The sequence below is a fragment of the Chiloscyllium punctatum genome, chromosome 1 (assembly GCF_047496795.1).
Source record: "Chiloscyllium punctatum isolate Juve2018m chromosome 1, sChiPun1.3, whole genome shotgun sequence".
Taxonomy (NCBI): domain Eukaryota; kingdom Metazoa; phylum Chordata; class Chondrichthyes; order Orectolobiformes; family Hemiscylliidae; genus Chiloscyllium; species Chiloscyllium punctatum.
In genome coordinates, this window is record NC_092739.1 from 33,376,277 (window position 1) to 33,628,029 (window position 251,753).

At 41.0% G+C, this 251,753-nt stretch overlaps 1 protein-coding gene across 3 annotated transcripts; it reads right to left on the minus strand.

Annotated features, from left to right (window-relative positions):
• Nucleotides 1–27,238: 27,238 nt before the first annotated feature.
• sec24d (SEC24 homolog D, COPII coat complex component) lies at nt 27,239–237,600 on the minus strand. 3 transcript variants are annotated; one of them, XM_072589119.1, is made up of 24 exons: nt 237,446–237,598; nt 224,233–224,293; nt 222,496–222,693; nt 215,936–216,062; nt 215,237–215,385; nt 203,570–203,854; nt 200,715–200,848; nt 185,296–185,407; nt 181,394–181,521; nt 127,419–127,557; nt 110,517–110,632; nt 101,549–101,673; nt 98,546–98,737; nt 95,289–95,382; nt 89,251–89,367; nt 88,905–89,075; nt 85,404–85,500; nt 70,326–70,471; nt 67,488–67,626; nt 57,253–57,371; nt 38,559–38,738; nt 36,925–37,116; nt 34,880–34,969; nt 27,239–30,719 (listed from the first exon to the last, which is right to left on the minus strand). In XM_072589119.1, exons 3-24 carry the CDS (start codon nt 222,644–222,646, stop codon nt 30,579–30,581), a joined length of 3,144 nt encoding a protein of 1,047 aa, XP_072445220.1. In that variant the 5' UTR covers nt 222,647–222,693; nt 224,233–224,293; nt 237,446–237,598; the 3' UTR covers nt 27,239–30,578. The 3 variants fall into 3 exon arrangements, with proteins under 3 accessions (XP_072445220.1, XP_072445230.1, XP_072445238.1); XM_072589129.1 differs by lacking the exon at nt 224,233–224,293 and having other exon boundaries at nt 237,446–237,600; XM_072589137.1 differs by lacking the exon at nt 224,233–224,293 and having other exon boundaries at nt 237,466–237,591.
• Nucleotides 237,601–251,753: the final 14,153 nt, after the last annotated feature.

The following is a 251,753-nucleotide window of genomic DNA, read 5'->3' on the forward strand; positions in this document are numbered from 1 at the left end:
TTTATCATAGATTTGACTTCAGTTAAATAAAATCAATCGAATCTTTACAATTTTCCTAAATTTTCTGTTCACATTTTATGTGTTTTTATGCAGTTGATTTGTGATTTTGTAAACTGAAATTTGCATGAATTTTCAAGAGTCACACTTTAAAGGAAGAAGAGGAAGAAATCATTTGTTGAAAGCAAAACAGTTAATTTGGATTTATGGAACAACACCACCTCCTGGTGGTACAAAGAAGGAATACAACATCAAATTTCAATTTTATATGAGAAAACCTAGACTTCATTTTTACAACATGAAACTATTGATGAAAGCAATTAAAAGTAAAATTATTCTATTAAATTTATTCAAGTTTTGATAATTTAGTCTCTTTTGTATATACAAATGTAATGACTGAACATTATTTGTTATTGAAGATTATAATTAAAAGGTTAGTATGAGGAGAGCTGAAACGTTCTGACAGAATTAATCCATTGGCCCTCCTGCAGCTTTCCTATGTTGTTAATTTACATCAGTTGTTCTATCAGTAACAGGGAAATAGGGTCAATGTAATAAGATCTCCTCTTGGTAATGTATTTTTAAATTCAAATTTCAAGAATGTATTGCCAGTGCATTCTCTTCTTGGCGTGCCTTGTGCACAATATAAATAGGCAGATGTTGGATATATTCAGGTTTTCTTTATTCACTCAAGGGATGTGGGTGACTCTGGCTAGGCCAGCATTTATTTCCCATCCCTAAGGGTAGTTAAGAGTCAACCACATTACTGTTGATCTGGAACCACATGCAGGTAAGACCAGGTCAGGATGACAGACTTTCTTCTCTACAGGGCTTTAGTGAATGTGATGGGTTTTTCTGACAATCAACAATGGCTTCAAGGTCATCATGAGACCCTTAATTCCAGATTCTTTGTGAGATGTAAGAGCAATATTTAATGGAAGTGAGGGTGGTGAGGAGAATTACTTTTCTATGTATCCAACAGGATAGGAGCCTGTGCCTAATACAGCTCACCTTATCTCATAAAGTCACAGGTAGGACAGGTCAAGAGGGCAGTGCCGAGTTGGAGGGTTGGATCTGGGATGAGGTGGGGGATTTGGAAACTGGTGAAGTCGATGTTGGTGCCATGTGGTTGAAATATTCTAAGGCGGAAGATGAGGCATTCTTCCTCCAGTTGGCGGGTGGCTTGGATTTGGCAGTGGAGGAGGCCCTGGACTAGCATGTCCTTGGTAGAGTGGGAGGGGCAAGTTGAAGCAGTTGGCCACAGGATGGTGGGGTTGTTTGGTGCATGTGTCCCAGAGATGTTCTCTCAAAAGCTCCACAAGTTGGCATCCGGTCTTGCTGATGTAGAGAAGATCACATCAAGAGCAACAGCCACAGTAGGTGAGGTAGGTGGATGTGCAAGACGCTACAAATAGGTATCAAATTCTCATTGAAGAATTGGTCAATAGGCACTCTTAAAAAATTAGAACAAAGTATGGGTGGCCCTACATTATGCAGTACGCAAGAAGAAGATCACTTATCCCAATAGATCTGTGAGCACAAATACATAAAACATTAAAAACACAGAGATACAGCTGAATGAAGCCATAACAGTTGCAAACAGAATAGTGGGGTTAACTTCAAAAAGTATAGCAATCAGAAATAGGCAGGTTATGCTAAACTTAGAGAAGCTTAATTATCCAGTTCTTCAGGTACTGTGTATGTTTCTGGTTTCCACAAGTAAATGTAGACAGGTACATTGGAGAAAATGTTAAGGAGCTTTACAAGGATGACATTCAAATAGCTAAAGTATAATATGAGGAAACGATGAACAGGCTGGGTCATTTTCTTCTAGAAAAGAAAGAACTGCAAAGTGACCTGACAGCAATCTCTAACATTATGTAGATATTTGTTCGGGTGGATATAAGGAAGATTTTCCCACTTACAGAGGAGTCCAAATCTAGAGGCCAACAGGTTTGTAGGTCAGAATTTTCCCTGCCCCAAATGATGTGTGTCCCTGATGAGAAATATGGAAATTGTACAAGATGGTCAGCAAGAAGCTTCTTGCTGTCAAGAGCAGAACTTTTCATTTTCCAATCACATGTTCAATGGTGAGCCGAGATTGTCACTAATAAGTGGCAAGAGGTCTATTTACATGCAGTAGCTTGCAGTAATACCTCACTAGTACCTCATTAATTGGGCGCTTTCACAGTACTGTGTAGGTTAAACTCCTCCATAATCATATTGTCATGTATGTGACAAGCATGCAGTGTCCAACAGTGTAGGATACAAATCCTGGCTACATGCATCTTGACCTTGTCACTGGTCATTTCAAATTGAAGCAGAAGTAATTAAAGTTTACCTTAAAAGAGGCATCTGAGGGCCACACACACAAAGCTTTACAAGACCTCATAGTCTGTACAGGAGCTCAGAACTGAATCCTCTCACCTTGTAAGTATTTGTCAGCATGTTCTTACATGCAATGTTGCCTTTCTTTGCCACAGTACTGATGCTGCATTTAACGTTTTATGTGGAGTTATTCCATAGCCCTACTAGTCAGAGTGCACCATATCCCACGGTATGGACGAGTGTACAAAGCCTTCTTCACTTATGATGTGAATGTTGACTGCCTCCATTACTTTTCTTATGCGCCTTATATAGATTCATCGCAAGTGTAACTGATGGATCACAACAGGAATGATCAGGAAGATAAACTGTATCACTTTTTCTTTAAACAGCAATAAATATGAATGTGCAGTTGTATATGCAATGACGTGTCAGCTGTGCAATCTATGTGGCCTGAGAAGCCTAAGTTTGTGGTTGCTCTCCCACTACATGCACAGTAAAAAGCAACTCCAGGCTTCAATAGTGAAACATCGATCAGCTGACAGTGCTGAGGGCATAATAGAGTCATCTTATCAAACATGAAAGCACTATATCATAGGCAAAACATTCCTGCCCAATGTCATTGCCATTAACTTCAATGGTTTTGAGAACATCAATATTGGCACTGAAGCTAACATTAAATATCACCTTCATTTATGGGTGTATTATGGGCAGCAATTGTGAAGACTTGCTGAATCAGAGTCTAAAGTTCCTCGAAGACCTCATAGTCGCCAAACATTGACAATTACGGAGGAGTCTGGGACATTTCCTTTATTGTGGAAGAAACAATATTGTGTTTTTTTGTTCACACTTTATTGAATGTCCATGTTAGTGAGCAGTGTTATACTTGTTATTCTGTGGGACACGGCTGAACTTGCAGCCTCAGCTGTTCCTCTTGACAAGCCACTGACAAGATGCAATCTCACTGAGGGTCATTCAAATATCGGAGATAGCCTTCAGAATTCTTATAACGTGGAAGGAAGCCCTTTGGTCCATTAGGTCCATGCTAGTCATCAAATCTATACTTTTAAACCCCATTTTTCAGCATTTGGCCCATAACTGTTACATTTCAAGTATTCACCTAAATTGTTTGAACTGTCCTGGAGGGGCCTTGCCTCTACCACCTTTCAAGTAATGAGTTCAAAAACCCACAACCCTCTGGGTGAAAACATTTTTCCTCAAAGCTCTTCTAAACCTCCTGATCCTTACCTTAAAACTGTGTCCCCTAGTTATTTATCCTCTACTAAGGGGAAATCTTTCTCCCTATTTACCCCGTCCATGCCTCTCAGAATGTTTTACACCTCAATCAGATTTACTCTCAGCCTTCTCTGCTCTAAGGAAAACAACTCAAAGTATCTAGTCTCACTTCATAGTTGAAACACTGCAGCCCAGGAAACGTCCTGGTGCCTCTCTCATGCTCCCTCTGTCGTGCAATTGCTTCCTTCCTATTGTGTGTTAAAGAGAACTGCCCACATTACTCTCTGTGTACTCCAACACAGCCTAACACACACTATGAATAGCTCGCTCTGTTACACCTCTGTGAGGACTCTGCTGCGATGCAGCCACACATGAAAAATATTGACACTTATGCTACTCCAGCACTTACCTTGACTCCAGCACCATAACTGTGTTGCCAATGACCAAATCACAACCCAGGGCATGATTCATTGGCATCAGCCTCATGCACCCTTTTTCTCCATGCACATTGGCATGTGGCAACCCCTCATAACTGTCAGTGCATCTGGAAGCCGAGACGTGTATTGTAGGGTGCATTAGCAAATAACATTGGAAGTTTGCAGAGGGGAGATTGTGGTCCACAATGATGTAGGTAGAAAGAAGAAAGAGGTTCTGCTGAGGGAGTATGAGGATCTTGGGGCTAAATTAACAAGCAGAACCAAACAAGTAACTGGGCAGCTGATAGCCTAGTGGCATTATCACTGGATTGTTGAGACCCAGATAATGTTCTGGGTACCTGCTTTTGAATCCTGCCATGGTAAATAGTGGAATTTGAATTCAACAAATATCTTGAATTAAGCGTCTAATGATCATGAAACCATTGCAGATTGTTGGAAAAACTCATCTGGGTCACTAATGTCCTTTAAGGAAGGAAACTGCCATCGTTACCCAGTCTGGCCTAAATGTGACTCCAAACCCACGGCAATGTAGTTGATACCTAATTGCCCTCTGGGTAATTAGGGATGGGTAATAAATACTAGCATGTTTAGTGACCCCTAGATTCCTTGAAATAATTTTAAAAACAGAATCTCAGAATTACTACTTGAGCCACGATCAGATTGGCACAGGGTCAACAAGATTAAAGAGATAAATACGTAGCTAAAAGATTGACGTGAGAGAAACAGGTTTGAAATCATGGGAAATTGGCCCTAGTACTGGGGAAGGAGGGAGCTGTTCCAATGGGATGGATTCCATCTGAATCAAATTGGGACCAGAGTCTTGGCGAATCGCATAACTAGGGCTGTGGATGGGGCTTTAAACTAAATAGACAGAGGGAGTGAGTTCAATTGCATGGACAATTATGGAACAAAATTGAAGAAGGCTGAGAGCTCAGCAGAGGTTATTAAAGTTTCCCGAACACGTAATAGGATAGAGAATATGGGAAGTGTCAGGCACAGCATACAAGGAGACAATTATGAGAAGGGGATGGGAGGGTCAGTCAGTGCAGGATTGACCCTTTCATACCACATTTAATTGACTTGAAAATCTCAAACTCATTTACTTAACAAATAAAGTGATAATTCACAGTTAGAAAGCAATTTAATGCTACTTGGAATCCTCATGGTTGCAGGTCATGTGCTGTCACCCTGGTCCTTGGCTTATTAGATATATTCAGCCTGAAAGCTTTGTAACATAACAGTTGCAGTTGGCTCAAAAGCAGAATTTGCTGGGGAACTCAGTAGGCCTAACAGTGTCTGTGGAGAGACAAAGCAGAGTTAACATTGTGACTCTTCTTCAAAACTCAATGTTTAATTTGAGTGTTTGATTGTTTTGTTGTAGTTATGGTTGGCTGTCTGTTCTGACTGAGGCTGTCCAAAAGCCTTGCTCCACATCTGGCAGTTTAAGGGTGTAGCTGATCTCTTCCCCTTCTGGAAATACAACTATGGAGAATGAGATTTTGTTTCAAAGATTCTCTGTATGGAGGAATGTAAATGTGTGTGTGTGTCTGTTTGTGTCTGTGTCTGTGTGTGTGTGTGTGTGTGTGTCTGTTTGTGTCTGTGTCTGTGTGTGTGTGTGTTAGATAGAGAGAGACAGTGAGAGAGTAAACAGTAGCTTTCTCTACAAGCCTCTTGTGGTTGATGCAGGAACATGCCCTACAGCCAGCAGAAGTTCAAACTTCCATTCTCCCTTTTATATATGAAGAAATACTTCATGATTAGCTCATGTCTGTGCGTTTATCTTAGGAAAATCAAGGTCTTACATCCAAGTAATTAGCTTCCAAATGGATATTCTCTGTAGTTGAACACCCGCAAATAGCTCCTTTTTGATAAGACAGGAAGAAAACCATTCACACATTTCCAGGGGTTTATTGGTTCTGGGACGGTCTTGATCCAAATGGTGACTATATTGTAATGCAAATTGTGTTTGTTTCCTGTTTCGGTCAATTTAAAAATTGTCGTTTTTAAGATGATGAGTACTGATGAGTTACAAAAAAATAATTTTTGACAAGAGTATGTTACAATAGGTGATCCACTCACTGTGAGTGAGCCACTATGATGTTGATGGTGATAATTCAGCGATGAATGGTGTTTAGTAAGGTCATATCTTAAGAAGAATGTTAGCACACTGATGGTGGTTCTTACCAATGACACTGAAGATCTCATGCTTTTGGCCACCTCTGACTGATACTATCAGGAGCAAGGAGCTGTTTCCTTCTCAAGCTCTTTAGAGAAATAGCAATACGCAAGGCTGGTGTGTTGAACTGCTCCTTGAAGCATATCTTATGTTTCACGGATGATCAATAATCAGACTCAAAGATCAAACCCAGTTCATCAAATGCATCCCAGGCTGCAGTACTGTTCATATATTTCATTATTTTTGAAGGCCATGGGTATGAAATCCTGGCTTCCTATTGGCATTCATGACATGGTGGACATGGTTCTGACAAGCACTTTCTCTTTGACAGCTTCTGATAAATCTGTGCAAGGTCTGACATCTCAAGGTATGTTTATGTACTGACTCCACAGATTACATTGTCGTAGTTTCAGTCAAGTTGATGGCACGGACTTTCAGTATGGGCTGTTTATTTGTTGAGGATAGGCATTTCCACAAAGAAATGTGGTTTTCTGTTAAATGTTTTCCATGAGGAAGCTCCTCACTAGGGACTGGTTGATATAATTTATGACATTTCAAGAGTTTGGGAGAAGCTAATCTGAATTAGGAGGTTCCTAGTGATGACCCCCTTCCTAAAAAGATTAACAATGGTGTGACCTTCTGTTGGTTCTCCCATTGCTACCCACTTACTCCTCCTCTGTGTAGGGGCCTCCTCCTCCTCCTGCACCCCATCTTCTGCATCATCTTCCTCCTCAGCTGTTAGTTTAGGCCCTGCTTCTGAACAGTTTCATGCCCTTCCTCTGCGCCACATTGTGCAGCATGCAACACACAGTGACTGTGCTGGAGAACCTTGCAGGATAATACTGGGGAGTTCCTAAAGAATATTCTAGGCACCTAAAATGCATCTTCGAGGTGCCAATAGCTTGCTCTGTGGTAATGTGAGCCAGCATATGGTTGAGACTTCCAGGCTCTGCTTGCAGGAGATTATTAGTCCCCTCTTCCAGAAGCCAAAAATTGACTTGTGTCAATGTCTGAAAAAGCTGAGCAAGTTGCAAATTTCTTGGGATAAAGGAATCTTGGTGGGGGGCTTGGTGTGGTCATATTCAGGGAGTAGATGGATTTCTAGTTCATGAAGATGTCAGTGTGATAACTTAATGCCCTTTCTTTAGACTGGGGCAGCACACCAAGTGAAAGCATCAGCACAAATCCTGCATTTGTGAATTGTAGGCACATGATATTACATAGGAAAGGCAGGAAGCTTAAATATTTAACTGAGGAAGGCACTTATAGACAGATCTGGTGACACATAGATATTCCAGTGTGTAGTTTGGAGACTTATCACTCAGAAGGAAGTCTTGTCAGTTGACTTTTGCTGAGCAGTTGTCTGTAAGAGAAACTCCTGAACTCTTGTGAAAAGTAGTTCCCAAGTGGTTTCCATGGCTGAAATGCCTGGTGTTCAAACCAGATTAGAAAACACTTTCAATGTCCATCTCAACCAAATCACTGTGGGTTAGGTTTTACTGTTTGCGATAGGTTGAAGTAGATAGAATGGAAACTGAATGATCACCTCAGCTCAGGGAATCAAGGGTCTGATGGTCAGATAGCAACTCCCAGGCAGGAAGACGATCAATTAGCAGTGCAAAGGGGTCTCTGTGCCTCACTGGGATCGCAGGGTAAATCATCAAGTGGGACAGAGTTTATCACAAACAGGAAGGTGCCATGGCTACAAATATAATGGTCTTTTTCCTATCTCACCTTTTCTTTTGGCCAGACTCAAACATTCAGGTGCAGCCACCTTCAGAATCTGCCACTACATGCAGCCAGTGTCCAAGCATTTAAAGCTGGTGCTTTATCTCATGCTTCAGGCCAGGATTGCTGATTATACATTGCAATGCCTGTCTGGGAGATCTCAGACTATGGGAGTCTGCACATTCACTGTCCCTGAGGCTGTTTGCTCTTTCTCTCTAAGTAAAACTCTTCAACTCTTTATAAACTGTTACACCCCTTCAGTTAAATCTGTACATAGCAGGCTGTGAAATACAACTCTATAGTGTAATGTCTTAGACCTCTCCCTTTGCATGCTCATTCTCTCTGATCAATAACCGAATCATGGTGTCATATCTATCATCATGATTTATATGATTCAAATTATAGATATTTTATATTTTCTAATTAGCCTGCTTCAGCAATGTCATTAGCACTTCTGGAGCAAGTGGGACTTGAAACCAGGCCTCCCTAGTTCAGAGATAGGGTGGACACAGTGCTACTATCACCCCATCACCCAAGCCCACCAAGTTTATCTCTATTTGCCCTGCATTATTCAAGTGGCTTACTTCTACCAATTTAAACTGCTTTGTAAGCATTAGTATCATTATGAAGATCAATGCCATTATTGCCATTATCTCTGTTATCACTAGTAGCTCATCTTCTCTTCCTCTGCCCAAAATCCAGACTTTACAGGGTGACTCTGACCAGACATCCTGATCTGGTGTGCTTGAGTTCAACACTAGGTGATGATGTTGTACTGTGCCTGGAATTGTTGTACTGCTCTGGCTATTGTCTGATGCTGTCTAAGTATGACTATCCATACTCTATGATAATTTTATTTGATCTTACTTCTTGGTTTGATTAAGATTAATGTATTCTGAGTTCATAACTACTGAGTTTCTCCAGCAATTTCTGCTTTTGTCAACGTATTCTTGTTCCTTCTCAATGCCTTTTCAAGTCATATGACAATATAGGATCTGTTTATCTGATGACTTCTATTAGCCCATCTTTTAATCCTGGCTTTAAGGGTCAGCAGAGTTTTCAGGGTCTGTTTTGAACTGTAGCAATTTTGCTACTTTTTGCTGCCACTCAGTCCTATCTTAAAGTCAGCTTGGACAAAACACATCTTTCTTTTAAAACCAAATAAATTAATTATGAGTCTTCTGCACTTTCTTTCCAGAAATCTTTGATGAAATAATCTGTTCTGTCAGCATGAGGCCATAAATTGGTGCAGCTTTGGCATGCCAACATGTAATTCTATCAGTCTTTCAAATGTCTGACCACTACACTGATTGCTCGACTCTTGCTCTGTACATTGTCATACCCAAATGTTCCTGTGGAGTTTCTGTAGGATGGCTCTTTGTATCAACTGGGATATAAACCATACTACGTTCCGACATCAATAAAACCTTCTACTATTCCTAACTGTTGTTTCTGCTCATAGTATGTTTTCAGAGTTCTACTGGATTATATTTTGACCATCCTGAACTTTGTGCACTCCTTGACAGATTTTTAAATGGCACGAATTTATTTGAGTTTGCCCTCTGTTATTGGTAAAGTATTGGTTAGAGCTAAAGAATAAGGCAACTTTATTCTGCTCAATCCATTAATGCCCTCAAGAGTATATCCACCATTATATGTGCCTTTCTTGGAACATGCTACGGCTGGCCTTTCTTCAAAAGCTCTCATAAGAATTTGGTAAGACTGGTTAAGTGGGGATAAACTTTCTCATTTGATTCACCGTGCCTCAGAAGGGCTGTACATCATTTATGCTCTCAGAGAATAGAATCATAGAGTCCCTACAGTGTGGCAAGAGGCCATTCAATCCATTAAGTCCACAGCTGACCCTTTGAAGAGCATACTGCCCAGGGCCACAGCCCTACCCTATTCTTTTAACCCTGCATATCTCGTGGCTAATCCATCTAGCCTGAACATCTCTGGTCACTATGGGCAATATAATGCAGCCAATCCACTTGGACATCTTTGGACCGTGGGAGGAAACTGGAGCACATGGAGGAAACCACTCAGAAATGGGGAGAATGTTTCTCGAGGAGGAATTGAACCTGGGTCCCTGGTACTGCAATGCAACTATGCTAGCCACTGCGCCACCCCTCTAAAAGAAAACAAATCTAACTCAGTGTTGGAAATTTTACTTAATTCACCATGATGACTTGTAGTTCGATAATGTAGCTGAGGAATGTAATCATCCATGTGGAGAATTTCTCATTTAGTGTAAGGGCTGCATGCTACACTGCCTTTAACAGGCTTCTGATCCTCTGGTCATGTTCCTTCTTTGATTTACAATGCTTTCAAATATCATCAATATGGCAAATGGTTCTTGTTTCCATTCCAGGATTCCAGACCTCTTTTGGAAAATCTCTGGTGCAGAGGAGATTTCATATGGTAAACTGTTGAAGCAACAGTACCTGAAGAGTTTAATAACAGTAGTCAGCAAGTTTGACTCTTGGTCTAAGACCATCGGCAGAACAGTTTCATCTGTCTGTTGCCAGTTTTCCTATGCAACTGTCAACAGATAAAATTGGATGGATTCCTCTTCTTACTCTTTTGTTTCGCTGAGTGAAATCCACACACAACCATTTTGTCCCAGTAACAATTGCTAGTCCTGGGTGCAATGTATTAGTTCTGTCACTGATGATATGACCTTGCTTTCAATTATGCTAGCAATATGAGATTTTACTTTTTTTGCATCAGAAGGTGATGAATATGGGAGGATACTGGATTAGTGGTGCTGGAAGAGCACAGCAGTTCAGGCAGCATCCTGAATATGGGATGAGATGAATATGGGAGGTCTACATGCAGATGAGTTCAGCACCTTCTTGCAGAGTAATGTGATACTCCTGCTTCAATATTCTAAATCTTTGAAGATTCTTGACGCCATTCTCTCCTGTATTCATTCTAATATGTCACCCTCTCTCAGACATCCAGTGAAATAGATGCATTTCTGCTCAACAATGAAGTATCCTGGTTCCTCAGTATAAGCAATGTTTCACCAACATTTCATTTTCGATGATTGAGCTTTGTCAATGCTCCTGAAGAGTTATGCCTCTTGGTCCATGACGTTTTATATGAGCTGGTCTGAACTACACAGAGTTCGACCACAGCAATTATTGAAACATCCCCTCCCAAATCAAGTTTAAATTTTGTTCAAATCCTTGTAACCTTTTTTCAAGGTAATCATCCAGAATTGAGTTTGATTGTGTTTGGCAGGCACCACTCATGACGGATAAATGATTGATCCCTTTGGGTTTGATATGCTTGCACCTCTGAGCTGTGAATGCAATACCAGAAAGTTTCAACAGCAGTGTTCAAGATCTTTATTACCAAGCAAGGACTCCTGACGATGACCCTCTGAGAGGATAAAGCTTTCTCATTATTACTGTCTTAAAATGTGAACCTTTTACTCTTAAATGGCATCCCCTAGTATTATTTTCACCCACAAAATAAACCATGCTCCAAGAACACATTCTATCTGGTCCCCTCAATGAGATCACCTTTCATGCTTCTAAATTTTGTCATAAGGTGAGGCCTGTATCAGGGGAAGGCGTCAAATGAACCTTCTGTGAACTGCTTCTAATGTAGTTACATCCTTTCTTAAGTAAGATAACCAATGTGACCTGAGCAATAAATAAAACTGTGGCAAAACATCCTTACTCTGACATTCCATTCCCTTCCAATCAATACAACATTCCACTTGATTTTATTTTAAGACTTGCTGAGTCTGAATAATAACTTTATATGATTCACGTAGGACACCCAGATCCCTCTTTGCCACCATGTTCTGTAATTTCTCTCCACTTAGCTGGTTTACTGCTTCTCTATTCTTCCAAAATGAGCAAATTCACACTGTACCACATTTAGACTCCAGTTGCCAGGTTTTTGCCTACTCCCTTAAGCTGCTTATATCCCTGCATCTTCTCTTGACAAATCACATAAGATTTCTGCAGAAACTCTAGATGTCTGGATCAAAATCCATTCATTTGTTCTCTTACTTTTTCACCATTTTTTACTTCTGCATAAAGTCTCTACATTGCCAAACCCGCAACTTTATATCCCAGATCCTAAGTTGATACTTCAAGTACGGCCTTGAAAACATAAATAGACATCTGAACACTTTCAGCCTCCAGAGTATAACATTAATAGCAAATAAATTTAAAGACTCTATTCAAAGGGGTAAGCTAGAGAAGTACTTGTGCATTGATAAATTGATAAGAAAACAGCCCAAACAAATTATAAAGGAAAGACAACCATGACTACTCTTTGAGGATGCTGCAGATTTGTAGTTAATTAAGTTTTAAATAGAGTTCTACATTAAAGCCTTTTCAATTGAATTAAAGGTCACAGGAATTAAAATGAGAACTTGGTATGAGATAAGAATCTAGTTCATACATTAAAAATGGGTCAGTTCACTGGAGACATTGAGGGACTTGGGGCAAATAGGTGGGGCTTTTCCAATGGATAATAGACATTTAGACATTTCTGCTGCTGTCAGATAATTACAGAAGGAATTACTTCAGGCTGAAATACATTTTCTAAAAATGAGAGATGGAGCCAAAAGATTATATACTGTGATAAAAGGAAGAAAAATAAAACATCATGTGGAAGATATTAACTAAGTGAGGATCATTGACATAATTCAGGACTGCTCAAAAGCGATGGTGAGGGACTGTTATGTCTATAAGCCAAAATTAAATATTGGGATGAAGTAACAATGTTTAGTCAAATAGATAGAGAGCAATTGTTCGGGGAGAGAGACGGTGGTGAGGGGAGGGGGGAGGGGGGAGGGGGGTGGGGAACCGGTGTGGGGGGGTGGTGTGGAGGTGGAGGGAAAATTTAATGCTAAGTATTCAGAAGTCCCTGTTATGCTCAGATGTGGTTAAACCTTTCTTTGGTTTGCTCGCTTATATTGGGAATGAGATTATTATCTAGATATTGGAATAGTGGACTATAAAAGTTCATTTTTTAGTAAAACGATCTATTAGAAATGATAGTAACTCAGACAACACCCAATTTATATATATCAAATCTCCAGAAGGGTTCAAATCAGTGCTAAACAGCATGAATTTTCAACAGTTGAGAGCTTTTACTTCCCATGGATCCCTGTGATATTTTCCTAATATCGTGAGGAATCAAATTAATTGTAGATTAGCGAGTTTTGAGAAGATTTGTAGTAATTTTAGATTATTCCAAATTGTGTAAGTGTGACTGTGCTGGAATCAGCAAGGGTTCTGCTCATTGAGACTGCAATATGGAAGGTAGTGACATGGATGAAGCATTATAAATGTCAAAGCGAATATTATAAAAGCAAGATAAAAGCATTGTATGTTGCAGTTAGAATGATGAATATAATGCTTTGTAATACTTTCCAAACTTCCAAACCTGCAACTGCTTCTATCTAGAAGGACAAGGGCAGCAGATACACAAACATACCAGCACCTTTAAGTTCCCTTCAAAGTAACTCACCATCCTGACCTGGAAATGTATCACCCTTCCTGTCATGGGATCAAAATTCTGAAACTCCTGCAAAAATGCCAGCCCAGCCAGCAATGCCATGGTTGGAGAATTTTTTTTTAAGAATTAAGAGGGAAATTTAGTACAATGATGAAAATTACATGAAATATTATTGATCATCTTAAGGAGGAAGATGATAATTGAGCCAATTTTTCTTTATCGCCTCTGCCTGGGCATTAGAATGTCAAGGCCCATCTACTGCACGTTCTGCCTGTAACCACCTGAACCATATGTATTTCCAAGTTCAGGCCATTTTAATGGGTTGCCCTGCATCCATGGCCTGTCTTCATTCTGGCCTAGCTCCTAGAAAGCAGTGGTTAGGGAAAATCTAGTAGAAATTTCCACCAAGGATATCGGGTCTTCTGCCTGTCATCTAAAAGGAACAGCTAAAAGCCCTCAATTGCAGAATCTGATACATGAAAAGCCTCAGGTTCGTTGTCTTTGCTGCCTGGCTATTTCTGAATACAGAAGCCTAAGGCCTACTGTGCTTAAAATAGGCATTCTTTGGGGAAGAACTGAAAATCTCAAGGTGACAACTTTGGCTAAGTTTTCTCTGATACAAGATGCAAGAAAACTGACTCTGTGATTATGAAGAACATGAACACATGAAGGTTAAATATTTGGATGAAAATAACATTGTGTAAAAGGGGGATTGTAAATAAAAGATGAAGAAGAAGATCAAAAGTGCTCAAGGCTGTTATTTAAAGATTGGGGGCAGAAAAGTAGAACTCAGAGTTTATTGAGAAAAACTGTTTTCACTAATGGAATGGTTGTGGGACGGGAAACAACAGGCATCAGGATGACAATGTAAAATTGGTGCTGTGTCATGTTATGAGCTGCCTACTAAATTATCATCTTCTTAATCAAAGGCAGAAAGCCCCTGTTTACTGTTAAGATAATTTGCCATGGAAAGAATGACACAAGTCAGTGATAATCCCATAAAGGTATTTCAGATTTAATTTGTAGTGCCATTTTACACATGCACTTAAACTCCTTGTTCAGTGGATCTTTATTCACAGGAGGATTTTAGAGCTGATCTGAAAGGCTTGAATTTGAGAGATTTTTATATTAATATGAGGAGTTGAATACTTAATTTTTGACGCTGCAATGTTAGGAATATTATAGTGTCCTAATGTTTGAATAAAAAGTTCCATTTTCAATGAAAACACTACTTGTGTGAGGGGTGAAAGATTTGCCTGTCACGAACAAGATAATGTTTGTTGGAGACCTGAGTTACAGCTAGTGAGGTACACACTGAGGTTTGCACAAATTATCCTTATGTATTTCCAAAGTGCCTTTTTAAGTACTAATATCATGGCAGATGGAAATGTATTTAGAATCCCACTGGAAAAAGCAAAAGACCACTGTAACAGGCAACAACTACTTCCAACATTTGAACACCTTCTTAAACAGAGTTTCTTTTTTAGGATACTGTGATGTATCTCTAGTCCACTGACACTTGGCTGAACTTTGTTGAACCATGGTTTGGGCATTTGGAAACAATTTGATCAGAGAAGTGACATATAGAAATGGGCTGACTTCAAATATTTCCCGCATTACAAGGAACCTTTTACAGAGCTGCAGACATTGGCAAAGTGCCATACAGTATGTAATGTAAAAACTGCAGATGTAGCAGAAGTATGAGCTTCACTATATGTCGAAAATTTGGCTGAATACGATTTCTGCCTCAGAGACCTGACTGCCCAAGGAAGATCCTGATAAACACATTTTTCTTGCTATAAATCTTTATGGACCAATCTTTTCATAGGAATGGGTCAGACTGCATGTGATGTACTACACAATTTCTGAATGATAGTTTTGTTTGTGTGATTCTCACTTCAGATGGTTTGTACTGGTCCCTGAGGCAACCTCTTCGCCTTTTCAGGGAGAGCAAAATATAGTATTCTCCTGCCAACTCTGCCACATCAGCCCAGACCACTTCAGCCAGTTTATTCAGACATTCCAGTTAATGAGAAACTTTAGTCTCTGCAGGTTCTGACTATCAGTAATCCAATACTTACAACCTTTGACCCATGGATATCAGTGAAGACTACAGGCAGGTATGAGTTGATATATAACCAGGATATGACCATCCCTACTCACTGCTCATTTCCATCTGTAGATTTTCCATGGTCATCACAATTGTGAGTTCAGAATGTTTCATGAGTGATTTAGTCACTTCTTTATAAATGCAACTATGTTAAAGAGCAATCTGTTGGGGAAATTGTTACTAAAACATCAAATCCTTTGCTTTGAGCAGCAATTTATGGTGCTTTCATGACATGGATGTTGTCAAGTTGTTTGAAGAAAGCATTAATTCCATCTTTGCTTATTAAAAGTCTAATAATAGCAGTCATCAGGATCACAGCAACATCTAAGCATCTACATGTAATCTTCTTCAAGTTACCATGTCCAAGTTTCTGGATGAACAATTATGTTAAAATTGTATGGAAGGTGACAGGCACATCATTGCAGAAAAGAGAAGTTGCATTCAATTCTCCAAGTTGTTTGGTAGCACAGAATGTGAGTTTTGCTGAAAAAATACATAGGCTGTCAAAGTTTTCCATCTTGCATTTGTCAGGACTAAATTTCAAAGGGATGAACAATTTATACTGCAAAAGATAAGCGTCCTGTTTGGTTGATACATTAGCTGTAATCAGTCAAGATATTACCATGAAATGACAAGTGAAAGTAGCCATTTCACAAAGATTATGTAGTTGCTGCTCAAGTGGCATTATCCATTTGCATGGTACTGCTACAAAGCCAAAAAAAAATGTTTTGCCTACCATGATATATGAATTGCAATGCCATTACAATACCAGATACATTAGCCATGGATCCCAAGGACTGGTGGATGATATTAAATAGCAAGTGGCTTTGGCTGTTTACAATAGACAGAGGACTGAACCATACTCAAACATCTCAGGCTTGAAATACTCACAACAGACTGTCTCATGTTAGATATAATTCCATAATTAGACACCATCTGATGAACAATCCTGATAATGCTAAGACTTACACTAACAACCAGTTGAAGATTATCAGTCTGGCTTGTAAGGTGGCTCAATCATGTTGGCTAGAAATTACATGTACAAGGCATGTCTTCTCTATGCAAAGAAACATGAACAGTAATTGAGCTTTTTTAAAAATTAAGCTAAAGCCTGGGGAACAGTATTCTTTATGGCAGTGCCTTGACCATCCACAGAACTTTGGTCCATCATATCTGCACCAGCTCTCCAAATGAGCATCAATACTTGGTGCTATTCTCCTGCCCTTTCCCTATAATACCTCATATTATTGCCACTTAAATATATATCTAATATCCTGTTGAAGGTTTCAATTGATCCTGTCAGTGGATTGGACTTGCAGGGAGGAGAAACCGTGTAAGAAGGTTTCCATCACAGGGTAATGAGCCTCTGCATTGTTTTAGAGCTGGAAGGAACAGCTTTCTTGTCCTGATCCTAGAAAATTTCTTCTATGAATATTTCTGGAATTTATTTTAGTGTGGTGAAAATTCACTGGTGTTTTCAAATGAGGACTTAAACTTTAACAACTTCAACCACATGTCCCTATGCTGACATGGAAAAATTCACTGGTGAATTTTCCATGTCAGCATAGGGACATGTGGTTGAAGTTGTTAAAGTTGAAGTCCTCATTTGAAAACACTCCCAGCTATTGAGAATTTAATTGCTCTGCTCATCCAGGATATGAACAATGAGCTAACAGTGAATGTCTTTATTTCAGAAAGCTGGCTATACTGGCTGGATCAAACTGACCGATGATGAGTAAAATGGTGCAAGTTAAGAAATGGAAGGTAGATTGGAAAGATTTCCTTTAATCTGTTGAGGTAAGTCTGTGCAAGATTAGATAGGGGTTAGGCTGAGGATCTGAAAACATCATGCCTAAAAAGATAATTTAACCTGATCTTTCACAGATGAAAAGCTAAACAATTGCTGAAGGTAGTCAGGTTATCTCCAGATCATTTAGAATAATGCAAACATTTTACAAAGATCCCACTCTCATTAACACTATAAGATGTCAGAACAGAAGTAGACTGTTCAGCCTTTGACTAGATGCTTTCTTTTAATCCACCTTTTATCAAAAAAAAGTAACACAATATTATTACCTTGTACGTTTACATCTCTCTGAACTCTCTAACTTAATGTCCAATCCCCTTTCCAATGTAGTGAGAACTATACAATTTTGCTTTTTATTTCTTAATCCATAAGCACTCTACTTTAATGCCACCCTCAAGAACATCCATAAGTTGTAATGTTGTCAGAATACCCTTCACTAATTTTGCAATCCACCCTCCTTACCACTTAGAATCATATCATCTCTGCAATGTGGAAGCAAGCCATTCGGCCCATCAAGTCCACATCAACCTTCCAAAGAGCATACCACCCAGGTGCACACCTCTTCCATCCCTACAACCCTGCATCCCTCATGGCCAATCCACTGTGGGAGGAAACCGGAGTACCCGAAAGGGACCCACACAGATATGGAGAATGTGCAAGCTCCACACAGGCAGTCACCAGGGGCAGAAATTGAACTCGGGTCCCTGGTGCTGTGAGGCAACAGTGCTGATCACCGAGCCACCATGTCACACTTCATTCTTTTCCTGCAGATGTCGTAACCAGGAAGATTGTCTTTCTAAATGAAAACCGAAAGAATTGTGGATGCTGTAAATCAAAAACGAAAACAGAAATTGCTGGAAAAGCTCAGCATCTCTGGCAGCATCTGTAGACAGAAATCAGAGTTAACTGAGTTCTGAGGGTCACTCGACCTGAAAAGTTAATTCCGATTTTTTCTCCATAGACCTGCTGAGCTATTCCAGCAAATTCTGTTTTTGACATTGTATTTCTAGCCCTGTCCAGTTTTTAGTTATATTTCAGTATAGTCAGTCTATCCAAACCCTCCATAATTGTGAATGCAGTCATGTAGCCTTTCCATGCCACCATAGCCAATGGATATTCTGCAAAAGCTGAAAATGTGTTGCTGGAAAAGCGCAGCAGGTCAGGCAGCATCCAAGGGGCAGGAGAATCGACGTTTCGGGCATCAGCCTGAAGAAGAGCCTATGCCCGAAATGTCGATTCTCCTGTTCCTTGGATGCTGCCTGACCTGCTGCGCTTTTCCAGCAACACATCTTCAGCTATGATCTCCAGCAACTACAGTCCTCGCTTTCTCCTCGACGTTATTCTGCAAAAGGCATAGTACCTGATAGAATCGCTTTAGGATCCAGTATCATTGATTCTTTTGAGACTCCGTTGGATATAGTGATTGTTTCAAACAAGTTTTCTGTTTTCTCTTGCTAACTTGGCTTTCCCTTGAAGTAACACTGTCCTTTTAACCTTGACTTCTATGATATCATCAGCGACTGCTTTGTGATTTTTGGATAAAGTTCCTGTGATAAATCACTGCTGAAGCCAACTTTCATTCAACTTGGGTCAAGGTGGCCGAAACAGAATAAAGCCCCCGTGGAGTTTACACTGAGGGGTATCCTGATAATATGCGTTGCAGATGATATTAAATTATGCAAAAGATGATTTTTGATTTGCAACTGAAAGTTTGCAGAAGAAACCATGTGCTACTTCAATTGGTTCGATATAAATCTTCTGGCTTACAGTGATAGGTTGCTGTGAAGGGAGCTTTTACTCTTGAATCTAATCAGAATAATTCATTGTCTGCCATTTCTTTCTGAGCTTGCAGCATGAAAACAAATGTTGGGGTTGTAACAATGAAAGGCTGAATTTTTGGAAGTGCTGTGCAAAACATATTTACTAGAAGTGTTTGAAATGTTTAAAATAATGGGTTTTGAAATAATCTTTTATTTTAGTTATACATATTTATCTCTTGAAATATTCATGCTTTTTGCTGTATGATATTAAAACCTTAGAATTATCTTTATTTTATTTCTGAGTACTGAGATTGAGCAATTGGTGCCTTGCATTTGGTTTACTGCTGAGGTCGTTGTTGTAGAAAAAGGCAATAAACGCAGTCAAATATTAAAGTGTACCATTGACTTCTCTGAGATATTCAATACCAAAATAAAACTTTATAATTGTTACAGATGATGTTTTATAACTTGCTTTTGCAACTGGAGCAAGGTGAGAAGCTTGGAAGAGGACAGTGGGGCTTTTTCTTGAATATTTTGATTATTTTCTGAAATCAATGCTGCCTGGTAACCAAATGATTGACAAATTAATATGGTTTCCTTTATTTATTGTATTGAGAACATTTGTCTTTCAGTGATGCATAACAACATCACTGGAAAAGCTCTGCAAAGGCCAATATCTCATCACCAGGTCACTATTTACTTACACATGCATAGTACTTGACACTGGTCAAGTGTCAAGTGTCAAGCTAGCTCTCAGAGTGAGCAGAACCTCTGACACGTCAGGGAACTCACACTCTATGAGGTCTATCTGGCTGAGCTTGTCGCAATCACTAGAACTGCTGCTCTGACAAGTCACACACCACCCTGACATGAACCTATAACACTGTTTCGTCATGGTCACTGAGACTACATCCTGTATTACCTTCCCCAATGACACACCACAGCAGTGCAAGAATGCAGCCCATCACTACCATGGGCACTTAAGGACTTTGACTTTGCCAGCAACACCCAAATTCCATGAGTAAATAAAATAGTGAGCAGCACTAACAAATTTTCTCAATATACTTTGTTCTGACTCTTGCTTCTCCAGCCTAGGGTCTCCGTTAAGGACCATTTCTGAGTGAATGCCTCTTTTAATGCCTCCATAAATTTGATGTCCTTCCAAAAACAGTTACAAAAGAAATAAAATAATAAACTAGCTCTGAAAATAGTATAATTAGATCTGGCACAAGCTGAAGTCCTTTTAGAGATCAATCTACATTTGATATTCAGACGAAGTCAGTGTAAGATTTTTTAGTTAACAGAACCGAATTCCACACGGAGTTATGAATGACTAGGAGCCAGTTAAATACAAGGGCTGAATTTCATGCCAGTAAAACAATGTTCAGAGTTTGTGGCTAAGTGCCTTGTATTTTCTCTCCTTGCAAGCATGCAAAATTGAGTGTAGCATATACAGACATTTCAATGGGCATATCTCATACCTAAGGATCCTGGCTGGCAGTGCTAACTCTCAAAAACCATCATTTTAAATCACAAGTATGTGATATAATGATGTAAGGAGTTCAAGCAATGCATTGCTGTGACTTCTTACATTATTTACAGCATGGGAGGGAGGGATGTTCCGCTGAGAATAGAGCTTTGTCTCACGGTAGAACAGAATGGAATAGAAAATTTGGAAGTGTGTAAAACTGACTGCCTGTGGAAGATTTCACTCCCCTCCAGTTTAATTTCATATCCAAGTGAGTTTGAAAGGACCTTAAACTATCCTACTCATACAGCAACTATGCTGAGTTTTATTCCACAGAATGCAACATGGGAATTTCTAATGGAGAAAAGGGGCTAGATGCTGTGATAAACAGAATAAATTTCAAATGATTCACACTCTCACTTAATCCATGAGAATGCATTGCAGCCTTGAGCAGACTCCAGTGGTTTAGTGTAAATGGAAGAAGGTCATAGAGTCATAGAGGTGTACAGCTCGGAAACAGACCCTTCGGTCCAGCCTGTCCATGCTGACCAGATATCCCAACCCAATCTAGTCCCACCTGCCAGCACCCGACCCATATCCCTCCAAACCCTTCCTATTATTATACCCATCCAAATGCCTCTTAAATGTTGCAATTGTACCAGCTTCCACCACTTTCTCTGGCAGCTTGTTCCATACACATACCACCCTCTGCATGAAAAAGTTACCCCTTAGGTCTCTTTTATATCTTTCTCCTCTCACCCTAAACCTATGCCCTCTAGTTCTGGACTTCCCCACCCCAGGGAAAAGACTTTGTCTATTTACCCTATCCATGTCCCTCATGATTTTGTAAACCTCAACAAGGTCATCTCTCAGCCTCCAATGCTCCAGGCAAAACAGCCCCAGCCTGTTCAGCCTCTCCCTGTAGCTCAAATCCTCCAACCCTGGCAACAAAGAACAAAGAACACAAAGAAAATTTACAGCCCAGGAACAGGCCCTTCAGCCCTCCAAGCCTGAGCAGATCCAAATGTACTGTCTAAACCTGTCGGTCAATTCCTAAACATTTGTATCCCTCTGTTCCCCACCTACTCATGCATTTATCCGGATGCATCTTAAATGAATCTACAATGCCTGCCTCTACCACTTCCGCTGGCAATGCGTTCCAAAAACCCAACATCCTTGTAAATCTCCTCTGAACCCTTTCAAGTTTCACGACATCTTTCCGATAGGAAGGAGACCAGAATTGCATCCAATATTGCAACAGTGGCCTCATCAATGTCCTGTACAGCCGCAACATGACCTCCCAACTCCTGTACTCAATACTCTGACCAATAAAGGAAAGCAATCAAACGCCGCCTTCACTATCCTATCTACCTGTGACTCCACTTTCAAGGAGCTATGAACCTGCACTCCAAAGTCTCTTTGTTCAGCAACACTCCCCAGGACCTTACCATTAAGTGTATAAGTCTTGCTTAGATTTACTTTCCCAAAATGCAGCACCTCGCATTTATTTGAATTAAACTCCATCTGTCACTTCTCAGCCCATTGGCCCATCTGATCAAGATCCTGTTGTAATCTGAGGTAACCCTCTTCGCTGACCACTACACCTCCAATTTTAGTGTCATCTGCAAACTTACTAACTGTACCTCTTATGCTCGCATCCAAATCATGTCTGTAAATGACAAAAAGTAGAGGACCCAGCACCGATCCTTGTGACACTCCACTGGTCACAGGCCTTCAGTCTGAAAAACAACCCTCCACCACCACTCTTCTATCTTCGACCCAGTTCTGTATCCAAATGGCTAGTTCTCCCTGTATTCCATGAGATCTAACCTTGCCATCCAGTCTCCCATGCGGAACCTTGTCGAACACCTTACTGAAGTCCATATAGATCACATCTACTGCTCTGCCCTCATCAATCCTATTTGTTACTTCTTCAAAAAACTCAATCAAGTTTGTGAGACATGATTTCCCACGCACAAAGCCATGTTGACTGTCCCTAATCAGTCCTTGCCTTTCCAAATACATGCACATCCTGTCCCTCAGGATTCCCTCAAACAACTTGCCCACCACTGACGTCAGGCTCACTGGTGTATAGTTCCCTGGCTTGTCCTTACCACCCTTCTTAAACAGTGGACCACTGCAGATGAAAACCAAACATCGGGAGTTGCCACCTCCCCCTTCCAAAAAAAAGATGCATTTTTGTGTGGCCCCAAGTCTGTGTACCTTGAGCTCCATCCAGTTTCCATTACCCTCAGCCCCAACCAGCGCTCATCGCTTTTATGGATGACCCTGAACAGAAGCTGGATTCTGTGGATGCACCCCTGCCTCTTTGGAACAAGAACACACAGAGTGCCGCTTGGGGGAAAAAGGAAGTCTCCTTTGCATCAAAGCCCTCTTTCTGTGAAGCAGAAAGTGTGAAGGGCTAGAGGTCAAGGGCAAGGTCTACCCCATCCCCAGTGGAGATAATATTGCTCTTCATCAAGCCTCCCACTGGTGACCATAGGGAAGAGAAGGCCATGCTCCTGCTGCCTGATACTGGGGCAGGCAGCCTGGGAGCTCGGGTAGTTGTGGACCCTAAGGCTGCCATAGGCATTGGCTTACTGGGCACAGTCAGGCCCTACTGGGTCACAGGGTAGTGGTGTGGACGTTGAAGGCTCCCTCACACCAGTCATCTTGGCAACGTCTTCCGGTTTGTTTCCAGACACACCAGACGCCACAGTGCTTGGAGTGGAACAGGTCACTGAGTTACTGATGCCTGATCACCCAGCCCTGTGTGAGAAGCCCATAGTGAAGCGCTCAATTCATGTATCCCTGTGGGGAGCAGGGGGTAGGGTTTGGGATAAAATTAGCGGCAGCTGTCTGATCCGGACAGTGTTGGGGGAGGAGTCAGAAGACACCAGGGATGACCTGGAACTGATGGCAGCTCGATGGTGGGTGCTGAAAATGATTTAGAATCTTGTGCCCCCTACCTAGTCTCCCTCAACCCTTCTGAGGAGCTCAAGCACTTCCTCATTATTAAGCTAAGAGGAGCAGGGCCTGAGCCAATGCTCTGAGCTGGCGCTCCTCAATCGATCCAGCACATTGCCCTTCAAGCCTTGCACAGAGCTACAGTCAGAACGAGCAGCAGTAGCTCTCTTCCCCCCTGGGCTCCTAAGGGAATGGGAGATTGTGTACACCCTTACTCTCTGTCTAAAATGGGGCACTGGTGAGAGGTTTGAAACAGTGTTGATGTGGAGGTAACTACTGACAGTGTCAATATCAGTGGCAGCAGCGACGTACAGAGTAGATTTCATGGAAATTATTGTTCCTTAAGGAAGTATCCAGTGCGGAACACACACTCTTATTCCACGAAAAAGCCAAATGGTTCTCGGAGTGACGTAGAGGAATCTCCATGAATCATTTTGCTCGAATGTTGGTGTGGTGAGTATTTTGTTGGGTGGGATTAAGGAGCTGGTGCTGGGTAATAGGCTCCACCTCACTGTTAGCTTGGTGACTTGGTCACTTTGTGAACATTTACACTCTCTGCTAGGCCACAGCAAAGGTACAAGGAAGTGTCCATTCTTGTCAGCTTGTCAATGGGGACACGTGCACCATAGTTAGAAGGTTTCAATTCTATCCTGAAGTGAGGGATTAGGATGGTACCCACCTCCACTGAGCATTGTGGGAATGGTTGAGAGACTTGATTAGGTCTTTGGTATCTGGTGACATTGCCACCCTGACTCCAATGCCTTCACCTTCATCGGGCCAGGGGTCTAGAATCGATCACTTCATTTCTCAGGCTTTGTGCTGGAACCGCAGTCTGCTGTGGACAGAAATTGTTGTGTTCTGTGCTCAGATAGGATCCATTACCTGGCACTTCCATAATCTGCAGTTGGAGGACAAGCAGGTCCAGCGTTCACTCTGTCACTTCTGGACTGGCTTTAGATACAAACGGGAAGGATTCTTCTCCTCAAGGTTATAATGAGATGCGAGCATTTTTGTCTGTTCAGCAGAATGCGAAGGGGTTGACAAAGGTGGAAAGCTAGGATCGCGAAAGAGGTAATTGTCCTGGAGCCATGTCTCTGTCAGGCTGCTGAGGATCTAGCCCTGTAGGAATGGTAGGGAGAAGAGGAGGAGGGCATGTTGAGGGATCTACAACTCATCAGGTCTGCAGCTCTGTTCTGGAGGTCACAGATTCAGTTCCCTGCAGGGGGCTAATCTTGACTTTCTTAAAGTATGTTGCCTGGCCTCCCTCATTTGCACAAAATCTTTTTCTACGGTCACATTTCCTGCCTTGGCACCATATGAGTTCTGCCTTACCAGTCCATCACTGTGCCAGTCTGGACTGTACATGGGTGACCCAGAGGCATTGATAAACATAGAGCCACACATGTCTGGCTGTGAGCCTTTGCTATATGTAGTTGCCAACCCCTTTTCAGCCATCTTGTGTTAGCTAAAAAGCACCAGGTGGCTATTTTATATCAACAGACCCTCTTTCAACCTTGCAGTAATCCCTTCATGTTAAACCCCCTACTATATAGGGTGTGCTGGTAAGGTATTTCATTTAGCAGTTGTCTGGCCTGAATGATGATATGCTGTTCCTGTTTATAGCATATTTTCACAGGAGTAGCAGCCCATTACCATTTCCTCAGAATGAATGATTTTGAGGCATGGATCCGAGCTCTGTCCCTGGGAGCTACTGCTAGGGATCCTACAACCTCCACCAAGATGGCTTTATGTGGCTGGCAGAGGAGAGGGTTCAAGCTGCTGAGGTCATCATGCCCAGGGATGTGCCAGCTGAGATTTCACATTGGTCTCAGGTCCCGAACCTTCCTTGGGGACCAGCAGCCCACAGTTTGTGGAAATTCACTCCATGTCCTTCCAGTCACTGTGGAGATATTTCCTGTTATGTACCGTGCTGCATACCTTTCACTTCCTCATCTTTGTTCACTGTTTGAGCATGCCCTGGCATTCCATCTAGTTGCTAGGCAATGGCAGAGGACTCCAGTGGACAGCTCTTTACATGGGGGTCATTTGCTTACCATTGGGATCTGAGGTTGGAGGCATTCCATGCAGTAGTCTTTAACAACCAATCTCGTAGACAACATAACTATCCCAGTCAGTACCTGCACCATTTCTACCTGCCAAGAAGGCTGGTAATTGGGTCACTGCTGGTTGAGGCTCTGAGATGGACATTAATTAAGCCTCTTCAGTTGATTAATAGTGGGTCGTAAAAATTGCCCTTGATCTTCCCACCAGATGTGATTGTTGAAATAGTAGGAAGGAGGCAAGTATCTCTTCCAGAGTCATGAACTATTTACCCTTCCTGTCACCATTCCCATCATCTCAAGGCAGGGGAAAAATTTGTTCCATGTTGTTAATAACACACTATAACATGGAGCCGAATCTCCCATCACATTGCTCATGGGAGAATTGAGGATGTATTCTCCTATTACAGAAGGAATATTATCAGGATAGTGTGACAAGGAAGTTTTGACTGGCAAAATGTTGTCAGAAGTATTTGTGGTATGGCCAAAGTGGTGCATCATTTTCAAAACATTTAATATTGTAAACTGGCAAATTTGGTACTTAATTTGGTACTTAATACTTCCAAAGGTAACATTACATTTGTGTTATGGCTGTAGATAGTTTCACTGTTGTAAAGAAACTATTTGGTTCTTGCACAAGATTGTAGGCTGAAAAGATCTTTAGGATGGATTCTGTCATGTTTGGCTGATTGTGTCAAATATATGCTTTTTGTAATCAACTTGTAAGAAATGCTAATTCTGGATTTGTTTGCACAGTGAGAGCATTATGTCCTCAGTATGAGCCATGGCCAGGTTATGTTTGAGTCAGAGGTTGTTGGTTCAAGTTCCATGTTATGGCTTAAGGCAATAATCTATGTTGACCCACTTTGGTGCTAAAGCATTTCCAGTGCTTCTTTTCAGATGGAACGTTAAGCTGAAGCTAAATGCTCCACTTTGTGTGTACAGCAAAGATCTCAAGTAGTGGAAATTAATATTGGAGAAATAACATATTAGTCAATGAAACCAACACAATTAAAACTGAAATAACGGTGCTGTCCAGTTGACCTTGTTGCTATTTAGCACTAACCTAACAGATGCAGAAATAATTCACTGCTGATTGTGGGGATTTACTGTGAAAATTGAATGCTACGTGAGCAGACTGCTCAGTGTATATGAGTGGCATCCCAGTAAGCTCCTTGTTCGGACTGGCATTTTGGGTTTGCCACGGCAGCAGTGTTGGCCCTGAGACTGGATCAACAATGCCTGAGATCAAGTTGCCTCAGCGGTGGTCACCTCACTGTTACAGGTGGGAACATGCTTCCCCAGGTCCTCTTGCTAAATCAGGTGAACTGGAATTGCCTTTCACTTTCAGCGCTGGCAACTACTGCCCTGGTAAAATTCAACCACTGTCTATTAACTGTTTGGCACTTGGAAGTCATGATTTGGAGGTGCTGGTGTGGGACTGGGGTGGACAAAGTTAAAAATCACACAACACCGGATTATAGTCCAACAGGTTAATTTGGAAGCACTAGCTCTTGAGACACCTGATGAAGAGGCAGCGCCTTGAAAGCTAGTGCTTCCAAATAAATCTGTTGGACTATAACCTGGTGGTTGTGTGACTTTTAACTTTGGCACTTGGAAGGTATTATATAAACACATTATCTCCTTATTTGTTGTTATGACAAAATCAGGTGAACACTGTTTCAATACAAGGCACTCGGTTTTATTTGCAATTTTTCTGTTAACAATTAATAACAGGGTAAAAATTTGCATAATAAAAATACATGACAGAAAAGTCACGCATGATCTGAATTACGAGCACTTTATCTGTCACACATCCCTCATTGTAAAAAGATGCAAAGATTTCTTTAATGATCGCCATTTGCAGGTAACTACAAGAAGAGGATCTACTATTAATTACATAGAATAACAAATCCAAAAATTGGTGACTTTATTTTGAATGTGTAATTTGTCTTATGCATAAATGGAAATACAATCTTTTTGATTCTAGATGACTGCAGCACGACCCCACTTTGGCAATAAAAAAGCTCACACAGGATATCGTAACTGAGTGTTTTACATCCATTATAATTTAAAATGACAGAAGTTGAATATACCACATGTATTAAAGGCTTCCCCTGTCATTTTATACAACCATACTTCAAATCATTGGGTGCCTAATGGTAGTCATGAACTGAATATGTGGTGCTCACGAAGAATGATATTTCATTTGAGTGCCTAACCTTTTCACAAATTACAGGAGAAATTATGTCCGAGTGCCCACACATTTTCAGCACTTTGCACTGTCACAGAACAAATTGCCTTCAACAGCATAAACATGATTGAAACGACGACTTGGGGATAAATAAAACCATCAGCTCATAACTGTTATCAACTATTTGCCTTGCTCTCTCTCCTCATCCACTATATACCACAAAAGATTGCTTAGTCTCATGACGGTTTTTCAAAGTTACAGGCATTTTTATATTTCCTTACTTTCCTCCAATTCTCCCTGACATAAAAAGGCATGTAATATGAAATGTGTCACCAAACCTGAAAAAACAATTGAAGAATATAGGTATTCAATATTTCATTGTGCTTTGCATGTATTTACATATATTTAACTCAGTAATGTTTGTTATGTATTTTGAAAGATTTACAGAACTAAGTGCGCAAAATTCCTCAAACAGAAATTAAGAGCCTCTCCAGTCATTAAAACCAAACACTGGAGGGAGGGAGGACTGCACGTGAATTTCAATTCTGCACTTGCATCTAGCAAGCTTTCTTTCTGTCCTGCTTGTTCATACACAACATTTGTAATAATTAATCGAAGTCCACATATCATATTCATGTATTATATTAGTTAGAGATAAAATTTAGGTTTTCACTGCTATAGCCCCAGTGAGAGACTGGTGAAGTTCCACAGAAGATGTTAGAGAAAGGTGGCACCACATCCTTGGTCTTTCTGGTAATCTTCTGTTTGTACACATTTTCCTCAGCACAGGGCAAAAGGTCAACGTGGAAGGGAGAGGGTGCAGAGCTGAGATAAAGGACCAGAAATTGGATGGAGTTTTGATTCAGGGCAAGAAATGAGCACTGAGTACAAATCACCACCATTCCTGCACTAGATCATGACTGAACTTTGAATGTACCCCAAACTAATATCCAATATGGTATGCAGTCAGATTTCAAGTGATCACTCTGATAACCAGGCCTTCAATTTTGACTGCACTGAACAAAAGATAGGCCTTTATTAACCACAGTTAACTGAAAGTCCTGATACATTAGGTGCCCTCTTTCTGACCCCACATATCCCACTGGATCAGTATCAGTGAACACCATCCTAGTAATAAGTGCAAGGATCATGATCTCTGAATTATCTGTCTCTTTATCCCTTCTTTGAACTGAGTTTTAATTGTGCGATTGTGTGACACACTTATTCTGAAGAAGGGTCACTGGATCTGAAATGTTAACTCTGCTTTCTCTCCACAGATGCTGCCAGACCCGATTAGCTCAAAGTTGGCTGTTCTTCACCACCAACCCTGACAGCAATCCTCTCTGCTGCACCTACTCCCACTCAATCAAAATTTAGAAAGTTGCAAGTGATTAGATTGTGAAAGTCATTTGTGCAGTACAATCAACCCTGCCAGGTTATGATGCTGGTGTGACAAATGATAAATTTTATGCTTTGATGAGAGGTTATCTATAATATTATTCCTTATCACTCAATATTGTGCTTAGGAAAGGTCAAACATAATGCTACATGACAAGATAGTATCCCTTTTGAAAAAAAAGCAGCAATGATACATCAGGAGTGGAAATCCAATGTACAAATGTATGTGACTATGAATCACACCAGTACACACTGATATGAAGTAAACTTAACACACTGCCCATTGGTGACACTTCAGAAATACTGTAAAGAGAAAAATGCATGAAGTAAAAGAACTATTTAAGACTGTTGGCCCTTTGCACAAGAAAGATTACTTTAGTTGATTTACCATTACTATGAAAGAAATAAATCATTTATAGTTTTTGCATTTTGATCTAGCTCTACTCGGAAATAGGTATTAGTTTAAAAAAATACAGAAAATAAATTTTGAGGAGGATACATAATTGAAAAAAATGTGCATACCCTGACATAACAAGTTTTTCAGTACTCTACCCTGTAAATGTTAAATTACAGTAATAAACTCGGTAGGGAGGTGGGATGGATTGATGTTAGGGGAGGATTCAAAATAAACCTGCTCTTCCATATTAATCACTTGTAGGAATGATTAGTGCGCTGAGTTTTGGAATGGACTCATTCAAAATTGTCAAAAATAATAAAATTAAAATTAAGGCGTAATTATTATGGTCAGTTTTTTCTCGTTGCCCGCAATTTCACCACCTTGTGATGACACTGTAAGAAGTTTCATATATTTTGAAGAACATGTGCAACAACTGCCAGCCTCAGTTCTAAAAAAATGGCATCAAATTCATAAATACTTTGGATAACACTGTACAACTTCATTGCAGTTTTGCTTTGGTGTAAGATCTGTTTAACTGCTCCTCTTTTATTATCTTCTGTACACTTTCAGTTGATTGGAATCATATACTTGGCTGTGGGAAAATTTATGTAAAATAGAAAAACAATCTCCTGGTTTATTTATCACCATGTAGTAACAGTGTTTTACTGCCACTACAGTGAAGGAGGTGCAGTTTTAAATCAGTTAAGGCATAACTGCATATACAGAATGAGAGTACTGATACTGTCAATTGTGCACATATGCATACATATATTAAATATATATGTATTAATAGCAACTATTTTATTTATCAGTGACATTTCAATACTAGCAATTGAGTTATTATAAAATAGCGAATACTAGATTTTCTGTTAAGTTCGAACAGGTTTCCTCTAAGAAAACTCAAGTCTTGACAATAACAGTTATGAAGAAAATACACTGTTGTACAATTTTAAATAGGTGTGGTTTACACTGTCCCTTTTTCTTGTTAGGCTGAATAAAAAGGCATACATCAGAATGGGTCAAGGAGGGCTTTAGGTGAGGAGCTGACGGATCTCCTTGTGAACATAGCAGAGGAAATCCATGTAAGAAGCTCCTCTGTGTAAGCCTTTATCTTCCACCAGGAACTGTCTGAAGATCCCCTCAGATTTGTCTTTTTGCTTTATTATTATTAGCTACAAATCAAAAGAAAAGATAGTCAGATTTAAGATCCAGGTTACACAATTTGTTACAAACACATCTTGCTTTATATAATTCCTTGTGACATGACAAATACTTTATTATAGCAGCTTTTGCCTCATCTCCATACCAGAGAGTTGACAGCCGAGTAAACCAGAGACCCAGATAATGTTCTGGGGACCTGGGTTCAAATCCTGGCAAGGTAGACGGTGGAATTTGAATCCGACAAAACTCTGGAATTAAGAATCTAATGATGACCAAGAAGCCATTACTGATTGTTGGGGAAAAACACATCTGGCTCCCCCTTTAGGGAAGGAACCTGCTGGCCTCCATGTGAGTCCATGTGGTTGACTCTCAACTGCCCACTAGACAATTAGCCTAGCCAGCAATGTCCACATTCAATGAATATAAATAAAAACAACATTTTTTTTTCTGAAAGTAAGGGAATTTTGTTCATAAACTGGGAGTTTAATTTAAAACCAGAAGAACTGCAGATGAAGTAAATCAGAAACAAAAACTGAAGCTGCTGGAAAAGATTACGAAGACTGGCAACATCTGTAAAGAGAAATCAGTATTAACGTTTCAAGTCTGGTGACCCTGCCTCAGAACGCGCTCTGAGGAAGGGTCACTAAACCTGACACGTTAACATCTGTGTTTGTTTTAATTTAAACCATTGCATTAAGAATTGATAGGGAACTAACAAGGACTTCACTTCAGCAAGTGTTAGTAATATGCAAGATGCAAGGTAGATATGGATGCTATTATATTTCCAATTCCAATTTTTAAAATTCTTTCATGGAATGTAAATGTTACTAGCTGTAAAAGGAGTTGATACCTATACTCTGGGAATAGTCAGTGAGCATGTGCAGAAGGAACTGTGTCATTCTGACATCAGATGACATGAAACTGTAGTTTAAATCTGTAGAACTCCAAGTAAGATGTCCTTCTCATTAACCTCTGTACCTGCTTAGGCCAGCAGTTACTGCCCATCCTTAATGACCCTTGTAGGTACACCCACAACACTGTTCGAAAAATCTCTCCAAAAAAGTTTATAAAATGAATATTATAAAGTGACTTTTCACTTTTTGGATATTAATATCACAGGGTAAACAAGTTTGCAATGAGCTATATTTTTAATTAAAAAGGAATATAACTATTTCTTCTCATTCTCCATAAATGCTGTTTTCTTCCAAAGACAGTTGATAACATCAATGAATCAGCACCAGTCGGTCTCCAACAACACTGCTCAAACTAAGAGCTGTAGATAAAATCCAGATGACACTATACAAGCAATTTTGTGCCAAATGTTCTCATTCCAGAGATGAAAGGCTTGTCTTAGGAGGACTGATTGAGCAGTTTATAAACTTGCTAGAATTTAGAAAAAAATGAGAGGAGATCCAATAGAGTAATGAGATGCTAAAAAGAAGGTTGACAACACAGATGTTTCCCCTTGTTGCAGCAATCTAGAATGAGCGGTCAAAGTTTCAGCTAAGAGGTAGCAGATTTATAACACATTGAGGAGGATTGAATTATCTCAAAAGGATAATGACTCAGCGGAATTCACTATCTCAGAGCATGGAGGATGCTGGGACATTGAATAAATTTAAAAAGGAGACAGACAGAGTATAGTGGCCAGTTAAAGGGTAATGGAGAGCTGGCAGGAAAGTGGAGTTGAGGCCGAGACGAGACGTGATCATATTAAATGGTGGGCAGGCTTTAAGGGGCTGAATTGCCCACTCCTGCTTCTTGTTCTTATGTTCTCAACATCTCTCTATAAGTGTGCAGTGAAATCACTAACCCAGCAGTGGTGAGGGAATCACAAGCAGAAATAATGTCCACAACTGAGCACTTAACTTTTCGATTACAACATTCATGTTTTATTTTGACATAACCTTCCTTTGCCTTATGGAAACTCCTTTCTCATGACATTTCACTTCTATTATTGCGCCTCAAATGATTCAGTGGAAAATGCATTGTCCTCTACTCATTTGTACACTGTAATGTTGTGTTCTACACTATACAACTGGGGACATTGTGAAATCTGTTTATAAACAGTGTGAATACAACCAAAGATTTCTTTCAGTATTTCCATGATGTCCATTATTCATCAAGTTTAGCACCAGGTTTAGAACTAATCAATGCAAACCAGTGATAATTGTAATTGAACACCTTGTGAGGTGGAAAATGAGCCTCTTCATCTATTGAAGCACACTTGGGCCAGTAGCTTTCATGCTTTGCTTGCAAAGAGGGGGTCTTAATACATTCAGAGATCCTCATGCTTACATACTGTGTATGTGATCCCAAAGTGATTTATGCCGCCCATAAGGAATAGATATGTAGAAACTGGTCCTCAGCTTCCATCTTGCAGCAATACACCAGACAGTAAAAAATGACTCAGAGAGTACCACAAAAGGCACATTAACAGCGTTAGAGAAGAAACAAAGATGAATAGGAAGCGACCAAGAAATACCTGGCAACAGTGTGTTACTGTGGAGGAACCCCATTGAGAATATGGAGGACTGAATCAGCAATTAAACAAAACTACTGGAGCTATCTGCCTGACAATGATTGCTTGCCTGGCTGGAGTGTGGAACACACATATGCAGTAGGAGAGTGTAGCTGGGGGCCCACGCAGTTAGTGGGAGCCAATACTATAAATAGGACAGAAGTGAGTCATAGAATCACAGGATCCTTAAGTGTGGAAAGAGGCAATTCAGTCCAGTGAGTCTGCACTGACCCTCTGAAGAGTATTCCACCCAGACTCACCCCCTCACCCTATCCCCATAATTCCACAATCACCATGGCAAATCCAACTAGCCTGCACATCTCTGGACACAATGGGCAATACAGCAAGGCAAATCCGTTTAACCTGCACATCTTTGGACTGAGGGAGGAACTTGGAGCACTTGGTGGAAACCCATTCAGACACGGGCAGAACTCCACACAGACAGTCAACCAAGGCTGAAATCAAATCCAAATCCCTGGTGCTAACCACTGAGCTATCGTGCCGTCCGAAGTGGGGGAGCAGGTTAAGAGATTGGTATACAATATCTGACTACATGGTGTTATCCTATGCAAGGGGAATATTACTCTCTTGTAAGGCCAGCAGGAGCATTCCTATCCCTATTGGTCTACAAGAACTTCTGAAAAATAAAATTAACACTTATTTCTTGGGCCTCCTTTAACCCAGGAATCAGCTGCCTGAAGGTTTTACCTGCTAAAGAAAGTAACAATGCTCCCTATTAAGTCCTTGGATCAAGAGGATCTGATCCACATTTTTAAAACAATATCTTGCCCTTTGAGTATTCTGCTCAATTGTTCAAATGAGTGTGTTAATATGGGGACAAGAAGAGTGAGATCAATGGAGACAAATGATCGCACATGTTTCTGCCAAGTGACGTCAATTAAAATTGACGACCACAGATCTGAAAGGTACTTCACTAACGAAAGCAGTACATTTGCTGGTGTTTACTTTGTGGCTCTGAGTTTCACTCTCACTAAGCTTCCAGTAAGAAACCCGGGAAGTAGAGAATTTCCCACCCACTGCAGCAGAATAAGACCACAGGAATGTAATCACCCAGGAGTGTTCTCTTGGTTGGACTGGGTTGGGGGATACATGCTGGCTGTTGAGAATCAGGCAGCTGGGTACATATGAGAGCTCTCAGGGTATCATATGGTTTGAAAAAGACAAGCACTAGTTCAGGGAGACCCAAATATCTTGCATATTCTAGCTCCTCAAGGTCCCAAAAATAAAAGGCGCAAAACCCACCATGAACAATTCATCTGTTTCTAACCTCAACCTGGTGGGAAAGCTGGCTTTCATGCTTAGTCACAATGTAAAATTGCAATTGGCACCCAATGATTGCACTGGATGCCATGTTCCTTCATTAAAGATACACCCTCTAGACCTGGAAGGGAAGTTTTACCACGTAACACTCGAGACTATAATTACAACCCTGAACATTAATATACGCTGTCCAGACATAGTGCAAGCCTACACCAGCAGAATATCAGATGGACTCTTGTTTAATATTATCCACTGATAAGCTGGCAAATCTGCTCTGCTTCACAATTAAATCAGCAATTAGCATAAATAATGAACTGTTGTAAGACCTCTCAAAAAGAAACCTGAGAGATAATGAATATCGCTGCTTACCTTCATGGAATAAGGATTCTGGTTTCTTATGCTGGCAATGATTGACCTAATCTTCTTTGAATATGGATTGTCCAGTTCAGGTAATGAGGTCTGTAACAAAATGCATGTTTTGACTTTGGTCAAAATGTTGAATAGTATTTTCAGATGATAATCATCCATTTTCAGATGATCATATTAGGCCTAACTTAAGTGTATCGTTTTGTGATATGCCATGTCATTTGCTACTTTTATATACAGTTTGCTTAGAAAATGAGAAAGTAGGCAATAATTTCCAACTGATTCCAATTTTCCAATTTGAAGTGTAAACCTATGTTAGGGCTCTTACAGTTCTGTGGTAGTGCCCCTATCTCTGAGCCAGAAGATCTGGGCTCAAGCCTCCAGAGGCGTGTCATAACATCTTTGCACTGGTTGATTTAAAAAAGTGTAAATCTATTCTCAAGGCAACTCAAAACATCTCCTCAAGAAGCTCAAATAGCTGGATTTCTATCTTCAGAGGATGGCAGCCTTTTGAACATTATATTTTTTACAGGAACAACCCTCATGTTTCATTGCTGGGATGAGTCTTTCACTGTATAATCAGTGTGTCAGAAAAGTGATATAAATTTGTCATGTTATCAAGTATCCCACTGCAATAGCACTACACGTTTTTAAAATGTGCTAATCAAGTCAGAATCTTTAGGCCTGAATGGGTATGGGTGTGGGTGTGTGTGTGTGTGTGTGTGTGTGTGTATGTGTGTGTGTGTGTGTGTGTGTGTGTGGGGGGGGGAGAAGAGAGGGGCAGGGGCGGGCAGGTAGGTATGGAAATTCACCCTGCTGGCCAGTGTATCAGATGGCACCATCCCACCTTAGCTCATTTCTCTAGAAATGGGAGCACAGGGCTACCAGTGAATCAATGAATAATTGAGTTAAAGCCCTATCAAGGCCAATTGTCAGAGGCCCAATGGAATTTTACAGTCAGCCTCTGGGCTCCCAGAGGTGTGGGGAGCGGGCGAATTTCCTGGAGGATGCCTCCTGGTGGAACACTGGGAGGCTAGTGCTCCAGACAGGCTTTGAGGATCTCCCTGTTTGCATGGCTCCAGTTACCGAGCACCTTGGGTGTCTCCCCCAACAGTGGTGGCCTGATTGCTGATGGCACTTTTATTTTTCAAATTTAAATATATTGCAGAGAAAATACCTCAGAATGGTCGCTTTCACTTATCTGAACGGCAGGTTGCTGCTTCTTCAGTGCTTATTACTGGCCCTTCAGCCTTGACAGCCAGCCAGACATTCTAATTTGAGAATGAGCGTGCCCTCTGACCGCTAATGAACCAATATGGGGAAAATCACTTTTGAGTGATAGATCACCATACAGTACAGGCCTGCAACCCACATCGTGCCACAGTCAATCCAAAGTGAAAAATATTGCCCTTGATGTCAATATATGCAATATTTACATAAAATATTTACAAGTGCCAACTCTTGACTTAACAGGTAGACCTCTTTCAGTGACTTGAGGACAAAGTTTGAGGCTGGTTCTGTAGTGCAGTTTGGATAGCACTGTCAGAGGTGCTATCTTAAGGATGAACAGTTAAACTGAGTTGTTGCCTACGTCTAGGTGGATATAACGATCCTGCAGCACCATTCTAAGAAAAGCAAGAAGTTTTCCTCAGCGCACTGCTCAATATTTATTCCTCAATCAATATCAGTAAACATGTGGTTATTAGGGCATTATTCGTAACTGCCAGCACTCTCCAAGTGGTTGCAGAGTGTATCAGTAAATCATGTTTCTGCAGATAACTACGGTTTCTACCACATTTGTTGTGGGAGTTTTGAAGTGGGGCATGAGCAATTCTGAGAAAATTCTGTTTGAATGATACTATATCTTAATCAGCAATTGCAAACATTTTGGTCAATTCCGACATAATCAATTCATTGGATTTCTCAAGCCAAACTCTTCTAATCCTCTCGCCTGCAAAATATAATTAGATTGATAAATGGGGGAGGGAAACAAGATTACTTTTAGCAATTTCAAGTCAAATGTAAAGTACTTTGCATGCATAACTTACAAGGTCTGTGTTGATATGTGCAAAGGATGGTACATTAAAGATGCCTTGGATCAGCTCAGGTTGAGAGTTCAGTCCCAGCCACAGGAACATATTTATCCCGTTTTCCAACAAAAAGATTCCTCCATCAGCTAAACGTTCCTCTGAGCAACGGACAGCAGCAGGAAACTCCTCACTATTTACATCCATCTTGTGCTGTTTAAAAACAAAGAAGTTTTCAGCTGAGTCAATAGTTAGCTGGTGAGCATTAATATACAGAACATAGGAACAGGAATACACCATTCAACCTCTCAAACTGTTCGATCACTCAATTAGGTTAATGCTAATCTGTATCTTATCTAACAAAAATTCCATTAATTTCATTTTCAAAATTTTCAAGAGACAGATGTCCAGATTTCCATTGCCCTAAGTGTTTCCTGATATCAGCACCCCGAGGAAGCTAACTTTAATTTAAAAGATTACATCCTCTGTTTTGGCCTTCCTTACCAGGTGAAGTGGTTTATATAATTATAGAAGATTATAGCACAGAAGGAAGCCATTTGGCCCATTGTATCCATGTGCTGGTTCTCTTCAAGAACAATTTACCTTCTGCCACTCACTCACCTTTTCCCTGTTGCTATCCTCTTCAGATAATGATCCACTTTTATTTTCAAAGCCATGATTCAAATTGCCTCCACCACAACTCAGCTATTGGATTCTGAACCCTAACCACACAATGCCTCAAAAAATTCATCCTCATATTGCCATGGTATCTTTTACCAATGACTTTAAATTTCTGTCTACTAATTCTGAATCTTTTCACTTGTTTCACTCTAACCATCTGATGACCTGTGAATAATCTTAATCATCTTTTAGTATTCTTAACTCAGGGGAATACAAACTCAGTCTATGTAACCTGCCTTCATAACATTTCTTTTAGCTCAGGCATCGTTCTTAATAAGCTGCATTCCTCCCCATCCAATGCCTATATATTATCCTGAGGCTTTTCATTGCTTGCAGCATATGAGATAGAACAGAAACTTCAATACAGATGTAATTCATACAGGAAAACTTTAACTGATAGTTAAAAACTCATCAGCATTTGTGATTCCTCTATGAATTGATTACTTCTTATAAAGCATTAATTTGACTTTGGAGTATGTTGGAAACAAAATAGAACTAATTATTTATGACCTAATATGAAAAGCTAGTGCATTTTGACGGTTCTTCTGGTTTTCTTCAAAACCTCCTAGAATGAACATTACTATTGTAGTTTAACTCATTTTGATCTTGATATTTACTGTGGAAACCTGGCAACAATTTAATAAGATCTGGCATTTCTTTATCATTTGATATCATAAAATAAACAGGCTTAGTTACTTATTGTAAATTTAACATCATAACAGCGGTGTCATATTTGTCTGGCCTCAATGTGCAGCTAAATCTAAATTGGTTTTTTAAAGCTTTCATAAGGGAAATTCCCACAGTTTTACATCTAAGGATCACTCAGTTCCCAGTGAAAGGCAGACAAGAGTAAAACTAGAAGTGTATTCTACTGTGTACTTTGTGCAGAGGGACTCCCTGGTGGAGGACAGAGAAGCACCACCCAAATCATATGTAAAACCCCCCATCTGTTAAAACAGCACTTCTTCACTTACGATAGGTAAAAGCCGTGGATAGAAAAAGGATTGCGTGCTGACCACATCCATAGATGTGACCAATAGCCGTTGGAAAGCTCGCTCATCTGTAGGAAGATCAGAACTCCCCAGTAAGACATAACTCTTTAAGAGACAGTTTATATAGACTGGCAGCAACTTCATGGCCTCTGGAAGGATGAGCTAGCAGACAAAACAAAAATGCATTTCAATAACAAGGACTTTTCACACAAAAGAAGAGACTTTTATTTCTGTTTAATCAAATGAAATCACATTGCAATGTGCAAGTAATATATCTGCTTATTCTACATTAGAAAATATTATGATTTCTGCTTACAAATTGCATTCTTAATGTTCTACATTAGTAATGATAGTATTTTGAAGTCTGTCCAACACAATCCGGTACACGACTGAGAGAGTCAACTGACATAGTGAGGAGTGAGGGCAGGAAATATGAGAAACTTCTTCTTGTCCAATCCACTTTAACTTTCAATCCATCTGTCCATTACTGGAGATGATACATTATTTTAATCAACTGGACAGAAAGCCATATTTGCTTCAGGCTGAAGTATGGATTTATTTTCTGAAATACTTAGGGTCAGCCAGAATAAACTGAGATGCTTATTTATACCAACTTGTTAAAACACTATCACTTTTCAATACAATTCTAAAAGTCAGTGCTTCTAACAGTAAAATTCACATAGACCAATACTCTGTGTGCTATATCCAATGAAATGTGAGTATTTGAAAAAAATATATTTGCATAACACTGGACCTAAGAAAATTGGCTCCAAAGTATTGTAGTTAGATGACTGAAGAGCATGCAGAGGCCTAGAAATGTGATCCAGAGACATGAGGACCAAGTTTAATTTTATCCAAGTTAGAGTTTTGAATGAATTAAAATCATGCCTATGGATGGAATCTTGCCATTCGTTTGCTCAGTGACAGTCACAGAGTTTGGTGTCATAATTCTCATTGTGATGGAGGATGGGTTTGTATCTTGCCAAACTTCCACTTTATTTGCCATTTGAGCTCCATTTTCACTCTATCTTACTTGAGGTCTTCTCAGAACAACTTGCCACTCACTGGAGTTCCTGGGAATTGACTCACGTCCCTGGTGCCAGCTCGAGACTTAAAAGCCCACTGTGCACCCAGAAAAACACTTTCACTTAGCAGCTGCCATGCATTGTTATGGACATTTGCCCTAGGCTTGGCAAACAGGGGGAAACCCTTGCCTTTGTAGCCATAGTCCTAAAGACCCTACTGGTCCTCTTCCCTCATAAGCAGCAATGAAGGCTATGACACACAGAAGATAGTATCAAGAGTAGAAACTGAATGAACTGCGGTTGCTGCAAATCCGAAACGAAAACAGAAATTGCTGGATAAGCTCAGCGGGACTAGCAACTTTTCTGGACAGTAAATAGAGTTAATGTTTCAGATCGACTGACACTTCCTCTGTTCTGACGAAGGGTCACCCAACCTGAAACGTTAACTCTGATTTCTCTCCACAGATACTGCCAGACCCGCTGAGCTTATCCAGTAGTTCCTGCTTTAGTATCAATAGCAGGCCATTTGAACCCTTGAGCCTACTCTGCCATTCAATATGATCATTGTTGATCATCAAACTTAATATTGTAATCCCTTCCTCCCTCCCACATTCTTTGGTCCTTTCAGCCAGAAGAGCTGCATCTACCTCCTTCTCTCCTTCTTGAAAACACAATGTTTTGGCCTCAACCACAGGCTCACTAATCTTTGGGGGAAGAAATTTCTCCTCATCTCAGTCCTAAAAGGTTTACTCTTTTTCCTTAAAAGTGACTCCTGGCTTTTCACTCCTCCATTTTCAGGAACATCCTTCCTGCATTCAAACCTGTCGAGCCCTGTTGGAATTTTATAGACCTCTGAGAGATATCCCTCATTCTTCAAATTCCAGGCAAGACAATCTTAACAAACTCAATTTCTCCTCATACCTCAGTCCTGCCATCTCAGGAACCCATCTGGTAAACCTTTGCTGCACTCCCTCTAAAGAAAAATTCATTCTTGCTCAGATAAGAACACGAAAACTGGCCAGAATATCCCAAGTCTGGCCTTACCCTGTATAATTTCAGCAAAGTATGCTTGTTGCTATATTCAAATCCTCTTGCTACAAAGGTCAACATACAGTCAGCCTTCTTTACCACTCGCTGCACATGCATTCTTACTTTCAGTGTACAAGGACACCTAGGTCTCATTGAATGTTCTGCTCTCTCATCCCCACCAACTTTGGACTGGTTTCAGAAGCTGCCTTGAGTTACTGTGTTCACATCCTCTGACAGCAGGCTATTCCCATTGGCTGGGGTGAGACTGCTGACAAGCATGGCAAGCTTCCTCACTTTGTGTCTATACCAAGTGGCATAGCGGCAGTATTAAAATGAGATACAATACGGGTGTTTAAGGTAAGCACATGAATAAGCAAGGAATGGAGGTTATGGACCATGGGCAGGCAGAAGGGATTGGTTTAACTTGGCATCACATTCAGCACAACATCATGACCTGAAGGGCCTCTTCTTGTGCGGTACTGCCCTAAGTTCTAAAGAAACTGCTGGACAAACTTAGGTGATCTGGCAGCATCTGTGGACAGAAACCTGAGATGGTGTTGAGTCTAGGGACCCTTCTTCAGGACTGTCTATGTACTAATATGAGCCAGGTTTGTCTGGATGAGGGGCAAATTGAGAAATTGTACTCCTGAGCCACTAAATAGTATCAAACTGCAATGAAAAGACTAGTCCTAAATTATGCGACTCATCAGTAGATGTGACAAATGCACACATAGTCAACCCTGCAAAGTGCTCGTCATTAACAAGTGGAGACTTATACCAAAATTAAGACAGCCTTTCCTACAAACTACTGAAGCAAAATCCTGATACAGTCACACACGCAAACATATGTTACTGACAATATCCCAGAATTTTTCATCATAAGACAGTCATATATCTACAGGAAGGACAGAACCACAAGATATGGCAGTACTGGCCACCGTCAGCACCTCCAATCAGAGAGAATCTAATCAGCTATTGTCTTGAAGTATTGCCGTATTCCACACCAATCAACATTCTTGAAAGTTAACTCTTGACTAAAAATGTTACTGGATTAGTCATTTCATTACTGTGACTATAAGAGCAGATCAAGACTGGGTGTTTGGTGCTAAGTGACTCATCTCCTGTTTCCCATAATGCTTTTGACTATTTATAAGGCTAAAGTAAGAATTTGATGGAATCTCTTATATTTGCCTGCCTGACTGTAGCTCCAAAATTATTCTGGACACCAAACACTACTTAGAACGAAACAATCTGTTTACTTGGCACTCCACTCAACACCTTAAACATTAATTCCTTCCATCACAACGCAATATGGTAGTAAATACCATACGCAAGATACATTGCAACAACTTGCCAAGGTTTCTTTGGTCAGTACTTCACAAAAACACAATCTCCACCATATAGAAGGTCAAGGAGGTCATGGATCAAAATCCTAACAATCCTGAGTTAACAATGCTAACATACACCACACAGACTGCACCAGTTCAGGAAGGCAGTTCACCACTCAATGGCAGCCAGATTTGGGCAATAAATGTGGTTTGCCAAAACATCCACATCCCAAGAATGACTGAAATAATTTGAAGGAACAGATAAAGCGTATTATAAAATAAGATCAATTTCAATTCTAATTCTAAAGAAAACGCAAATTCTTACTTTTTTTGGCTAAGTCTGAGTTGCATCAAATTTTCTTTTGAAGGGATTTTGCCGTGAGGCCTAGTGGATTTTCTCACTTACCAAACAGGCCTCATTAACAGCCTACCCTGTCCCTATGGAGTTCCTAGGTCTGATTCCAGCCCCAACTTACCATGCGTGTTCCAGGAACAACTCACCACTCAGCAGGTATCCTGGAATTTACCGGGACCTCCTGTACCGGCATGTATCCAGACAAGCACTCTAGTCTAGAGCTGACATTTGCCCTGGATGTGGCAGAGAGGGGGAAATCATTGCCCTGTTTTATAGGCAAGGACATGGAAATGTACTGTACCCAACTCTGGCCAGGGCTCATTCTCTATCACTCTCACTATTGCCTGCAACATTTTCTCTCACATGCTCTCACTGACTCCAGCTACTACACCTCCAACCCTGCATGCCCTCTGCACGATCCATTCACTTGCCGGGGTGACATTCTGCTCTCCGTTCCTTACAGTGGCTGTGCCGGGATCCTGAGTGAAGGCTATACACTTCACTGGGCTGAGGCCTGCTGACAACCAGAACAAGCTTCTTGGCTTTGTATCTGTGCTAACTGGCAAAGCACAACAGCACTAATATGAATCTGGTATCTCTGGCTGATGGGGCAAAGTACAAAAAGGCAAGGCAAGACAGGGATATTATGAGTATTCAGATAGGCTCAGAGTGAGTACGGGTTGTTACAGCAAGCAAAGAACCTCGAGTTGCAGTCTGGTCCAATCCACGGGTTGGGCATATGTCCCCGAGCACACCTTGATGCAGCATTACAATGACATGCACTGGCCCAGTCCAAGGTGCAACATTGAAGTGCAGAAGTATCCTGTAACCGAATCAGAAATGTGTCGCAGTGCTTCGTAAAGGCTGATAATATATTGGATGCTACTGTCTACGGACATGGGGTATGTGTGGCTGGTGCCTATGGAGCATTCTCTAAGATGTTGGAGGCCCTTTGGGTCATACAGCAAGCCTGAATTCACTAGCTATCCATGCTGAATTCAATGTCAAGGTTTCCAAAAACCTAGCCTCTTTGGTGAGATAGGGAGCTGAGTACTAAAAAGGTAAGCTGGGCTGTTAACAAGGTGTTTCACAAGCAATAATCCCCCTTGAATTGGCAATTCACCACTGCCTAGCAAGAAACTCACTACACTACTTGTGAAAAGCATTAAAATGTGGAACATGAAGAGTCTGACGTCAAGAGAAACTTTGCCTGACCTCTCATCCTATTCTACCACAAATCTCTCCACAGCCCACATTGAGCACCTCTATAAGCTTTCACCCATTGTTGTAGTTGCAGTTCTTTATATGGCAATACAGATTGTCCAGCAACAGTCTGTAATACTGTTCTGCCAGTCAAGCAGTAAAATCCTTTACTACTTCTGAAGACTAACTTATCATGTGATATCGGACTCAATGGAATGTAATTAACTGGCAGCAGTTCAGCTCTATTTGAAATAATAAACTTCAAATCTGTTCAGTGAACAGTGATAAACTGTATAAACTTTATTGCAAATAACATGTCAATGGGAATTTACTCCAAATTCGTTCTGAAAGTGCTTCCAAACTTTTAGGGTTTTTCAACTGCTTATGAAGCTAGAGGTTTGGAAATGCTTCGAAACCACTTGAACTTCTTTCATGCTTTAGGACATTATATGAACCACTTGACCAGATTCTACTCTTGCAACTCTTAAAAAATGGCACTGATTTAAGCAACTGACGATATGTTTATCATGCATTAAACTGTAAGACCACAGGAGAAGAAATTAGGCCATTCGGCCCAGCGGGTCTGCTCCGCCATTCAATCACGACTGATAGGTTTTCAACTCTATAGTCCCGCTTTCTCCTGTAACCTTTGATCCCTTTGGCAATCAAGAATTTATCTATCACTGTCTTCAATTTACTCAATGACCTGGCCTCCACAGGCTTCTGTGGCAATGAATTTCACAGATTCACCAATCTCTGGCTGAAGAAGCTTCTCTTTACTCTAAGGCTGGTCCTCGGGTCCTCATCTCTCCTGCCAATGAAAATATTTTACCAACATCCACTCTGTCCAGGCCGTTCTGTATTCGGTAAGTTTCAATCATATTGCCTCTCATTCTTCTAAACTCCATTGAGTATAGCCCCAGAGTTCTCAAATGTTCCTCATATCTTAAGCCTTTCATTCCTAGCATCATTCTCATGAATCTCTTCTGGACCTGCTCGAAGGGCCAATACATCCTTTGAGGTATTATTGCTCACAATACTCTAAATATGGTCTGAATAGAGACTTATAAAGCCTCAGAATTCATCTGTGCTTCTATATTCTAGTCCTCTGAAGTTGACTGACATTGTATTTGCCTTCCTAATTACTGATTCAACCTGCACGTTTACATTAAAGGAATCAGGACTAGGACTCCCAAATCCCTTTGTACTACAGATTTCTGAATTTTCTCCCCATTTAGAAAATAGTGCATGAATCTATTCTTTTTACCCAAGTGCAAGACCTCACACTTTCCCACATTGTATACTTCATCTGTCACTTCTTTGTCCACTCTTCTAACCTGTCTAAATCTTTCTGCAGCCTCCCTGTCTCCCCAAAACTGGCTGTCCCTCCCTCTATCTTTGTATTACCTTCAAACTTAGCCGGAATGCCGTCAGTTCCTTCATCCAGATCATTAATGTATAAAGTGAAAAGTTGTGGTCCCAACACTGACCCTTGTCGAACACCACTAGTTACAGGCTTTCATCCCGAGAAGGACCCTTTTATCCCCACTCTCTGCTTTCTGTCAGGCAGCCAATCTTCTATCCATGCTAGTACATTGCCTCTAACACCATGTGTCCTTATCTTACTCAGCAGCCTCCTGTGCGGCACCTTATCAAAGGCCTTCTGGAAGACCAGATAAAACAACATTCTTGGTCTATCCTGCTTGTTACCTCCTCAAAGAATTCTAACAGATTTGTCAGGCATAATCTCCCCTTGATGAAACCATGCTGACTTTGCCCTATTTTACCATGCACATCCAAGTATTCAGAAATCTGATCCTTCACCTATGAACTCCAAAATCTTACCAATGACTGAGGTCAGGCTAATTGGCCTATAATTTCCCGTCTTTTGCCTTACTCCCGTCTTAAACATGGGGGTCACATTAGCAATGCTACCAGAAAGATCACTACTATAGCCTACACCATCTCTTCAGCTATCTCCTTCAGAACTCTAGGGTGTAGCCCATCTGGTCCAGGTGATTTGTCCACTTCCAGACCTTCCAGTTTTTCGAGCAGCTTCTCCTTGGTGATGGTCACTGTACTCATTACTGCCCCATCCCCCTCAATTCTCTGGAATTTTTGGGATATTACTCATGTCTTCCACCATGAAGACTGAAGCAAAGGACTCCTTCAGTTCCTCTGTATCTTTGTTCCCCATTACAGATAGAAGATCTTTTATCCGAACATCCAAAAACCCAAAAGTTCTGAAATCCAAAGGTTTTTTTGTGAAGCTTTTTTTCAATAACAAGGTTGTTTGGCGTGCAAAGTTAACCCAGTCGACACCCACTCAATGCGTGTCACTCATATGCAACACGAGGGGGCCAAGTACCACCCGCCCTGTTCTTTCTTAGAAGTTTGCTCATCCGGTAAGATTTAAAAAAATTTCACCATTAAACCGTCATTTATTCTGAAAAACGAAAAATTCGGAATTCCTAAAAACAGCTGGTCCCGACCATTTCGGATAAAGGATCATCTATCTGTACCAGTTCTCCAGCATAATGTTCCAGCAGGCTAATGTCAACTTTCGCCTCTTTTTTTTTGCCCTTTATAAATCTAAAAAAAATCCTTGCAATCTTCCCTAATATTAGTACATGCCAGTGTCTCACACCATATGTAATGGGGCAGCATCACAATTAACAGGTTTGAGTTTCTTGGATTAAGTAGTTCAGTGCAAGAGATTTCTAGATTTCACTCGATCCTGAAATTTTAATAAGTTTTGATATATTATTTGCTTAGTGAAATTGATGGAAAATAAGTGCACAGAAATCATTCTTTCCTTGACATTTAATACTGTTTAATTTGTGCTTGAACCACATATTATTAATGATATTAGAACGAATGCTGGTAACAGAAATGTTGAGAGCTCAGAAAATCCCTACTCAGCCATAGAACATTATGCTGAATGCATTCTGTGTCATGACTTGTCATCAACAATGGCATAGTGAAGTGTTGGATAAAGGCTTATATATACTTACTAATGATTTTTGTCACTCATTTTCAAATAACTCAAGTGGTTAAATGACAGAACCGCTTCCAATAGAATAATTAATCCTATTTCCATTCCTTGCCTTTGACTATTCTACACTTCAGGCCAAGACAAAAAGCATAGTTGTCATTAATCTCAAGAGGGCTGGAATACAAAAGGAATGAAATTGTGCTTCAGTGTTTTCGAGCCTTGGTGGAAGTGCATGTGGAGTACTGCATTCACGTTTGGGCCCTGCACTTCAGTAAGGACAAATTAGCCTTGCGAGGAGTACAGTGCAGATTCGCTGGAATCAAACTTAAATTTAGAGAATTAAAGCTTGGGGACAGGTTTTATTATCTTGTATTTCTATTCAGAGAACCCATACAGTGTGGAAACAGACCATTTGGCCCAACAAGTCAACACTGACTCCCCCGAACAGTAATCTACCAGACCCAGTCCCCTGCATTTACCCTGACTAATGCAACTAACCTACACATCCCTGAACACCAAGGGCAATTTAGCATGGCCAATCGACCTAACCTGCACATATGTGGATTGCCGGAGGAAGCCGAGCACCCAGAGGAAACCCATGCAGACATGGGGAGAACGTGCAAACTCCACACAGTCACCAGAATCTGGAATCGAACCCAGGTCCCTGGTGCTGTGAGGCAGCAGTGCTCACCACTGAGCCACCATGACGCTGTTGTTATCAGTATAACGAGAACTATATAGGCACAATGCTGTCTTTAAGCAGAATCACGTAGGAATTGACTGACCAGTACATAGTTTTCTGGAAGGTACCAGATTTAATGCTGTTTTTTCCATTATCTTGTATATCATAGCAACTGAACATATAGAAATGATACTACGGATATTTTACACTTGATGAAAACTGGGATATCCATTCTCAGACTGTTCCTTGATTTCAATTCATTTTAAGGTTACTGACTCCATGGGAAACTAAAATCACAAAGCAATGATGTATGGAACTGTAGAGTTTGATAAGTTTAAGTAGCTTTCTCTTCTAGAGAATACGAAGCAAATGCCTCTTTCAGACTGGGTTCAGATTCAATTAAAGAATTAAGAGAATGAATGCAAGTCTTCAGAATAAAAGGAATTCAATGTGTGAAAGATCTTTTGACTCTTCAATTTTCGGTGTTTGTGGATTTCTGAGGGGGAAATCATATTTAATCACATTAAAGGTTTTTTTTGAGGAAGTAACAAATAGGTTGAGTGAAGGGGAATCTCTTGATGCGTTATACATGGATTTCCACAAGACATTTGTTAAGGTGCCAAATCAATCTTATTAAACAAGACACAAGCATATAAAATAATAGATAAATTTGCAGGGACATCAGAGTGAAACAGTTGAAAGGCAGATTGTAAACCATCACGTCTAGTGTAATAATTGTAACTTTTGTAATAATTAAAAACATAGAAATAGAGAACACACACCAGATCATCAACGCCACACTCACAGGAATCCGATTCACTAGAGAGGAAGAAAAGGATAACCAACTCCCTTTCCTAGACGTGATGGTACAGAGAACACCGAACGGAGAATTCACCACAAAGGTTTACAGGAAAGCCACACACACAGACCAAGTCCTAAACTATGAAAGCAACCACCCCAACACACACAAACGAAGTTGCATCAAGACACTATTCAAAAGGGCCACAACACACTGCAGCACACCAGAAGTGCAAAAAGAGGAAGAGGAACACCTATACAAGGTATTCGCCAAAAACGGATACCCTCGCAATTTCATCAACAGATGCCTAAGGGAGAGACAACGGAATGAGGACATGCCACAACCCAAAGGACTAGCCACACTACCATACGTCAGGAGCATTTCTGAACTGACAGCCAGACTACTGCGACCACTAGGACTCATAACAGCACACAAACCAACAGCCACTCTCAGACAACAACTCACCAGAACGAAGGACCCGATACCCAACATGAGCAAAACCAATGTAGTGTACAAAATCTCATGCAAGGACTGCACAAAACACTACATAGGACAAACAGGAAGACAGCTAACGATCCACATCCATGAACACCAACTAGCCACGAAACGACACGACCAGCTATCCTTAGTAGCCATACACACAGATGACAAGCAACATGAATTCGACTGGGACAACACTACCATTATAGGGCAAGCCAAACAGAGAACAGCCAGGGAATTCCTAGAGGCATGGCACTCATCCACAGACTCTATCAACAAACACATCGACCTGGACCCAATATACCGGCCACTACAGCAGACAGCTGGAACTGACAACTGGAAGCGGCAGAGGCAGGCCACTATAAATGCCGGAGGAAACAGCACAGAAGCGCCTCACAGGAGGGTCCCAAGCACTGAGGATGTCACCTAGACGGGGGACGAAACGTTTGCAAGACAAATTCCCAGCTCGGCAAATAGAAATTAGTATGTTCACAATACCAAATATTTGTACTTCCAACATACTTGCTGAGGTACATTTTTAATGTTTGCTAATCAGCCAATTGTTTAAGCTCCCCAGCCACCTATGGGTAGTTGCTAATTGCTAATCCATTATATTCTGCTTGATCTACCACAGGATTAGTAGAAACTCACTTTGGATTTGGGAACAGAGTTATGGATTCAATCACGATGAATATTATGTTCAAGTGAAAAACGAGCCTTGGATTTGGCTGTTAAACTGAATAATCAGGCAACAACTTGGGACACTGAGTTTACAATTATTTCCAGGACATTTAGTTGGCCCAAATCTCATTCAAGCCAAAGTCAATGGTTTAGTTGAATTTAGATTCATGGGGGTCACTTTATTTGTAACTTCAACTGTCACTCTTGCATACCTAAAATATGGCTACCATTTCTCTGAAACACTTTTCTTGCAGTAGCACTGGTATAACCCCCAACATAGCTTAGCATGTCTTTTTAAGAAGAAAAAGGCTAAGTAGAGGAATAAATGGTTTACTTGCCAGTTCTATGCAAGATCTTTAACGTAAAGTGAGCAGCATTCCAAATTGACAAAAAACGATATTTCAGACCAGTGCATACAAATTCCTACAGTGCTGATGGGCAACATGTTAGAATGTGTGTGTGTTCCCTGCATTTTTGAAGAACACTCTTAAGAACATTGTTGTGACTGGGTGTTACAAATCACTATCAATCACAAAACATTCTAATCTGTACCAAGATGCATATTACATGTCTGCTCTTACTTTACTCTGATTTTGGCTGATTAACTTGGCAATGCAAATTTTTGCCTGCTTTTTTTTTATTGACTTGTAGCTGATCATTCCTCCAAACTTTTCTACAACCACTTAAACACAACATATTAAAATGTCAAATGTATGTTCACAGGATGATTAACGTGTCTCAGCTCAAAACTAGCTAATTGAAACCATTGTAATTCCAATTCAATTCTGTTAGTTGCGTTTTTGCATTAAAACTCATGTTCAAAAGGAAATACTTTTAAATAGTATTTAATTATAACTTCAGTGAAAATTGTAAATAATTCAAATTATGTTACAGGGCTTGCAAGAATGGGATTTGGAACAGTGGAGATTGTGGGATGGGCTGTGACTGAAAAATTGGGAAGGTGGGCAGAGTTTGCATGTTGCTGCTTCCACACTGCATTGTATCGAACCAGCAGAAGGGAAAGTGGTTAATAGCTCTCCTGTTCTCAGATTATTTGAATGACAATAATGGTTAATAGAGGGTGCCTGTATCCCACTGCTGGAATTCTATAAAGAGTGGGTGTGAAGTTTGAGATGTGCAGTCTCCTTACTGGCTCAGAGATGGGAAGAAGATGCCAGCTGCCCTATAAAGAGTTTCCCTGTGCAACAACCCTGATCCCACCACCAAGATCACTCCAAACTTCCCCTCCTCAATGCAACTTACCTGACTCCTAGGTAAGTTGCTCCCACCATACATAATTTACTGCCAGGATAACATCCTGGCCACATGGTGGCTCAGTGGTTAGCACTGTTGCCTCACAGCACCAGAGACCCGCATTCAATTCCAGTGTCTGCACGGGTTTCCCCCGGGGGCTCCAGTTTCCTCCCACAGTGAAAGATGTGCAGCTTACTCAGGTTGGCCATGCTAAATTGCCAATACTGTCCATGGACGTGTAGGTTAGGTGGGTTAGTCATGGAAAGTGCAGAGTTACAGGGATAGGGGGTCGTCTCTAGATGATATGCTCTCTGGAGAGTCGGTATGGACTTGTTGAGCCGAATGGCCTGCTTCCACACTGTAGGGATACTCTGATCAATGCAGTTCAGTAACTACAGCTGTGATTAAAGTATTGCCAATCCTCTAATTGGTGGTAATTCTTTAAGGGATGTAGCTCTCCCTCCAAGAAATGGGAGCCCCAAAGCCAGCTCATTAGTTGCCGGATGAACTTGAAACCTGGTCACAGCTCCTCTAAATGGCTGAGGTGAAATTGCCCTTGATTTTCTGGCCAGTCATGGGGACTACTCTGACAAAATTTCAGTCATTTCTTCTGGTAGTATAAACAGAATCAATTGATGGTTCATTCCCAACCTTGAGGCTTTGCCTCAACTAATGAGAGTTCACTTGCACTGAATCTGCATTCACATAGCATTAATGCTGATTTTCTTGAATTCACATTCTTATGTATTGTCTTGATGAGTGTAGCACAAAAAGCTAATGCATTTTCTCAGCAATAACTAGTTGATTTGTTAAAAATCACACAACACCAGGTTATAGTCCAACAGGTTTAATTGGAAGCACACTAGCTTTCGGAGTGACGCTCCTTCATCAGGTGATAGTGGTGGGCTCGATCGTAATGAAGGAGCGTCGCTCCGAAAGCTAGTGTGCTTCCAATTAAACCTGTTGGACTATAACCTGGTGTTGTGTGATTTTTAACTTTGTACACCCCAGTTCAACACTGGCATCTCCAAATCATAGTTGATTTGTGTGGGGCTGGGATTTTCAAAGTGCCACAGGACTGGGTCCCAGTGCAGCTGGGCTTTGGAAGTTGTCTCAGAGGTCTTCTCATGGCTCCAGGACAGATCTGAACTTTCAACAGGTCAGCAGTGGGTAAGATGCATGGAAACCACTTGGCTCCAATTAATGGCCCCTTATATTGCAGAACGGACTAACTTTTCAAAATATTTCCTGGCAAGCCCAACTAATCATGTGAATGACAGCAAGGTAGTCAGGTACATCGCAGGGTTCAAGCAAGTTTCTCTGGAGGTGTTTTTGTGAGGAAACAGTGGGGCATACCAGCAACAGCACAAGTACTGGCCCTTACTTTGTCATGCTTGCCTCATCCTAACTCCTGGCCTTCGAACAGCTGACTGCTTAAATTGAAATGGCTGCTCCCACCTCCTGAACAATTAGACAAACTAAATATGAAATCACATTTTAAGTTTGGGGTCAAGCATCAGAATTCATCCAAATTTCACATTGCCAATGCCTGAATTGTAAGTCTGGTACTGATTTATTTATGAGACTATCTTAAGAAATGAATATAATCAGTAATACTACAGTATTTTGGAAAGTGAACATGTTGGAAGTAAGCCTAACCCATGATGACATTTATCCTGTCTTGCTCAATTAGATTTTTTTAACAAAATAATATTAAGTAAAGCTTTATTCTTGAAAATTCTTGAAGCAATTAGTAAAAATTAATCCAACATTATATAACATTTCTAAGCACTTAAATCTTTGGCTTTTCAATAGTCGAATGCTCACAACTGTCCTTTTGGTTATTCTAGTTGACGGAAACATGTTAGTTTTAAGTTTATGTTTCTTCAATTCCATATTCATCTACTTTCAAATGTGTACATGGAACAGGAGAACTCTGGTTCCAATACCCTGCAGAAGTTAACAATTCTGTGCCCTTATAAGGTTAGAACGTTGAGAGAGTACACCTGAAGTCATCAGAATACTTTTCCAGAGGCGCCAAAACAAAATTGAATCAACGTGTTAAGTTTGCTTTGGTTGGCTACAGGATTACTTTACAAACGAAAACAACTAAAGCAATTTGCAATAGCTTTGGTTTTTCAGTTATTTGTCATCTTTATATTTGTCTACACTGCGCTTCAGCATAAACCACATTTGTTCATATTCTAATATAACTGGAACCAAAGTAAATCTTATTTTAAGATCCAAGATAAAATATCTTGGTGCACATATAACATTAAAATTCTGCTACCCAGAACTGTTTAATTATGTATTGAGTTGCACAAGCAAAGGCCTCTTGCCACTAACAACTTTCTTGTATTGCTATAAAGAGACACTGATTCAAAACTTTTTGTTTCACACTCAGCAGGACCAGCAGATAATAAATAAAATTTTGAAAGGGAACACCAATTTGTACAACAAGAGAACATGACCTCTGTTTGTGAGTAATGTGAGACCCTTCAAGGAACAATCGCATTAAGCATACACGTAATGTACAGGTTTAAAGTCATATGTAATCGTAGCACTGTGTATGTGAAATGCATGAAGTGTCTGTGTAAAGTATAAATCTTGGTCATAAGCAAACATGGCCACATCATTGGTCTTTGCAGATTGAACAGTCATCTCTGTGAAGCAGAAGTAATCGGTGGCAGCCTTAGAATTGACACCTGTAGGTCACTATTCACAAAACAAATCCAAGGTGCCATAGGCTGCGTAAGGACATCCAGCTGATTTTCTCTGGTGTTGAACTCTAAGTATTCACTAACATGCTCCTATATGCCATTCTTGGTTGATATGAGGGGTGATGGGATAAGGTGATGCAACAATTAGTCTCCCACCGTGTGTTTGTGGCATGACTTCTGCTGTATTTATATGAAAACTGTCCTTATGTCAAAGGTCCATGTAAAGGAATTCTCCGGCCCTCCTTGTTACAGTCCTTCATGTCCCAATATATGGAGAAGTATTCTAAACCAGCAAGGGCTGGGTGCCTTATCCGGATGGTTACTGAGAGACAAGGGCTTCCGTCTGCTGACGACTCAATTACACAACTGATTCTTTGAGCATGGCCATCATGGTGCAGTTGATAGGCATGCTGAAGATAAGGTTCCAATGCTTGGATCAGTTTGGAGGGGGGGGGGGTCATGCAGCAGAATGTGGAAACATTGTGCTACATAATCCCAGCACGCTGTACTCTGCACAATTGAAACAGACAAAGATGGGATATGATGGAAGCTGAAGAGCTGTGAGAGCACGAGCAGTCGACTAAGGATGAGAACATTGAGGACGAACATCACTTTCAGCATGAAAGAGCACGGCAGCACTAAGTGCAACAAGAACAAGAACAATACAGCACAGGAACAGGCCCTTCAGCCCTCAAAGCCTGTGCCACTACATTTTGCCTTTCCATACTGAAGTTGTTTTCATTTACAGCATTCTACCCCTTTATTCCTTTCCTATTCATGTATTATCCAGGTGCCTCTTGAATGCTGCTGTTGTGTCTGCTTGCACCACCTCTTCTGGCAGTGCGTACCAGGCACTTACCACCCTTTGTGAAAAACTTGCCTTGTGCATCTCTTTTAAACTTTCCTCCTCGCACCTTGATACTGTGTCCACTAATAATTGACTCCTCCACCGTGTGAAAAAGCCTCCTACTTTCCACTCTATCCATGCCATTCATAATCTTATAAACTTCTATCAGGTCTCCCCTCAACCTCCTGTGTTCCAGTGAAAATAAACCCAGTCTATTCAACTCTTCTTCATAGCTAAAATCCCCCATACCAGACAACACCCTGGTAAACCTTTTCTGTACCCTCTCCAAAGCATCCACATCTTTCTGGTAGTGTGCTGATCAGAACTGCATCCAATATTCCCTGGTCTAACCAAAGTTCTATAAAGCTGCAGCATAACTTGCCTATCCTCATACTCAATACCCCTTCCAGTGAAGGCAAGCATGCCATAAGCCTTTTTTACTACCTTATTTACCTGTACTGCCACTTTCAGTGATCTGTGGACCTGCACACCCAGATTCTTCTGCATATCAATACTCCAAAGTGTTCTGACATTCACTGTATAATTACCACTTGCACTTGACCTTCCAAAATGCATCACCTCACATTTGTCAGGATTAAACAACATGTTATTTTTCTGCCCATGCCTCCAACTGATATATTAGATTAGATTAGATTATTTACAGTGTGGAAACAGGCCCTTTGGCCCAAGACGTCCACACCGACCCTCCGAAGAGCAACCTACCCAGACCCATTCCCCTACATTTATCCTTTCACCTAACACTACGGGCAATTTAGCCAGGCCAATTCACATAACCTGCACATCTTTTGACCCACACAGATATGGGGAGAATGTGCAAACTCCACACAGACAGTTGCCTGAGGCGGGAATTGAACCCAGGTCTCTGGCGCTGTGTGGCAGCAGTGCTAACCACTGTGCCATCGTGCCGCCCACCATATATCCTGCTGCATCCTGACAATCCTTCTCAGTATCTGCAACTCCAACAATCTTTGAATAGTCTGCAGACCAGCTACGTTTTCCTCCAAATCATTTATGTAGACCAAGAACAGCAGAGGTCCCAGCACTGATCCCTGTGGAACACCACTAGTCACAACCCTCCATTCTGAAAAGCATCCTTCCACCGCTACCCTCTGTCTCCTATGACCAAGCCAGTTCTGTATCCTTATTGCCAGCTCACTCGGATACCATGTGACTTCACCTTTGGTACCAGTCTGCCATGAAGTCCACATAAACAACATCAACCGCTTTTCCTTCATCGAACATCTTTGTCACCTCCTCAAACCTCGATCAAGTTAGTGAGGTATGACTTCCCCTGCTCAAAACTATACTGTCCATTGAGAGTAAGTCCAGTTGTTTCGAAATGCGTATAGATCTTGTCCTTGAGAATCTTTTCTGATAACTTCCCCACCACCGATGAGATACTCACAGGCCTGTAAATTCCAGGATTTTCCCTAGTTTCCTTCTTAAATAGTTGGACTACACTGGCTATTCTCCAGCCCTCTGGGACCTCACCTGTGGCCAAAGAGGATACAAAGATATCTGTCAATGCTCCAGCAATTTGTTCTTGTGTCCCTCAATACTCTGAGATAGATCCCATCAGGACCAGAAGATTTATCTACCTTAATATTTTTTAAAATGGACAACACCTCTTCCTTTTTAATAGCAACTTGGCTTAGAAACTCAACACTTCCTTCTCTCAGGTCATCCTCCACCAATTATTTCTCTTTGGTGAATACCAACACAATATATTTGTTTAGGGCCCAACCTACCTCTTCTGGCTCCACACATCAAATCCCTCCTTTGTCCTTAAGTAGGCCAACCCTTTCCCTGGCTACCCTCTTTCTTTTTATGTATGTATAAAAAGTCTTAGGATTCTCCTTAATCCTATTTGCTAATAACCCTTTCATGACTCCTTTTAGCCATTCTAATTCCTTGGTTAAGTTCTTTCCTAATTTTCTTATATACTTCAAGGGCTTCAGCAGTTCCCATCCTCCTAGATCTTATGTATGCTTCCTTTTTTTCTCCAACCAAAGACATAACACCCTGGTCATCCAGGGGTCACATAACTTGCCATAACTATCCTTCACTCTCAGAGGAACAGGCCGCCCTTGAACTCTTATCAACAAACCAGACACTCAGCTCAGGCAAATGTGACCTGGATCAGCAATCACTTATTAACTGTAAAATTGCTGCTACTCAAAAGGCAGGCAGTCTCTGTGCAGCGTTTTGTTTTGGTCTGATTCTGAATAAAATGAATGTTTTCAACTATTTGAAGGCTTTCTACTACATAAGGGTCTCAGACTGAATAATGTATAATTGAAATGTTAGTCTATACTGGACACTGAGGAAAAAGCAACGTTCCTTAAGACAGGGTTCTATGATAAGATAATGCTAAAGAGTGGGGGTGATCTGTGTCAGTGTATGTCTCTGTATATGTGCATGTGTGTATATGTACGTATCTGTTTGAGTATGTGCCTGTGTAAGTATGTGTGCGCATTTCTCTGTGCTAGTGTGCATATTGAGAAGAGTTGTGGAGAATAGCATGAGAAAACTCACTAGAGATTCATGGATACAAACACACCAAACGCCACCACCCACACCCACACCCACACAGAATGAAACACTTTAAAATTGATGCTGAGTCAATTCTGGTAAAATGAAGCCCACTGTCTCAGAATTCAGCATAAAGGGAAGCCACGTAGCACTGAAGTGAAGAAGATATTTTTCAATCCACTCAGAAGGGATGGAATCTTTGGCAGAGCACAGTGGCTATAGTTCTAACATCCATATATTTCTGTATCATTTATATGAGCTTACTTACCTTAAAATATATTACATTTCAGTAAAACCAAAAGCTTTAGCATTCATTAACTTCTGTAACCGAGTACGTTCTCACTATACCGGTATTACTCATCCTACATTTGTCCAGACAGTGCTTGAACAAGGGCATTTTGGTTTAAGGACTGTTTTGTATAATTGAAATTCAAGCTTTGCTAGCAGAGTGTATGATTTTCATACTAATTACAATCATTATGTTAATACTATTTTTTTGTGAGAATTTAATGGTTTTGTGAAATCGAAGACATGAAATTGCTAAAATATTATACAGCTATTAAAACAAACCAAAAAAAAGTAACAATTATATTGTTTTAATTCAGAAAAGGTGCAATTATAATTGGCAGCAAAACAAAGCCTCTTTCCATTATTACTTAGATAATAGATAAATATCATGCACTGAACATTGCATGTTTTGGTTTGAGGCTATTAAATGTACTCACCTGGCCAGCAGATGAGGGGCTGGCACAATTCTTTCTGTAACAAGCCAATATGTGGGCTGTTTGGTTAACTAGTATCTCTCGAACAGCCTTCAGAGGTTGGCTTAGAATGGCTCTGTATGCTGGTTGAAACAAACAAAACAAAATGTTTAAACCTTGCCAAACAAATCCTACTTTCATGTACCCAAGTAACACAAGCAAAATTATTACATTGAGAATAATTATTGTGTAAATTATATGTGATCAGTCCACAGAGGGTTCAGAAAACATGCATTTGTTTAGTCTTTCCTAAAAAAAATGCTGAAATTATTCAATTCATAGATCCTTCATCAAAAATCTGCTTTCCTGAACTATGCCTACATCCTTCAGATTCAGAGTGTACTTAATTTTGGACATGCAGACAAAGTTACTGCTGTAGGACTATTTGATGCCAAGCACAGAACTTCTAACAATCAAGAGATAAGTGTCAAAAAATAATTTCTTTCATTAAATGAATATTTTGCATCAGTATTTACTGTGGAAAAGGATATGGAAGATATAGACTGTAGGGAAATGGATGGTGACATCTTGCAAAATGTCCAGATTACAGAGGAGGAAGTGCTGGATATCTTGAGACGGTTAAAGGTGGATAAATCCCCAGGACCTGATCAGGTGTACCTGAGAACTCTGTGGAAGCTAGAGAAGTGATTGCTGGGCCTCCTGCTGAGATATTTATCATCGATAGTCACAGGTGAGGTGCTGGAAGACTGGAGGTTGGCAAATGTGGTGCCACTGTTTAAGAAGGGCAGTAAGGACAAGCCAGGGAGCTATAGACCAGAGAGCCTGACCTCGGTGGTGGGCAAGTTGTTGGAGGGAATCCTGAGGGACAGGATGTTCATGTATTTGGAAAGGCAAGGACTGATTAGGGATTGTCAACATGGCTTTGTGCGTGGGAAATCATATCTCACAAACTTGATTGAGTTTATTGAAGAAGTAACAAAGAAGATTGATGAGGGCAGAGCAGTAGACGTGATCTATATCGACTTCAGTAAGGCGTTCGACAAGGTTCCTCACGGGAGACTGATTAGCAAGGTTAGATCTCACGGAATACAGGGAGAACTAGCCATTTGGATGCAGAACTGGCTCAAAGGTAGAAGACAGAGGGTGGTGGTGAAGGGTTGTTTTTCAGACTGGAGGCCTGTGACCAGTGGAGTGCCACAAGGATCGGTGCTGGGCCCTCTACTTTTTGTCATTTACATAAATGATTTGGATGCAAGCATAAGAGGTACAATTAGTAAGTTTGTAGATGACACCAAAGTTGGAGGTGTAGTGGGTTACCTCAGATTGCAACATGATCTGGACCAGATGGGCCAATGGGCTGAGAAGTGGCAGATGGAGTTTAATTCTGATAAATGCGAGGTGCTGCATTTTGGGAAAGCAAATCTTAGCAGGACTTATACTCTAAATGGTCAGGTCCTAGGGAGTGTTGCTGAACAAAGAGACCTTGGAGTGCAGGTTCATAGCTCCTTGAAAGTGGAGTCGCAGGTAGATAGGATAGTAAAGAAGGCATTTGGTATACTTTCCTTCATTGGTCAGAGTATTGAGTACAGGAGTTGGGAGGTCATGTTGCGGCTGTACAGGACATTGGTTAGGCCAACGTTGGAATATTGCGTGCAATTCTAGTCTCCTTCCTATCGGAAAAATGTTGTGAAACTTGAAAGGGTTCAGAAACGATTTACAAGGATGTTGCCAGGGTTGGAGGATTTGAGCTATAGGGAGAGGCTGAACAGGCTGGGGCTGTTTTCCCTGGAGTGTCGGAGGCTAAGGGGTGATGTTATAGAGGTTTACAAAATTATGAGGGGCACGGATAGGATAAATAGATAAAGTCTTTACCCTGGGGTCGGGGAGTCCAGAACTAGAGGGCATAGGTTTAAGGTGAGAGGGGAAAGATATAAAAGAGACCCAAGGGGCAACTTTTTCACGCAGAGGGTTGTATGTGTATGGAATGAGCTGCCAGAGGATGTGGTGAGACTGGTACAATTGCAACATTTAAGAGACATTTGGATAGGTATATGAATAGGAAGGGTTTGGAGGGATATGGGCCGGGTGCTGGCAGGTGGGACTAGATTGGACTGGGATATCTGGTCGGCATGGACGGGTTGGACTGAAGGGTCTGTTTCCATGCTGTACATCTCTAGGACTCTAAGCAGTACTTTCATAAGTCTCATGGGGTGCAAACCCAGGACTGAAACTGCTTCCGGCCTCAGTACTCCTTTACCTTGTTAAGTACAAATTTGACCTACGCATGACAAAGTGGTTTAAAAAATGTTATTTCACAATTGAGCACATTTTGTAAACAAGGACAGCAATTGCTATAAAATTGATGCAAGCAAACACACCAGATGAGTAACAAATTAATCTTTTTTAGGTCATGAGAGAAACGTTTGTCATAATATTTGGGGAATTCCTGGATATTGCATATAAACATACAGATTCGGAGCAGGGAGAGGCCATTTGGCTTCTCAATCCTGTACTGGCATTCATTAAGATTGGATTGATAATCTGATTAACATACATTCCAACCAATCATGGACAACCTTTCACTCCCTTGCTTATGAATAAGTTATCAACTTGGAAAAATCAGCATAACCAGCACATTTATTTCCGAATACTACTTTTACTTTTTTTTTCTGCATTTTTTTCCCCTTCTGGGTTAAAAACATTCATGCCCTCATCTATCCACTCATCAATGAACTCAATCAAGTTTGACAGACACAATTTCCCACACACAAAACAATGTTGACTATCTCGAATCTTTGCCTTTCCAAATGTATTTAAATCCTGTCTCTCAGAATCTCCTCCAACAACTTACCCAACGCTGACGTCACGTTTACCAGTCTTACAGTTCCCTGGCTTTGCCTTGTAGGCCTTCTTAAATAATGGTGCAACATTAGCTACTCTCCAGTCTTCTGGCACCTCATCTGTGGCTATCAATGATACAAATATCTCTGTTAGGGGCCCTGGAATTTCTTCCCTAACTTCCTACGATGTCCTGATGTGGAGATGCCGGTGTTGGACTGAGGTGTACAAAGTTAAAAATCACAACACCAGGTTATAGTCCAACAGGTTTATTTGAAAGCACTCACAAAAGCTTTTGGAGCGCTGCTCTTTCATCAGGTCGTTGTCCCACCTGATGAAGGAGCAATGCTCCAAAAGCTAGTGAGTGCTTTCAAATAAACCTGTTTCACTATAAGCTGATGTTTTGTGATTTTTAACTTTGCGTAATATCCTGGTCTTAGATTCTCCCAAAAGAGAAAGTATCCCTTCTAAACACATACTGTCAAGGCTCTTTAAGATCATGTACGTCTCAATCTATTTTGCTTTTGGTCCAACTTGTCCATGCTGACCAGATATCCTAAATAAATCTCATCCCATTTGCCAGCATTTGATCCATATCCCTCTAAATACTTTCTATTCATATACAGATTCAGATGCCTTTTAAATGTTGTAATTGGATCAGCCTCCACACTTCCTCTGACAGCTCATTCCATATATACACTATCCTCTGCCTGAAAAAGTTTCCCCTTAAGTTCCTTTTAAATCTTTATCCTCTCACCTTAATCCTCTTGCTCCCTAGTTTTAGATTCCCCTATCCTGTGGAAAAGACCTTGTCTATTCACCCTACCCACAGGCCTCAACCCCCAGCCTCCATTGCTCTTGGGAAAATAGATACTGTTTGAAAATTCTTTCCAATGACTTGAAGTGAAACATGAACTCATTCAAAATTCACGCACATATGACAGAATTAAAATTGTGCCCCTGGAATAACCGCACAGAGGCCAGTATCCCGTCACTAAGTCACTCTTTATTTACATGCACGCAGCCCACTGGCTGTGACCAGCCAGATCGGAGACAGTCCATGAAGTCAGGAGGCTCTCTGAATCTCTGGTTTGTGTGTTTTGGTAGGCAGCATACAGTCTGAGAGTTGTATTCTCAAGTTTAAAAAAATTTAACCTATGTTTCTAAATAACTTGTTAAGAGGTACTATTATATCCTCTGGAGCAGGTGGGACATGAATTCAGGCTTTCCGGTCCAGGGATAGGGACACTACCACTGTTTGGCCCAGGTTAACAACCCCGATGATGGATCTCATAGTTAATAAGTTTAAAAGTCACACAACAACAGGTTATAGTCCACCAGGTTTATTTGGAAGCACTAGCATTTGGAACGGCCCTCTGAAAACTAGTGCTTCCAAATAAACCTGTTGGACTATAACCTGGTGTTGTGTAATTTTTAAGTTTGTACACCCCAGTCCAACACCGGCACCTCCAAATCAGAGTTTATAAGATACACCTGGTTCTGATAACTACAGCCCTATTGACTGGATTTACAATCTGGGGCCATGAATCAGAAAGGGCAGCTATTCCAGGTCCCGATGCCATGCATTGTGCTTTAAACATATCCAGTGCAATTTTCAATGAGCCAGGCAATTACAAACGCAGGAGTGGATTTGTGGTCCAATCAGGGACAATGGGTGGCCTCGCAACAAGCAGTGATCAGCTGCTCCACCAGTTGATGTTTATATTCTATTAGTATGCCACCGTGCTCTGAACAGGACCCTGGAAAATGTTTGCCCTGGAGATAGCTAATGGCTCCAGATGTCATGCAGAGGCTTTATGTGTCTGGAGAAGAAGAAGAAGATGACGACGAATCAGGAGGAGGAGGAGAAGAAGAATCTTAAGTTCATTCTACCCCCACCTCAGTTTTCAGCCTGCCAAATTGGTTCATGACAACTTAGGTTGTCACACTGCAGACTGAAACACTCCATTTTGTGTGGGAATGAGGCCACAATAGGCACATTAATTTAAAATAGTTGGCTGCCCACCAACAAGTATTGAAAATAAGTTTGGGTCAGGATCATGGTGGGGAATTGGCAGAGGCAGGATCTACAAATCAGGGATCAACAGATGGAGAAATGAGTCACACTCTGTTTTGCTTCTGAATCAATTTGGGTCCTACGCTCAATCTGGGCACTCTAACATCATCCAAACTGATTTCACATTTAAAGTCATTGAGTCGTAGAGATGTACAGCATGGAAACAGACTCTTTGGTCCAACCCGTCCATGCTGACCAGATATCCCAACCCAATCTAGTCCAACCTGCCAGCACCTGGCACATATCCCTCCAAATCTTTCCTATTCATATACCCACCCAAATGGCTTTCAAATGTTGCAATTGTACCAGCCTCCACCACTTCCTCTGGCAGCTCATTCTGTACACGTATTACCCTATGTGTGAAAAAGTTGCTTCTTAGGTCTCTTTTATATCTTTCCCCTCTCACCCTAAACCTATGCCCTCTAGTTCTGGATTCCCTGATCCCAAGGTAAAAACTTTGTCCATTTATCCTATCCATGCCCCTCATAATTTGGTAAACCTCTATAAGGTCACCCCTCAGCTTCCAATGCTCCAGGGAAAACAGCCCCAGCCAAACAGCTCAAATCCTCCAACTCTGGTAACTTCCTTATAAGTCTTTTCTGAATCTTTTCTAGTTTCACAACATCTTTCCGATAGGAAACAGACCAGAATTGCACACAATATTCCAACAGTGGCCTAACCAATGTCCTGGACAGCCGCAACACGACCCTCCCAACTCCTGTACTCAACACACTGATCAAAAAAGGAAAGCATACCAAATCCCTTCTTCACTATCTTATCTACCTGTGGCTCCACTTTCAAGGAGCTATGAACCTGCACTCCAAGGTCTCTTTGTTCAGCAACACTCCCTAGGACCTGACCATTAAGTGTATAAGTCCTGCTAAGATTTGCTTTCCCAAAATGCAGCACCTCGCATTTATCTGAATTAAACTCCATCTGCCACTTCTCAGCCCATTGGCCCATCTGATCAAGATCCCGTTGTAATCTGAGGTAATCTTCGCTGTCCATCACACCTCCAATTTTGGTGTCATCTGCAAACTTACTAACTATACCTCTTATGCTCACATCCAAATCATTTATATAAATGACAAAAAGTAGAGGACCCAGTACCGATCCTTGTGGCAGTCCACTGGTCACAGGCCTCCAGTCTGAAAAACAACCCTCCGCCAACACCACCCTCTGTCTTCTACCTTTGAGCCAGTTCTGCATCAAAATGGCTAGTTCTCCCTGTATTCCGTGAGATCCAATCTTGTTAACCATTCTCCCATGGGGAACCTTGTTGAACACCTTACTGAAGTCCATATAGATCACATTTACTACTCTGCCCTCATTAATCCTCTTTTTGACTTTTTCAAAAAACTCAATCAAGTTTGTGAGACATAATTTCCCACGCACAAAGCCATGTTGATTATCCCTAATCAGTCCTTGCCTTTCCAAATAGATGTACATTCTGTCCCTCAGGATTCCCTTCAACAACTTGCCCACCACTGACATCAGGCTCACTGGTCTATTGTTCGCTGGCTTGTCCTTACCACCCTTTGTAAACAGTGGCACCACATTAGCCAACATCCAGTCTTCCAGCACCTCACCTGTGACTATCAATGATACAAATATCTCAGCAAGTTAACTCCAGGAAATGTAAGAGAGGTAGGCAGCTAGTGCAGGTGTCTTCTGTGGATATACCAATTTCAAACAAGAATGCTGTTTTGGAAAATGTAGGGGGTGATCGATTCACAGGGGAATGTAGCACGAACAGCCAACTTTCTGATAATGAGACTGGCTCTAATGCAACAAAGGGTACGATGGGTTCCAAAAGATTAATTGTTTTAGGGGACTCTCTAGTCTGAGGTACAGACAGATGTTTCTGTGGCTAGCAGCGAAAAATCAGAATGGTGTGTTGCTTCCCTGGTGCCAGGATCAAGGATGTCTCAGAGAGGGTGCAGAATGTTCTCACGGGGGAGAGGGGCCAGCAAGAGGCCATTGTCCACATTGGAACCAATGACATAGGAAGAGAAAAGGTTGAGATTCTGAAGGGAGATTAAAGAGAGTTAGGCAGGAAGTTAAAAAGGAGGTCCTCGAGAGTAGTAATATCTGGATTACTCCTGGTGCTACGAGTTAGTGAAGGCAGGAATAGGAGGATGGAGCAGGTGAATGCATGGTTGAGGAGCTGGTGTATGGGAGAAGGATTTACATTTTTGGATCATCGGAATCTCTTTGGGGGTAGCACCTAAATTGGAAGGGGACTAATATACTGGCAAGCAGATTTGCTACAACAGCTCAGAAGTATTTGAACTAGTAAGGTTGGGGGTGGGGGGAACCCAGGGACATAGTGACTGGCACAGTTGAGAACAGGAGCGAGTCAAACAGTGAGGGCAGGCAGGGACAAGGTAGGACTAATAAATTAAACTGCATTTAATTCAATGCAAGGGGCCTAACAGGGAAGGCAGATGAACTCAGGGCATGGTTAGGAACATGGGACTGGAATATCATAGCAATTACGGAAACAGGGCTTAGGGCTTAATGTTCCAGGATACAAATGCTACAGGAAGGATAGAAAGGGAGGCAAGAGAGATGGGGGAGTGGCATTTTTGATAAGGGATAGCATTACAGCTGTGCTGAGGGAGGATATTCCTGGAAATACATCCAGGAAAGTTATTTGGGTGGAACTGAGAAATAAGAAAGGGATGATCACCTTATTGGGATTGTATTAGAGACCCCCTAATAGTCAGAGGGAAATTGAGAAACAAACTTGAAAGGAGATCTCAGCGATCTGCAAGAATAATAGGGTGGTTATAGTAGGGGATTTTAACTTTCCAAACATCGACTGGGACTACCATAGTGTTAAAGGTTTAGATGGAGAGGAATTTGTTAAGTGTGTACAAGAAAATTTTCTGATTCAGTATGTGGATGTACCTACGAGAGAAGGTGTAAAACTTGACCTACTCTTGGGAAATAAGGCAGGGCAGGTGACTGAAGGGTCAGTGGGGGAGCACTTTGGGGCCAGCGACCATAATTCTATTAGATTTAAAATAGTGATGGAAAAGGATAGACCAGATCTAAAATTTGAAGTTCTAAATTGGAGGAAGGCCAATTTTGACGGTATTAGGCAAGAACTTTCAAACATTGATTGGGGGCAGATGTTCGCAGGTAAAGGGACGGCTAGAAATGGGAAACCTTCAGAAATGAGATAACAAGAATCCAGAGAAAGTATATTCCTGTCAGGGTGAAAGGAAAGGCTGGTAGGTATAGGGAATGCTGGATGACTAAAGAAATTGCAGGTTTGGTTAAGAAAAAGGAGGAAGCATATATCAGGATAGATTGAGTGAATCCTTACAAGAGTATAAAGACAGTAGGTGTACACTTAAGAGGGAAATCAGGAGGGCAAAAAGGGGACATGAGATAGCTTTGACAAATAGAATTAAGGAGAATCCAAACGGTTTTTACAAATACATTAAGGACAAATGGGTAACTGGGGAGAGAATAGGGCCCCTCAAAGATCAGCAAGGCAGCCTTTGTGTGGAGCCACAGAAAATGGGGGAGACACTAAATGAGTATTTTGCATCAGTATTTACTTGGAAGAGGATATGGAAGATATAGAATGTAGGGAAATAGATGGTGATACTTTGAAAAATGTCCATATTACAGAGGAGGAAGTGCTGGATGTCTTGAAACACATAAAAGGTGGATAAATCCCCAGAACCTGATCAGATGTACCCTAGAACTCTGTGGGAAGCTAATTCTAACATCGTGAATTGCAAATTCACATTGCTAACTTTATACAACTAAGTTAGAAGCACAGTCTGAAATGAACAGATATAGTATTCACAGAAGTACATGCTGATGTAATGTACCAGTACCTTTCAGAGATCATGATGATAATGCCATAATTACAGCTGTTTGCATGAAAAACACTTAACTATCCAATGATATGTGAGATCCACTATGACTTGAATTATATCTGGATTAATGATTGCAAATGGAGTAATTTATATTTAATAGACATGAAATTTACCTCTGAATGAAACAAAGGATTCTTTTTTTCAGATTAACTGCTAGTTCAAGATTAATTAAAAGGGAGTTAGAATTTATTCGGAGTTCAAAGGCATCTCTTTGTATCCATAAACACAAACATTAGAACTGGAATTCTTCATAATCACAGCTGTATTACTTGAAATAGCGCTCAAGCTGATAATGTACTTTGCATATTTCTAGCAGCAGAACAAAACTCAGTCAAATAGGCACATTCCAATGCTAACTGAATGAGTGCAAATTTAGGACATCTTTAATATGGACTCTATCCACTCTAATTTAAGGTTTATTAATCTAAAATAAAATCAAAACACATTTAAATAAGAACTGTTAATTATTCAAGATTAAAGTTTACATTACTATATTGCCCTTATCAATATTCACTTCTTTGTAATAAGGCTTGCTTACATTTCTTTTTAAACTTTTAAGAAAAATATTAATTGTAGAAATTAATTTGACATACATAGCCAGTCAGGAATGGTGTTATTACCTGTAGACCCAAATGCTTACTCAGTAGGAGGTGCATGTGATGTGCACCAGATGAATGGGTGATATTGGATTAACAGGGGAATTTTAAGTTCTGCCTGGGAGACTGGCCAGTGGACTGGAGCCCATTGCGGTCAGCCTGTCACAGGTCAGCAGTGCTGGGACAGCAAGACCATGTGTGCAAAGCCCAGAGCATGTGGACACTACAGGTTATAGAAGGACTTCAGCGTTTATCTTTTAAACTTATTTCTTTATCTTCCTAATTTATACTATGAAGAACTGTAATGTAGAAAATGTTAGCTTTTCTCTTTATTTCTCTATTTCATACCTGATCTAGTACCTAAGATTTGTACCTAGGCTGGCCTTGTGTTTGGCAACACTATACATTTCACTGCACTTCTGTATTTTGTACTTGAGTACACGTGGCAATAAACCCAATTCTAATTCTATTTCTAAAAGTATTACTGCAGGCACCATGATATTGCAATTTGGAGCACATAACGGGTCATATCCCTCCAAAACAGATACCAGTTAGTGAGCATTTTCAGTACATATCAGTCCATATCAAGTGAAAGCCAAAGGCAAATTTTCTTTTTACAGACTGACCAATTATTTGGAAAGAAGAAAATTTGTCCAGATGCATCCTTTGCATATTCTTGCAGTGTATGTTTTATTGGTCAACTGAGACAACATCACACAAATTGGTTAGAGGAAGAGCAAAACTAAGGGAGCAAGAAAACATGTACAAAAACTAAGGGAACCACAACTATTTCAAATGACAACTTACAGCAGCCACACAAAACTTTACCTGATTTGGCAAAGAAATTGATAAGTGCATCTGTCTCGCAGCTTTTGTACAGATCGGCATGTTGAGAACTGCAGGTCAGAGCCAGGTTGTGGATACGGAGGCGTCTGTGACCAGCTACATTGGTATACAGCAAGGCACACTAGAAAATATAAAACAAAAGCACATGATATGTATCACTGAGATTTCCATTTTACAAACTATAATATTAAAATCATTCATCACATTTTAATTCCTTTTCTATATATGAAGAAGTATATTGTAGTAATGCAAGAAATGTTTAATACTTAAGAAAGGAAAAGAATAAAATTATGGAGTTTTGGCTCAGTAATATCTGAGAAAGAAGTGATCGAATAAATACTTGAGGGTAATATTTATGAGTGTGGAGTTTAATGTGCATGCCATGCATATTGGAAACTTAGAGAAATACAGACATTTCACCAATTAAAAATACTGAACAAGATTGATAGCATCTGGCTGCATCTTCAATTCCTCCAATGTGAAGTTATATATCACGAGTGCAAATGTATATTGTCTTCTCTTTGGTAGCAATGTCTGCATCCCAAATTGCCTTTTTTCTAACAGGGATAAAGTTTTCCACTGAAACTATATGGAACTTATTGTCTAATAGCACCAAGCAATCACATTCAGTAACATGACTGCCTAAATGAAGTCATTTACTGTCAAAATACTCCTACTTCAGTAAGAATTCCATGTTATTCATGTTGTCACGTTCCCTGCTAATGCTAGTGTACAGTAATGTATTTATTTATGTATTGTGCAAAGAATTATCAATCAATTCCATGTTGAGTTGGTCAAGAGGTCGTTAGGTAAACATATTTTCATTTATAAGTCTGAAAGAAAAGCATAATAGAAACATATTCTAAATCTTGCGTTTTTGTTTATTAAGTGTTAATTTAGCGGTTTGTCCTGAACTCTTCAAGTCTTCTACAGTTCTATTGGTTCAAAGCTAATTTAGCATCTGAACACATTAACAAGATTATGTCAAAATGGTGGGTTCAGTTTATGCAAAAATTGTAGTGTCATCAGATAAACCAATTGCATATTTTTGATAGTGTGTAATACCACCCCTACAGCAGTGACCATAAGATATTCTTCAAAACTGCTGCAGTCCATCTTGTGTAGGTTTACCCACTGTGCGGTTAAGGAGGTTCCAGAATTTTGACTCAGTGACCTTCTGGGAGCATCTAATTCCAAGCCAGGATGGTGTACAACCTGTGGGGAATTGCAGATGTGGTGTTGCTATATATCTGCACTCCTTAGTGGTAGACAAAATGCAAAGTGTTGTCACAGGAGCAAGATGTTGTAATGCATTTTTAGATGGCACTCAATGCTGCCACTATGCATTGGTAGCGTCGGGAGTCAATGTTTGTTTAAGGTGCTGGATGGGGTGCTGTTTAAGGAACTTGCTTTGCCCAGATAGTGTTATGCTTCTTGACTGTTGTTGGAGCTGCACTGCATCAGGCAGGTGGAATGTATCTGATTACAGTGCTGGCTTGTGTATTATTGATGGCGGACTGGCACTGGGGAGACAGGAAGTGATTTTATATGTTTGATTGTTAAAGGGGAACATTTCTGCAGTTTGCATTATCCTTCAATAAGCATCATTATGGTACTGGCCATGAGTACTGAGACATGTACTGAGCGAGGGGTGCTCGAGGTATTTGCTTTCACCAATTCTTCTCTGTCTATACTGTGTCTAGGGGCTATATATTTATCAGCGGTGAAAGAAAAACCACAGTAGACTCTTTATAGAAGAGACACTTGTTATTGTGAAAAAAAGGATTGTTGCATGATAGCTTTAATTATAATACTACTAATTAGACTTAAATACTCAGATTCTTAGGAATAGTAGAGAATACAGCTGTTCCTTTATCAAGGCCAGTGTAGAACTCTGGGGCGGCACAGTGGTTAGCAGGGCCAAGACCCAGGGCATCGGGTTTGATTCCAGCCTTGGGTGACTGTCTGCATGGAGTTTGCATGTTCTCCCTGTGTCTGTGTGGGTTTCCTCCGGGCGCTCCGGTTTCTTCCCACAGTCCAAAGATGTGCAGATTAGGTGAACTGGCCATGCTACATTGCCCATAGTGTTCGGTGCATTAGTCAGAAGGAAATGGGTCTGGGTGGGTTGCTCTTCAGAGGGTCAGTGTGGACTTGTTGGGCCAAATGGCCTGTTTCCATACTGTAGGGAATCTAATCTAATCTAATCTAATCTTCTTGTCACCATCCAAAGACTGTGTGACATCATCAGATTGGGTGGAGCTAATGCAACATGAACGGTTTCAGAACCATTGCCTCAAACAACGTGGGCGTGTTCACTGCCATGACAGAATAATCGATATCGAAATCCTACCATCCATAATTGAGGGGAAGAAAGTTTGAAGGAAGGATTGACAAATAGAAAGATAGAGAAAAGAACCTGCATTTTACATACTGTTTTTTTTTAACCTCAAGATGCCCCAAGGCTCATCATTGTAAAACAATTATATTTGAATGCCAGTAAATGTGACAACCAATTTATCTACAGTAAGGTACGGCATATGGCAGTGGGATAAGTGACCAATTAAAATGTTTTTGATAGAGTTGGTTGAGAATTAAGTTGGCCAGGGGACAGAGTGCTCTGCTGCTCATTGCGACCTGCCATTCAATGTCACTGCCTATCTTTTCCTGTACTATTCCTGTCCACAACTAACTTCTTATCTGAATATGACTTACCTGAATTGACTGCTAATTGCTAACACAATCCCACCAATTTTAAGTCTGAGAACTTCTGTTATATTGTGTAAAGAGTTCATGTAATGAAGCGGTGTTGGCACAGCGTACCTGGATTAAGGCTCCATTCTCTTCACTGAGCTTATCATCATGTTTAAATTCTACTGTGATCGCCTTATCACAGTCAACAGCTGCCACTTCCACATCTGTTGTGTTGTTCATAAACATGGAACCCAAGAAGTCAGTTGCCCTGAAGCCTGGATAAATATAACATGTTTAAAATATAATGCACAGAATTCAAGGAATACAATAAGTGTGCTAAGAAAGAGATGTACTTTCCTCATTTGTAGAGGACAGCGATTCAACACATTGTAAAACATTGTACAGACATTTACTGTGGGGGATTATAAATCATGGCCAGTTTGAAAATAAAGCCTTATAAAGACTTATTTCTGGCTAGCACCAACATTTCATAAAGTTTAAAAATGGGCAAATTTTCTGTTCTGGAAATGGTTTATTTTATAGATATCGGAGTACAGCAATCTTTTTTGTGGTGAAATCCATTAAACTTCAGAAAACTGTGTGAAGGTATTTTAAATCACTCTTGCTGTATAGTAAGCTATTTATTATTTAAATTGAGGCTAATTAACGTAGTCAATCTTCTCTCGAGTACAATGCAACAAAATCTGGTAATAGCAACATCATTAAAGCCCTCTGTTGCAACAAAAGGTCCACGTGGTGCACTTTGTTTTTTCAAATGGACTTTGTTTTTTTTAATTAGTCTGTTTTTTTAAATTGGAAGGGTTTTACATGCCACACTATGCTAAATACTTAGAATAATAGAAATGGCATCATAGAAAGAAAGCATGTACCCGGTAGAAGCTCTTCATTTGGAACCAAGCACTTCACAAGCACATTAATATATTTCTCCAATCTTTTCCCTGTACTTCCATTTTTATTTTGTGTAATAGTAATTCAATCCCCTTTAGTTAAGAAAAAATATGCACCAACAGTTTCTTTAAATGCTGCTTGCCACTGTCCAAGCCTTAGAAAATGTTCCTGTGTTCTTAATGATATTCTTCCTTTAAAAATGCTCAGCAGTGCAATGAAACCCATTTGAAAGCCATTCAAATATCATCAGGCAGATGTGCTAAAGCAAGGGATAAGCGAGCATGAAATGTCCTGTGCTTGCTGCAGAATGGAGAAACAAAAGGATATTTTCACAATAATGATTATTTAATCTTAACCAAGAAGTTTCTTTTGTGCACTATTTGGGGTTAATTGTGGATCACTAATGGCTTTTGGAACAAAAATACTGCCTTCTCGTTAATCCTTTTAATTCTTAATTTTAGTAGCATGTGGATGCTGTGTCCTACAGCAGTCTGCCAAATGGAGCCTGGGCTCAATTAGACACTTGAACAACATTTAAGCGAATTGAGCTAAAAATGGAAGAAAATATAATTTCTGCAGGAGACAGCAAACTAAGGGACATTGCTGCAACATTCCTGTAAAATAGAGACCAACTTGAGTGGGACCTCTCGTCATATGACAATGTAGAACAAGTTCTAATTGATAAATGTAAGGAAGAAGGGACATTCTGTGCAGAACATTATATGCACTGCCTCCTTTGATGCTACTGCTCTCTAAGTTTGGTTTTATCTACAAAATTGGCCACTTCATACAGCATTTTTGAATCAAGGAAATTTATCTTAAGTGGAAACAGTTGTTTTCCCATAAGCAAGCCCTACAACATCTGACACTACAACTTCTTCCCATGTTGACATAATTCAGCAGTACTTGGAACACAGTAGAACATTCTGTTGCTGGACATTGGTCAGACGAGCAGTCTGATAATTCAAACAGTGGAAACATTGAGAAATGTTGTGGTGAAGTAAAGTTTTTGTCAGCATATGTGAGAAAAATGGCAATTTCAGATAATGTTGCCAAGGGGAAGCATGTAAACCAGAGAAGGTAGGAGTCTAGGATAAATTCCTGGGGATAACCCAGGTAACTGAGTGGGAGTAAGTAGAGAAGCCATTGCAGGTGATTCTCTAGCTAAAACCTGATAAGTAAGAAGGGAATGGGGTGACTGCAGCATCACCCAACCATTACCACAGTTACAAAAAATGAGAAAGAATGAGAAAGGACAAATTCACATGGTGTAATATTTGTCAATTTGATAAGTGCCGCTTCAGGATTTGTGACCAGAGCAGAAACCTGATTAGAAGGACTGAGAAGTGGCATTCTGGGAAAGATGAGCATGTATTTCGTAAGTGAGTGTATACATAAAATAAAGTAGGACATTTATGACTATTTGGAAAAACATAGTTTGATTAAAGATAGTCAGCATGGTTTTGTGATGGGCAGGTCATGCCTCACAAGCATTACTAAGTTCTTTCAAGGATGTGACAAAATAAGTTGACAAAGGTCAAGCAGTGGATGTGGTGATGTACATGGATTTCAGTAAGGCATTTGTTAAGGTTTCCCACGGTACGCTCGTTCAGGATATTTGGAGATATGGGATACAGGGAAATTTGGCTGCCTGGATAGAGAATTGGCTGACCAAAAGAGTGCAAGTGCTAGTGCATGGAAGGTAGTCTGCCTGGAGGTCGGTGACCAGTGGTGTCCTGCAGGGATCTGTTCTTGAGCCTCTGCTATTTGTAGTTTTTATAAATGACTTGGATGAAGAAGTGGAAGGGTGCATTAGTAAGTTTGCTGTTGACACAGAGGGCAGTTGCAGGCTACAACAAAACACTGTCAAGAGTGGGGTACTGGAAAAGCGCAGCAGGTCAGGCAGCATCCGAGGAACAGGAGAATCGACGTTTCAGGCATAGGTCCATCATCAGGAATGAGGCTTGTGTGCTGAGGGGGTTGAGAGATAAATGGGAAGAGGGTGGGGCTGTGGGAAAGGTAGCTGAGAATGCAATAGGTAGATGAAAGTGGGGCAGAACGCAATAAGTCGGAGAGGACGTTGGAGCGAATAGATAGGAAAGAGGGTGGTGCTGAGTTGGAAGCTTGGGACTGGGACAAGGTGGGGGGAGGGGAAATGAGGAAACTGGCAAAATCCACATTAATCCCGCGCGGTGGCAGAGTCCCAAGCCAGAAGATGAGGCATTCTTTCTTCAGGCGTTGGTTGGTTAGGGTTTAGTGATGGAGAAGGCCTTGGACCTGCATGTCCTCGATGGAGTGGGAGGGCAAGTTGAAGTGTTCAGCCACGGGGCAGCGAGGTTGGTTGGTGCAGGTGTACCAGAGATGTTCTCTGAAACGATCTGCAAGTTGCTGTCCTGTCTCCCCAGTGTAGAGGAGACCACATCGGTTGCAACGGATACAGTAGATGACATTTGTGGAGGTACAGGTGAACTTCTGTCGGATGTGGTAGGATCCTTTGGGGCCTTGGTGATGAGGGAGGTGTTGGCGCAGGTTTTGCGCTTCCTGTGGTGGCAGGGAAAGTGCCGGGAGGAGGGGGAGGGCTGATGGGGGGCATGGATCTGACAAGGGAGTCATGGTCTGTCCGAAATGCTGATAGGGGTGAGGAGGGAAATATATCCCTAGTGGAGGGGTCTGTTTGCAGGTGACGCAAGTGATGGAGGATGATGCAATGTATACAGAGGTTGGTGGGGTGGCAAGTGAGGACCAGAGGGGTTCTGCCCTTGTTGCATTGGCAGGGGTGGACTTCAAGGGCAAAGGTCCAGGAAATGGAGGAGTTGCGCTGGAGTGCATCGTTGACCACATCGGAGAGGAAATTGTGGTCTTTGAAGGAGACCATCTAGGATTTTCTATGGTGGAATTGGTCACCAGGGAACAGATGGGGCAGGGGCGGAGGCAGAGGAATTGGGAAAAAAGGATGGCATTTTTATAGAAGGCAGAATGGGAGGAGGTATAGTGGGTTTGCAGTAGCTTTCTGTGGTTAGTCAGTTGCCAGAGGTAGGGAGGTCTCGGAGGGAGGTGTCCAAGATGGTTCAGGTGAATTTCATGTTGGGGTGAATGGTGTTAGTGACAGTGAGTTTTGAAAAGATGGTGTTAGTGAAGTTGATGAAATGTTCAATCTCTGTGGGAGTACAAGGCAGCGCTGATACAATAATCGATATAGCAGAGGAAAAGGTGAGCGATAGTGCCAGTGTAACTGCAGAAGATGGACTGTTCCACACCCCCGACAAAGAGACAGGCATAGCTGGGGCCCATGTGGGTGCCCATGGCAACCCCTTTGGCTTGGAGAAAGTGTGAGGATTGGAAGGAGAAGTTGTTAAGGGTGAGGACCAGTTAAGCCAGGCGGATGAGGATGTCAGTGGAACAGTACTGGTTGGGATGGCAGAAGAGGAAGAAACAGGGAGCTTGGAGACCTTTGTTGTGGTGGAAAAATGCATACAGGGACTGGATGTCCATGGTGAAGACAAGGCATAGGGGACCAGGGAAACAAAGGTCTTGGAGGAGGTGAAGGGCGTGGGTAGTGTCCCGAACATAGGTGGGGAGTTCCTGGACTAAGGGGACAGGACGGTGTCAAGGTGTGCAGAGATGAGTTCAGTGAGGCAGGAGCAGGCTGAGACAATGGGTCGACTGGGAAGCCAGGTTTCTGAATCTTTGGTGGGAGTTAGAATCGGGTGGTGTGGGGTTCATGGATGGTGAGGTTGGAGGCTGTGGATTGGAGATCTCTAGGGGTGATGAGATTGTGGATGGTCTGGGATGTTTTGGTGATCAGAGGTGAACTCGTGATCAAAGGTGCAGTAAGAGGTGGTGTCTGTGAGTTGGCACCTGATTTCAACGGTGTACAGCTCAGTGCACCAAACTACCACAGCAGCCCCCCTTGTCTGCTGGTTTGATGATGATGTTGGGCTTGGAGTGGAGGGAGTGAAGGGCTGCATGTTGCTAGGGCATGAAGGAGGAGTGGGTGAGGGGGTTTGACAGGTTGAGATGTTCTATGTCACGGCGGCAGTTAGAAATGAAGAGGTCAAGTGCGGGTAACAAGCCAGCACAGGGTGTCCAGGTGGATGGGGTGTGTTGGAGGCGGGAGAAGGGGTCCTTGGTGCATGGGCAGGAGTCTTGATTGAAAACGTGAGCCTGGAGGCAGTGGCGGAGGAAAAAATGTTCAATGTCGCAATGCAAGTTAAACTCATTAATCCTAGAGCGTAGTGGGATGAAGGTGAGGCCTTTGCTGAGGACTGATCATTCATCCTCAGTAAGGGGGAGGTCTGGGGGAATAGTAAAAACATGGCAGGGCTAGGAGCTGGGAGCTAGGACCTGGGGTGGGGCTAGAGTTGGGGGCAGATGTGGTGCCTAAGGTGGTGCTGACAGGGACAGAAGTGATGTAATACGTGACATCAGCGACATTTCTGGCTGAGTTCCGTAGTGCCGTCATTGGTGGCAGAAGTGAAGTTGGCAATGGAGTCATCAGTGTTTTGGTGAGTGACATCTCTTGGGGTGCAAGTGGCTGTGGCAGCAGCAACTGCAGGGGTAGAAGTGACATGCAGAGTAGGTATCACATCGGTGCTGGCGGCACTGGATCCTGCGGCGGTCATCTTCCTGGCAATCGCGGAGGCAGCATGGTCGGCAGTGGCTGCGGGGGCCAAAGTGGCATCATTCTCCGTGATAGTTATGCCTAGAGCGGCTGGATTGCTAATGGCATCTCAGAAGTTCCAGAAGCCAGGAGAAGGTTCTGGAATGGTTGAGGGAACCTGTGTGTTGAGGTAAGTACCCAATATGGTGGACAAAAAGCCTTTGTTGAGCGCATGGATTCTTCTGAGGATGTAAAACAGCAGACGTCCTTTGCAGGTGTGGGAGAGTGTGGTCCTGAGCTGAGGCAGAGCTGACTGCAGGGAGAGGAGGTGTCCGCACATGGCTGCGAGAGTGGAGCAGAGTGTCCACAAGGAGAACCATTTCTGAAGGATTCGGCTTTGTAGTCTGTACTGGTTGTCCTGTTTGGGTCCTAATTGTGTTGGTCTGAATGTAATCCGAAGTCCATATGGGATCAGTTGGTTCTGTAGGCAGGCACTGAGGAAGGAGATTTGGTTGTGGTAGCAAGTCTGCTTCAGGACATGACTGAAGAGCTTCAGGGCAGAGAAGATGACCTGGGGATGCAGTGAGAGAGCGATCTATCTACCCGCTCTGCCCTCCTCTCCGACCTATCACCTTCTCCCCCACCTTCATCGACCAATTGCATTCTCAGCTTCCTTCCCCCCCCCAGCCCCACCTCCCTCCCATTTACCCAGCCCACTAGCCTCATTCCTGATGAAGGGCGTATGCCCAAAACATTGACTCTCTTGCTCCTCGGATGCTGCCTGACCCACTGTACTTTTCCAGCACCACACTCTTGATTCTGATCTTGGCATCTGCAGTCCACACTTTCTCCTAGCTGATTTCGACCCGACTGCAAAGCCTCTTCCAAGGATTCCTACCTCGAAGTTCTCCTCCTCTTGCTACAAAAGGATCTCAGCGTGTCTCTCTCTCTCTCTCACTGCACGTTCAGAAATGGTTCTCCTTCCGGATGCTCCGCTCCACACTCGCAGCCATGCACTGCCACCACCACCTCCTCTCCCTGCAGTCAGCCCTGCCTCAGCTCAGGGCCTCACTCTCCCAGACCTGCAAAGGACGTCTGCTGTTTTTCATCCTCAGAAGAATTCACACACTCAACAAACTCTTGTTCTCCACCATATCGGACATAAAAGAATGTAAGTTAAACAAACTCTCATGTACTTACCTCAATACAGAGGTTTCCTCAGCCCTTCCAGAACCTTCTTCTGGCCTCTGGAACTGCTTAGACAAACATTAGCCTCGCGGTCGCTCCAGCCATGATAGCACTGGCGAATGATGACGTCCCTTCTGCTCCCATCGCCCCACAGAATGCAGCCATTGCCAACCATGCTGGCTCCGCGATCGCCTGGAAGACGGACTGCCCCAGTAACCACTGCAGGATCCATCAACACAGGCACTGACACGATACCTACTCTGCACGTCACTTCCGCCCCCTCTGTTACTGCCGCCGCAGTTACATCCACCCCCAGAGATGTCACACCGAAACACGGATGACTCCATTGCCAACATCACTCACTGGAACTCAGCGGGTGACGTTGCTGATGTCACATGTTACATCACTTCCACCTCATGGGCACCACTGTAGGGACCACTCCCGTCCCCATGGTGAGCATCACTTCCATTGGTGATGTCACTCCAGACCCCATAACCGCGCCCACTCAAGTAGCAGTGTCCACCCCCACGCCCAGCTTCAGCCCCGCCATGTTTTTAGCAATTCCCCAGACCTCTCCCTCACTGAAGATGAACATTCAGTGCTTAGCAAAGGCCTCACCTTCATCCCTTTATGCTCCTGGATTAATGAGTTTAACATGCGTTGTGACATTGAACATTTCTTCCACCGCCTTCACCTCCAGGCCCACTTTTATAATCAAGACACCCGCCCACGCACCAAGGACCCCTTCTCCCACCTCCAACACACCCCATCCACCTGGACACCTCATGCTGGCCTGTTACCTGCCTTTGCACTCTTCATTTCTATCCGCCACTGTGACATAGACCGCCTCAACCTGTCCAACCCCTCTCACCCACTCCAACTTCCTGCCCTTATAACATGCAGTCCTCCACTCCTTCCACCCCAACTCTAACATCATCAAACCAGCAGACAAGGTGGAGGAAGCTATGGTAGTTTGTCACACCAACCTCTACACCACTGAAACCAGGTGCCAACTCGCAGACACCTCTTCCTACTACCTCCTCGACTTTGAACTCACCTCCCATCATCTCCCAGACTATCCACAACCTCATCACCTCTGGGTATCTCCCATCCACAGCCTCCAACCTCCTTATCTGTGAACCCCGCACCACCTGATTCACAAACCTGACTTCCCAGTCCACCTCTTGTCTCAGCCTGCTCCTATCCCACTGAACCCATCTCTGCACACCTTGACACTGTCTTGTCCCCCTTAGTCCAGAAACTCCCCACTTACAGTTGGGACACCACCCACACCCTTCATCTCCTCCAAGACTTTCTTTTCCCCAGCCCCTATGTGTTATCTTCACCATGGACGTCCAGTCCCTGTATACATCTATCCGCCATGACGAAGGCCTTCAAGCCCTCCGTTTCTTCCTCTTATGCCGTCCCAACCAGTACCCTTCCACTGACACCCTCATCTGCCTGGCTGAACTGGTCCTCACCCTTATCAACTTCTCTTTCCAATCCTTCTATTTCCTCCAAACCAAAAGGGTAGGCATGGGCAGTTCATCTTCCACAGCTTTGTCTGGCAGTATCCCCACCTGTTCCTCCGCTATGTTGATGACTGTATCGGCACTACCTCGTGCTCACACGTGGATGTTGAACACTTCATCAACTTCACTAACACCTTTCACCCTGACATCAAATTCACCTGGACCATCTCAGACATCTCCCTCCCCTTCCTGGACCTCTGCATCTCCATCTTCGGCAAACGACTAACCACGGACATCTACTATAAACCCACGGGCTCCGACAGCTAGACCTGGACTAGACCTCCTCCTACCCTACTTCCTGTAAAAACGCCATTTCACATTCTTAATTCCTCTGCCTCTGCTACACCTATTCACAGGATGACCAATTTTACCACAGAAAATCCCAGACAGCCTCCTTCTTCAAAGACTGCAATTTCCCCTCCCATGTGGTTGATGATGCCCTCCAGCATATCTCCTCCACTTCCCTCACCTCCACCCTTGAAGCCAACCCCTCCCAATGCAACAAGAACCCCCCAGGTCCTCACCTTCTGCCCCACCAACCTCCGTACACATTGCATCATCCTCTGCCACTTGCGCCACCTGCAAACAAACCCCATCACAAGGGATTTATTTCCCTCCTCACCCCTATCAGTGTTACAGAGAGACCATTCCCTCTTCAACTCCCTTGTCAAATCCACACCCCACAACTAGCCCACACCCCACTCCTGGCGCCTTTCTCTGCCACCTCAGGAAGCGCAGATCTGCGCCACATCTCCCCCCTCACCTCCATCCAAGGCCCCAAAGGATCCTTCCACATCTGACAGAAATGTCCCTGGACTATAAATGTCACCTACTGTATCTTTTGCACCTGATGTGTTCTCCTCTACTTCGGGGAGACAGGATGCCAACTTGCTGATTGTTTCAGAGAACATCTCCAGGACACCTGCACCAGCCAATCCCGTGGGTGAACATTTCAACTCCCTCTCCCACTCCACCAAGGACATGCAAGTGGAGTGCCTCCATCACCAAACCCAACCATCAGAGACCTGAAGGAAGAATGCCTCATCTTCCACCTTGGGACCCTGCAGCCACACAGGATTAAAGTGGATTTCACCAGTTACCTCATTTCCCCTCCCCACACCTTATCAAAATCCCAAGCCTCCAGCACCGCCAATGTGACCTGTTCATCATCTTTCCCATCTATCCGCTCCACTCTCCTCTCCGACCTATCACCTTCTCCCCCACCTTCACCTACCTATTGCATTCTCAGATACCTTCTTCCAACCCCACCCCTCTCCCATTTATCTTTCAGCCCACCGGTCCACAAGTCTCATTCCTGATGAAGAGCTTATGCCCGAAATTTCGATTCTCCTGCTCCTCGGATGCTGCCTGACCTGCTGTGCTTTTCCAGCACCACACTATCTACTCTGATCTCCAGCATCTGCAGTCGTGACAACAAGGCATTGACAGGATGCAGACTTGGGCTGAGAAGTGGCAGATGGTGTTCAACCTGAATAAGTGCAAAGTGATTCATTTTGTAAGGTCGAATTTGAATGCTGAAGACAGGATTCTTGGCAGTGTGGAGGAACAGTAAGATCTTGGGGTCCTTGTACATAGATCCCTCAAAGTTGCCACCCAAATTGATAGGGTTGTTAAGAAGGTGCATGGTGTTTTGGCTTTCATTAACAGGGAGATTGAGTTTATGAACCACGAGGTTTTGCTGCAGCTATAAAACTCAGTTAGATCACACTTTGAATATTGTGTCCAGTTCTGGTCATCTCATTATAGGAAGGCTGCAGATGCTTTTTAGAGAGGAGATTTAACAGGATGCTGCCTGGATTAGAGAGCTTGTCTTATGCAGAGAGGCTGAGCGAGCTAGGGCTTTTCACACTGGAGAAAAGGAAGAAAGACAGGTAACTTGATAGAGATGTACAAGGTAATGAGAGGCATAGATAGAGTAGATAGCCAGATACTTTTCCGCAGAAATGGCTGTCATGAGGTGTCATAATTTTAAGGTGATTGTAGGACAGTATGGAGAGATGTCAGAGGTAGGTTCTTCACGCGGTGCGTGGAATGCACTGCCAGCGATGGTAGTAGAGTCATAGACATCAGGAACATTTAAGCAACAACTGGACAAGCACATGGATGGCAGCAAATCAAGGGGTGTGTTTGGTTAGATTGATCTTAGATTAAGATAAATGCTCGGTATAACATTGTTGGCTGAAGGGCCTGTACTGTGCTGCACTGTTCCATGTTCTATGTATATTGCGCTTTCACAACCACAGGCGTTATTTTCAATTTAGCCTCGTGAACATCCCTGATTTCATGTGCCCTCCCTTTAATTCACTTCTTCCAACAGATGTTGCCAAACATCCTTCAACAGCTCCTTACAACAGACTACATCAAACACCTAGAAGGACAGGGAAAACAAATATGTGAGAACACCATGACCTGAAATATCTGCACCAAGCTACACAACTTCCTGACTTGGAACGATTTCTGCGGTTGCTTCACGGTCACTAGATTAACATTCTGGAACTGCCTTCCTAACAGCACTGTAGATGAATCTACACCAGACTCATTTATGCCTACTCTCGGATTTCTGTATCCTGCCAATCTTTGATTCATGCCAATATGCTACTCCCTACACCAAGAGCTATTAGTTCCACAATAACCTTTTGATGTAACACTTATTTAAATGTGTTCTGGAAATATATACAGCACAGCCACTGGTTCCCTGAAGAAGGGCTGTACCCGAAACATCAACTTCCCCTCCTCCTGATGCTGCTTGGCCTGCTGTGTTCTTCTAGCCTCCTGCCTGTCCCTTTTATCCACAGCATATTACTTTCTCTAAAGAACACTAACGGTTGAACATAATGTCCCTTTCACAAAACATAGCTGAATCTGCCTGATTACTTTGAAGTAAGCAAGCACCTAATTTTTTAGATAATAGTTTCCAACATTTTCCCAAAGACACACACGTTGTGCTATCACTGGTTTCTTGATTTCCAGTTCATTCCTCTTTTGGATAAGGGACTTACATTTGCTATCCTCTGATCTAATGGAATTATCCCTGAATCAATGAGGTTTGGGAAAATTCATATCAATGCACTCAACGATATCACTATCCACTCCTTTTAAGACCTGAGAACGAAGTCCATCAGGACTTGGGCATTTATCAGCTGCAGAGCCAACAATTTACAGAATACAATGTCCCTAGTCATTGCAATTTTCCTGAATTTATCTTCTTTCCCATTTCTGAATTTATTGTTGCTTCTGGAATAATACCTGTATTCTCTATAATGCAGACTGATGCAAAATACCCACTCAATTTACATTCTTAGTTTCATAAGTCATATTCTTAGTTTCCACAATGAGTTTGTCGGATTCATTTTCTATAGGACCAACAGTTACTTTGTTAACTCTTTCTCTTTTTAAATATTTACATAAACTTTTATCATGTGTTTTTATATTTATGACTAGCTTTCTCTTGATCTTCAATTTTTTTTGTAATTTTTACTTTTTTTTAATATTCTGCCCCAAATCCTGACTTGAGGAATGATTACTATTGTTTACATTTCTAGCTAACCACAGATTACAGGTCCGTCCCTTAAAAGCTTTCTTATTTCTTAGAAGCATTGATAGTGTGGATATGTACTGAAATATGTTCTTAAATATCTGCCATTATATCCCTTTCAACTTATTACTTAACCCAGTTTTCCAATTCATTTTAGTCAGCTCTGTTTTCATGCCCTCTCAATTGTCCTTATATTAATTATAAAAAGTAATGGACGTAAATTTACTTGCTGAGCTGCAAAGTTTGTTTCCAGATGTTTTTTCACCATACTAAGTAACATCATTAGGGATCCTCCAGTGAAGTACTGGTGGTATGGCCCACTTTCTATTTATGTGTTTAGGTTTCCTTAGGTTGGTGACAACATTTCCTGTAGTGATATCATTTCCGGTTTTTTGTTAGGGGGTGGTAAATGGGATCCAAGTCAATGTGTTTGTTTAATAAAAATAAATCTCAGACTCATTCCCCTCTCATTCACTCAAGTTGAATATGAAATTCACTCATATCATGGATTATTTGTAAAATGATGGTCTTAACGGTTACTCATTCTAAACTGAAAGCAACTTACAGCAGAAGTAGTAGTCATGTGACTACGCCAGCCAGTACGTACACTACGTACAATTAATTCCCACTAAATGTCTCAGTTACAAGTTATCCAAGATACATGGTTAACAATGAAAAATTAACATTCATGAACAAAAATGATGAAAACCCTAGACAATCCCACTTTTATCAGTCCCTGCATGTTTCTCTCTTGGCAGTTATGCAATCTTCAATCACTAAGTGCTATTTTGGTGAGTTTTCATCTCAAGTAAGCTGCTGTGTTTACAGGATTAGTATCGGCACATTTTCCTTTTATCTTCTTTCTAATTTGTTAGTGAATTATTTTGATTCAAATTTCGAGATATTTGTTCAGTATATTTGGCATCCATAATGAAGTTGTCCTATGTGTCCTCTTCATTTTTTTGAAGCATTCTCCTCTTCTATTTAATTTACATTCCTTAAGTTAATGTTTTACAAGCTAGGGATCTGGTTCCTGGCCTTTGCTATATCTAAGTCAGAGATCACATTCAGCTTGAACATTATGTGACTACTGATCTTCAGGGAATTATAACCTCAATTTCCTGGACATTATTCAGGCCACTGACAGATACTAGGTAAGCATTAGCTCTCATAATTATCATGTTGCATTTGTGTGACACCATCATGCATTAACTTACCAAATCTGACTTTAAACTTTGCATTTTCCAAACTTATATTCATTTCATTGAGGTTTACCATTCAAATTACCTTCCTACTTTTTCAAAACTGTTTTGTTATGTATCTCTTAGCCCTTAACATATTCCAGTAACATTTTGGACTTTTTGAATCAGAAATATTTAGTCAGAATAGTTTACTTCCATTTTCTTTCCTATTAACACTGTTGTTCAGAAATATTGAAGACTTTTGAATGTTATACTCATTTCCATCTTTTGGGGTGAACAATGTCTTTAATATGCAACAATATAATAATTCCCCACAGCCAAAATAAACTCCAGTTTCTCATTTCTAATTGTTCTGAAGGGTCACTAGACACAAAATGTTAACTCTGTTTTCTCTCCACATATGCTGCCAGACCTGCTGAGCTTTTCCAGTTTCGCTGTTTTTGTTTCTGATTTCCAGCATCTGCTGTTCTTTCGGTTCTAGTTGACTAAATCAATACATTTACAATATTTTTGTTGGCTTTCAATGTTTCATCGTAATGTAGATGTTTGCAGGTCAGAAGTGCATTTGGTTTATTGTCTGTGCTGGTCCTTTGCAAGCCTAAACTAAGCTCCAACCTTATTCTCTTCCTCAAACCCTGTATTTTCCTCTATTTGCACATTTATTTAATTTCCACTTGATATATGCAAAGTTCTCCATGCCTTGTAGCAAAGAATTCCATGCTCCAACAATTTTCTTTATGAAGAAATTTCACCCAAACATCTCTCCAATTCATTTATGTGATAATTTGACAATGATGATCCAGGGAGGATTGCAGGGAGGTTTCCACTAGCAACTGAAACTAGAACAGGAGGGCATAGCCTCAAAATTAGGTGAGCAGATTTAGGACAGATTGAGGAGGAACATCTTCACCCAAAGAGTTATGAATCTGTGGAATTCCCTACCAAGTAGATAAGGCTACCTCATTGAATACTTTTAAAGCTAAGATAGATAATTTTTTGACCAGTAAAGGAATTAAGAATTATGGCAAGAGGGTGGGTAAATGGAACTGACGCCACAAAAAGATCAGCCATGATCTTATTAAATGGCAGAGCGGGCTCGAAGGGCCAGATGGTTGAAATGTTCTTAACCCTAAGCCTAGATTTTTGCCATACCAGAAAGATTGCCAGTGGTGAGAAAAATCGGAAGAAGTCTTGAATCCCATTTTTCATCCCTGAACCTGGCATTTCTCATTTTTCACAGGAGAGCAATTGGGGGTGGTTCTTAGACCTTGTGCTTAAAAATGATGGTCAAAGATAAGATGGGAAACAACTTCTAAAGAGCCCATCTATGCAATCAAAAAGGAAAAACTGAAAGCTAGCTAACTATTTCAGAATTTCAGACACGCATTCAATACACAAAATGACTTCCATGAAATGGTATCAATTATTCTCATTTTGTGAATAAATGCAATTATAAAATAGGCAGTTTTTAAGCCCACTATATTATTGATTTCAGATGATGCTGACAAACAGGAATAAAAAGGGAAAGCTTTACACTTATATAGCATTTTTCAATATGACTGAATGTCTCAAAGAACTTTCCAGCCTTTGTAATATTTTGGAAGTGTAACTCGTGGTCTACCTGAGGGAAAGCAGCAGCAATTTGCATTTGGCAAATATCTACAAGCAGCTTTGAAGTAGTGAATAAGTAATCTGTTTTTATAGTTTTGATTAAATATTGCCTGGGACACCAGAATAATTCTCCTGCTCTTCTTTAGATAAGTGTCACAGATTTTTAACGATCTCAGCATTCAAATAGGGTCTCAGTTTGACATCTCCTCCAAAGGTACCCCCTCTAACATTGTTTTTTGCTTTGTGCTGGAGTACCAGCATTTTACTGCAGAAGACTTGGTGGGCCTTGAACGAGGAAACTTTATGACTCAGATGCAAGAATGCTACCGAGTGAGCCACTGCTGACACTTCCACATGACCCCCACAGAATGTTCCACTTTTCTTTCAAACGTGGTGACGGAAACTGGAAAGTCTGCTGGAGCTTATGTCTGTCAGAGACCTCAGACATCACCTGGTGCGTTTCCAGCAGGATCACCTCCTGGTACAACAATGCCCCCCTCTCCCCCCACCCCCGAAGCTACTGGGGAAACAACACTGATGATCAGTATTGTTAGACTTGTAACATTTTGTTTTTACTTGAATATACACTGTCATACAATGCAATCTCACCTGTGTTTGTCCTCACCCTCATGATAGCATCAAATCCTATTGGCTTCTGTATATCCTTCCTTAGGTCATTCAAGAAATGTTCAGCATCGGTCTGCATCTGAACAAAGAACAATGGTACAAGAAAAGCATGAGCTGTACTGTTGTGACCAGTTGATGGCACTATAGTTACTAATTGCAGCACTGCTTGACTTGTAGGAACAAATGCCAAATACAGACTTTTGTTAAGAAACAAATTCAAATTTACAGAGCAGAACTTCATGTGCCCTACATATGGAGAGGTCAGAAGGAGGGCCCATAAAATTCCTTGCTGGTCTTCCCACCAGGCCCTGACCTCTCTGAAATTTTATGTTTGCCTGGGTAGAGCAGAGATTTGCCTGCCTGCCCTTTCCCCTTTCAGACCGTTAAGGAGTCAACTAAAGGCCATTTACAGGCTGTTTCCCACCCAACCTCTATTTCCTAGGTTGGCTGGAGTGGGTGGAAGAACACTTGGGGGGGGGGGGGGTTTGGGTGAGTGGAAACCTCCATCCTCAGACTTCTTTTATCATGAAAAGCCCAGCCCACACAAGGTGAAGATCTGTGGCTACTCCATTATTTCCCTGACCTCTTGTCCAACTCCACCAGCCCTCTGCTCCAACCCTGGTGGGACCCTGGGCTTCACTTCCATCCCTGCTGCGGGATCTGTTTGTTCCTCCACTCAGGGATTTAGACTCTAGGGAGTGCTTGCAGATGTGCTGGGACTTACCAAGTCAGGGTGGAAGTCCCATCTCCATCCAAGTAATGCTTGTTATAGTGTTAAGTAGCTTCTCATCAGCCAGTTTCCTTGATACTGCACTCACTGTCAACTACTCCAAAGGTGTGAAGGAAAACCTACATCCTAAAACTCCTGATGATAATGAGTTTCTGTTATACTGAAAAATTCATAGTATATCACCTTTAAATCAATTGTTTTTTTTAATGTCTCATGTTTTATTTGGCAATCTTTCCAACTGAATCAGATCTTGAATTTCAAATGTCCAATAATAAATACTTCTCCATCAACATCATGGCAGTTATCAGTGACCAGAAATTTAATTGGATTGGGTATATAAATATTGTGGCAGCAAGAGCACATCAGACGCTGAGAATTCTGCAGCAGCTCCGAATTACATGAGCACCAAAAAAAAAAATAGCTTCTGCTTATTTGAATGACTACAACTCCAATAATACACAAAAATCTCAACATTAATCCAGGACAAGGCAGCCAGGTTGGCATCGCATATCATAGAGTCATAGAGATGTACAGCATGGAAACAGACCCTTAGGTCCAACCCGTCCATGCCGACCAGATATCCCAACCCAATCTAGTCCCACCTACCAGCACCCAGCCCATATCCGTCCAAACCCTTCCTATTCATATACCCATCCACATGCCTTTTAAATGTTGCAATTGTACCAGCCTCAACCACCCCTTTCCGCCTTCCGCAAAGACCGTTCCCTCCGTGACTACCTGGTCAGGTCCACACCCCCCTACGACCCACCCTCCCATTCTGGCACTTTCCCCTGCCACCGCAGGAACTGTAAAACCTGTGCCCACACCTCCTCCCTCACCTCTATCCAAGGCCCTAAAGGAGCCTTCCACATCCATCAAAGTTTCACCTGCACATCCACCAATATCATTTATTGCATCCGTTGCTCCCGATGTGGTCTCCTCTACACTGGGGAGACTGGGCGCCTCCTAGCAGAGCGCTTTAGGGAACATCTCCGAGACACCCGCACCAATCAACCAAACCGCCCCGTGGCCCAACATTTCAACTCCCCCTCCCACTCTGCCGAGGACATGGAGGTCCTGGGCCTCCTTCACCGCCGCTCCCTCACCACCAGACGCCTGGAGGAAGAACGCCTCATCTTCCGCCTCGGAACACTTCAACCCCAGGGCATCAATGTGGACTTCAACAGCTTCCTCATTTCCCCTTCCCCCACCTCATCCTAGTTTCAAACTTCCAGCTCACTTACTGTCTCCTTGACTTGTCCGACCTGCCTATCTTCTTTTCCACCTATCCACTCCACCCTCCCCTCCCTGACCTATCACCTTCATCTCCTCCCCCACTCACCCATTGTACTCTATGCTACTCTCTCCCCACCCCCACCCTCCTCTAGCTTATCTCTCCATGCTGCAGGCTCACTGCCTTTATTCCTGATGAAGGGCTTTTGCCCGAAACGTTGATTTCGCTGCTCGTTGGATGCTGCCTGAACTGCTGTGCTCTTCCAGCACCACTAATCCAACATTTCCTTTGGCAGTTCATCCCATGCACGTACCACCCTCTAGCGTGAAAACGTTGACCCTTTAGATCTCTTTTATATCTTTCCCCTCTCACCCTGAACCTATGCCCTCTAGTTCTGGACTCCCTGACCCCAAGGAAAAGACTTTGTCTATTTATCCTATCCATGCCCCTCATGATTTTATAAACCTCTATAAGGTCACCCCTCAGCCTCCAACGCTCCAGGGGTAAAAAACCACAGCCTGTTCAGCCTCTCCCTATAGCTCAAATCCTTCAATCCTGGCAACATCCTTGTAAATCTTTTCTGAACCCTTTCAAGTTTCACCACATCTTTCTGATAGGAAGGAGACCAGAATTGCATGCAATATTCCAAGAGTGGCCTAACCATTGTCCTGTAAAGCCACAATGTGACCTCCCAACTTCTATACTCAATACCCTGAACAATAAAGGAAAGCATACCAAGCGCCTTCTTTACTATCTTATCTACCTGCGACTCCACTCTCTCCACTGTTGCATCACAATTGCATTTTAAAGAACCTACAAGATGCACTGCAACAAAGCATCAATGATTTTTCAACTTCATATTTCAAATCCCCACTTCCACTACCTAGAAGGATAACAATGTTCGTCACATGGGCCCACCATCACACACCATCCTAATGGAAGTGGTCGCTGTTTTTTGTTATTGATGGGTCAAAATCTTGGCATTTCCTCCCGAACAACTCTGGATGTGCCTACACCAGTTCAAACAGGCAGCTTGTTACTCATGGGCAATAGGGATGAGCAATAAATGCTGACCCTGCCAAAAACATCCACATCTATGCACAAATACATCTGGACAGTAATGAGCAGGTTTTTTTCTTAATTCTAAAATCAGAAGCCGTCTGTGTCACTCTCCCATTATAAATATACATGGACAAGGGCACCTGGGATGGACAAAAATGCCAGTGATGAGCACATCTGATGAGTGAATTTTAAAAGATCACATGTCTCTTTTGTAAGAAGATTCTTAACAGTAAATTAGCTTGAGAAATTCACCTTCGAAAACTGAAAAGCTATTATTAACACATTCAGCATTGTGCATTGTTTAGCACTGGTATGGTCCCAGACTCTGATCTGCAACTTACAATCTATCTCATTCCCTCCAAGTAAAACAGATGATATAAGGTTTGATGGATGAGGTGAATAGGAATTCAGAGCAGAAAATCAAATTAAATATCAAGAACACAAAGCAAAAATTTACCTGAAAATTATTGTACTTGTACAAACTGCCACCAGTAGACATTGGCACGATCCCCATGGTTGCAACGTCCACATACTGGTTTGGAAATAGGAATACATCCACACAGCAGCTATTGGCTACACAGTCCTTTGCCAAGGTCTCATAGAAATTTGACTGTGGTTGAAAAAGAACCTGTAGGGATTTAAGTATAAGTATCCTTAAACTCCGAGTAATTGTCTCTTTATTTTGAGGACAGGTCTTTTGAATGCTTATGGCTAAAGTAAACTAAAAGAGTGCAGATACATTGTTCAGCCCATAGTGTAGGGAAGGTACCAACTACCAACATGCATTTTTCCAGCAACTGTACCTTTTCTTTGTCTGTGTTCACTAGCTTCCTGTCATCTCTGTTTTTCAACTTGCCTGGTGCTTCAGCCGTCGGCAAGGATGAGTGGAATATAAATAGCTTCCCAGAACATTCTGCGGCCTGTTTTAAACAAATAAAAGTACTTTGTATACCTGGTATTGAATTGTTTGTTGCACTGTTTATTGCAGAATTTTATTCACAATTTTCTGTGTTCTCTACATCTTTCATTAGATATTCCACAAGAAATAACCAGGAGTACCTGAGCCACATAGAAAAGAAACAGCCCATATTAAATTCAAACCTAGCTCAATTCATCTGCATTAGTGCCAGGAACATAATCACTAGCCTTACACTACTCAAACATATGAGGAAAAAAATGTGTCTAAATTGTCACTTCTGTTTGTAATTCACAAATAAGACTAAGTGCTGCAAATGCTCAGTGAGTCAGGTAGTATTCTTGGACTGCGAAACAAAGTTAATGTTAAAAGTGGTGACCTTTAGTCACAACTGGAAAAAATTAGATTGTAACAAGTTTTAAACACATACAGAAGCAGAGTAATGGGGAGTCTAGGGTAAGAACAAAAGGGCAGATCGTTGACCTTTTCTTGTTTCAAGTTTGTGGGATCTCTAACATTTTTCAGTTCTGATAAAAGATCATCAACAAAAATGTTAACTCTATTTCATTCCACACAGATGCTGCTTCACTTTCCATTTTTTTAATTTCGGCTTCAGCAATATTTTCCCTTGGTGCAATTCACACAAACCAGCTGGAAGTCTGTCTGTGAGGGCATTAGATAGGCACATGCTTGGCTGCAATCAATCGCCACGGATGAACAGTTTACCTGTACTCACTATTTTCTCCTATAGATATATCACATGGACAATGCATCAGAGCACAATCTGTTTCTACGCACTAAAATTGAGTCAATAGGTTGAATTTAAAGTCTGCCATGGGTGAGTTCATAGCTGATGCTTGCTTGAGATTGGTGGAATGGTGTGTGGTAGAGATCCCATTGCCTACTCCGCTCCTTCCAATTAAAGCTGGGCTGGAAAGGTTTCGGGGTGGCCTGGAGCCCAATTGAGGCCTTAAATGGCAGCTCTTGCCCCATTTCTCCTGAGATTTAATCAGTAGCGGACGGGCAACTCGCCATCTAGAGATGCCATTCAGCAAACTCTATGGCTAAAGGGGGCAGGGCAAGGGGTTTCCTTTCTTCTCTGGTACACTATGCCTGATTGATGGTCCCAGTATTGGGAAGCAGATTAAAGAAGCTACACCCACTGTCCTTGCAGTCGAACCCTATCCTCACTCCAACACCCAGGTTGCAGCCCCCTCAATGAAAATCACATCCTGCCCCATTTATCTGACTCCAGATGGTCCACAGCTGACCCAGTGGATAACAGGTCATGGTTAACGTTCATGGTGATGCTGTCAGTGGCTCTCAAAGGCGTGATATTCGCCCCAGACAAGGCAGTGTAACAACTAAAGTGATCCTGGTGGGGGCAAAAGCCCTGGTGCCATGGTTCCCCTGTCAGTTAGGATGCTTTTTTAGATGGAGTTACTAAGGATCAGGTTAGTGGCAATACCACCAAATTTTGTAGTCATACACTGCTGACATGAAATTTGGCCCCGGGTCTTTTGGCAAGAAGAAAATATTAGCAGGAAAACAATTATTTTATGAAAGATTGAAGAACATATTCAAGGAATATTAGTTTTGTTATCTTCCAGCAAATTGTATTAAGCCATTTATGCATGTGAACAGGATTCAAAATAACATAGAAAAAAAAAGATTTGTGACATTCAATTCAAAGAGTTGTCATCTTCAGGGTCAAGCTTTGTTTTTAAAGAAGGATACAAGCTGGGGAGTGGGAAGCTATTGTGGCGTACTGAAGAAACAGCATTTCAATGTCAATGAAATCTGACAGGTATGTCCCAGATTTAAGCCTGAAATTGGTCACTGCATTTCTTTTCTCTGCTTCTACCAATTGTAACTATCTATCTACTACAACCAACAGTTGCACCCCTCTCAAAACAAAAAAAAATCCTCTAAAACAAAGGTACACAAAGTGAACAAACTAATTCTCTATGGCTATAAGATATTTACATTTAGGCGTAATTTTCGTTGTTTTTCTCTGTGCTTTCTTTCGAGTCTTAACATCAATATATAGGAATAAAATGTTTAGCACTCCTAGGTATTGCTGCACTCCACTGCTGTCAAGGAATCCTATTTTCTGGAACTGTATACCCAGAGAATTAGGTACAGAGTTCAATGAGCCATACGGTTGCTCTCTTACTTTCCCACCCAGAAGTAACATGAATCAGTTGTGCTGACCTATGTGCCCAACTTGTGATCTAACTGACTGAGGTACCACATTGGAAGCAATGCGGTTTCCTCATTTCAAGGCTTATTGGAACAAATTGTTTCCATTGTTTCCTGTGCACGTACTAGAGGGCTTAGGTCCAGTTTGATGTGTTTAAATTGCTCCTATAATTCCACCCCACACCCCCCCACATAAGAAATAGTCTTGGTCAAATTAGCAAAACACTTTTGGTCTTCGTTCGAACATTCATTCAATGTCATGGCGACAAGTGATAATCTGTTAACTGCATATGTCATGGAAGTTGCCTATTCCGTATTTTGAACGTGAGTGTGGAGCTTTGTTGCACAGAGCGTTGGGCCCAGTGAGACACACCAGTGCTTTAGTTTCAATCACTGCCCAAATCTGGCAGGCAATGAACGGAATAATTATCATTTGCCTGACATCGGCAGTATGAAGTTTGAATCATTGCTGAATTTGTGGCTCAGTCACATAAAAATACAGCAAAACTATTTAGTCACCGTTTTATGCCACCCTGTTTGGCAGCGTGAACTGGGCAAGGGGCAGTAAAAAATTGCCTGCATTAACTTTAGCAATATTCACAAAGCTGTGAACAATTGACTGTGCAGATCTGAAATATTCCAAAAAAGGGTTAATTCTAATCTAGTTTTTTTTTTAAAAAAAAGTTATTGTACTCTATCATTTCAAATTCCAGCTGTGCCTTTCTGAGTCTTGAGCCAAAACATGAGAAAATCTTGGCTGCTGTCATTTAAAACAAAAACGTAGACCCAGCAACGAACAAGAAAGTCTGTCTTTTGGGAACAAAGAAAATAGAAATTGGATCCATCCACTTACTTTAAAAGATTATTAGCTTACATTTGTCTTCAGAGAGTTAGTAGTGCCCACATTAATAAGATAATTGTTATAGTTATTATGTCTATACGTATTAGGGAGTACTGGCATAATATATCCCCTTTTAATTTTCACAAAAAAGTCTACTTTGAGATAAAGGACAGATATTTCTATACTATAAGAAGAACCAGAAAGTGGCTGTTCAAGTCCAATAGATCTCATGGGGCAAACTAAAAATAAACATGCATTTTGTTCATGCGATACTACATTTAGAGATAAGCTGATATTCTCCACATTTAGAAGGCTGACAGAAAACGTCCAAGGCAACTCACTGTATTTTAATTTGTAGGATTTTTGTGACTTTATTTTTCCTATATTTAGTAGGTGATAAGGCAGAAATCTACAGTGATGAAATCTGGCATAAAATGAAGCTAATTAAGTTCTTGCAGAATTGAAATAACTATGTAGATCATTGTGGTGTGTGTGTGTGTGAAAGTGCATGCCTGTGCTTCTGTCAATTGAGTTAACACTGGAGTAGACTATCTTTACTGAGACACTGTTAAGACTGCTACAAACACAGGAACAGAAGTACACCATTCAATCCATTGACTAATTCAGCACTTCAAAACTATCCCCATAACCTTTTGAGCCATTGGTCATCAGAAGTCTATTGATCTCTGCTTTAAGCATACTTAAGGATTGAGCTTCCACAGCATTCTGAGGTACAGCAATGCAAAGGTTCACAATCCTCCAAGTAGAATGGTGTTTCTCCTCATCTCAGACTTAAACAGCATCCCTCTTATTTTTAAATTATGTTCCCTGGTACTAGACTCCTGAACCAGAGGAAATTTTATACTTGCATCTAGTGTCTTTCCCTTTAAGCATGTTACAGCTTTCAATTAGATCACCTCTCATTCTTTGAAACTCAAGGGAATACAGTTTGCACAATCTCACTTCATGGGTTAATCCTACTATTCTGGGAACAAGTCTGGTGAACCTTCATTGCCCTCCTTTGTGACAATCATATGTCATTATATAAAGAGATCAAAACTGCACACAGTACTCAATAGCAAACGAACCAGTTTTCTATACAACTGAAGCAAAACTTCACTACTCTGTACTCAAATCCTCTTGTAATAATGACGAACATTCCAGTAGCCTTTCCTAATAGCTTGCTGCATCAGCTTGTTAGCCTTCAGTGACTTACTGACTATGATTGCAAGGTCACTTTGAATATTTCCACTATCCCACTTCTTATCATGAAAAAAACGCACATCTGTTCCTCTTACCAAAGTGGATAGCCTATAATTTTTTCCACAATTTATTCCATCTGTTACATTCTTGCCCAGTCACTAAGCCAGTCCGAATCCTCCTGAAGCCACTTTACATCTTCCTCATGTTTTACATTCATGCTTGGCTTTGTATCGTCCACAAATTTGGAAACAGCTCTGAGAGACATTGTGAACTGGGGTGGTCCAAATTCTGATTCTTGTGGTACCCTCTCATCAACAGTCTGTCAATGCGAGAATTACCTGTTTATTCCTACTCCTTGTTCAGCCAGTTTGCCAATCGTAAATCTATGCCAGTATATTACATTCTATCACATGTGCTCCTGCATGGGCCCTTTTCATAATCCATCTGAAAATCTGAGTATAATACATCGACGAAATCCCCCTTTTCAATTTTGTGAGTAACATCTTTTAAAAAAAACTCCAAGTTCATCGAAATACCATTTTTCATTTGGTATTCTGTGCTGATTACGCCTAATCAGATAATAATTATTGAACTTTCCATTTATCATATCATGATAATTTGTACTTTGAATTGAGTAAAATGCAGCAAAAATCATTTTAAGGAAAAGTGATCTCTTACTGTCAATATTTGTAATTTGAATTTAATTCAGAGTGCAAATAGTGTACACAAAGTATTTCAAATTACATTCATTTTACTTTTCCACATAAATATCAATATAGTAGAGCCAAGAAAAATATGCAATGATTTTGATTTACAATTTACATTTCTAATACCCTGCCAGATTAATCGGCATAATGCCTAACACATCAGCAGTGATTGAACTGGGAACAACTGGCCTCTAACAGTCAATAGGATGACAATCTATTCTGTGCCAGACATTCCACGTTTGACTCAGATTGATCTAATCTAGTTAGTAATGTGACACTTTAATCTTCAGATTCTGGGTTTTTGGGTGAAAAGCAAGAATCAATTTTAACTCCATCCACTCAGTGGAAACCAGAAGCTGGGTGGATGGGTGTTTTCTTAAAATTAGCCAGGTGACTTACCCTCTGCCTTTCCTCCCTGGACCATCAATTCTGACTTTCTCTTCTGAGCAGACAACTAAGAGTCTTCTCTCCACACTATAATAATCCAGTGTTGTTATCGGTACACTCTATGTTCAACCACTATCTCCTTCGTCACAGTCCAGGGAAATAATGAGAACTGGGATGGAAGACGAAGACACTCCACCATTAGTCCTAGGGCCCATGCCTCTGATTGCCTGTCATTTGCATGGGATACACTGGGAAGGTGCAGCCAGCTATGTCCCCAGTAGGGCTTGGATGTAATCTCTGGTCAGGACAGTGAGATTGGCAGCTGGGGGAGGAGGTACTCACTCCATGCACGGATCATCAATTCAAGGTAGGATTGAAGAGAATAATCCATACTCTAAATATCAAGTGGCATGACATAAGTCTTGTTTACAATAATATTACTGGTAAATTACAATGTTGTTTTATGACTCTGCTCATTGGGATGATATTAAACATCTTTAAACAAATAAAGTAGACCTTGGAGTATATACCTTATTTTTGTACAACATCAGCCAAATAGATTGATCATAAAGAAAAACACCGAACCTTCAAAGCTTCTAGACCAGCCTGGATAACTGGGGCAAAGACAGTTTCACTCTCACTGGTGTCGCCAAACATTTCGGGGATCTGGTCCAGTAGGCTTTGAAAATAAAACAAATTTAAGATGGAAGTTTAGTGGTTTGATTTATATTTCCCCTTTTCACTCCATGCTTCACCCAACCCACCCTCCTCCACTGCAATGATGTGGATAGGGTCTCACTGGAGAAATTACAAACGGGGGAGGTTCCACAATAGGAAAACTTAGGTACATCTTGCCCTGAAAATTTAGTAATTGTGCCCTAACAGGAACAGCTGTTTAATACACCTCGGTTATTCTGGCATAGTCTAACCATTGCTTCAGTTTGCCTGACAGGTAGAGCCTATACTCATTTGGAATATTGGATTGGAACGTATCTCCTTACTTAATACTGTGGGCTCCAAATATAGACTAGATTCCAATCAGAAGACTCTAAGTGTAAGGCAACCCTGTACTGTTCTTATTTTGTCGTGCACCTTTACAACATGATCAGAAAGTCCCAAGAAATGGTAAAGACCTTTTCCAACAACCAGAATTACTAGAAATGACTAGAGAAGTCTCCACAGGATTCAGGGGCCTGTGTGTTCAAGTCCTGTAACACGTCCAGCTCAGAATCATAACGTTCTGAATAAGAGCAAGATGTTCGTCAGCTGAGCCAAGATTTCACTGTCTGCTCATGAGGTGTGTAATTATGTAAATAATCACAGCTGCTCACTTAAAACGTTTTGTGTTGCATATCTGGAATACAGTTATGGATGTACATATGGGGAAAGTAGTTGAAAGAAAATGACCAATTTTCTGCAAACTTAAGCTAGCTTGTAGGAAGTTCAGGGTGTCAAACTAATGATTTTTAATTCTTTTATTGGGATGATAGTCACGGACGGTTTCTCTGCAATTTTCAGTAATGCTCTCCCTGTGGGTTAGTACTATGACCCACAGAAAGCATGGGATCAGTCCTAGAATATCATAAGGGACGTAGGGTTGAATCCTGGGTGGACTGGTAATCACCAGCGGATTACCAGTGAGCTTTTTATTCCTAACCAGCACAGGAGCTCCTTATTTCTCTCCAGGATGTCTGAACCAGGCTCCTTGGGAAATGCACAAGGTACCTGTTTTGGCAGTACACTTGCAGTATAATATCATCATGAGAATCCAAGCCACCCTATTGTTCGGGCATTAATGGCTGTTTTCCAGGATTTAAATATCCCAAAGTTATTTTGACTAGTTACAAAGAGGTATCATGTACCCAAAGTGTGGTAGACCGGCAGGTGGGTGAAGAGGTAGAGTGGGTTGGCCTAGTAGTCAGGTCAGGGTGGGAATTGGTTTGGGGAGTAAGGAGCGGATTGGGTTTGGGTGTACGTGGGTCAAGGTGAGTCATTGGGGGCCTGTTGGGACAGCACGGTGCTCAGTGGTTAGCACTGATGCTTCACAACACCAGGAACCTGGGTTTGATTCCACTCTCAGGCAACTGTCTGTGTGGAATGTGTCCCTGTGTCTGTGTAGGTTTCCTCCGGGTGTTCTGGTTTCTTCCCACCATCCAAAGTGTGCAGGTTAGGTGGACTGACCATGCTAAATTGCCCATGGTGTTAAAGGATGTACAGGTTATGTGGATTAGCCATGAGATTTGTAGAGTAGGATAGGGGAGGGGGGATCTGGATGGGATGCTCTTCGAAGGATTAGTGTGGACTCGATGGGCCAAAAAATCTGCTTCCACAGTGTAAGGATTCTATGATTCTATAGTCAACAAAGAGTTAGTGCAGGTTAGGTAACTTTCCTGGTAAATAATTTGAATTCCTCCGAACTTTCTGACTCTAGTTTAGGAAACACTTCCAGTGGGTTCCAGACTTCAGGTAATCATCTGTTGGAAGATTAAGCTTCCCGTACAAGTTCTGGGTCTTCCCCGTGTTCCTATAGTGCACCTTTCAGTGTAGGTTGCTGTAAAAACTGTCTTCCAACCAGAAACTCAGGCCATAATTATTTTGTCGTTCTAGGAATTATGCAGAATTGACAAAATGCAGAAATATACCATTTAAATTTTTCAGACTGCCGCCCCGTTCTCCTCTCCTCCCCCCCCCTCCCCAACCCACCCCAGAGTTTTTAAACAATCTCTTCTTCCCTGAGAGTCATACATTTTAACACTGAAGGAGATCAAGGGATTGACAGTTCCACTAAACTCATCCTGTAATTCTGGCAAGAACTCATTAGAACCACTCGTAAGAAGATTGTTATCTTTCTCGCAGCAGTGATTTGAAAATATTGGACAACAGAGGATAAATGAGTGAACCAGCCAATATGTATTGAAAAATAACTAGTACTTTGTGTTTTACACTCTTCATTTCATGATAGCATAATAAAAAGCATTATAAGATTTGTCTTGATGTTTAAAAAGTACTCGTAGATGCTAGACATCATCTTGTACTTATTTGGTTTGACTTTCCCTGGTTATGGTAATCTATTTTGTTTGGATTGTCAAAGGCCTTTGGGTTTGTGTCATTTCAAAGAATTTATTAACCAGTTTTGATAAAACAGTATTTATGAATAATAAACTAGCCATTAAACCTAGCTGAATCGAAACAAAACCAAAAATCATTAATCTTTTATTCTTAATTTTGGCTATATTATTTGGCCCTATGTCACATAAAACAATCTATGTTTTGGAAAAAGAAGTTCAAAAAGTAATTTAATCATACAGTAAAAGTAAATATGAGTATATATTACTTTGGTTGTATGAGAAATTAAAGAGATTAACTAATTTGTGTTTTCTATTGTTGCAAGAAGTTACACAACGGACCAAAAATGGTTTGCCCATCATCTGCTGTAACGTCTTTGTGGGAGATCATCAGAATCCCAAGGGAAACGACTTTAATGGCTGGGAGTGGAGTTTTATGTGGTGTACTGCAGAGTTCTGTTGCTCTCCAAAGTAACAGCAGCAGATGACTGCAGAACCAGAATACCTTTAGAAAATGAATCACAACAAGCACTCATTTTGACATTTGTTTTATGTACAAGGAACAAATGTAGAGCCCTTTCTACCAGTCAAAATACCAAGTTCCAGCAAAACAAAGTGACAGTTATTATTTACCATGGTGCTCTTGGGATGACATAATTTGTTGGTCAAGTTGCAAAGGCACAGTAAAACCTTTTTACACTTATTCAAATTCAGACATGATTTTATTGTAATTTCTATTAACATTCATCAGATACTAATGGTTTCAGTTTTCCTTACTTGTTGATAACAGGTCGAGATTCCTGGACATTGACAAGGAAGCCATCCAGAAGAGGAACAAACATCTCTCCAACGTCTGACACCACCAACATCTGTGGCTGGGCAAGGCTGCTCTTCAGATTGTAGAACTGAAGAACCTTGTTGTAAGTGACAAAGCCAACTCTTATGGCAGAGGTCTCTGCTTGATCTTCCCTGTAAAATTATTTGAATGTGAAGGAGGAGGTTAATAATATTTATTAAATAAAATGGTCAACTATCAACAGGATCAATTCTTGAAAGATTTTAGAAATTTTGTATTGCTATTATATAAAAATTATATGAAGCAAAGCTGCAAGAAATAAAGTTACTTAGATCATACCATAATGTTGACAGTTTAGAATATCAATTAAGGAGAGCAGGAGAAAGAGTGATGTCTGCAACAACAACTTGAATTTATGTATTGCCTGAATTGCAGTAAAATGTCCACAGGTGCCTAAATACTAGCAATGAAAGAGGGAACAGCATTGGTAGATTTATGAGTTTCTACTGAGAAACAAAATAATTGTCAATTTGACCTAAAAGTTATATTCAAATATAAGAGGGAATGGTGGCAGTATCTGTTGAGATTTGAGCATTTGTCAATCATCTGAATTAATCAAAGAAATAACAGGAACAATAATTTGCAATTATTAATATCTTCAACAAAAGAAAAATGCCCAACATGTCTCACAGATTCATAGCAAATAAAATGGATGCCAAACAAGAGAAGATAACGAGAAGGGCAACCAATAGACAGATCAGGGTCAGGGTGACATTTCCAACTCAGCAAACTTGCCTCTATTAAGGAGACATCCAACTCACCATATTTTCAATCCAAGAGGAGTGGATGGGTATAGAGGTGGCCACGCCATTTCCAGAAGTAGGCAGCAAAGGAGGAAGGCAGATGATAAGGTCAGCAGACTAGAAATTCCTCTCTGTTATGGGATATTAGCCTAAATGTAATCAGGAATGTCAGGCCTTCGAGCCCTTTGTTCATCTATGACCACTCCACCAACCTGCTATAGCTCATCCATACACTCATGTTTTCGATGTCCATCCATGCCCCCTCAGCCAAAATTCATATTGAGGCAATCTAGAAAATAGAGGTCCAGCCAACTGTTCTATGTGCTTCTGTAGATATGATTGCAAAGTGGCTTTATTTTGAATGCATGATTGAGTTCCAGAAATGGCTAATAAACTTAGCTCAGTAGGTAATGTCTTCACAGCTTAGTAGGGCAATTATAAATTTGTATAATTGACATCTTTACTAACCTGCAATAAATGAATCTTTCTTTGAAGAGTTACTTTCAATGCCTGTGTAATTGGTTACAAAATTAGAAATGTGAATTCAATCAAAGCTTTTTGTCATTTATAATACTATGGAGGTAGTGATTTATTGACAACTTATTGAGCTGGTAAGAGGGACAATGTATTTTAAAGGAAATATTGAGTGAGTATCATGTTAGTTTCTGACTTGGGCCTATTGATTAGATTCCCTCAGTGTGAGGAAACAGGCCATTTGGCCCAATTAGTCTCCACCTATCCTCCAAAGAGTATTCCACCCAGACACATTCCCCTCTGACCAATGCATCTAATACTACGGGGAATCTAGCACGGTCAATTCACCTGACCTGCACATCTTTGGATTGTGGGAGGAAACCAGAGGACCCGGAGGAAACCCCCGCAGACACAGGGAGAATGTGCAAACTCCACACAGTCGCCCGAGGCTAGAATTGAACCTGGGTCTCTGGCACTGTCAGGCAGCAGTGCTAATCACTGAGCCACCGCACCACCCCATTGCTCTCACCATGTTTCATAATTCCGCTGAGGTGCTATGAACCACTCCTACCAACAAATCAAGCTCAGCTCCATCAAAGTTGCAGGGGATGAGTTGAAATGTTATAAAAGAGCTACCAAAGAGAAAGTAAAAAATAACATGCCCAGAGATTACAACTATGAGGAAAGAATTAAAATAAAAGAGAAGGCTGGGAGGACATATTTAAAATTAAGAAGGGGTTTGATAAGTTAAACTCGGAGATATTTACATGTACATTGAAAACAAGTGATCATAAATGTGATGTCAGAAGTCACACTACACAGGTTATAGTCCAACAGGTTTATCTAAAAATTACAATTTTAGAGTGCAGCTCCTTTTTCAAGTGAAGTGGTGGAAGGCACACTTGCATAGAATATGTTGGTGGAGAGATAATGGTAATATAATCAACAGATAAGCACAAATAGTGTGAGTAGAGTGTTGACAGGCTGAATACTAAGTCTTTGCAGATGATCAAGAGTGTTAAACAATGAGTGAAGTGTCAGCAGCTGAATAATAAGGGAAGTGTTGACCTACTAATTGATTAATTAAGGCAGAGAGATAATGACAAATAACCAAAAATAAGATTGTGCCAGAGACAAACCAAATGGCTTGTGCACCCAGTCACCGTCATCTCCATATCATAAATGAGACAGCCATTGAAATCTGATACAGAATTCACAAGAAATTTCTCAGTAATTAGTAGGAATGTCGGACTTGTCTTAATGAGTGGTTGAAGCAATATCATTGAAGAATTTAGTGGGAAGGTGGACGAGACAGAAACAACAGAAGATTACGCTGCTAGGGTTACATTAAATAAAGTAAGAATGTAGCTTGTGCAGAACATTAATGCCGGCAAGATAAAGTGGGATGAATGGTCTGTTTCTGTGCTGTAACTATCTTCTAATACTTTGTAAAAAGTACGTACAGCTAATTGGATACAACGGCAAATATTAACTGATCTATGACTACATTTCTGTAATAAACATTTTCCTAACATGAGCTGGAAAACCTTTCAAAGAAACATATATAATACAAATAGAAAGTTAATCACAACAACGTTAGTGACAATGTTAGATAACACCACCATACATATTTAACTGGTATACTTAAATATATCTGTTACTTTTCTTAAGAGTATCATAATTTTCAGACTTATATTATATTCTTACCGTGGTAATTTATCCAGCAGGCTCTTGAGTTCCTCACATATTAATTTCACACAACCATTTTTGATGTTGTAATATGACACATCAATCATGAAGATGAAGGCTGGTGGATTAGGAGGCTTGCTATTCTGTAAATAAAATTAACATTATTTACATTTGTGAACAACAATTTTTTTTAAAATGAGCTGATCTCCTGATAGTGATATCGAGATTTCACGTAAACATATTGACTGTAAAATCCCACAAGGGCTCTTGGGGAACAGTATACAATTAGAATTCTCACCATCAATGTGAACTAAAGAATATTGTTTCATTTTCATCAAACACCAAATAAACATTTTAGCTAGCCATCTGTCTCATTTACCTGTTAGTACAGCTTGCTAGATGAAAAGTGGCTGTGATGTTCGTCTACATAACAACAAATTACTTGCAAGCAGTTTGGAGCATCGTGGATATGATGAAGTACCTAACTTACACAAGATCGTTCTCTCTCAAAGATCATGTAAATTAGTTACCTGCTTGTGTTTATAAATGATACTTCTTCTCTATAATAGCTGCCATGTTACAGTATTATTGTCATGTATGACTCTTTTTTACAAACTTCATCTGAAATGGATCTTTCACAATGCCCCATCAATTGTTGCAACTGATATAAATTTTAGTTTTAGGTTTTCATTTATCTGGGATATAATTTTGAACCTGATTTACAAGTTCACTTATATTTATCTACAATATGTAATGCACCCAAACCAGGCAGATAAAGAAATGACCAAATATTCAGAGAAACGTTAATATATGTTAATACAGTGGTTGATAGCCTATATTACGAGAGACTGGGGATAAACTGACGATTTTTTAGGACCATGAGGGTCTTCTGTGCAGTTGGTGATGTCAGACACCCTATCTCTGGGGCAGAAGGTCTGGGTCAAGTCCTGCCTGCCTAAGAGGTGTGTCATAATATGCCTGAGTTGATCAAGAAATGTATTTATTTGTTACTACATGTTCTATTATAATCCACTTCTAAACCTTCACCCAAAACTTCAATTATTCTCTGAGACACCTGTGTACCGAATATCTGGTAAACTGACATGAATCATGACTGAACACAAGATGTTTGAAGATGCAAAGTTATTGCCTTGATCCTTCTCGTATACAAAACTCTGCCTTGAGAATACTGAAGGTAAAAGTGTACCTCAAAGTATCCTACTGTGTTATGACTGAGTTTTTCACCATGTTCAAACATCAGTTTTACAGTACATAGTCCCAGAATGCCACAGAGATTTATTCAGTTTCCTCACATAATTGCTGCAGAATATTTGCAGAAACTCGAAGGAAATGGATTAAATGGGTGAAATGGCTAACTTTGTTACTTTTCCAGGGAGCACACCAGTATCCTCTTGAAGTTAAGGTGAGAGACCAGTCAAACATTGTAGAATTTCAGTGTTATTTTAATTGAGACACTAGTAAAATATTTCTCTTTGAACGGTGTTAATGGATAAAAGTCATTTTAAAAGCTTAGCATTTAAAAGTCAACACATCTTAAAGTTTTTGAATAAATATTGATGAAAGACACATAATTTATTGCAAAAGGATATGATGTTTAATATGACCCCTTGAGTTTCATTCCCTGTTTGGAGCCAGGTAGGTAGGCCACACATTCAAAGTCCGATGGATTGTATGAAACTGCAAATCCCTTTGGTTGTTCACAAAAAACAAGGTACTAATTGTATGTAAATATCCTGTGCCTGCAAAACCCTCAACACTGTGCTCAACATTAGATGGGATTCTTCGATTAGATAACATTTGCTAGACAATCCTACATGCATGAAGAATAATGTTGACAATTAATTTTGGATTGTGAATTTGGCTCACAGCGTGGTGTACTTGTGTGTACATGTCACTACATATTTTAATTAGACATGAAGAACACATGCACATAATGCACCTATTACAACTCAAAAATAGTTGACAACCATTTGTTAGTTACTCAGGACAATATCTTGACCAGTGTCAAGCTGCATCATGTGTTGAAATCTAATCAAAGCTGGGCAGTTAACTGTCAATTGTCATCAATATCTGCATTCCCCATGACAAAACATATCTCAATGAGAGTCCACTTGCCAACCAATCAGCATTCTCCTATCATACAGTACAATGGTGGGTTTCTCCTTTAAGTTTGCAAATTGTCCTGAAGAATGGAAGACAAAAAATTTTGACAAAATGTGGCACTTTTCAGCAATACTCAAATCTTAATATTGAAATAATTTGGTCAATTCAATACACATTCAAATTTTAGGTCATGTTTGTCTCACTGAAAGTATCTATTATAAAACTGTAAGATTTTATTAAGTTGTTTATTATAAGACAACCAGGCCAGAATTCTTTGCTGCTAACTTAAATTTTGGAAATGAATTCACCCAACATCTGAAAATGATCAAGTTTTCTAATTAATAACTGACACGCATATAGCATAAACATATTTATTGGGAGATAGAATTGGAAAATAATTCCTCCTCCTGATGGCTAAAGGGTAAAAATTAAACCCCTACCTATATTTTGCTCCTTAACATTTTCTTGCTTACAAGCATGGATAATGCATTTCAATTGACCACAATGTGAAAATTGGTTTGTATTAAGTCTTTATAGTCTAAAGACTCAATTTGCTTTTGTTTCCCAAGAGATTCTATTTTTGCTTTCAGGTCCTGGGTTATTAATTGTTTGGCAAACGTTCCCTTTAGATGAAACAAAGCAAACACTTTCAAAGGCAAACTACAATAGAACTGTGTTAAATGTTAGCAACCTCAAATGAAAACCACTGTAAGAACATTAGACATTTGGATATAAAATGTGTGACTAACAGCAGAAAACTTGGCATGCCTGTGACTCATAAAATAGTACAGCACAGTGTTAGGGTCACAGATCAGACACTTCCTCAGAATGGTCTGTGAATTCAGAGTTTAGATTTCGATTTCAGTTTTACTGTCATGTGTACTCAGGTACAGGGATATAAGAGTACAGTGAAATGTGTAAGTATTGCCATTCCTGGCGCCATCTTCAGTAACAAAGGTACCTAGATAAGGTAAATTCATTTAAGAAAGAATTGGAGAGAACTCTTAAAGATAGTGGAGTCAAGGGGTATGGAGATAAGGCTGGAACAGGATACTGATTAGGAATGATCAGCCATGATCATATTGAATGGCGGTGCAGGCTCGAAGGGCAGAATGGCCTACTCCTGCATCTATTGTCTATTGTCTATTGTCTATAGTCATAGATAAACAATCTGAGATTCAAAAATAGAAAAATAAAGAAATAACTTAAAATGCTCATGAATTTGTATAAACTCACATGTGGTTCCATGTAATTCAGGAATTGTTAATTCCTGCAGCTGTTCCAGTAAATCTTACTGTACTGTCTCCAAAGACTGTCAAGTCCTGCCTAAACTGTGGTAGACACAACAGATGACGTGTGTCGAAGCTGCTTTTATTTGTTTGTGAAAGCTATGAAGGTACGAACAGTAATCTTCCAGTCTTTCTTAAGTGGGGGAATTGTGCCAAAGGACAGGAAATGAAAATGCTATTTCAAAGAAAAAAGGTGCAAAGATAACCCTTGCAACCAAAAGCTAGCCAGCTTAACCTTGGTGAAGAGGAAGATTTCAAAACAATAACGTAGGACAAAATTAACAGTGATTTGGACATGGCTGGATAAGGAAAACCAGAATGAATGTTGTAGGAGGTGAATGGGTGCCAAACAACAGCATTGTTGTGTCTCGGGCAACAAAGAACATCCTGACTGCTGTTGGTACTAGACATATCTGAGCAAGTGAACAGGCCACCTTTGGGCATCAGGTGATGAGTTGCTCACCTCAGAATTCCTAGCCCCTGACCTAGTCTTGTAGCCACAGTATTTATGTTGCTGGCCTATTACAATTTCTGGTCAATTGTAACCACCAGAATGTTGACCACAGAAAGTTTGATAATGGCAATGCCATTGATTGTCAAGGAGCGATGGCTAGAGTCTCCCTTGTTGGAGATGGTCATTGCCGGGCAACATGTTACATAAACATTATTTAACCACTAAACAGCCCAAACTTGGATGTTGTTCAGATCTTGCTGCAAATGGACGCAGACTACTCCAGCTCCTGAGGAGTCTTGAATGGTGCTTTGATGATTGCACATTCTTATTTCTGACCTCAAATCAGCCACAGTGGAAGGAATTGAACTTACTGACTATAAAGGCGTCTCTCCCCTCACACAGTTTCCAAAAGTTAGCGATGGTTACTTATGATAGTGAGCTTTGTTAGCCATGCATGGAATGTTGGCTCCAACAAGAACCAAAACCCTTAACACCATCCAGGTACCACCTTAAATATTCAGTCCGTCTACCAGTGGCACACAACAGCAGCAGTGAGTACCATATAAAGATGCACTGGCAGCAAACCGCTATGGATCTTCCTAACTATGTCCCAAACCTGCAATCTCTACCACCTAGGACAAGGACAGGAGATGAATGGGGGTACCATCACCTTTAAGACACTCAACACCTTGACCATCATAGCACTGTTCTTTTACTGTTGTTGGCTTTCCTGGTTTGTCCAGCAGCCAATTAATGGCTGTCAGGCCTTGAAATGGCTTGTGGTGGGGGTTCTGTATCCTTCCTCTGAAAGCTGCTATCCAGTCAGAGGAGCGGCAGCCATGGCTGGAAATGCAGGCAGTTCTGAACAGCAGACGCCATAGCAGCCTGACCTTAAAGGTTAATTTGGAGTCTTCTCAGAACCGGGCTGACCCACTGCAGCAATGGGAGACTGCAGGAAAGGGAGAAAGGGAGTGTCATAGCAGATGGAGAGGAGGACATGGGGGATCCTGTCCCTGTGGGGGAAGCCTTCAATGGGTACAGGGCTCCTGAATGGGTACAGAGATCCCAGTCAGTGCCCAGATATCAGGCTGCTCAGTTTAACCGGGCAAGTAGGACAACCTGGTGCTAACCTCTCCTGCCACTGGTAAGGTCTCTGTGGCTGTGGTTGGATGCCCTTAAAATAACCACTAATTGGGCCTATGGACAATTATGCCACTGCTGCCTCCTATTCCTGTAAACCCAGTGCAGTGAGAGGGGCTGGGTGATGAAGGACCTGGTGTCTCTTTAATTAATATTTCCGATTAGCTTCTGTTCCTCTGAATCACAACTTTTTTTCTTTTAAGCAAATCAAGTGAACTAGTGGCTGCCAGAGTAACTGATGTCAGTGGATTTAACTTTGTTGCTAAGGTAAGTACCGTATGAAGCTAACTTAATGTTACCAAATGTTATACTATTCAGCCGCTGGGGCACTGTAAAATTCCAGCACATGAGCCATAAGACCCCCTTCCTTTCTTCTTGAATACAGAATGGCACTCATCCTTTCTACCACTCCACCAAGAACTCTCCCCTATTCAATCATTCTTCCTTCTTTCATAGCTGATCAAAGGATATGGGGAGTAAGCAGGAACTGGAAGGTGAATGGTGGAGCAAGCTCAAAGGGTAGAATGACCTACCCCTGCTCCCTTATTCTACATTTCTATGTGATCTTCATCTCACAAAGGTCTCTGAAGGTCTGCTGCAGCCCTAACGCACTTCTCTTCCAAGAGGTAGGCAGGCTAGCTTTATGCATGTGCAGGTTAGAATGTGTTGCTGGAAAAGCGCAGCAGGTCAGGGAGCATCCAAGGAACAGGAGAAACGACGTTTCGGGCATGAGCCCTTCTTCAGGAATCATGAGAAGGGCTCATACCCGAAACATCGATTCTCCTGCTCCTTGGATGCTGCCTGACCTGCTGCGCTTTTCCAGCAACACATTTTCAGCTCTGATCTCCAGCATCTGCAGTTCTCACTTTCTCCAGCATGTGCAGGTTAGCCTTCAGTGGTAAGAACAGATATTATTTATTCAATCCCTTGATACTGCTTGCAGCCAATCAACACCATGGCCAGTGCTGGTTCTTAACAGAGATCAAGACATTGATCAGTCAAGACCACAGAGCCTATAGTACATCAAATGGACAAAGGATAATTGTGCATCCTGATCCATGTATCTGTCTGACACCTTTCCAAACTATCCCCAAAATACATAATCAAACAAAATAAAAATATTAATACTTTAATAATGATAACTTGTTTACCATCACAATAAATTTGTTTTCATTAGTTCAATATATATCAGTTGTATGATTAAACATTTTGTAAATTAGAATTCGTTAACAGATAATTTCTGCTGAATCCAGCAGTTGTGATGTCCATTAACATTCAAATCTCCCCTCTCCCCATCCTAAATCCAACCCTCCAACACAGCATCACCCTCTTGACCTGTCCTACCTATCCATCTTGCTTCTCACATATCCGCTCTACTCTCCCCACCAACCTCTCACAATTATCTCCCACTCCATCCACATATCACATACCTCCCTACAGTCAGCCCCACCCCCCCATTTTTGTTTCTCATCCCCCTTCTTCGGCCACATTCCTGATGAAAGGTTTATGCCTAAAATGTCAACTCTCCTGTGCCTCGGATGCTGTCTGACCTGCTGTGCTTTTCCAGCACCACACTCTCGACTCTAACGCGCCAGCATCTGCAGTCCTCACTTTCTCCCATATGCACCAAGCTAAAACATATCTACTAATTGACAAATAGAACTTTGTGAAGTAGGAAAGAAAGGTAACCATACCTGATGTTCATTTGAAATAAAAACAAAAGAGACAGTTGTAAAATAAGAAACTGAAACAAAACATTATTATTCATGCAATTTCTTGGAATGACAGAAGGTGACAGGTGAGTGAAGATGCCTCAACTTTAGCAGACCTTTCATTTCCATTTTCATGGCATTTTCTGTTAACTGTGTTGGAGTGGTATGGGTGTGTGGGGGTGTGGGGGGAGGCGTGGGGAACCAAGTAAATTAATTATTCACTGTTCCTTTGTAATAACCCAACACAAACAATACATCAAGCCAAAATAAAAAATTGCATGTAATGCATGCTCCCAAAAGTGTCTAGTCTAATCTGAAAGCTAAGAATCGTTTAAAGCAGCACATACTCATCTTCATAATAAAAGCACCACCAAATAACTAAGATCATTGAGGGATGCTAAAATGATTAGCAGTTAGCAGGAGGGCATCAACATGCAACTACCTGCTTAAGTGTAAAATACCATATATACTAGGGTATATATCGATCTCATGCATATGCCGATCTCATGTATACTTCAACCCCTTGGTTTTGGCTAAAGCATCTTGTATTTTCCATATATTGAGTGTATAAGTTGACCCTAGTTCTTCACAGTTACAGATCAACATTTATGAGTCAGTGTGCCTGCCCGTTGCACTCTGCTCTGGCTTTCCAGTCTGCTGGCCACACCACTCCATTCCGAGTCTTCCAGTCCACCAGCGGTCATGCTGTACTCCAGGTTTTGAGAATTATTGTAATGTACAACAGTACAGAGACCGGGGAGGGGGAGGTGCTGTGGGGAAGGTAAATTTCCCATTTAAATGAACAGGTTCGCACCTATCCACGGTTTCGGGCTTCCGTTGTAGATTTTGGAATATATTCCCACAGCTACAGGGAGATTACTGTGCCATTCGATTGCAGCAGGCAGAATGGAGACGTTATTTTGTGGATAAATATTCAGTGATGGCCATAATTCTTTTTCTTTTTGTTGTTTATTATTTTATACAGAGATCTGACTCTTGTTTGTCCATTTTTTGACTCATGCCAAGCATGAATTTCATCCCCTTGAAAACAATACCTCAGATTTTAGTCAACCCCCTAATTTCAGTTTCAAATAACCATCTTCAATATTTGACCTATACACGAGTATATACGGTAATACTTTGTATAATTGCCCATTAATCACTGGAAACCTTCAACCCTTGCTCAAAAAAATATAACTTCAAGCATTGTTTTTCAATATTAATTTATCAAACCATATAAAAATCTATTTTGATTGGAACAGGAGTATTTCGGAAAAAAAATTAGTTGGACTGAAAAATCACTAACATGACACCCCTGTTTAAAAAGGGAGTAAGGCAAAAGTTAGAAAATTATAGGCCGATTAGCTTGACCTCTGTTGTGGGTAAGATTTTGGAGTCCATTGTGAAGGATAAGATTTATGGTTACTTGGTGTATATGGTAAAATCAAAGTCAGCATGATTTCATCAAGGAGAGGTCATGCTTTACAAATCTGTTAGAATTCTTTGAGGAAGTAACGAGTAGGTTAGACTAAGGAGTATTGTGTGCAGTTCTGGGCCCCATATCTCAGGAAGGATGTACTAGCCCTGGAGTGCTTTCAGAGGTTGGTACCCAGAATGAAAAATTTAACATATGAGGAACATTTGAGGACTATGTGTCTATACTTGGAGTCTAATTTAAACTTACAGAATACTGAATGGCTTAGACAGAGTGGTTATTAGGAAGATATTTCTATTGGTAGGAGAGACTAGGAACCAAGGGCACAGCCTTAGAGTAAAGGGAACGGAGATAAGGAGAAACCTCTTCAGCCAGAGAGTGGTGAATCTATGGAATTCACTGCCACAGAAGACTGTGGAGGCCAGGTCATTGAGTATATTTAAGATTGAGATACATAGGTTCTTGCTTATCGAGGGAATCAAAGGTTACAAGGTGAAAGCGGGAGAATGGGTTTGAGAAACTTACCAACCATGATTGAATGGTGGAGCAGACTCGATGGGCTGAATGGCCTAATTTCTACTCCTTTCACTTATGGTCAGTAGGTTATTGAACTTTTTAATTTACCTGTATTCAATTAGATCATAGTTGATCTACAAGTATTCTGTCAATTACAGAGAAGCAGTGCTTTTAATCTGGAATATATAGTCTCAGACGTTACTGGCTAGTCATTTAAGAGAAAAAAAATATTTGAGCCAATCAGCTGAATTGTGGTGTCATTGGCATAAAGGATTTATCAATGTTTGAAGGTGAGTCACATAGCAGAAATACTTACTTTGCAGTAATCTAAAGTAGCAATAAATTCATAGGATCCAAGCGACAACTCTGGCTTGTCATAGTGATCCAATCTTCTACCCATATGGTCCAAATGTTGAAAGTAGAATGGAGGAACTAAGGAGAGAAGAAAAATCCAAAACATTATTAAAGACATTAAAAGTACAAGAGATTAACATTTCAGTGTCAGATTGCATCCTTATCTTTCAAAATACGTTTTTTTTTCTGCAGCTGTAAAATAAATTTGTTGTGAATTTACAATGATACAGAAAAAAGATAGACAATGATGAACAGTAATTGTTGAAATACAACTTTGCATTTTAATTTATGAGTCCAATGTGCTATCTTTATCAATCCACCTAGCCATACATAAGACTTTATGAGGTATTGTTAGAATATGGTATCTCTGATATATGCAATCCTCTAAGATCTGTATTTGATATGTTTGCAACCACTCCAATAAAAAACTATCATATCTCCATTTGGCCCTCTCCGCTCTGGAATTGTTAGTGAGCAACAGTAGAATTACTGAAGACATACGGATGAGGAAGGACACCACTTCGACTGGGACAACACATCCATCTTAGGACAAGCCAAACAAAGACATGCACGAAAATTCCTAGAAGCATGGCATTCCAACCAGAGCTCTATCAACAAACACATCGAGTTAGACCCCATCTACCACCCCCTGAAAAAAGGAACAGGAAGTGAGTTCATCACAGGAAATAACATCACCACAGGAAATAACATCATCAACCCAAAGAAACCCAAACATATAAATAGAAAGCAGGAATTTTCAGCATTACTTCACCTGAGGCCCACTGAAGATAATACCTAGTAGGGTAACGAAATATCTGGAAATGAACCTTCCAGCTCAGCGAGCAAACCTACATCCAAAACCTTAACCTGAGCTACAAACCTTCTTAAAACTCGAGAAGACTTCTTAAAAAACTTAGAGATCCTGAAAGCCCTAGAGGTTTATTACTTGTACCTGTGCAACCAAGTAAATACCATTTGTGATTGCAAGTCTGACCTAAATTAATCTCAAGTTATATATGACGTGGGTAGTTTTCGCGTATCCCAAGTACAAATTAAATTAAACATCATAAGGAGTTAGTTTTATCTGTAGTTGTGGCGTTAGTAGCAAAGATAAAGCCCAGCAATTACACCGGGTCTGTCAACTTGATTCTGGAAATCAGACACCCCAGTTCTAAAGCCATCAGTGAGGACAACCTTAAACAAAACAGCCTCCAGCACCAGGTGTATCCTCAATCGAGTGAAAATATTATGAGTGCAATTTTGTCATGACTGCGCTGTGCCTTCAACAGATTTGGCATTCCAGGAAACAATTCTTCAACAAAATTCTTCCATTGACACAGAGAGGAACCTTGATTATCCGAAGGACATGGCAGGGAATATTTTGTTCAGTTAATCAAAGTCCGTACAATCGAATGCCAGATAACATAGTTTAGCCACGTATTGGAACCTTGCGATCTTGCTGGATAATCCAACATTCGGATAACCAAAGGCCGAATAATCGAGGTTCCTGTGTACTTATGGCACTACACTAACAGTCCAATCTACTGACTGCGTTAATGACAACATTAAAGAGAGATGTGATTTTATACCATTTCTGACACAAGTCTTTTCAATGCAGAACAATACATCATCAGTGGGGTTTAAGATGAATCATAATTGAACTGAACCATTTCATTTGTCATGTTCAACTATTCAGTCTAAAACAACTTAAACTTAACTCCAAGTGTGTGTTGGTGTGGGTTTTTTTAGTAGAAAAGAGATCTGACAGCATTGTGTAACCCAGCCTTTTGGGACAGCTCCTTCTTTTATATACTGTACTGTTGGTTACTAACCAGACAAACAGTGATGGATTGGCAAGTCTTGCATTCACAAATGGTATTTAATTGGTTGCACAGGTCCAAGTAATAAACATCTAGGAATTTCAGGATCTCAGAAAGTTTTTTCAAAAGTCTTTTATAATTCTGCTGTTGCTTACACACAAAATGCAAGAGCAGAGAGGGCCAAACAGAGATATAATATACTCATGAAATAATTAAGTGTTGTGTTCAAGTGAATTGCTAATGATTACTTCCTCTGATTGAAAGGGAGGAGACGTACGTGGAGAAATTGCTTAATGCAGTATGTTACTAGCGATTTACACTGTGTGATTCATGCAAAGTTCATGCCATTTCAATGGAAAGTTCCTTAAAATATTTGAATCTGAGTTAGCAACAAGGAGAATTCAGGGCAACTGAACAGCACAATTTATTTCTTCAGAAAAGCCAACACAAATAAAATGGGTGGAATGGCTTCCCAATGATTAGAGCATCTCCAGGCCTTAGATGAGAGAAACCATGATGCACAATATATGAAGAACAACAAAGCAACAACGCACAGATTACTAATATATATATATATATATATATATATATATATATATAGATTCATGTTTCTGATGCCAGCTCTATTATCATGCAGAGGCCATAAGGAGGGAAGAAAAGTTGGAAGGTTTGTTATATTATCAAACATCTGGTAACAATACTCAGAAGAATGGGCCTCCAGATTGTCTTTTTAATGAGGGGAAAGGAGTTTGGCATGGGGAAAACAAAAAAATGAGAGAGATAAAGAATGATGATAAACATTAATAAATGATAATAATGGTAAAAATTGTTGTAAACCAAGAACAGGAGCTAGAAACAGGCAGAACCATAACTACTGATGTAGCATAGTTAGGGATATGGAGAGGATACTTAAATGGAGATAGAAATATCAAAATAACTTGAGTTGGCAGATGTCAACAAGTATGAGAACTGCAAAGAGAAAGAAATTGCAGAAAAGTGAGGTAGTTCAAATACCATGAGTAGGAAATCTGCTGGGAAATCTAGATAGTTGCTACCAGATGCTGAAAGAATGATTGGAATAATACAACAAAATAGTCAATCCACCTCAATGATACATTCTTTGTAATTTTTCAGTATATATATATATATGGGTGCAGCCTCTATACCACCATACAGTGACACAACATTGATCATACAAAAATTTTGACATCATTTTATGTTCAATGGCATTGAACAGACAATACACACCCTAAGTTCGGAACATCTTCGTTTAAAAGTGATCATTCAGCTATCATTTGTCAACCCAAGTAAGCAAATAGTAATGAATTCCATTGTTGGCAACCAACTGATTTCAAATGTGATTACAAAGAGCTCAAACTATATTATTTATGATTAGTCAGTGTAATTGCCTTCAGTCTAGGAAGCAGTCGTAGAGTCATAGAGATGTACAGCATGGAAACAGACCCTTCGGTCCAACCCGTCCATGCCGACCAGATATCCCAACCCAATCTAGTACCACCTGCCAGCACCCGGCCCATATCCCTCCAAACCCTTCCTATTCATATACCCATCCAAATGCCTCTTAAATGTTGCAATTGTACCAACTTCCACCACATCCTCTGGCAGCTCATTCCATACACGTACCACCCTCTGCGTGAAAAGGTTGCCCCTTAGGTCTGGACTCCCTGACTCCGAGGAAAAGACTGTCTATTTTTAGATTAGATTAGATCCCCTACAGTGTGGAAACAGGCCTTTCGGTATAACCAGTCCACACCGACCCTCCGAAGAGTATTCCACCAGACCCATTTCCCTAACACTATGAGCAATTTAGCATGGCAATTCACCTGGACTGCACATCTTTGGATTGTAGGAGGAAACCGGAGCACCCAGAGGAAATCTACACAGACACAGGGAGAATGTGCAAACTCCACACAGTTTCCTGAGGCTGGAATTGAACCTGGGACCCTGGTGCTGTAAGGCAGCAGTGCTAACCACTGTGCCACCGTGCCGCCCATCAATTTATCCTATCCATGCCCCTCATAATTTTATAAACCTCCATAAGGTCACCCCTCAGCCTCCAACACTCCTGGGAAAACAGCTCCAGCCTGTTCAGCCTCTCCCTGTAGCTCAAATCTTCCAACCCTGGCAACATCCTTGTAATCTTTCCTAAACCCTTTAAAGTTTCACAACACCTTTCCGGTAGGAAGGAGACCAGAATTGCACGCAATATTCCAACAGTGGCCTAACCAATGTCCTGTACAGCCGCAACATGACCTCCCAACTCCTTTACTCAATACTCTGACTGATGAAGGAAAGCATACCAAACGCCTTCTTCACTATCCTATCTACCTGCGACTCCACTTTCAAGGAGCTATGAACCTGCACTTCAAGGTCTCTTTGTTCAGCAACACTCCCTAGGACCTTACCATGAAGAGTATAAGTCCTGCTAAGATTTGCTTTCCCAAAACGCAGCACCTCGCATTTATCTGAATTAAACTCCATCTGCCATTTCTCAGTCCATTGGTCCGTCTGGTCCAGAACCTGTTGTAATCTGAGGTAACCCTCTTCGCTTTCCACTCCACCTCCAATTTTGGTGTCATCTGCAAATTTATTAACTTTCCTTTTTATGCTAGCATCCAAATCATTTATGTAAGTGACAAAAAGTAAAGGACCCAGCACCGATCCTTGTGGCACTCCACTGGTCACAAGCCTCCAGTCTGAAAAACAACCCTCCACCACCACCCTCTGTCTTCTACCTTTGAGCTAGTTCTGTATCCAAATGGCTAGTTCTCCCCTGTATTCCATGAGATCTAACTTTGCTAATCAGTCTTCCATGGGGAACCTTGTCGAACGCCTTACTTAAGTCCATATAGATCTCATCTACTGCTCTGCCCTCATCAATTTTCTTTGTTACTTCTTCAAAAAACTCAATCAAGTTTATGAGACATGATTTCCCACGCACAAAGCCATGTTGACTATCCCGAATCAGTCCTTGCCTTTCCAAATACATGTACATCCTGTCCCTCAGGATTCCCTCCAACAACTTGCCCACCACTGAGGTCAGGCTCACCGGTCTATCGTTCCCAGGCTTGTCTTTACCGCCCTTCTTAAACAGTGGCACCACGTTTGCCGGCACCTCACCTGTGACTATCGATGATACAAACATCTCAGCAAGAGGCCCAGCAATCACTTCTCTAGCTTCCCAGAGTTCTCAGGTACACCTAATCAGGTCCTGGGGATTTATCCACCTTTAACCATTTCAAGACATCCAGCACTTCCTCCTCTGTAATCTGGACATTTTGCAAGATGTCACCATCTATTTCCCTACAGTCTATATCTTACATGTCCTTTTCCACAGTAAATACTGATGCAAAATGTTCATTTAGTATCTCCCCATTTTCTATGGCTCCACACAAAGGCCACCTTGCTGATCTTTTCGGGCGACCGACTGAACGTGGACATTTACTATAAACCAACTGACTCCCACAGCTACCTAGACTACACCTCTTCCCACCCTGCCCCCTGTAAAAAACGCCATCCCATATTCCCAATTCCTACGCCTCCGCTGCATCTGCTCCCAGGAGGACCAATTCCAATACCGAACAACCCAGATGGCCTCCTTCTTCAAAGACCGCAATTTCCCCTCAGACGTGGTTGACAATGCTCTCCACCGCATCTCTTCCACTTCCCGCTCCTCCGCCCTTGAACCCCGCCCCTCCAATCGCCACCAGAATAGAACCCCACTGGTCCTCACCTACCACCTCACCAACCTCCAGATACATCCTTCATCATTTCCGCCACCTCCAAACGGACCCCACCACCAAGGATATATTTCCCTCCCCTCCCCTATCAGCATTCCGGAAAGACCACTCCCTCCGCGACTCCCTCATCAGGTCCACACCCCCCACCAACCCAACCTCCACTCCCGGCACCTTCCCCTACAACCGCAAGAAATGCAAAACTTGCGCCCACATCTCCCCCCTCACTTCCCTCCAAGGCCCCAAGGGATCCTTCCATATCCGTCACAAATTCACCTGCACCTCCACACACATGATTTACTGCATCCACTGCACCCGATGTGTCCTCCTATACATTGGGGAGATAGGCCGCCTACTTGAGGAACATTTCAGAGAATACCTCTGGGACACCCGCACCAACCAACTAAACCGCCCCCGTGGCTGAACACTTTAACTCCCCCTCCCACTCCACCAAGGACATGCAGGTCCTTGGCCTACTCCGTCGCCAGACCATGGCAACACGATGCCTGGAGGAAGAGCGACTCATCTTCCGCCTAGGAACCCTCCAACCACAAGAGATGAATGCAGATTTCTCCAGCTTTCTCATTTCCCCTCCCCCCACCTTATCTCAGTCCCAACCCTTGGACACAGCACCACCTTCTTGACCTGCAATTTTCTTCCCGACCTCTCCGCCCCCACCCCCACTCCGGCCTATCACCCTCACCTTAACCTCCTTCCACCTATCGCATTCCCAACGCCCCTCCCGCAAGTCCCTCCTCCCTACCTTTTATCTTAGCCTGCTTGGCACACCCTCCTCATTCCTGAAGAAGGGCTTATGCCCAAATGTTGATTCTCCTGCTCCTTGGATGCTGCCTGACCTGCTGCGCTTTTCCAGCAACACATTTTTCAGCTCTGATCTTTGAGGGGCCCTATTCTCTCCCTAGTTACCCTTTTGTCCTTAATATATTTGTAAAAATCCTTTGGATTCTCCTTAATTCTAACTAAAGTCAAAAACAATCAAACATTCTTTTCTTCATTAATAAGTTATCGTGATCATGATAACATTTGCTTTGATAAACTGATGTACATGATGTCACTTTCTGCCATAAAAGTCCATTAAAATGGCAATTTTGACAAATAAAGTCAAAGTACGTTTTCAGTGTATTTGAAAGTCAACATTTTCTGGTGTGGTCACTGATTATGTACAGTCTTGCCAGACTCTATGAAGAGGTGTAAGATTTTGAGTGAAAAACAGTCTTTACATGTTCACAGTAAAGCTTCATTAAATATGAACAAAATCACATCTTCTGTTCAACATGGTCAATCAAGATGCAAGCTAATGTCTAAATAGCTTCAAATGGAAGTTTCACCTTAAATTTCTTCAGGTCTCAGCATGAAGGGTTGTTGCTCTGCTGGCAGCGTGATGCACTATATGTTAATAAATCAATATCTATTCCACAGTTAGGTTTTCTTGAAAGCTTGCTCTGTGGTCTTACATTCATAGATGATAATTAGATTAGATTACTTCACAGTGTGGAAACAGGCCCTTCGGCCCAACAAGTCCACACCGACCCGCCAAAGTGCAAACCACCCATACCCCTAACATTTACCCCTTACCTAACACTACGGCCAATTTAGCATGGCCAATTCACCTGACCTGCACATCTTTGGACTGTGGGAGGAAACCAGAGCACCGGAGGAAACCCACGCAGACATGGGGAGAATGTGCAAACTCCACACAGTCTCCTGAGGCGGGAATTGAACCCGGGTCTCTGGCGCTGTGAGGCTAACCACTGTGCCACCGTGCCGCCCGGTGAAAACTACAGATCTGTAGCAGCTTCCTACAGAAGCAGTTTAAACACAAGCAAATATTATCATTCATACATGGACTTTATGGAAAACAAAACTTATTAATCCTATTGCAGCATAGCAATGAATAATTTTAATTTTTAAATCCCATCCATAAAGTGTAGCCTGCTGTATAGGCATGCATGTGCAATTATAAAAGAACAGTAAGATTGTGAGAGGGTTGCTATGCCAAATGTAACAAGTCGGATGAAAGCTGTCTGCAGCTTAAATTCTGTGTATGTACCTACCATGAGTTGGTGTGGATAGTCTTAAATTGTCAGATTTTCTACTTTCAGATCCTCTGGATGGGAGGAACTGTGCTCATTCTCTACCCTTAATCCTCCAACAGAAAGAGTATGCTAGAGACGCAAAACGTACAATCTTCTTTTTCTGTGGGTCTTGGAGAAGGACCTTACAATAGCAACTACAGAGCAAGATATTCTGTCTGGACTAGCTCCATCAGTCTTTCACAGGCAGCATGAGATAATTTGGTGATCAAAAGATTTCAGTGGTCCTGTTATAATCTTTGCATGAGATTTGCAAAACCTCATCCAACAAAGATGGAAGTATCCTTTTCCTACATTATCTCCATAACCCTTGAAGGATAGTGGAATCAAGAGGTATGGAGATGAGGCAGGAACAGGATACTGATTAAGGATGATCAACCATGATCATATTGAATGGTGGTGCAGGCTCAAAGGGCAGAATGGCCTACTCCTGCACCTACTGTCTATTGACCCTGAATCTTTTAAGCTGCAGTTTCAAACATTTAAGAACTGTAGCTGCACACAAGTTTCCAATGTTCATTTGTCCAAAACACCCACTAGTTGGCAGCTTGTTATCAAGTGACCAGTTTGGTCACAGCTCAGAGTTCCTGGGAAACTGGCAAACACAAAGTTTGCTGTACTCCCGTTCATCATCATTTTCACAGCATGAAAAATACACCAGCCCTGAAATTTCACTGCAGTGTTGCAAGGACTCCCAAAGTGTCACATAATCAGCTGAAAATTACAGATCTGTAGCAGCTTCATAGAACATAGACATAGAACATAGAACAATACAGCACAGAACAGGCCCTTCGGCCCACGATGTTATGCCGAACTTCTAACCTAGATTAAGCACCCATCCATGTACCTATCCAAATGCCGCTTAAAGGTCGCCAATGATTCTGACTTTACCACTCCCACGGGCAGCGCATTCCATGCCCCCACCACTCTCTGGGTAAAGAACCCACCCCTGACATCTCCCCTATACCTTCCACCCTTCACCTTAAATTTATATCCCCTTGTAACACTCTGTTGTACCCAGGGAAAAAGTTTCTGACTGTCTACTCTATCTATTCCTCTGATCATCTTATAAACCTCTATCAAGTCACCCCTCATCCTTCGCCGTTCCAACGAGAAAAGGCCGAGAACTCTCAACCTATCCTCGTACGACCTACTCTCCATTCCAGGCAACATCCTGGTAAATCTTCTCTGCACCCTCTCCAAAGCTTCCACATCTTTCCTAAAGTGAGGCGACCAGAACTGCACACAGTACTCCAACTGTGGCCTAACCAAAGTCCTGTACAGCTGCAACATCACTTCACAACTCTTGAATTCAATCCCTCTGCTAATGAACGATAATACTCCATAGGCCTTCTGACAAACTCTATCCACCTGAGTGGCAACCTTCAAAGATCTATGTACATAGACCCCAAGATCCCTCTGTTCCTCCACCTGACTAAGAACCCTACCATTAACCCTGTATTCCGCATTCTTATTTGTTCTTCCAAAATGGACAACCTCACACTTGGCAGGGTTGAACTCCATCTGCCACTCCTCAGCCCAGCTCTGCATCATATCTAAGTCCCTCTGCAGCCGACAACAGCCCTCCTCACTGTCCACAACTCCACCTATCTTCGTATCATCTGCAAATTTACTGACCCACCCTTCGACTCCCTCATCTAAGTCATTAATAAAAATTACAAACAGCAGAGGACCCAGAACTGAACCCTGCGGAACTCCACTTGTAACTGGGCTCCAGGCTGAATATTTACCATCTACCACCACTCTCTGACTTCGACCGGTTAGCCAGTTTTCTATCCAATTGGCCAAATTTCCCTCTATCCCATGCCTCCTGACTTTCCGCATAAGCCTACCATGGGGAACCTTATCAAATGCCTTACTAAAATCCATGTACACTACATCCACTGCTCTACCCTCATCCACATGCTTGGTCACCTCCTCGAAGAATTCAATAAGACTTGTAAGGCAAGACCTACCCTTCACAAATCCGTGCTGGCTGTCCCTAATCAAGCAGTGTCTTTCCAGATACTCGTAAATCCTATCCCTCAGTACCCTTTCCATTACTTTGCCTACCACAGAAGTAAGACTAACTGGCCTGTAATTCCCGGGGTTATCCCTATTCCCTTTTTTGAACAGGGGCACAACATTCGCTACTCTCCAGTCCCCTGGTACCATCCCCGTTGCCAGTGAAGACGAGAAGATCATTGCCAACGGTACTGCAATTTCCTCTCTTGCTTCCCACATAATCCTAGGATATATCCCGTCAGGCCCGGGGGACTTGTCTATCCTCAAGTTGTTCAAAATGTCCAACACATCTTCCTTCCTAACAGGTATCTCTTCTAGCTTATCAGTCCGTTTCACACTCTCCTCTTCAACAATACGGTCCCTCTCGTTCGTAAATACTGAAGAGAAGTACTTGTTCAAGACCTCTCCTATCTCTTCTGACTCAATACACAGTCTCCCACTACTGTCCTTGATCGGACCTACCCTCGTTCTCGTCATTCTCAGGTTTCTCACATACGCATAGAATGCCTTGGGGTTATCCTTGATCCTATCCGCCAAGGATTTTTCATGCCCTCTCTTAGCTCTCCTAATCCCTTTCTTCAGGTCCCTTCTGGCTATCCTGTATCCCTCCACTGCTCTGTCTGAACCCTGTTTCCTCAACCTTATGTAAGCCTCCTTCTTCCTCTTTACTAGACATTCAACCTCCCTCGTCAACCAAGGCTCCCTCACACGACCATTTCTTTCCTGCCTGATAGGTACATACATATCATGGACACGTCGTATCTGCTCTTTGAAAAAGTTCCACATTTCCACCACATCCTTCCCTGACAGCCTATGCTCCCAACGTATGCTCCTCAAATCCTGTCTTACAGCATCGTAATTTCCCTTCCCCCAATTGTAAAATCTTCCTTGTTGTGCGCACCTATCTCTCTCCATAACCAAGGTGAAAGTCACAGGATTGTGGTCACCATCACCAAAATGTTCACCCACTAACAAGCCCACCACTTGTCCCGGTTCATTACCGAGTACCAAATCCAATATGGCCTCCCCTCTGGTTGGACACTCTACATACTGCGTTAGAAAAGCTTCCTGGACACACTGCACAAACACCACCCCATCCAATCTACTTGATCTAAAGAGCTTCCAATCAATATTTGGGAAGTTGAAGTCGCCCATGACTACGACCCTGTGGCTTCTGCACCTTTCCAAAATCTGTTTCCCAATCTGTTTCGCCACATCTCTGCTGCTATTGGGGGGCCTATAATAAACACCCAACAAGGTGACTGCACCTTTCCTATTTCTGACTTCAGCCCATACTACCTCCAGAGGCAGATCCCCCTCAAACTTCCTTTCTGCAGCCGTTATACCATTTCTAATTAGCAATGCCACCCCCCCTCCTTTTTTACCACCCTCCCTAATCTTACTGAAACATCTGTAACCAGGAACCTCCAACAGCCATTCCTGTCCCTCATCTATCCACGTTTCCGTGATGGCCACAACATCGTAGTCCCAGGTACCGATCCACGCCTTAAGTTCACCCACCTTATTTCTGATACTCCTTGCGTTGAAGTATACGCACTTGAGCCCATCTCTGTGTCCGCAAGTAGTCCCTGTCAGTGCTACCTTCTCCACAGCCTCCCTACAGTCTTGGGCATCCTGACACACAGCTAGCTTACTTGCTGGACTACAAGTCCGGATCCCATCCCCCGCCAAATTAGTTTAAACCCCCCCGAAGAGTGCTAGCAAACCTATCCCCCAGGATATTGGTGCCCTTCTGGTTCAGGTGCAACCCGTCCTGTTTATACAGGTCCCACCTTCCCCAGAATGCAGTCCAATTGTCCAAATATCTGAAGCCCTCCCTCCTACACCATCCTTGCAGCCACGTGTTCAACTGCACTCTCTCCCTATTCTTTGCCTCACTGTCACGTGGCACCGGCAACAACCCAGAGAAGTTGCTACAGAAGCAGTTTAAACACAAGCAAATATTATCATTCATACATGGACTTTATGGAAAACAAAACTTATTAATCCTATTGCAGCATAGCAATGAATAGCAGTCATTAACTGTAGTTACAGTACAACATAAAGTGCAGTAATCCTCTTCACACTGACTGCCTAATATTGTATTATTGCTCTAGAATTTGTGAGGAGGCAGCAGGAAGAAGGATTTTTAAGATCCAGTGTTAACAAGCTTACTTTATAAGGGAAAGGGTTATTACGATCCAACTGAATAAAATCCAACTAAAGTAAAATGTTCCAGTCAAACAATTCTGGCAATGAACTTGGAAGAAAGCCAACCACTTACTCCCAGCCCACAGACTCGACAGATCTTTCTTTGAACAAATATGGTCTGATTTCAACTGAGGGAATGCAGTAATGTTAGTGTAGAAATTGATGGATAATTTAGCTATGAAATCAAACAAGGCAACTTAAGAAAGTCAGTTCCACGTGCCTGATTAGTTTGTGTAAACCAACCAAAGCAATTTATTTTCAAGAAAAGACTTCTTAAAATTTGTTTCCAAATATACCAGAATAAGGAGGTTCATGGTAAGCTTTCAGAATGTAAATCTTTGCCTCCTGGGATACATAAAGCAATTAAATGTCTTAGAAAAAGAACAGACCCCTGTTGTGTTGCAATTTGAAAGCTAAATGAATAAATACGTGTTTGGGTTGAAGCATTAAACCTTGAATTATACTATACTATCTTCCCTTGAAGAACACAGGGCTGAATCTTACTTTTGTTTCACTAAGTCAGAGTCATGTTGCATATTTTTGGAGGGATTCTTGCATGAGACCTAGTGTGATTTTTCAGCGTATCTTACCAAGCTCACCTCATTAATTACCTACACACACCCTATGGAGCTCTCATATCCGATTCTAGCCCCATCTACCACACCATTTCCAGAACACCTAGCCACTCACCTGCCAACAAAATGGCCTCCTCCATCGCCACACCATGGCATCACGACGCCTGGAGGAAGAGCGACTCATCTTCCGCCTAGGAACCCTCCAACCACAAGGGATGAATACAGGTTTCCTCAGCTTCCTCATTTCCCCTCCTCCCACCTTTTCTCAGTCCCAACCCTCAGACTCAGCACCGCCTTCTTGACCTGCAATCTTCTTCCCGACCTCTCCGCCCCCACCCCCTCTCCGGCCTATCACCCTCACCTTAACCTTCCACCTATCGCATTCCCAACGCCCCTCCCCCAAGTCCCTCCTCCCTACCTTTTATCTTGGCCTGCTTGGCACAACCTCCTCATTCCTGAAGAAGGCTTTATGCCCGAAACGTCAATTCTCCTTCTCCTTTGATGCTGCTTGACCTGCTGCACTTTTCCAGCAACACATTTTTAAGCTCTGATCCCCAGCATCTGCAGTCCTCACTTTCTCCTAGCCACTATCTTCTCTCCAATATCTCAAAGTCACTTTATCTTTGCTACTTTATTGACCTTCCATGAAGGCTCATACGCCACCCATCCCACTGCTTTTTGCAACATCTTTCCTCACTCACTGTTACCCACTCCAAGCTCTGACACCATTAACTCTGTAAGAACCTCTGCACGGTCTCACTGCTCAAGTCACACCTCTTCATCTGCAACAACATAACAGCTGTGCCACTCACTTTCATCTTCTGTAATACCTGCCTCTCTCTCATTCCAGATAGGTAACAGCTTAGGTTAGATCAGAAAGGGTCAAGCCTTCAGTGGGCAGCCCAACACTCACCTCTTCATCACTTAAGGGAACATCCAGCAAACCTTTAAAACCGAGGACAGTACAGGCCCTTTGGTCCTGGATGGTGTGCCTACTCCAAGATCAAACTAACCTACATACCCTTCATTTTACTATCATCCATGTGCCTATCCAAGAGTCGCCTAAATGTCCCTAACCTATCTGACTCTACTACCACTACTGGTAGTGCATTCCATGCGCCCACCACTCTACTCTCCGTGTAAAGAACCTACATCTGGCATCTCCCTTAAACTTTCCTCCAATCACCTTAAAATTTTGTCCCCTTGTGATGACCATTTCTGCTCTGGGGAAAAGTCTCTGACTATCACTCTATCTATGCCTCTCACCATCATGTACACCTCTATCAAGTCATTTATCATCCTTCTTTGCTCCAGTGAGAAAAGCCTTAGCTCCCTCAACCTTTCTTCATAAGACGTGCCCTCCAGTCCAGGCAGCATCCTGGTAAATCTCCTCTTTACCCTCTCTATAGCTTCCACATACTTCCTATAATGAGGTGACCCAAACTGAACACAGTGTGGTCTAACCAGGATTCTATAGAACTGCAGCCTCGCGGCTCTTAAACTTAATCCCCTTGCTAACCAAAGCCAACACACCGTACACCTTCTTAACAACCCTTTCAATTTGTGTGGCAACTTTGAGGGATTTATGGACATGGACCTCAAATCCCTCTGTTCCTCCACACCACCAAGAACCCCATCTTTAACCCTGTATTCTGTATTTGATTTGATCTTCCAAAATGAATCACTTCACACTTTTCAAGGTTGAACTCTATCTGCCACTTATCAGACAGTTCTGCATCCTGTCAATGTTCAGTTGCAACTGACAACAGCCCTCCACACTATCCACCACTCCACCAACCTTCATGTCATCGGCAAACTTACTAACCCACTCTTCCACTTCCTCATCCAAGTAATTAAAAAAGTCACAAAGAGCAGAGGTCCCAGAACAGATCCGTGCAGAACACCACTAGTCGCCGAGCTTTAAGCTGAATACTTTCTGTCTACGACCACACTCTGTCTTCTTTGGGCCAGCCAATTCTGTATCACATGCCTCCTTACTTTCTGAATGAGCCTATCATGGGGAACCTTATCAAATGCCTTGCTAAAATCCATGTACACTACATCCAATGCTCTACCTTTAATTAATGTGCTTTGTCACAATCTCAAAGAACTCAATAAGGCTTGTGAGGCATGACCTGCCCCTCACAAAACCATGCTGACTACCTTAATTAACCTATAGTTTTTCAAGTACCCATAAATCGTGACTCTCAGAATCCTTTCCGATAACTTGCCCACCGGAGACATGAGACTGACTGGTCCGTAATTCCCAGGATTATCCCTACTTCCTTTCTTGAATAAGAGAATAACATTTTCCACCCACCAATCATCTGGCACTACTCTAGTGAACAGTGACGATGCAAAGATCATCACCAACGATGCTGCGATCTCTTCCCTCACTCCCTGGTAGGGGGACCTACCAGAGGAAAGCCTCGGCGGCCTGGTCTTTGGCACTGAAGCTCAGAAGGGAAGCGGGGAGAATTGGAGAGCAATAGTGATAGGCGATTCAATGGTGAGAGGAACAGATAGGAGATTCTGTGGTTGCAAATGAGACACCCAGATGGTATGTTGCCTCCCAGGGGCCGGAGTCAGGGATGTCTTGGATCAAGTCTATAGGATTCTTAAGGGAGATGGAGATCAGCCAGAAATCATGGTACACATCGGTACCAATGACATAATTAGGAAAAGGGATGAGGACCTGAAAAGAGTTAGGTTGGAAGCTAAAAGGCAGGATGAGCACAGCAGCAAGCTCAGGATTGCTACCGATGCTATGGGCTAGTGAGGCTGGGAACAGAGAGCGAGTGTAGATAAACACGTGCAGGACTGACATAGGAGGAAGGGCTTCAGATATGTGGATTACCGGGATACCTTCTGGGAAAGGTGGGACCTGGACAAGGAGAACAGGTTGCACCTGGACAGGAGAGGCACCAATATCCTGGATGGGAGATCTGCTAGAGTTCTTCAGGAAGGTTAAACTGGTTTGGCAGGGGTGTGGTAGGAACCGGAGCTACGGATCGGAGGATGATAGCTAGTGAACAGCCAGAATACAGCGTGCAGAGAGTCTGTGAGGAGGGATAGACAGTTGTTATGGCAAAGTTGCAGTCGGTGTGATGAGTTGAAATGTGTCTATTTTAATGCAAGAAGTGTCAGGAATAAGGGTGATGAACTTCGAACATGGGTCAGTACTTGGAACTATGATGTCGTGGCCATTACAGAGACTTGGATATCACAGGGGCAGGAATGGTTGTTGGGATGTTCCAGGGATTAGATGTTTTAAAAGGACTAGAGGGTGACGTAAAAGAGGTGGAAAGTGGCTTTGCTAATCAGGGATAGTATTCCAGATGCAGTAAGGGAGGTCGTCGAGGAGGGTTTGTTTACAGAGTCAGTATGGGTGGACGTCAGAAACAGGAAAGGAGCAGTCACTTTATTGGGAGTTTTCTACAGATCCCTCAATAGCATCAGAGACACAGAGGAACAAATTGAGAGACAGATTTTGGAAATGTACAGAAGTAACAGGGTTGGTGTCATGGGTGACTTTTAACTTTCATAATATTGATTGGAACCTCCTTAGTTCAAATAGTTTGGATGGAGCAGATTTTGTCAGGTGTGTCCATGAAAGATTCCTAACTCAATATGTAGATAGGCTAATTACAGGGGAGGCCAAATTGGATTTGGTGCTTGACAATGAACCAGGCTGATGTCAGATCTTTCGCTGGGAGAGCATTTTGGTGATAGTGATCACAACGCCCTGACCTTTATGATAGTCATAGAGAGGGATAGGGGCAGATAGTATGGGAAAGTATTTAGTTGGGGAAGGAGGAATTACAATGCTATTAGGCAGGAACGGGGCACTTACATTTGGGACAGATGTTCTCAGGCAAATGCACAACAGAAATGTGGAGGTTGTTTAGGGAGCACTTGCCGATAGTGCTGGATAGGTTTGTCCCACTGAGGCAGGAAAGGGATGGTAGGGGAAGGAACCTTGTGTGACAAGGGATGTGGAACACCCAGTCAAGAGGAAAAGGAAGCTTACTTAAGGTTGAGGAGGCAAGAGTCAGTCAGGGCTCAAGAGGGTTACAAGTTAGCCAAGAAGGAAATATTCTGATGGGGCCTGCAGGTGTGTTTTAGGAGCCATTCCCCATGGACCTCTGCAGCTGACATGATAATACCTTTGAGAGCTGAAAAGAACTTGCCTTAACAAGGGGAAGTTATCAAAAATAATTTACATTTTCTCAATTTACAAGGGAAATAAAAGTATCTACTAAACTGGAACAGTCACTGTCTAAACAGATTAACATTATGTCAAGTTTATTAAGCTTTTATAAAGTTTGCGATATGAAGATTCAATAAAGTAAAATAGTAACCTTCATTGATACAACTGCAGAATCCACACTGGTACCTCCGTCCACCTTCAATAAACTGCATCAATGGACACATGTAGGCTTTACATCTGTTACAGCGAATTGGTCCACTCTCTCCATGGCTTACAACACAGAGTGGTGCCTGTTAAAATGAAAAGCTTTAATAAATAGAAACTTGCAAATCAAACAGATATGATTACAAAGAAGAATCTCTCCAACATACTTCTGTCGAGGAATAATCGATTTATTCTTTATAAGGATTTACCATTTCAGAACATACATTTAAAGGAAATATTACCCTATATGTGCAGATATTTTCCTTCGGATTTATTTTAAACAACTATTCATTGCAGAAATACACATGTTTAATTGCAGTTTTCACATTAAAAGTCAATTCAAGTTTCATAATATTTGTTATTTAGATTTAGGATACGATATAAAACAGATAGGATGGCATTTGAAGTGTACTACAAAATTCTACGTGCAAACAAACTATTGCTATATCTATGCCACTTTTTTTATTTGTTTCTTAACAATCGTTCACTTTCTCCTCTTGATTGCATTGACTCTTCACTGCACCCAGTCCTCTGATCCAGTTATCTAGTTATGGCAATTATAGAGTAAGAACCAGACTATTCATCTGCATAGGCCATTACAGGCAACCTAATCCTACCCCTCATCCAATGTCCAAACATATTTAGCTTTTAGCAGAGTTTGGTAAATAGCAATTATCAATGGACCCAGAACTGAATTTCCACCCCTTCATCTAGTGACACTGAGTGTGGTGAGTTCAATACACAACATGGACCAAACAGGGAGTCTATGCGACTCAACATTTTTACAAAATCTTAGTAAGCTCATCTTTTATTTTAATATAAATATGTAAGTAAATTCTCATTTCAATGTACACAAATATAAGTAGTATGGGCAGGAGTATTGCATTAAGCTTCTCAATTCAGTTCCACCATTCAATATGATCATGGCTGAGCTGTTGCCTCAACCCTACTTTCTAGGTTGACTATTTCCTCTAAACTCTGTTGGGTACAAACTCCTTTCGTAATTTAGCATCTTCATAACTCACCTGCTCTAGCAAGGACATCAGTAAAGCTGATGAGGGAAGGAAGTGGGGTGTAACTGAAAAAGAGTCTGTCATGAAAAGGGGCTGAACGGAAAAGGTTCAAAGGAAAGAAAAGATGGGGAATGTAACTTAAAGGTCAGGGCTGCTCGGGACACTGGAAGGTTCTTGGGGAATGAAGGGAGAAATCTGGAATGCAGAGATAAAAGGCGCAATTAGAGGTAAAGGCAGAGGGACAAGAAGGGTAAGTGTTACATGTTTAAGGGTAGAGAATACAATGGGGATAGTTTGGTGAGCTAGGGCGTGTGCAAATGTAGGGCAGGAGTTGGGGATTTGGATGGAAGTGGAATCACTGGGAAGTACAGTAGTTTCGAGAGAGTGAGTAGAAGGGCTAATAGTCACGGGAGAGATTCAAGAGTAAAGGACAAAGTTGTCTCCACTCATGGCAAAGGGTAGGTGGTGCTACAGGGCACCTGTAGAGTGCCACAAGATGACAATCCCTGGTTATCTGGCTACCACTCCTCTTTCTCTATGCTTAATCACACCTCCCTCACTCTTCAAGGCAATCCAGCACCTGGAGAGAGTTCAAGGTTCATCACCTCCTTTCACCTGACCAATGAATGCATGTATCCAATGCTTAAGTGATGGAGTGATAAATACTGATTGTTCTGTTGGATCTGCTTCATCACAGCAGCTTCCCCCATGGAGGTAGCCATACACACTCCGTTTAGAGCCATGGTATCAACCAGAATTTGGGCATACTTTTCTGGTCTTCACTCTTTGGCACCTCCACTTGATGTTTTGCTGTTCACTTCTGCATCTCAATCAACTCATTAATGATGGAGTCTAGAGGCTTATAATCTACACTGGCCCCAGGAAAAGCCTGGTCTGCTGGACTCCTCCAAGTGTCAAGAGACACGTCTTCCTCCTGTCAGTGCGGAACTATGTCAGGGCTACATTCACTTGTTACAATACTGTCATTTTAAAAAGGTTATTTTGTCCTCGTATTTTTTTCAAGTGAGGTCATAAAGGCAGAGGTGCTAATTTCTGATGTAGGGCTTTTGCCCGAAACGTCGATTTTCCTGCTTCCTGGATGCTGCCTGACCTGCTGTGCTTTTCTAGCACCACTCTAACCTTGACCACCATATCTGGGCAAGAGCCAAGCTTAACAATGGCAGCTTGGTAGCCAGTTATCCCAGTTCAGGTCTTTTCTAGTTTGGTTTAGCTGTAACAGTGAGAAGCTGCTTGCAGTGGAGAAAGGTTCAAGCTTTAGCAGATGGTTCCTGACTGGCTTTCTCTCAGAAATCTCTCCTGCCTGTATGAACTGGTGTTCGAATTTACCTTTTGCCAAGGGGAGTGTTTATGGGATGTTATGGGAATTGGAACATCTCCTTAGTTAAGTGTGGTGTCAAGATGGTTGAATTTTCAAATAGTTAAGTTACTCTAAATTCTGTTTTCTTTTGTGTGTGTTTCAACTGTAATGTTTAAACAAATTCTGTTTTACTTAAAGCAGAGTGGTTTAACTAGCTGCATCACACCTGGAATATCCACCTCACATCTACCTTTAAAATAAGAAGAGTTAGGGTCTGGGTGGCCTTCTTAAAAGACTTTGAGGGTGTTTGGCCAGGTCCATAACACACCAAAACACAACCTCAAGCCTCCTCCAGATGACCCACTGAAATTAATACCTCTGCTAGAGGAGGGTTGGAGAAACAATGCATCCATTGAGATTCATGGCTATCTGTCCTCAAAGATGTGCCATAAGGTGTTGATAGAGATGGGGCTGGGAGCTGGGCTTCTTCTTGTTTTGATCCTGACTTAGGAGTAGGATCCAGAAGATGCATAGAAAAACATGAAGATCTGTTGTGAGCCTGACCCAAGATTTCATTAAGACACTGGAGCTTGATGTGCATTCAGGTGTAGCCACTTGGAGGCCTTCTCAATAGATAGCTGGAGATATCCAACCTCCCATACACCAGAGGCACATTGTCCTTGCTCTCCTACCAATCTGGTGGCTTGCTCTTCAAAAGGGATAACAGCCTATGTTGGGCGATTCCTCACCACCATACCTGTCTGCGTATATTTGTTATTGTGCAATTCTTTCTGCAGAAGGAAAGCAGCATTATGAGCCATTGGTGTGAGCATGAGCACTTTCCTGCATTAATAGATAGATAGAGATGTCAATCCTCAGAGGTGTAATTGTCATGTGCATTCCTAGTCCAAGGGGGTCAGTTTAGCTCACAAACGGTTTATTTGTGAAACAATGTGGGTCCAATCCCCACACTAGCTGAGGATACAAAGAAATCAAAGAACATTACAGTGCAGGAACAGGCCCTTCGGCCTTCCAAGCCTGCACTGATCCAGATCCTCTATCTAAAACTGCTGCCTATTTTCTAAGGATCTGCTCTCTGCCCATTCATGTATCTGTCTAGATACATCTTAAATGATGCTATATTCCTGCTCCTACCACCTCCACTGGCAACGCATTCCAGGCAACCATCACTCTCTGCGTAAAATCTTTACTACACATATACCTCCACTAAACATTTCCCCCTCACTTTGAACTTGTGACCCCTAGTAATTGAGTCCTCCACTCTGGAAAAAAGTTTGTTGCTATCCACCCTGTCTACACCTCTCATGATTCTGTAGGCCTCAATCAGGTACCCTCCCCCACCCCCCATCACCTTCTTTCCAATGAAAACAATCCTAATCTACTCAACATCTCCTCATAGCTAGCAGTCTTCATACCAGGCAACATCCTGGTGAAACTCCTCTGCACCGTCTCCATTTCTCTCCAAATCATTTATGTATATCACAAACAACAGTGGTCCCAGCACTGATCCCTGTGGGACACCACTGGTCACAGTTCTCCATTTTGAGAAGCTTCTTTCCACTACTACTCTGTCTCCTGTTGCCCAACTAATTCCCTATCCATCTAGCTAGAACACCCTGGACCCCATGCGATTGCACCTTCTTCATTAGCCGACCATGGGGAAGCTTTACTAAAGTCCATGTATATGATATCTACATCCCTTCCCTCATCAATCACCTTTGTTACCTCTTCAAAGAATTCTATTAGGTTTGTAATATATGACTTCCCCTGCACAAAATCATGCTGCCTATCACTAATAAGCCCATTTTCTTTCAAATGGGTATATGTCCTATCCCTCAGTATCTTCTCCAGTAGCTTTCCTAACACTGACATCGGCTCACAGGTCTGTAATTACCTGGATTATTCCTGCTACCTTTCTTAAACAAGGGGACAACATTAGCAATTCTCCAGTCCTCTGGACCTCTCCAGTTTTCAATGATGTTGCAAAGATATCCGTTAAAGCCTTGGCCATTTCCTCTCTTGCTTCCCTCAGTAACCTGGGATAGATCCCATCCGGACCTGGGGACTTGTCCACCTTAATGCCTTATAAAATACACAACACTTCCTCCCTCCTTATGCTGACTTGACCTAGAGTAATCACACGTCTATCCCTAACCTCAACATCTGTCATGTCCCTCTCCTTGGTGAATACTGATGCAAAGTACTCATTAAGAATTGCACCCATTTTCTCTGATTCCACACATATCTTTCATCCTTCATCCTTGACTGGGTGAACTCTTTCCCTCGTTACCCTCTTGCTCCTTATATATGAATAAAAGGCTTTGGCGTTTTCCTTATCCCAGCTAGCTAAGGATATTTCGTGACCTCTTCTAGCTATCTTAATTCCTCGCTTCAGATTCCTGATATTCCAAAGTATAGCAGTCCTACATTTCCGATATTCTTCCAAAGCTTCATCTGACTTCAGTCACTTAGACCTTATGTACGCATCCTTTTTCCGATTAGCTAGTCTCACAATTTCACCTGTCATCCATGGTTCCCTAATCTTGCCATTTCTATCCCTCATTTTCACAGGAATTTATCTTTCCTGAACTCTAATGAACCTCCCTTTAAAAGCCTCCCACATATACAATGTGGATTTCCCTTTAAATAGCTGTTCCCAATCTACATTCCTCAGCTCCTGCCGAATTTTGCTATAGTTGGCTTTCCCCCAGCACTCTTCCTTTAGTCCCACTCTCATCTTTGTCCATGACTATCCTAAAACTTATCGAATTGTGATCACTATTCTCAAGTAATCCCCCACTGAAACCACAACCACCTGGCTGGGTTCACTTCCTACCACCAGGTCCAGTATGGCCCTTTCACGAGTTGGACTACTTTACTTACATACTGTTCTATACAACCCTCCTGGATGTTCCTTTCAAATTCTGCTCCATCCACACCTCTAATACTAAGTGAATCCCAGTCAAAGTTGGAAAATTAAAAATCTCCTATCACCATCTCCTCAATCTTTCTATGATCGTTCTACACATTTGTATCTCTATCTCATGTTTGCTGTTGGGAGGACTATAGTACAATCCCAATATTGTTCCTATACTCTTCCTATTTCTGAGCTCTGCCCATATTGTCTCACTGCTAGAGTCTTCCATTGTGCCCTCCTTCAGCACAGCTGGAGTACATTCTTTGACCAGTAATGCAACTCCTCCATCTCTTTCACCTCCCTCTCTATCCTGCTTGAAGCATCCTGGGACATTTACAATAGACAATAGATGCAGGAATAGGCCATTCTGTCCTTTGAGCCTGCACCGCCATTCAATATGATCATGGCTGATCATTCCCAATCAGTATCCTGTTCCTGTAATGTGACATGAACCCATGGTCCCGGTTGAGGCCCTCCCTATGGGTACCGAACTTAGCTATCAGCCTCTGCTCGGCCACTTTCCTCTGCAGCTTGTCCCGAAGTCTACCTTGGAGGATGGTCACCCGAATGTCCGAGACAATAGACAATAGACAATAGATGCAGGAGTAGGCCATTCAGCCCTTCGAGCCTGCACCGCCATTCAATATGATCATGGCTGATCATTCCCAATCAGTATCCTGTTCCAGCCTTATCTCTATAACCCTTGATTCCACTATCCTTGAGAGCTCTATCCAACTCTTTCTTAAACGAATCCAGAGACTGGGCCTCCACTGCCTTCTGGGGCAGAGCATTCCATAAACCCACCATTCTCTGGGTGAAAAAGTTTCTCCTCATCTCTGTCCTAAATGGCCTACCCCTTATTTTTAAGCTGTGTCCTCGGAACTCACCCATCAGCGGAAACATGTTTCCTGCCTCCAGAGTGTCCAATCCTTTAATAATCTTATACGTCTCAATCAGATCCCCTCTCAGTTTTCTAAACTCAAGGGTATACAAGCCCAGTCGCTCCAATCTTTCAACGTAAGATAGTCCCGCCATTCCAGGAATTGACCTCGTGAACTTACACTGCACTCCCTCAATAGCCAGAATGTCTTTCCTCAAATTTGGAGACCAGAACTGCACACAATATTCCAGTTGCGGTCTCACCAGGGTCCTGTAGTGCTGCAGAAGAACCTCTTTGCTTCTATACTCAATCCCTCTTGTTATGAAGGCCAGCATGCTATTAGCTTTCTTTACTACCTGCTGTACCTGCATGCTGGCCTTCATTGACTGGTGTACAAGAACACCCAGATCTCTTTGTACTGTCCCTTTACCTAACTTGACTCCATTTAGGTAGTAATCTGCCTTCCTGTTCTTGCCACCAAAGTGGATAACCTTACATTTATGGATAACCATACATTTATCCACATTAAACTGCATCTGCCATGCATCTGACCACTCACCTAACCTGTCCAGGTCACCCTGTAATCTCCTAACATCCTCCTCACATTTCACCCTGCCACCCAGCTTTGCATCATCAGCAAATTTGCTAATGTTACTATTAATACCATCTTCTATATCATTAATATATATTGTAAAAAGCTGCAGTCCCAGTACTGATCCCTGCGGTACCCCACTGGTTACCGCCTGCCATTCCAAAAGGGAGCCGTTTATCACTACTCTTTGTTCCCTGTTAGCCAACCAATTTTCAATCCAAGTCAGTACTTTGCCCCCAATATCATGTACCCTAATTTTGCTCACTAACCTCCTATGTGGGACTTTATCAAAGGCTTTCTGAAAGTCCAGGTACACTACGTCCAGTGGATCTCCCTTGTCCATCTTCAGAGTTACATCCTCAAAAAATTCCAGAAGATTAGTCAAGCATGATTTCCCTTTCATAAATCCATGCCAACTCTGACCTATCCTGTTACTGCTATCCAGATGTGTCATAATTTTATCCTTTATAATTGACTCCAGCATCTTTCCCACGACTGAGGTCAGACTAACTGGTCTATAATTTCCTGCTTTCTCTCTCGCTCCGTTCTTAAAAAGTGGTACAACATTAGCCACCCTCCAGTCTGCAGGAACTGATCCTGAATCTATCGAACTCTGGAAAATAATCACCAACGCATCCACGATTTCTAGAGCCACCTCCTTCAGTACCCTGGGATGTAGACCATCAGGCCCCAGGAACTTATCAGCCTTCAGATCTAACAGTCTCTACAACACCAATTCCTGACAAATATGAATTCCCTTCAGTTCAGGTCCTTCAGCCATTGTTACCTCTGGGAGATTGCTTGTGTCTTCCCCAGTGAACACAGATCTGAAGTACCAATTCAACTCTTCTGCCATTTCTTTGTTCCCCATAATATATTCCCCTGTTTCTGTCTTCAAGGGCTCAATTTGAGTCTTAACCATTTTTTTTCCCTTTCACATACCTAAAAAAGCTTTTACCATCCTCCTTTATATTTTTGGCCAGTTTAACTTCGTACCTCATTTTTTCTCTTTGTATTTCCTTCTTAGTAATCCTCTGTTGTTCTTTAAAAGCTTCCCAGTCCTCCGTTTTCCCACTCATCTTTGCTAGGTTATACTTTTTCTCTTTTGACTTTATATGTTTCTTAACTTTCCTCGTCAGCCACGGCCACCCCTCCCTCCTCATAGGATCTTTCTTCCTTTTTGGAATCCTGCATCTTCTGCATTATACCCAGAAATTGTTGTCAACCAAGTCTCAGTAATAGCAATAACATCAGACTCTCATGTACTAATCCAAGCCCTAAGGTCATCGGCCTTACCTACAATACTGCTTTGCATTAAAACAAATGCACCTCAGACGACCAGTCCCTCTGCGTTCATCCAGCGCTTCCTGCCTACTCTTCCCCTTACTCACAGTGACTTCATTATCTAGTTCCTTGCAGGCTTTAATTACTACCTCTTTCTTGGCCACTAACCTCATTTGGTTCCTATCCCCTGCCACATTAATTTAAACCCTCTCAAAAGCATCAGCAAAAGCACTCCCAAGGACATTGGTTCCAGTCCAGCCCAGGTGTAGACATACAATTTGAAATAGTCCCACTTCCCCCAGAACTGGTCCCAATATCCCAACAATCTGAATTCCTCCCTCCTGCACCATCTCTCAAGCCACGCATTCATCCTGAATATTCTATCATTCCTATTCTGACTCGCATATGACACTGGTAGCAATCCTGAGATTATTATCTCGGAGGTCCTACCTTTTAAACTTGGTTCCTAACTCTCTAAATTCTTCCTGTAGGACCTCATCCCATTTTTTACCTATTTCATTTGTGCCTATATGTATTACAACAACTGGCTATACACCCTCCCCATTGAGAATTCTCTGCAGTCGATCTGAGGCATCCCTGACCTGTGCACCTGGGAAGCAACATACCATTTGGGAGTCTCATTTTCAACCACAGAAATGCCTATCTACCACCATGAAGAATCAACCTCCCCTCAGGATGAATCACCACCAGTCAGCTTTCTCTAATGAGAGGGCAGACCCATGGTTTGGTAAGACTATGGCAACTTAACTTGACTCGTTTAAAAAAAAAATGTGGCATATGGGAAATTAGGAGTTAGGGGTTCTGATTGAAAGGTGGTTTAGCATTGTCAAAGAACTAGAGTTGATGCAAATCAGTAAAGCATTATATGCTGTAAATGCTTAAGTATCTGTGAGATGCTCATCCTGAAGCTATATTTTGTGATGTTGTCCTTGTCCCATGTGCCATCTTCCTAGTTGCAATGAATGGTCACTGGTGGAGCATGAGTTTCTGAATGTTATAGCAGCTTTGATATTTTATGTGCTTTTATCTGTCCAATATATGAGAGGCAGTAACACTGGTACAAGTGGTGCTACACTGGTAGCTGGAAGGAAGTAACTGGCAGTGATTGCACATGAGCTGACTGATGGGAGATGTTTGGCATTCAAAATTGTGGAAGGATCATGTGCAGTGGTAAACTTAGAATGTTAACTCACACGCATGAAAGCTTGAAGCATTGAGTAGAGAGTGGCACTCACCGTGGCAGAGTGCAGAGAATTATCTGATTGAATAAATGGAGCCAGGTTCTCTTGAGCTGCTCATGAGAGCTGACTACTGCAAGTACCTCTGTCCACACTGCCTTCGTTAGTCAGGAAGTGCTGCTGGTGCTGTTTCCAAGGAAAAGGACCTTCCTTCTCTCCTGGGAACCTCTAGGATAGTGTCCGTGAACTGTCACACACTTTTTGCCTGATCATTGACATCTCCAGCATGTGTGGGGGCGATGAGTAAAATTTAAGTGATGCTCGTGGGTTGCAGTTAAGTGAAATACCATCTGTGTACCTTATAAAATTGATGCCCAGAAGTTGGAGGCTGGAAGGTCCCAGCATTTTCACTCAAGAAAACATTGAAGAGGATGTTTCTATCATATGATAGAAAACCTGTCCTATCCCCAGATCCACCTCCACAATTAGTCTCAAAAGAACCAGATTTTCCCAAAGGTTAAACTATGCTTCAAAAATTTATAATTCCATTATTTTAAATTGACAAACAAAACACTTTCACAACAGAATATTTTACTTTATCAATTGCTATTTAGTTTGTCACAGAACATTTACAATGAGTGTATCGTGCATTGTTGTTTATAAGCAGAGATTGAAGCAAAGTTAATGTAGGAAGCAAAAATATCTAGCAGCCGAATCCTTCATTGCTTTTATTTTTGAGAAGAACATGACACCAGCACCAGCAGGGTCATGGTCAGGCTGTGGACTGGATGATTCACTAAGCTGCAGTGATCAGAAACATATGGTGGTGACAGTGGGAATAGGGTTCTACTAGAAGGGCACATTCTCCTCTCTTATCTCCCCTCCCCCACCAACATTACTGTGAGCAACTGGTGTGGTCTGTTCACCCATAAGCTCGTTTAATGCTCTACAGTTGGGAAAAGAAGGCAACTTACTTTGAATAGAAGCCAATCCAACAAACATTTAATTCTATCAGTTCACTACACAAATGGCAAAATGTGGACTATGCAGGCATCAAAAGTTCTGAGAACTGATAATCAGTAAGAAAGGTGAACTCTGTTGCACACTTCACAGATGCTGCTTGACTTGCTGATTATTTTCTACAAGTTTCTTTTTAAACTTTGCAAGTACATGGCAAGACCAGCTGAAGGGGATAGTGAGGACTGTAGATGCTGGAAAGTCAGAATCAATAAAGTGTGGAACTGGAAAAAGCACATCTGAAGAGTCATTTTGTGGCTAATACTAAATTAGATACTGCAATGTACCGAGGGCATGTTAAAGCAGTCACTTTTATTTCAGGCACTCCAGACAAGCATTTGGTTAGCATTTGAAGAGTTGCCTTCATAGAACCTTTAAAGGGGCCTAAGTGATTCCCTGTTGCTGGCAGGCAGGTAGCTGTCAATGCCCACTAGCATCACCTCCTGATCCTGTCTTCATGAAATCACTCAGAGGCCAGCAATGGGCAGGAGACAGGCACACAGGCCAATAACAGGATTGTTTGCCTCCTATCCCACCTCTGTAGTCAAATAAATGTTCAGTCCCTCAAATTTCAATTGGAATTGAAGAATGATGATGATGCAAGAGATAATTTGTCCTATCAAGCCTGTGCCAGCATTTGGAAGATGCAATTCACCTTGTGCCATTCCTTTGCCTTGCCCCATAGCCCTGCAATTTTTTTCATTCACATTCAATTCCCTTCTAATGATTTCAACTGACCCTGCCACCACCACTACTGCCACTTGGGCAGTATATTCCAGACCTTAAACATTTGATGCGTGAATATTTTTGTCTTCAAATCACCATTAATTCTTTTCACAATTATCTACAAATTTGTACCCTCTAGTTCTCAATCCATCTATTAATGCAAAGAGGTTCTCGCTATCTACTCCTAAAGAGTAATATTCAGAACTGAACATAGTATGCCAGTTGAGGTTGCATCAGTGTTTTATACAGGCTTAATATGTCTTTATTCCTTCTTACTGTGCTAAGATTACTTGGCTTGATGAAATAGTTGGATGTAGAAACAATTCCATAATACTAATCCAACAATAACTCATACATGTTATTAAAGATCGAATGTGTGCTTTGCTCTCTTATTTAACGGAATCATTAGAATAGACTTTGACTTTGTTCGATAGTGCAAAATAATTGAGAGGGATCATCAGAGAAGATATCAAACTGCTATGCCTATACATCATTGTTATTCTAAATCTGCTTTCTCTTTATCAAGTGAGTTGTCATACTGCTTTAACTAATGACTAAATGGTATTGTTTACTGCTACCTCAAATACCATTCATATAGGAATTTGTTGATCAGGATTACACTTCAACAGTGGAAGTTACGTTTCCTGGTTATTGATAAAGTCCTGCATGAACACAGAGTATTCAAAACTTCTATATTATTGCTACATGTGACTATTATCATTAGTCTGTAGGGCCATTTTCACTGGAGCACGTATTACCAGGGAAGGACATTTATATATATTGTTATCAAGTAAAAAACAAATAAAGAGTACATCAAAGAGAGACTAACAAATCAATCTTTTCTTTCATTCCTGTAATAGTCTGAGAATCATGTCAGGAGCTCTGGATCAGGTGCAGAGATAAAAACAAAATTGTGCCATTTTCTTCAGAGGGTATTAGAATGAAACAACCTGTGCTGATGTTCTCATTCTATTCTCACATTTTATTATAGCATTTCTGACAAAACTACACACTAGCACCTGTTAAAGTCTTGTCAAGCTGTGATTCCCCTTTCAGAGGAGTCTGTCAGAGAACCAACTAAGGTTCAGGAGTTAGCAGGAGGCCTCTTGGTGTTTGTGCCAATGGGAGATACAGATGCTTCATGATCCTAGCTGGGGGGGTCTCCAGTTTTTGGCAGCTCTGGTATACCTATGGTCATTTGATGCATCACAGAAAACCTCATATTGACTCCCTTGGAGGGCTGAAGATCCACAAATTCCAAATCCTGGGAATTCCAAGTCAAGTTTCCATTATATCCTTGATCTTGTAGGAGGAGGTCTCACCCTTACCATCAACCAACTGAGTTGCTTGCTTCCAGGTAGACTGCTCAATATTCACTTGTAAGAGTGCACTGAAATGACTGGGATTGTTTGATCCCAGATTTTTAAGTGGATGTTATTTTGAACTTTTAGAATATATTGATAAGAAAGTACCTTCTTGGAAGTTATTTTATAAATTCTAGTACCTTCCCCCTTTATTTCTCTGTGATTTTCTTAAGATGAGACCAATTTATTTCTTACATACCATTCTTTCCCTTCATAGAGAAAACAACTGTTTTTAAATTAGTTCTCAAAGTAAGCAAGCAACAGTACCAAATAAATTAATACTGAAATATGAACTTTGATTTTCCACAAGCTACATCCTGCATTTGGGCTAAATAGCTTTCATTAATATGCTTCCATCACTGCTAACTGAATGAGATGGGACACACATGGTCATTGATGGGATGGTGCTGTATTTGGTATGCACAGAGGTTTGTGGTAGAGGACAAGTTTTGTATAACAGGGTACATAGAAATGGAACAGCATGAATTAACCTTAGAACAATGACAAGGAATGCTTCACGCCAAATACTTAAAGTAAACTAAAAAAAAAGGTCTTAACACTGTCAGACTATGCTGAACAGCACATAGCAATATGCCCTCAAACAACTGCACTGTGGTTGGTTTACAGCCTGTGTACATATTGTACATATGTCATTCATGTTCTTTCTTGTAAATGGCATCGCTCAATAGTTAAAAATGTTTATGTAGAATTTTCTTCAACTATAGCCTAACACTTGGGCACATTGTATTTATTGCTGTAAGTACGTTTATCAGGAGAGAGTGTATGAGAGAGACTTTGAGAGAGCATGAGAGGGAGAGGGAGCTGGAGGAACAGAGAGTGGAAAGAAAAAGATGGACAGAGAGAAGTGGTGTTCCTTTAAGAACTCCGGTTTGAAGCTACACATCGTTATACTCAGATTACCCAGCAAGAGCAAGGCCTCAAACAACGCTGGATTCAACACAGATCTCTCAGGCCAAACATATGCTGCCCAAATAGTACAAGGTTTATAATGTCATACAAATAGATATTTTCTTGAAGACTTCAAAACTAATTTGACTTTGAAGAAATAAGGTCAAATTTACTTTCTTATGCCAATAATGGATTAAGATTCTGCAAACAAATAGATCAAAAAGTGAGACTAACTTGCTCAGAAAGGTCAGCATTAATTGAGGGTTTGAGAGCTGTGAGAAAATGGATATTAGATATTTCACAGAACCAGTTTTTATAAATTGACTATCAAGTATATATAACTATGTGGTGAAAAACTGAATGGTTTCACAAATTTTCCACTCTACTGACTAAAGCTTTTCTTATTGCGATGCCATGCATATCACTGCAGATATCCAAAATAAAAAGCTTATCAATGAACTGGTCTGTGACACGTTGAAGGTCTAATGTTCCATGGGTTTTTTTTTTCTTTTAAGGCCTAGGACAATTTTATGAAGGAATTGTAACTGTAGCCTTGTTTCCTTTTTGCTTAAAAAGTCGCTAGCCATGTTTTAATGCTTCACTGCTCTAATATGAAAACTGTCTTTAAAAGAAAAAGACCATAAAAGTCAACTAAAAATAATTTACTTTGGATATGAACACAAAATCAGAAACATGGTGCATATTATTGTTCAATCACCATCTGCTAATTTTTCTAATTCAACTCATAATTACCTCTTTCTGTCCATTACTACCAAACAAGTGCAATGATTAACAGTATGCCCTTTTAAGGGAAAGCAAAGTTTCCCTGGTGACATTATTAAACAAAGTAAGATTTTTGAAATATAATAAGGTACACAAATTTTGCAACTAATGAAAATATTCTTTCTGTACTTTTTTTTAAACAGTTATTGCGTGACATACACATACACCTTATTCCCGATAATTTTGAAAGATTTGTGCACTGGGATGTAACAATATCCAACTGTTAGAGAAGGCTCAAAGTATTCAATGAAGTGCCTTATATGAGCTTCTAGAGGAGGAAAAAGTACATTTTACTTGTCTGTATTATTCTTCAATCAACTTATCATCTCTGAAATTTAACCAGTCATGCATACTATGCTTGGGACTCAGAAATCCCTTCAGACACCATCCTCATTAACACCACAACTGATTACTGATGGTCACTGAACCTTATGACTTCCACAAAGACAATAGTGTGGATCCATTGGATCAATTTCCCATTTTTTGCAATTGCAGTTATTAAAAGCCAGGGGAAAATTAAAACTAGAAGTGCCTTTAAAATCAAAAGAGTTACAAAGTTCTTCAAAGAACTGTATCAGATAATAAAAATAAACACCAGGTAAAAGCTTGATGTATTAGGAGGAATGACTAAAAGCTTGGGCAAAGAATGTTTTAAGCAGGATGGAAGAGTGTGATTGTTTTGAGGCTGAAATTCTGAAACACAGGGTTAAATGGTAAAAAGACAGTCATCAATTGGTGGAGAGTTGGATGTTGTTGCAGGATGCAAAGTTAGTTAGAAAAGGTGGTTTCAATCATTGAGACTTTTCCCAGTGATTCCACAGTCTTATGCTTGGCTCACCTTTGTCAGTTAGTGATGTGATTTAACTTAATGTAAGTGAAAACTCCTGTTAATGGTAACATGAATAGCGTACATTTGCTGCATCTGTACAAATCTTTCAAACCAGTTTATTTCACGAATGTTAAATAATTAACAATCAGTTTTCCTCCAAAAATAAGCAGCTTCTCATTATCAACATACTTGGCTCTGATTTTAGCTATCTCTCTCTCGTGAAAACACTGCTGAGTGTATGCAATGTTAAGTTGGAGCAACCACTACATTGTTCCTAAGACTGTTCCTAAAGACTGGCTCCAATTTTGGCTGTTCCAGACATAGACCTGGATTTATGGGATGCTGGCTGATTTCCATTCCCCTCTGGATATCTTCCACTGTCTGTACCCACTTTCTCACTTTCAGGAAAATGAAACAAAAAATTCTGGAAAATCTCATCAGCACAGGTAGCATCAATAAAGATACAAGATTATATGTTTATGTAGGTAGGGCAAGTCTGCAGGCTAAGACCCTATTCCAGGGTTTCAAGTCCCATTCTGGGCATCACAAATTTTCACTAGCGCAGTTTAAGAGTTTTGGCTCATTCTGGTCACAAGCCTGCAACCTGTGGCAATAGCTAGTCTTCTACAATTCTTATGAAGTCAGGCCAGGTGTAAAGGCCACAGAGGCATTGTGGATCATAGCATTCTATTTTCAAGGGGAAAAAAAAACCTTTTGCTACAGATCTTTTAAAGTTAAATCAACCAGGCCCTGTAAAACATGATAAGAAGCAGTTTCATTCTTCTTATGCATTCTTGGCTGAGAGCCTATTGAACATCTGCATCCATGGAAAACACGGCTGGACACCTCTTACTGTATGAAAGAAAGTGAGGACTGCAGATACTGGAGAGTCAGAGTCAAAAGATGTGGTGCTGGAAAAGCACAGCAGGTCAGGCAACATCTGAGGAGCAGGAGAGTCGACATTTCATTAGCATTGTCATGATGAAGGGCCTATGCCCGAAACATCGACTCGCCTGCTCCTCGGATGCAGCCTGACCTGCTGTGCTTTTCCAGAGCCACACTTCTTGCTGTATGATCTGTTAATTTTTAGGACTGTGGGTGATCCAAGATAGAGGATGGGAAAATAGCTGCTCCTTGTTTTTTGGGGCATTTTCAGTGTTGGAGATGACTTCCTCAAATTCTCACAGAGCACTAATTACTGTTTTATAAGCTATTGCATTGTTTTGGAACTTTGGAGGAAAAAAATCACAACAATGGCACTTTAAACAAGGAGTGAGAGAGATAAAGGAGGTGAGCACATGGTGGGAAGTGAATCAATGGAGAAAGAAACCTACACCGCTGTCTGACCCAGCAGTGAACTTTCACAGCTACTGCCTCTGCTCTTTGATTTCAAGTACCTCTGGACATCGGTATTTGCCTCATGCAGAGGGTGGTGCGTGTATGGAATGATGTGCCAGAGGAAGTTTTGAGACTGGTTTGCTTACAACATTCAAAAGCCATCTGGAAGGGTATATGAATAAGAAGGATTCAGAGGGATATGGGCCAAATGCTGACAAATGGGACTCGATTTATATAAAATATCTGGTTGGCATGGATGAGTTAGACCAAAGGGTCTGCTTCCATGCCGTACATCTCGATGATACTAAGATGAAGAGTTTTCAAAAGCTTGCAGTCTCTGCTAGGGTTACAATCAGATTTATTGGTTCTGGACACAGCACATAATGTGTGAACTGGCATGGAAATGCCATAGCTAGACATAGATAGCATTAGTAACCATGCTGGTATGTGGGTTGAGGAACATGCCTTGGCATGGAAGACATTAAGCACCAGATGAAGAAAGGGTACAGCCATGAGAAGTCATGAAATACCATTCATAATGGAAGTGGAGTGTGTATGGGGAGTGGGCCTGAAAGTGGCTTTCAGCCCATCATGTTTATACTGACTCCTCAAAAGTGCATCATGATTTAGTGCTATTCGTCTGCATTCCCCCCATAACCTTGTACATTACACTTATTTAAATAATCATCTAGTGTCCTCCTGAATGCCTCCACCACACACCCATGTAGTATATTCCAGATACAAACCATTCATGTGAAAGAGGTTTTTCCCACATTACGTACGCTTTTGAAAATCACTCTAAATCTATGCTCTCTTTTTCCTGAAGCCTCTGATGACTTTGAAAACTTATATTCAAGGAGAATAGTCTATCTTCATAATGGAAGTAGGTCATTCCAGGAAACATTCTTTACCAGCGTTTTTTGAAATAGTATAGAGATGGACAATATGGCACAGGGGCGAAGTAGTTGGTCTGCCTGTTTTCTCCCGTTTGCCACATCCTGGCAAATCTTGGCGGCCTTCAGGGTAACCCTTCTCTTCCTGAGACTTTTCAGCCCATGGAGGGTTCTCCGTGGTGACAATAGCTGCCCAAAAAGTGAACAGTGCTGCCAGCCTTAAATGTCATCCAGCCCACCTCACCAGGGCCTGTCTAACTGCACTGGCACCTCCATATCCTAGCTCACTGACTCGGAGGACACATAACCCTTGACATACCCACCTCTGCGAGATGCAGAACCAAAGTATACTGTTAATAGCTCCTATGGCTACTAAACAACCAACTCTGCAATTGACGGTCAGCTCTTGGGATCAGGGGTCCATTTTTAATAAGGACAGCATCCAGATACTGTGAGACATGCTAAGTCTATTCAGCATTTTCTGTTTAAATTTCAAATGTTTTGCTTTTGCCATTTTATTTTTGATTCATTTCTGGAATATTGATGTCACTGACTGGGCCAATGATGAAGGGCTTTTGCCCGAAATGTCGATTTCGCTGCTCGTTGGATGCTGCCTGAACTGCTGTGCTCTTCCAGCACCACTAATCCAATATTTATTGCCCATCCATACTATCTTTGTGCAGGTGGTAGTGTGCTGCCTTCTTGAGCTGCTGAAATCCATTTGCTATCAATAAACCTACAATGTCATGACAACTACAGTAATTCTTACTATATTTGTTCCTAGGTGTACGATCTGAGTATTATACAAGAACTTATGATAATAAGCCATATAAAGAGATATCACGTCAGGTGCTCTGATCAAAGAGGTATGTTTTATGGAGACTGTTAATCATCTAGGGAGGTGAAAATGTGCATGGCTGGTATTCTAGAACTTAAGGCCAGGGAACTGAAAGTAGACCAATGATGATGAAATTAAAATTGGAAATGACCATATTGCCAAAATTAAAGCAGGACAAATATGTCAGAGAAGAAAACTTATTTGGGCGAATAATAAGGCTGTATTAAAATGGTAAAATGGATATCTGTGTATTTAAGCCCGTGTATTAAACTTCGCTCTTCCATTAAGCTCTGCCTTATGTGTTTCGGCTTGGTCAGAATCTGAACAAATGGATGGGAAACTGGAACACATGCCTACAAATATTTAATCTACACTCCTGAAGGGTGAGATGTCCATTAATTCTACAATTTATAACATCAGCCTGGTAGAACATACATATCTTTGGTGTGAATCCAAACATGCAGTGATGTATTACCAACTTTCTTCAATTTAGAAAAGTATGGCAATTATCTAGCATTCTGAATCTGAGTTTCTTCCAACTGACTTCATTTGCCACCGAAAGAAAGGTTGTTGCTATAGATAGCACACTTTGCACTTTCAGGACCTCACAGAATGAATATAACGACAATGGACCATTTTTAGTTTGTCTGATATTTCTCTTCTTTATATATGTCAAGGTTTACTTCTCTAAGTTAGTTAAATGCCTAAGAATACTTATGTGGCTGCCAAATAAATACTCTTCAAAGTTAAGAGCTAAACATTAATCCTAATATGTCATCATTCCAAGTTCTCATGATAGCACCAATGCCAAGTCATAAAAATATGACTTGAAAGTTTCAAACATCTTTCTATAACTATCTGTTGATTCCAAAAATAGTCAAAAAGTCTTGTACCTCCCGATCCATTCTGGCCATGAAATTACTATATTTATTGATATCTGATTTTGTCTGAAACATAAATCAGTTCAATGTCAGATTTAAACTTTTGCTTTCATTAAAATGCTACTGACACGTAGAAAGGAAACTTGCAATGAAAGGGCAAGTTTTTAAAAATGTATCAAAGCTCTGCAGCTTTAAAGCAACTCTTTTTAAATTTAGATGGATGGCAGATGCGTTTGCTGTTATAAGACATTAAAGCAACACTTCAAATTGCATTTAAAGTAAAAGTAACAAAGTATTTTATTGTATGAATTTCATAACTACAGGTGCATGCTGGAATTTAATCTTTATGAACACTTATCACAGGGGTTTAAAATATTCCCCTGTAAAAGTTGCATACCATGTAGTTTCACCAATGGCTGTTTAAAATTGTGGAATGCAGTTTTCTGTGATACTTAAAAATAGCTTTGATATATTAAATTTTAAAAATTGTTTTATATGCTGTTGCATTGTTTTGGAACTTTGGGAAAAAAAAGTCAAAACAACAGTAGGTTTAAAAGGGAGAAGAACAGACAAAGGAAGCACATGGTGAGGACAGTGCAGGAGAGAGAGAGAGAGAAAGAAACTGACACCACAGTGTACATGCACAGTACTGCCTTTGTTGTTTGAATTCATGTATCGCTGGACATCGGAGTGCATCGGGGAAAATTAACAAACAGTGAAATTCACAACTGATCTTGGAGGAAGTGTTTGAGCAAAGTACACAGCACAGAATCAGATAAGTGCATTGTCTTAAGTGTGGCCTACAGAAAGTCTGCATCAGTGAGTAGAGTGGGTTCTTTCTTGATTATATGTCTTTTGAGATACATCTCTTGATTAAACTTAAAATATAAGCCATAACTATTAAATTAACCTGGGGCTGTGTTTTGTAGAGGAATAAGACAGTGTTATTTTCTGGGTCTGTACATTGTGAAGGAGCAAAAATGGCCTTCAGTCAAGTGATATGTGCTTCTTGTCAGACGTGGGAGTTTAAAGAGAGTTTAAAGGTTACTGCAGATTATATCTGCAATAAAAGCAGTTGGTTGCAAACCTTATCAGGTCGAATGGATATAATTCTATTAGATTTAAAATAGTAATGGAAAAGATTAGACCAGATCTAAAAGTTGAAGTTCTAAATTGGAGAAAGGCCAATTTTGACGGTATTAGGCAAGAACTTTCAAAAGCTGATTGGGGGCAGATGTGCGCCGATAAAAGGGACGGCTGGAAAATGGGAAGCCTTCAGAAATGAGATAACGAGAATCCAGAAAAAGTATATTCCTGTTAGGGTGAAAGGAAAGGCTGGTAGGTACAGGGAATACTGGATGACTAAAGAAATTGAGATTTTGGTTAAGAAAAAGAAGGAAGCATGTCAGGTATAGACAGGATAGATTGAGAAAATCATTAGAAGAGTATAAAGGCAATAGAAGTATACTTTAGAGGGAAATCAGGAGGGCAAAAAGGGGATATGAGAGAGCTTTGGCAAATAGAATTAAGGAGAATCCAAAGAGTTTTTACAAATACATTAAGGACAAAAGGGTAACTAGGGAGAGAATAGGGCCCCTCAAAGATCAACAAGGTGACCTTTGTGTGGAGCCGCAGAAAATGGGGGAGATACTAAATGAGTATTTTATATCAGTATTTACTGTACAAAAGGATAAGGAAGATATAGAATGTAGGAAATAGATGACGACACCTTGCAAAATGTCCCTATTACAGAGGAGGAAGTGCTGGATGTCTTGAAACGCATAAAAGTGGATCAATCCCTAGGACCTGATCGGGTGTACTCTAGAACCCTGTGGGAAGCTAGCTAAGTGATTGCTGGGCCTCTTGCTGAGATATTTGTATCACCGATAGTCACAGGTGAGGTGCCGGAAGACTGGAGGTTGGCTAACGTGGTGCCACTGTTTAAGAAGGGTGGTAAGGACAAGCCAGGGAACTATAGACCAGTGAGCCTGACGTCAGTGATGGGCAAGTTGTTGAAGGGAATCCCGAGGAACAGGATGCACATGTATTTGAAAAGACAAGGACTGACTAAAGATAGTCAACATGGCTTTGTGCAAAGGAAATCATGTCTCACAAACTTGATTGAGCTTTTTGAAGAAGTAACAAAGAGAATTGATGAGGGCAGAGCAGTAGATGTGATTTAAATGGAGTTCAGTAAAGTATTTAACAAGATTCCCCATGGGAGACTGATTAGCAAGGTTAGATCTCACGGAATACAGGGAGAACTAGCCATTTGGATACAGAACTGGCTCAAAGTTAGAGGGTGGTGGTGGCTCAAAGTGGTGGTGGAGGGTTGTTTTTCAGACTGGAGGCCTATGACCAGTGGAGTGCCACAAGGATCGGTGCTGGGTCCTCAACTTTTTGTCATTTACATAAATGATTTGGATGCGAGCATAAGAGGTATAGTTAGTAAGTTTGCAGATGACACCAAAATTGGAGGTGTAGTGGACAGCGAAGAGGGTTACCTCCGATTACAACAGGATCTGGACCAGATGGGCCAATGGGCTGAGAAGTGGCAGATGGAGTTTAATTCAGATAAATGTGAGGTGCTGCATTTTGGGAAAGCAAATCTTAGCAGGACTTATGCACTTCATTGTAAGGTCCTAGGGAGTGTTGCTGAACAAAGAGTCCTTGGAGTGCAGGTTCATAGCTCCTTGAAAGTGGAGTTGCAGGTAGATAGGATAGTGAAGAAGGCATTTAGTATACTGTCCTTTATTGGTCAGAGTATTAAGTACAGGAGTTGGGAGGTCGTGTTACAGCTGTACAGGTCATTGGTTCGGCCACTGTTGGAATATTGTGTGCAATTCTGGTCTCTTGCCTATCGGAGAGATGCTGTGAAACTAGAAAGAGTTCAGAAAAGATTTTCAAGAATATTTCCAGGATTTGAGCTGTAGGGAGAGGCTGAACAGGCTGGGCCTTTTTTCCCTGGAGCGTCGGAGGCTAAGGGGTGACCTTATAGAGGCTTGTAAAATTATGAGAGACATGGATAGGATAAATAGACAAAGTTTTCTCCTTGTGGTCAGGAAGTCCAGAACTAGAGGGTACAGGTTTAGGGTGAGAAGGAAAAAGATAAGAGGGATCTAAGGAGCAACTTTTTCACACAGAGGGTGGTACGTGTATGGAATGCGCTGCCAGAGGAAGTGGTGGAGGCTGGTACAATTGTTACATTTAAGAGACATTTGGATGTGTATATGAATAGGAAGGGTTTGGAGGGATATGGGCCGTGTGCTGACAGGTGGGACTAGATTGGCATGGACGGGGTGGACCAAAGGTTCTGTTTCCATGCTGTACATCTCTATGACTTCATATACACAAGGATTCTACTGCCCTCCACGACCCATGTGTCCATCCAACACCCCCCGCCCTTCACAAGCTTACTAACGTCTATCAGGTCGCCCCTCAACCTCCAATGAAAACAAATCCAGTCTATCCAACCTTTCTTAGCCAAAATCCCCCATATCAGACAATACCCCGGTAAACCTTTTCTGTACCCTCTCCAAAACAGCCACATCCTTCTGGTAGTGTGGTGACCAGGATTGTATGTAATATTCCAAGTATAGCCTAACTAAAAGTTCTATAAAGCTGCAGCATAACTTGCCTATCCTTATACTCGATGCCCCTTACAATGAAGGCAAGCATGCCATAGGACTTTTTTTACTACCTTATCCAGCTGTGCTGCCACCTTCAGTGATATAATAGGATTTCATTGGCTATGCTTGTGGTAAGTTCAAGCACACAACATCCGTCAGGCAGTTTAAAAAAAACTAGCCTAGACAATGCAAATAAGGAGTCCAGTAACTCATGCAGAATTTTGCTTTAATCATCCAGCGATATGATGGAACAAGTCACCTTCCTTTTATAGTTTATGATTTTAACAAAATGAAGTTTGGGCTCTATAAACGGTGAGGCAATCTGTACTGCCTGATCACCACACAGGCACAAAGTATAATATCCATTAGCAGGAGTCGACATACCGTTTCTGTTTGATTTAGATGTGAGATAAGGATTTCTAATACATTTAGCAGGGGTAAGTGACCATCTATACTGTCATTGGTATCCTTTAATACTGCCTTCTGTGCTTTTTGAAGTGTTGGTCAGCTATAAATACTTTTGAGTAGAATCCCCTTTTGGTGTGACACCATGAACAGGAATCAAAGGGAGTTTCCTGCTCAAGGCCCAAAGAGGAAGCTCCACAAAAATTATTCATTTCCTTACTCCATCTATAGACTTGCAGTTTAAAAGTGTACAGCATAGGCACAAGGGAGGAGAGTAATTGGGATCATATAACAAATTTATAACCATTCATTTTCCGTTTTGGTTCACCGAAGCAAAATCAAATACAATGAGGAGTTTCTAGTAACAGAATTCAAGCATTGTTTTTAAAAAAATTATTAGGGGGATTTAATGGAACCTCCAATAGTGGGAAATGTGGTGGGGGTGGGGGGGAAACGGAATTAGGAAGATGCCTCATTTCGAATTCTCAATGTTGGTTGAGGTGCAGAAATAAAGACCCTGAGAGAAAATTTCCTGGATTGCAAACCTGACCTGGAAAAAACTATTCTGGATTTTCATTTTGGGCAGTGGGGCTCCCTGGGGAGTCAGGTCAGTAGACAGTGGAATGGATATGGAGGCTGATAGTTGTGGATGCAGAGTGGGCACAAAGCTTATATCAAAACACCGGCATTGTGTCAACGATCGATACAAAACTTATGAAGTCAACATGCCTTCACCCCTCAAAGTCCTTCACTCAAAGACATACTCCCCATGCCTCATTCATTGTAACGCAGGCCACCTGACATCTGTACCCATATCTTCACGGCACCAACACTCTCTCTACCAACTTATGAACCACTACCCACCTTCATAACCCCGCAAACCCTCCACGCAAAACCCAACCATTTTATCCATCTTTCATACACTTTCATATCCTATGCAAGCCTATGCTCCTGTTCCCACCTCCCATAAACTCTCATATCTCCATATCTATATGCCCCACCCACCATTACGGTCCATCATATACCCATGTCAACTTATTCTCTCCACCTCCCTGCAGCCCTTTAATCTCCCTTATGTTAACATTTGGCATGAGCAGGCACTAAATTAATTCCTCATCCACCACCTGTAGCCCTTCCGTCAATTTGTTAACACACCCCAGGATTCGCCATGCGTGAATCTCAGAAGCTTTGCTTTCCCGAGAAGCTAAAGTTAAGCACCTGTTCAGCTCACCTGCAACATTTCAAATCCCTCCTGAAGAGGGTGCTCACAGCTGATGTGCTATACAATCCAATGAAGTGAACAGAGGCTGAAGCTGCAAGATGAACCATGTACCACAGTACACAAAAACATGACATTTCTGCTGGAAGAAACAAAGAAATGTTCCTAATTCCTCTTTAACCATCAAAATGCATCAATGACGAGTGTTTTAACGCATTTAGGTCTCCCCCTAAATTAGGCTCAACTAATAAGGATGAAGCACAGATGAAGAAAGTGAGAAGCAATTAATAAAGCAAGACCTATTTCCAAAGAGAGCACCTTTCTCAGGTTTGATTTGCTGGGCCAGGAATCATCACTGTGCTCTTAACATGGGAATAAAAATTCCAGGCTTAATTTTGATAGACACGCATGTCATTTTTGTGTTCTCAAGTTTTATGGCAGTATTGTTGGGAATGAAAGTTGCAGCCACGACCAGGACGTTTTTTTTTCATAGATGCAGCATCACTTCACAGCTGCTAAATACAATATGCTTTACATGCACACTACTAACAATTAAAACTTTCATTAAAGTCACGTGGGGGAAGGCAAAAGAAAAGTTGATATGGTGCAGAGTTGCAATTAGACGGTGGGTAAAACACTTTGTTAACACTATCACAGCAGAAGCTTTTTAACAACAAAATAAATGTAGACTATCCAATCCTGTACATTTTGTAAGAGGGTGAGAAATGGGTGTAATCTTGGTCAATAAATGATATCAGAAATGATACCAGAATAATGCCAGGAATGAGAGATTTTAAGTACAAGGTAAGATTAGAGAAATCCAGCTTATTGTCCTTAGAGCAAGGAAGATTAAGATTTAAGTTATGAACAATTTTGACAAGATAAAGAAGAATGTCGCTTTTCCTCTAGTTGGTATGTCAGTACCCAGGAGTCACAACTTCAGGATTGTCAGCAAGAGGACTAACCAGTAAGAGAAGAAAAAACATCTTTACTCAGAGAGTTGTTGGGATTTGGAATGAGCTGCCTGGGAAAGTGGTGGAGGTGGATTCCATTGGAGGTTTCCAAGAGAGCTGGACATTTATTTGAAAGTGATGAATTTGGTGGGCTGTGGAATGAGACTAGCTGCATAGCTCTTTCAGGAGTTGACACAGACACAATATAAATTTCTATGTATAAATCGCAGGAAGCTTATTCTGCTTTCAGAAGTGCTGCAGCATGGTACTTCAAATATGGCCCAGTGTTGAATCTGTCTCAAATCCGTGTGACTGGTTTATCTGTATAAAGGAGGTAGCCATGAATTCCATATATATAATACTCCTCAGGTGTGCATTTGACAAGGGATCTGTAACACTGGAGTGACACATCACCACTAAAAAAAAAAAGAGGACTGAAATCAGCAGGAGAGCACCAAAGCATAGCCAGCCCCTCACCCATTGCAGCTTTGATGAGCAAATCATGGTGAGAATGTGGTGAAAACCTTTTTATATTTCCCTACACCTTCATTCTGCATATGCCCTGGTACAATCTTGCCAGCCCCAGGAATTTGTAATTTTGGTGCTCTAATATTAATCTAGGTGCCACAATTTTCTTGCATTTTATTAATTATCCTATTAATGGATTATATTTTGAACCTTCAACTCCATTATTTACAGTGTGTTTATCTATTCATATATTCTCTTTCTAGATTTAGTATTAATGCTGGCTGGCAACTTACAAGGAGCTACATACCCATTTGAAATAACCTTAAACCATTCATTAATAATTTCACACTTGTGGTATAAAAAAAATTCAGACTAGATATTGTACCGAATGAAGCAGTATTTATAGTTTTCTAACTGAATAAAAATACAATAAACCTGTCCGAAACTGTGGGGGTTCCAGACTTCCTGCTTATACTTGCCTGTTTACTTCTCCTGTTAAAATGTTGCGCATTATTTCTCTACTGAAATACTTGGTCACTTATTGTAATGAAAGACATCTGGTTCTACTTCTTAAAAAAGAGACAGCAGGACATTAACACTTCACCAGCTGACTTTAAAAAAAAGCCACTATAGCACTTCAGATTAAACACGAAATAATTGAAAAATCACTTGCAATTTTTATTATTTCCTGTCAACTGGGGCAAACAAATAAAAAAATTACAAAATAATTGCATACTAAAACCATAACCCTCAAGAAGACTTTTTCTGTAGCATGTACATGTGGGCTTTGTTGGCAAATAACATGGAAAAATGTGCAATGTGCCAGTTTTGTACTGTTGTTTACATGCTGCAGTATTTCACTCACCAACCAAGAGTCAAAATGTCAAGTAATTTATGAGAAGATAGCAACTTGCTCTTTGCTATAGCAAAATCAGTGCTGCTTATCTGAGAGAGCTTAGACAAAGAAAAACACTTTACAAGTTAAGCTGTCTTACATTTGAGATTCACCATAAATTATATCTTTAATGGATGATCTATATTTCAAAGTTTTTTAGCTGATTTCTTCCCGTTTAAAATGAATTCCACTAACAATGCTAAAAAAATTAAAGTAATGTACTTATTTTAAACACTCATCAAAAAAGAATGGAAGGAAAGTTATAGGTTTTCCATAGGAGTCAACCAAACTTAGATGCTTGATTTTCAAAAGGTCAGAAAAGTCAATGTGATTGAACAGGTGAAAGTGCATAGAAGTTCTAGCAATCATCTGACAAATGTTTGGCAGAAAAGCTGTAGAACCAGTATTAAACTGGATTCTCCAAATCCCAGAGAAGGAGGCCGGGAAGTTGAGGGGGCCGGGAAATTAGCAGAAAGTCCATCAGTATGACTCTGGCTATTTTCTGCCAATGGAATAACAAATCGGGGCAGTCAGCCAACAAAAGTCATGACAGTCCCAATTTGGGGATATTTTTCACACGGTTTCCCTGTGCCAACATAGGGAAACATTGGACTCAGAGGCTGCATCCTCTATATAGAGGACTGTGAGCAGGGTTGAGCCGTCTGGAAGGATTCTACCGACAGACGTGAGATGACCACTGGGCTGGTCCCTCTGTTCATTAACAATACGACCCGCTATGGACAACACCATTTATCCAGGGAGGTTGCCGAGACTTCAGAGCTGTTGGCAGACTGATTGGACCAACAGCATTTAAAATCTCACATGCCAACCTTAAAAGGACAATGAGCTCAGAGGCAGCCAAGTATGAATATTGCTGCCAGCAAGTCCTGGCTGAGGAACACCATTTAGTCCCAATGTTGGGCTCCCACAGATTAAGCCATTGCCTTAAGAGGCACAATTGGACAAGGTTACACTTGTATCTGCTAAAGTTTAACAGCAGGAGGTAACTTGATTAAAGAGATCATGGTGTGTATTTGGAAAGGATGTTTCCTCTTGTTGGAGAATCAAAATCAGGGGTCAATCATTTAAGACTAAGACAGGGAGACTTCCCCCCCCCCCCCCCCTCTCAGAGAAGCTCTAGTTCCACTACCATTTGCAGCAGAGAGTTTTTGAACATTTTTGCACAGAGCAGAGAGATTCTGGAGAATAAATGGGGTGAAAGGTAATCAGGGAAGGTGGAAATGTGAAGTAATAATATCAGCCATGATCTTACAAAATGGTGGTGCAGACTGGAGTGGCAAAGAGCTCTATTCCTGCTGCTAATTCATATGCTCATGTACATTCAACCTGTTTCGTTCCCATCTCTGAAGTTGGACCATTGATTGCCAGCAAATGCCTTCTCCTCCTGAACTTCTGTGCTGTTATCTCTGCAATCCTCCATGATCCATCCTTTGTCACCCCCATTTCTTATCTACATGCTGACCATCAGCAGAATTATCTGAACACATAATGAGAGCTTCGTGTATACCGACAACACCTAATTCCATCTCATTACTGTCTCTCTAAACCTCTTCCATTGTGTCTAATTCGTCATGTATGTTGTCTGACATTCACGTAACAGATGAGGAGAAACATCCTCCAACTAAATATTTGGAAGCCCAAGCCGTTGCCTTCTGACCTCACTGCAACATCTATTTCCTAGTCAACTGCCTCTGACTCTCTCATTGACATCTGTCTGAAGATGAACAAGACTATTCATAATTTTTAATCCCTGAATGAGCAATCAATCAATCATACTTCCCTGTTCAGAGGTGAACGTGAAGGTGAAGAGGTGTTGCGCCAAGAAAATAGATGTATTGCAGTAAGAAGTTCAGCACTCTATCACAAGATGAATGAGTTCATAGTTAAATATCATACCCCATCAACAGCATCATTATCCTCATCCACTGCTGAATACCCTATACTCCTATCACTCATCCACCAACAACCTCTATCAATCAGTACTTGATTCTCAAATCCAAATGCTTTGCCTCACACTCACAAGCCAAAAATCACAACACTAGGTTATAGTCCAACAGGTTTAATTGGAAGCACACTAGCTTTCGGAGCGACGCTCCTTCATCAGGTGATTGTGGAGGGCTCGATCGTAACACAGAATTTATAGCAAACATTTGCAATGTGATATAACTGAAATTATACATTGAATAATTGATTGTCTGTTAAGCCTTTCATCTGTTAGAATACAGTGATAGTTTCACTTCTTTCATGTGTAAATCACAAAACCCTTTTTTTAAAAAAAAAGTTGCATTCTCGGGTTAGCTGTTAACAATGGTGTTAGCTAGACAATATGTTGAAGGTGTTAGCCCCCTGTGTTCTCTGTCTATGACCTGATGTTTAGATTGATTCCAATCTAAAAAGTGAGATAACAGAGTTTTACATAAATTCATGCCGTTTTTGTGCTAAGTGTTCCACATGAATGTATGTGGTTTTTGAGCAAAGTGCAATGTAACTCTGCAAGTACAAAAAAATTCACCACACAAAATATATGTGTGCATGTGGGTCTTTGTCTGTCTGTGTGTGTGTGTGTGTGTGTGTGTGTGTCTGTCTGTCTGGGGTGGGGGTTGTGAGTGTGAGTGTGAGTGTGCGTATGCATGTAGTGAGTGCAGCGTGTCTTAAGTCTGTGAGGGGGTGCATGTGTGGGAGTGTGTGTGTCTATAAGGGTGTGGGTGGGTGTCTGTGTGCGCGTCTGTGTGTACCTGTGTCCGTGTGTATGTTGAGTGTGTGTGTGTGTGTGTGTGTGTGTGTGTGTGTGTGTGTGTGTGTGTGTGTGTGTAGTGCAACGGTGGTCACCTGTAATGTGACATGAACCCAAGGTCCCAGTTGAGGCCCTCCCTATGTGTACCGAACTTAGCTATCAGCCTCTGCTCGGCCACTTTCCTCTGCTGCCTGTCCCGAAGTCCACCTTGGAGGATGGTCACCCGAAGGTCCGAGGCTGAATGTCCTGGACCACGAAAGTGTTCCCCAACTGGAAGGGAACCCTCCTGTCTGTTGATTGTTGTGCGCTGCCCATTCATCCGTTGTCGTAGCCTTTGCTCGGTTTCCCCAATGTACCATGCCTCCGGGCATCCTTGCCTGCAACGTATAAGATAGACAACGTTGGCTGAGTCACATGAGTACCTGCCATGTACAAGGTGGGAGGTGTTCCCACGCGTAATGGTGGTATCTGTGTCCACAATCTGACACGTCTTGCAGTGTCCACCATGACAGGGTTGTATGGAGTTGTCCTGAGAGCCGGGCAGTTTGCTACGAACAATGATCTGTTTGAAGTTTGGCGGTTGTTTAAAGGCAAGTAATGGAGGTGTGGGGAAGGTCTCGGTGAGGTGCTCATCCTCATTGATAATGTGTTGCAGGTCACGAAGAATATGGCGTAATTTTTCAACCCCTGGGAAGTACTGAACAACGAAGGGTACCGTGTCAGTTGCAGCACCTGTCTGTCTCCTGAGGAGGTCATTACGGTTCCTTGCTGTGGCACGTCGGAACTAGCGGTCGATGAGTTGAGCATCATACCCAAAGATGCCCTCACAAGAACAGGGTACAATGCTCAACTCATCGACCGCCAGTTCCGACGTGCCACAACAAGGAACGTAATGCCCTCCTCAGGAGACAGACAGGTGCTGCAACTGACACGGTACCCTTCGTTGTTCAGTACTTCCCAGGGGCTGAAACATTACGCCATGTTCTTCGTGACCTGCAACACATTATCAATGAGGATGAGCACCTCACCAAGACCTTCCCCACACCTCCATTACTTGCCTTTAAACAACCGCCAAACCTCAAACAGATCGTTGTTCGTAGCAAACTGCCCGCTTCTCAGGACAACTCCATACAACCCTGTCACGGTGGACGCTGCAAGACGTGTGAGATTGTGGACATAGATACCACCATTACGCGTGGGAACACCTCCCACCTTGTACATGGCAGGTAGTCATGTGACTCAGCCAACGTTGTCTATCTTATACGTTGCAGGAAAGGATGCCCGGAGGCATGGTACATTGGGGAAACCGAGCAAAGTCTGCGACAACGGATGAATGGGCACCGCACAACAATCAACAGACAGGAGGGTTCCCTCCCATTTGGGGAACACTTCAGTGGTCCAGGACATTCAGCCTCGGACCTTCGTGTGACCATCCTCCAAGGTAGACTTCGGGACAGGCAGCCGAGGAAAGTGGCCGAGCAGAGGCTGATAGCTAAGTTCAGTACCCATAGGGAGGGCCTCAACCGGGACCATGGGTTCATGTCGCATTACAGGTGACCACCATTGCACTACACACACACACACACACACAGATATTTCTACACACACACACACTCACATACACACGGACACAGGTACACACAGACGCGCACACAGACACCCACACACACCCTTATAGACACACACACTCCCACACATGCACCCCCTCACAGACTTAAGACACTCTGCACTCACTACACACACACACACACCTCCCACCCCAGACAGACACACACACAGACAGACAAAGACCCACATGCACACATATATTTTGTGTGGTGAATTTTTTTGTACTTGCAGAGTTACATTGCACTTTGCTCAAAAACCACAAACATTCATGTAGAACTCTGAGCTCAAAAACTGCATGAATTTATGTAAAACTCTGTTATCTCACTTTTTAGATTGGAATCAATCTAAACATCAGGTCATAGACAGAGAACACAGGGGGCTAACACCTTCAACATATTGTCTAGCTAACACCATTGTTAACAGCTAACCCAAGAATGCAACTTTATAAAAAGGGTTTTGTGATTTACACATGAAAGAAGTGAAACTATCACTGTATTCTAACAGATGAAAGGCTTAGCAGACAATCAATTCTTCAATGTATAATTTCAGTTATATCACACTGCAAATTTTACTATAAATTCTGTGTTACGATCGAGCCCTCCACAATCACCTGATGAAGGAGCGTCGCTCCAAACGCTAGTGTGCTTCCAATTAAACCTGTTGGACTATAACCTGGTGTTGTGTGATTTTTAACTTTGTACACCCCCGTCCAACACCGGCATCTCCGAATCATGACTCAAGTCAGGTTGTCATAATTCACACTTTTACACAACAGAAACCCATTCAGCAATGAAAGCCACACTCAATGTTGCCTTTGTTGAAGTTGTGACTTCATGGGTCAGCAGATTTCAGTCTTAACCTCCTTCTTGAAGTGAAAGCATGTCACAGATTGGTCCTTGCTTAAGTTCAGGGAAGGGAAACACTCCTGGAAGGCCTTTACCAGATCTGACCTCCTCCTGACAGCCCTTCTTCCAGGCCTCGTCCTCTACCTTCCATCAGCTTGTCCTGCTCTTTGTGGGCTCTTTGCATTCTCCCGAGCAGGTTTAATTGCCAGAAAAAAAGTCTCACTTGATCTCATGTCTAGATCACTTGTTTCAGTACAAGCTTTTCAATGAAAAGAAAAAAACACTATTCTCTAGCCAGACCACAATGTATAAAATATTCAAATTTCAGTCAAATATGGGAAAACTCCAAAACACCACACAGTTTCATGCTCAATGGGAAGAAATACACATCAACTAACCTGCAAATAATCTATGAACCCTTTCAATGCTGCAGATAGAGAGGGGTTTGGGGAAGGTTAATCCATCATCCCTTCTCATGTCACAATCAGTTGTGCAAGCTAACGATGAATGTCCTATCTGTAATTAGCCAAAGTACACAAGGACTACGGCATCTCTCTCTGGTGGAGAGAGAGAGAGCAAGAGTGACAGGGAGATAAATGGTTGTATACTCGGAATGACAGAACTTCACATCAGGAAAGGGAAAAGGCAAGGAGTTAACTTTTCATGGAGTATCACAGCCAATACAACACACTCCTGCCATCTTATACGGCCATCAACATGGACTTAAAATAGCTCAGCATTGAAATGTACTCTGCTGATTACTGCTTTGCTGTGATTGAGTAAATATTATGACAGTGGTAAATATGGACTACAGAATTTTAACTTTCATCATCTGACTGTTGATTCTGAGACCACTCATGGGCTAAAATGGTTTTAAAAAGAAACTTGAACCTAAAATGGCTGCAGTGGCCAACTGATCATAGATTAAGGCAAACTTTGAAAGCTCCATTTAGAATAAATTCAATCATCTAGAATGAGATTAACATTTTATTTAGAGACATCAAAAGTGAGTCAGAATCAAGAATTTCACATTTCTTGCTTAGTTCACACATGTTTTTTTATAAACACAGACACATTATACACACATTAAGTAAATGTGTATATTTGGAGATGAAAGGCTTCCCTACCAATTTGCAAGCTAGAAAGACAATGGTACTAAACTCTTGAATAAACACTATGTTTTAATTCAGAGAACAGCAAAGCAAAGGGAGGAAAATGTCATTTTTGAGAAGAACTGGAATTCCTTTTATCCCCACTTGCTTCTCTCAACATCTTGGGAGTACAATCCCCAGTGTAAAAACAAATTAGGATAACAACCATTTACCCAGCACTCAAATACAGCAAGAGATTCTGCTATCACTCAGGACATAAGTCAACAAATTAGCCATTAAATAACTGTGGTCTCTAATACTTCAAGCTTTATTTAACTACACAGCCTTTATTTATCCTGCTTGGACCAAACATTCTTCCTTTTAACTTTATTTACTATGTTTGTGTGTTTGATATCTTGTTTTTACTTTTTCTTCTCAGTAATAAAACTCTTCTTTCTTTCACACAAGACCATCTTTGTAATTGTCTTCTCCTTTTTGTAGCAAACTACATTTTATTTATACTGTGATAGCTGCATGATGGAAAATTATGTTGCAATCAACCAAGTGGACTTTAAAAAAAAGGGGAAATGATTTCTCCCTTGTCACTTGGTCACAACACAAAGTAAATGTTAAGTATTACATTCCAAAGTATATTTGAGCATCTCCTTGAGCCAATTTGACATAATTCATTAATAATGCTCCTTCTCTCTCTTTGAATGTATAATAAATACCACACATTCATCTGTATTGAATTTTCTTTGTCATACTCTTGCCCATTTCCAACTTTTGCCAAGATGTCTCTGATGTATTTCCTTGGCTGCTCTACCAGATTTAACTGGTCATCACAAAAAAGCAAATGCTGGGAAAGCTGAATGGTCCAAAGCTGGATAAATCACCCAGACCAGATGGAGTACACCTCACGTTTTGATGGAAATAGCTGAGGAGATTGTAGGGGCATTGGTGGTGATCTTTAAGGAATTGCTGGAGTCAGGGACAGTCCCAGAGTATTGGAAAATAGCTAATGTAACACCCCTGTTTAAGAAAGAGGTAGGCAGAAGACAGCAATTATAGCCCAGTTAGTATGAACTTTGCCTTTCGTAAAACTTTGTAGTCCATTGTTGGGAAGAAGATATTTCAATAAGGTTATGCTGTCCTTGGCTTTTTTTTTGCCCAGACAAGTCGTAAACGACACAGACTCCAAAATGTCTGGGGTTGAAGTGTTTTCAGGCCAATTTGATAATAGCTAACAAATACTGCCTCAGGCAGAAGGGTTTTCAGTTTTAAAATAAAAACACTTGTACAATGAAAGGAGTGGCCATTCTCACAGCTCGGCTTTTCTCTGGTTTGGTTTGATTTTTAGCACTAGTGTGGAAAAAGCTGTTGGACCCAAAAAAGCAGGCCCAGGCTAGTACTCTTTCTCTCCTGTAAGACCCAGTGTTTGACTTTACCTTTTGTGCCAAGGGGGGTTTACAGGAATTGTTGCAAGTAGTTGGAATAGCATCATTTAGTTGGGATGATCAGTTGGGTTTTTGGAGAGGTTAAAATACTCTGTTTTCTGTTACTTGTATTTCATCCAATAATTTTGTAAATAGATGCTGTTTTGCTTAAAGCTAAGTGGTTTGATCTGAAATATCTACTTCATACCTGTTTAAAACAACTCGCAAAGTTAGGGTCTGTGCTACCTTCTTGAAATGATTTGAAGGGTCTGGTCTGGTCCATAACGATTATTAAGAATGAGATGATGGACGACTTGGTAGTGCATGATAAAACAGGGCTGAGTCAGCATGGCTTTGTCAAGGGGAAGCCAAGCCTGGCAAATCTGCCAGAATGGTTCGAGTAGGTAACGAGCAAGTTAGACAAACGAAAGCTCCTGCACGTGATCTATTTGGTTAGAGGATTGGCTGACTGGCAGAAGGTAAAGAGTTGGGATAAAGTGATTCTTTTTTTAGGATGGCAGCTGATGACTGGAGAAGTTCTGCAAGGGTCAGTGTTGGGGCTACAACTATTCACATAATACATTAATACATCTGGATGAAGAACTGAGGGCATCTTTGCTAAGTTTGCAGATGACAAAAATAGGTAGCGGGGACAAATAATGTTGAGAAGGTGGGAAGACTAAAGACTGATTTGGACAGACTATGAGAATGGGTAAAGAAGTGGCAGAAGGAACACAACATCAGACAGTGTCCGGGAAAACCTTCAGAAATCTGAAGCACAAAGGAACTTAGGAGTCCTAGTTCAGGATTTTCTTAAGGTTAACATGCAGATTCAGTTGGTAGTTAGGAAGGCAAATGCAATGTTAGCATTCATTTCAAGAGAGCTAGAATACAAGAGCAGAGTTGTACTGTGGATGGTATATCAGGGTCTAGTCAGACTTCAGACAACAGTTGGAACACTGTTGTCTGAACGAACAGAGTTGTTGTCTCTGGTTTGTTACCCGTGCCACGTGATAGAGAGTCGAGGAATAGGGAGAGAGAAGAGTTAAATGCGTGGCTACAGGGATGGTGCAGGAGGGAGGGATTTCGGTACTTGGATAACTGGGGTTCTTTCTGGGGAAGGTGGGACCTCGATAAACAGGATGGTCTGCACCTGAACCTGAGGGGCACCAGTATCCTTGGGGGGAGGTTTGCTAGTGCTCTTGGGGGGGGTTTAAACTAACTCTGCAGGGGCATGGGAACCCAGACTGTAGCTTTAGGGTGCAGGACCTAGAGTGTAGGGAGGTTAGGAATATGGCATCAATCTTAAAGGAGGGTGCCTGTAAACAGAAGAGTGGCTTGAAGTGTGTATACTTTAATGCCAGAAGTATACGAAATAAGGTAGTTGAACTCGCAGCGTGGGTTGGTACCTGGGACTTCGATGTTGTGGCTATTTCGGAGACATGGCTAGATCAGGGACAGGATTGGCTGTTGCAGGTTCCAGGGTTTAAATGTTTTAGTAGGGTCAGAGGTGGGGGCAAAAGAGGGGGGGGTGTGGCTTTGCTTGTCAAAGATAGTATTACAGCGGTGGAAAGGAAGATGGACGAAGATTTGCCATCTGAGGTAGTTTGGGTTGAGGTTAGGAAGAGGAGAGGTGAGGTCACCCTGTTAGGAGTCTTTTACAGGCCTCCTAATAGTCCTAGAATCGTTGAAGAAAGGATTGCGAAGATGATTCAGGAGAAGAGTGACAGTAATAGGGTGATTGTTATGGGAGACTTTAACTTTCCTGATATTGATTGGGAAAGCTATAGCTCAAGTTCGTTAGATGGGTCAGTGTTTGTGCAATGTGTGCAGGAGAGTTTCCTGACACAATATGTAGATAAGCCAACAAGAGGTGAGGCCATACTGGATTTGGTTCTGGGTAACGAACCAGGCCAGGTATTAGAACTAGAGGTAGGTGAGCACTTTGGGGACAGTGACCACAATTCGGTGATTTTTACTCTAGTGATGGAGAGGGATAAGTGTGTACTACAGGGCAAGAGTTATAGCTGGGGGCAGGGAAATTATGATGCGTTGAGGCATGACTTAGGATGTGTGGATTGGAAAAGTAGATTCCAAGGCAAAAGCGTAATTGATATGTGGAACTTGTTCAAGGAGCAACTATTGAGTGTCCTTGATAAGTACGTACCTATCAGGCAGGGAGGAAAGGGTCGTGTGAGGGAGCCGTGGTTTAATAAGGAGTTGGAATCCCTTGTTAAATGGAAGAGGGCGGCCTTTGTAAAGATGAGGCGTGAAGGTTCAATAGGGGCAATTGAGAGTTATAAGGTAGCCCGGAAGGACCTGAAGAGAGAGCTAAGAGCAGCAAGGAGGGGACATGAAAGGTCCTTAGTTGGTAGGATTAGGGAAAACCCTAAGGCTTTCTATAGGTATGTTAGGAATAAAAGAATGACTAGGGAAGGAATAGGTCCAATCAAGGATAGTAATGGGAAGTTGCGTGTGGAGGCTGAAGAGATTGGGGAGGCGCTGAATGAATACTTTTCGTCAGTACTCACTCAGGAACAGGACATTGTTGTCGATATGAATACTGAGGCACGAATAAGTAGAATGGATGGCTTTGAGGTATGTAGAGAAGAGGTGTTGGAAATTCTGGCAAGGGTGAAAATAGATAAGTCCCCTGGGCCTGATGGCATTTATCCTAGGATTCTCTGGGAAGCAAGGGAGGAGATTGCAGAGCCATTGGCCTTGATTTTTGTGTCCTCTTTGTCGACAGGAGTAGTGCCAGAGGACTGGAGGCTAGCAAACGTGGTTCCCTTGTTCAAGAAGGGGAGTAGGGATAATCCTAGTAACTATAGGCCAGTGAGTCTCACTTCTGTTGTGGGCAAAGTCTTAGAGAGAATTGTAAGGGATAGGATTTATGCACATCTGGATAAGAATGATGTGATCAAGGATAGTCAGCATGGTTTTGTGAAGGGCAGGTCGTGCCTCACAAACCTTATTGAATTCTTTGAGAAGGTGACTAAGGAGGTAGATGAGGGGAAAGCGGTAGATGTGGTATATATGGATTTTAGTAAGGCGTTTGATAAGGTCCCCCATGGTAGGCTACTGCAGAAAATACAGAGATATGGCATTGAGGGTGAGTTGGAGGTTTGGATTAGGAATTGGCTCTCTGGAAGAAGACAGAGGGTAGTAGTTGATGGCAAAGGTTCATCTTGGAGTGCCGTCACTAGCGGTGTTCCGCAAGGATCTGTTTTGGGACCATTGCTGTTTGTCATTTTTATAAATGACCTGGAGGAAGGGTTAGAAGGTTGGGTGAGCAAGTTTGCGGATGATACGAAAGTCGGAGGAGTTGTAGACAGTGAGGAAGGATGTGGCAGGTTACAGCGGGATATAGAGAAGCTGCAGAGCTGGGCAGAAAGGTGGCAAATGGAGTTCAATGTAGCTAAGTGTGAAGTGATTCACTTTGGTAAGAGTAATAAAAAGATGGATTACTGGGCTAATGGTAGACTACTTGGTAGTGTGGAAGAGCAGAGGGATCTTGGTGTCCATGTACACAGATCTCTGAAAATTGCCACCCAGGTAAATAGTGCAGTGAAGAAGGCATATGGCGTACTGGCTTTTATTGGTAGAGGAATTGAGTTCCGGAGTCCTGAGGTCATGCTGCAGTTGTATAAGACTCTGGTGCGGCCGCATCTGGAATATTGTGTGCAGTTTTGGTCGCCATACTATAGGAAGGATGTGGAGGCACTGGAACAGGTGCAGAGGAAGTTTACCAGGATGTTGCCTGGTATGGTAGGAAAATCCTATGAGGAAAGGCTGAGGCACTTTGGGTTGTTTTCATTGGAGAAAAGAAGGTTTAGGGGTGATTTGATAGAGGTGTACAAGATGATTAGGGGGTTAGATAGGGTTGACAGTGAGAACCTTTTTCCACATATGGAGTCAGCTATTACAAGGGGGCATAGCTTTAAATTAAGGGGGGGTAGATATAGGACTGATGTTAGGGGTAGGTTCTTCACTCAGCGAGTCGTAAGTTCATGGAATGCCCTGCCAGTAGCAGTAGTGGACTCTCCCTCTTTATGGGTATTTAAGCGGGCATTGGATAGGTATATGGAGGATAGTGGGTTAGTGTAGGTTAGGTGGGCTTTGATCGGCGCAACATCGAGGGCTGAAGGGCCTGTACTGCGCTGTATTCTTCTATGTTCTATGTTCTATGTTCTACTGTGAACAGTTTTAGGGTAGTAGATTAGATGTGTTGGTCTTGGAGGAGCTCCAGAGGAGATTCATAAGAATAATCGGGGGATGGAGGGCATGACCTGAGAAGCAGTTGAGGACTCTGCTCCTGTATTCTATTAGCGTTTAGAAGAATGAGGAAAGAGCTCACCGAAACTTACAGAATACTGAGAAGCCTGGGTAGAATGGACTTTATCCCTATTGGTAGGAGAGACTAGAACCAAAGGGCACCACCTCAGAATAAACCTTAGAGCTGAGAGGAGGAGAACAGCCAGAGGAAGGTGAACCTGTGGAACTCATTGCCACAGAAGGCTGTGGAGGCCAAGTCATTGAGTGTAATTAAGACAGAGGAAAATAGGTTCTTGATTAGTAAGAGGATCAAAAGTTTTGAAGAGAAGTCAGGAGAATGATGTCGAGAAACATATCAGCCATGATTGAATCATGGGCTGAATGCCTAATTCTGCTCCTATATCTTATGGTACACCCTAACTTGGCTAACATTTGCTGCATTTCTGAATTTTGAATATTAATGCAGAATAGAAACTGTATCTGGCAGACAGCCAAGGGAATTCTAAGTTATCACATCCCAACAGAAGAAGTATCATCTCTCTAACAGGTTTCTAAATTTGCTCTATTTCAGGCATGTTAACCATTGCAAAATTGAAGGCACATTTTTCTAGTTTTATCAAATTTGCCTCCATGTAGAAAAGTCAACTTGTAAGCTGATGCACATTTACTTTAGTTTATTCATGCCAAATGCAAAGATACCAGTGAGAAGTTCATTTTAAAACTATGGTGAAAGGTTGGCAAAGTAGGACCAGCTGGATCCATCTTCACAGACCAAATGCATTGGATGAACCCCTACTGTGCTGACTTACCCCTGATCCTATCATATACTGAAAACAGGATATTTCATACTTCAGTTGGAGCCTTGCAGGTTGTGCAACAAATTTGAACAGACATACTAAAGTGACGTAAATATGTTATAAGAAAATTAAAGGAAACTAAGTGCAATAATACTAGACACTTAATATATGCAGTGAATTTACAGTTTGTCGAGACCATCACTAATTTTGTTTTATATTTCTCATTTTTAGAACCGTGTGTTAAAGTTGAGAACTTAACTTTGTTCAACAGCTTTTTGTTTTAAAAAGGAGAGAACAAAGACAGATGTTTACTGTGGGGAAGTGGCCTGAAAATATAAGATGACACTGTAGATGATTCAGCACCAAGATGGTGCTTTGCTCAGGAACTGACAGCTGGTTGGATGCTGAATTGGCGAATCAAGGGATAGCTGAGCAGTAGCCAGCCAACCTCAGAGAATGTAGAAAAAAAAGGAGAAAGCAAAGAGTGAACTGGTTCTGACTAGATTTTGAGCAGCAAACAATTGCATGTTTTAAAAACTTCCTGACCATGTTGCTTTCGTTCTGCTCTCTCTCTTGTTGCACACCAGTAATCAACTTGTTGAATGTTCTGAGAAGAGAATCCCAGTCTGTAAACAGTGGGTGAATAATTCTGGAAGTCTTCTGAAGCTGTTTGCATTGACTGGTGACTTTGGAATTCAAGAAAAGTACACAGTCTTACATACCTGTAATACAACAGGATTTCATGAAGGCCTGGTATTCATCATTAAAATAGTAAGCGAGCTGGTAAACTTCGTTATTTTTAAATCTATTCCTTAAATGAGTCTGTCAACATGAGAGTTGGGGGGGGGAGGGGAGGGGAGGGGGGGAGGTTTCTGATCAAAAGAAGATTGAACTTAGATCATAGACATGAATTAGATTGCCTTGTTGTTTATCTGTGTTTGCTGATGTTCGATTATTAGTAATAAACTTCTATTTTTTATTTAAGTTACAAACTTGGTGTACTCAGAAAACCTTGAAATAGAGTCTTTTGTTTCTTCACATGACTAATCTCAACCAGCAAGTCTTCTGACTAGAATGCTATTTTCAATCTGACTGGTTTCCAATTCTAATAATGCCAAGATATTAGGTTGGATGTCCTTGAGGATTTATCAGTTAAAAAAGATTACAAATGGTATTTCGCTTAAAGACATGGTAAATTAGTCACAGTATTTATGGTAGTACAGAAGAACCTCAATTATCTGAATGCCACAGGCAGGGAGTATTTTCTTTGGGTAACTGAATGTTCAGATAATCGAATGCCGGATAGCACAGTTTAGCCAAGCATTGGGACCTTGCAACCTTGTCAAATAATCCAAAATTCTGATAATTGACTGCTGGATAATTAAGGTTCCTTTGTATTTACTCACACAAGTATATATTTGGCAAACATGCATACACTATAAGCAGAATTCCATTAATTAACCTGAGTAATTTGACCAAGTGTCGAGCGTGTGGTGCTGGAAAAGCACGCAGGTCAGAAAGCATCCGAGGAGCAGGAGAATCGACGTTTTAGGCATAAGCCCTTCATCAGGAATGAGGCTTGTGGGCCAGGGAGGCTGAGAGATAAATGGGAGGGGGTGTGGTTGGGAAGGTAGCTGAGAAAGCAATAGGTGGATGAAAATGAGGGAGAGGGTGATAGGTCAAGGGAAGAGTTGGAGCAGATAGATGGGAGAGATGATGGATAGGTCAGGAGGGGGGTGCCGAGATAGAGGCTTGAGACTGGGATAATGTGATGGGAGGGGAAATGAGGAAGCTGTTGAAATCCATATTTATCCCGTGTGGTTGCAAGGTCCCAAGGCAGAATATGAGGCATTCTTCCTCCAGGCATCAGGTGGTAACAGTTTGGCAGTGAAGGATGCCCAGGATCTGCACGTCTTTGTTGGAGCGGGAGGGAGAAGTTGAAGTTTTCAGCCATGGGGTGGTGGGGTTGGTGGGTGCAGGTGTCCCAGAGATGTTCTCTGAAACTAACCATGAGAAGATGTCCTGTCTCCCCAACGTACAGAAGACCACATCAGGTGCAACTGATACAGTAGATGACATTGGTAGAGGTACAGGCAAATTTTTGTCGGATGTGGAAGGATCCTTTGAGGCCTTCAACGGAGGTGAAGGGAGTGGTATGGGCGCAGGTTTTGCGCTTCCTGCGGTGGCAGGGAAATGTGCCAGGAGTGGGGTTTGGGCTGGTGAGGGTCGTGTCAGAGAACATCTCTGGCACATCTTCTTGCAGATCATTTCAGAGAACATCTCTGGGACACATGCACCCATCAACCCCACTGCCCCGTGTCTGAACACTTCAACTCCCCCTCCCACTCTGTCAAGGACATGCAGGTCCTGGCCCTCCTCCGCCGCCAAACTGTTACCACCTGACGCCTGGAGGAAGAACGCCTCATATTCCACCTTGGGACCCTGCAATGGGATAAATGTGGATTTCAACAGCTTCCTCATTTCCCCTCCCCCTACATTATCCCAGTCCCAAGCCTCCAACTCGGCACTGCCCTCCTGACCAGTCCATCACCTTTTCCATCTGTCCGATCCAATCCCACCCTCCCCGACCTATCATCTTCATCTACCTACCGCTTTCTCAGCTACTTTCCCACCCCCTCCCATTTATCTCTCAGACCCTCCAGGTCCACAAACCTCATTCCTGATGAAGGGCTTATGCCCCAAAATGTCGATTCTCCTGCTCCTCGGATGCTGCGTGACTTGCCGTGCTTTTCCAACACGGTAGTCTCAACTCTGATCTGCAGTCCTCACTTCCTCCTAACTTGACCAAATGTAATATGAAATTATATCAACCAAAAAGTGCCAGGTTTGATTCATGATATATGATGGTCTCAAAAAAAGACAGAATTTCAGCCAGGCAACTGAGGTAGACAACTGACCTTGGAGTGCTATATTGGAGTGGGAGGAGGAAATCAGCCCGAGTCCTCACTCCTGTTCATTATTCTGTAACCCTTGCTGCCATTGTCCACAGCCTGCAATTACCCACTGTCTAGCAGTATCAGAGAAAAATATTTAAGGTTCATATTAACAAAAAAAAGTGTTACCAGATAACAGTCTTTGCTCATGGACCTGTACCCAAGAAAGAATCAGTGACTTTGGGAGAGACAGGGAGAGAAAGGGAAAACAAAAGACATGCTTTATAATTATTTACTTCAATAACATATTGGTTTCCAAGGCAAGGAAATACCTTTAAGTAAATATTTGCATCTGGAAAATACAAGCATTTCATTTAAACATAATCACTTTCATATAAGGAATATATTAGGCACTCATAGGAGGTAAAAATACACTTGCATGCAAGATTATACATCACCTAACTTCTGAAATTGTTAACAGTTCAAACTTTTCAAATGGATAATAATCCTCTATAAATACCAACAACAGGCATGGAGATATAAATAAAATCCACTGTTTACATCTCCATAGCAATTCAGTTTAACTGTGACACATGGCTGCCCAAATATAATTAAGAAAGACACCCAGTTGTCAGCTTTGACAGACAGTAATACTTATCACAATGTTGTTTTTAAAACAACTCAAATAAAGACAAGATCTTAAATGTTTTCAAGCAACAGCTCTAAAAGATTATTCAATTTCACAAGAGTTAAAGGACATTTCAGTCCTTGTTGGCCTTGTAGGGTGATGTTTAGTTTTATCTGCTGTCTCAAATTTAGAACACGACAATAACACAGAAAATCTATAGCAAAGTCTGTCTCATCAATTAGCAGCATCACGACAAACAGAACATACAGATTCTCATAATTTATTATCAATTCTGAAGATTATTTTAATGGCTCCATGAGCTGGTTTGTTGATCACTGAAGAAATCACATTCTCACTTTTCTCCAGTTAAATTCTAAAATACAGTTCATGAGGAGTTATGCAAGTTAGTTAGAATAAAAAAAATTGAGGAGGGAAAAAAACAGTTCACACATCAACAACATTGAGTGTCCATGACTTGAGGCTTGGTTGAATCTATTACAGACTAGATGCGAGTGCTCGTCAAATTGGAGCCTTAGCAGGTCATTTAGCACCCTCAAGAATGGCTACAGATTAATGGCTACTTGAATTCCTGTGTTATCTTAAATTGCACCTTTCATGTTTTAGAAGGTTGTCCATGCACTCACAAATGCATTTAAAAAATAATCTACAGTGTTCTAATAATTACAATTGTGGTCTATTTGTCCTTCACAAAACTAAGATTGGAGATTGTAGTGAAAAAAACTACAAACCTAAGCATCAAAGGCAAAACTTTACATTGTATTATTTTACTGAGTTATTTGATATTAAGAGAACAATTGAAACCCACGACAAAATGTAATTGCAGTGCCAGGGCTAAAAGTTTACCTTCATTTCCTCGTTAAAAAATTAACAGATCTTTGTGCCTGAGCAAAAAATGCTTTGATTTTATTGATTACCGTAAGCACGGAACTCCCACATGATGCACATTAAACCAACTGCATGTTAAGCCAAGTCTCTTCTTGTTTTGCAAACAATATCAAAAAACCATTAATTGCTATGCAGATCACATGTGCACATTTTCACATCTTTTTCTTCAACTTCTATTTCATCTTCTAAAGTAGCATATATTTATTTTAATGAACACACACTCAATTATATCTGCAAGTGTATGTTAATAGTAAAAAACAAAGGACATTCTAATTTTTCTTGAGGTTGGTTTAATATAGTTACTAACATAATCAGTTGCACATAGGAAATATGCTAGGAGTGAGACTTAAAATTTCAATGCAAGTAAAATGAAAGGTATAAGACAATTAAACGGGAATGTCATATTAGAGCAACATGATTTCTGAAGACCGTTTGAAAGGCTCAAGATGCATTTCAATCCATTAGTAAACCTTTGCACTACTAAAAAGACCAGACGAAGCCTTGTGAAACAAGGAAGAGACTGTAGAGTCCACTGATTAATGGCTGTTGCCAGCACTAATCCCTGAGAGACACCAATGTTTATATCACTTTATTCTGAAAATCATCTATTTACCATTCAACTATGTCCTTTAACCAATGTCATATCCATTCTACCACATCTCCTTTAATACTATATGCTTTAATTTTATAAGCAGGCCTTTTGCGTGCTATCCTAAACATCTTTTGAAAATTCACAAGCACAATATCTGTCACTTTATTGAATTGAACTGAGTGATTTACTGAATTAACTGATGTACTGTCACTTGCAGTGAAAAGCTTCAACTGTCGCCGAAATACAGTGCCATTTTGAACTGTTTAAGAATAAGATGATTAAATAAAAGATAAAGCTGAATCTATCTTCATTTGCACGTCTCCAACAGTGAAACCTATATTGACATCGTTCGCTCCAACTCCATGCCACCTCGTACATTAAGTATTAACTCCAATTTCCTCACAGAACTCTACTCAATTTTTTGAAATATTTATATCCTTATTACAAATCTGTGCTGGCCATGTTCAGTTTAAGTCTTTATCATGTTGCTTAAATTAAAACTACTTTGTTACTAATTTGTTCTTGTTGCTACAAGAAGCAAAAATAAATGAAAATAAACAAGATAACCATCTGACAGATTCATTCAGGGAAATTTCCTACACTATTCTTTTATATTAAGGTATGTTTTGTTCTCCTAAATTACTTATTTGAGGTGCTCAGTTGCTTTGTTGTGGTTATTAGGGATTTGTTTATTTTTGGTTGTTTTGTTTGCTTAAGCTAAATGTGAAACAAATATGTAAATTAAATTCTTACTATACTGTATAATTTATGATTTCTAGAGCTTAAAATTTGCTACAAACACATTTTGACTTTCAAATTAAGCATTGCCAAATAAGAGTTAATCTTAGAACTGCACAGCATATTGAATACATTTCTTTTGAATAGTGTTCCAAAAAATTGGAAAAGAAATTCTCCAAATATGCTTGTTCAAATATATTTGAAATCAAAATATAATATTTAAATCGGGAAAAGGCTGAAGTATACATTGCTAAAACATCTATGTCACAAGCATAAACATTATATCCCTTGAATGCATGCTCATTAATGTAATCTTAATTTGCTCAAAACAATTCCATGAAAATAATAAGGTCTAATAAATTTAAATTATTTAATTTAATCTTATAGCAATGTACCTTTATGACAATACCAATCATAGTTTCACAATTTGCAAAACAAACTTTAATAAGTTCATTTGGATAAACCTTTATGTTTGCATTTATGGTTATTGTTAACAGTGATCCCAAAATGAAGAACTGGAGTGGGGAATGAATGTTTAAGATGTCATCCTTCACTTCATAAGTTTCATAGCTGGTTCTTTTCAACTTTTAGTAATCTGCCAAGGACTTTACTTCCCCAAATTGGGGGAAAAACATGAAATAAGTTGATGGCAATTTGTTGATTCAGGCATTTGCAATTTCTAAATGCATCACTGCATTACTGGAAGTAACCTAATTCCCACAAAAATGATGCACTTGGGTCAAATTTTCCCGCAAGCTCTCCAACCCACACTGTCAACATTTGCAACACGCCCAAAGTTCGCCCAACTGTCAATATTCTCCAACCCTACTAATAATATCAATCCTTTCCAACCCATGACCACCGTCTCCCCCTCCTCCCCCCACTCCACAAAACCCTCTGCAATTTTCTCACCTCTCCAATCTCTTCAGTTCCTCCCATCAATTTCTTATCTGCTGGAATGCCCCAATGTTCTTCCTGATCCCAAATCACACTCTTCTCAGAACTACTGAAATCTTTTCCCTAAAACTCTCCCTCTTGAGCTGCGCTGTGGCACTGAAGACAGACTTGTCAGCCTCTCAATCTGGCTGTACACATCTGGGCAGCCAGGTCCTAGTATTAAATTAAACAGGCCCTGACGCAAACACATGTTCTCAGGTCTCACGGCTGCACAACTGACTACGAGAAAGTGAGGACAGCAGATGCTGGAGACCAATATCAAAAGGTGTGGCGCTGGAAAAGCACAACAAGTCAGGCTGCATCCAAGGAGCAGGCGAGTCCGAGTTTCAGGCATAAGCTCTTCATCAGGAATGTGGAAGGGCACCCCTCCCAAGAGGGCTGAGAGATAAATGGGAGGGGGGGTTGGTGCTGAGGGAAGGTAGCTAGGAATGTGATAGGTAGATAAAGGTTGGGGGGTGGGGTGATGGTGATAGATCTGAATGGAGGGGGGAGCAGATAGGTGGGAAATAAAATGGACGGGTAGGGTCATTCAAGAGGGTGGTTCCGAGGTGGAGGGTTGAATCTGGGATAAGGTGGGGAGAAGGGAGATGAGGAAACTGGTGAAATTGACATTGATTCTGTGTGGTTGGAGGGTTCCAAGGCCCTCAACTTCAACTTCCTATCGCATTCCCAGCCACCTTCCCCCAGCCCCACCCCTTCCCATTTATCTCTTAGCCCCCTTTTTCCCCCCCTCCACCCCCCACAATCCTGATGAAGAGCTTATGCTCAAAACATCGACCCTCTCCTGCATTCGGATGCTGCCTGACTGGCTGTGCTTTTCTAGCGCCACTATTTGACTGCAAAACTGCTATGTCTATCAGAAGCAAATGTGGAAGAAAACTGTCCGTTGATAGAAACTTGAGTAGTTTCATTCAGGCCAAGGATTGTACACTGGGTGGTGACAGTGAGTCTGCTGGGAGGTGAGGAGATAGTAAAGGGACAGAGAAGTGGGATTGCAAGAGAAGGTCTAACTATGAATGGAAAGGGAAAACAAGGTTGGATTCGGGAAGTGAAGGGAAAATGTGACTCTTTCATTCCCAGGAGACAGAGCTTCCCTGAAGGCTGGTAGTCAGGATGACAGAGTGACCTATGAACCCTCTATGATGAGAGTGAGTGGGTGTGAGAGAGTAAGGGTACATGAGCGTGTGAGTGAGCGAGTATATCTGGGCATCAGTTTGGATACATCAGGGTGCGTTGTGCTCATTCTTTCTTCTCTCTCCAATTTGAATCTGAGCCCTTCACATTGTCCCTCATGCTGCCTGCCAGCTCTGATGGTTTTCACCTCTTTTGGAGTCTCCTCTTTCCTGTGCAGTTACAGTTACAGTCTGTGACCAACAGCTGCAGGCACTCGTCCTGGTCATCCTGTTCCTTATTTAAAGTCCAATCTAAGGCAACATTGGTCACACAGAACCTGATGAGATAAAGCAAACCTCCAAGGCATATAAAATAACGTCTTAGCAAAACTACAACAAACTTTTTCCCAAATGAAGCCCAGAAAACAGCTGTGATATATTTTGGCATGTCTCCCAGAAACAGCTTCAGCCCCCTCAAATCCTGCAATGTGCTGGCTCCTAGTCTCACTGGAAGTTTCAGGCAGCCCACGAAACCCACGGACCCATCATTAAACTCAGAAATGTCTGTTTTGATACTGTTCTAATTCAGTGATTAAAGCTGACTGAGGAGACAGCCAAGAGACAAAACAAGCCAATAAGTTGTGCTCCTTGTGAGTAAATGCAGCAGAGCCTCCTGTGCCAGAGGGGAGCTCCTGAGCTCGACTAGGTAATTCTTAACAGTTTTGACCATCAAAGCACAACTTATCATCTCTCAATGGAAGGTTTTATCAATTATCCTAATAGAGAATCTCTCTTCCAAGTTGGATATACATGTATTACTTTATACAATAGAGTACAGAGGTTAAAGTTAGCTTCACAATGCTCTGTCAATTCCATCAATTTTAATCTCTCCCAAATCCACACTAAACCTCAGCTCCAATTACCTAAATGGTACGAGAAGCTCTAAGATCTCGGAATATGGACAGACAAATTACTAAATATAGATTCCTTGGCCATCAAAAAAGGCAAAATTAAACACTGGGGCTCATTTCTAGAAGAATAGAATTGAAATATAGGAAAATTATGTTGAATATGTAGTATTATGAACAGTTCTACCTAAATAATAAAAGAAAATGGTATGAAGACATAAGATCAGCAAAAAATAGTTACAACCATGATACTAGAGCAATGAAGTTATAATAATCAGGAAAGATTTAACAGGCCAGGGTTTTTTTCATAAAATAAAGACTGAGGAGTGACCTGATTATTGGGGCTGAATGTTAATGGTCCTGACTGGGTTGATGGGTATTATACTAGCTGTGTGGACTTGTGAGCCATGAATTGGAGATGGTGAGAGTTCCAAATGGTTTTGGCTCAGAGTCATGTAGCATGGAAACAGAGCCTTTGGTCCAAACTGTCCCTGCCGACCACGTTTGCAAAACTAAATTCGTCCCACTTGCCTGCATTTGACAAATATCCCTCTAAACCTTTCCTATTCATGTAACTTTAAATCTTTTAACTGTACCTTCATCTACCACTTCCTCTGGCAGTTCATTGCACATACAAACCACCCTGTGAGAGAAAAAGTTGCTTCTCATGTCCCTTTTACATCTTTCTCCTCTCACCTTACAAATGCGCTCCCTAATTTTTAACTAACCCACTTAGGGAAAGGACTTTTGCTATTCACACTATCTACGCCCCTCATGTTTTTATAACCCTCTAAAACCTCAATCTCCTATGCTCCAGTGAAAAAAGTCCCAGCCTATCCACATAAATCAAACCTTCCATTCCTGGTGACATCCTGGTAATTTTTTTGAGTCCTCTTCAATTTAATAATATCCTTCCTATAACTGGGCAACCAGAGAACTGTACAAAGTACCCTAAAAGTGGCTTCACCAATGTCCTGCGCAACCTCAACATGATGTTCCAACTCCTATATTCAATGCTTTGAGCAATGAAGGCAAATGAGCTCAATGGCCCTTAACCACCCAGTCTGAGATGCAAATTTCAAAGAACTGTATACCTGAACCTCTAGGTCTCTCTGTTCAACTACCAAGGGGCCTACCATTAATTGTATAAGGCCTGCCCTTGTTTGTTTTACCAAAATACATTGCATTTATCCAAATGAAACTCCATCTGACGTGCCTCAGCTCATTGGCACAATTGATCAAGATCCCTTTGCAATCTTCTTCACTGTCAACTATATCAGCATTTGGTGAACTTATTGACAATGCATCCTAAATTCTCATCGAATTATTTATATAAATGACAAACAGAAATGGACCCAGCTCCCATCCCTGTGGAACACTGCTAGTCACAGGCCTCCAGTCCAAAAACAACCCTCCAACAAAACCCTTTGTCTCCTACTGTCAAGCCAATTTTCTATCGAACTGGATCCCAACAGATCTAACTTTAGTATTTCATCTACCATGTGGAACCTTGTTAAAGGCTTTACTAAGCTCCATGCAAACAATGTCTACACTCTGCCCTCAATCTTTTTCATTATGTCTTCAAACATCTTAATTGTTTGAGAGAGAGTCAACTTCCCACGCAAATCCCTCACAGTGGTTAGCACTGCTGCCTCACAGCGCCAGAGACCCGGGTTCAATTCCCGCCTCAGGCGACTGACTGTGTGTAGTTTGCACATTCTCCCCGGGTCTGCGTGGGTTTCCTCCGGGTGCTCCGGTTTCCTCCCACAGTCCAAAAATGTGCAGGTTAAGTGAATTGGCCATGCTAAATTGCCCATGGTAGTAGGTGAAGAGAAATGGGTCTGGATGGGTTGTGCTTCGGCGGGTCGGTGTGGACTTGTTAGGCCGAAGGGCCTGTTTCCACACTCTAAGTAATCTAATCTAATAAACTAACCACCAATGTCAGACTCACAGGTCTCGCTCCCATGCTTCTCCTTACAGCATTTCTTAAATTAACACACATTATCCAGGCTCCAGCACCTCACCAGTGTTGGTAGATCATACAAACATCTTTGCTAGGGGCCCCGCAATTTCTTCCCCAACTTCCCACAATGTCCTAGGATACACTTGATCAGGTCCTGGAGATTTATTCACCTTTTTTCTTCAGGACCTCCAGCACTTCCTGTTCTGTAATATGGACTGCTTTCCAAGTCATGAGTATTTATTTCCCCAAGTTCTCTAGCCTCCAAATCTTTCTGACAAAATATTCCCTCCCATCTCATGTGATTCCAAACATAGAAGACCTCACTGATCTTTAAGGGGCCCTACTCTCTCACTAGCTGCTTTATTGCTCTTAATGTACTTGTAGAATCTCTGATTTATCCTTAACCTTATATCCCAAGGCTGTCTCATATCCCTTTGATCCTCTTGATTTCCCTCTAAGAATGCCCCTTATAATTTTGAAGAGATTCACTTGGTTCCAGTTGTCTATATTAAATTTTTTAAAAAAAGATTTCCGACAGTGTGGAAACAGGGACTTCGGCCCAACAAGTCCACACTGACCCTCCAAAGAGTAAGCCACCCAGATCCATTTCCCTCTGACTAATTCATCTAACACTATGGGTAATTTCACGTGGCCAATTCACCTAACCTGCACATCTTTGGACTGTGGGAGGAAACTGGAGCACCCAGAGGAAACCCACGCAGACACAGAGAGAATGTGCAAACCCCACGCAGACAGTCACCCGAGTCTGGAACTGAACCTGGGACCCTGGTGCTGTGAGGCAGCAGTGCTAACCACTGTGCCACCATGCCACCCCTATATATAGGACTCCTTCTTATTCTTGATTAAAGGCTCAATACCTTTATTCATTCATTGTTCCCTACTCTTACCAGCCTCACCCTTCACTCTAACAGGAACATAATGCCTCTGAACTCTTAGTATTCACTTTTGAGAGTCTCCCACTTGCCAGTCAACCTTTTACCTGTGAATGGACTACTCTAATCAACTCTTGAAAGTTCCTGTATCATACCATGAAAATTTTCCTACCTCCAATTGAGAACTTTAAACTTTTATACAAGGCCTTATCCTTTTCTATAACTATTTTAAAACTAATTCTAGCTCTTAACTAAATGCTGCAGCATGAGGTGGATCTCTGTTTATTAAGGTAAATTATGAAAGTGCTATACTTAGAAGATGTAACTACCCAGAAAACAAAGTGTTTGTCAGATTATTGATCTTGCCAACTGGCAAGCTGTCAAGTAAACATAAATAGTGTACAATGTAGAAAAGTCTTCAGATGAATTAAAAAGGATAAAAGGTAACATGCATTTCATACTCTTGAAACTGAGCATATAACAATGAATAATACTGAATCGTCTTCAAATTTCTTTTTATGTGTTGAGTCTAGACATCTGTTGAGATAGCAGTTCTAAAGTCTGTTTATTTTCTTGAGTAGTTTTGTGGGGTCTTTGGTCTTCAGCCACTTAACCATTTTATAAGTGCTTAACTCTGTTTACACAACTGCATTGAAGGGTGTGTTCCATTTGGGTGTTTTATGGGTTATTCAATGGCCTCCAACTGCTAGCATTTGGCAGTTGAGTGACATTCATAAAGTGCATAATGGGTGAGGTGGGGGGAATAAGGTTGTAGGGAGATGAAGTTAGAATGAAAATGAGGGGCTGAGGGTGAAGACGACAAGGGATGGTAACAAACGAGAGTGAAGATTAGAGGGTTTAGAGGGTGAGGGTGGGAGGACGAAGGTGTATGATAATTGGGCAAAGCAGTCAGAAAATTCAGTTCTAAAAAGAGAGATTCAGATTGCTTCTGATGTACAGGGCTGAGACTTTTTACCTTAAAAACACTAACCAGGTTCTAACTTGCTCACTCGGGACTCAATCCACAACTTCCATCACAGGCCTGCCACTTCGGCTCACTTACTTCATGGAGCCCAGGAAAATTGCTGGTTTACAGTCGATAGGAATGGTTCTGAAGCAGTCTTCAGAAACAACTAAGTCTGATCCTAGATTTTGGTGAGAGGGAGAAGGATAGGTGGATCATAGCCCTGCAGACTTTGGAGACAATAAAGAAGAATGTCTAAAGGGATAGTGAATTTGGAGGGCTTGGTGGTGCAAATCAGCCTGTTCAAAGATGTTATTACACAGCTCTGGAGCATGTGAAACTTGAATACAAGACTTCTGGCTAACAGGTAGGGACATTACCACTAGATTACAAGAGCTGCTTGGTGGAAGTGCCTCCACTTCTGCTGCTAAGGCATTCTCCCTGAATCTGTGAAGTTGTTCTTCAAGCTGCCAGTTTCCCAAAGCTTGGAACATTTGATTAGCCACAGTAAAACTTGAAAAACAGCTTAACTCAGAGGCTATGCCTCTAAGATATTTAAATTATGGGTTGGCTGTTTGCTCCTTGTGCCGTCTCCATTCAGCTTCGAAGTGGGAGAGTTGGAGGGCTCAGGTATTAGATTGCTTAAGGTTTACCACCTGCCTCAACCCTGACTCACCCATTTCTGGGTGTTAAAATTCACCCATAACATCTATACTTCTGGAGAGAAGCAGATAAGATCTTGGATTACACTCTTCTGTTTCGATTTTTTAAGTGTATCCAGATGTGATCTATTTTGTATAGCTCAATATACAGTTTCAAGCACTTTTTCTTAAAACCAAGTCTTACACCAGCTCTCAACTCGCAATCCTGACCACAGTGGTAGAAGAAGAAACTGTATCAGAATTATTTCTTCAAATTGGGGGAGGATAATTTGAGACACAGGTTTGTTAATGGGCTAATATTTTTTTCTCCTGTTTCTCATTTGTATGAGTTAAATATAAATAATAGAAATAATATAAAATATAAATAAAGTAATATTAAAAACTCACTTTAAGTGTGAATGGGTAAATTGGTTACTCACAACCATGTCAATTATCAATCCTTCAAAAGCTGCTTCAAGTTATAATGTTACACAACAGTGTCACTCTTTGACCCAGAAGCAATCCAGTAAAAAAAATCTCTAATTTTCCAATCATTTATTTAAAATGACAAACATCTATGGAATCTAAAAGTGGTTTTAAGAATATTTGAAAGGGCTGTTCATGGACCTGGCGACACTTAGAAACAGTGTCCACAGGAAGAAAATCACACGAATGCCACGTGGCCACTCAAAATAGAGGGCCAAGAAAAAGAATAGCTGTATTCAAGAAGGGAACAAAGGAAGCACATCTACAAGGAGCTGTGTATGTGAAACAGGTGTTGAACAGAACAGGATACTGAAGACAACGTTAAGGTAGAGATTGAGAACTGAACAACGTACTGCTTAATTTTGCTAGAGCTGAGATGACCATTTAACTTAGTTTAAGGGATCAACAAAGGAGTCTTTGGGGAATCTGTGCTTTTACAACTGTTGTGAATCTAGTAAAGAAGGTTCTGTAGGACTGTGGTATATGCGTAAATGTGATTCAAGGGCAAAATTGGTAGATTGGATAGATGTGTGATCTTTTATAAGAGGCCCAGTTTGAACCATACATGATGTAACATATTTGTGGGCATTGATGTGGTTGAGTAAAGAAATTACGATATTGTATTGACTAGTTAAATTGCAATTTACCTTCCTATTTGAAGCATCGTTTGCCTGTTAATTCATGTTTAATTTATATTGGTGCTGATTCATATTAATGTCAAAACTACAAAAAAGTGTAATCTTTTTCAGAATTTCCTCATTTGGGATTCATTTGATGACTTCTTTTATTTTGGTTTACAGTTTTCTTATGAAGCAAGTACTAATCAGCTACTTAGGCTTTCATGATTCCTTTGGCTACACTTATCTGGCTATTCCACTAACCTTGACAGTTGCCAAACTATCGTTTTACATGCTAGAGCTAACAAACTATGATGAATTTCAATTTAAATAATTAGAAGAATTTACTGCAGAAATCTATATCAGTGTGATTAGCTCAAAGTGGTCTGACCTGTCCTCTTTGAAACTGAGCCTTAACATGACATTCACCCAGTTATTATCTTACCTCATTTGATGGTAATGATGCAAAAGGTTTGATGACAGCTGCCAACGGAATCTGAGATTGTTTGGCTATGTCTCCTGTACTGGGGAAGCAGTAAGTTGTGCAGCGTATAAAACGAGGGCTTGCATTTCCTTTAAAACATAAATGAGACAAAAAAAATGAATACTGATTACGTTCCTCGGCAGAGGCTTAACTTGCTTACAATTTCTTCACTTGTTCATAAAACTTACAAGAAAAGTAAAGGTTTCCAATTGCCAATATATTTTATAGCAAAGTACAGGATATCACACAATCCTGTAAATGGCCAGATGACATCCTAATTCAGTTTTACAGTGGGACAAGGGGTTACCTTTCCTCTGTAAGTTCTTGGAAGAGGATAATGAGGAACCTTGTCATTTCTAACCATTTCAGTAAAACAAAGCAGCAAATAATTTCACCTGAATTGAGTCATCAGCAAAAACACTATCTTAATATCAAGAGAGGCACGACAACAGAGTTGAAGCAACAAGATTTGACAGATCTTCATTGTTCTTGTTACCCCTAACTGCTATTGCAGGAACTGCAGTGGAAAGGTGGTACACTATGTTGGAGTGGGCGTTTCTATCTGATCACAATTGAGGAGTGAGCTTTATCAAGTCTGACAAAAATAAAACTGTTATGCTACTGGCTGATATTTTTTGTTCGCTATTTGTGATACCAGGGAAACTAACAGAGGTATGATTTAGGACAACACAAAATGGTACTTTATGTTGATTTGCATATCTAAATTAGAGTCTAAGAGTCACAGAGATGTACAGCACAGAAACAGACCAATCAGTCCAACCCGTCCATGTCGACCAGATATCCCAACTCAATCTAGTCCTACCTGCCAGCACCTGGCCCATATCCCTCCAAACCCTTCCTATTCATACACCCATCCAGATGCCTTTTAAATGTTGCAATTGTACCAGCCTCCACTACTTCCTCTGGCAGCTCATTCCATACACGTTCCACCCTTTGTGTGAAAAGTTGGCCCGGAGGTCTCTTTTATATCATTCCCTCTCATCCTAAACCTATGCCCTCTAGTTCTGGACTCCCCCACCCCAGGGAAAAGATTTTGTCTATTTATCCTATCCATGCCCCTCATGATTTTATAAATCTCTACAAGGTTACCCCTCAACCTCCAATGCTCCAGAAAAACAGCTCTAGCCTATTCAGCCTCTACCTATAGCTCAAATCCTCCAACCTTGGCAACATCCTTCTTTTCTGAACCCTTTCAAGTTTCACATCATCTTTCCAATAGGAAGGAGCCAGAATTGCATGCAATATTCCAACAGTAGCCTAACCAATGTCCTGTACAGCTGCAACATGACCTCCCAACTCCTGTACTCAATACTCTGACCAATAAAGGAAAGTACACCAAACGCCTTCTTCACTATCCCATCTACCTGCGACTCCACTTTCAAGGAGCTATGAACCAGTACTCTGAGGTCTCTTTATTCAGCAAACTCCCTAGGACCTTACCATTAAGGTGTATAAATCCTGCTAAGATTTGCTTTCCCAAAATGCAGCACTTCACATTTATCTAAATTAAACTCCATCTGCCATTTCTCAGCCCATTGGCCCAAAATTCTTGGACTTTCTGTATCCAGAATGGACTGCCTTTTGCGGGTGTCTGTCTCAGTTTACACAGGCAGGACACAATACTTGCGCTGCTGAATCACTTTACTCAGATATGGGCAGCCGGTGTTACCTGTTGGCAGCCATCTTTAAAGTGATGGTTACAGACAGTGAGTGCTTATGATACCAAATAAGGGCAGTCAGCATTTCTCAAAAATGAAGTATATCTTGCGACCAAACAACAGGAAAATACTTTTTGGAAGGACACTAGTCAACTGTAGGATGTGTGTGAATTTAAAGCAGCACAGGGATTGGCGCAGGATGAAATGAACAATCTGCTGCAGCAGCCGCTGATCAGTGTGATGTGTGGCCAGAAGTTTCAAACCAGCTAACAGAATGGAATCCCATTTGGTTGATAAAGATGGTCATAGGGAGCGTGCAAGTCAATCTGTGCGCAATCTGTAGCTCTTTGCATTTTCAGAAATTCCGCAATGCATCGAAGCTTATTGCTCTCTTGTCCTGCTTTACACTATCCATAAAGACGTAGATACAGTACACATGTTGCTAGTTTAAAGACTCTTAACAATCTCCTGGATATACTGGAGAACTGTGGTGTTTGCTTATGTTACCTGCGACATCTGAAAAAGCCCGCAGTATAAGTAAAAAAAGCTCCAAAGAACCGCAGATGCTGGAAATCAGAAACAAAAACAGGGAATTGCTGGAAAAACTCAGCAGGCCTGGCAGCACCTATGAAATGAAAGCAGTTTCGGAGTCAGTGACCCTTCTTCAGAATCAACCTAATCCAGTATTTGGTTTCCAGCATCTACAGTTATTGTTTTTACCTTAGCCAGGTCAAGGTTGGTATGAAGCTGGGATGTGGGGACAGAAGTGAATGATAGGCGGAAATAGAGCCCAGAGATAGAAAAACAGTTGGGCAGACAAAGGAATGGGTAAAGGTCAGCTTGGGAGAATGAATAGCTGCTAAAGAGGACGATTAGTGGCTGACAATGAGTTGAATGTGGTAGCAACCAGTTTGATGACAAGGCCTGCGATGTAGGTGCTCAGACCCTAAAATTATTGAACTCGACATTGAGTTCTGAAGGCTGTAGAGCCCCCAAGTGGAAAATGAGATGCTGTCCTTCTAACTTCCCCTGAGCTTCACTGTAACATTGCTGCAAGCCAGAGACAGAGATGTTGGCCAGGGAACACAGCAGTGTGTTGAAGTGACAAGCGGCAGGAAGCTTGGGATCTTTTTATGGATAGAATGCAGTTGTTCTGCAAAGCAATCCAAAGTCTGTGCTTCCAATCTCCAGTGTAGAGCAGAACACATTGTGAGCTCTGAATACAATACACTAAATTGAGTGAAGTGCAGGGGCCTTGGGTAGTGTGGAGGAAGGAAGTGAACAGGAAGGTGTTCCACATTCTATGGTTGCAGGCAAAGGTGCTGTGGGGCTGAGGAGAGGTATTGAGAATGGAGGAGAAGTGGACCAAGCTGTCGTGGAGGAACTGTCCCTGTGGAAGGCTGTTTCTAGTGGACTTCCACAGTTACCCTGACTATACACCTCACACTCTGCTTTCTGTTCTATTCTCCCAGTTTCTCCAACTCCATTGTCTGTTCTGACGATGCCAACTTCTATAAGAGGGCAACCAGAATGTACACCTTCTTCCTCAGCCAAGAATTCCCCACCACTGTGCTTGACAGGGCCCTCAGCCATGCCTGACCCATCTCCTGCACTGTGGTGCTCACCTCCTCTTTTCCCTCCCACAACAGTGACAGGGCTCCCCTGTCCTCACTTTCTACCCCACCAATCTCCACCTCCAAGAGATGAATGGCTCCATGTTTGCTTCCCCTTGACACATTCCCTTCCAAACCCGTGTAAGCATAAAGACTTTTTCTAGCATACTTGGACTTAATGGCTTTTTAGCTACATACAGAATGAGATCCAAGCCTTCTTGGCTAACTGAATACTCCTTCGAAATGTAATTCCTGTTTAAGAGAGTTTTAAACATTCACGAGTTCAAATTTATAAAAATGCTCAAGTTCCTTTGGAATCCAGAATATATTACAACTCAAGCCACTTGCACTGCACTATATAACAAAATATATTCACTTAATGGAAGATAAGGTCAAATACGCTCTTATCAGATTATACTTGGCTGTAAAATGGCAGGAAATCACTCAAGTATATGGTGGTGGGTTAGTTATCAAGTGTATCAAGAATTAAGAATGGTAGTCACATAGCACTGTGATTCATGTCCCATAATGATTTCATATCATTTTCAAACAATATTAACAAACATGTTACCTTGATCCTGTACCATACAGTTGGTGGTAACAAGAGGAGGAACTTGGCCCTTGGTATTTGTTATGAACAGCTGGCCTGACCTTCGAACTTTATCTTCTTCTATAACCTGGATCTAAAAAGAAATATATATACACTGTTACATATTTTCAAATAAAGGTCCAATGCTTCCATTATTTATAAAGCATATTTAATTTATACACGGTATTTATAAAGTTGCAAGATCATGTTTTAATGTTCTTTTAAGGTCAAAATGTGATAGTTTAGTTACAACTAAATTCTCTAGAGATAGCCTTATATTAAAGGTGAAAGATAAATACATTGTTACATATGTAAACACCAATAAGAGATTGTTATCAATGATGTAAACGATCAACTTCTTCTGATTGCTGAACTAGGCATCACTGCTCTTCTGTAAAAGAATTTGTTTCCAAAGCTAGATTAAAAGTCCTGAGGGTGAATTTGCTCAGAGCTTCTCACATTTTTAATTTCATTGGATGGAAAGCAGAAGCTCCCGCTTTTGGGTGTAAATCAGGTTTCTACCAGTTTTTTCAACATTGTAAAAGAAAGAGACCAAGAAATTGCTGGAAAAGCTCAGCAGGTCTGGCAACATCTCTGGAGAGAAATCAGAGTTAAGGTTTTGGATCCAGTGACCCTTTCTCAGAACAGATCCTTCCTGAAAGAAAGAGAGCTCAGATACAAAGAGAGGTCAGACAGTGGAATGAGTAAGGTATGAAAAGGCATGGTAAGACAAAAGATTGAGAGAAACTAACAGAGGGACATACATTAGAAAATCTAAGGGAGAGAGATATCGAAGAGGTAAGGACAAACAGAAGGAGGGAGGAAAAGGAGAGAAAATGATACATACAGCAAAATAATCAGGCAGGGAAAAATAGGTTAAACAATTCAAAGGAATGATAAGAAAGCAAAAGATTAAATTTGTGTAATTGCAGCAACAAAACAAAACAAAACACAAGAGAATTATGTACAAAACGAGATTTGGTATAGAAAATGAGAAAAGAAAATGTCAAATTGTTGAAAGAGAAACAGAAATCAGTGAAGAAATATTTGACAAAGATAAACCAGGGTGTCAGAAGGATGTGGTGTGAATGAATTTCCCTTGAGCTACTGCCAAACTGCTGCTGTAATGTTGAAGAAACTGGTAGAAACCTGATTTACACCCAAAAGCGGGAGCTTCTGCTTTCCATCCAATGAAATTAAAAAGGTGGAATGTGAGAAGCTCTGAGGAAATTCACCCTCAGGACTTTTAATCTAGTTTTGGAAACAAATTCTGTGACACAATCTGTTTTTAATTAGGGCCAGCAGAGATTGCAAGTAAGTCAAAAACTATTTTCATTGCATTGTATTCTGATTATCTTGGGTTGTTAAGAACAAGTTCTTCCATTCCACCCTCTCCCTCTGCTCACCTGATCATGGACAGATCGAAAGGGAACCCCAAAGAGATGTGTCAGTAGGGTTTTTACCAACCTTTTTACCAGCTATCAGAATACATCTGAAAGAAATGCACAAACTAAAAGACCATAAAATGCAGGAGTAGAAATAGGCTATTCAGCCCATTGATTCTGTTCTGCCAATGTTTACATGCTGAATTCAATAACCTTCATCTCCATTTTCCTTATATCTCCACTTATCCCACAACCCTTAGTTTCCTTAATGATTAAAATCTGCCTGTCTCAGCCTTGAACGTACACACCCATCATGAACAGCTTCTGCAGTAAAGAATTCCACAGATGACCACTCTCTATTGCAAAGATTTTCTGCTCATGTGTGTTAAATGGGCGACTCCTTACTCTGAGACTGGGTTCTGTATTCCTAGACACATTCACAAGGAGAAAGACCTTTCCGTATTTAACCTGTTTAATCAGCGTATCTTTCCTTTGAGAATGAGACCAAAACTGTTCACAGTATTGACCAATGTCTTGTATGGTTTTGGCAAGACCTTTGTACACTTATATGCTCCATTCCCTTCGAAATAAAGGCCAACATTCCATCGCCTTCCCTATTATTTGCTGCTTGGGTGCTAGTTTTTTTGTGATTCTTGCAGTATGACTCCAAATCTCTATGTTACAGCTTTCAGTAGTCCTCTGCCATTTCCTGACTCTCCATTATTATTTGTCCATCTTCCTTCTCTAAAGAGCCCAGGTCCAAAGGTGCCTCTTTTTTTAAACATATTTAAAGGAGCTCTTTCAGTTTATTTTTATGCTATTTACCACTTTGCTCTCAAAGTTTATTTTCTCACCTGATTACCTTTTTGGTTGTCCTTGTTAGCTTTTAAAACACTCCCAATTCCCTGATTTATCACTAATCTTAGCCACATTGAAGGTTTTCCTTGCAATCTGGTAGTATCCTTAATACCTTCATTAATTATTGCTGGTTTATCCACTTCCTACAGCTCTTCTTCCTCACTGGCATACAATCCTTGTCATGAGTCATGCACTTGTTTTAACATGTTTGTCTTTGTTCAACCTTCAATCTTTTCAGCTAAACTACTTTTCTAGTCCAATCCAGCCAACCCTGCCCTCATTCTCGTAATTATCCTTATTTAAATTTAGCACAGTTGATTTGGACTTAAGTTTCTCACTCTTAAATTGAACGTTAAATTCTGCAATGTTATGGTCATGTTCCCTAGGGGATCTTATATTACATAGAACATAGAACATAGAAGAATACAGCGCAGTACAGGCCCTTCGGCCCTCAATGTTGCACCGATCAAAGCCCACCTAACCTACACTAACCCACTATCCTCCATATACCTATCCAATGCCCGCTTAAATACCCATAAAGAGGGAGAGTCCACTACTGCTACTGGCAGGGCATTCCATGAACTTACGACTCGCTGAGTGAAGAACCTACCCCTAACATCAGTCCTATATCTACCCCCCCTTAATTTAAAGCTATGCCCCCTTGTAATAGCTGACTCCATACGTGGAAAAAGGTTCTCACTGTCAACCCTATCTAACCCCCTAATCATCTTGTACTGTATTATTCTGTGATAATTTGTTAAACCTGCCTCTACACATTACCATATCCAAAACAGCCCGATTCCTGGTTTGAACCAAAACATATTATTTGAGGAAATTATCTCGAATGCACTGCAAGAATGCTTCCTTAAGGCAACCTCTGCCAACTTGATTTTCCCCAATCTATATGAAGGTCAAAGTCACCCATGATAAATGTGCTGTCTTTTATTACATTACCTTATTATCTCCTGATATATTTGCTGTTGCATACCAACTACTGTTAGTGGACCTAAAATATAACCCTAAATCTTCTCCTTGTTATTACTTACTTTCATCCATTGTAATTCTATGTCACCTGATCCAAACTAATTTCTTAATAATCATAAAATCGGCCTCTTAGAGGTTTTGTGGACACTGGGCAATATGGGGAAAAAAAAAATCACAATCACAGTTGTGGCAGTAACAGGAGACATTTCCCAATCAGCAAATTTCATCAAAATATTTATGAACTAATACTAAATATAAACACTACTTTAGGCAAGCACTGGCTCACTGAATAAACCTATTATATATTCATACCTGTATTTTGTACATTAGGAAATGAACTACTTTAACAAAGACAGAAAAGATGTGCAATTATCATACAGATCTTTCAAGAATCATCCTTTAAGAGCAAAATTCATTTATTTTAATTTTAAAGTGTAATGTGTTTACATACATTATTCCAAAAATTATTACAGCTATACAAATCTATTAAACTGCAATAAAATGGGCAGATTCAGCAACATTGCACTCCTGGGAGGTCCCCTTCGGGCAGATTTGTGGTCATGGATAGGCAGGTAACAACCCACTGTGACCTGTAATGTGCCTTGGAGCACAATCACAAAGAATTTACACTCAGTCCCTTTCCTAAATTATTGACAATTCCCAATGTCTCTGAAATAATATTCTGAATTGACTGAAGATGAAACTTGCATTTATCTTTAAACATACACCAATCTTTGGAAACATTTTCACAACTGTAACAAATTAGAAGTTGGATTATTGCATTAACCTTCACCCGCATGATGTATGGTATCAAGTAACTCAGCATGTGAAGCTCGTAAAATACTGTCTGCTATAGTTTATTTATGCATGAACGTTAATAATGGAGGGACAATTCCATATTAGTACCTTTGGCCAATAGAGAAAAATCTTTATGAATCTTCTTACCATATTGGGATAAATCAAGTGGAGCACAAACAGTTAAAAACATTATAGCAGCCTAAATTGGTGAGGTGTTGTTTGACAGAATCCAGAAACTCTATACTGAAATGCTTTACCAGTTAAGCATATGAACAGGAATTGGCTGTACTTCAGAAAAAAAATCTTAACATTTTGCAATGTTCTACTTCCTTATTTTAAGACTATCAAACAGGCAGATTAAATTTTGCAAAATGTGAATAATCTTATGCCTGCTCCAGCTGCCTTGAGCTTTTTGATAGTCACTGAATGCATCATTGAGTGTTCATTGTTAACGAAACTTACCTTAAACAATAACTTTTTTGTAACAACCAGAGCGACAAAGTTCAAACCTGCATCTGCCAAATGCTTATAACTTTAAATAATCACTGTTCTGAGAGTAAATTTTTGAACAAAACAATTGATAAACACAGTTTTCAAATGATCCACTACCATACACTACAACTGGTAGAACATTCGTGTCTGGAATGTCTGCTCAGCTTTCTCCAATCTCTTAAATTAAGTTTCACAAATGATCAACATAAACTCGAGGAATGAGTGTAAACAACTGTTTTTACAGCTTTTTTTTGATGTTTCAGTTAAAGTTATGGAAGAGAGCAGGAAAACCTCTCAGAAATTCTACCCATCTGTATCTATTCTCTGCACTTACTTTTGATGATTATCTGAAATGAGAGCGTTTCATAATGGATGAGTGATTCATAATGTCTAAATCCTTGGCTATCCATCTGTTCCACTTGTCTGTATTAGTCAATGACACGTACCATTCAGGGTAAAATAGGAAGCAATCCTCTCTGCTCTGATACCCCAATCTTGTCATTTCTTGTGACCTTTGAACATCAATGAATCTCAATCAGGAAATAATGTGGATGTGCTGTTGTTAGACTGGGGTGGACAAAGTTAAAACTCACATGACACCAGGTTATAGTCCAACAGGTTTATTTGGAAATACAAGCTTTTGGGAGCATTGCTCCTTCATCAAGGGGCTACATGTATGCCCTATGATCCTACTCTACTAGCTATTTGACGAAGGAACAGTGCTCCGAAAGCTTGTACTTCCAAATAAACCTGTTGGATTATAACCTGGTGTTGAGTGATATTTAACTCTATCAAGTTTTTAACCTTTTTGTTGTCTAATAAAAATCACCTAGAAATAACAGCAAGTAGTAATGGAAAAAGTAGAACATAAAGAGCAGAAAGTGGAAGACTAAAAGCAACAGAAAGAATAACATTTTTAGTAGAAAGAGTAAAACAAGTAACACAGATTAGAAGCAGTAACAAGTAGACACGGGTAACAAAATAAATGTAACATATTTGTATTTTGAATAGACTTCCAATAAGGTATTTGAGTAGATTTATGATTAAGGTCAGAACATGTGCAGACAGGATCAAGTATAAAAATGGATGGTAAGCTGGCTACAAAACAGAAAGTAGAGGCTAGGAGTAACCATTTGTACTGGTAAAAGGTGAAGTAATGTTCTGCAAGGATCAGACTATAGAAACCACTGTCAACCAACATGAACATAAATGACAAAAGCAAAACACTGCAGATGCTGAAGATCTGCAGTAATATTAAAAAGTGCTGGAGAAACTCAGCAGCTCTGGCTGCTTCTGTGGGGAAAGAAACAAAGTTAACATTGCATGCCCAATGACTCACTTCAGCATACAGTGTTACTGAATAGGTTTCACTGGTCTTTTATCCCTGGTTTCAATAACTCAGTTCCTAAAGAACTATTAATTGTCCCCTGTACATGCCACACAACTTTCTCAGAATATACACCCACCTCCCACCCCCCAACCTCAAATGAGGGCAAATATTGAACTCCACTTCATGAATATCATGCAGCGCATTTAATGGGAGACTAATTTGCACTGTCAGTCTACCATTTAGGTTGAAAGAGAAAAAAGATACTAAAAGAAAAACTCTACAAAGCAACAGCTATTTTTTGGTGAACAATTAACATGCAGATATACTCATTAGATTAGATTCGATTCCATTCAGTGTGGAAACAGGCCCTTTGGATCAACAAGTCCACACTGCCCCTCCAAAGAGCAACCCACCCAGAATCATTCCCCTACATTTACCCCGACTAATGCACCTAACACTACGGGCAATTTAACATAGCCAATTCACCTAACCTGCACATCTTTGGACTGTGGGAGGAAACCCACACAGACACGGGGAGAATGTGCAAACTCCACACAGACAGTTGCCTGAGGCAGGAATTGAACCCGGGTCCCTGGTGCTATTAGCAGCAGTGCTGACTACTGTGCCACCATGCCATCCAGATGGTTACACTGAAACAAAATGTCATTAGCTGATAGTAGATTCAAAATTTAAATGAAACTTGCGGAAATGTCCATGAGAGTTAATACCAGACTGCAGGACATCAGAACAGCAGCAACACTGGTCTGGTTGAATGTGATAAAAAAAAATTAGGAAAAGAAAAACTCAAGAAGAGAAGCAACTGAACACTTTAGAGGAAACAGTATTCTGGAACAAGGGAGCAAATCTGATTTCCAGTAAGGGTAAAATCAGGGAGAGATGTAAAGAAAGCTGTGAAATTTATCAGCTGTTTTATGTGATGACACAAAACCAAGCTATAGAAATACAGACAAAACAGGCTAAGACTGGGAGAAACTAAACTGAGGAAGACATTATTACTTTAACCATCAGCAATTTTGCATTAGGATAACTTAGGTTCTAGGCTGAAAACAAACAGCATGAAGGAAGTAAGAAAATTTGAGATGCAGAGTAAATTGTGCACAGATGACAGAATGACTTAAATATTCTGTGATGCATCAAAAACACAGCAGGTGTAAACTCCTGCTCACCTAAGTAATTCTGCTGCCATCTAATGGCATTATTCACATTCAAGTGAAAATCTACTGTAGTTTACAAACAATCAAGCATTTCAAGTTTTAAAGAAGTAGATACACTAAGAGCATAATGATTGAAAAACTGTTGGCCATTATTGGGGATCTCAGGTGATCAATGTCCTTTGATTCTCAAAGGTTTCTGCATTGTAAATATTGTCAGAGACAAAGTTAAGGGTGCAAGACTATTTAGAACCCAAGAAGGAAGCCTCAGAGCAGGATGGTTCATGCTGTCAGGAGTGCAGTTATAAAAGCAAGCAGTGCCACATCAACCCCTTGTAAATTGCAATAACATTTCGAAAACATTTTGACTTTATCAGACTGTTTCTGATAAGCAAAGGCATAAAAAGCTGCACACATCCTGAAGTAATTTTGGATGTGTGCAGTACACTCTATATCATCCATATCCACAATATAGAAACAATGAAGTTAATGAAATAATAAATGATTACAACATGATTTACAAGCATAATATCAGGAGAAGGGAAATCCCTCATGTGTTAAAAAATGGGCTGAAAATGTGTTGCTGGAAAAGCGCAGCAGGTCAGGCAGCATCCAAGGAACAGGAGAATCGACGTTTCGGGCATGAGCCCTTCTTCAGGAATGAGGAAAGTGTGTCCAGCAGGCTAAGATAAAAGGTAGGGAGGAGGGACTTGGGGGAGGGGCGTTGGAAATGCGATAGGTGGAGGGAGGTCAAGGTGAGGGTGATAGGCCGGAGTGGGGTGGGGGTGGAGAGGTCAGGAAGAAGATTGCAGGTTAGGAAGGCGGTGCTGAGTTCGAGGAATTTGACTGAGACAAGGTGGGGGGAGGGGAAATGAGGAAACTGGAGAAATCTGAGTTCATCCCTTGTGGTTGGAGGGTTCCCAAGTGGAAGATGTTAAAAAATGGGGATAAGTTAAAGAAATGGCAGTAGGTATGTCAGGCTAAGCAGAACATCCCAACAGAAGTAGCAGCTCAAGGGATTTTTGCAGCAATAAGACATCAGCGAGAGTTTCTAAATGTTAATGGTTCCTTCCAAAATGGTAGTATTGACCACTTTTATAATATTAATATCATCATCCTTGTAAGGATAATTACAACTGTTTTGAGCCAATTGCTAATTCTCTTCTGTTTCTTCTCTTCTTCTTAAACTCATCCTTTTCAACTCCTATACAGTCACCTTTTACAAATGTGACCACCTCATGGATTTCTTTGCCTCTGCCAGTCTTCACGTCTCTCAGCCCACCAAGCCAATTTTCTTGAAGACTCCGCTGTCCTAAACCTGAATTTGTAACTTTATTTTCTAGGGTATCTCCCCTTCCAGCCTCTCTGAATTCATTTTGTCCATGTAATACACCTTTACCTCTCTTAACCCTATTCACACTGAACTACACAGACCACTCAACTTTCCTTCCTGCTTCCCACACTAACTAAGATTGTTAATGATTCTCTATCCTCAGGAAGTGTCCCAGTTCCCTTCATATCTGTATAATCAATCATTCTTTTAAAAAAAAAATCAACCCTCAAATCTTCCAACCGGGCAATCTCCAACATTCCTTTGCTGGGCGAAATCCTTTGAACTGTCTTGTCACTTCTTAAATCTGTGCCATCTTCTCCCAAACACCATGTTCAAATTCCTGCAATCAGGTTTCCTTTGTGGTCACAATACAGAAGTGGCTCTTAGCAAAGTTGCAAATGACAGCCTAAGTGAATGCAAGAAAAGTAAACATTCCCATCTTATCATTCACATCTGTCTACATCTTTTGGGGAATCAGCTGATTCCACTACCCTCATCCAATGCCATTATCCAGCTGGGTAGCCTCATTCCATTCTTTCTTATCGAATCATAGGCAGAGAATTCCAAAAAATGGTTTATCTTTGCATTCTCAGAGTTATATACTGATGGGTCCAAAAATGAATTGTGGACTCTCTTCACTTCCTGATCCATACAGAGCTCCTCAGCAGCAGCATTCAAAAATACAATGTCAGTTTCAACCTGTGGGCTGAGGGTACATGGTTGTTCTTCACCACCATCACTCTCAACACTTTCAAGGCTATTATATTATTAGATTGCTTATCTGACGTCCAGACCTCAAGAAAAGATTGGGTTTCCATATAGGATGTGACTCATAGAATTACCTGGATGACCTTCTGTCACTGTCCTATCCACTTTTGACATGTCCCCAATTTTAAAGGAATGTTTGGATAATACTACCAAAGGGCCGTTTCTTCCACCTGGTCTCAGTTGAGGCCTGTAGGAGGTTCAGTGACATGAGGCAAAGATGACACTGGACAGAATTTGTGCATTCCCCCTATCTCAAGGTCTGTCCCTCCCTGCAAGTGGTCCCCCCTCCCATTACGACCTCCATCCTCCTCACCCCCACTTGCCCAATTTTGTTTCCTCCTTACTCTGAGACTCCACCAAAGGTGCACATGATCCTGGACTCTAGCACATACACTCTGGTGCCAACTTGTCATCCTCACCACTAGTACTATCAGCAATACTGAAAGGACAAAGCTATCAACCAATCTAATTCATGGCAGGTCTCCAAGATGGGACTTCTGGACAGGTGAACAATGGAGACCAATCTTTAGACAATTAAGATAGAAAACCAAATGACTACTGCGATTCTTCCATTGACAGGACACCTCAGGTATCTGCAAGAAAGTGTAAACTGCATTGGGAAGGCAAATAGTGAGCAGTAAGTGAGTATGAGAGAGGCCAATTGTGAAATATGCTAAATTGGATGAAACAAAAAATGAGGCATAGTGTAAGAGACACCAACAATGTGGAACGTCAGTCTGCCTGGCCAGTGGAAAGAAAAAATACCAGAAACCGAATGATACTTCAATAGTCTCCTCAAGGCTTCGGGCCAGTTTATTTAATCTTGGAATTGTTCAAAATCTTTTCCAAGTTGCACTGCAAGAGATAGTTGACACTGTTTGCAGACTGACATCTTTGGAAATATCTTAAAGTATTGTAAGGCATTCTAGCTTTATCTGGGTTTCAAATGGAACACTAACCAGGTGTTTTTGCTGCAGCCAAATTCAACTTTTGCAATGATTTGCATAGTCACATGCAATTGCTTTTAAGATCCTTTTTTTAAAAAAAAGTATCTGTTTGTGATTACAAGCAAAAATAAACAAAAGTGAATTGTGTTATGCTGGTTGACCAGACAATGGTTTGTGGATGAAGTAGCTGAGAAACTGGAATTGCTTGCACCTTTTGATGCTAAACCTAACCTGAAAGCACCAAAATGGTATCTGCTCCCTATGCACATACTTATGGGGGAAAAGTGGTAATACACACCATTTTGTGAAGATTTTAAGATGTGCCAGAATTGTGCAACTGGCAGATCATGATGTCAATCTGCATGGAATGTTGATTTAATGCGTATGATGTGATTTTGTAGCTCAACATTCCAAAGAATGCTTTCTGTTAGTCTCACACCAATGAACAAACTTTCAATAGCAGAAAGAACCCCCTTCGCATGAACACTGTTTAACAGGATCACCCACTACATACAGTTAAGTGCTGGTTAGGTTATTCCAATCGTTGTTTCTATTCTACAAATATTTGTATTTTACTTTTTGCTTTGAGTTGCAAAAATTGACAGGGTGTAGTGTTGTGGCAGATGTTAAATGACATTTTGCTGACATCAAAGCTTCTGCACAAATCAATGACTCGCATACACATCAGCATTTCCCTTGAAAAGCTGAATTTCTTAGGGAAAGTAGACAGCACACAGTAAGGACAAGCTGCTGGATGTGAAAAGAGCAGGAGACAAAGAGTCCAACAGAGGTATTACCTATCCAAGATGCTCAGGGAGCAATTCTCATGTCTGAACCTCAGGGAAGGACGTGCAAGATGTCGGCACTTCAGTAAGTGGTCTGCAATGAAATCTGCCACCTACTGTAGCAACATTGCATTGTCAATGGCTGTGAAGGTGCCAGTGGCAAAAACTTTCAATCATCTCATTTTCCAAGTTGCTGCCAGAGATCTTTTAAGCATCTTGTAGCTTGTATCTCAAGTTCAATGAGGAGAGTCACTAAATGTCAAGAGTGTGGTGCTGGAAAAGCACAGCAGTTCAGGCAGCATCTGAGCATCAGAACATCTCCTGCTCCTCAGATGTTGCCAGACCTGCTTTTCCAGCACCACACCCTCAACTCTGATCTTCAGTATCTGCAGTCCTCACTTTCTCCTGGGTCACTAGATGACCATGAAAGCTAAATATATTTCAATCAAACTTGCCAGAGTAAACTCTCAAGCTTAATGTGCAGAGAACTATTAGATGTACACATTTAACTTTATTGGTCCTGCATGCAAACACAGTCCTACAACATATCCAAAAGAGATTCCACTCTCAACATTCAACTGGTTTATGACCAATATTGTGAGCTATGTAGATCAATGACTGATATCTTTCATTATAATGTCTTTATTCTCTTCTATGCCACCTTTTGATTCCTACTTGAATGAATAATAATTTCCTTCACAACTTACTCGAAAATAAAATCAAGCCTTGGTAATCCATTACACCCTCATTGTCTTCTCAACAAATTTTAATCACATTCTAAGACAAACATTTCAACTAATCTCTATTTAATTGGTCCACATGGTGTTATGGACTAGGCCAGACCACACAAAACATTATTAAGCAGGTAGCTCAGACCATAACTTTGCAATTTGTTTTGATAAGTGTACTGTGAAAATTACCCAGATCAAGTTAGCGAGGTTGACTACCAGGTTTACAACAGATAAAAAAACCTCACAATGAAACACAAAGAACAGAATAAAGGACCCCTACAGAACTCAGACTACCCAAACTAGACTTAAGTATACTGTTTAGAATACACATAACAGTCCCAATAAGCAAACCCCCTTTAAAACACAATATAAAAAAGGTCAGATGCTTACAGGTTGAAGTTAGAAGGGCAGAAAAGAGAGTTTCCACACAGCTCACTATTGAACTCCCGACCAACTCTGGACTGAACTAAACTGCTCAGCTGACCACTCCCCTTTCATTTTACAGGTCCCTTCTAAAACAATATCACTTTGGCCTGCAGTCTTATCTATTTACATATTTAAAAAAAGGCCTCTCAAAACCTTTTTCATCTCTGTCCCAAATCAGTCCGATCAGAGCCCTCTGAAAAAAAAATCGAGGACCGAATATCCTTGAGCCAAGGAACACTTCTAAAAAAAAGGATCGATTTGTGACAATGGTCAACCATGGTTTTCCTGAATGATGGAGCAGCCTTGAGAGGCTGAATGACCAAATTCTGCTCCGAATTTCTATGTTTGTTTGTTCCCATGTTATGATGAAAAGTATTTCTCTCATGTCTAATTTAATGCTCAAGACTTGCAAATCATCAAATATATAAACAGGTTGGGAATAAACAAAGAACAGCAGATGCTGGAGATCTTCAACGAAAAAAGGAGAAATTCAGCAGATAAGGCAGCAATTGTGAATAGCAAAACAGTTGATGTTTTGAGTCCAGTGACCCTTGGTCAGAACTGAAAGCAGTTAAGTATTGATGTTGATGACGGGGGAGTGGGAAGAAATGAATAACTAAATAAATAGACAGTGCCCAGAGAGACAAAAAGGGAAGCATACAAAGGGATAGTTGATAGGAAGCTGGGAAAGTAGTAATGACGCAAATGGGAACTGTGAATAGTGGAAAATGAGTTGGCTGTGCTGGAAGCAACCAATAACAGCAGAACTTGAGGATGAGTAGTGAACATGCAGGAAGGTGTTCACAATCTGAAATTGTTAAACTCAATGTTGAATCGTGAAGGCTATACTGTACCTAGGTGGAAGTGTCAGGGTTGGCACAGGAGAAAATAGGAGGGATGGTCAGGTTTGGCAGCTAGGGAAGGGAGAACAGGTGATGAGGGCAGGGGATTTCAGGTACCACAGGTTTGGATCAGATCTAATAGAGTGATTTAATTAAGGTGGAAACTCTGCCCTCATATGTCTGATGCCATAAAAATGGCAACTTTAGGCAGGCTGATAGTAGAGACTGATGTGAAAACTGTCTAAAATTTGCACACGTTTTGTAGGGGATGTCCCTCTGATCTAGTGATAGTAAAGTAACTGGAATTTTCCTCTAACCCATACTATTCTTGAACTGACTGTTTCAGATACCAGTCCCACAACTTGCCAGTGAACAAAAACAGCATTTTCCAGATGCACAGTCAAGCATTTTAACTTTCAAGAACGTACTTTAGAAATATTAGAAATAAGGAAGTTATAAATCTTAATTATTCACTAATTCCTTCTAATACTTTAATTTGATAGTGCCATCAAATTAAAGTTGCATGGTATTCTATTTATAGTAGATCAAAAGATAATGGACAACTGGAGGCAAGTAACTTCAGTTAGAAAATTTATATTTTCAATATAAGGTATATACAGGTTTACATGAATATTTTCCCTCTCCTTATTCACACTATATTTAGTGCCTTTTTCTTGTGGGTACTATTCCAAGCAAGTATGTCTGCAAAAAAATGGACTTTTGAGTATAAATAAAAAGCAACTCAACGTTATTGAATTCTTAGTTGAAAAGGTGAGGTCCAAAACAAAACAGAATAATTTAAGTGGAACTGAATCATGTCTGGTCTTTGGAATGATAACTATCAAAAGAATACAGTGCAATAGGAAGTTACTGAACTGCTAATCCTTTGGACGATTCATAATCTTGACATGGAGACTACAGGTACAAACTTTGGCTGATGAAATTGGATTTGTTGGAATAAAGTACACATTTCAAATAGACATTGTAAACACTTAGCAGTGCCTCTACAGAGTGTCTAATTCCAGTTATGGAAATATTGTCAAATTGAACTATAGGAAATTCCTGAAATATTATCCACACTGAATATGGATCGAGAGAAACTCATCACACAAACACAGAATCTTCCCCAATTTGGCCACTTCCAATTTATATCTGGTGCTGCAAATTCTTAAGATTGTGAAACAAAAACAGAAATTGCTGGGAAAACTCTGCAGTCCTGGCAACATCTGTGGAAAGAAAGCAGAGTTAATGTTTCAGGTCCTGTGACCCTTCTTCAAAACTGATTGTAGCTCAGGAAAGATTGCTGAATAAATGTCGAAGATCAACACCAGACGTGCAATTCACTCCCCTCCCTTGACAGCCCTTCACAGGAACTGTTCCCTCCTGAACACTTGGGTTCAGTCCTCCTCTACTCACAATACCTCCCCGTACCACCATGGTACCTTCACTTGCAAGTCTAGAACGTGTGACAATTGCCCATTTACTTCCTCCCTCCTTTCTATCTAAGAGCCCCACACATCTTTCAGGCACGTGACTCAATCAAGCGTATTTGCGACTAATAATGTGATCTCCTTTACATTGGCAAGACGGAATGCAGACTGGGAGACAGCTTTGTGAAGCCCCTATGTTCTGTCTGCAAAAATTATCATGAGCTTCCTATAGCCTGCCACTTCAACACACCACCCTGTTCTCTGGCCAACAACAGTGTCTCAGGATTGCTATAGTGATCCAGCAAAGCTCAGCACAATTTAGAAGAACAGCATCTTTGGCGTGGGGACCCTGTAGCCTTCAGATTCAATAGAGTTCAAAAGTTTAGGGCCCGAGCACCTTCTCCCATGTCCTTACCCCAAAGCCCACACACCTGGCCTTGTCATCACAGCTGCTACCAGAACCAACCCACTGTCAACTATTAATGATCGCCATTTGTGGCTCTTCATTCTCCCAGGTTGATCGTTACCAATTATTTGTCCATCCCATTGTTGATCTCTCTCTCTCTTGGCTCCATCTCCACCTACTGTTACTCCTCACCTCTTCCCCCACCCCACCTTCAGCATATACACCGATCCTTTCCTAGCTACAATCAGTACTGAAGGGGGCTCACTGGACCTAAAATGTTAATGCTGCTTTCTCTCCACAGATGCTGTCAGACCGGAGATTTTCCAGCAAATTCTGTTTTTGTTTTTTATTTCCAGCATTCCACAGTTCTTTGCTTATCTTGTTATTGATAGTTGATGGCAGCTGTACAATGTAGAAGTCTGAAAGTGAGGGGAAATGAACTTTGGAATGAAAATACTTACAATGTATCATATTACCAAAACAGATGATTAATTTTAAAAAAAAAGCTACCCAAATACTTTCGTCTATAATAAAAGACGCATTTTTCCAACACTACTGATGCATTTAAAATGCTTCTTGAAGTCCACGTCGAATAAATGGCTAGTCGACAATGACACAAGGAATTATAATGAAATTATACAAGTTCCAAAATACAGTCCAAACAAAACAAAGTTGAGATAATAATTGATCATGTGTGCTGTTTACTGTACTTACTGGACTAGGGATAGAGTCAGGATCAAGTTTCTTCTGTTGAGGCCCAGCAAGCTGTGCACCGGTCACTGGAGCCCCTGGATAAGCACCAGGAAAATTTGGCTGAAGGCCTCTTTGCTGTCCTCCGTACATCCCTCCTAGAAAGAAGAACCATAAATACTGAAACAACAACTCATTGCTCTAGTTTGCATGTATTCAATTACATAAAATCTATGAATTGCTGTTATTTGATACTTCAGGAAAACAGCATTTATTTTAAATAACAGCCAACAGTTAAGCTAAGAGATTTTCAACTTTAATACAAAGATGTTGATCTTGAAGAATTCTCTGATCCACAATAACTATAGAAATATATAAAATTGTTTCCATTTTGTCTGCAATTTACTTGCTGAGCAAGCAACACCCAATTAAGGGCAGCAATAATATTTTTAGTATTGGAGCAACACAGTGGTTAGCACTGTTGCCTTGCAGCACCAAGGAGTCTGCATTCAATTCCACCCTTGGGTAGCTGTTGTGTGGAGTTTACACGTTCTCATGTCTGCGTGGGTTGCTGCCAAGTCCTCTGGTTTTCTCCCACAGCCCAAAGATTTGCATATTAGGTGGACTGGCCATCCTAAATTGCCCATAATGTTCAGGGATGTGCAGGCTAGGAAAACTAACCATGGGAAAAGCAGAGTTACAGGGAGAGGGTTGGGGAGGTGGGAAGTTGGGGGGGGGGGGGGGGGGGGGGGGGGGGTATAGGTCTGGGTGGGATGCGCTTCTGAGGATTAGTATGTACTCAATGGGTCGAATGGCCTGATTCCACTCTATAGGGATTCTATGATTTACTGACTATTACACATCAGTATAACAGATTACAACACATAATAATTTGTATAGACTGACTGCTTAAGTCTGGTCAGAAGCTAGTACTTTTTCTCAAAACAGCTATGATGGATTGACTATACTGCAATATAATGTTCCTCAATATTGAAGCTTCATTATATGGAAGAAACTCATGTGTAGTTTCATTTTGAGAAAGGGATCCATCCTTCCCTGGCCTATCAAATGCTGTTACGTTCCTTCACACTGGACAATATAAAGCAGTTACATACCCTGACGTATTTGACATCCCAGACACAGGTTTCAATGCTTTCAGCTCCAATTATTCCAAAATTTTATAGTTATAACCAATTTTTTTGTTAATCCAACAAAATTTCCTTATAAATCCTTAGAAAATATCAGGGGAGTTGAGTAAAAGAGTGATTTGGTGGTCAGTTGTGTACTTAACCACAACTGTTTCAGTCTAATACTTGCTGTGTAACTGTCCACGATTCATAATGGTGTTTTAATAAATCACATTATGCTGTGGGAAATCGACTTGAAAATCAAATTTAAGAAACATTGAATAAAGAATATGCGAAGTCACTATCTCTATCCAAGTGCCATCCAGCCAGCTGCCACCCAAGTCAATTACTCCACCCACCAGCATCCTGCCATTTACTCATTCATCTATTCACCAATAAGTATACAGTAATGGACTCTTAAGTTCATTTTACACAAGCTGCAGAAAGGTGGGTGTGGCTTCTCCTTTTGTCCAGTATCCTGAATTCTTGGGCCCCCTGCTGCACTCTTCAATTCAATGCCTGAACCCCAAATCTTTGTTTCCTGCTCAGGTACATTTACCATGAAGGCAGTGACCTATGTCATAAATTAATTGCAATTACAGCTGATTAAGGAAAAGTTGCAATAACTTTAAGTACCTATATTAGTACAATTTTAAACTTCATTCAATGTTTTCTTAAATTTAATCTCCAAGTCTATTTCCTCTGAAAGAACCTGCAATTTACTGAAGCACTATTACCAGTAGTGGTGATTTTACTGTAATTCTTTTCTAATGTGAAAATGTATAAACTACGTGTGAGTGAGGTAAAACAGCCTTTCATTCCAGTGAATCGATGTGTGGCTGTCAGTACATCAATGACAACATATGCTGCTCATTCTGCCACATGGTTCTCCTGGAGCAACATTAAACAGATCCTTAATCCTGAAATACTATGTCTTGACAGTTAAGGTTTGATGCAACATATGGGAGCAGAATTTAGGCAAGTTTCTCCGATTTCCTGATGTAATTTCAGTGAAAGTTAACCTAAAAAAAATCACAAGAGTAAAAACTGAATTTGTTTTTTGCCAATTATCTACCAAAGTTATAGTGAGGGAGGTCAGAACCTCTGCAAAATTCCAATCACTCTCAATGTGTAAATGTGCAAAATAATAAGTTACTAGTGATAAATCCAAAATAAATACTCATTGTCTACCCTCTATATGCTGAGCATTCAAAGATTTATTTAATTAAGTATTAAAACTCTGATTTGCCTTATATCAATTGAAGCCTGTTGAGTCAATTTCTTTTCTACAGTGGCAACCAACAACTCTAAGGCAAGAGAAGCTGGTCAATCTTCATTTGTCCAACTTTTTAAACTGAGCTGTGTCTGTGTCTGACTGCAATTAGTCATTTCAGAAGTAATCATTTGGTTTAAATTATTTTGATAAATGATACAGAACTATAATTTTTTCTTTCAGTATAATGTCTTGGCAATTTTCTGACAATGCAGTCTACATTTACAACAGCCAACTATGGTACTGGATAACATTTCTGATTAAAATGTGAATACATTCTTTGCAGAGCTGAGCTATATAAGTTTGATTGATTGAAATACTATAGCAACATCTGAATATAATTATCTGCAAAGCATATGATCTTTAAAAAAAATGACTGTACAATTTGGGCAGAATTCAAGACAGCAGAAATTTGAGATGATCATCAAGATAATCAAGTAAAAGGAATATTTTTAAGTTATCAAAAGGTAAGTACTTACCAGGCTGTGGTAAGTACGCAGTCATGGGAGGCTGGCCTGAAACCTGCTGATAGCCTGCATTGCCATGACTGGGTCCAGCATGGCCAACAGGCATACCTACAGGAGAAGGTGGAAGCATTCCAGGGGGCACTGTAGCTGATGGGACACCAGGAGGAACAGGCAGTCCTTGAGATTTAGGAGATGCAATGGGAGGTAAAAGTTGTTGTGATTCAGACCCTTGGAATGAAGTCTGGATTGGTGGTCCAGATAGCGATGACGTACTTGATGGATGTGCTTGAGAAGAACCTAATTATTACAAAAATAAGACATGAAGCCTCCAACATTTTAAAATTTACAATATTTTCAGAATATTAACAGTGAAATTAATGCTTGATGGCTGCTAAATGCCACAAAATAAACATTCTTCTTTTACCAGTTGTTAATAAATTGCATCAAGATTAACACAGATCAACAACAGTAACAAATTTAATTACATCAGGTAGATATATGGAAGATGCCTAAATACACAAAACTTTAAAATCACTGCTAACACTGACTCGATCATCTATCTTTTTTTTAAGAAAGAGAAAAGAGCTCGAGATAAGTAACTTACGAATGAAGGTAATCCACATTTGAGGAGAGGAAGCAGTTTTTAGGTCCTACGGCCATGAGAGTTTCTATTAACGTGACATTACTCATGGAATTAACACAAATTAAGGCAAAGTAAGTCATCTGAATTTGGTGCCTAAATTTAAAGAGGATTGAGTTGAAAGATATTTCCTGTCATTTGAAAAGTCGTCTGTGAATGTGTATGTTTGGATTTACTGTTACAGTGTCTTGACAGGTGCAGCCATAAATGCATACACCATTGTGTGAGAAAAGCAATTTGTGGACTCATAAACTGTTAAAAGAGCAATACTCAGTGTTTATGGGCTTGTTCCTGAAGCTTAGCAATTAAAATTTAGGACTTTTAGAAAGAAAACTAGATCAGACATTTTTAGCAAATTTTTAGATGAGTGTTAATTATCAAAGAACTAGGAAGCCACAGTTCTGTCAGGTACTTTTGATATTCCACACGGTCAGTGATGTGTGAGGAATGAACATATGGGAATCCACACACAAAAAAAAAGAGAGGATTAGAAAATGTAAGGATGGAAATAGTAATTTGTTTCAGGGTGAAAACATAATAATTAAGGAGAAAGGCTAGAACCTAAATGTAAGATTTAGAAAATAATATGCTTGCATTGTAATAAGATTGGATATTTACAGCAATTAGCTTTACAGTTGAATGGGGGACCTACTGCAATAGGTGGTGTACATTACCTCAGAAACTATTAAGAAGGGAGAGATGGCTCATGACAGTCAGGAAATTCTTCGTCAATTATTGTTAAAAAGAATCAAATTTTCAAGATTTAACTAACAAGGTTTATGAAGAATTACTCATTGTGTTGCTTATATTGATGGTTTGCATTCAGCCAATCCCAAGAAGAACATTTACATTATTTGAATGAACTATTCATGAACTATTAGGGCGGCACGGTGGCAAGCACTGCTGCCTCACAGCACCAGAGACCCGGGTTCAATTCCCGCCTCAGGCGACTGACTGTGTGGAGTTTGCACGTTCTCCCCGTGTCTGCGTGGGTTTCCTCCTGGTGCTCCGGTTTCCTCCCACAGTCCAAAGATGTGCAGGTCAGGTGAATTGGCCATGTTAAATTGCCCGTAGTGTTAGGTAAGGGGTAAATGTAGGGGTATGGGTGGGTTGCGCTTCGGCGGGGTGGTGTGGACTTGTTGGGCCGAAGGGCCTGTTTCCACACTGTAAGTAATCTAATCTAATCTAATCTATTCAATCAGTTATACAAGACCAGTTAAGGCACAAATTTGACTACAAAAGCAGAAGTTACATTCTTGAGCCACACAGCGTAGCAAGGCAAAGCAGCGTCTAGAGAAGCAATAACAAGGTGATCTTGTGATTTCCCCATGTCAAAGACAAAATGCAAAATTCTGCAATGTATTGACATTAGAGGATTTAATTGGAAGTTCATCCTGAATGTCAGCACAGTAGTGACTGCTTTAACAGGTTTACTGAAGAGAGACAAGGAATTCTAACTTACAAAACAAAGTTTTGACAACAAAGTATGGAACAGTCAATCCATCAGTATTGGTAACATCTTATAATAAGGCTGCAATTAAGCTGGATGCCAGCAACACCAGTGTTTTGACTGGGTTTGTACTCACTGGAACTTAGAAGAGTTGGGGTGGGGTGGGGGAAAAGAGATCTTACAGAAGCATATCAAATCCTAATGGTATTGTACAGGCTAGATGTGAGAAGAATGTTCCCAATGTTGGGGAAGTCCAGAATGAGGGGTCACAGTCTAAGAATAAGGTGTAAGCGATTCAGGACTGAAATGAGGGAGAATTCCTTCACCCGGAGAGTTGGGAGCCTATGGAATTCTCTATCATAGAAAGTCGTTGGAGACAGTTCGTCAGATATATTCAAGAGGGAGCTGGTCATGGCCCTTACGGCTAAAGGGATCAAGGGGTATGAGAGAAAGCGGGAATGGGATACTGAAATTGCACGATCAACCATGATCATATTGAACAGCGGTGCAGGCTCAAACAGCCTACTCCTGCACCTATTTTCTACATTTCTTTTGTGTAATGTTGCCAGAGGAAAACGTGATGAGAATTGAACACACAGTTAATTTTCTAGGAAATTAAATGTGTCAACACAAATATTCAACAGTGGTAAAAACATCTTTGATCTGGCTTTGTATTCCATATATGAATTTAAGGCTATTTTGTTAAAGTTTAGTGATACAACAATACAATCTAAAAATCTTTCATGGAACAGGAAAAGCAAACATTATGATGGATACCAGTTCCAGAAAAAAATTTAAGGAAACAACTGCCAGGATCAAAATTTGATTATGAAAACTGTTGCATTTAATTTAAATATCTTATTAGTATCAACATGAAAAATGAAAACATCTATGAAAAGAAATGTCCACATTTGCAGAGGTGTGTGGGGGGGCAGTTGGGTGGAGAGATATAATGTGGAATTTACTATAATAACTTTCTATGGGAGCTTGAATTTTAAAAAGATCAAATACGTTTGATGGCTCTTCGATGGTAATCTCTTAATAAAGATGAGAAAGTCATTCTTGAAAAAAAAGAGCTGAAACAATTATGAAGAAAGCATGCAAATTAAGCTAATTAACTAAAGTAGGTGGTCAGTTCTTAATGAAATATTTGCTTAGTTGAATTTTTTAGAATTAGGAAAAGACAGACCCAGAGATTTCAGTTGAGAAGAACAGTTTCATATCAGCAAAGGGCAGTTTAATTGTGGCAGCCCAGACTTTCAGAACTTGAAAGAAGTCTTAGCAGTTTAAGTTGATATGGCTTTTCTTAACTTCAGTTAAGAAAAGTCAGTGAAGTAGCTGATGTCCATGTATCTTGAAGACAATAACTAAGAAAATCACATCTTAAAACAGGGTTGTTGCCATGGGTGACTTTAACTTCCCTAATATTGATTGGAACCTCCTTAGTTCAAATAGTCTGAATGGAGTAGTTTTTTTCAGGTGCGTCCAGGAAGGGTTCCTGACTCAATATGTAGATAGGCTGACGAGAGGGGAGGCCAAACTGGATTTGATGCTTGGCAATGAACTAGGCTAGGTGTTAGATCTCTTGGTGGGAGAGCACTTCGGTGATAGTGATCACAACTCCCTGACCTTTACTATAGTCATGGAGTGGGATAGGAGCAGACAGTTTGGCTAACAGGGGGAGGGGGAATTACAATGCTATTAGGCAGGAACAGGGGCACCTAATTTGGGAACAAATGTTCTCAGGGAAATGCATGACAGAAACGTGGAGTTGTTTAGGGAGCACTTGCTGACAGTGCTGGATAGGATTGTCCCACTGAGGCAAGGAGGAGATGGTAGGGTGAAGAAATTGTTGGTGACAAGGGATGTAGAACATCCAGTCAATAGGAAGAAGGAAGCTTACTTAAGGTTGACGAGGCAAGGACCAGACAGGGTCTGGAAGGTTACAAGGTACCCAGGCTGGAACTGAAGAATGGAATTAGGAGAGCTAGAAAGGGGCATGAAAAAGCTTTAGCAAGTAAGATTAAGAAACCCTGAGGCATTCTACACTTTCATGAGGAACGAGAGGATGACCAGAGCGAGAGTAGGACTGATCAAGGATAGTGGAGGGAACCTGTGCCTGGAGTCAATGGTGGTAGGAGAAGTCCTTAATAAATACTTAGCTTCAATATTCACTACTGAAGGGGACCTTGATGTTTGTGAGGATAGCATGTAACAGGCTGATAGGCAAACAGGTTGATATTAAAAAGGATGTGCTAAAAGTTTTGAAAAACATAAGGATAGATAAGTCCCATGGGCCAGATGGACTATAGGAGCAAGTGAGGACTGCAGATGCTGGAGCTCAGAGTCAAGAGTGTAGTGCTGGAAAAGCACAGCAGGTCAGGCAGCGTCCAAGAAGCAGGAGGATTGACATCTCGGGCATAAGCGGGGCTGATGAAGGGTCTGCTGCCTGATCTGCTGTGTTTTTCCAGCACTCCACACTTTAGATGGGCTATACCCAACGTTACTATAGGAAGCAAGGGATGAGATTACTATGCCTTTGGCGATGATCTTTGTATCCCCACTATCCACTAGATTAGTGCCAGATGATTGGAGGGTGACAATTGTTATTTCCTTGCTCAAGAAAGGGAATAGGGATAATCCTGGGAATTACAGACCAGCCAATCTTACACCTGTAGTGGGCAAATTATTGGAGAAGATTCTGAGAGACAGGATTTATGATTACTTGGAAAACCATAGGTTGATTAGAGGTTGTCAGCATGGCTTTGAGGGGCAGGTCATGCCTCTCACAAACCTTATTGAATTATTTGAGGATGTGAACAAAACACACTGATGAAGGTACCACAGTGGATTGGTGTATATGGATTTCAGCAAAGCATTTGATCAGGTTTCCTACGGCAGGCTCGTTTACAAAGTAAGGAGGCAGGGGACACAGAGATATTTGCCTGTCTTGATACAGAATTGCCAGCCCATAGAAGACAGGGGGTGGTAGTAGATGGAAAGCATTCAGCCTGGAGCTTGGTGACTATGATTTTCCACAGGGATCTGTTCTAGGTCCTCTGCTCTTTGTGATTTTTATAAATAACTTGGATGAGGAAGTGGAAGTGTGGGTTAGTATGTTTAACAATAACTCAAAGGGTGGGGGAGTGGTGGATAGTGTGTAGGGCAGTTGTAGGTTGCAACAGGTATTTGACAGGATTCAGAACTGACCTGATAAGTGGCGGATAGAGTTCAACCTAGAAAAATGAGAAGTGATTCATTTTGCAAGGTTGAATTTGAATTCAGAATACAGGGTTAAAGGCAGGATTCTCGGCAGTGTGGAGGAAGAGGGATCTTGGACCCATGTCCATAGATCCCTCAAATTTATCACCCAAGTTGATAGGGTTGTTAAGGAAGTGTTTAGTGTTGGCTTTGAATAGCAGGGGGATTGAGTTTAAAAGCCGTGAGGTTATGCTGGAGCTCTATAGAGCCCTGGTTAGACCACACTTGGAATATTGTGTTCAGTTGTGGTCGCCTCATTACAGAAAGGATGTGGAAGACTTAGAGGGGGTGCAGAGATTTACCAGGATCCTGCATGACTGGATGGCATGTCTTCTGAAGGAAGATTGAGGGAGCTAGGGTTTTTCTCATTTGAGAGAAGAAGGATGAGGGGTGACTTGATTGAGGTGTACAAGATGATGAGAGGGATAGATAGAATGAATAGTCAGAGACTTTTCCCCAGGGCAGAAATGGCTGTCATAAGGGGGCATAATTTTAAGGTGATTGGAAGAACGTTTAGGGGAGATGTCAGAGGTAGGTTCTTTACACAGAGTGGTGGGTATGTGGAATGCACTGCCAGCAGTGGTAATAGAGTCAGATACATTAGGGACATTTAAGTGAGTCTTGAATAGGCACATGGATGATAGTAAAAGAAAGGGTTTGTAGGTTAGTTTGATAAAAGGTCAGCAGAACATCGAGGGCCAAAGGGCTTGTACTGTGCTGTTCTATGTACATCTGTTGAACATACAAAAGGTTGCTGGAAGGAAATGTTCGCAAGCCTTGTCAGTTGATAAAGTGAAATTTCACTAGGGGTTGAATTAAATATATTGCTAGGAAAAGAGTTGAAATTTTCTTCTTTCTGCTTTTCAGAATATCTTTATAAATTGTCTTGCAAATATATATATCTTTGTTTTCTTTTCTTTTAATGTAATAAACACATTCTTTTGTTAAAAGTACACTGACAGCCTTATGTAACTTAGTTCAGTGACTGACTGCCATAGCAGCCAACTACAAAAATTAAACGTACAAGTCATCTCACTCTGAGATCTGACTTTCCGAGTAGTACCATCAGCTGGGATCATAATGCAAAAGGGTCATGTGACAGATTTACAATGCATTCCTAATGCTCATATCAGACAGAAATTGAAGCAAAAATATTGTTGACATAACTGTTAACTTGTCATTTTAGTTACAATATTCACCACAGAAAGGAGTGGACGAGGTAAAATCCCTGAGACAGGCAGTCAGCATCACTGAGGGAGCACTCAGAATCAGACAGTGTTGGTGGATCAGTCAAAGTGGTGGAGCGAGGTTAAATGGGGTTAGGAACTATAGCTATATCTGGCAATTGGCTCTTAAAGGGACGGCATTAGCAACTTAATGTTCCTAATTATAAGACATTCAGATGAGATTCAGGGAGCAATGGAAGTGAGTGGGGTGAGGAGTCACAATATTGATCAAGGGATCAATGATATCTGTAAAAAGATAATATCTTGGAAGAATTGTCAAATGAACCCACATGGCTGTAAACAGAAAAAAAAATTGGATATGTACTTTAGGCCCTCAAATAGTCACACAGAGATACAGAATCAAACTTCAGAGAAGTGTAAGAATAATAAGGTAGTAACAGTGGGGATTTTAGCTACCCTAATATTAACTGAACTAGTTTTCATGTGCAATGTAAAGAAGGAGCAAAATTATTAAATTGCAAAGAGATTTAGCCAGAATGTAAGAAGCCCAACAAGTGACCTGACATCTGGAATGAGCCCAATAGGTAGAAAGTGTATCAGCAGGAAACATTTTGAAGAGAGAATGACAATAGTGCTTAGTTTACTGCAGTTTATAACATTTTAGTATAGTTATGGGACAAAGATTAATTTCACTATGATATATGATTTGACCCAAGTGAACTAGGAACATCCATTTGCGTATAAATATGTGTCAGGGCAGTGGAAGGTATTCAAGGAGGAGGCAGTGAAAGGACAGGGTGAATATGTTCCCATAAAGACAACGGGTGTGACCAAGGCTGGAAAACTCTGGATTGTCAAGGGACATAAAGAAATAAAAACAAAGCTTAATGGCAGATACTGAGTGCTCAGCACGGCAGAGTCTCTAAGATCATATAAAAAGTGTAGAAATTAGGAAAGCTAAGAGACAGCATGAAAAAGCACTGGCTAATTGAATAAAGGAAAATAGAAAGATGTGTTTAAAATACATTAAGAGGAAGAGCCTATGCAAGAGCAATACCGTTTTGGGAGGAATCTGTATGTGTACCCAGAAGATGTAGGTGCAGTTCTCTATGAATACTTTCTCTCGGTCTTCACAATGGAAAAAGATTATGCAGACATAAACTTCAGGTGGAGGACTGAAATATTAGAAGAAATTAAAAGAAAGAGAGAGAGAGAGAGAGAGAGAGAGACACAGTCAGTCAGTCAGAGAGACAGACAGAGACATTAACAGGTTTAGCTGCCTTAGAAGTGGATAGTCCATAGATTCAAAGAATCCCTTCAGCCCAACAAGTCCACACCGACCGTCCGAAGAGTAACCCACCCAGACCCATTCCTCTACCCTATTATCCCACGTTTACCCCTGACTAATGTACCCAACCTACACATCCGTGAACACTGTGGGCAATTTAGCATGTCCAATTCACCTAACCTGTAAATCTTTGGTTTGTAGGAAGAAACCAGAGCACCCAGAGAAAAACCACACAGACACGGGGAGAATGTGCAAACTCCACACAGACAGTTGTCCGAGGTTGGACTCAAAGCCGGGTCCCTGGTGCTGTGAGGCAGAAGTGCTGACCACTGAGCCACCATGCCGCCCATGGCAGTTCTACCGATCTGGCTGAGATATGCCAAAAACTGTTGAGGGAGGCAAGGGAGGAGCTATCAGAGTCCTAGTAGTAGTTTTCAAATCCTCCCTGGCCACAGGTGAGCTGCCAGAGGACCGCAGAGGTTCCAATGTTGTCCCATTTTTATAAAATGCAGAAGGATAGACCAGGAAATTACAAGCCAATCAGTCTAACCTCTACACTTGAACATAAGGATTATTCAGGGATAGTCAGCAAGGATTTGTTAAAAGGTGGTCATATTTTAGAAATTTACTTAATCTTTTGGAGGAGATAAGCTGGGGTGCAGATGAGAGTAACACATTTAATGTTATATCCATTGACTTTAGCAAGGCTTTTGATAAAGTCCCTCATGGCAGACTGGTCAAGAAAGCACAGTCCATGGAATTCAAGGCAAAGCAACATGTTTGACTTGAAATTAGCTGAGAGGCAGGAAGCAGAGAGTGATAAAAGAGGGATATTTCGTTGTTCAGAATTCTGATCACAGGGAGGTCCTTTAGGGCGAGATACAGAGGTCCTTGCTGTTTCTTCTGTACATTAAACATTTGGACTTATATTTAGGTGTTATAATCAAGGAGAGTGTGAATGACAAAAATTGAAGGTATGGTAAATTATGTGGAGGATAGTCGTAAACTGTGGGTGGATATCAATCGACTGGTTAAGTGAACAGTACAGTGATAAATGGAATTCAACACAGAAAAGTGCGAGATAATATAAATGGAGATGACTAACAAGGCAAGGGGATTACAATATAAATGGGAGGAAGCTGGAAAGTAGCGATAATTGGAGGATCTTGGTGTATATATCTAAAACTCCCTGAACGTAGCAAGGCTACCTTCTAATTCAATAAAGTGGTTTGTAAGATATATGGGATACATTCCTTTCTTGGGAAAGGCATAGAATTGCAAGAGCAGAAACATCATGCTGCTCTGACTACATATGCCGGTTAGGCCACAATTGGAGTACCGTTTGCAGTTCTAATCACTATATTTAAGAAAGGATGCATTTGCACTAAAGACGGTACAGAAGAGACTTACTAGGATACTGCCTGGGCTGAGGGTCAGAGCGATTAGGACTGTCTGGATAGGCTGGGGCTGTTTTAAGTTGGAGCATTGAAGCTTGAGACGAGAGCTGATAGAAGCGCATAAGATTGAGGAACACACTTCAAGTGGTTTGGAGCACACTATTTCCAATGGTAGAGGGGCCAACAACCAGATTGAAGACTAAAAGTGGGAGTCTCAGAGCAGAGTTGAGAATAACTTTCATCCAGGGGATGGTGTTAGTCTTCAACTCACTGACTGAAAGGGTAGTTGAGTCAGAAATACTTAACATTTAGAAAAAATTAGATACCTACTTGCATTGTTATAGACTCCATAGATTTGGCTTACTGGTTGAAAAATGGAATTAGTGTAGTCAGGTCTTTGTTGACCAGAATAGACTGAATGGCATACTTTTAAGCTGTAAATATCAGAGTTATGAGCTTCAAGATACTGAAATTGCTTCAATATTGGTCAAAATTAGATTTACCTTCAGTTATCTTGCAATGTGTCTTGAATGAGAAAAGCCAGTGAGACCCATAACAGAGTGCCCAGGTTGGTAGACCTAACAGTATTTTTACCTTTTTTTAAAAATGGAAACACGTACAATGTGGTAGGACAGGATGATTAGGGATTTAACTTCAGTAGAGATTCAGCATTGCAATACAGCTGATTAGAAGTGAAGTGAGCCTGAATGGTAGAATACTTCCTCATGGTAAATGTCACTTTAATACTTTACAATTTGGAGTTTGTGTATGTAACAATGGAGAACAGGTAACTGATCTGCTATTGTTTCCATTAAATCCTCAGCTGAAAAGATCAAAACTGCTCACAGTATGCTTAGTGTGATTTCACATTTGGCCCCATTGTTATGGACTCGGCCAGATCACGCAAAACACTCCAATGCAGGCAGCCCAACCATAACTTTGCAATTTGTTTCAGTAAGTGTACAGTGAAAATTACCCGAAGTAAGTTAGCGAGGTTGACGACCAGGTTTTAAAACAGATAAAAGTTTATTCACAAAATTATACAATGAAACACAAAGAACAGAATAAAGAACCAGGGGGCGGGCGAGATAGACAGCCAGGCGGGTGAGACAAAGAGAGCAAAGAGAGGGAGAGACATGACCACTTTAGCCTCAAGTCTTATCTGTTTACATATAAACAAAAGGCTTCTCAAAATCCCTTTCATCTATGTATCAAACTAGTCTAATCAGAGCCTGGCCCATTTACGATCCCTCTGAAAAAAATCAAGGACACAGTATCCTCAAGAAAAGGAGCAGCTTTTAGGAAAAAAGGACCAGCTTTGTGACATTGCATAATTCCACTAAGACTTCACTTCAATTAAATGTTAAACATTCCATGGCCCAGATGTAAGGACATGTAAGTCTCTCCAAGTATCAACCTTTCTCTCACCTGTTGTTACTGCAGCTTGACAAACTGAGTAAATCAATCATGGCTCATGCCAATATCAACGATTCTATTCCAAAGAATTCAACACCAGTATTTGAATTTAGGCTTGAGGTTCCAAAAATTATGTTATAGACTCAAGTGTACACATAACTAACATGTTCATCTGAAATCTTTGTTTCCATCATTGTAGCATGGTGTATTCCACTACTATGAATTGTGGAGAAAGAAATTTCAGAATAATACATTAACTTTCCATAAGTTACATGTCTTGGTTTACATAGAGCCAAGATGTTTTTGAGTGAAATTTCAAATATTTGTAAATAACATTCAAGTGAAATACATATTGAATCACTTTTTCATGAATCCAACAAGTAACAAGTTTTAAATTAGGAAAAAATATCTCAGAACGTTTTTCAAAGCAAGCATTCTTTTCTGATTTTCTTGCATTTTCCTTACTTACAAAAGTTACTTTCTCTGAATTCAATCTACAGTAATTTCTTCCATTTGTACTTTGTAAGTGGAATTTGTCAAAGTAAAGTATGTTTAAATTACACATATTCCAGAGAAGTAATTTATCGGTTTCCCACACAAACCTAAAACAAAACTGAGTGACTGTAGAACTGCTGACATGTTGTGAACAAAGCGCTCAGCATATTTTTTTAAGACTTCAAACATTCCAGATCACCACAGGAGTTGAAAATAAGTTTCTGTTGCTTTTGTAAAGTAACAAGACTAAATTACATTCATCAAAGCTTTCTGTCACTCAGGAAATCTTCCATGTGAAGGCATAGGATCTTTTAAAAACTTCAGTTTCATTTCTCTCTCTTTTGGTGTGTCAGACTCAAGGTTAAAAAGGATGAAGAAATTGCAAGGTGAGAGCATTTGGGACAACAGGAAAGAAACCATCTAGAAACAGAAACCTTTTAAAAATGCAAATTTAGGTTAAAATTTCAGCTTTGTCATCATCTTCCTTTCCCTACACTCCTAAATATTCAACTGGTGTAAATTACTTCATTTAAACAAAAACTTACCATAGTTGCTTATTTGCATCGCACCAAGCTGACTGCTGACTTGCTGTGGGAATACAGGTGGAGCAGTGTTCTGGTAATTTGACTGTGATTTTATACCATGCGACTGAAGGGGAGGTGTCTGACCACTGCATGGAGGAGGAATTGCATGGCTAGAAGTAAATAAATACTTTGTTTTAAAAAATATAAATGAGACATTGTAACTTCTAATCCATTCTTCAATGTTGGACAGTTAATCTAAATGTAACTATTTTTGGCATGTGGTACAGTTTTCAAGCAACTGAAAACCACAACAATATCAAGGTTTACAATTTACAGGACGTAGGTTAGATTTCTAAACGACTGCATGATGAGGTGGCTGGGAGACAGGACGTGAGCAAATGAGCTTTGTCATAAGCCTTGTAGGAATGTGTCTAAACGGAGTAGTGTTTCTCTTCTACCATACATGCATAAGGAAACTGCTAGCGCAAATTTAAAGTAAAAAGCCTTACATCATTTTTGCAAGACATAAGCAAAGTTTATTCATTCTTGATAAAAAATGAAGCAGTGATTGTCTGCAAGTTGAAAATTGTATTTTGTCCGTCTTCCATTCTGTATTATGGCAGCTCACCACTATCTCCGTAAGGATAACTAGGGTTGGATAATAAATGCTAGCTAGCCAGTGATGCCCACATCCCATGAATGAATTTTTCAAGAAAATACCTTGGCATCTGGTTTCCAGGATTATATATTCCATTTTGGAGGCTAGTTTGGCCAAACTGGCTAGGAGCAGGTGGTGGATGACCAGAGATCGAAGATCCATGAGGTGAAGATAGTGGTTTTAAAGGTCCTGGAAAGAAAGTGCATCCATGAACCAGAAGCCTATACTCAGAGAAGTAAAGCCTTTTGAGAACAGTAACAATAGAAATAACTGTATGCAAAAAGTCTCCAAAATAAAACATATTCACAATTAACAATTGGAAATATTCTCTCTTTGCATATTCCTTCAATACTACAGTCTACAAGACAATCTACACCTGCCAATTCAAGTTTTTGTTTTGAACTACTACAAAATGATCATAGATAACTTTGTTCACAAGCAGATTCAAATACTTTTTTTTTTAAATTGGCATGTTTGTTCAAGTTACATTGATTTCCCAACAAAGCTATGGAACCATCAAGGGCCATCCAATTCTGTTGAAAGAGTATTTACATGTCATCATCATGCATGCTTGGCTGAGAGCCCAGACTCTCAAAACGATTATCCCAGCTTGGTGTGTTCTATTTTGATAACTGGAAATAACTAGTAAATATGTCCATTGGTCAAAGTCAAGTGGCTATAAGTTCCTTTTTTTGGGTTAACTCTTCTCTCAAGGTTTCAATGTTTAGTTGTACAGATTAAGAAAGCTGTCATGTTTGAAGACTTCATAACTGATACTTTAATGGTCAGTCTGATTCACACTTTTATAGTGCGTATAGGAACAGGAGGGGTTTTTTCTGACTGAAACAAGATTGCTAATGGATGCTTCTTCTTCCCAGAGACGTTCCACTCGTTCTATTGTTTTTATATAGTTGATTAGTTTTCTATGTTGTGTACACAGAATGAGCTGGCACAGAGTGTATGAGAGAGCAGGGGATGGGGGAAATAATGAATTGGAATGAAAGGGACAGATAAGACCTTTTGAGCTTGCCTTTCAAAAGGTTCCAGAATCCATGCTATGATTCACAACACTTCCAAGGGACCATAGGCCACAAATCACCCAGAAGCTGAAATTAAAGCAAAATACAGTGGATGCTGGAAATCTGAATTAAAAACAAAGTGGCAGAAAACCTTAGCAGGTCCAGAAGCATCTGTGGAGATAGAAAAAGAGTTAATGTTTTGAATCAGTTATGACTCCCTCAGAATTGTTCTTCAGATTTGTGATTTCTGAACATCAGAACAGCTCTGTTTCACTCTCCACAGACAATGGATAATTCCAGGTTGAGACTGCAGGATTGTATGTCTGTTTTTTAAACTGTGTTTTTGATTGTGTACTGAAATGGAAAACAAACTGCTCTCAAAACCAAGGATTGTTGCACCATTTAAAACATCTCCACAGTAAAGCCATGATATTGAAGATATTAGGTTGGATTAGGTTAGATTCCCTCCAGCCCAACGAGTTCACACCGACCCTCCAAAGAGCAACATACCCAGACCCATTTCCCTATATTTACTCCTGACTAATGCATCTATGGGCAATTTAGCATGGCCAATTCACATAACCTGCACATCTTTGGACTGTGGGAAGAAACCGGAGCACCCGGAGGAAACCCCCGCAGAAAACCCCCGCAGACACGGGGAGAATGTGCAAACGCCACATAGACAGTTGCCCGAGACAGGAATTGAACCTGGGTCCCTGGCGCTGAGGCATATGAGCATAGGGCCAAATGCTGGCAAGTGGAACTAGATTTATATGGGATATCTGGTCGGCAGATGAGCATAGATGGAGGATTGGGAGAAGACAGAAAATTGGGATAAAGGAGGGGATTTTCAGGACAGCAACTTGTAACTGGTAGAGTGCCTCAAGAATCAAAGCTGGGACTAAAACTACATACGATGTATATTATCAGCCTGGATGAAGAAACTGAATGTACTATAGCCAATTTTGCAGATGACACAGAAAGGCAAGTGGTGAAGATAACAGAAAGAGATACACAGACAGGTTAAAAATGAGTGGGCAAAACTTAGCAGGTGGATTGTAATGTGTGAAAATGATTTGGCAGCTGTTGGAAGCAAATGGACTGGTTAGTGATAGGCAGCCTGAGTTTGTGCAAGGATGTCATGTCTCAACAACTTAAGAGTCCAGCACGGAAACAGACCCTTTGATCCAAAGCATCCATCCCGACCAGATATCCCATATAAATCCAGTTCCATTTGCCAGCATTTGGCCCACAAGCCCTAAACCCTTCCCATTCATATACCCATCTAGATGGCTTATAAATGTTGTAATTGTACCAGCCTCCACCACTTCCTCTGGCAGTTCATTGCATACATGTACCACCCTCTGCGCGAAAATGTTGCCCTGTAGGTCCCTTTTATATCTTTCCTCTCTCACCCTGAACTTAGGCCCTTTAGTTGTGGACTCCCCTATCCTTATCCATTTACCCTATCCATGCCCCTCATGATTTTATAACCGTCTATGAGGTCACCTCTCAGCCTCTGATGGTCCAGGGAAAACAGCACCAGCTTATTCAGCCTCTCCCTTTAGCTCAAACCCACCAACCCTGGCAGCATCCACGTATATTTTTCTGAACCCTTTCAAGTTTCACAACATCCTTACTATTGGAGGAGACCAGAACTGCATGCAATATTCCAACAGCTACAAAGTAACATCCCAACTCCCATACTCAATACACTGACTAATAAAGCTAAGCATAGCAAACGCCTTCTTCCCTATCCACCTGCGACTCCACTTTCAAGGAACTATGAACCAGCATTCCAAGGTTTCTTTGTTCAACAACACTCCCCAGGACCTTACCATTAAGCATGTAAGTTCTACCTTGATTTACCTTTCCAAAATGCAACACCTCACATTTATCTAATTTAAACTCCATCTGCCATTCCTTGGCCCATTGGTCTATCTGATCAAGATCCTGCTGTATTCTGAGACAACCTTCTTTGCTGTCCACTACACCTCCAATTTTGGTGTCATCCGCAAACGTACTAATTATACCTTCTATGTTTACATCCAAATCATTTATGTAAATGACACAAAAGCAATGGACCCAGCACCGATCCTTGTGGCACTCCACTAGTCACAAGTTCCCAGTCTGAAAAGCAACCCTCCACCACCACCCTCTGCCTTCTACCTTCAAGCCAGTTGCATCCAAATGGCTGGTTCTCCCTGTATTCCATGCGATATAACCTTGTTAACCAGTCAACCATGAGGAACCTCATTGAATGTCTGAGTGAAGTCCATTAAGATCTCATCCACCACACTGCCCTCAGGAATCATCTTCATTATTTCCTCAAAGATTTCAATCAAGTTAGTGGAACATGATTTCCCACGCACAAATCCATGTCGACTATCTCTAATCAGTCCTTGCCTTTCCAAATCTGTGTAAATCCTGTCCCTCAGGATCCCCCCCACAACTTGCCCACCACCAGGCTCACCAATCTATAGTTCCCTGGCTTTTCCTTACTACCTTTATTAAATAGTGGCACCACATTAGCCAACTTCCAGTCTTCCAGCACCTCACCTGTGGTTATCTGTGGTACAAATATCTCAGCAAGGGGCCCTGCAATCTCTTCCCTTGCTTCCTACAGAGGTCCAGGGTACACCTGATCAGGTCCTGAGTTTGTAACCACCGTTATGCACTTTAAACATCCAGCACCACCTCCTCTGTAATATGGACATTTTTCAAGATGTCACTACTTATTTCCCAACACTCTATATCTTCTATATCTTTCTGCACAGTAAACACTGATGCAAAATACTCATTTGGTATCTCACCCATCTCCTGCAGTTCCACACATAAGTGGCCTTGCTGATCTTTAAGGGACCCTATTCTCTTCCTAGTTACCCTTTTGTCCTTAATGTATTTATAAAATCCCTTTGGATTCTCTTTAACTCTATTTGCCAAAGCTATCTCATGTCCCCTTTTTGCCCTCCTGATTTCCTTCTTAAGTATACGCCTACTGCCTTTATACTCTAAGGATTCACTTGATCCCTGCTGTCTGTACTTTACAGATGCTTCCTTCTTATCCTTGACCAAACCTAAATTTCATTAGTCATCCAGCCTTCCACTTCACCATAACAGGAACATACTCTCTCATTATCTCATTACTGAAGGCTTCCCATTTTCCAGCCGCCCTTTACCTGCAAACATCCGCCCCCAAACAACTTTTGAAAGTTCTTGCCTAATACTGCCAAAATTGGCCTGCCTTCAATTTAGAACGTTAACTTTTCGATCCGGTCTATCTTTTTCCATTACTATTTTATAACTAATAAAATTATGATCATTGGCCCCAAAGTGCTTCCCCACTGACACCTATGTCACTTGCTCTGCCTTATTTCCCAAGCATAGCCATGTTGTGCACCTTCTCTAGTGGTTAGATCTACATATTAAAATCAGAAAATGTTCTACTGCACACAAGTTCCTCTCAATCCAAGCCTTTAACACTATGGCAGTCCCAGCTCAATGGAAAATTAAAATCCCCTACCATAACCATCCTATTATTCTTACAGTCAGCTGAGATCTCCTTTCAAGTTTGTTTCTCAATTTCCCTCTGACTATTAGGGGGTCTATAATACAATCCCAATCAGGTGATCATCCCTTTCTTATTTCTCAGTTGCACCCAAATAACGTCCCAGGATGTATTCCCAGGAATATCATCCCAAAAGCTGTAATATTATCCAAGATCAAAAATGCCACTCACCCTCCTCTCGTGCTCCCATTTATATTCTTCCTATATCATCTATACCCTGGAACATTAAGCTGCCAGTCCTGTCCATCCCTGAGCCACGTCTCTGTAATTGATATGACATCCCAGTCCCATATTCCCAACCATGCCCTGAGTTCATCTGCCGTCCCTGTTATGCCTCTTGCATTGAAATAAATGTTGTTTAATTGATCAGTCCTACCTTGTTCTCTGCTTTGTTCCTACTTGCCCTGACTGACTTATTCCTTTTCCCATATCAGCCTCAAACTGCCCTATTTCCTCATTAACTCCCTGGTGTATTCCGCCCCCCGCACCCCACTCCCCCACTCCCCCCCCCCAGCAGCTCGAGCAAATCTCCCCACCCCTACCCCCAGCAGCTCCAGCAAATCTCCCAGTATATTAGTCCCCTTCCAAATCAGGTGCGATCCATCCTTCTTACACAGGTCTCTTTTTACCTCATAACAGATTACAATGACCTAAAAATGTGAATCCTTCTCCCCTGCACCAGCTGCTCAGCCACACATTCATTTGCTCTATCCTCCTGTTCCTACCCTCACTAGCTTGTGGCACCAGGAGTAATCCAGTTTGATTGAATTTTTTGAGGAGGCGACAAGAATGATTGATGAGGAAAGGGTTCTGGATGTTGGTTACATGGACCTTAGTAAGGTATTTGACATGACAAAATGGTACAGATGATAGACACTCCAGGATCTGGCTGGATGAATATGGAACTTGCTTAATCATAAAAGACAGAGAATGATGGTGGAAGGGTGCTTTTTGGAATGGAGATAATAACAAGTAGTGTCCCACAGGGATCATTGCTGGGACCTTTACTGTTTACAATACATATTGGATAATTGATCGTTCGGATAATCGATCTGATCGTAGACAAGCGGTAATGTACGAGTGCTGGTTATCCAAACACTTCTCAGTAATCCGGCAATGCACGCCGTAATGTCATTTAACTGATAACTGAACGCTGAGTTGCCTAATGCTGTTTTTACAGGACCTTGAGATCTTGTTTGGATAGTCCAAAGTTTGGATAATCAACATTGTACAGTAAACGGTCGAAGGAAAAGTAGTTGGTCTGATTAGTAAGTTTGTGAATTGACGGAATTGCAGACAGTGAAGAGGATTGTCAAAGGATACAGCGGGATATAGATAGATTGCAAATTTGGTCACAGAAATGCAGAGAGGTGATGCCTTTGGAAGATCAAATTCAGGTACAAATTATACAATAAATGGCAGAACCCTTAGGAGCATTAACATACAGAGACAGGTCAGAGAAGATTCACTATGTTGATTGCAGGTAAGGACAGAATGCCCTAGGAGCAAAGGTTGAGTAGTTTAGGCTGGTACCCATTTAGAGTTTAGAAGAATGAGAGATAACCTTATTGAAATACATACGATTCTTAAGGGACTTGACAGGGAAGATGCAGAAAAGTTGTTTCTGCTTGTGTGGGAGGGCATTATCTCAGAATAAGAGTCATCCATTTAAGACTGAGGGGGAATTTCTTCTTGCAGAATGTATTGAATCTGTAAGATTCTTTACTGCAGATGACTGTTGAGGTGGGGTTGATAAGTATATGTAAGGCTGAGACAGATGGATGTTTAATCAGTCAGCAACTCAAGGGCGAAGGCAGGAGAGTGAAGTTGAGGATTATCAGATAACCATGATCTCATTGAATGGTGGATCAGACAGAATGAGCTGAGGGTGTACCTCTCTTACAGTTTTGGTCTTAATTTTAAGGTTTGCATGTCTCATTATTTCTAGCCTTGTCTCTCAGAGGGGTTGATGAGGAAAAAAGGACCGGACATAGTTTAAAACTTCTGTTCAAGGCTATTTCCCTGCATGAATTACCTGTTTGAGCTGCAGAATATGGTTGAACTGTTCCACCATAGTGACCATAATGTGGCTGTGAAGTTGCTGAACTAAAACCAGGAGAATATCCTCCCATTCCAGGTTTAGCTTGAGAATAAGGTGGCGTTGCGACATATCCTTGATGACTCATTTTTTGTTCAGGAAATGCTCATTCCTTAGATAACGTAGATCCAATACCTGGTAGAGAATGGAGGTGGAAATGCACAAAATTAATTTCACACACTGTAGGCCTGGTCAGTCTTAAGCCTCCTATTACTGCCAATAGTATGCCTGAAAGCTACACAACCAGTGTTATGCCAACCATCAGTGTTGTCAAAAACATTCATGCTAAGTATCAGAAAAATGTTGGCTTGGAACTCTAAAGCAACACATTTTTTAAAACAATACTGGAGAGGCCAAATGCAATTTACACCAGAGACAGCTGACAAACCGTAAGCGATTCACCACTAATACTGTCATGGATTGAAGTCTCTTTAACTTTGAATGAGAAACAACATTGCAAAGGCATGGGAACCCAGTGCACTGCTGTGTGCAGCAGCCGCCAGCAGAAGACCAAGCACCAGACTGAAAGAATTTAATGAGCACAGAATCTCCAAATACCTCTGGAGTCAACCATAATTCCTTCCCGTAAACATATCTACAAGTCAAGGAAGTTAGATTTGCTTCAGTTATTTCTTTGCAGAGGTGACATACGTTCTGTCGTATCCATGAATGTCTGACATTTTCCCTCCCACACAGTGAAACAATATTGTGTTGCAAGACACATTCAAAGTTATTTCATTGTCAGTGTGCTACAGTGAAGGTGATGCATGTTTTGTTGTTGTATTGGCCTCTTGATAACACCTGGACTTCCAAATGTCTTCATTCATATCTGCTCCAATAGTTAAAGGAACAGCAGGAATGGGTAATTGTTCAGCCCACTGGCAAGTTGCACGGGGGCAGGAAACATCCTAGCTGTGTATACTTAAAAAGTAAATTTGCTTGCATTAATGTTCAGACTCCTTTGGCTTCATTATATTCACAGTTTGTTCCCATCACTGATGCAGAATTTGTTGATACCCTCTGCCTAAGATCAAACAAACTACCAATTGGCTCAAGTCACATCACTGGGAGCGAATGGCACTTTTGACAACAGATTTCCTTACAAAAAAAGCTGGTGACATTCTTCCAATCAGGCTGAGTCACCTACAAAGTGGAACCCAGTTTGTTCTTTGCCATGTTTCCACTGGCAGTCAGGTCAACACAAAAAATGTGTTAAACCCAACTGATTCTTACAAAATACAGATGCTTATTAGATCTTCTGTCGATCCAAATTAGAGAAACTACCAAATTTTTAAAAATGTTAAAATAACATAATGTACTTTCTTAAAATGATAACGATGAATAGAAGTAAAATGACATAGCATGTTAACTTACTTGACAGAACTGGTACCATTGAGTTAATGACACTCAGCAACAAATTGACTCACCTACCTTAGCTTCTATAAACAATATTATAATAATTTCTGGCAAAGAAAAATACCCAAAAATTAATATTTGAAAGGAGAAGTGGTGAGGTGGAAAGGTTTAGGGACAGAGTCAGGAGCTAAAGGTCTAAATAACTTAACACAGGGCTCTCAACAATGGTGTGTAAACTGGTGCAAAGGGGGAAGAGGTTGGGAACTGGTGTCAAAAAATGAGTAATATGAAAAGAAATGATATGTACAAGAAACTTACTATCCAGCACCGATGGGACCAGAAGTGTCAGTTGATCAAATATTCCAGATAAACAAGAGTTCTACATCAAAAAATGTAAAAATACAAACTAAGCATTAGAAACGTAATGCAGGGGACATCTCTATTATACTTTATTTACAGCATAAATCACTTAAATAAGAATGCAACTTTGCTTTAAATAAAATTTGTCATCTTCTCACTTACATCCTCAAATGACTACTCAGACATTGGTAGATTGTGACATATGAGGAGAAATTAACTCTGAATTCAATCAATTGTTCTTATTTTGTGTGGTCATTCAACTGAACAACAAGCATATTTATGGGTAAATAAATTTTAAAGACTATAATAATTGGACAGAATCATACAGTAAACTTTACGATATTTGAGGTATATAATGTTTACTGGTTTATAAGATGCCAAATAAAACAAAGTTTTCGTACAATTTGTCATTAATAAAAGGAGTTCAGGAGGAGGGAAAGTCACAGGAGATACAGAGGAGTAGCAGCAGAAAGAGATGTAGACATGAAGAGCAGCATTTCAAATTGAAATACTGAATTATGAAAAGCAATGGAAGCCTCAAGAAAATTATATTCCAGGATATGAAATAGGCAAAAGTTTTGCATGGGTTGAAGTTTACAAGTTAGAGGCCAGCCAGGACTTCACTGGAATAGTCTAGCCTGGAAGAAACAAAGCATGATGTGAGATTTGGAGATAGAAGAGCTCAGGCAGAGGCACATGATGCTACTGAAGGAATGTGTTGATCCTATCTGTCTTCACAAATCAGCTGTAGTTGCACTGATAAGCTTTTTACCTTCACCAGGGCATTCACACCTGATAAGCAATATTAATGTTAGCTCCTATAATATTAAAACTAGACACAGATAACATAGTACTGAAAGATTCAATAGATATTTATTATATATTTACTTATATTACAATCACAGCTACTGTGTATCTGGGCTGGTACTGAGTAATTTGGTTACAAATTGTTGAACATTTCCCTCAGCATGTCATCCTGCAAGTGACACTAGTAAGTTGGAGACTTAGACGTCTGCACATCAGTACATTGATGTTATCAGGAGCACATAACAAATTGATATTGCACATTAGTTGTGAGACAACACAACAAGTAGGTCTTAGTAGTTGAAAATATATGGGATCAGCGTCAATAAACCATTAAGACTGTGATTGTCTGCTCAAACCTGAGTGCAACTGGAGTGCAACATGATAAAGTTAACTGCTAAACATTAATATAAAATGGGATGGATTAACATATAAACTTGAAGAACAAAATGAACACATGCAATGGAGCACAAAGAACTAGTTGACCTTGGCTGACAGGGAGGTTAAGATAAAACATAATAAGGACAGCTGGTATAAAGGCACAGGTACCTAAGTACAGGTCTAAGCAAGTAGAATCACAATGTTAGATTGAGCTGGAATCAGTGTCAGACCATCTGAGAATTGGGTTTCCTTAAATCAAGAGAAGATACATGAGCAGAAACAGTGTTGAATTAGTAACTAAATATAGTATTACGTGGAAAATACAGATAATTTCAGGGTACAAAGAAAGTTTTGCATGATTGAGCAAATATTAACGCTAAAATCGAAAAGAACTTGGATCCCCAGGTCACAAAATTCTGCACTACAGTCAGTCATGTGACTTCTGTTGAGCCAATAGCATGCTGCAGCTGTGTAAAACTCTGGCGCGACCACACTTGGAGTATTGCATACAGTTCTGGTCACCGCATTACAGGAAGGATGCGGAAGCTTTGGAAAGGGTTCCGAGGAGATTTACTAGAATGTTGCCTGGTATGGAGGGAAAATATTATGAGAAAAGGCTGAGGGACTTGAGGCTGTTTTCACTGGAGAGAAGGATAAGTGGTGACTTACTGATACATAAGATAATCAGAGGTTTAGATAGGGTGGACAGTGAGAGCCTTTTTCCTCGGATGGTGATGGCTAGCACGAGGGGGCATTACTTTAAATTGAGGGATGATAGATGTGGACAGATGTCAGAGGTAGTTTCTTTACTCAGAGTAGTAGGGGTGTGGAATGCCCTGCCTGCAACAGTAGTAGACTCACCAACTTTAAGGGCATTTAAATGGTCATTGGATAGACATATGGATGAAAATGGAATACTGTAGGTTAGATGGGCTTCAGATTGGTTTCACAGATTGGTGCAATATCGAGGTTCGAATGGCTTGTACTGCACTGTCATGTTCTACTCTCTGTAACAGCTGTAGCTGAAAAGTTATCAATATGATGTGTAAGCCTTTGGCTGCTCAGCATTCAAGACCATCCCAATTAATATTGCTTTTAGATCCCACAGGACGAAGCACTTGCTTGTATTACTCAAGTTGATCTGACTCCTGGGTTTATTCATACGATCACTCAATCAACAGGAAGATGGTATAATCAAAGATCAAGCTATGGATGTGATAGCTCCAGTTTTCCCAAAGTTCATTAACAGAAATTGTTTATCTCCCAATAATGAATATCTGAACAACAATCTGGTAAAGCTGGGTGTCAAGAGGAGAACATCTAAAGCCTGATCTAATGTCTATGAAGGAGGATAGTTGACTGTTCAAAGAGAGTTTGAGAAGAAATAATATACTATCATCACAGTCACAGGCGATGATTGGTGATTTTGATTAGGGCCAATTTAATGCTGTGCAAGGATGAACACTCAAAGAAATTCAAATATGGGGTGGGATAAAAATGAATGGTTACAGAGTTAAGGCTCTTAGAGTGGAAATGAAGAATGAAATGGGGCAGTCAGGATAAAGTAGTTTAGGATAAACGCAAGGAAAATATTTAAATATTTTTGAAATTTAAAAGGATACTATCGTGGAATAGCAGTAATGTCACTGGACAAGTAACTAGACTCTAGGCACATGGCCTGGTGTATCAATGCTATGGATTTAAGAGCTGTATTTTGAGGAGAGGTTTTGAGCCAGAGGTACCAAGTTGTCTTTTCTAAGCCAATAAAGTAAACAGCTTGGGAGGCCCTGGGTGTTTTTTTTAATTAGAACAATAGAGGCAGCATGAATGGGTGAAACCAGGCTCTTACAGAACCAGGGTTTTAGTTTAGCTTTCAGTAGTTGTTGGCATTTTAAAGTTGGCATCTCCCTCGACTACAGCAAAAAGCTGGAGTTGTCTCTATCTGCCAGAATTTTCTCTTGGTGTTCTTTTCACCCAAAGTGGTGAAACACCGCATGTAAGACAATCGGTTTTACTGAATTTGCCTTTGCCAAGAGTGTGTTTACGGGATGTTACTATATTGGAGCAGTTGCTGTTTAGTAGTTAAATAATCTATTACTCTGTTAGGTTTTCTAATTGTGTTAAAGTTTCCCAATTCTTCTTTCTTTTGTTTGTATTTCAACTATAGGGTAAGAATAAAGTGTGTTTTGCTTCAAGCCAAGTAGCGTGACCAATTGAATTATAATTGGGAACTAAGCACCTTACACTTTCCTCTAAATAAAAGTTTAGGTCCGGGTTATGTCCTTGATATATCTGAACGGTGTTTGGTTTGGTCCATAACACTGGGAATAAAAAAAGAAAGTGAGGGAGAAATTCAGGAGGTCTGGGGAGAACCAAGACCAATGTTTCAAATCCAACAGGACTCTGCTTTGGAACGCCAAGAGTCACAATGGATTTAAAACTGAAAATTGTAAGTGAAATTGTGTGGAGAACTAGAGGACTCTTTCAACAATTGAATCCAGGAATTTGAACCTGATTTGACTGGTATATCATTTCACCATGAGTTTCACTGAAGAATATGGAGTTATTAGAGAGTTTATCAAACAACCTTTACAACTGGCTGTGTGTCTGGAACGTTTGTCTATGGAAGGTGATGCAGAATCACTTGACTGACCTGTAAATGACCATTGAAAGCATGGTCACACTGGACAGTGATCCCCAAACATTTTTTTCTCCACAGTGACTACATTTCAAGGCTTGAAGATAATCACAACCCAAGTGCGAATGTGAAAGGATAATGGGGGTAGCCTTTTGAGAGCTAGTGTTTTGGGAAGATCCTGTTAGACAGCTGTGATAACTCAGTCATAGCTCCATAGCAGCCATCTCTGCATTGGACCTTGTAGTTCCAGATTGTGACCTACTTTGGGAAGCCCTGCTCTTATGGCTCTCAGCCAAAAGGCCATGCTGCAGAGATCTTAAACTTATGCAAAGCTTCCATAACTGAAGTATAACTAGGGCAGTAGAAGCCTTGGAAGATGAACACTCCATCTTATCTGGATTCAATAAAATGGAGATTCAGATTGCAACAGCTTCAACACTGTCACTCAGCAATATGCTGACACTAGTCTCTGAGCATGGAGAAATGATGAGCAACAGGAAAATGGAAAGATCTGGAGTAAATTGCGTAGTTATCTTAGAAATCAAAGCTACATCTGCATTATTTTGTTCTTCAAACAAATGCAGATCTGTAAAAATGCTGCAGGTTCAGGCAATTATCACAGAATACATCTAGCATTCATATTTCAAGATGAGAATCAATAACTGACCAATAACCAGCACTGTGCCTGACCTATCACTGAAACGCACACTAAGGACAGTTACTAAAAGCTTTGGCTCGGAAGTAAGACATGTATTGTCATAAAAAGAAAACAGTGGGGGAAAACACACAAATGTATCCACACTCCACACACAGTTAGAGTGAATACAATTTGAATTAACTGGTATTCTCCTGGATCATAGTTGGGGTAAAACAGAATTCTATTGCTTATAAAAGGGAAATGGTGTTCGTTAGCATTAATGCTAATGGCACTGGTTAAGATCTGCTTTTTTCACCAGGCTAGGCTTTTGCAAATTACTATCATACATCAGATGTTTTAAAACTCTTGGTCCAGCTTTAGTTGTCTGGGGTGTTCTTCTGCCACTGAATTGCTTTTCTTTCTAATCCATGGCAAAGGATTTTTGTAGTACCATCATATAAGGTGCATCCACCCAAAATAATTGGGAACCTTTGGCAGTGCTGGAAGGCAAGGCTCTTCCTCTTAGTGAGGCCTTTGAACCTTTGTTTCAGCAATCCAAAGGTCTGCTGTGTCACATGGATGGAAGCTCACTATATCTAGGAGATGTAAAGTGCTTAAGTCATAAAGGTAAAGAACGCGGTAGAATATACCCAAGATAGCTTTCTGAAGCACGTAAAACAAACAAGGGAAAAGCCCCATTAGATTTAGTACTAGGATTAACTTATATTCTCAGAATAAGGGAAATAGAGTAATAAAAGGTTAGGATTTGACATTACATTTGAGAAGAAGAAAGATCACACATAAACCAATGTTTTAAACTTAAGAAAAACTGATTTTGAAGAAATGGGGAAAAAACTGGCATGTTAAATTGGTCTGAGCATTATCAAGTAAACTTACCACAAAACAGTAGAAGGTATTCAAAGAAGCATTAAGTACAATGAAAGAATAAAGACATATTCCAGAAGAGGAAAACTTCAACTTAATAGCTTCCATAGTCAGCATATTGGCTAAAATAGAATATAATGTTTTTTGCAAAGTGTATTTCAGCAGAATAGACCAGTAGGAACATAGCAAATAGGGGGACATTAAAAAAAATTAAGAGCTGCAAAAACAAGACAAAAAAGTGCAAAGCTAATCATAAAATATTTTAGAGATATGTTTAGAATCATAAAGAGGTTAAGAGAAAGCTGAATTTAAAAGTCAGATGCAGATGTTATTGTAATAATCAAAGTAATCTGAGATATACCAAATTAGTTATTTGCTTCTATTTTCAACAAGATGTATAATATACCAAAAACATATATCCAGAAGGTGTAACTTATTGGATTCAATATATTTTAAAAGCTGTTAATCGAAAAAGTGATCAGATCTGAGTTACAGGTGAAGTGAGAGTGACAGCCCTTTACAGCCAGGCTGAATTTGACCAAGTGTGGCATCGAGGAGCCCAAGCAAAATTGGAATCAATGAGAATTGGGGCAAACTCTCCGCTAGTTGAAGTTATAGCCGGCATAAAGGAAGATGGTCATGGTTATTGGAGGTCAGTCATCTCAGCTCCAGGACACCTCTGCAGGAGCTCCTCAAAGCAGTGTCCTAGGCCCAACCATCTTCAGCTGCTTCATCAATGACTTTCCCTCCATCATAAGGTCAGAAGTGGGAATTTTGCTGCTGATTGCACTAGCAGCTCCTCAGACACTGAACTAGTCCACATTCAAATGCAACAAGATCTGGATAATACCCAGACTTGGCTGACAAGTAACATTCATACCAAATAAATGCCAGGCAATGACCATCCCTAATAAGAGACAATCTAACCACCAGACCTAGACACTCAATGGCATTATCATCACTGAATCCCCACTATCACCATTCTGGGGGTTACCACTGACCAGAAACTCAACTGCACATGCTATATAAATACAGTAGCTACAAGAGCAGGTCAGATGTGAAGGATACTGTGGCAGGTAACTCACCTCCTGACTCCCCAAATCCTGCGAGTATCAACAACGCCAAGTCAGGAATGTGATGGAATGCTCCCCACTTGCCTGGATGGGTGCAGGTCCAACAACATTCAAGAAGCTTCACACCATACAGGACAAAGCAGCTGCTTGGTTGGCACCAGATGCATAAGCATCCACTCCCTGAGTAGTAAGAGTGTGTTCTACATTCAAGATTGACTGGAAAAATTCCAAGATTCTTAGACAGCATCTTCCAAACTCATGTCCACTTCCATCTAGAAGGACAAAGGCAGTAGATACACAGGAACACCACCACCTGCAAATTCCCGTCCAAGCTATTCAGCATCCTGACTTCTAAATATGTTGCCATTCGCTCATTGACACAGTCAAAATCCTGGAATTCCTTCCCTAAGGGCATTGTGGGTCTATCTTTAGCATGAGGACTATAGCGGTTCAAGAAGGCAGCTCACCAACACCTTCTCAATGATAGCTACAGCAATAAATGCTGACCAGCCAGCAACGCTTACATCCAAGTGAAAAAAAATACATAACTCTAAAGCAGTTGAAAGAGGTAGAGGTAGGTGAGTAAATTGTAGGACTATCACTCAATCTTTCAAAGGTTTTTTGATTTAGGATAATTGCTGTTTGATTGGAAATTTGCTAATGCCATTCAATTACGTAAGAAAGACGGGAGATAGAAAATAGACCATTTCTGGACCTGTCAGTTTAGTACCCGTTATAGAGAAGCTATTAGAACCTGCTATTAGGGATTAACTGAATCTGATCAGTTGAACAAATGAGAGCTGATCTAAGGGAGCCAGTCTGTCTTTAATTTCATGCCTGACTATTGGAATATTTTAAGTCACAAATGACTTAAGTCGTCATTGGACAGGCAAATGGACGTACATGGAATAGTGTAGGTGGGATGGGCTTCAGATTAGTATAACAGGGCGGAGCAACATCGAGGGCCGAAGGGCTTGTACTGCGCTGTAATGTTTTATGTTCTAAATAAAATAGTTAAGAAAATTACTAGGAATGAAAGACTTCCAGAAGGTGTTTTACAAGATTCCATACAAGGGATTATTAATAAAAACAAGAACGTACAGAACTGGAGATGGTCTTTTGGCATGGAACAGAAATTGCTTGGGTGGTGAGAAACATCGTGCAAATAAAGTTGATAGGATATGCGCCCTGTGCTCTATTCATCATCTTTGTTAATGGCTTAGATGAAGGAATAGAAAAATTTATATTCCAGGTCATGCTTGCAGGAAAGCAAATACACAAATGGACATTGCAGAGAAACACAGGCAGGTTAAGTATGTGGGAATACTGGGATAGATAGAGTTCATCCTGGACAAATGCAAGATCATTACTTTTAAGAAAGATAGCGTATTGATAATTTGGAGATAAATGATGTAAAACTATAAATCCCAGAAAAGCAATGAAATTTGAGGGTTCAAACACGCAAGTAAAAAGCTAGTAACAGGAACAAAAGACATTCAAAAGATTGAATGGAATCGTATCCTTTACCTTTAGTGAGACTTCTTCACAGTTTTGGACTCAGCACCTCTCAGGAGATACATATTGACACTGAATGGGCACAGTGCAGTTAGCAGAGTGATGTTAAGTTTTACCAGGTCAAATTATGAAGACAGTCCGCATACTTTGACTGGTACACCTTTTGAGTGCAGTAACTTCCTATCATTAGCACATTTAGATCTGCAAATTTCACTTCGCGTACCATATCATCAATTCCCAATTATTTATGGTTCTGTGAGGGAAAGGAAAAGTTGTAAAAGTGGCCTATAAAATAATAAGCAAATATGCACTGTGAAGGATGTAGGGGTGCACTGATGAAATATTATTTCAAATTCTGCACATGAATCAGCTGCCATGTTATACATGGGCTCACTGTGTTGTGTGCTGCAGGAATTTGTGATTTTTGTACTTGCTCTAAACCAGTAGTCCATTACATTTCTGTTCAATACTAGTATCATCAATATCAGTGATTGCAGTACAGTAAGAGGGCATTTTGGATCTTAGATTTTTTTTCAATAGGTGAACTAGAACCAAGCAGTCAATGACTTATAGGAAGTGATAACACTTGTTGAAAATGAGACAATACTGGACAGACTGAAAAGGTATTGGGGTTAACATGTTGGCTAGGGAATGCGATGTAAATTAATCTACAATTTGGTACATTTGACAGTGTGAATATGATGTTACAGCCATTATTAATGCCTCTGGTGGCCATACTGCCAAGAGAATCTTGGAGTAGGAATGATCCACACAGAAGAAAATGGAAAAGTGACTTAAACAATGGATTGCTCACCAGTCTCAAAAACAAATGCCAGTAAACTTCCAGTTATCTAAAACATGGCACCTGAATTGTACTGGTACATTAATAAAATATGGTTAACAAGGTAGTTCCAGTACAACTGGTAACAAAAGTGATGATGAAAGTATCAAAGGGCCCTCTCAAAAAAAATTGCACCTTCCAGAGCATTTTCAGTCTATACTGGGTGTTCAAGGACATGGTTTGTTCACTTTAAAAGGCAGCAATGGCATAGTTGTAATGTCACTGGATTAGAGTCATAGAGATGTACAGCATGGAAACAGACCCTTCAGTCCAATTCATCCATGCCGACCAGATATCCCAACCTAATCTAGTCCCACCTGCCAGCACCCGGTCCATATCCCTCCAAATCCTTCCTATTCATATACCCATCCAGATGCCTCTTAAATGTTGCAATTGTACCAGCCTCCACCATTTCCTCTGGCAGCTCATTCCATACTCGTACCACCCGCTGTGTGAAAGAGTTGCCCCTTAGGTCTCTTTTATATCTTTTCCCTCTCACCCTAAACCTATGCCCTCCAGTTCTAGACTTCCCGACCCCAGGGAAAAGACTTTACCTATTTACCTTATCCGTGTCCCTCATAACTTTGTAAACCTCTATAAGGTCACCCCTCAGCCTACGATGCTCCAGGGAAAACAGCCCCAGCCTGTTCAGCCTCTCCCTGTAGCTCAAATCCCCCAACCATGGCAACATCCTTGTAAATCTTTTCTGAACCCTTTCAAGTTTCACAACATCTTTCTGATAGGAAGGAGACCAGAATTGCACGCAATATTCCAACAGTGGCCTAACCAACGTCCTGTACAGCCGCAACATGACCTCCCAACTTCTGTACTCAATACCCTGACCAATAAAAGAAAGTATACCAAACGCCTTCTTCACTATCCTATCTTCCTGCGACTCCACTTTCAAAATTCTGACAATATCAATTCGCCACCATCCCTATCACTGGGTTGTCCTGTTCCACTAAGGACAGACCCAGCAGAGGTGGTGGCACAGTTCTATTCATTCAGGAGGGAGTTGCCACTGGAATCCACAACATTGATTCGGACCCCACATGGCATCTGATCAAACATAGGCAAGGAAACGGTGTGCTGATTTCCACCTAACAATGCCTTTAGCTTATGAATCAGAGCTCCTCCATGTTGGATATAATTTGGGAGAAGTACTGAAGCCTGGTAAGGCTGTACAACGAACTTGATAGAGGGTTTCAATGTCCATCATTAAGAGTGGCTCAGCAGCACTACTACTGAATCACATTGAACCAAGCTAGAGAGAGAACCAACAAGAGTGAAAACATACTTCATCTTATCCTCTCCAGTACATTTGTTCTTGATAGTAACAGAAGGTGTGACCACTGCTCTGTCACAGAGGAGACAAAATTCCATCTTAACACAGACTTTCCTCCATTTTGTTGTGTGGCACTACCATTGCACTACATGGGACAGACTTCAAACAGATTTCACATCTCAAAACTGGGCATTCACAAGATGCTTTGGGCTATTAACAGAGTCAGATTCAACTAAAATCTATAATGTCATGACCCTACTCTATCACATTATCAGGGAGAAACCTTAGTTCATTGAAGAGTGGAGAAGGTACTCAGTACTCCAAGAGTTATGGATCCTGACAACATTCCAATAATAGTTCCAAAGTAGCGTGTTGTAGAACTTGCCATGCCTCTAGCCAAGTGATTCCCGTATAGCAACAAGGAGAAACTGCAGATGATGGAGATCAGAGTCAAGTGTGGTGCTAGAAAAGCACAGCTGGTCAGGCAGCATCCAAGAAGCAGGAGTCGACATTCTTGATGAAGAGCTTATGCTTGAAACATCGACTGTCCTGCTCCTCGGATGCTGCCTGACTGACTGTTTTTCCAGCGCCACACGTTTTGACTCAGTACAGCTACAACACTGGTATGTACCTTACCGTGTGGAAATTGTCCAGGAACATCTTATACTCAAAAAACAGGACAAATCCAACACAGCCCAACTCAAATTACCACTCCATCAGTTCACTCTCAGTAAAGTGATGCAAGTTGTGATAATACAATGGCTCTGAGGGGTGTAATTTGTCCTGTTTTGTTTTAAAAGACATGTTTTGAGCCATCGGTAACAAGCTATCTGCTCCAAGCCAATAAAGTAAACAGCCTTTGAGGTCTTGATCTTTTTCTTAAATTGGAACAATAGAAGCAACTTAAATGGGTGGAGTCAGGCTCCCACAGAACAAGGGTTCAATAGCTTTCAGTAATTTGCTGGGATTTTTGAAGCTGGTTGTCAAAGCTGCTACATCTTTGTCTCTGTTACAGCTAAAAGTTTAGGTTCTCTTCCTGCTGATATAATCACATGTAAGACAATCTGTTTACTGAATTTGCCTTTGCTAAGGGTATAGTTATGAGACATAACTGTATTGGAACAGTTGATGTTTAGTCGTGAAATAATCTATTATTCTGTTAAGCTTTTCTAGCAGAGTTAAAAGTTTGACCAATTTTTCTGTCTTTTCCTTGTATTTTAATCATAAAGTAAGAATAAAGTGTGTTGTACTTAAAGCAGAGCAGTGTGACCCATCATATTACATCTGGAACCACAGCACCTTACACTTCCCTTGAATAAGTAAAGTTTAGCATTTAGGCTGTCTCCTTGGATATATTTGAAGGGGATTTGGTTTGGGCCAGAACAAAGGTGTCATCAACAATGCTACCATCAGCATTATTTACACTTGTTTAGCAATAACCTGTAGACACAGGGTTTGGATTCCACCAGTACCATTCCTGACTTCATTTCAGCCTTCAGTCAAACATGAAGGAAACAGATGAATTCCAGAGGGGAAGTGAGAGTTGACACCAAGGTCACATTTGATTGAGTGTGGCATCAAGGAGGTCAAGCAAAACTAAAGACAGTGGGAATCAGGGGTAACTTGATGCTGGTTGCAGTCATACACAAAACTGGTAGAAAGGAAGGCAGTTGTGGTTGTTGGAGACCAGACATCTCAGTTCCACTACATCACTGCAGGAGCTCTTCAGGGTTGAGTCCCATACCCACCATCTTCAGCCACTTCATTAGTGATCTCTCCACTTCTGATCTTGTAATAGTGGAAATATATGCTGATGTTTGTACAATATCCAGCACAATTTGCAACTTTTCAGAAACTGAAGCAGCCCATGTCCAAACACAGCAACCACTAGGCAATGTTCAGACTCGAGCTGACAAGTGTCGAATAACATTCACAGTGTCAGGCAATGACAATCTCCAACTGATATTTAACCAGTGGCCCTCGACATTCAGTGTTATTACCATCGCTGAATCCCCTCTCTTTGGGATACCACTGACCAGAGTGTCAGGTAGCTTAGTGGGCTGGACAGCTGGTTTACGATTGACACTAACAGCATGGCATCAATTTCCAAACTGACTGACGTCACCATGAAGATCCTACCTTCTCAACCTTGCCCATCACCAGAGACGTAGTGACCCTCAGGTTAAATTCACCACCAACTGGCTCATTGGAGAGCAGCTCTATGGTTCTCTGGGATTATGACAACTTTACTATTGTCCAAAAGGTGAAGTGGACTGGACACGTAACTGCTAAGGCTACAAGAACATGTTACAGGCTGGGAATCCTGCAGCAACTAACTCACCTCCTGACTCCGCAAAACTTGTCCCCTATCTAGAAAGCTTTGTATGTTTTATATTCACTTATGGGATGTAGTTGTCGCTGGCTGAACCAGCATTTAATACCTAATTATCCTTGAACTGAGTGGTCTTCTAGGCCATTTCAGTGTACAATTTAGGGTGAACCACATTGATATGCTTCCGCAGTCACACAAAGGCCAAAGTAAGGATGGCAGATTTATTTCCAGTGAGCCAGATGGGTTTTACAACAATTGACGATGGCTACATAATTGCCATTAGTTTTTAATTCCAGATTGTTACTGAATTCAAATTTCGCCATTTACCACCATGGAAGTCAAACCTATCGCCCCAGAATATTAGCCCGAGGCTCTGGATTACTCGTCCATTAACATTACGACTGTGACAAGGAGCACGAAAATATTAGAAGGCAACTTCATAAAACGTGCATTTGTTTAAATGTTGCATTGTCGCATATCAAAGGACAACGACAGCTGAAAGTTACTTTCCCTTTGAAGAAATGACACCTCAGACCAGTTATGAAGTCCTGACAGTGAATGAATTGCCACGTCAAACGACTCAAACATAAAACCTGATGGATTACTACATCTTTAGTCCAAAGGAATAAACAATCCACCATAAAATAGCCGGTCTAGTAACATGCCGGTGTTGAGCGATTGAATTATTGCAAAAAAAAAGACGCGGTAAATAAACACACTTTGAAATAAATGAATAGGGGATGAAAATGTAAAATCATGAAAGAGACAAATGTTATTTACCCGGTAGCCGGTTTGCTTACTGGTGCTGAGAACCGGTTGCGATCTCCAAGCTGGTGCTCGGTGGAGCCGGTGCCTTGTGTTTTATTTTGCTGAGGTTGCTCTCGGTGTTACACTGTATCCACAAACTCAGGAAGTGCCACGTCAAGAGGTCGCCGCCGGCACTCGCTCACTCAGCGCACGGCACCCGATGCTCTGCGCATGTGCGGCCTCACGGCCAACATAGGCACACGTCAGCGCTGAAGGATAATAGGAATCCCGGCAGATGAAGCAAATAGTGAGGAACCATGGAAACGGGAGATGGGGACAATGGGCAAGGGGGAGACGGCAACACCGGAAACCATAGCAACGGCATGGTGTTGGGCTACGTTGTGTGGGCACTAATGGGAGTGGAGTGCAGCAATCCAAGCAAAACACTTTATTTTATACAAGCCCATTTAATGTGATTCTTAAAATATGTCCAGATATCTTATGACATACCTGCGTAGTGGGCAGCATTTGAACCTGGGGACCTGAGTTAGGGACACTACCACTAGCAGTATAAGACTCTTTTATGATTCTGACATCTTAATCCAACACTTTAGAGCACTTGTAGACAAGCAGGAGGCTGGAAGAGCACAGCAAGCCAGGCAACATCAGCAAGTGGAGAAGTCGACATGTCGGGTGTATCACTTCTTCAGGACTTTAGATCACTTGGCAACGCTGCCACTATGTGCCCTATTAAGCTTGGTTTAACTCGCAGTTAATGTTGGTTTGCCATGGATAAACATGTCAATTCTTAAAGCCACTGATATTCTCATCTATGTGGAATAAGAAAAAGGACAATTTGCAAACAAGAAGTTGATTTTAAAAAAAGCAACCATGGAAATTGAGGAAGGGACACAACGTGAAAGCAGAATTATAGAAAGGGGCAAACTTTTATCCTCATGGCATCCATTGTTTCAGTATAAAATTCTCACTAGGTCACCAGCTGCCTCAATTAGCAGGCCCGTGTCTCCAATTTTCTCCAAAAGAGCTGTCTAAAAGTGTTAATAAGTCACTGAGCTGTGTAAGATATTATGTTTTAGGTTGTCTTTACTAACTCATTCATCATCTCGCTATATTCATTTATACCAGGTTCTTTTCATTCATTCATAACCCTTTACGAACCCGTTATTTACTATAACATGGTTTTGTTTATTCATTCATAAAATGCGTTTTGTAGTCTATTTTACGATCATAAGATCGAACAAATTCTAATTTAAAACAACCCTTTCTAATCAAAATAACCCTTTCAAATCCAAAGTTAAAAATCACACAACATCAGGTTATAGTCCAATGGGTTTATTTAGAAGCACTAGCTTTCGGAGCGCCGCTCCTTCATCAGGTGGTTGTGGAGGACACAATTGTAAGGCACAGAATTTATAGCAAAAGTTTACAGTGTGATGTAACTGAAATTATACATTGAAAAATACCTTGATTGTTTGTTGAGTCTTTCATCTGTTAGAATACTATGATAGTTTCACTTTCATATATAAATCACAAATTTCTTTTAAAAATTACATTCTCAGGTTAACTGTAACAATCGGTTGCAGCACGTGTCTGTCTCCTGAGGAGGTCATTACGGTTTCTTTCTGTGGCACGTCAAAACTCGTGGTCGATGAGTTGGGTATCGTACTCCGTGCTTATGAGGGCATCCCTGAGTACTTCCAGGTGCCCGTCGCGTTCCTCTTTATCTGAACACGTGCACGCGTAGGGCTTTTCCATAGGGAATGGCTGTTTTAATGTGTTTTGGGTGGAATTTGGAGAAGTGTAGCATTGTGAGGTTGTCTGCAGGTTTGCGGTTGTGGGTTTCTGCTCCAGACAAAACAGCCCCAGCCTATTCATACTCTCCCTATAGCTCAAACCCTCCAAGTTTAGCAACATTCTTTTAAATCTTTTTGAACCTTTTCACAACATCCTTCTGCTAGGAAAGAGACCAGAATTGCACACAGTGAAATAATTTGTTTACTCCCTGCACAATTGTTGTCTAATTTGATATCCTCAATTGTGACTCCTAAACAGGAAACAGACCTTATTAAGCTCCTGCTTGTAATTTCTGATGAAAAAAAACCAGGATTGATGGGAAATAGCAGCCACGTATCTTTGATTTTAATTACCGTACCATTACTGCCTATGCTTTCAACTTCCTTCCCTCCTAGCTCAATTTCACCCGACAAGACCCTCCATAAAATCTAACTCTAACTAAGCCTTTTGTTATCTGTCCTCATATGATTTAATGTCATATTGTGTTTTGTGATGGTTTTGTGAAGCATTTTGGATATTGTAATTCATTAAATGCGCTACAAGTTGTTGTTAAAATCATAGGACAGCACTGTGATAAGGACCTAGAGGCTATACTCCTTTACACAAACTCAGAACTCCAGGAATCAAGGTCGAGTGTCTGAAAATGTTTGTGTGTGTGGATTTGGGGAGGAAAGAGCCCAATATAAATTTAGTCCACAGTTTTCCCACTGAGACCTCATGAAACTGATGAATGAGGTAGTGATCCTTTATCAAAGCCCAATCAGCATATTTAAAGAAAAAAGGTGGTGTTCTTGTCACAAACAATTTTAAATTATAGTTGGCAGATTAGGACAGACTTGGTGTGAGTAAGCACTTCACTATATTTTAACTCCCCCCACATATCCCATCCACATACTCAGCAGAAATAACCCTAATACCCTCACAAAGACAAAATATTGCAGATGCTGGAAATCTAAAATATAAACAGAAAGGCTGGAAATACTCAATGGGTCTGGCAGCATCTGGAAGAGAGACATGACAACTCACTAATATTGATGACATTTCAGTTGGAGGAATAACGCATGATTTTTCATTTAGGCACTTTACAGACTTCTAGACTGAACATTAAACTGAATAATTGAAGACCATGAACTCTGTACTCCCTTTTCATAGTCTCCCCTCCGCTATCCCACCCCCAGTATCTGTATCCTGTTTTCATGGTTTTCTCTTAGACCCTACTCTGAATCTATGATGTCTTCTCTCTGTAATTTTCTTCATGACATCTTTGATGTCCAAACTCATTTAACCGTTCCCTGACTTACTCTTCTCTTCCATTTGCCCCTCACCCTTTTTAACATCATAAATTCAGGACTTTTCCATTTGTCCTTAGTTCTGAAATAGGGTCACATTGAATTTGAAATATTGAATTGCATCTTATGTTTTATTTTGGCTGAGTGCCAGTTAGGTCAGGACTTATGGAGGGTTTTTCACCATAAGACCTAATGGGTTTTCTCACTATATCTGGTCAAATATGCCTCATTAACTATCTACCACACTCATACAGCACCTTTCTCATCTGATTTGATCCTCATCCAAATTAACTGCTGTTACTGGAATGATCAGCCGCTTCTGGAATATCGCAGACTTGACCAGCACTCCTGCTGCTGGTGCCACATTTAAAAGTGTATTGTTTTTACAGACAAGAACGGAGAGTCTAGAGCTGCCTTGCACAGTTCTTGCCTTTTGTCCCAGACATGGCAGACAAGGAAAATTTGGCAAAACATATTCCCAGCTCGGCGAACAGAAAGCTCTTGATCCACTACTTCTGCAACTGCCTGTCACATCTTCTCTCACTTACTGTCATCCACTGCCAACTCTGCATGCCCTATGCACTGACTGCTTCCCAACTTGGAAAAAACAATGACTGCAGATGCTGGAAACCAGATTCTGGATTAGTGGTGCTGGAAGAGCACAGCAGTTCAGGCAGCATCCAAGTAGCTTCGAAATCGACGTTTTGGGCCCAAAGAGTGGTGAGCTGCACAATATTGGGTTCCTCATCCCTTATCTGGAAACCATATTGACTCCGATTGCCCAAAGCAGCTGACTAACCATGTCCAAGCTCCTGGACTGATACTAAAAGTTGCTCTGACTTACTGTGCTGGGACTTGAAGAATGAAGGCCAGTGAACAATGATATCTATGACATGTTTCCTGACTTTGTGTCTGTACAGAATTGCACAGCAAAACTGGAATATCATGATCCTGCTCTCTGGCTGAGCAGGCAAAGTATAAAAAGGCAAGGAAAGGTAATGTGAAGCAGATTTGCTTTGAGTGCCTTGCAAGCAAGAGAACAATCCAGAAATGCAGCTATATCCAGTTCATGAACTGGGTGCCTAACCCTGACCATGCAGTGTCCTTGCTGAAGCTTACAATAATAGGTGTCCGTATAGCCTGAAGTGCAGCACTGTAGTACAGATGCATCTTGTAAGTGGATCCGAGAAGTGTCGTATAGGTTAAGAGAGATCTACAACACAGATAAAGGTCTCTCAACCCTCCAATCAAAAACAACCATGTGCATATTCTTATCCCATTGTTCAGCACTTGGTCCATAGCCTTCTATGCTTTGGCATCACAAGTGCACATCTAAATAATTACATGTTTTGAGGGTTTCTGCCTCTACCACACTTACAGGCAATGATTTCCAGATTCCCACTGCCTATTGGGTGAAAAAGTTTTCATCACATCCCTTCTAAACCTCCTGCCTCTGTCCATAAATCTACATCGCCCCACCCCCTGGTCATTGATTACTCCATCAAGGGAAAAGGTTTATTTCTGTCCACCCCATCCACTTCACTCATAATTTTATATATCTCAAATCAAATTTCCTTTCAATCTCCTCTGCTCTAAGGAAAACAGTCCTAGTCTATGCAAAATGTCTTTTTAATTATAATTCTACAACACAGGAAACATCCTGATGAATCTCCTCTGCACATTCTTCAGTGCTATCCCTCCTATAATGTGATTTTCAGAACTGAACACAACACTAGAGCTTGCAAAAATGACCCTGAACTTCTAGTTGCCTGCCACTTCCATACATTCCAGTGTTCCCTGGCCAACATATCTGTCTCAGCAAGGATCAGTGCAAACATCTCATTTTCTGTTTGGGAACCTTGCACAACTCAATATTGAGTTCAACAATTTTAGAACCTTAATATCATGTTCCATGGCCTTTACCCACACCCCAGGCCCTGTCATCGCAGGGGGTGCAATTGGCCCAGCCAACCCATTTTCAGCTACTTATGGTCCCCATTATTAGCTTTTCCATCTCCTAAGCACACTATTATCCATCCCCTGGTCTCCCTAACTGTCATTCTCTCTCTCTGGGCTCCATTTCTCCTTATCTTCACATTCATTTCCTCCCTCCACCCATGTCTTCAGCATAAATACCACCTTTACTGAGCTACCATCAGTTCTGAAGAAGGGTCACAGGATGCGAAATATTAACTGTGCTGTCTGTTCACAGATGCTGCAGAATTTTTCCAGCAATTTCTGTTTTCATTCCAAATGTCCAGTTTTATATTTTATTTATCACAATACTCCAGCTGCGTCCTAAACAATGTTTTATAACAGTTCCAGGATAACCTCCCTGGTCTTCAACTCGATGCCTCGGCTAATAAAGGTCAATATACCAAATGCCTGCTTTACCACTTTATCTACACCTTAATGGACTGGTGGACATGAATACCAAAGTCCCTCTGATCCTCGGCACTTCCCAGGGTCCTGCCAATCATCATGTTTTGCCTTCTCTTGTTTAACCTGCCCATGTGCATCACCTCATATTTATCCAGATTGAATTCCATTACTTACAGGCTGTCATATATCAGATATCAATGTCTGTGGAAGTGCAGTGCATGTGGCTGGTGCTTGTTGGGCAACAAAATCTCCTGATTCCTGATGAAGGGCTTTTGCCCGAAACGTCAATTTCGCTGCTCGTTGGATGCTGCCTGAACTGCTGTGCTCTTCCAGCACCACTAATCCAACAAAATCTCAGTGCATGCGCAATGTTTAAAATGGAGGCCCTTTGGTGCAAGCAGTGAGCTTAAGTCACCAGGTACCTGCTTTGGCTGCCGTGTGAAGAATTCTTGGTATCAAACTTGTTTGGTACATTTGGAAAGGTAGGAAGCTGAATATTCATGAAGTAAGCAGCATTTTTAAATAGAGACAGAAACTGGCCCCACTACTTGGCAAATGCATGAAAGGGTGCAATAGGTTACTCTTGACAGCACAATAGACCTCACCAATGTTATCACACAATTCTACCACAAATCCTGCCACAGTCAATGTTGCTCAGGCCCTATAAGATTTTGCCAATTAAATCTGTTTCTGTCTTTACAAATTTGGCCAAACCTCCTCTAGCAGTTTTATTATTTCAGATCTCCAGCATCTGTATTACATTACTTCTAGAAGATGAGAATACAATGTTCCTTTTAAGTCTGGAGTTTGAGTAGAGTAGTAAAGTCACAGGATTACTTACTTCACAGAAGGAAGCTTGTCAGTGCATCAGGTCCATTGCAGTTCCCTGCAGCACAATCCACTCAGTTACACAATCAATCAGGGACCTGAAGTGTTACCTTAACATATTCCTTTTTAATTTTAGATTTCCAGCATTCACAGGATTAAAGGACTGACTGTATTTTCCCAAAATTTCATATTAACGTCCTAGAGTTTACCATTGACAAGAAATGGAACTGTAGCCACTATAGTTACAGCTGGTCCAAGAGCAGGCTGGAGGCTATGAATTCTGTGGTGAATAATTTACTACCTGCCTCCCCAATGTCTGTCCACCATGTCTACGTGACACAAGTCAGGAATAGTGCTCACAAGCAAAGCTTGGTTCCTGAAAGATTTGAAAAAAATACTTTCTCAGCCCACTCCAGATGTAGTGGCAGCAAACATTCATTTCCATTGTGCAATTGCAATTTGGATAAGAATGAAAGGTGGCCCAGGTAGCATTTCACAGAGTGAGTTGTAGGTTTGGCCTGTCAGTCCAGGTCACTCACTAAACCTTTATCTTTCTTTTTGCTTTGATAACCCTGACAACCCTATTTACTTTAATCCTCCCCATGTTCCCAACTCTTTACATCTCCCCACTTTACAATGAGCCCCATGTTTACAACTTCGCTATGCTAATTATTGCCATGCACTCTCCCACCTTTCAGCCACTGAGTTTTCATTAGTGGTGACTGTCAGTGGCCTCCTTCCTGCAGTAACACATACCCTCCCATGCTGCATTGTCTCCTGCCTTCCTACAATGAGTTGCCCTCTCCCCCTCACAATAATTATCCCTTCTACATCTGCCGACAATTGTCTTCTCCAACATCCCCATCACAACAGTGGATCCTGATAGCCCCACACCTTGATTGACTATAACCCATCCCTCTGACTAACTGGATTTGATAGTCCTGTTGCTGACTGACAAGATCTTGACGGATACCTGTATAACTTCCCAACCGATGCTGCTAATCCCTAGAGTCAATCCACTGGACCTGCAGACTGACTGTGACCAACTCCCTAGACTAATGGGATGCGGAACCCTGATCCCAAATGCCCCAAGTGGCTGACTAACACCGTATCCAAGCTCCAAGCTGACACTGGCCGATAGCTTTGACTTAGAGCAACTTACTCTCAACTCTGATCTCCAGCATCTGCAGACCTCACTGTCTCCTTACTGCATCTGTATTCTAACTGATGACAGTCTCCCCAACTAGACTGAGCATGACTCCCCTTAAACTTGGAGACACGATTATTTAGTTGAAGCACTTTCAGCGTGTTTGCTGTGTTAGCAGTTACCACATGCTGCAGCTGTGATGTTGACATATGACAATTCTGTACAGCAGCCTGACCATTGCTGTAAAACATGCCAACATGCCTGACTTGGTATCTCCACTGGTAGGAAAGTCATGATAGTACATCTATGTGCCTCTAAGTTCTGAATGATGTGGCAATGCACAAAAAGACAAGGCAAGGCAGAAAATGCTATCGACATCCAAGTTTGTGCAAAGTAATTGAGAGCTATGAAAGCAGGCCGTGAGATGCATCCTGCACCCATTCATGAGGTGAGCACCTGTCCACGTGTACGAAGTGGCCTAGCAATAACATTGCAACATAAGAGGTCAGTGAGTTCTGGAGTGCAGTCAGAAAAGTGCCATTACAGTATGATGATATCATTGCTTTACCAATACCAACGTCCATGTACGGAGGCTGTGGGTGGTTGGTGCTAATCGAGATATTGGGGAATTTTGAACATGGTAATGACCCAAAAAAGATGACAGCAAGCTGCAGGGAGATACTTGCTGATAATTCTATGGATATTTCTGCTATCTTGTTTCTCTATAGTATTATAAAAATAACATTTTGTGTGAAATGAGGTGATATTAGATTATAAGATGTTAATGCATGCAAATAATCCTATCGCCAGTTACTACTGAGATTCTCATTGAGCTATTAAAATGTATTGAGCACAATTCTGTGATTTTTAAAAAATGAATGTTGAGAATCTCACTTTTCCATTTTTGACATATTTTCCAACTGACTCACTATTGCCCACATCTTTCAGGGGCTGGGAAAATTCAGTCCTCGCTGTTGGTGCTAAAATACTTTGAAATCTTAACACTTCTAAAAGACTATTATCGATTCAGATGATAGCAAGATTTCTTACTAAGAATTTGAAATTTTTTTGCTGGAGTCTAATCCTACAACCATACAATTTAAAAATCATTCATGTTACAGGAAAATACAATATTGCAACACCTACTTTATTAAGAATAAATTTTGAAGGAAACAAATAAAATCAAAAATGAACTTTTGTAGAAAAAGGATGTTTATGGCAAATTCCAGTATTTGATATTGATAATGTCAAAGTGAAATCTATATAAAAAAAAGGTACAGTGAAACTATCTGTTGTTGACCTCAAGACAATGTGGAAAGTGACTTGGGATCACCAGTTCTGGGAACTGGGTATGATACAAGACTGAAGTAAGTACAGCAACACAGAAAAACCCTCACAGCTAATGACCAGATTCTTACCTGCATTAGAAAGAGGGTGAGCTCCACAAATCCATTTTCCATTTCAACGTGATTATTCATTTCTCCAAGTTTTTCACTCACATACAGCCCTTTTGCACCAAATCCCCAGCATTTTCAGAGAGTTTAAACTGACAGTGAAGGCAACAAAGGATCACTTGGCCTACAGGAACATCATGTACGAATCTCCAAGCATGGGTGGGAAGCATACCAATATGTTTCTTTGTCTAAGTCTGCATCAAGCTGTGCAAAGATCCTTTGTTAGCAAACACCAAATGCTGAGGATCTATCTATCTATTCCTGTTGTTTCAAAGGATGAGTCTGTTTACGCTGCTGAGGAATGCTCCAGGTCACGTCCCTCATGTAAAATACCTTTCCCCACAGATGTCCATCAATTTGATGTTGCATCTAATTTGCTTGATGCCCTGCTGATATGGATATAGTGAGTTCCTCAACACTTCATATAATTTTGTGGGCAAATTGTCAAGGTCATTTGGCAGAATGCCTCATTTCCAGGACTTTCAAACAATCACGTGGACATAGCTTGGCTTCTTCCACAATCAGAACCTTCATGCACAATTGGTGTCTCAACGCCATTATACACTGCCTTCGAGGTAATTGAAATTGGGAAGATATTGCTGCCTGCCTTATTTGCTCCTCTAATATTGACTTACTTCCCAAATTGACTGTCATCCAGCGGTAGACGGTATTTGAGGTATCACTGGGAACAGATCCAAGAGTCCTGCTTTACAGAGCTGCTCCTGATGAATTTCCTTCAGGAATGCCCCTTAAGCGCAAAGAGGGACTGGAAAAATATGAAGTGTTTCTTTTTGTTGAGGTTTGTCCCAAGCAGCTCCATAATCCAAAACACTAAAGGCCATTCCAAGAGAGACAAGCTGAGATAAACATCAACCGCTGCTGGAAGAGCATCAATTCAAAGGCTAGTGTTTCAGGAGCAAAGACTATGACAAGAAACATAACACAGCAGAACATTACTGAAAGAAATCAGGCACAGAGGAACTTTTAGGACACAATGGCCAAAAATCACAAAGACACACCAAAAGAATCTTTCACTTTTACTCAGCCCTACCTTAGTTATTTAATGTTAACAATATTTTGCCCTGCAATAAATAACATAAGACTTTGAAGCAAGCCAGGCCATTCTGCCCTTTGAGTCACTTGCTGGGCCATTCATTATTATCATGGCAATTTGATTATGATCTAACTCCACTTTCCTGTCTGCCCCCACAACCCTTGATATATTATACTCTGACTTTTACTTTCAGTTGATGGAAAGTCACTGGGAAGTCAAGATGCAGGTTGATCTTTGCAGATTACCCAGAATTTGGCCAGGTTTTGAGGACACGGTATTGATACAGATAGTCCAGTTAAGTTTCTGATCAAAGATGGTGCCAGGCGATTGAAAGAAAGGGTCCAGCGATAGTAATGCAGTTGAAAGTAACCGTAAGATGGTTACATTGTCCCTTGTTTAAATATTTTAAGATATGACTTGTTCCATACTGTAATGTCAATTTCATCTGGTAAAAGGAAAAAAGAAAATTGCCATCACCAATGAAGGGATGTGTCCAGTCAACAAATTGGCAGTTTTGATTGCTAGCTAAGATTCAGGAATTTAAGAGGTTGAATCAGAGGCACTGTAATCTCAAACCAAGATTGAAAATCCAAAGCCCTAGTTGTAACACAAAATTTAATTATTGTTCCTGAGAGTAAAATTGGCATTTACTTGAGTAAATTTCAAGGATGATTGTTTAAAAAAGGCATATAATGTGCTGCAAAATTATACACATTCTAGGTTTTAACAGGCTGATTTATTTACTAGATATCAAAAATTCAGAGTTCTCAGATATTCAAATATGTTCAGATTTATAGATGTTCAAAGGAAACCCACAGTAGAACTAGTTAAAACTGATAAGGCACACCCTTTTCAAAATCAACATTAAAGATTTGAGAGATTTCAAGTCTATGGGAGCATTTACTTATTGCCAATTTCACATTTATCATTTTATAACACAATTGCCAAATGATTGTAAATAAAACAACTTGTATTTATATTCCCTTTCATGACATCAGGATATCTTATAAAGTTTTATAGTAGATGAAATAGTTTGTGAAGTGCAGAAGCTGTTATAACATGGTGAAATGCAGCAAAAACCCATGTGCGGGCCCAGCAAGATCCCACAAGCAGCTCTGAGGTAATGAGCAGGAAATTGCAAATAATTCTGAGATTCCATCCATTTGTATTAGTGTTAGGATTAGCAAGCTTGTTAAACTGGAATCTTTTAGTGTGTGAATACACCACGTGACATCAATGAGCCATGCAAACCAGACAAATCCCATTATCTGATCTACACTGGGTCAGTAATTATGAACCTTAGTAACATGGGGTACTAGAGTTCACTTCACTCTCAGCAGCAAGTACTAAATGACAGCAGGGTTAAGTTTAAATTTACCATTATTCAACTCCCCCAACTCACACCTGACATACGTTCAGATGAGATAGCAGAATGCCAGATATCCTACTTCCCTCAGAGAAACAGGAGTGAGGACAAAAATAAAGACAATATTGGAGAAAGAATGAATAAAAGAACACCATCTCTGATGAATGGTCAAATATGTCACTTGTTCTGTTAAGAAATCTATCTTAAATTGTTATCTTTGGTCACTAATCATGACTTTTCAACTTGCTGCTCAGATTGCTAATGGTACTATAAGGTATCAAGGTATCAAGGGTTCAATTGTTCTTTCTTCATCTAAAGCTTTGTAATATACAAAATATGCTTTTTAGAGGTTAGAAGTTTTTACTTCTTTCACATAAAGTCTCTTCTGTGGAGCTGTTTTTAAAAACCCTTATTTCTTACTTTTTTAGGTTCACAGAGACATAGAGATGGACAGCATGGAAACAGACCCTTCAGTCCAACCCGTCCATGCCAACCAGATATCCCAACCCCGTCTACTCCCACCTGCCAGCATCCAGCCCATATCCCTCCAAACCCTTCCTATTCATATATCCATCCAAATGCCTCTTAAATGTTGCAATTGTATCAGCCTCCACCACTTACTCTGGCAGCTCATTCCATTCATGTACTACCCTCTGCATGAAAATGTTGCCCCTTAGATCTCTTTTATATCTTTCTCCTCTCACTGTAAACCTATGCCCTCTAGTTCTGGACTCCCTGACCCCAAGGAAAAGACTTTGCATATTTACCCTATCCATGTCCCTCATAATTTTGTAAACCTCTATAAGGTCACCCCTCATCCTCTGACGCTCCAGGGAAAACAGCCCCAGCCTGTTCAGCCTCTCCCTGTAGCTCAGATCCTCCAACCCTGGCAACATCCTTGTAAATCTTTTCTGAACCCTTTCAAGTTTCACAACATCTTTCCAATAGGAAAGAGACCAGAATTGCACACAATATTCCAACAGTGGCCTAATCAATGTCCTGTACAGCCGCAACATGACCTCCCAACTCCTGTACTCAATACTCTGACCAATAAAAGAAAGCATACCAAATGCCTTCTTCACTATCCTATCTTCCTACGACTCCACTTTCAAAGGAGCTATGCACTTGCACACCAAGGTCTCTTTGTTCAGCAACACTCCCTAGGACCTTACCATTAAGGTATAAGTCCTGCTAAGATTTGCTTTCCCAAAATGCAGCACCTCGCATTTATCTTCTCAGCCCATTGGATTATCTGGTCAAGATCCTGTTGTAATCTGAGGTAACCCTCTTTGCTGCCTCCAATTTTGGTGTCATCTGCAAACTTACTAATTGTAACTCTTATGCTCGCATCCAAATCATTTATGTAAATGACAAAAAGTAGAGGACCCATCACCAATCCTTGTGGCACTCCACTGGTCACAGGCCTTCAGTCTGAAAAACAACCCTCCACCACCACCCTCTGTCTTCTACCTTCAAGCCAGTTCTGTATCCAAATGGCTAGTTCTCCCTGTATTCCATGAGATCTAACCTTGCTAACCAGTCTCCCATGGGGAACCTTGTCAAATGCCTGACTGAAGTCCATATAGATCACATCTACTGCTCTGCCCTCATCAATCCTCTTTGTTACTTTTTTAACTTTATTTTTTGCAATTAATATATTTCCTCTTTATGCTGATGTGGAGAAGGTATTGGTCTTGGTCTAAATAGCCTCTCCCACTTTGGTTTCTCTGTTGTAGTATTCTCTGTATTGTGGAAAGTATCTTCAGCCCAATCAGTCGGAGTTGTGATTGTTGGTGTTATTCTATCACAAGGTTCAGTGAAGTGTCTTCCAGGTCTTCATTCCTGCGAAATTAATTCACAAAAAAAAAAGTGTTTTCACCTTTCACTCTCTGAAGTGATATAATAGATTTGACATTGTCCATGATTATTATTTGAATCAATTTTGAGGAATAATGAATTTCTCAACAATGTTTTCAAAATGGGGAGGTGATGGCCTACTGGTATTCTCATTGGGCTATTAATCCTAGATTCAGTTAATGTTTAGGGGACCTGGGTTTGAATTCCACCATGGCAGATGGTGAAGTTTGAATTTAAAAAAACTGGAATTAAGTGTCTAAAAATCAATTGTTGGGGGTCTCCCATATGGTTCACTAATTTCCTTGAAGGAAGGAAACAGCTATCTTTACCCTGGTCCGGCCCATACATGACTCCAGACCCACAGCAATCTGGTTGACTCTTAATTGCCTTTGGGCAATTAGGAATGGCAACTGGCCTAGCCAGTGATATTCACATCCCACAAATGATTTTTTTTTTAAATTACTTTTAACTTTCTTGTCCTCTAGCAATGACACACCCTGGACTATTTCCCATACAGGTTGTTCTGTTATAATGTGTGTTTTGTCAGTGCAAATTCATTTGACGAATCGGGGACACTGTTTCTAAAGCGCAAACTTTTAAAACTTGTGTTGGCTGTAAAGCAATTACATCGTAAACACTTTAAGCACTATTTCTAAAGCGCAATTTTCTATAGTGCAAGAATGTAACCATCGCATCATAGAACAACTAACTGTCCCTAGAATTCGATCATTGCTGATTCGCTGTCCATGTTTTGTACTAACCTGATTGTCTCATCCATTTTTGTATTTAGGAAATGAGTCAGTTTGACAAGTGAGTGCTCTTGGACAGAATTGAACAATGAATGTCAGCTAATTTCACTTTTCCATTTTGGCTTGACCTTTCAGAAAGTAGTTTGTAAATCCTTACATTTCTTTGTTTCCATCTTTTCTAACCTAATTAACATTCCTAGCCATTCGTTCTCACACAACCATAAATTTGTACTAATTTTGAGTCTTTAATTTATAAAAATGCAAATTTGCATGTCAGTATTTTGCCAAGAAGCCACAGAACTCCAGCATTTTCTGTCAGTGCTTTATTAGCATCAGTCACTTTCAATCATATGATCTTTTGCCTTTTCTTCCCATCTCCTCACCTGACCGTGTTCACTGT

Coding starts and splice junctions, on each gene's coding strand:
- sec24d (XM_072589129.1), bottom strand. CDS start 222,646: ATGAGTCATCAAGGATATGTCGCAACGCCACCTTATTCTCAAGCTAAA. Junction 215,386..215,935: donor CCTGGAAACCAGATGCCAAG/GTATTTTCTTGA, acceptor ATTTACTTCTAG/CCATGCAATTCCTCCTCCAT. Junction 34,970..36,924: donor CACATATCAACACAGACCTT/GTAAGTTATGCA, acceptor ATTTTGTTACAG/ACCTCATTACCTGAACTGGA.